This window comes from Mesoplodon densirostris, chromosome 7 (genome assembly GCF_025265405.1).
Source record: "Mesoplodon densirostris isolate mMesDen1 chromosome 7, mMesDen1 primary haplotype, whole genome shotgun sequence".
Classification (NCBI taxonomy): domain Eukaryota; kingdom Metazoa; phylum Chordata; class Mammalia; order Artiodactyla; family Ziphiidae; genus Mesoplodon; species Mesoplodon densirostris.
In genome coordinates, this window is record NC_082667.1 from 72809664 (window position 1) to 73095162 (window position 285499).

The window sequence follows — 285499 nt, forward strand, 5'->3', positions numbered from 1 at the left end:
GGGCAAGTACACACAGCACTGCTCCAAGAGTCCGGCTTGGGGGTCAAGCCTGTCAGAACCGAGGGCCTTTTGGCCTCAGGGACCTCACACACCCCCTCCATCCTGAGCTTTCCAACATCTCCTTTTCTAGCAACCCAAAGGCCCTCCGTGGCCACCCTCTGGACAAAGTGGGTGGCAGCCACTGGAGGGGAGCCAGGCCAGAGTACAGTCTGAGGCCTGCCAAGCATGGTGGGCCCAGGACCCCAGTCTCTCCACAGCCTCTTTCAGCTCGGCATGCCAGGGTCCGCCCCAGCCCACTCCAGCCTCCCAGGGCCGGGGACAGAATGGGAGCAGGCAGGTGTAGCAGCCCCAGCCCCTGGAGCCCCCATTGAAGAAGCCTTGGGGTCAGGGGTAAGGGGTCCGTCTCCCCTTCCCCGTGCCTGGGCAGGGCTCAGCAAGGTAAGCCTCCCGGTGCCATTTCCTCTCTGCCAAGCCCGCCCCAGGGAGGCTCCACATCTCCAGCCCTCCAACTAGACTGTGCTCCCTCATTGCCTGCCCTCCCCAGCAGGCCAGGCCCACCCTTTTGGCCATCACCTTTTCAGGGACCAAGTAGGGGCTGGGGCCTCACCACAGGCATCTCTCAGGTCCACAGAAGCAGAGCAGCAGGCCTCCCATCTGGGGACTGTTCTTCCCCAGCCACCCGTCCAGCTTGCAGCCAGTCGGTCGTTGGGGCCGAGGACTAGATGGAGTCCCAGCTTTAGGGCCTGACACTTCCCACAGCTCCCCTAGCCTGGGGCGGGGTTGGGGGGAAAGCCAGTCCTGAGTTGGGGCTGGGAGGAGCAGGTACAAAAATAACCCAGTACAGGCTCCTGCTGAGGCCAGAAATAGAGTAGCGACAAGTGCCTTGCAACACCCTGGGCGAGCAGCAGGCGGGGAGGCTGAGATGAGGAGGGCCCAGCCTCTTAACAGGTCCTGGCCTGGCCGAGGGGCCTGCACCATGTCCGCTCTACATACCATGCCACACTGGCCTGCACGCACATGAGGAGGGGCGCCCAAGGGAGCAGGGCTCAGGACAGGGAACCTGGAGAGATGCTGAACCTGGGCTTGGCCTTGGCCACGGCCATGCTGCGCTTGCGCAGGGGCCCGCGGGCGAGGGTCAGGACATCCAGCAGGCTGGGGTCCTCATCCAGCTGGCGGGCCGTGCAGAGCGGCGTGGGCACTTTGATGGTGTTGCCAAACTTGGAGTAGTCCACAGAGTAGCGGCCATCCTCCTCGGCCACGATGGGTACAAAGCGCTGGCCCCACAGGATCTCGTCGGCCAGGTAGGAGGTGCGGGCCTGGGTGGTGATGCCCGTGGTTTCCACCACCCCTTCCAGGATGACGATGATCTCAAGGTCCTTATGGTGGTGCAGGTCGCAGGGCGCCAGGTCATAGAGCGGGCTTTTGGCGTCAATGACGTGGTAGATGATGAGGGGAGCCACCAGGAAGATGTTATTGCCACCCACGCCATTCTCCATGGGGATGTCCACCTGGTGGAGGGGCACCACCTCGCCCTCAGGGCTGGTGGTCTTGCGCACCACCTGCATATGGATGGTGGCGCTGATGATCATGCTCTTGCGGAGGTCGCCCACGCGCAGCATGAAGCAGAGGCGGCTGTGGCGCAGGGCGATGACCGCGTGCTTGCTGAAGATGAGGGTCTCAGCCCGCCGGTGGGCCTGGGCCGTCTTCATGAAGATGCAGCCCAGCATGATGGCGTTGATCATGAGCCCCACTATGTTCTGCACAATGAGGGTCAGGATGGCCAGAGGGCACTCCTCGGTCACCATGCGCCCGCCGAAGCCGATGGTCACCTGCACCTCGATGGAGAAAAGGAAGGCAGATGAAAAGGAGTGGATGCTGGTGATGCAGGGCACGGCAGCACCCTCACCAGGGGCCAGGTCACCGTGGGCAAAGGCGATGAGCCACCAGACCATGGCAAAGAGCAGCCAGCTGCACAGGAAGGACATGGTGAAGATGAGCAGCGTGTATGGCCACTTGAGGTCCACCAGCGTGGTGAACACGTCCTGAAGGAAGCGACCCTGCTCCCGGATGTTCTTGTGGGCCACGTTGCAGTTGCCATTCTTGGACACGAAACGGGCTCTCCGCTCACGGGCACGGTACCGGGGCTCTGTCGGGTCCTCTGCTAGCCGTGTCAGCACGTACTCCTCAGGGATGATGCCTTTGCGGGACAGCATGGCTCCAGCGACCACCAGGGAGAGGTCTCCCCCATGGGGGAGGAACAACCACCTGACTGAGCCTTCAACCTACTTTGGGGTTTCCGCCCTGGGACCACCCTAAGTCTGCACCGGCCTCACTTCTGAGATGCCTCCCCAGCTAGACTCATCCTCACCTCCACCTGGCCCCTTTTTCACTTTATACCAGCCTCACACCTCAGCCCACCTGCCCACTGCCTACTGAACCCCCCACTCTGCCTGTTCTCCACCTGGCTCTGGATCCCAGCTCAGCTCTCCTCCACTCGCTGACCAGCCCTGGGCGTCTCCCTAGGACCCTTCTCCCCACTCAGCCTTCTTTCTCAACCCACCTGTCCCACCTGGGAACGTCACACCTCCGGATCAACCGACCACACCCCACACAACCCGCACCGTGTTTCCCGCCTCACCCATTTCGGCCCCGGGCTCCCCTCCAAGCTCCAGTTTCATACCGTCTCACCTCCAGGTACCTCTTTCCTACCCCACCCTCCGTAGCGCTCTCGCCGCTCTCCGATCTCCCTCTAGCTCTCGTCCTCTCTGTCTCCTTGGGATCCTCCGCCCTCCAGAGTCACCACCCCACCCAGCTCCACTCCTGCTCCCCTCGACCCCAGCGCGACCCGGCTGGCGGGGCCCACTCTAAGCCGCGGCCTCCCGACTCCGCGCCGGCAGCACGCACGCCGGCGCCGCGACCCCGCCCGCCGCGCCGTCCCTGCCCCACCCCCGCTCCTCGCCGCGGCACCTGCTCCTGTTCATCAAGCCGCAGTCCTCGCCTCCCCGCCCCCTCCTGCTGCCCGGGCGCTCGCGGAGGGCCGTCCTCCGGTCCTTCTGTGTGTCAATCGGACCGCGGAGACCGACCTGTGTGTGCTAGGTGGGGTAGAGAATTGAGGACACGGAGCGCCGGAGGCGTGGAGTGGGGGCCGGGGGCCGGGGGCCGCCAGGGGGAGCCCGACCTATTCCTGGGCTGGAGGGCTGGCGGGCGCAAGCTCAAGCCCCGCCCCTCGCCATTCACCTCCCCATCGCCTTCCTTCTGCCGGCTCACTTCGTCTGGCCTTGGGAGTTTGCCCAATCAGATGGACTAAAGAGGTTCCTCCCAGCCCACACGCTACGAAATTAGGGCGGGGCGGGGCAGGGCGGGACGGGGGCGGGGTGAAGGGAGTCGTGACCCGCCCTCCCATTCTGGGGACCGATGCCCTGTCGCCCTGGTCCCACCGCAATTTTCCCATCCTGGCTTGGGTCAGTATCCGCCTGGGCTTTGTGGGTTCCCAGCAAAAGGAGGTACCGAGGAGCTGTGTCACCAACCTGGTGACTGGGGTTGGGGCGGGGAGATTAGGTGGCCCGAGGACTCCTAACTGACCGCTTCTTTTCTTTGGCGATGATTTTAGTATTTTCAGAGTCACGAATCCTTTGAGGGTCTGATGAAAGCCACGGACTTCCTGGGTGGGGGTGGAGATGTACCTTAGTAGGTGTAGAAACATAGTTTAACACCCACTACAGGGGATGCTGGATGCTGCAGCCCAGAAGCCTGGGTGGTTGCATCTTCTCAATCATGACCCACACTTTCAATCCCACCCCTGCATTTTATTATATCTTATTTTATTATTTATTTATTTTAAAAATTTTTAAATTTATTTATTTTATTTATTTTTGGCTGTGTTGGGTCTCGTTGCTGTGCGTGGGCTTTCCCTAGTTGCAGCGAGTGGGGGCTCCTCTTCGTTGAGGTGTGCAGGCTTCTCATTGTGGTGGCCCACGGAGCACGGGCTCTAGGCACTTGGGCTTCAGTAGTTGTGGCACGCGGTTTCAGTAGTTGTGGCTCGCAGGCTCTAGAGTGCAGGCTCAGTAGTTGTGGCACACGGGCTTAGTTGCTCCGCGGCATGTGGGATCTTCCCGGACCATGGCTCCAACCCATGTCCCCTGCATTGGCGGACGGATTCTTAACCACTGTGCCACCAGGGAAGCCCCCACCCCCTGCATTTTAAAGGGAGTTTGAGCTACTGGCACTTGCTTTACACCTCCTTACACCTGCAGCCTGAGGAGCTGTGTCAGGGCTAGCTTGGGCACTGGGGGTCCTAAGCTCTTGGCCTGAAGAGGAGTGGTGTTTCTACTGCAGGCATCAACCTAGGATTGTCCTGTGGCTTGGGCCCCCTCTACTACTCATGGTGGATCTTGGGCTATACTGCCAGAGATGCAGTGCTTAGGGTGGGGAAGGGAAAATAGGGTGAGCAGAGAGGGCAGCTCAAGGAGACAGAGTTACACAGGATATCTCTGGGGCAACTACGGCTGCTCAGCCGTCAGAAAAGGAACCTTGGAGAGTCTTCCCAGGGAGTTCAGATACTATCGCAGAAACCCCTGGGGTCCAAGGAGGATAGACTAGTTATTTTGTGTGGTCCAAAGCATAAACCAGTATAGACACTGAGTGGAACAGAGGCAGGCTTTGATTTCACGTATGGAAGACTCATTTCTAATTACCAGAGATGACCCTCATCTATAGGGTATCCAAGTCGAGGCTGGCACACCATCAGGGGTGCTATAGAGGAATTTGGGCTAGGATGGCCTTAGGCATCTCTGCAAGACTTCAGTGTGAGCTATGACGTGCCCCTGTGCCCTTGCTACTTCCCTTTAATCCCTTGGCTGGTCGTAGGCATGGGGTGGGGGGTGGGAATCCTCTTTTCCCTCCTTAGGCTCTGCTCCTGGGAGGCCCAACGGTGGAGGGAGTGCTGGGCCCCCAGAGGCATCTCAGAGCTGGAAAGGCTAGGACTTGCCTCACAGTGTGACCCTGAGGCCTCGCTTGCCAGGAAGGCGAGCCCCCCACCAAAAGGGCTCAGCGTCCTGCTCCGCTCCATCCTGCACCTCCTCATACTCATCTCCCCCAAACACTGCACTTGTCAGGTCCCTTTCTCATTCAGAAACCTTCTCCACTTCCCTTTTGCGCATAGGCATGTCCCAGACTCCTTGTCCTGGCATTCAAGGCTCTCTGATCTTATTCCCCCTCCCCTCTTGGGCCCTTTTCTCTATCTCTCCTTATCTAATTCCCACCCTTCCCATGCCCAACTTAAATCCTGCCTCTCCCAGGCAGCCTGCCAGGCCTCACAGAGCTCTCCCTTCCCGAGCTCCTCTGGCTCCTGGAACAGCCAGAAGGGTCTGTGCTGGACCCCTCTCCAATGACTGGTGGATTTTCTTTATACTGTATGACTCTGACCCCCTTGCATACAACAAAGATGAAGGCCCAAGACTCCTGGGTCTGCACCCCAAGGGCCTGGTACAGCCAGTACTGAAGGCAACATGTAAATGATAATAAAAACGATATGTAAACAAGCACCTTCCTTTCTTGGTGGGACAGGTATACACTCGTGTCTCATGATGCACATGGAGTCTGAGGACAGCTGTTTTTTAGTCTCCCCAGTGTCTGGGCCCCAGTATGTCCCAGTCACTACCTGGCTGACTTGTGGCATATGTACTCTGCTTTCTCTCTGAAGGGCCACCCTTCTCCCACTTCTGAATGTCCCTATGTGTGGGATGGAGATGGGGACATGTGATTCAGGCCCCTCTCTTTTTTAGAGGGGTAGGATGTAAGCTGGAGGTGCTAGTGGCCATCTGTCATGGGGGAGGGAGAGGAAGATGGAATTCATCATCCCTGATGTCAAACACCTGGATCTAGCAGTGCTCGAAGTAGTAACCTCCTGGTCTTCTCAGTCACATAGGATAATAAATTCCACTGTTGAAGCCACTGTGAGTTGGCTTCCTGTCATTTGCAATGGAAATAATGCTAATCCAGGGTACCTGGGGACCCACAATTTTAATCCAAGAATTAAACTGAGAAGGACAAGGGACCAAGCTATATGCAGATCTGCTACCTTATCTGATGAGATAATCACAAAAATACTCTAACTCTGTTATGGACTGAATTGCATTCTCCCCAAAATTCATATATTGGAGCCCCTGCAATGTGATAGGGCCAGTGAAGAGGTAATTTAGTTTAAATGAGGATATAGGCGTGCAGCCTCATCCAATATGTCTAGTATCCTAATAAGGAGAGAGAGAGATAAAAGGGGTGTGCACACAGAGGAAAGGCTGCCTGAGGACGCAGCTAGAAGGTGGCTGTCTGGAACCGAGGAGAGAGGCCTCAGGAGAAATCAAGCCTGCGACACTTTGATCTTGGACTTCCAGCCGCCAGCACTGTCAGTAATAAATTTCTGCTGTTTAAGCCACCCAGGCTATGGTATTTCGTTACAGCAGACGAATACAACCTAGCAGACTCAGACAGCCCTCATGTCACAGATGAGGAAACATGTTTTTGCCCACACTCACAGAGCTTCCTCAGGTCTGCCTGATGCTAAAGTCAGACTGCTTCCATGGGACCCACGGTCCACCCCAGTCCCTGCCCACCAGACCCACGGCCTCTGGTAGGAAATAACCAGTCTCTTTATTTACAAGTGATTTTACAGTTAGAGAACCCAGGTGGGAGGTGGGGGCAGGGTGGGGCATGGGATGGCACTTGGGCTCTGGTAGGTCACTTGTCTGCACGGACAAAAGAGGCGAAGACGCTGTCCTTCTGGCTGAGCAGCTTCTCTGGCTTGTCGAACTCAAGGATGGCGCCGCGCTTCAGGACGATCACCAGGTCTGCACTCAGGATGGTGTGCACGCGGTGCTGGGTGGGGCAGGAGGGGCTGTCAGGGTTGGGGGGGGCCGGGCTGGGGCAGCTGAGGCATCCCTCCTGCAGCTTGGAGGAGGAGGCATGTGGCCAGAATGTCTTATCTCTGTGGTGACTGCCCTTTCCCGGGGTGGCTCCAAACCCTCCATCTGCTAATGCTACCCTCTCCCTCACCGGGTCTCAGCTCTGCCCCACCTCCAGGCTTCAACACTCAGAGATTCTCCCAACGCCCCCCTCTCCCATTTGCTCTGGAGAAGTAACCCTAGCCTAGCTCACAGGGCCTTGGGACAGGAGCAGACCTTGGAACCTGGAGAAAGAGGGGAGGTCTGAGGGAAGTGCAGGCGCAAACCCTCCTGCATCCCAAATCCTGCAGTCCAGGCTCCCTGCAAGCCCTCCAGACTCCTTGCCCTGCACTGCCACGGGGTCCTCTCCTGATTACCAGGCGCAGGTGAGCCCAGAGGCTGCCCACTGATGACAGCCTCAGGAGGCCAGCCGTCTCTCTGGGTGTCCCCCCTGCACCCCATCATGGGCCCCTTACCGCGATGGTGACCACAGTGCGGTCTGCGAAGGCCGTCATCACCACCTTCTGGAGGATGTTTTCCTGCCAGGTCGGAGCAGCAACCGTTGGCTCACCTGCCCAGTGGGTGGGGTCTGGCCTGGCTTCTGGCCCAGCTCCCATCTGACCCCAACCCTAGCCCCACCCCCTCCCTCTGGCTCTAGTCCCCATAGGACCAACCAGGTTCCCAGTGTTCAGGGGCTGGGTTCCGCCTGTTGGGAGCTCAGCTGTGTGCATGTGTGTGTGCTGTGAGTGTGTCTGGGTGTGCTGGGTTGTGGGGATGGGTGTGAAATTTGTGGGTCCGTGTGCAGCTTGTGTGTATGTGTGTTATATTCCAGCCTTAAGACTAGATGGAATCAGGGTCCCCCAGCCCTTCGCCTTTTCTGCTCCATATGACTCTTTTTTTTTTCTTTCCATATGACTCTTGATGTTAAAGGCAACTTGAGTTTCAGGACTACTTTGTGCAACCTTCTCCCTAACACCCCCGAAAACCCTCTCCAAGACCCCCACCCCTTGGGTGTGCCCAGCACCGACCGTGGCCATGTCGATGGAAGCCGTGGCTTCGTCCATGATGAAGATGCTGGTCTTCCTCACAAAGGCCCGGGCCAAGCAGAACAGCTGCCTCTGGCCCTGGCTGAAGTTTTCCCCGCCTTCCGTGATGATGGCATCTGAAAACAGCCCCAGGAAGGGGGCGCAGGGCTGAGTTAATTCTGCGTTGTGAGTTTAGTGGACGGAGTGGCTTGGGGTTTCAGGAAATGTGTGTACAGGGGTAAATATGTAGGTGTGTGTCATGAGTACAGGTGTGCACAGGGTGGCTGCACCTTACACAACACAGATGCCATCTGCTGGCGTTACAAAGAGAAGAGCGCTCCCTGGAGTTATGCACGGCTGGGGCCCTGGGCAGTTCTGGGAGGGGCATCAGCACAGAGTGTGTCTGTCCTGCATGTGTATGGGCCTCGGTGGGGTGATTTTCTGAAGCCAAGGCTTGGCCGGCTCCCACTGTCCCAGGGGTTTCAACAGATACACCAAGGTTCTGCTGACCCCCGGGGTGGGGACACAGTCTTCCCAGTAGCCTTGATGAGTGACCTGTGCCTGTGATTTCCAGTCAGTCCTCTTCTCCCTCAGCGCAGAACTGGGCAGGCAGGTGGATGCGGAGGGCAGGGCCGAATATACCACCATGGTATTGGGGACTTGCAGGCTCTGTCTCTTTACTGTACCCCTGTTCCCTGTAGGAGAGGCCAGATCCTGACTGACCAGTTGTGTGACCTGGGACAAATCACTTGACATCTCTGAGCTCCTGTATAGTGAGAAGTAGAACTTAATGGCCTCTGGGATCCTGCCAGACCCCAGACTCTAAACTCTGGGCAAAGCTAAGACACGGGTGTGAGTTGTCCCTTCCCAGCCCTTACAAGCGTCCTTTAGTATCCGGTCTGTGCTCAGCCAGGAGTAGTTACCGAGGCCTCCTGGCAGCGCCTTCACCACCAGCTTCAACTGGGCTATCTCCAGGGCCTCCCACAGTGTGCTGTCAGAGCACTTCTTCTCTGGGTCCAGGTTAAATCTGGAGGGTGACACACAAAGCCCTTAGAGAGGGGAGCAGGGTCCTGGCTCTATTCCCAGGGGACGTACAGAGGGTGAGGCTGGTGAAGGGAGCAGTGAGTGGGAACTGATTGACTTGGGGGCCTGGCTGGGAGGGGGCAGCAAGGTGCTGGCAGTGGGTGGAGGAAAGCATCCCAGGCTTGAGGGTTGGGGGACCCCTACCAGTGCCTAGGCCTAACGGAAAAGAGAAAGGCATGAGGGTGCAGCTTTAAAGAACCCGCGCCAGCCCTTCATGCCCAGAGCTAGAGCAGGGCTGCTTGCCCAGGGAGGTTCATCCACCCCTCCCTCTCTATGCCCCAGATCTGGAGGAGCGGAGCCGGGCCTGGGGCTGGGGTGGGCCTGGTGGCGGGGGTCAGGGGGCTCACCGGATGGTGCCGCTGAAGAGGACGGGGTCCTGCAGGATGATGGAGAGGCGCGAGCGCAGGGTGTGCAGCGGCAGTTTGGCGATGTCGATGCCATCGATGATGATGCGCCCTGCATGCAGACAGTGTCACAGGTGGGGCACCAAGGAGCGGGGAGACGGTGGCGCCGGGGACAGGGTCTGCCTGCAACATGGGTCCCAACGAGGATGCGGGGGAAGGCAGTGACGGCTGGGCCTCCTGTGACGTCTGGCCATACCCAGGACTGAGGTCCCATCTGGTGGCTGTGGGTACATGAGGGGTGCCCGTCATACAGCTCACCTTCGAACATGTCCACCATGCGGAAGAAGGCAAGAGAGAAGGAGGACTTCCCGCTGCCTGTGCGGCCGCAGATCCCAATCTGGAAAGAGAGGAGCAGGTACGCTGTGGGCACCTGGGGTGTCTGGGAGCCTCTAGTGCTGGGCTGTGCAGGCGTGGGAAGCCCCAGCATCTCTTCTCGTCCTGGTGTTCTGACCATCATCTCTTTAGCCAGGGCTGGGCCCGGGTTTGGGCTTGTTTCCTGCAGTGGATCCAGAGGGGGCTCCTACTCGTCTGGCTGGGTATGGTACATGACTGCAGGGGAGCTGGGGACACTGGTATCTCTCTATGTGCCTGGGTGTGGCGGGAGGGCACAGGGGTGGCTGAGCGTTGTGTGCAGGATGTACCCCACCTTAAACTGGAGTCATCTCTCACCCCATCGCATCCGATGCAGAGACAGAGGTGGTGATATAGAAGGATAAGGGAGGCAGGGACAGAGGTACATCTAAAGGTCAGAGATAGTGAGACAGACAGCCACAGACAGTGACAGAGTGAGAGAGACAGAGACAGAGACAGGAGGAGAGGGGCAGCGTCGGAGCGGAGGGGGAGAGAGCGGGGAGTCAGTCAGAGTTGGATCAGAGTGCCTCCCCAGGACAGGGCCTCACTCTCTGCCCCAGGACCCTGCTCTGAAGCTCGGGGTACAGTGTCTTGGGAGAGCCCCTGACCATTTGTGGGGGGCCCTGACAAAGCCCCTCTGAGTCAGGGGAGTCTGGGGTGTCCTGTCCATCTCCTTGGTGGGTGAGTGAGGGCAGCAGGAGAGGGCGAGAGGCCTGGGCCTGGGAGACTGGGGGTCTGAATGGGTGTGAGGCCTGGCGGGCCCTGAGGGCCAGGAGGTGATGCTGTCCAGCCCTCTGCCCTCCCCGCTCCCCTGACCTTCTGTCCTGGGGAGATGAGGGCGTTGACGTGCTTCAGCACTGGCTTCAGGGAGCTGTCGTAGCGCACACTCAGGTTCTGGATCTGGATTTTCCCTTGGTCTGGCCAGTTCTTCGGGATCAGCGATGGTGCTGGGGGCCGGGCTGGGGGTCAGCTGCCAGGTGTGGGCCACAGCTGGTATCCAGGCATGCCCTCCTACCCCCAGGATCCTCGTGTCCCCCTCAATCCAAACACACATCCACACTGGGCCCTTTCCCCAGAAGTCCTCCTGCGCCCCTCACCCAGCAGCCCCTCGTAGCGCTCCGCTTCAGTTTTCAGGAGCCCGTGGATGCGTTTCACGGCCCCCAGCTGGAGCTCCATGTCCGCCAGGTTCCTCACCATCCAGTTGAGGTAGTTGGACACCTGAGGGGAGCAAGCCGTTCGCAGTTAGTGATCACTTGGTCCTGTCCCCGGCCACCAGGATGGCTCTTCTTACGGTTGAGGATGTCTTTTGCTGCCCACCGCTGACTGTCCAGGGGGCCCTCCATGGGGGTTACAGTGAGTGTGGATCCTCACCCACCCCCACCTGGGGCCCAGGCCGGGGTGAAGGGGCAGGGACCTGCAGTAAGCCCTCCTGTACACATGGTCACTCTGGCATCAGACTCGGTATAGCTTGGGGTAAGGCCTGGGAGTGCCTCAGTCAGGGAAGGTGCCCTGGGCTTCCCCAGGGGCTGGTGTCTGACTCTTTCCCTCCCCCACCTGCTGCCACTCACCATTAAGGCGTAGGTAAGGCCCAGGCCCACCAGGCCGGCAGAGAGCTCCCTGTGCAGGGAGTTGGAGATGGAGGTCACGGCCGCGATGAGGACCACACATGCACCAATGTACTCCTGCAGAGGGAGTGGAGCTGGCCTGGACCCTCAGGGGTTGAAGGCACAGCACTCCTACCCCTCACTCCCTTCAGGGCAGAGAGCAGCTCAGCCGAGACTCAACCCCAGCCCCGCAACACATCATCAGACACACAGGAGGCTGTGAAGGCTGGAGCCCCAGTAGACAACATATGCACACAGCTCTGCTGCCCCCGCCCCCAAGCCCAGCACGCATGCCTCACCAGCTGGCCCACACCTGTCATGTGACCCACTTCAGACACACCTGTCACAGCTAAACACACAACTGTTCCCGCTCTTGGCACACACCTCAGACACACAAGCCTCCAGGCAGTGATATAAGAAAGAGAGGGCTCAGGTCAGACACGGGGAGGACCACCAGAGCTGGGAGAAGCAGGAGGGCTCGATGCCCACCCCGTATGCACACCAGGCCGGTATCTGTCCTCTCTTCCCGCCCTCCGGTCCCTGTTTGGCCCTTGCTCTGGCTGCACAGCCCTATCAGAACCCCCTGTCCCGGGGGTGTGGGGGGCTGGGGGGCACTTGCCATGCGAACTTCGAGCCACCTGTTGGCGGCCGTGAGGAAGAGGGAGGCGATGTTGTTGGAGTCCGTGTATTCAAGGAGCTTCTGCTGGAACCGGGCCTCGTACCTGGAGGGAGGATGGGGAGGATGAGGGGGAATAATCTTGGTCCATGTAGCCCCCGGGACTTTCCTCACCTGCAGAGGGGGCTGCCTGGGCCTCAGCAGCCCCCAGACGTGCCACCTCTGCCACCTTATGGATGCCATTCCTTCCTGGAACTCCTTCCCAGCTCCCTCCTGCTTATTCAAACCTGTCAAAGGTGCTACCTCCTTCAAATGCTTGTTTTCACCCCAAGACCTGTTCTCCTCTGCAGGGCTTCCCTGTTACAATAAAGCGCACCTCCACCCACCCATGTGCTCAGGCTGGAAACCTAGGAATCATCGGGATTCACATCCAATCCCTCAGTCCTCTTATTTCTTTCTCCAAAATAGCCCTGGCCCCTGGCTGCCTCTGGCCTGCTTCCTGCCCACTGCAAACTCACTTGGACTATTGTATCAGCTTCCTGATAGGTCTACCTGCTATCTCCCTACAGTCTAGCCTCCACACTGCAGCCAGCATAATCTTTCTAAGTCATAAATTGCATCCTATCTCTCCCCTGCTAAGAATATGAATGACTTTTAGGATAAAGAACCACCTCCTTGCCAGAAGCCTGTGTGAGCCAGCTCCTGCCAACCTCACCCACCTCCTTCCATGCCACAAATTCCCTTGCTCACTGTGTTGCAGACACAGAAATTACAGTAAAGTAATTTATTACTTTACTTGCCTTTTTTCAGTTTTGTGACAATGCCAAGTGCTTCCCCACCCCAAGGCCTTTGAACATGCTATTCCCTCTGCCTGGAATGCTTTCTCCCCTGCTCTTCCCAAGGCTGACTCCTCTCAACCTTCAGGCTTTACCTTAAGTGGCACCTCCTCAGAGTGGCCTTTCCTGGCCTATTTTTCTCCATCTCTGCAGCCTGTTTGTTTCATAACCTCTGCTCATATGTTAATTTCTCTAGCTGTTTATTGTCCACCTCCCTCACTAGACTGTAAACTCCATGAGGATGGAGACCATGTTTGTTGTTTTGGTCACTAATGTATCCCCAGCACCTGGCACTGTCAATAAATATTTGTCGAATGAATGAACCTTCCCTGACCCTCTAAGGTAGATGGGACCTCTCTGTACAAGGAACTCTGGAGGCTTCTTTCCTGCCCTCGTGCCCTTGTCACGTTCTCCCTTGTGTTACTCTGTATGGATCTGCCTCTTGTCTCTGACAAGCCTGGGCTCCTGGTGTCGCTCTCCTTGGCCACCCCTTCAGACTTTGCGCCAGGCCTAGAGGAGGGGGCAGGTGTACTTGTTTGATGGTGAATGAAAGAATGAATGAAAGGTATCTCAGCATGGTCTCAGGGAAACAATGGAGGGGACTCAGAAGAACTCAAGATGGATCTCGTGGGCATTTGCTTTTCACTCCCAGAAGCTGTTTGTTCTGCAGCTCCTTCAGTGGAGGGCCTGAATCATGTGTCTGAGGAGAGCAAAGCAAGTCTCTGAGTTGTGAGAGGGTGTGATTGGCCAGCCACAGGGTGGATGTGTGTGTGTGTGGGTGATGTGTCTGAGGGGAATGTGAAACCATTGGTCTGAGGGTTTGTGTGAGTAAGTGGGTGTTGAAGATGTGTATGTATGTGTGAGTGCATGTGTGAGTGACTGGGGAGTCGCAGGGGTGTGTGACTGGCCTGAGGGGTGGGTGTGCATGAGAGTGTGTGTGAGATGGGACCTTCTGTGGTAGGTGTATGACGGAGTAAGGAATGTGGAAAGAGCCCCACTTTTGGGGCCATGTGGACCCAGGTTGGAGTCTGAGCATTATTACTTACAGGCTGTGTCTCAGGACCAAGGCTCAGTTTCCTCACCAGTAAATTGGGGATAGTAATAGTTCCTGCATGGACTGAAACAACCATTCAGTGTTGGGCACCCTTGAAACTCTTCTTGGGAAAAAGCAGGGCCTCCAAAAAAACCCGGAAGGTCAGCCAGGCCTGGGTTCCAAGCCCAGCACCAGCTCTCACTGACTGTGTGACCTTGGGCTGGTTACTCAGCCTCAGCTGTACAGCGTGGCTTCTCCTACCTTTGTCATGAGGCTCTTATGAGGATTAAATGCAATAACCCACACACATATCTGGCACATGGGAAATGTACAACCAATAAATGCTAGGTTGCTCTCAGCAGGACAGGCCTCTGGGCAAAAAGCCAATGAATTTAACACATTCAGGGATGATTTTAAAAGTCCTTCACTCAAATTTAAAACTCATTGATCATGTCAATGCAGGGTGTGGGAGGCCTCCCAGGCAGCAGTTTCTCTGGCTAACCGCTGGCTTGGTCTGAGGCTGGTTGCAGGATGTGGGCATACACTCAGATCCTACTGAAGGGTCTGGCCCACTCTAGGAGAGTCGCACTCTCTCTTCCCCAGGCCCTGCCAAAGGCCTCCAGGAGATCAATTCTAAGAGGAGCATCACCGAAACTTAGAGTAGAGGTTGGCCCAGGAGTGCTGAGGGGTCTGGAAGGTGAAGGAACTGGGGAGTTCAGGCTTGAGAAGAGGAGGAGGCTGGAAGGGAACCCTGGAGTCATGCCAGGCTCCAGGGAGCTTCTGTGGGGAAGACAGCACAGGCTTGCACAGTGGCAGGGGATGTCCAGGGAGCAGAGCCAGGGCCACGGCAGAGCTCTGCTTTGCTTTGCTTCACTCAGACAAGACCCCAAAGAGGACCTCCCATCGGCCCCAGATGCCCCAGAGAGTGAACTGGGGCTGCGGGGCTGCGCCAGGAGCCGGGGCACCTCTCCCAGGGCAGCAGCTAGACTTGGGGGGTTGGAGGGAGGAGATGCAGGCAGGCCTCCTCAGACCCTGTCGGCTGGCCCTTGAGCCCTAGGGTTACTGGACACAAGGCTGGTGTCACATGGTTACTGTCATGACCCGCACAGCTGTGCCATCCTAAAAATAACCTAGAATCATTCTCTGAGTGAAGCTTAGAGACCAGAGCCCCAGTATCTGGGTCAGGGGTCTCTGGCCTGTCTATCTGGAGGAGAGATGCCCTAATAATTCAGACAGAGACTGAGGTGGGGAGCAACAGCCCCCTCCACTCCCAAGGCAGCCTCAGACGCTTCTGTCAAGCCCAACATCACAACTCAGAGTGGCAAGAGGATGGTGGGAGTTTTGGAGGAACTGAAACTGAAGTTTTGGGAGAGTTCCTCCAGCCTGGTGAAGTCTTATCTCCTCTTTGAGTCCTAGCACTAATGACACCTCCTCAATGAAGCCTTCCATGACTGCCTCCCTTCTATGCTCCCAGAGCCTGTGTCCTCCTTTCTTTCAGAGTACTTGTCACATGGGTTTGTCCTGGCCTGCTCAAAGCCTGGACTGTAAATGCCTCCAGGGCAGGGGCTCATCTGACTCATTTTTGTCTTTTTAGTGCCTGGTGTGGGGCTTGGTGAACACTCAGTAAATGTTTGTTGAATGAACAAGCAGTTTCAAATCTGTACTTTGTGGGACCTTACAGAGAGCCTCAATTTCCTTATCTGAGAAGTGGGAATGATCAAGCTTTCCATTTCAGATTGCAGTGCAGAATGAATGAGACTGGCACGTAAAGTACTCAGCAGAGTGTTTGGCTCACAGGAGCGTCTCAATGAAAGATGGCCTCAGGGCTGGCCCACACCATGTAAGGGCCTTTCCAGCATTGATTTGTGAGGAATTGTCCCAGCCTTTTCTCTTTTCATGTTTTGCCTTAGTTCACAGAGGCCATGGGCTTGGCTCTAGGCCTGAGATTCTCCTCTCTGGATCATGCTGCTAGAGCCCACTAGACCTGACACCTTGGGTGTACTGGCCTTGGGGCCTGATGAGGGGTTGGGAGACATGTGTCCTGGGCTTTCCTAAGTAGAGCCCTGAGAATTGAATCTCATGACCTGTGACCCTGGCTCCATCTCCACCCCCCTACCCACCCAGGGTGAATCTGGTACCTGAAGGCCCGGATGGTGGTGAGACCTTCCACGGTTTCGGCAAAGTGTGAGAGCAGTGGGAGCTGGGTGGTGTCGTCCAGCTGCTGCAGGTCCCTGTGCAGGGGAGCAGAACAGAATGGTTAAGAGGGCAGCTCAGGGCTCCGCCTGGGTCTGAATCCTAGCTCCACCTCTTACTACAGTGCGGGCAAATAGCTTCACCTCTCTAGGCCTCAGTTTCTCGCCTGTAAAGAGGCGAGACAAGGGTACCCCCGCATCAAGCAGTCGTGAGGACTGGATGAGCTCGTTTCTGTAGATACTTAAGCAGAGCATGCTGTACGGTTACTGTTATCCTGGGCATCAGACACCTCACGTCTGCGTCTATCTATTTGCTTTGCCGCACCGCCTCACTCTGCAGCAGTGTTAGTTCCCTTTCACAGGCGAACAACTTGAACAGCTAGTCAAAGGAACAGAAAGACCAAACTCCACGCTTTCAGTCCCCTCCCGGATAACCACCACAGGCTTTGGATTTAAAGAGCTCCTGGAGAGGGGAAGGCCAGTGGTTTCCATGGCAACAGAACTGTTCCTGCTCCCCACAGCTGCACCTTGACAAGTGTATTAGTGCCAAGGAGGTCAGCTTGGGAATGCAGGAAGCAGCTTTCCTGGACAAACTGTCCCCAGGGCCAGAGTGGGTGCCAGGGGAACAGGGTGGTTTCTCTGGCAGAAGGAATGAACCTTGTAGATCAGCTTGTACGGTGTTTAAAAAGCCACTGTGATTTTGTGAATATCAGTGCACTATGTTCTATGTGGGTACCAGGGGATTCTGGATCATCCAGGCAAAAAGCCGTTTATACAAATCATGATCCTTATGGGCAAGGTAATTGTGGCCAAAATGTATCTAAATTTAATTATTATTATCATAGCCAATCAGTATTTTGACTCATTTCTAACAAACTCTGTGTACTTGAGAGAGGTACTTAACCTTTCTGGCCACAACTCCTAGTAAGAAACACATTTTATATCACGAATCAGTACACACCCACACCCATACAGGACCAAAACAAAGGTTTCATCAAGCAAAGCTTACTGTTACTATGTGACTACAGTCTGATATTTTCTATTCTATTTCATTAAAAAAATTACGGGTTGTGATCTATGATACTGATTTCATGACCCACTGATAGGTTGTGATTGGCAGTTTGAGACACACTGGCCTAAAGATTCTTAAAAATTGTCCCTACAAATCTTTGAATCTATGAGCTTAACAGAATCACTCCCAGAAAGAACTTCCAAGAGAACATTCTTAGAAAATTTTGAGTAGGAAAGAGTCATGCGTGGCTCCAAGGCTCATGAAGGCGAATGTGATCAACGCGAAAGGCTGTGAGAGGCTCCCTCAAGTCAAGGCTTCCAGCCACGCTCTGGATCCACGTGGGTTGGGAGGTCTGGTTGCCATAAGACCCCTCATATCACGTGCCCTCTTATTTTATGCCATCAGCCTAGACACTGGAATCATACAATCCTCCCGGGAAGCACTTTGGCAAAATGAATGAAGGGCATGATCACGTGCCTACACCCTGACCTGGCAATCCCATTCCTGAGCATATCACCCAAGGAAATAGTTCAAATAGTAACTGCAGTGTGTGCATGCTGACAGATGGTTATATTAGGATAGTGGAATATGAATATTTCAATTTTCCATTGTTTGGGGGGACACGACTCTGCTACTTCTACGATGATGATTCTAATAACAGTGCTGAAGTGCCTACTGCAAAGAACTTCCCATCCCTCACCCCCGGGCAAGTGCTGCCATCACCTGGATGCCACCCGGAAGTACTTCTGGATGAAGTAGCACACGACAGCCAGGGGCAGGAGGGCCACGAGGAACACAGGTGTGACATAGGAGATGACGGCCAGAGCTGAGACACAGAGCAGGGTGGAGCGGCTCAGGCACTCCAGCGTGGACGGGATGTGCTGCAGGAGGGGAGGGTGAGAAAGGGAGGTGAGTTCTGGTATTTGATCACCTTCAGTGTGTTACCTGGCGCCATATTTTGCTCTCTTCCTTTATTACGGTGCATGTCTTACCCCTGCAGCTACGTTGTAGGCTCCCTGAGAACAGGAATTAGAACTTTGTTTTTCACCATCTAGTATGATGGCAAATAAAGAACACAGGCTAAATCAAAATGAATATCCTCCACAAAATCAGTCACCTTGGTTTAGAGTATGCTTGGAACCTTATTGTGAGCCAGAGTGGGCTTGGATGGAAGCCAAAGGGATGTGGTTTCCTTCAGCCTTATTATGAGGGTCTCCCAGGGGAGGCCCCAGGTCCTGAGGCAGCATTATAATCAGACGGTGGCCACTGGGTTCCTACCCCAAGGCTCTGATCTGGGGAAGCCAGCACCAGACAGGAAAAGCTCCTGGGGGCCTGGCCTCTCTGAACTGCGGAAATGCGTCGCGGTCCTGTGTACCTGGTCGATGGTGTTACAATCGGATGAGAACCTGTTCAGGATGGTTCCAAGGGGTGTGGTCTCGAAAAACCTAAGAGGTAACCAGAGGAGCAGTTACTCATGTGTTTACTGATTTCCTTCCTGTTTACTGAAGGAGGACAATTATTTCTTTCGTTTCAATGTCTATGGGGTCATCCCCAGGTCTGCTTTTCCAGGGGCATTCGCCTTTGCAGGTCTGTAGACATCTGGCCTGTGTTGCTGAGAATTCGTGTGGCCACCCAAGGGAGTGTTGGCCCCTCCCCAGCCTCTCTGACCCTACAGCCCACGTGTGACCTCTGCCACCGTTCTCAGCTTATCGCTCTGCCCGACACACTCAGGACTCCCTCTGTGTCCTCCTGGGGACACAGAGTTCTCTCCAGAGGGACAACTCTCCCAGGGTGGGGAGGGGACAGGGCCCCGGGGCAGCTTGTTGGCCGGCTGACCCTGCAAGGTTACTCCGGCTGTCAGCACTCCGGCTGTAACCCAGAACCGGCACAACCCCAAAAAGAGGATTTCAGAACCACAGATCTGGACAAATAGAGGGTAAGTAAACCTGGAGGCCGTGTCTGTGGGCCACAGAGTGCTCACAGGCTGAAAAGTAAAAAGTGCAGATGGTGAGGTCTGGCATTGAGGAGGGGCCAGATAAGCTGTTTGCCTACTGTATTTGTAAACTGAGTTAGCCAGCCAATTGGGCTGTGACAGCTTTAAACCTCTTTCACACCAAGCAGCCTTTGAGGGTTTTATCCATCCCATTACGGAGGATGAGAACAGCTTCCCAGTGTGTCCCTGGGGTCAGAACCTGCAGAATGGCTGTGGGCGGAGAGAGAGGCAGGGGAGGTGAGAGCTGAACCGTGGGTGGTACCTGCCTAGGGAGGGGAAACTAACATTTAGGCAGAGCCTGCAGACACTCGCTGTGAAGGGCTCTGGTGACAATTAGATGAGCTAACCATGTAAGAGTCCTAGCACCATGTCTGGCTGAGTAAATGCCAGTTTCCCTCTGCTTTCTGCACCGAAGAGGGCACTTTTCTCACATCATCTCCTTGAGTCACCCCAGAAGCCTGTGACAGAGATCGTATATCCCCATTTTATTGATGGGAGACCTGAGGCCCAGAGAACAATGACTTGCCCATAGCCCAGCACAGCCAGGGGAGAGGCCTACCTCATGGGAGCCAGGATGATCTGGTTTAGCAGGCTGCAGTGCAACCTCTTGGCCACCTTCAGCCCTGTCCACTCCACTGTGATGGATGTGACAAGGCACAGCACGATGCCCAGGCTGCAGAGCACCGTGAACACCATGGCGTAGACGGTCTGGTCGAGGGAGCAGTCCTGGGCCTGGCAGAGAACGAGGCAGGGTCCTGCAGGGAGGCGGTCCATGCTCAGCCCTCCCCCCACCCCAGCCCCGGCACTGGGGCTGCTGGCCACACCTGGCTGAGGGAGCAGTTCCTGGCCATGGGGTTCAGGATCAGGGCACTGTCAGTCCACTTGGCCAGCCAGTAGTCAATGGCCACCAAGACCATGTGCTTGAGCAGCTGGGATAAGATGAGCAGTGAGAGAAGCAGGATGCCGGCCGAGGACAGGTACTTGGTGCAGGCCCGCCACGGGATCTTGGCGCGCTGGTGCAGCACCGACGACAGGTTGTCCTCCTCCTCACTCTCGGCCACCTCCTCTGCAGGCCACAAGAACCCACCCTGTGGCTTCACATTGCACACCCCTCTGAGGGGAACCAGGGGGTGTGTCAGCCCCACTTACAGATGGAAAGACTGAGGCACACAGACGGGATGGGATTTCATCAGAGGCACACTATCTCCCCACTCCCAGAACCCCAAACCTTAGTCTCCTCATGGTTGATCAGACCTCAGGCCATGATTTCACTCCAGTCCCACTGTCTGTACCTTCCTCCTCTTCCTCATCCTGCAGGAGGCCATCTCTTGAGGACATGGCCCGGGGCAGGCCCTGGGGTGGCTCTGTGGCTTTTCGCTCCACAATGGTCTCCTGAAAGACAGATGGGTCTGGCCTATGTCCTTGGGGTGTGCAGAGGGGAAAAGGGAGGGTAGGGGGGCAACCACCCCCGGTGATGTCCAGTGTCAGTTTCCAGGTTGCCCCTGCCTTGGGGACTGTCCAGATGGACACATGTTTGCCTGCCAGAATTTATTCCTTCCCCTTCATCAGCTACTAGCACCCCAGTATCCCTGTGGGAGACCACCTCTCCCCTATTCTTAGTCTCTGTGATTCAGGGGGCTGATCATTCTCCCTTGCTCCTGGGGTGTGCACATGACCCAGGACTGGTCAATCTTCACAGTCCACATCCCTGACCACAGTGATTTGTTTGGGGTGGGCACATGACCAAATTGGACCAATAAGAGTCAGCCCTGGGACTTTTGCTAAACTATCATGAAAGAGGCACTTTCCTTCTGGCAGAGTTGTTGACCTGGGAGAATGGAAACCTGAGATTGCCAGTGGCCCTCATTGTTATATGAGAATGAAGCCAATGTGAGGTGAGTAGAACCAAGGGATGGGGAGAAATAGATTCCTGATGATATTGCTTGACTACCTGGATCTAGCTCCACCTGAAGCTATGGCGTTGACTTTCCAGTTTCTTGAGCCAATAAATCCTTAACTACCCACCCTTTTTTTCTTTGCTTAGCCAGTTTGCATTGGTTATCTGAAGCTTTGTAACTAAATGGTACTGACTATCTCAGGAAAAGGGGAAGTCATCCTCCCGACTCTGCCTTGGGTAGCTGGCACAGGTACTGGCTCTCTAGTAGGAGCAAGTTCATGCCCAGCTCCCACATATGTCCTTTGTGTGTGTGTGGGTGGGAGGTGGGGCTTCCTGGGGCCAATGAGGGCAGGAAGACCTTTATGAGTTCAGGTTCTAGCAAAACCTTCCCCTCAGGGGGTGGCTGACTGGCCCCCAAAATACACCCACCTTCTCCAGCTCTTGGTCCTGCCGGTTCATGAGGGTCTTCCAGTGCTCAAAGAGCTGGCACTCAGACCTCTGGAAGTCCTTGAGCGTGCCCTCCCTCTGGATGGTGCCGTCCTTCATAGCGATGATCTGGAAAGGCAGAAACAAACCTGGCGGGGGGCTGGCTGGGGAGGAAGAGTGGAGGTCATGCCCCTGCCTGACCGAGAGGTCTAAGATGGATGTACACAGAGCACATATCTTTTCCCCACCACAAACGGCCTCCAGCTTGCCCACTGCCCTCAGCAACACACTCCAGGATTTAGAGTCTGGTACATCTGGCGGGGGGGGGGGGGTGGTATTCTCAATGGTTGTCCCGTGGTTGATAGGAGGGTTTACAGAGCAAATTAGTGCATCCTGGTCAAGCTGTCTGGTTATCCCCAAAGACTCCAGCAGTGAGAGCTGTTTCCATACACTGAAAGGCCTAATAGCACGTTACCCTTAGCTCCTCCTCATGGCAGATCTGATATGTTCCACCAGTGTTTGGCAAAGCACCTATTGGTCTAAGTGTGTGTGGCCTCTTTGAAATCAATAAAACTTATTTTATTTGAAACATTCAATGTTTTATACTCATGTAGACCCATCAGTAATTCAGAAACCCATCCTGCTCCTCTCACCCCCACCCACCTCATGCTGGGGTTCAGGGACGGATGCCCAGGAGTCCTGTTCACTGACACCTTGAGGAACCAGGCACCTCCGTGTCTGCCTTCTTTGGACTAAAGATTGTCCTGAATTGTCTCACCAGAATCACCACAAAAACTCAGACACAAACCTGTACCTGCTTTAATAGCTTTTTTTAAAAATCTAAGTTTTTTTCTTTTTTCTGCTTTAATATCTTTTTTGAAAAATCTGGATCTTTTTTTTTTTTCATAGTAGAGGGAAGATCTTACCACATGTAGAAGGAAGACTTATTTGGGGGGAATCAGCAGGGCTGATTAACACAGACCTGAAGCTTAGGAAGGACCTCAATTTCCCCGGACAAATTTATGTAGGATTCAGGCAAGACCCAGATTTCACAAGTCACATGATTTCCATCTTAAAAATTAAATGCTTTCCAGTTATTTGAAAAGTAACTATTGTCTTCACGTTGAGGAATATGGGAATTTAACTGATGTGGGATTTCACAAAATTGCATTTTACTGATAATATTGAAGTTTCTATTACTACTGCCGTTGTTTGTTTCCATATTTTCCATTTGATCCTAACTTGAATCTGATGCACTCGTGGGCAGGAAGATGGCTCTCCCATCCAAATGGGCACTCCCCAAGGCTAGGGGGGTGAGTCATCAAACTGGGCAGGAAACAGAGGTAAGAACTGAGTGTCTGCTTCTTTTTGAGACTTCTTTGTGCCAGCCTTGTGTGTACCCACATGGGGCCCGTGTCAGGATATGGATGTCTGCAGCTCTAGGTGATACCAAACCCTTGGGCTATGCAGGGTCTCCCTGATTGGCCCAGCCTGTGTGAAGCCATCCATTGCTGATCTCTTCTGCTTTGTGGCCCTCAGCAGTTGCTACTGAGACATCTGATTGACTCCTTTGAAGATGTCCGACTGCCTCTCCCACCTCAGCCCTCCACAGCTTGACCCCCTTGTGGCCCCTCACCCAGTCTGCATGCGGCAGGTACTGTAGCTTGTGCGTCACTAGGACCACTGTCCGCTTATCATCTCGGAGCAGCTCAAGGATCCCAGCCTGCATCAGGTGGTCACTCAGATGGACATCCAGAGCTGAGAAGGGGTCATCCTAGGCAGAAGGGAGAAGGTAGGGACACATGTAGGAAGAGGGGATAACAGTGAGTGTAAAAACCACCAGAGTTACACCAGCTCTGTTTTAGGGACTGACACTAACCCAGCCCACCGCGTGGTCCTGGACAGTGCAACCAACCTTTCTGGGCCTCAGTTGCCTCATCTTGATTTGGGGCTATCAGTTATGCCTCTCAAACAGATCTAATCACAAGCATTTCCTGACTCCTGAACCTCCACTGACTCCCTATAGTTTATTAAGTCTGAATTCCTTAGCACACTAATCCAGGCCCTTTATTTACCACCTGCTCAGTCTTCCTTTCCAGTCTCACTTCTCATCTGTCTGGTGCAAGCTCCCTACGCTCCAGGTTTCCAGGGAATTTGCCATTCCAGGCCTTTGTCCAAGCTGTTCCCTCTGCCTGGAGTGCTGATCTGCCTCTTGTCTGTCTGGTGAACTATTACTCCTAGTAATAGTGGAGGGTGGAGAATAAAGCTGGGGTCAGAGACCTGAGGTTCCTTCTTCTAACCGTCTGTCCAAATGGGCTTCCTCTTTCCTTCTGTTTAACTGACTCACTCTTCAAGACCCTCCTCTAGGAAGCCCTCCCTGATTACTCTAGCCCTCACAGTTGTCTCCCTGGACATAGTCTGTGTCACACAGTTTGGCTTTCAAGTGGGCTGTGGCTCTTGAGTGTGGGTAAGCTCTGTCTCCCTAATCAGACTCTCAACCTTTGAGGCCAAGGGCTGGGTCTTAGAATTCTTTAGTATCAACTAAGGCACCTCACACAGAACTTGGCATGAAGTAGGGCAGGTATAGATAAGTTTTATCTCATGTTTGATTACTAGTGGTTAACTGGAGTGCTGTGTTGAGAAGGATTCTGAGGCCAAGTTAAGTTTCCATGGGAAAGAAAGCTGTGATCAATTAGCAGTGTCTGCTCTGGGCATGAGATGTGAAGTGGTAACTCCCCTTCCGTGTATTTGCCATTTTATAGTCGGGCTAAATAAGTGTTAATAGGTTGGGGCTGTCCTACAGGGAGGAGGCCTATAATTACTACTCGCCTCCCCTCATGGCTACTGCAGAGCCCAGTGTGAAATCCACATGGGTCAATTGGACTAACCTTGCCTCAGTTTCTCCATCAATAAGATGGGTAGGTAATATCTCTGGCAGGAGAGGATTGCTCCTGGAGGGGGCGGTTGTTGGGTGATGGTGTGTGTGGGTCTGTCTATCTGTGTAGGCAGTAAGCCAAGGTGGCAGCCAGACATGAGGGCCCCAAGGAGGTACCAGCTGGTGCACTCACCAAGAAGACGACGTTAGTGTGCTGGTAGAGGGCTCGGGCCACGCTGATTCGCTGGCGCTGACCACCGGACAGGTTGATGCCCTGCCGCCAAAGGGGAGGAAAGGTCACGCCCTCACAGCCCTTCAGGAGAAACTGTCCTGGCCCCTACTTGTGAGCTCTTTGGGAGGGAGGCCTGGCTCTATGCACCTCTTTGCCCCCTCCTCACCTGGCAGAGAAGGGGAACTTGTACATGTTTACTGAATTCATTCAGAAGTGGGGCGAATGATTCCCAAGGTGCTAGGGACCATTTGACCCATGAAAACCAGGATGGAGGAAGGGCGGATTTAAATCACACATAAGGAGGACAGCCACAGAAGAATCCTATTTGTTTAAACTTATGGAGGAGGGACCCCGCCCAGAGAGGGAACAGGAAGAACCACCCTGAGTCTAGCACAGTGCTGTGCGGGCTCTCAGTACATACCTGGGGCATGAATGGAGATGTCAAGTCATCTCCAGCCTGGGAAAGTGCTAAGCTGACCTCTGCACCAAGCTAGACTGAAAACTTTTCGAGGACAGCCACCAACCCAGGGCTCCAGGAGATCATTTTGATCCCACTGCAGGCAACTCTTCAGCCTTCCCCCTTTCTCATTTCTCATTACCTGTTCTCCCTGAGAAGGATGTCAGGGCATGGTGATGGTGACGGGTGGGGAGCAGGGGAGGCTGAGGGCCCCAACTTTGAGAACCACCCCCTGGAAGCTGCTACTAACCCGTTCCCCAATCTGGGTCTGGTCTCCATGGGGCAGGATGTCGATGTCTGGCTGCAGGGAGCAGGCTTCGATGACCATCTTGTACCTGCAGTGGGGTGGGTGGGTACACAGCTGATCACCCTGGCCCGAGGTGGGCCTGGGCATTTGCAGAGGGTCATTACCTTCCAGGCAGACGTGCCCAGGAGGAGCAATGGCTTTAATGGGCCTCCTGATGGGTGTAAGCAAACACCCCGTGAGCTTGAAAAGAGCTGAGGGCAGCACCTGACACCATCATGAAGAAAGTTAAATATTTGAAAGATGAATTGGATGGGAGCAAATAGCCACATAAGTGACAAGAGAGGGCCTGTGGCCCCTGTGCAGTGGGAAAAGCTGCAGCCAGAGCCCATGCTTGGAGCACTGCCAGGGAAAAATCACTGCTGGTTTGCTTAGGCAGTAAATGATGATGGCTGGTCAAATATTCGCCCAGCCTGCTCCCCTCACACTTCCCTGGTCAGCTCTCAGCCTGGGCAGGTGCCAGCCAGAGTGCATGGAGGCATCAGAGTGTCTTGGTGACATGTACTTGGGTGTCAAGAAGACTTGGATTTGAAACCCATTTCTGTCACTTACTGGCTGGGTGGCCTTGGGAAAGTTACCTAACCTTCCTGATTCTTGGTTTCCTCATTTATAAAATGGGGATAATAATAGTACCTGCATACTGGGATTGATGTAAGCATTACAGGAAATCATGCATAACAAGAGCACCTGGAAAGAGCTCCATGGATGTTAGCAGTCATTAGCATGGGGGGGGGGGCTGGGGGTAGGGAATCACGAGAACAGAGACTCACGGAGGGCTGGGCGAGCCTTTTCACCAACCTCAAGAGAAGGCACCAGGGTTCCTGCACCTCCCTCCCCTCCTGCCCTCTCAACCATGGGAGCTGGACTGCCCTGATGCCCAGCACATCTGGATCATTTCCAGATGGACCATATGGAACAGGCTGGAATCCAGATAAGGGGGCTGGAGAGCAGGATGGCTGGCTGAGGAAGATCGATGGAGGAGCAGGCAGCCGGCTGGGTCAGTGGCTAATGCATGACCAATTTCTCCCCTCCCCAGCTTGCCCCCCAACCCACCTCCTCGAGGCTTTTACCGTTGTTTGTTGAAGGGACTCTCAAAGGTGATGTTCTCCTCCACGGTGGCATTTAGCAGCCATGGTTTCTGAGAAGCGTAGGCCACAGGGCCTCTCTTCCTGGAAAAAGCAGGGCAGGAGTAGGGAGGTATTCTCAGGGGGTCATTGTCAGAGGTGGTTGTCAAGCTGATGGATTAAACTGGGGCAAGGGGGTGGGGGCAGCACTAAGATGAGGAGGTGCAGTTGGCAATCTGCTTTGTGTGGCTCCTGGTGGCCTCTCGTTCCCCAAGGGCCCGAGGCAGGCTTGGGTGCTGGGTCTTAGCTGGCTGGGGGATAAGGGACCTCAACCCCTCCCTGCTCTCCACCCCTCCCTATCCCACCCCTTCAGTCTGTTCCCCTTCCTAAGTCTCTACCCAGAGCCTGGGAAGACCCCAAACTGTGACCAAACTAAGTAAATACTTGAACCCTGATTTCCTCCTTCCTTGAGTAGCCCTCAAACCACTCGACTTTGATGTTAGCAGGTAACACTCCAAATGGAACTTTTAAAAATGAAGAGTCGGGCTTCCCTGGTGGCGCAGTGGTTGAGAGTCCGCCTGCCGATGCCGGGGACACGGGTTCGTGCCCCGGTCCGGGAAGATCCCACATGCCGCGGAGCGGCTGGGCCCGTGAGCCATGGCCGCCGAGCCTGTGCGTCTGGAGCTCCGCAACGGGAGAGGCCACAACAGTGAGAGGCCCGCGTACCGCAAAAAATAAATAAATAAATAAAAAAAATGAAGTCAAGGAAACCACATTTAGTGTGATGTGGTTTCTGAAGACACACACACAAAAAAAAAAAAAAAAAAAAAAGGAAAGAAAGAAAAGGAAAAGATGACCACCAGACAAAAATTATCCGTGCATCAGGGGAGCAGCTTGATGCACGGAAGCAGCGGTGGCCTCTGAACCACCGCATGAAGCACAGCACCCTCCCTGGCCTCCTCTGCAGCTGGGCTGGACCTGGGGGGCTGCCTTCCAGAGCTCTGTTGCTCCCTTGGCCTGAGACCCCCTCTGAGGAAGTCTTCCCTGGAGGGCAGTGCTCTCGGGACACAGTACCTGATATCCGAGTCGGTTGCCGTCTCCCGCTCTGGGCTGCAGCAGGGGAGGAAAGACGTACCTTCAGGGTTCACCTGAGTAGACCGAGTTCTCCATAGACATTTTGAGCTCCTTCATACCCAGCGTGAGTGCCTTTATAATCCCTGAGACCAAGACTGCAGCCACAAAAGCCACACGCCATCCAGGGGAAGCCTCCACTGCCTGAATACATGCGGCATGTGTGAGGAAGGCCTCAGGGGACCTGGTTAAGTTACGAGGGACAGTGTGGGGAAGGCACCATTGGTGTAGGCTCATGGGGGTGGGGGTGCTTCCCACGTCAGAGGAGCATGAGGCCCAACATGTGGCTCCTGCAGACCCAGCCTCTGCATCAGGGCGCGGATGCACTGGCCGAGGTCTTGGGCTGACATGGCTGCACAAATATCTGGGGCAGGACGTACGCTTTGACCGTAGCCAGGCGAGGCCGGGCAGGCCACCATGGGTGCCTGCAGTCTGGGGATGGTAACCTACAGCCGATGGAACTCAGTGTGGCACCTAGAGAGCTGAGAAGGGCTCCAGGTGTGATTTGCAGCCCCAGGTCCCTGTCAGAAGACAACCAAGGAGCCTGGGGGATCTGCCGAGAGGGACATGGTCAGCTGTGGTGCCCACGTAGCCTGGACAGACCCCAACTGCTCCAGTGTCAAATACTCCGTCTCGTTGTGTTCATCCATGCATTCATACTTGTCACATACCATGAGGTCTGATTTTTGGCTCAAGAACTATGGTCACTATGACTAGAGATTCTGGGCTGTCATCATGCCCTGGCACTTGGCGACAAGGTGGGAGAAAGGGCAGAGAAAGTATGGGGAAGTGAAACCTCTGTGGTGTTGGAGAGTAAAGGCCAGAAGTTTAAACAGATTTCCAAGGTCAAGTCAACCTCCCACTCCTGACTTCCCACCACCTCCAGTGTGTCTCGATTGTCTTGAAAGAGGTGTGGTTAGGCAGGGTTTTGAAGGTCTTGGAGACACATCAATCTATTTCACCTGGATGTCTTAGACGACCAGAACATAAAGCACATTGAACATAAAGCAACACGACTGAATTTTCTGTCTGCCTGGGGGATACCCACCTCTGCTTTTTATAGCTTTGTTTCTCAACTTTTTTTTCTTTCTTTCTTTTTTAAATTTATTTTTTATTTTTTTATCTTTGGCTGCTCTGTGCAGCATGCGGGATCTTAGTTCCCTGACCAGGGATCTAACCCATGCCCCCTGCACCGGGAGCACGAAGTCCTAACTGCTCGACCGCCAGGGAATTCTCCAAGCCCCTTCCCTTTATTGGAACCCACTTCCAACCGAGCTCCAAGGCTGTACCTGGGGTCCTCTCCCGTCTCGCTGTCAGGAAGGCTGCTGGGGCACAAATGGGAAAAAACAATACCAGTTACTTCTCACTCCATTGCCTTCCTCTCCATTACACTGTGTTTTTGGGGAGAAGCAACCTCACAATCCCCACCCCTCCGACCCAATCCCAGTGCCCCCAAGTGGCTTCCTTGGAGCAGAAACTGTTCTTCTCCGTCTCTGTCCCTCCTGCGGCAACTGGATGGGCCCCCTCCAAACAGCAAGGGCTTCAGTAGTACTCCTGACACAACTCCAAGCAGCAGTGAGGCTGGTTTGGCATCAAGACTGGCTTATAGTTGGGAAAACGAAAGCTCAGGGAGGGAAAATGACTTTCCCAAGGTCATAATCATTTCATACAGCATTTTCCAACTGTGGATTGGGACCTGAAAATTGGGTCTGAAACAAGTAAATTGCAACTGCACTTAAAAAGAAAAGAAAAGAAGAAAATACCAATGTGCATTGCATGTGGTCTAGATGTGTATTTTTTGTGTGAATTTTTTTTCTCTTACCTATCAATGCATAAATGTAGTGGACTGTGATGTAAAATCTGTTTCCTACTGTGGATTACAGTAAAAATTTTTTTTGAAAAACTCTGAGTGAGGTGACCTGAATTTTGGTGCCAACTTCATCAGTGCTCTTTCTCCTGCCCCAGGCCACCTTTCAACCTTCCAGAAGCAACCTTCTGCCAATGAAGTATGTACTTCTGACATGCACATTTGGGGAAAATCAATCTGTTCTGTCTTCATGCAGATCTTTCTTTAATAATAGTAAAACCAGCTGACATTTATTGAACTTTTATAAGCACTGTGATAAGCACTGCAATAGTATTATCTATTTTAAAGCTCAAAAAAACCATATGAAGGAGGTCCGCACTTTATAGATAAGGAAAGTGAGACTTAGAGAGGCTAAGTAACTTGCCCAAAGTCACATAGCCAGCAAATAGCAAAGAAAATAGATTTGTATAACTCCAAAGCTTCATGCTCTTAATGACTATGCTACATTGCTTCACTGTGATTACCCAGGCCATACCTCTGATAAATTTCTTGCCAGGAAAACAGGATGGACAAAAACAGGGATGGAAAGAAGCCTGATGAAATTCTCTTTTGTCCTCTGCTGAGGAGCAGAACAGAATGGACCTTGATGGATATATAATCATCAGTTCCCTATGATCCAATTTGCCGATCTTTATGGTTTCATTTCACTCCCTCAACTCAACCTAACCTCATGTTCCCTAACCATCAGATTGCTGTAGTTTATGGACAAGCTGGTAATGTGAGACAGATTAAAAAACCCAAGCTTACAAATTCCAACTCTGCGGCCACAGCCCAGATAAGCTCATCGCTGCAGTCTTCTGCCTTGACTGCTTCCAGAGTTGCAAAGGCTGTTATTTTTCTGGAGGGAAGCACATCTGTGGCCTCCTGAGGACCCCAGCACACACCGAACTCCCTCAGCTCTAACTCAGGTTGCATCATTATCTGGGCTGTTCATTTAGCCCTTATAATGAACTACCTTCTTCTCTAATCAGCTCCTGTGTAAGTCTTTTATCCCCAGTGGGATTTTAAGGCAGGAAGAGCATCCTTTTCAGCTTCCACAGTGCTTAGCACATGACAGGTCTGTAATAAATGGAGGTTGGTAACAGACATTTTAATCGTTTGGGAGGAAGGAAGGGAGGGGGGCTAGCACTCAATGTGGGCCATCCTCGTGCCAGGCACTGTGTGAAGTTGTTTGTATTCATCACTGCATCCTCACAACAACTCTATAAAAAGATGTTAGTATCCCCATCTTACAGATGGAAACGCTGAGGCTTAGAGTTTGCCTGATGTGCCCAATGGTACAGAGCTAGGAAGAGGGGAAGCTGGGATGTGAATCCAGGTTCATCTTCTCCTCTTTCCAGTGTAGTTCCAGCCTTCCTAGAATGAGCCTCCTCATTGTGTGTGTATGTCTTAACCTGAAAAGTAAAAAATGGTATGTGTGGCGCACACTTCCTCTCATTGATTGCTGGGCTCTTAAATGAGTGTTCCTCTTCTGCCTGCACTTTTGGGACCAAGCAGTGAGTTAAGAAGATGATCTCTACTTTTCTCTGACCCACCTCCTTCCCTGCAATCAGCTCTGAGCTGGGTGCCTGTGTGCATGACAACCTGAATCACTGCAGAGAGCCTGCCCTCAAAGGGCTCATGGTCTGGCAGAGTGAATCAGACAGGTACAGAAGTCAGAAAGTTATAAGGGCCAAAAGAAAAGTAGGAGCAAGAAAGTCCTATAGAAATTTTGAGGGAAAGTACACACAAACACATATGCAAATATGCAGAGAAAAGACTGGAAACTTCTGGGTGGTGGGATATTAGGTGGTTTTTAATCTTCTTTATACTTGCGTATCTTTTCTCATTTAATGTACATTCTTTTAGAGTCAGAGAAAAATGTACTTTTTACAAGTAGCTTGGAGGAGGAAGAAGTCTGAGAAAGTGAGGAAGGGCTCATAGAAGTTACAGGTGAACGGAACCACGAAGCGGGAAGGATGGAGACAGTGGAGGTGGAGGGAGGGAATTCTAGGCTGGAGGAGGAGCCTGCACGAGTGCAGGCAGTGTGAGAAGTGGAAAGAACATGGGCTCTAAAGTCTGTATCCCATGGGCTTCTCTCCTCACTGGTTGTGAAATCTTAGGCAAGTCCCTTTCCTTAGGGGAGCCTGTTTCCTTATCTATAAAATTGGGCTAATGGTAGGAACCTCACCATGACTCTGGGAGAATGTATTACCAACCTGGCTCATAGCTGGTTGGAGGGAAGGACCTGGGTGGGGTTCGAGAATGAGGGATGGGATGGATGGGAGATCATCCTTTCAGCTCAGTGCTTGGTTTCAAAGGCACAGGCAGAGGAGGAGTCCAATGGCCCCAACATTCATTTAAGACCCCAACAATAGATAAAAAGGAAAGCGGTGGAATTGAGGTTGGAAGGGGAAGTTAGGACTTATGGGTCTCCATGGTCCATTCATCCTGCCCCAGAGGGGCTTGCTGCTGCCCTGAAATGTTACGTTTCACGCACAGTGCCCTTCCCAATTGATGTCATTGGGTCCTAATGCCATATCTCTGAGGGAGGAAAGGGTTTTTCTTATTGTTCAGATGAGGAAACTAAGACACAGAGAGGTGAAGTAACCTGCCCAAGGTCACACAGCTATCGAGTGGCAGAGTCAGGACCACAACCAGAGACTATCTAGCTCCCAAGTCGGGCTCGTCATGTCCACGTGGTGCCCCTGCTGTCTGCCCACCATCTCACCACACCTGCCTCCTGCGGGAAACCTGGGGTGCCCTTGAGCCCCTGGCCCAACTCCCCAAAGGCTCCAAGGAACTGTGTGAACAGATGGATCACAGAGTCGTCCTGAGACAAGCCTATTTTTCACCCTGGGGAATCGGGGGTCTCAGGAGGCAGCCTTCACACCCACTACCACAAGGCAACAATGTCCTGAGGCAGGCTCAGAACAAGTAGAGCCCGGGGCGCACACCTCTGTGGGTGGCAGGGGCATCAGGGAGCTCCAGAGAGGCCAGTTTGCAGTTCCTCCTGGGGAGGTGCCTCAACGCTTTCCTCGGATCCCTGCTTCCTTGCTGTCTCCTCAGGGATGTTTAAAAACAATCTACTGGGGACATTAATGGACCTACTCTTTATTTCCAGGGAAAGAATTTCACTTGAATATGTCTGCTAATTTTGAGTGTTTAGCAGAATGTTTTCCTCTTAAAGATTAAGGAGAAAGTTTGCAAATTCCCAGGTTAACAGTGCATCGAAGCAGAGAGCCAGGCAGGCGCAGGTGACTATCAGTAAAGTGAGTATTTGGGAACCGCAGGAGACCTGGGTTCTCCCAGAGACCTGGAGCCGGGCAACAACCGATGTGCAGGATCCACTCAAGGCTGCTGCAGTAACTCTCCAGCCTAGAATGTAGGGCCTCACCCCTGAAGCCCCCATGCCCATCCTAGGCCTCTGTCCACCCAGAACTGGTGAGCCCCCTGAGGGCAGGGGCCAGGTCTTCTCCTTTGTAGCTTACACAGAGTGGTTCACAAAATACACATCCTGTTGGGGGGCACCTGGGGCATGGCATGGAATAGCCCTCCAGCCCCGTCTCCAAGGAGCTCAGTGTCATGGGGGAGACATGCTCCAGCATACGGTGTGAGGCATGCACGAATAGGATTTGCACATTCCAAATGCTGGTGGAGAAGTTGGGTGGTGGAGGTCTGGGTGAGGGAAACAGCTTGGGCATACGCATGTGGAAAGGAGAGAGAGGTAAAGACGCATTTAATGACAGTCTCCTAAAGGTCATAAGTTGTTCCTGGTTCATTCATTTAGCAAATGCATTCATTTAGCAAAGGCGCTGTGGATACAGAGAGACAAACAAGATATGATCTTCATCCCCAAGGAGCTCACTACAGTCTCTCCTGGAGACAGGCTGGAGTATAATTAAAGAGCCACAAGGGAATTTTGTTCCTGGAATAGAAGTACATCGTCAAAGAATAATATTTATAATAATATTTATAGGGCATTTGCTACATGCCAGGTTAAGCCTCACGTTAACTCCACGGGTAATAAGGGAAAACTGGTACAGAAGGGTCACAGAATTTCCCAAAGCACAGAGTCCAGATTTGAACCCAGACAGCCTGCCTCCAGAACTTTTGCTCCTATCCGCTCAGCAATACTGCTCATTTTTTTCAAGGAAGGAATAAATGAATGGTTGTACACACAAAGCAATCTCCCCAGAGCATTCTCTGTTGTGACCCTCCTAATCCCCCAAATCCCTGCCTTGTACCTCCTGGAACTCTTTCTGGCTGCCTGGTCACCAGGTCTTGGCCCTGGTATGGATGAAAAACACTGGAGCGGCTTGGCATCGCCCCCCTCTCTGGCTGCAGACAGGCAGGCCCGCAGGAGGGGCTGCTGGGTCAAATGCTATTTTGCTCTTGGCTCACTTGGCAAGCGCGTCGTTGCCCTGCAGCCCTGCAGCCCAGGGTCTGAGGCATGGAGCTTCTGCAAGTAACGGGGGGGGGGGGCCCTCAACACACAGTCCCCACACTTAACTCATTGCCCAGGGTAGGTGGGCCAGGCAGAGCTGTGTACGTGTCCAGGATTTTGAGAGACAAACAGCAGATGAAGCCAACTGAGCCAGGTATGACCAGCCTCCTTCTCCCATCCACTGTAACGAACTCCTGACTGGTCTCCCTTCCTGCAGTCTCTCTCTCCCCGATCCCTCATCCTGTATCACCAACACGTTTCTCCTACAGCCTTCAGGCTAAATCTTGTTTCCCAGACTAGGTATACAGGGTGTCTGACCTCAGCCCAGCCCACTTCTTTAGTCCTGTCCTTCACCAGCATCCCTAACACCCACTGCTCCGGCACCAGAACCACACCCTCTTACATGATCACGAGCCTTTGCCCACGCCGATACCCTTGCCTGGAACACCTTCCTCTCCCACCCCGGCCTCTTCCATCTGATGAAACCACGCTCATCCTTCAAGGCTCAGATACCATGTCCATGGGAGCCTTCTTTCCTTGACCACAGAGTTCACTGTTCCTCTGTGCTCGATGGTGGCACTGATCTCCGTTCTCCTCCCTTGGAAGCAGCGGCCACGTCTTCACCATCTTTGCCTTCCTATTGCTGTGCTCGGGGTCTGGCACACAGTAGGTGCTCAGTAAATATGGGTGAGCGGATACTTCAATGTAGAGAAGCCAGAATATGAGTTGAGTCATGAACAAATTCTCACAACGTCCCGGGGTTGGCTGCAGGCTACCCTGATGCGCTCGCTATGCTTGGGAGGGAAGCTGTGCTGTGGAGGAGGGCAAAGTGGATCCTGGAGCAAAAAGATCCTTTCACCACCACCCCCTCACTGAGCCTGGAACAGAGCCAGGATGTGGGGCCCCAGCTGCCAGTCGAGGAGAGTGAGTGTCAACGCAGACAGAGCTGTGAGCTGTGCTGCGATGGTTCTGCTGAGATGGGGCGGCGGGGTATCACAGCCATGGAGGCTGCTGGCCTTCAGAGTGGTCAGGCTAGCTATTTCTTCATGTTGCTCTCAAGCCCCTTCTCTCTCAGCACACAGTGGAAAGCCCATGCACTTGAGCACTTAGGGGCCCATCCCACTTCTACCACTTAAGGGCTGGGTGGCCTTGGGCAACTTGCTTCACCTCAGTTTCCTCATCTGTTAAATGGGGATCATGATAATGCCTACTTCACAGAGTTTGGTGAAGACTGACCGAGACAATGAAGTAAATAAAGTGCCTCACACAGTATCTGGCACACAAGAGGTGCTCCAGCACCCTGGAGAGGCCCCTGTACCCCCTGGGGCTGGGGCAGAGGTTTCCTAAGAGAGAAGAGGCAGCAGGCAGACCCTAAGGGTCGGCCCACCGTGGAGAGGAGGTGGGGGCTGAGGCTGAGCTGCCTCTGCAGAGGCCAGAGAGGTGCTGACACTGGTACGACGGCACCTGAGGGTGAAGGGGGTGGGGAGGAGATGGGGGAAGCGGGGCAAAGGGAACACGCTCAGAGCGGGTCTGATTCAGGCTGAGTGGGACACACACAGGGGAACCTAGGGGCAGCCCCAGGCTCTGGGCTCTGTAATCCCATCTAGGAAAGGCCTGCCCTGAGAGAGGGCCTGGATCCAGTTTGCCCTCCACATGGGATTTGGAGAATAATCCCTGGAACTAGGACCCAAGGGACCCCAGCCCAAGGCAGCGGCCAGGCTTGAGGGAAAGAGCCCAGGCTTGGGACCCTGGTCTGTATGCTGACCAGTAAGTCACCCAGCCTCTGTGTCCTCAGTTCTTACTTCTGTGAAATGGGGCGATAACACCCAGCGGGAAGCTTCAGTGAGATCGTGCTTGCAGTGCACTTAGCAAAGGGCCTGCCCATAGCAGGTGCCCAATAAATGATCAGTTGCTTTCTTCAGCTCACAGTTCACTGGGGGCTCCTGTCTTCCCATCACAGACACACACAGGCAGTCCACGGACAAGGGCTCCTCCCTCCAAAGCCCTGAGGGGCAGTTGGGACAAGGGCCTGGCAACGCAATGCTTGGACCTTTCCAGTCAGGCTGTGTTGAGAAACACCCGAATAAGATGGAGAATAGATGCAGAGACCCTCTGTCCCAGACATACCACATCCCCAGTGGAATCAAGGTTCCAGAGACTAAGGTCATGGGAAACCCAAGGGGCTTGTTTGCCAGCCCACAGCCCCGCTGACGAGGGAAACTTGCCAGACGTGTTGGGTGCACCATTCAGGGACATTTTGGAAAAACAGGAAATGGGGGTACATGCAGGTGTTCAGACACTGGTCCCAAGGTCTTTCTCTCTGCTCAGTCTGCACTCAAGCTTATGAAAACACCTGACCTCTCGCCCTCTGCTGAACTGGCTGTGACTTGCATTCCTGAAACCTCAGCCGGATCCCTCTTTCTCTTGGATTCTTGGATACTGGGGACGGGGACGTGTTGGGGATGAGTGTCGCTAGGCTCCAAGCCACGTTGTGTGATGACTGCACTAGTCGTGCTCTGTCCAGGCTTCTGAACACCTCCTCCGCCCTCTTCATTTCTTGGCTCTGCTTTTCTGGCTCTTAAAAAAGGCTTTATTTTATATGTATCTTTAATCAACTCGTCTCACGTGCTTTTTGGAAGTAGGTGGGTATAAATAATAGATTCATGATTGACTCTACCTAGGGTTCTGGCTCTTTCATTAGGATAGTGATCTTTGCCCAGAAACCACATTTGTCTGGTTTATCTCTGGCTCCTTGAAATACCCACTGAATGGTCTGTATCAACTTTGCTGATGACCAAACCAGAAACCAATGTTTGTGTTACGGTCCCTCACACTGGGAGGCAGTGCGGCTGAGTGAACGCGGAATTTGGAGTCAAACAGAACGGCGTTCGAATTCCAGCTCTGCCACTTATCAGCTGGGTGAATGAGGGCAAAGAGTTTGGCCCTGCTCTACAGAACGAGATCTGTTAACACTACTTACCTTGCTGGTTTTCATAAGGATTAAATGACACAGTGTGTGCAGGGGACAGAGCAAAGTACCTGGCACATAGTGAGGGCTTAATAAATACTAATGATGGTAATGAGAATAACAATGCAGTGCTTTCACTGAGTCCTCGCTGAACACACTCAGTAAATGCATGATGCGTCCTCCACTGAGAAGGACGGTTGAAAAGAGGCCTTCCGCCTGCCCACTGTCTTTCCCCACTAACTGAGCCCGGAGGATGCATGTAGTACCTGTTCCAGAAGACGCCCCCCGAGACCTTCTGCATCTCCCCCAGGGTGGCTAGGAGGAGCGAGGACTTGCCGCAGCCCACCTGCCCCACGATCATGGTCAGCTGGCCTGCAGGGAGGGAGGGCGGCAGATGGGACTGGGGCCAGGAGGGAGTCTGAACAACCACCACCCGGAAAGACAGACAGACAGACAGATATACCCAACCTTGGGGCCCCCATTTGCTTTCCTCCTACCTAGAATCCCCAGGGAGTCCTTTGAGCCTTTCCTTCCGGAAACCTACATCCTACCTCTGGCTCCCCAGGTCCTTCCTCCTTTCTACTGCTTATCCCCCCGCCCCGCCCCTTCCTAAGCATCTGCTTCTCCTTCCAGCGCTCTCAAGTGTGAGCCCAGCGCCTCCCAGTCCCAACAAAGGGCACCCTTGCCTTCCCACGTCCATGCTTTGCTCCTGCTGCCTCCCCTGCAGAATGTCCACGCTGCCTGGTGGCCCCAGGCACCCTGCTCATTCTCAGAATCCCCGCCTCTTCCACTACGACTTCCCTGGCTACTGGGGATTGCTTTTCCTTTTGTGAAGCACCCATTCTGTCTGCAACAGATGGTTTGACCTCAAGGCCCCACTGTCTTGCCCTGTCCTGGCTGCTGCACTGCTGCCTAGCACGTGGACTCCTCGGGGAAGTAGCCCACCCCCTCTCTAGCCTTCATACCCTAGAGCACCCACCAAGAGTGCACATAGAGCAGGTACTCAATCAATCCTGATTTTTCTTTTTCTCCCCATGTCACTCGGGGGGGGGCGTGGGGAGGGAGCACTTCAAACATGACTCCAAGGGGGACACCCCCAGACCATGATAGAGGGGTGAGCTGGGCCATACCTCGGGGGATGCAGATGGTGATGTTGGACAGTGTGGGGATTCCATCAGGGGTCCATGTGAAGAAGCCTCCAATGATCTTCGTTGGCGGTACCCCAGCCCCGGAAGAGAACAGAAAGGCAGCTGGGGTCTCAGTGTGAATAGTCGGTCGCCTCCCCTCCCCCATGAAAGCCAGAAAACACTGATTCCAGTCCCCAGATCGCTTCCAGGGCAGGGGAGTGGGGGAATGCCCTTCTCATGCAGACCTCTCTACCTGAGGCACCCTCCCCAGAGGACTGCTACAGGTCCCCCCACTTTGTGGAGATGGAAGCATTGTCCCTGGTCTCAGGACTCCTATGGACTCTACAGGCAGCCAGGGTGACCTCCAGGGCTGAAAGCTCAGCACACAGGTCTCTGGCGCTTCAGATTTAGTGTTTCCTCCTGGAGTTGGAGCTGGGTGGTGAGCGTCGGGGTGCAGGGTCTCAGACTCACCTGGACACAGCAGTTGTCAGCATCCCCATCTGCACTCGGGGTCAGGCTCTGCAGCGGGCCCATGAGGCCCCGACAATCCTCCCAGGCTGGACGCTTGCGATTCACAACCTTGAGGGGCTGGGGATGGTTAGGAGGAGGTGAGGGCCCAGGGGCTGGGAGCTGTGCAGGGAAGGGAGCTCCCCCCGAGTGAGGAAAGGCTGAGGCAGGACCAGCAGGGCACGAGCTACAGGCATTAGAGAAAAACACTGTGTTGGGGGCAGTGTGTGGCAAGGGGATGCTGGGCACTCACCACCGCCTGGTACTTGCTGGCCTGGCCCCGGGGCTCGGACTCCCGGGGAGCACGCTGCTCCTCGCGGATCTCTGCGCTGGACAGGAACTCGCTCAGCTTCTGCACGCTGCAGAGGAAGTGCAGACACCCCTCACCCTGCCCAGGGCAGAGGGGAGGGGAGAGGGAGGAGGGCGAGGCCTGAGTGAGCAGCTCTGAGAAGATGCCAGGTTCTAGGTGTGGCCCTGAAAAAGCCCACACTGGAGGGAACAGACAGGGGGCATCCCATGGGGGGCGATAGGTGTTACCAAGGTTGGTTAGGGTCGACTAGTCAGATGGAGTAGGTTAGGGCGTGGATCAGGTGGGATTGGCTAGTTGTAGGGTTAGTGTTAAAGTTGATTAGTCTTGAGTTATTAGACTGAAGGATGTTGGGCTTTATCAGTTACTTTTAGGTTAGTTAGGATTAGGATTGGCTATCAACCACAACTATTTTTTGATCACATAATATACATGAAACACTGTTAAACGCTTCATAAGCACATAATTTAATCCCCATAATATAATTTGATCTTGCTGGGGGAGGTGTGGAAGAGGTATTATTCCCAACTCATGGAGGAAAAGGCTATTCTCCACCCCTGGGATTTCCTTATGGACTCAGAGGAGGTTCCAGAAGCTTCACTCTTTTGATTCATTCTCTCTTATCCCTGGGGGTGGGCAAGATGCCTGGGGAATCTTGAGAATTGTTCGTGTACCCCTCTCCCACCTTTTGCTTAAATGTCCAACAGTCTGGGGCCACCCCTACCCCTGTTTCTGTTCTGGGCATGACACCCCCTCCCCACAGCAGGAGCAGACAGCCAGCCTCCCCCGCTTCCACCTCTGTCCTTGTTCCAACACGACTTGGCAGGGGCTGTGGGGGAGGGGAGGAGCTGGCCTTGGGGGCAACCTTCAGGCTGTGTCCTGTTCCCACTTTCAGCCCAGAGTCTGGTCTCCCTCTTTAAAAAGGTCTTAGTGGGCTTCCCTGGTGGCACAGTGGTTGGGAGCCCGCCTGCCAATGCAGGGGGCGCGGGTTCGTGCCCTGGCCCGGGAGGATCACACATGCCGCAGAGCGGCTGGACCCGTGAGCCATGGCCACTGAGCCTGAGCGTCCGGAGCCTGTGCTCCGCAGCGGGAGAGGCCACAGCAGTGAGAGGCCCGCGTACTGCCAAAAAATAAAAAAATAAAAATAAAAAAATAAAAAGGCCTTAGCTATCCTGATGATGGTGACATGAGAACGGTTTACATAGAAATACTTCTGACTCAGGCAAGGGATTTCCCATAGGTGTAGCATCCTTGAATCTGTGGGTTCTACACAGAATCACAGGCTGGGGTGCGGGTGGGGGAGGAGGGCTGATCATTAGAACTCACAACGCCACGGCCAACAAAAGTGAGTCAGCATAGCCGACCCTGGAAATGGGAGCTAATCCCTTTCCAGCCGGCTACTCCCTAATCAGATAGTCAGTAGAAGGGGTCTACTGCGTTATGACTCCTTCCATCCTTGACCCTCCTTCCATCAGCTACTTCATTCCAACAGCTACCCCTCCCTGCCAGCTGCCTCGGACTTGCCAGCGTCCTCGAGACAGGGGTGTCACTTCCCTCAAGGCTGGAGGGGCTTGGGTACAGAGGACATTTGTTACTGTCTGGTCCCATTGGTGATGAGAAAGGACATAGCCAGCTCTCCCCAGTGGCACGACTGGCCCTTGCTTTCAAGAAGCTGTTTCAAAGGCCTAAGGAGATCTTCGCACTCCAGCTGTGGCATTCTCTAGCCAGAGCCTCAGCCTTCTACCTTCAGGCTTTCACTCCCAAGAAGGCAATGCCTCTGGGAGAGGGGCAGAGTCACCACTGGGCTCTAGAGCCCAGAGGTGGGGCCTCCCAGAGTGTGAGCCAACTGAGGACAGGGTGTACGGGCACCTGGAGGAAGCTGCTCCACTGAGCGGGGCTGTGAAGGCGCTGAGACCCGTGGAGAGAACAGGGGATGCTCAGCTTGGGGAAGACCAAGATTTTGGGGATACCTTCTGAAATCTTAGGGGGTGTCACGTGGGGGAGGGATGGCGCTCATTCTGTGGGGCCCCGGAAGGCAGAACTAGGACCAATGGTTAGAATTGATGAGGTTATACCAAATTTGGCTCAACGTTGAATTTTTCTTTTCTTTTTTTTTTTTTTTTTTGCGGTACGCGGGCCTCTCACTGTTGTGGCCTCTCCTGTTGCGGAGCACAGGCTCCGGGTGCGCAGGCTCAGCGGCCATGGCTCACGGGCCCAGCCGCTCCGCGGCATGTGGGATCCTCCCGGACCGGGGCACAAACCCGCGTCCCCTGCATCGGCAGGCGGACTCCCAACCGCTGTGCCACCAGGGAAGCCCTGACTTTTTCTTTTTATGGAGTTCTCTCGGAGGTGACACTCTCCTTGAAGGACGTAAGCACGTTGGCTAGTCCTTCTCAGGGACTAGAGGGAGGGAAGCTGGCCCATGTCCCTCTGACCAACCACAACCAGCTTCAGTGAAGCCCAGATCAACGGGCAGGCATGTCCTGGGACCAAACAGCTGTGGTTGTAGCAGTGACCAGAGTGAGCCCTGGGGCCGACACGTGAGCAGCCTGACCACTGCCCTTGCTGGACCCTCCTCTCACCTGACCAGAGCTTTGACTGTGGACCGGACCACACTGGACAGCAGGAACAGTGGCGTCACCAGGATGTGGAAGAGGGAGAGGGAGGCAAAGGCTACCGAGGGGGAGAAGTCGGCCTCTTTGAAGAAGCTGACGTGGCCCACGAAGGTCTGCGGACAGAGGCACAGATGCGACAGAGCAGAGCGTGACTCAGAGTGTGGGCTCCTCCCACACTGGCAGCCCTCAGCCCTGGGAAGGAAATGAGAGGCGGGAAGCAGGGGACCTAGGGGACCTTTGGGTTGGAGACACCACCATCCTCACGGCCCTCTCATGGAACCGTCCCTCCCTGCCCTGCCTCCTTCATTCCAGGGACGACCAGGGAGGAGCCCTCAGGGTAGGTCAGCTGTGCCCCCTCTCGGACTGTAGTCCTCCATCGGAAACGTAAACACGACCATCACAAAACCACCTCTTCGCCTGCCGCCTGCCCCCCAGCCTCCGGGTACCTGGCTAGGCTCCGTGGCCTCTGCTACCCAGAGTTCCCCAGGGAACCAGGCCAGGAACGAAGTCAATAAATCACGTTGAAAGTGAATTCCCAAGCGCGACTGACAGGCTGTAAGCTCGCCACAGTTCAGGGACGCCGGCCCCGGGGGAAAGTCACAGCAGCCAGGGATGGGAGCCCTGGGTGAGGGGCTGTGGGCGTGGGGCCTTTCTGAGGGGCGCACTGCCGGCCCCCACTGTTTAGCTCCTATTCAGCTTTGGTCAAAATTGCTTTAGAAAACCACCATTGCCGTATTTAATGGCATGGAGAATTCTTCATGTCATATTCTTAAATTTTAAAAAGCAGTTTACACACCTGCATAGGAAGCACAATCCTAATTTTGTAAAAATGCCGTATTCTGTGAATCAAAAAAAGACTGGAGAAAAACACATTAAATTTGTTGCCAGTGGGATTATGGGTGATTTAAGTTCTCTTTGCCCTTTCCCTTCTGTATTTCCCAAAATTTCTACAAAATCATGTTTCACTTTTATAATGAAGAAGTTTGATAGCAGTTTTTTTTTTTTTTTTTTAAAGAAAGTTTAATTGCTCTAGAGACTAAGTGTCAGGTCTTCCAGGCCGGGGGGCGGAGGTCCTGTCTGCCTGGAGTGGGGCAGTGGAGGAGGGACCGGCTGCATATATGGACTCTCCATCCAGCACCCTATTCTCAGTCCCGCTGCTGAGCTCATCTTCCGAAGCCCCTGTGCAGAAAGGCCAAACCCTGGGCGCCTCTCATGCCGACAGCCTTCCCCACCCCGCCCAACCAACTCCCACCGGGAGACGAAGAAAGGATCCACTTACGATGAGGACGGCTGCGATGGGGATGGCCGTGTTCATGAAAACTGCGGAGGAAGCACAGGGGGGGTTTAGTGGGAGGAAGGAGACGGCTGGAAGTGAAGCTGCCCAGGTTGGTCTGAAGGCAGGGCAGCCTCTGGGGTCCTTTCCCCAGCCTGCGGGGTGGAGCTGGGCAGAACTCCAGCTCTGTGGCACCTCCAGCTCCTAACGTGTGTCCCTCAGGACGCTGATCTCCATCTCTGAGACTTAAGCCTTTAAATAAAGGTTGAAGTGCTCTTACTCTGCTCCATGTGGACAGTGTGAAGAAAGCCCTGTGAGAAAGTGGCAGGGGAAGGGATGGGAGAGCTGGCGGCCTGTGGTCAACCATGAGGTCAGCAGCACGTGTTTCTTTCTTTTTTTTTTTTTTTTTTTTGCGGTACGCGGGCCTCTCACTGTTGTGGCCTCTCCCGTTGCGGAGCACAGGCTCCGGACGTGCAGGCTCAGCGGACATAGCTCACGGGCCCAGCTGCTCCGTGGCATGTGGGATCTTCCCAGACCAGGGCACGAACCCGCGTCCCCTGCATCAGCAGGCGGACTCTCAACCACTGTGCCACCAGGGAAGCCCCAGCAGCACGTGTTTCTGGGGGCACAAAGTTGCTACTCCTTCCTCTGCCCCTGGTCCTTGAATCCCCACAAGCCAGGCTCACTCTGAGGCTGAGAGCCTTCCCAGTCTCCCATGGCTCCTAGGAAGGATTTCAAACTCATTCACACTGAGATATTAGTGACTGAGGACAGCTGGAAGCAGGGTCTGCCTTAGCTCTAAGGCTGACAGTCCATGCCCAGGTCGGACAGTTGGTTTGCTGCAACAGAGGCCCTCTCCTTATTCTGTTTATGGTGTGGCCCTCAGGCTCTTCATAGGGACCCCAAAGAGCAAAGAGATCTGGACTTAAAGTCAGAGAAGGGCGGAGTCCCCATTATTTCTAAGCTGTGGAATCTTGGGCTGATTGTTCACCTTCCCTGAGTCTCGGTTTCTTCACCTGATTTTTGTAAACTTGTACTTGTTCACATACTCTGGCTCTCTCCAGGGTGAGAGCAGGTAATGCAGGGAACAGGCCTCTGTGATGCCTCAGTGCTACCTGAGTATTATACCTCATGGGCTGCTAGCTTAGCCCTGCTCCTCTGGTCCAAGCTGTGAGGTGCCCAAGAGTGCCCTGACCCCAGGCCAGAGCTTCCAGAGAGAGCAGCCCTCCTGGAGTAAGAGATGCCCATCCTAGCTGCCACCTTCCCACCTCCTCCTCCTTCCTTCCAGGAGCCTCTTCCAGGCCAGCCCAGAAAGGAGTCTGGTTCTGCCATTAGCCAAATTAAAGGAGGAGCCAGGAGCCAGGAGCCAGAGGCCAAGGGCAGAGCCTGTGCACATGGCCCCTGTTTAATGAATGGCGAAGTGTCTGACACTCTGAAGAATTCCAGACTGTCAACACCATTCCAAGAAGCTGATTGTCTACTTACTCCAAGAGTCCTGCACCAGCTAGTACAGACATGGTGTGTGCTGGAGACGTGGAACCCCAAGGGAGTGGAAGCACGTGGTCCCTGTTCTCAGGGGGCTCCCAGTCTGAGGAAGGAGACAGGAACTATGCTCCCAGGAGACACCTTATAGGACGGGGAAAGAGGGAACACGCCCATACGGGGTTCCCAAGCAGATAGGAAAGATATTGTGCCCATCTTTGGGGAATCCCCAATCTATGCGCCCTGCCATTGGAGGGCTCCCTGTCTCATGGAGAAGATATAGCTGGAGCCCTTGGGGCACTGCCAACCTCTCCGACCACAAGGCTTTTTATCAACACTAATATCACACGTGACCGTGATTTAATTGCCCTTCTTGATGAAGGTTCCATGGTCTCCTGGTGCCCACCTCAATGCCACAGCCCTCCCTCACAGCCCTCTCGTACTGCGGGGGGCAGGATAAGCATTATTGGTTTTCCCACAGCATAAGGAACCCAGATATGGGACAAAGGACACAGCATGGCCATCGCTGGCTGGGGAGAGGGAGGGAGAGGAGGCTGTCCATCAGGCCTGGGCCACTGACCAGCACCAACCATGAAGCTGTAAAGACAGGTAGCCTCGTCCCTCCCCTCCAAGGCAGTTCCTCCAGGGAGCGCCCTCAGGCAGGGGCCACCTTCTGTTCCTCTCCTGCCCATCCTGTCGAAACGTACCTGTGCACCCCACCTCGGCCCCTGCCCTAGGCCAAGACCCCTCCCACACACACGGGGTCGCAACTCCCAGCTAAAGAATAGGCTTGGAAGTTAGATTATAAATTTATAATCTAAAGTTAGATTATAAATTATAAAATAAACAACTCGCTCAGAAAGCAATCTGGTGCTTTGTAGCTAGAGCTGCACGGAAGTTCAGACTTCTGATCCTCTAATTCCTCTCCTGGAAATTTATCCTGAATAATCACTCAAGAGAAGCACAAAGCCCTCAGCAAGATGGCGTTAGCTGCAGCACTGTCTGTCACAGCAAAACAAAAACCACAACCACAGCAACGAGCCACTGAAACGAAGTAAACTGGAAACATCCAACAGGAACAGCTGTTTTAGTAAATGAGGGAAAGCAACTCCAGGGAGATTCTGCCATCAGGAAATGTGTGACAATTGACATTTTGTTCTTCTGCATGTTCTCCCTGGTCGTGATTTTTTGTATTTATTTTTTCTATTTTATTGTCCTTATTCTTGCAGCTGCCTGAACTCCTTTGAGGAGTGAGACAAGCTATACATAAATCTGAAAAGGAGCATTCCAAAGCTGATGCAGCAACATGGAGAATGCATATAATATAATTAACTTCTGTCCTGTTCTGGCTGTTGTATGGAGATGCTAAAGAATGAAAATGTTATTTTCCATTGTCCTCATCCTCTTCTGGAGGGATGGCCTTTGTACAGAGAGCTCTGGGTCCCCTTAGGGGTGGGGGCTGGGGGAATAGACTCACCAGCTGCTTGTGTTTTAAAGGCTTCTCTGAAAATCACCCCATTAAGGTCTGGGGTAAACATGGTTGGAACCGGGGATGTCAGTGCCAGAGAGTGGGAGGCCTGGGATGCTACAGGCTCTGGTATCTCTCTGGGCTCAGCAGACACCTCTGTGCCTGAGTTGAGAGGGATGTGGTGGGGAGGGAAGGCAGCTGGGCATCCCAGCTCTCATGGCTGGAAGACCTGAGAACTTGCCTCCATTTTCCTGAACTACATAAGGGCCGATGGGACATTAAAGGCAGGAGTGGGAAATATAACCAAGAATAGATTTCTCTCCAACTTTGGCATGGGGTGGGCTGACTCACTTAGATTTGATCTAGGAAAAAATTTAAAAAAGAAGGACATGACAGTGCTCAACTCTTGAATGTTAGGGAGTGGGGAATACTGTTAAATAACACTAAGTGAAAGCAGAAGATTACGAAACGATGTGTGAGTGTGATGCTGTTATGGAAAAGTTTAGTTGCACGTAGGCAGGTCAGAAAGGCCACCTTCAAGAGGAAAAGCCTTTTTGTAATGGAGTAGAGATAAGGGTACCTATTGTTTTAATACTGCCCCTCCATCCTTTAAGAAATATGCATTCAGAAATTCTTTTTTGAGGGTCTCCGCTGTTTCAGGCATTGTGTTGTGTTCTGGGGGTTCCGTAGTGAACAACCGTGTCAGCGTTTCATACCCCCCAAACCAAACAAAACAACAGATCAACTGAAAACAAAGCAGGGCTCAGATCATCTTCCCCCCCCTCTGGTTAACTTCACCCCCTCCCCTACCCAGGCGCCAGGGGAGGAGGTACCAGCTCACTGTAACTGCAGGCTGCATCTGTAGGAGGCGAAAGGCATTTCGAAGTGAACAGAGCTGTTCAGTCCGGTAGTCAGTCTGAAGTCAGCAGAGGGAAGGAAAGTAGGCAGTGGTGTGTCCGGCGCTGGAGGTGGTGGAAGCCAGGCAAGAGGCTCACGGCCACACTGATTGCGGCTTCCAGCTCTCCCTCAGACGCCCAACCCCCCCGCCAGGCTATGCATCAGCAACCCACTGTGGCTGTACCAGCTGGTGGAAGGCAGGGCAGATGCTGAAGTTCAGAGAAGTTGGAGAAGGAAGGCGGACCAGGTCTGGAGGTCTCCTTGTCCCCGCACACTGGCTGTTCCGAGTCAGGGCCTCCGCCGAGGACAAGAGAGGGAGCATGAGACTCGCCAAGAATAGCCAGGGCCTGGGTTGCGGGGAGGGGCGGGTGCTGGGTGCCCTGTGAATGGGGTTCACAGGCACCATCCTGCCCACCCCACACCTCCATCCAAGCTTGGGGGCTTGTTTTTTGCTTTTCAAAACATAGCATGAGGCCAGTCACATTCATTGGATGTGAACCACCTGACTGTGGTTCAGACCCAAGTGGGAAGAGGGAAGACCCCTGACCACAGAACACTGGAAGAGATGGCAGACCCACCTTTCCTTTAAAATCCTTCAACGCCTCTCCTGCCTCAGGAGAAAACCCAGCACACAAGGTCCTGCATGATCTGGTCTTGCTACCCTCTCCTCACCGTGATATACTCGAGTCTTGAACACACCCATCATCCTTTTCACCTTTAGGCCTTTGTGCCTGGAACATTCTTCCCCTCACCTGGCTGACGTGTGATCCTCTGGGCATCGGCAATGGGTTTCACCTAGCACAAGGCTTCCTTGACACCCACCACTCCTAAGACGAGGTTGGGTGCCGCTCTGATGGATTCCACTTTCTGTTCCTGTCACTCACGACACAGCTGCCCGTCTGGCTTCCCTACTAGACTGTGAACAGCCTGCCGCATCCCCCAGGCCTGGCATAGGGCGTGACACATAGTGGGTGCTCAGTAAATATTTATTAGATAAGGGAACGAAAGAAATAAAGGAGGCCAGATGTGCCCATGAAAGAGAACACAGGGGATTTAGAACTGACCCTGTGGCTCTAACCACAGGCACGGCCCCTGTTCGTGGCGTGGTCTCCCACAAGACTGCGAGGGTGAGGACCGTGCAGCCTCCTCTACCGTCCAGGGCCTCAGGAGAGTCTAGCACAGAGAGGAGGAATGGGTGCTGCGCAAAGGACAGAATGAACTGGCAGCGTGTCAACTGGTTGACAGTTAGGGCCTGGGACCCCTGTGTCACCCCTGCAAAGCTTGTCCTCTAATTTATGGCTGGACTGGACACCTAGAGCTATGCGGGTTCTGCAAGGAAATAAGGGTTGAATTGGTTTCTAAGGGGAGTGAGCACAGCGCTCGCTCGCAGCTTTTCCCCACTTTGTCTTCGGCTCATTGAAACCCTGCTTGTGGCAGGTGAAGTCACGCCTCCTCTTGCATGAAGCTCCGTGTGAACTCTGAAGCCCGTGCAGGCTTTCTTCTTCTCTGTTCTCTGCCATTTATTGGCTGAGGACCTCAGAGAGTCCTTTCACCTCCCTGAGCCTCAGTCTTCCATGCTGTAAAATAGGACAATAGTGCTACAAACCTCACAGAGTTGTTCGGAGGGTTAAATGAAGTCAGGCTTGCTGGGCAGCAGCATGGAGCAGGTCCCCGTGGTCGAGAGCTCCCTGCCACACTGTTTCACGTATGTTAGCTCTGACTTCTTAGCAGAGTATAAACTCCTTGAGAACAGGAGCACATCATTTGGTCTCTTGCGTCCCTCCCAGTGGTTAGCACAGGGCAGGGCTCACTTAACGCCCTCTGAGTAACTTACAACTGTTTTTCTTCAAGAGGAAATGCTGATTCTGGATTTTGATGGCAGAGAAACTGTATCATTTCCTTTTCACTCCCTTGCTCTGTCCTGCCATGCAGCAGCTCAGGGCTCCACAAACAGGAGCTCTCAGTGATGCCACTGTGAGACCATCAGACAGAGTGTCAGAGGTAACCTTGTCTGCCTAACAGTCCGCCTGGTGTACAATGACCAGACTGAAAGCCCAGCAGGCAGCACCAGGATGGGCCCCATCAGGACACATGACTCCAGGGCTCCTTTGTGGCCACAGGTCCCCATGGCTGGTGCCAGAAGTGAGAATGAAAGATGCCCCATTACCTCAAGCTTAATGACCTGTGTCCTAATTCTGGGTGACACAGAGAGCAGAAGGCAGGAAGTCCAGGAGGAGGTAAATGAAAACACACTCAAAGCATATAACTGCAGCCTGCAGTGCCCTCACCCTAACGCCCTGTCTCTCCCCATCCCACTGCCGACCAACACAAAGAAAACCACCCCAGGAAGGGCGAACACAGAGCAAATAGCACTTGGCTTTCAAAGCTCTCTCTCCCGGAGGGCTCTTCCCCTTCTTCCTCTCTGCCCTCTTCCAGGGACCAGCCTGGGCTGCTCTGTTTATCTCTCCAGGTCACCAAGTACTGGACAGGTGAGGGGCCCTGGGGAGACCCCTGTTTAGCTCCAGAGCCATTGTCATCTCAGCTCTTGACAACACGGAGCCTCCTTGCCCCAGGTCCTCCTGGCTCCAGACCCTTCACAAAGCCAGGGCTAGTCTTCTGGGGGCCCCATAGGACAAAAAGCACCTACTAGACAGGCTTAGTGGGCTAGCCTGGGAACCGAGGCATCTTGTGATGTTGTTTACGTAGGAAACATGTCCCAGCAGGTTGAAGTTTGGATTGCAGGAAATAAGCATACATCTCTTAGAACCAAAGTAGCTGCCACCTGCCCCCACCTGTATGACCAGAGGCTGTCCCTACTTTGCTGTCAGGAATCTTGGGGACCCAGTGCTCCCAATTTCCTTACGGCTTCCCTTCCCTCCCTCCCGTCGTAGCAACGGTGAGCCCGCCCTACTCCACCCTGCCACGTTATTGCCGGGACGGGGAAGACCTCCCCCACCTCAGCAGTTGTTCCCCCTGATGGGGTGACTGGAAGCTAGGTGTCTGTAACTCACGGGTCTGTACACAGCGTAGGGTTACTGTTACCACGACCAGGCTCAGGGGTAAGCAGAGCTGACAGAGAGACTGAAGAGGGCCTAGGGTGTGGACACTGGTTTCTCTGAGCTCCCCAGAGGTTCCTGCCTAATTTCTCCTGTCCTATCAAGTGCTCAGCCCAGGGGTGCTTGGAGGCCACAAGGTCACGGCTGAGGAACCTGGAGTGTCTTGGTGAAGAATTTAGGAAGACTGCCACGCTCATCGCTCCATTCTGAGAAAATCAGCTCTTAGCAGGATTTTCTGCAGAAGGGTGCCATGGCTGGTGCCATGATGGTGGGTGGCCTGGCCACGGGTGCCTGGACCAGGACGCCATGGTCTGACCGGACACAAGGAAGTGCTCAGTGCAAGCCCCACCTTGTGAGAACCTTCAGGTTGGACGCTGGCCACTTGAGCCCACCAGACCCCCTCGCTAGGCAACGTGACTGCCAGGAACACACAGATGACCTGAGGGACCGCCTCATTCTCCATGCACCTCTCTGGGAGACACATCTGGTGCACCCTCCACTGCTGCCCAGCACTGCCATGCCCACAGGTGTGTCTCCTCCTGCCGCACCAAGAGAACCAACTTCAGCCGGAGGGGGGCACAGTCGTAGTGTCTACCTCTCTTAATTTCCTTCCCTATTTCCCACTCCCGTCAGAGCCCATGCTGGGTTGTTTCTCCTCTATTCAGAGACAATAGCCTGAAAATGGTGCCCATTGTGCCCTCAGTTTTCTTCACCCCACTTGGGTTCCTGGCTCTAGGCGGAAAACAGCATGAGGCTGGGAGTCTAAGAGATTCCAGAGGATCTAGTCTGAGCCAAGCCATTAACCTCAGAAGTGACCTCAGGAAGATGCCCCACTCTGGGCCTCAATTTCCCATCTGTAAAATGGTTCTCCCAACTTACAAAAACATTTTCCATGTATCTCTCCTTGCCACATTCTGTGTAATTTCCACAGATCCATCTTTTTATTCACAAATTCTCTCTTCAGCTATGTTAATTCATTTAACCTGTACACTGAGTTGTTTTTTGTTTCTTTTTTATTTTTTTCTCTCTGGGGGCTTCCTCTTGGCCCTACCTACCAAAATGGCTCTTAAACTGGACAGATCAGGGAATCAGAATGAGGTTTTCTAGCTGCTAAATATCTACATCCCAGTTATGCACTTGGGTAGTAACCACAAAGGGGTGGATCCATGGAACCGCTAGACCAACTGTGAGATAAACTTGGGCCAGGACCTGACCTGACCTCTATATGCCCACTCTGACCAGGGGGCCAGCTGAATTAATTTCAACAACTAAATTTTTAATTTTTAGAAGTTCTTTTGGTTTTCTTTTTGCTGTTTTGCCTTGTGCCTTCCTTTAATTATTTTAACACACTTATTTTGTTGGTTTTATTTTGTTTTGTTTTTTGGCCATGCCGTGCAGCTTGTGGGATCTCAGTTCCCTGACCAGGGACCAAACCCGGGCGCTCAGCAGTGAAAGCACGGAGTCCTAACCCCTGGACTGCCAGGGAGTTCCCTTAAAGCACTTATTTTATTATCTCTTTCAGACTATTCTATCATCTCGAGGTGTTGAGGATCTAATTCTCCTATTTGCTGACTCTCACTCTGGTGGTACATCTTTTCTGGAGGATTTTTATTTCTTTATTATCAGCTCATTGTTTAACATGAGTATTTGCCACTGGAGTCCTATGTTCTCTGTAAAATGGTTTTAATATGCGTGTCTTCTGGGACCATAGGAGTTTTACCAGTTTTGGTCTTTTTTTCTCCATTTTCGGGGCTTGGGGTTCCCAAACCACTTGGTTAATATAAATTCAGTCCTACACCTGTGAGTACCTCAAGCTTGAGCTTTTGTTCTTTGAAGAGAAATTTTCTACCTCTCATGGCCCCAGGTAGATGAAAGTTTCCTTGTAGCTTCCTTAAGACACTGGCAGCTCAGTCTGACTTATTGAAAAGAAGTCCTCACACTTGGGAGAACTCAAAACTGCTGTTATTTATTCATTTATTGCTGCCTCTCAATAACGTATCAGCTTAATAAGACATCAAAGACCACATCTATCTTTCTCATCACTGTACCCTGAGGGCCAGCCCAGGGCCCTGCACGTAGCAGGTTCTCAATACGTTTGCTCAATAAATGGCTGAAGAACACTGATTTCTGGCAGCTCTGCTACAAGAGACAGTTTGAGGCTCTCCTGGACGGGATGATTCCCAAAGTCTCCCGCTTCTGCCACCCCTACCTCCTCCCCCAGCCCTGCCACCCTCTCCTGGCATGTAGGCAGCAGCACACAGGGCTGGCTGGTTGCGGGGGACTCACTGGAGATGGAGGTGTAGACGGCGAAGGCCCTGAGGCTGGTCATCTCCTTCTTGCGGGTCATCTCCACCCGCGTGCGGAAGATGTTCTCCCAGGCGTACAGCTTGAGCAGCTTGATGCCACGGAGCATCTCGTTGGTCTGTTTCAGCCTCTCGTTGGAATACTCCTGCCCGGAGTCACTGAGTCAGAGAAGGGTTTCTTTTGCCCCCATCCCACCCAAGAGGAAGGAGGCGAGTCAATGCCCTCACCATTTTACAGCCTATGCCCAGCCTCCGTCTCCTCGGGGATGCTCCATTAATCCCATTTCACAAAGAAACCGAGGCCTGGACAGCTGAAGTGACCTGCTTAAGGTCAATCATAGTGTGGATGTGTGTGTGGGGCGCTGTTTGGTGACATCTGGGGGAAGAGTGAGGAGACCCACTAATGTAAGGGGAGAGGGAGCAGTATGGGGGAAGGATGGGAAAAGGGGGCACACGCACACCTACAGATACTTACCAGTGTGCTCCGCTGGGCCTGGGAGAGCTTGGTGGCCACAAAATACTGGACTGGAGCCAGCAGAATGATGACAGCTGCTCCAATTAAGGCACTGATTCCAAGGATGTAGTAAAGGAGAATCACACCCACGATGATCTGAGGGAGGGTCATGGGCATGAGTTCTCTTTGATCTGGGGGCTTCCCTGCCAGGGGGTATTGGCACCCTCCTCCCCACCCAGTAACCCAGTGCCCTATAGTGGGACATGCCTTGGTGTCCAGCTTTTAAAAGTTTCTTGGGGGAAAGAGGAGGAGGTGTTACAAAGCAATTTCAGAAGGAGGGATTAACATGATGGGCTCTCACCCAAGCAGAGAATTTCTGGGCTGGTAACTAACTGCATTTATCTGCAAGGCTGGCTGAGGCATTAACTCTCTCCATGTCTACTTTGGCAGATGGAGGTCTAAGAGCTGAGTTTGCACAGTGAGTGACAGGACTTTTTGTTCTGTTTGCTGGCTTTCAAGGTTGATGGTTCACTCTCATTGGAAAAAAAGTGATACGTGAGCAGGGGGGCAAAATAGCTGCATCCATGCCAGACAAAACCAGTCCAGGGTCTAAGAGTTTACTTTTCATCGTTATGCTCCTGGTGTCTTTAATTTTTAGTGAATCTGGTACATATCCTCTAAAAAGAGAATTCATTCTGTTTCTAGCTTTATGTAAATGACAGCTGGCTTCTGAATATTTATGAGAAGTATAAATTACTCTTGCCAGCCCCCAAAGCATCAAGATGACAATTTCTCAGGTCGCCTTCAAAGGCAGACGCTTCTAAATTCAGGGCTTATTCTAGAGGAACAGATGTGCTGTCTTCCTTATCTGAAAACAAAAGTGTGTCTGGGTTGGCCCTGTACTCCCTGAGCCCTACACCAAATTGGCACTGAGCTCCTGCACCATCTCAAGGGCCAAAGAGTGGGTGGGTGGCTCTGTTATGTCTATTAGTTAGAGAATGCCTCCTGCATTAGCAGGTTCCGAGGGGGCTGGTAAATGACCCCTTTACCACCTGCCTCCCAGTGTTTAACTGGTGTTAAATGCTGGCATGGATGGGCAGAAGAGCACATTAGGAGATGCAAAACCTTCCTACTCTTGCTGGCCCCCACTCCCAGCATCCTTCTGGAAAACTATCCCTGGCATCCATTCTTTCCATTAGCTGTCCTCATTTGGAGGCAGTCGGGGTGTTGTTTAGCAGCTTGGGTAGAGCAGGATACCAGGGAAGCTCTCAGAGCACCGCCAGAGTCACCGCTAGGGCCCCGGCTGGGGGTTGGTGTCTGCACGCCCACCACTTCCAAGGCTGGCAGCTGCTGGGGCAAGAGCTGGGGATGTGACTTCTACTGCCACCAGCCTCCTCCTCACACCTCAGCCACCCTTTGTCACGCTCCCCAGACCCTTCTGCCCCCTCTGCCCTTCTGCAGGGGTCTGAATGGACCCTGTGAGAGAATATACCAGAAATCAGGGATTCTGAGTGTGCAAAGCAAGTGTGGGGAATAAAAGGGCTATTTTATCCTCCTAGTCTCAGGCTAGGAAAGCAATCTCGTGTAGTGGTGGGGAGATCACAGTCCCAGGAGTCTGCAGCCGAGTTTGAATGCATTCCCAGCATTTACTGGCAGTGCAATCTTGAATCTCAGCATCTTCATTTTTAAACTGGTAATTTTAATTGCCCCCTTAGCAGGACTGTTGTGAAGATTAAATGAACATATATATGATAAGAACCTAGAATAGTGCCTGACACTTAGCTGGAGACAAGGTGGCTGACCATTTTTTAAAGATCTTTTTTTGATGTGGACCATTTTTAAAGTCTTGACTGAATTTGTTACAATATTGCTTCTGTTGTTTATGTTTTGGTTTTTTGGCTGCCAAGCATGTGAGATCTTAGCTCCCCGACCAGGGATCGCAGGGATCGAACCAGTACCCCCTGCAGTGGAAGGCAAAGTCTTAACTACTGGGCCACCAGGGAAGTCCCTGACCCTCCTTCTTAAAAACAAACAAACAAGCCTCATGGGACCCCTGTCACTAGGGAACCACAGGAAGGCGATACCTGGCTATGGTGCTGCTACCAGCTCACTGTGTGGCCCAGGGTAAGGTCCCTGCCCTCTCTGGGCCTCCGATGCCCATGGCATGAGGAAGCACAGAGGTCCCCACTATGGCCAAGATCTTTGACATGGTTGTCAATAAGCTTCAGGGGGCCCACAAAGCCCCTTAAATTGTAGGCGAAATGTGTGAATGCACATTTGTTTTTCTGAGAAGAAAGTTTCATTAGGTTTTCAAAAGTATATGTAGATCAGTGGTTGCTTAGAGCTGGGGGCAGGGATGAGGAGTGACTGCCAGTGGATGTCGGTTTCTTTTGGGGGTGACGAAAGTGTTCTAAAATTGTGATGATGTTGCACAACTCTGTAAACGTGCTAAAGTGAATTGTACACTTTAAATGGGTGAATTATATCTCAATAAAACTGTTATTTAAAAAAGTATATGTGAATAAAAAAGATTACAAATCAGGGTGAGCCCCTGGGGACAAAGGAACAGGGGCTCCTAAGCTAATTTCAATACCATCAAAAGCCTCCTGTGCCCTGTAGCCAACCAGGCTCCACATGGAATCCCGACCTGTTGGAAGGAATTGTATCAATTCCGGTGCTAACACTGTGTCTTGAGGGCTGGTCAAGACTATAAGGGCAAAGGTACAGTCTTTGAGGAATTAAAACAGAAAATGATACTTCATGATAAATAAGGAAATGTAAGTACTTTGTGGAGGTAAAAATTCTTACCTAATCTCCCCCCTCATCCCCCCCACCCCACCCCCAACCCCAGTGCTGTGAGAGTTAATTACACAAGTGAGACAGGCTGGGCAGACACAGGGCAGGGGCTATCAGCTATTAGTTTTGTTAGCAATGGTACATGTGCAATAAACACTATTAATGATAGTAACCAGGGACTTCCCTGGTGGCACAGTGGTTAAGAATCCGCCTGCTAATTCAGGGGACATGGGTTCGAGCCCTGGTCTGGGAAGATCCCACATGCCACGGAGCAACTAAGCCCGTGCGCCGCAACTACTGAGGCTGCGTTCTAGAGCCTGTGAGCCACAGCTACTGAGCCTGTGTGCCGCCACTACTGAAGCCCGTGCGCCTAGAGCCCGTGCTCTGCAACAAGAGAAGCCACCGTAATGAGAAGCCCTGCACACCACAACGAAGAGTAGCCCCTGCTCACCGCAACTAGAGAGAAAGCCCACACGCAGCAACGAAGACACAATGCAGCCAAAAAAAAAAAAAAGATAAAAATAAATAAATAAGTAAAATTAAAAAAATAAAATAATAGTAACCATAACAATGCAGCAGGTCTGGTGGACAAAATCTTCCAAAACGGGTTGTTCAAGGAAACACAAGAGAAATGATAAAAGGCTGTGACTATATTAGATGAGCTCTCCAGGCCCTTCTAGAGATTCTGTAGTCACTGATCCATCTTGGCAGACTGGAGGGGGGCACAGGGATCTGGGTGTTGGTCAGTGGTAATAGGGAATGGTGTATATGGCTGTTCCCGTAAAAAGGACCATCAGATTTCCTGCCCTACATCCAATCTTGTCTAGCTGCCTCCCTATGCAAGCCTCTCCTTCTGTTTTTCTTTAATGTCTCTTACATGTAAACTTTACAGGTAAGGAAGACCAATAAAAATCACTTTAGATTAAGGTTTATGGAATCTACATCCCAAGAAGCAATGGATTCTGGATTGGTAAAGTTCTTACATCAAAGAGAGCAAGTTAGAGGGCTCTGATGTTTACTTAGTGACCACTCCATGCCAGGCACTGTGCTTGGTGCTTTGCTTACATTATCTAATTGAATCATCAGAACACCTCCAGAGCGTAGGAATCATCCTCTTTTCCCAGATGAAGAAACCGAGGCTCAGATAGGTTAAGTACTTGAATCAGCCTGCCTCACCCAAGTCCAGACACTTTTTGCTCTACCAGACAGCCCCTGTGAAGCCTGCAGGCCCTCTGGGAATGGACCTTGGATTTCAGCTTCTGGCCTGAGCACCAGAGTGAAGATTCATCTTCAGGCACAGGACAGGAATCACAGACTCTGTGGTGGAAGAGCTCCAGGTGGGAGATGGAGCAGACCAGGCCAGGAGTCAGGTAAACCGTGCCGAGGATTCTCATTCTACTGTTGGGGGAGAATGTGCCTCCTCCAGAGCCAGTCCCAAAAGTTGCCTCGCTTTAGGAAATGCCATGTTTTAGATTTCCAAAATTAACACAGTATTATTGGAGAATTTAGAAACGCATAAACAAAATAAAAATCACTTGTAATCCCACCACGAGGACTTCAGTTCTTTTTTTTCCTGTGTGAATCTGTGCAAATATATACATGTGTATATTCCAATTTAGCAGGAAGCACACTATGAATACTATTTTTAACTTACTCTTTTTGCTTAAAAACATCGTGAACACTTTTCAACGTAATTAAGTACTCTGCTATAACATAACTTTTAATGTCTGTGAAAGTGTTCCACACATGATTATTTATACTTTTTTTTAAAGCTTGGCTACATTTTAAAAGTCTTAGTGACACTGCCTTCTCTGATCATCAAGAGAGATGGCTAGACCACTTGCAGAGTATAAGACACTATAGACACCCAGGCATACACTCCATGGAGACCCCAAGGGGATAGAAGGTACAGGCAAACAAGGAATGGAAGATGGTGCGCTCCTGGCCACTGGGCATGTACCAGCGGATTCTGGTTTTGTGTCCCCCAATCCCCAACAAAGCACACATCCCTTACCTGTACTGGCATAGCCCAGAGGTTTGGGCACAAGAAGAAAAACCACATGAGCTGGTTGGTGTCGATGGCTACCAGGTTACAGATCTGACCGGCAGTCATTTCCCCCATGGATAGGTTGGAGGTGGACAGGTGCATAATTTTACTGTAAATTTTGGTCTGGAAATGAGAGCAGAGTGTTTCACATTTGTCATCATCAACATCCTAATCACCACCCCAGATGCCATGTGTCTCTAAAGTGCCAGGGGCTTCTCAGACATTCCCCCATGGAGCCCCAGAGCACCTCTGTAAAGGGCACTGCATGATTGTTCCAGTTTTACAAATGGAGTAACTAAGGCTCAGAGAGGTAAAGGGCTTTGACTATAGTTCAAGCAAGTCAAAGAGGCAGCATTCACGTGAGGAATCTGTGCTAGCATGGCAAGCTACTTCCCCAGCAAGCAAGGCCTTTCCCTTGGAGACAGGACTTAATTAGCTTTTAAATCTTAAAAGCAGATTTTCACGTCCAGTTATATCCTTGATTTACTGGAGGTCCGTGGAGAACACACTTTAGAGCCATAAAAATGATGAAAGGTGGCAGCCATCTGTTTTAATGCGGCTTCCTCAACCGGGAAAGGGGGTATGTTCTCGGGCCAAGTCCTTTCTTAATTGAGCCTTTAAATAAAACAAGGATTCAGCCTGGGAAGGTCTTATGTGAGACAAATGCTTGTGTCGATCAGCCCCAGCACCGTCCGGAGTCTGGCCACCCCAAGGACCTTGTTCTACTTCCCCAGGGTAGATGGGGAGCAGCCATGGTAATGGCTCTCTGTGAACTCCGAACCTAAAAGCTCTATGTGCACGGTGACTGTGCCTCCCAGAAAGATGGCAATTGTCAGGCTCTGTGCCCTTAAACAAGGAAAAATGCATTCCTTTTAGGGATGCCTGTTCTTGAATGAAATTCTACTGTGCATTCTGTTGCAAGGTGGATTCCCAGCCCTTAATTCATCTTTTGTGTAAACCCAGGCTTTTTCGTGGGTCAGGTCTGCTTAAAGCATGAACCTGTTCTGTCTTTTTCGAGTTTATATATACCATGGGTAAGGTTTAATATAATGGCAATGACATTTTTTGACAGATCTATGCTCATCCTAAGTTATGTGCAATCAGTCTTTAAAGAATAATAATAAATCTAGTTTCAGTGAAGTAGGAACATACAGTAAACTATCAAATAAAGCATTATTAAGACCAGGATACAGAGAATTACATGATCGAAACCTGGTATATGTCAAAAATTATATATAATACAGGAATCTTGCTTCATAACTTTTCATGCAAGAACTGTGGTTGTTCTCAAACTCATGAAGACATAAACCCTTATCTATAGATTTCTGTAAATCTCTGAAAGGAAGAAGTTTTTTTCTAATTTGCTCCCATAATTAATGCCAGCATTTTCTTTTGGGGACATAATGAATTCGTGCAAAAGATTCAGACAGTTTAATAAAAATGATTACATGCTAATACATTAAAAAACCATATTTGGCTTTTTTAGTATAATTGGAAAATATTGGGCTAGTGTGTGATTTATGACAGAAATAGAAAGTAGATTTAATTACAAAACTGCTTGACTATGAAATTGGCTGCTGTTTGTGGTGATACATGCCTGCCTGTCACTGGAGGGGTCTAGGACAGAGTGTGGGATTTTAGAGAGGTTTTCTGAACCAGCAATAGCTTGGTTCTCCTAGATCTGAACCCCTACGAGTCTTAGAGGGTCTTAGATTTTCCTGGGATCTTTCTACCATTCTCACTTGATGACATTCATGAGGAAATGAAAAACCACTGGAGATGGACAGCTTCACAAGCTGTGCACTATACAACTCCAGGGGGCGTCACTCACATGGACTATACCAAGATAACCAGAGTTTGGACCCAGACACAGTCTCCAGCCCAGGCTATACCCTTCTCTTCTCAGTTCCTTTTCTGCAATGCCTCTGATCCTGGCTCCCAGAGGACCAATCAATGTTCGTGATTCTGAGAAACATTTCTGCAGAATGAGCTGGCTTTGGGATTTAGTCACAACTTCCTAGTGTTCTACTGGCTTCATGGGAATTGCTGGGTATGGCAGAATCTGCCAGCTGTCCCCCACTATCCATTCTCTTCTTTTCGGAAGAAGAATTTCTAGCAGGGCATATATGGCTGTCAAGAATAAAGACCAGGGACTTCCCTGATGGTCCAGTGGTTAAGACTCCACACTTCCACTGCAAGGGGCACAGGTTCGATCCCTGGTTGGGAAACTAAGATCCCACATGCCATGTGGTGTGGCCAAAAAAAAAAAGAAAAAAGAAAAAGAAAAGAAAAAGAATAAAGACCACACTTTCTAGCCTCTCTAGGTATAGCCATGTGGCCAATTTCTCCCCAGTGGGATGGGAGAGGATCTGTGCAACTTCTACCTCATGATTTGAAAAGACATTAGGTCTTCCTATTGTCCCATCTTTCTTCTTGTTGGTTTAAACGTAGACACGATAGTGGCAATTTCAACAGTCACATTAAACCATGAGACAAAGTCATGTAAGAAGGCTGGCAAAGCAACATTACAGAAGGGGCCAAGGTCTCTGATGATTGTATAGCTGCCGCATCAGCCCTGACTAAATGTGCAAAACAAACTTTTATCCTATTTAAACCACTATCACACTGGGTCTCTCCATTCCAACAGTGGAACCAAAATTCTAATGAAAACACTGGGGCTTGGGGCTTCCCTGGTAGCACAGTGGTTGAGAGTCTGCCTGCCGATGCAGGGGACACAGGTTCGTGCCCCGGTCCGGGAAGATCTCACATGCCACGGAGCGGTTGGGCCCGTGAGCCATGGCCGCTGAGCCTGTGCGTCCGGAGCCTGTGCTCCGCAACGGGAGAGGCCACAACAGTGAGAGGCCTGTGTACCACAAAAAAACAAACAAACAAAACAAAACACTGGGGCTCATCACCACCTTGCTAATGGGGCCCTGAATCCTTCCTGACCTTGACCATCCTTTCAGCCGACTCTGAGAAGGAAGCCACAGCAGACAGGAACAAGAACCTAGACCCAGGGACTTACCAGGCCGGGTATGTCTCTCTCGTCATGACCCAAGATTTGAGAGTTCAAATAGATCTTACAGTCTATCTAGTCTTGGTAGGTCAAACATGCTTCTTTGTAACCAAAGAAGACTGTCTGGTAAGAGAGCCCTGGAACAATATTTATAGAAGGATTCTTAGGCTGCACTTGCATTCAGCAGGAAAAAGTGCTGTGATTGATTAGTGATGTCCGTCCCATTCAAGGCCGAGCAGTTGACATCTCAGATCTAGTCCAAGGCAGAACTAGGGCTAGAACTACTACATTTCCCAAGACCAGCCCAAGGCACTCTCCACTATGTCACACTGCCTTATCAATGGTTATTGTTTCAAAACACTGTTAAAGGGCAACAAGAAAATAAATTCACAGCAGAATCATTCTTGAGTGTCCGTGAGGACAAATAATGCGGTTCTTATTGTGAAGTGAAAAGAATAATCATTCAAGTACCTGTATTGCTCCTCTCAAGTTAATTCCAGTTTCAATGGCGACATAGTAGGATGCTTGCAGAAATGTCCTTTGCAGTAGGAGGGCAAGGAACAGAAGCACGGCTAAGACGTAGGCATTAGCAAGGAACTCTTGGGATGAGACAAAGTAAACCCCGAGAAATTGTGTCTGTTGGAAAGAGAAATTCAGAGGTGACAGTCGTTGCCAGCAAAATGACTGCCATTGGTACCTGTTACTGGGCCATAGAGGCCATTATTATAGGACCCTCCATGCTTGCAAGCCTTGTGCAACTGTTTATGAGTGAAAAATCAGACTAGCATTCTTCTAACTATAGGGAGGGTTGCCTCTACTCTCTCCATCAATAAACTTAGGTGAACAGAATGTGGCCCAGTTCTAACCTCATGCCCATAAATATGACTCTCAGCTTTGTGGCCACCAGGCCAGGGGAGCTCACTCTGAATAGGACAAGAATAAATAGAGCGAATCGCAGAGCAGCCAAAACCAGAACTGCTAGAACAGATCCCACGACGTGTGTTCTCTGCTACAAAAACAGAATCAGCTGAGGCCTTGTCCCACATTCACCAACTGCCTGCACTGTAGAAACTTCTGGGGAGAAAGACCAGCAGAAAACATGGCAGTAGTGCTCCCAGGCGAGAGATGGGAACTCATTGCCTATAACTGACTATTTCAGACCCAGGCGCCCCAGCCTTGTGGGCTCCTGGGACCTCCTTTTAAATGTAAGGCTTCCTGCACCTCCAGCAAGATCTCAGATGATAAGCAGTGGGGGAAAAAAAACCCAAACACTTTGACTTCATTGCTAAAGATACCAGGGAAAAACAGCATGTGTTTCTAAATTCATCATCAACAGCTCCCGGGAAAACTTTGATCTTAAGTCCATCGTTCCCCAGCAGAGCCACATCAGTGTTTCCATGAAGACATAGCTTTCCCCTTCCGGAGACTCTGCCCTGAACTTTGCAAGTGATTTGGAAGGGTGTGGGAACTGCTGCTGCGGGATAAAGAGTGGTGGGAACAAAGTGCTGAGAAGGAGCCTGATGGCATGTCCACACCAGAGCAGGCTGAAAGGGTCAGGATTCTAAGCGGAGTCCTGTTCCTAGAGTCAGAAATTCCTGCATCCTGGATACAGGCCTTTCTGATGGTAGAGAAGATCTTGCCTCTTGGTTCAACAGGCCCCTTCAACCAGCCCTCACAGCTCCACGGAGCCGGTCCTGGTTACACCTGTATGGCCCTTCCTCTGTGGCATGGGGTCTCTCCCTTTTGGGGACAGCAGGAAGCAGACATAGGGAGAAGTGAGGTCTCTTAGAAGGGGGTCCTACTGACATCTGAAGCCCCTGACTCTGTCTCATTTGTTAAAGTACAACAGGGAAAGGGAGAAGGGAGAAGGGAGAGGGTGGGGATGGCTGGAAGCAGCAAAATGGACCTTAAAACTAGGCCACGTGGCTTAAGAACCTGACCTTACAGGGAAGCAAGGGGCAGGATACAATATTTATCAGGTGCAATGCTCACAACACGCAATGAGAAGAGTACCATTATTAGCCCAGTTTTACACATGAAGAAATGGAGCTTCAGCATGGTTAAGTGGCTGGCCCGAGGTCACACGCTGATAAAGGAAAACAACACGTGAACATGAACCTGTGTGATGACAAAATCACTACCGTAGATCCACTACTTAAGCCTCATCCAGTCTTTTGACCTTGAGTCTCCTACTGTCAGCTACAAGCTTGTGACTTGTGGGGGACTGAAAGATGCCCACCTGGATGGTTCTGGGTCAAAAATGTAGTCATCCAGGCTTGGGAGAAACCTGGTCCTGTTTAACATGCCTTGGAATTCTTCTGTTCTACCAGCCTCTGTAGAGACCCAGCTCTGGAGAATAGAGTCCATTATTTTAAAGCCACAAAGCACATCATGGGGATTTATCCCAAAGGAAATAATTTAACATAAGGAAATAGCTGTATGTGCAAAGATGTACTATCTCTGGATTATGGCAGGGGGAGAGTGCAAAAATCCATGTAAATATCTAACCACAGGGAATGGGTAAGTATATTAGGATACTCATGGGAACGCTATGCAACCAAGAACACCAGTTACCATGAAAGCTCTCGAGCAGCATGGAATGGCACTCATTCACTGTGTCACAATGATCAGAAAGCACATACGCTGGGGAATGAGGGCTAGAAAAATCAACTGATCTCATTGGTTAGGCTATGGGTGCTATTTATTAAATGCACTCATCAGTATTTGTACATTTTTCACAAAGCAACAAATTCTCGTTTTTTAGGTCTGAAGGCAAAGCCTTGACCCCTTCCCCTAACAACACACACACCCTAGGGTCAGAAATAATATTTATTTGGATCAAGAATTTTGTGACCTGTTAAAATGAAAATCTGCTTGCAGGTATAAGTCATTGATTGGGTCATTATTTGATCTCTCTTCAAAGAGACAGCATAAAAGAGCTGGAGGCCAGAATAGCTACATTTTGATTAAGAAGTGGGTTCTAGACTAGCCAAAGAGGGCTAGGATGCTGCCCAAGGAAGGCAGGCCCTGGGAAGCTTCAAATGGCTGGCATTGCCCAGCACCTTGAAGACTGGAGAGAAAAGGCCAAGGACTTACAACTTGACATTTGGCGGGTGGTAAATGCTTTGGAAGATCAGATGCCCTTGTCTCACATTTTCACAAGCTCTCAGGAAGGAAATTGTGTTTGTTTCCAGGGGTTTCCCCAGTAGTGCTCAATAAATATATTTTAAATTAATCAAGGCATATGATCTTCATCCCCCATCTACTTTTTATAGAAGCTATACATTTCCCCATTTTACAGTCGAGCCAACAGAGCCTGCAGAACGTAAGTGACTGCTGAAGAGCGCAGAGGGAGTTTGTTGCAGAGGTAGGCCTAGCACCCAGGACTCTACAGGTCTGATTCCTGTTGCCCCTGCCTGGCCAGAGGTATGACTGGAAAGCCTCCTTTCCCTTGTCCTCTGGAGCTTAAAGGAGAGGGGGACACTTGGGATCTTGCTTCCAATTTTGGCAAGAGCCAAAAAGGGAATTGCTTGTAGGTCCCAGTTCTGGGAGGCCCTGGGTAAAAACACTGAGAACTGTCTTTGACCACTCACAGACCAAGGCACCCAGCCATCCATCCACAACCATTTGACATCGTGGTTTAGAGCTTAGACTTTGAGGTTAGTCATATCTGAGTTTGAGTTCTGACTCATTAGGTTAGCTATTGTGTCCTTAGTAAGTTCCTCAACCTCTCTGAGCTTCAGTTTCCTTACCTGTAAAATGAGGCCATTAAGGGTTTCTACTTCAGAGAGTTGTTATGAGAATCCAATGTAACAATGTAGGTAAAAAATTTTTTTAGTAAGTGTAAGCAGTAACAGTAACATCTGCATTATTCATTGAAGAATCATTTCTCCTGTGCTTCCTGGGTGTCAGGCACGGAGCTGGGCACACAGAGGTCAGACAATGCAGGTCCTGTCTTAGGAGACTCAGGGTCAAGTTGAGGAAGAAGAAAAGGGGTGCTTTGATGGTGCAAGCATAGGATATTATGGGAGCACAGAAGAGGAGCATCTAATTCAACCAGAGGAAGGCTTCCTGGAGGAGGTGACATTGGAGATGCATCTTGGCAGCTGAGAGGGGGTTAGTGATGCACGCCAGACCAGAGCAGCTCACGGGCATTGTCGTAAAGAGACCAACCCACACGCTGACATCACAAAATCACAGAAATGCATATAAGTTCTCAAAGTACCCACAGTGATAGCCACACATATAGGCGTCCAAATGGGGACACAGATATACACAGAAAGAGACGTACCAAGAGACACAGGGACAAACAGAAGGAACATATGCATACACTCATAAGCAGGTCTCAGGAGAACTCATTCAGAAATAACACACACTCACTAACCTACACATGACTCCCACTGAGGTTTAGAGGCCATTCGAAGCTTTGGCCCTGAGATCAAACCCAGACTATTCTTCCTTTTTTTCTCTGCTCAGCTCACAGCCTACAGCAGTGCTGGCAGGTTTCAGATGCCAGTAGTTCTTTATAAATCCTTGCCCCCCTGACAGATCAGAGGCATCCATGGCAGGTGACAGATTGTTGGAGGGGGTTGGGTGAGAGAGGGGGCTGGAAAGAGATCTATTGTGGGTTGTGCACAGCCTGGGTCCCAGCTTTCCCTGGGAAGTGGCAGGGGGACAGGAGTGTCAAAGATCTAAGAAACTATATGACACTTCCAGCAATAAAAGAAGAGATAAGAAATACTTGTCCTTGAAGATGCCAAGGGTGGTATGATTCTTGCCAACCGTGAGTATCCTGGCGAGGGAAGAGAGAACAGGGAAGCCACTGATAATAAAGTAAACAATGGGTGCCTGGCTGTGCTGACTGCAGCAGGATGGATTCAGGCTGAGCGGAAAGAAGGGTTTTCTCACTGAGAGGGTTGTTAAACATTGTGACGTGTAGCTAGAGAGCTTCCTTCTTTGTTCATAAAGACCAGAATAGCACCTGTCTCTCTGGGTTAGAGCTGCCTGCCGGGAGGCAGTGGGGTGAACCAAGTAACTTTAATCAATGACTCCTTTCCCCCACTTTCTGGGCCCAGAAGCCCAAATGAGAATTAAGCCATATCCCAAGCAACCGCACGACTGAGCACTCTTTGTTGCTGACATTGGAGACTATATTTACTTTCAACTCTCGTTTCTATGTCTGTAATTTGCTGATTGTATTTGGGCTGCAGGGAACAAATATTAAATTTGATAAGGCCTGCGGCCACTGAGGCAGGACCATCTGTCTCGGCGATTTAAGTGCCAACAAGTCACTGAGACAAGAGCGTTCCAATGAGAGGGCAGCAAATCCCAGGGTTTGTGTATAAACAAAGAGAAAAGAGAAGGCAAAGCGAATGTTCAGATGAACTGATATTCTAAGTGTTGTTCTCACCATCTCTTTGACACATCGGCCCTCAGAGTTCTTAGGAGACTGGCATAAGAGTTTTGGGAAACATAGGAAGAAGAAGACGATGTGGACAAGCTGATAAGGGCTCTGGCTGGTGTCACTTCCCCCTAATATTTACAACTGGCTCCATGCTGCTGCAGTTTTATCAATGTGGAGTATTTGGGGGTCACCTAAGGTCAGACTGAACTGGAAGGTGACACTCCTGTGGACAAGAGAAGCAGTCTCTTCCCCCCGTCTTTTGAGGCCAAATAAAGTACAGTGGCTCAAAAGCCACTGAGGTCTAAATAAGCAAAAAGAGTCTTCAAAGTTTTTTTTTTTTTAGGCTTTGTCAAGTTTTTTTAAAAGAAATATATACATTATATAAGCATTTTCTAACAGCAAAAAAAATGTGAAGTACAGTAAAGTTTTCATAAAATTTATTTCAAAGTTAATAGTCCTCACATTCTTGATTGAACAAGAAATCTACCCATCTTAGCCTAGCCAACTCCTATGCACCTGTCAAGGCCCCATTCAAATACCCTCTCCTCTACGAAGCTGTCATGATCACTGGCTGAGTTAGTCACTCCTTCTTCCCATAGTTCCTTGTATCTACTTCCGAGTAGTAGTATTTAACACATGCTATAAAAATATTTTATTTATATTTCTCTCTCCTCCATTGGGTTTCACAATCCTTGGAGCCAGCCGTGATGGCTTGATAATAATAATCAATTTAGCATCATGATTGTAAATGCCCAGACTATGGAGTGAAAGAGACTTGGTTTCAAATCCTAACTCTGTCACTAACTAGCTGAGAGACCTTAGGGAAAGTTACTTAACCTCTTTGAGCCTCAAGTTCCTCATCTGTAGAATGGGGATTAAAACACCTACCTTATAAGTTGTATGGTTATGTGAATTATATCTCAATAAAACTGTTACCAAAAAAACTTACCCTAAAGGGCTGTTTTGGGGATTAAATGAGATAACAAATGGATAACTTCTGCACACAGCCAGGCATGTATTAAGCAGTCAATAAATGGCTGTTATTATTGTTAATCGTAAACCATTGCCTCTATACTCTGACAGCCTAACCCAGGTCTGGCATATGGTAGGGTTCAATAATCATTTGCTGAGTAAATCAGACAAACAGACTCGGAGTGTCTCATATTCCCGGCCAAAAGTACTCAGCTGATTAATTATATCTCTGGAAAAAATTCATATGAACCTCCTGAGGATTAAATGGTATCTGCAATTTTGGAGCCCACGAGATGAATAACATTACACAAGGGAGAGTCGTAAATTAGTAGTCAGATCCCTAATTAGTAATTCCCTGCATCATTTTTGGACTGTCTGTTTGTGGTTAAAAGGTTATAATGATGTTCCTGCTGGGAAAATAAGACTCTGAATTTTATGAGAGGTGAAAAGTTTTCCACTTCGTGACCATCTAAACCTAAGTGGCAGCAAAGAAACAGATGGAAGAATTAAGTACTCCACCCTCACCCCCAGAGTGGATGTTATTGCCCCAAGGAAGGAAAATAAACCCCAGAAAGATTTTCTGTCGCTGTTGTCCGACAAATTTCAGTCTGTAGCATCTTTAGAGCTGGAAAGGCCATTGGATATCATCTAGTCCAATGGGTTTCAAATATTTTTAAGACATGGAACTCTTTTTAAAAAAGAAATTTTAATGGGCAAGTCTAACATATTAATAAAACTGGGGCAGCTTTTAATAAAATTTGGAGTGGAGGGAGGAAAAGCCCTACACACGGAGGTTTCCCACTCTCTTCCCCACAACAGCAGCCACCAAGATGGCCCTGCAGAACCTTGAGTGCTGTGCATATACAAAACTGAAGAAGATAGATCTCCGAAAAGTTATTTAGAGTCTGTTAAGATGACATGAACTAAAAGCTAACAAATAGAAGCTCTAGACACTGGATAAACAAATGTACTTCCTGCAACCTTCTGAATGATGACATAACTGAGAGAGGTATTATGGTGATTATGGTACGGTGAAAAGAGCAAGATGCCATAAATCTTCTAGGGGCACAAGCTTGCCTTCTAACATTTCTGTTGACCAGATGCAGAGCATCTCCTAGAGGGGGATATTGCTAAGGGCTCTGTGCATCGTAAGGAGCTGCCCCGTTGCAGTCACAGCTCACACACATCGGCCTCTTGCCCTTTCTCACCCGTGAGTGAAAACCTTGCAAAGGGTGCCCTGCTCTATCCCTCGGTGGCCTACCTTGGGCTGGAAGACGTGATTCTCCTTCCCAAGGTGGTCCACGATTCCAAAGATGCACAGTGGCCCAGCGAAGCCCAGCAGGTCAGCCAAGATGCGGAAAGTGCTGCTGAGGACCAGGCGCCTTCCGAAGGCATGGCAGAGGGCCTGCCAGATGGCCCGGGCACCCTGTGTGCTTTGCATGTCCTTCCGCTGTCCAGAGAGACCCATGGCCAGGTCAGAGTGGCTGAGGGCCCGTTCACAGCAGGGCCCATCCTCCCAGGGAGCTCCTGGCCCCTGCTGCAAAAAGGTGAACTCCAGGAAGAAATTATGGAGCCATCAAGTGTGTGGTTGTGTGGGTCCATACGGGGACCCAACACGGTCCAGATGGGGAAACTGAGGCCAGATGATGGACCAAGGTCACACAGCTAGTCAGGGACTACGTGGTGAGCACAGCACTGTAATGAGGGAGTAACATATGCCAGTCCAGTGCCACCGTGTCTGCCTCAGTGTCTCCCCTTGATGCTAGGGCAGAAGCAGCGAAGGAGCACTGGGCTGGGAGTCAGGCAACCGGCTCTACTACCTACCAGCTATGGGCCACCTCTGGGGAGGTCACAGCCTTTCTCAGGGTCTCAGTTTCCTCACCAGTGATTTGGAGAGATGCCTGCCTGGCCCAAATCATAGAGTTATTGTAAGGATCAGTCTACTAATGCCCCTGCTCTCCAAATGGGTAAAAATTCCCACCTTTACAGTCACTGGGCTCCAAAAGGAAGAGCACAGGGCATGGGAAATCAGTACCTCCCTTCAGGGCCTCAGTTTCTCCACATGGACAATGAAAGTGTTAGGCCAGATGAGCTAAACTGTGAGGGCCATTCCAGCTGTGACTGTCCTATGAGTCTTTGGTCTTGGACTTGTCTCTGGTTCACTGTGTGACTTAGGGCAAGCCTCTTCCTCTCACTGGGACTCAGTTTCCCCACTGTCCCATCAAGGGTTTGACCTGACACTTTCTGATGTCCCCATCTGTGACTCTAAACCAGAGGGCAGGGAATGGATGGTGTGGCCATGCCCCCACTGACCTCCTGGGCATCGAAGGCCTCGCAGAGCCGCTGGTAGTTGGTGAGGGCCCTCATGGCAATGGGCAGCTTCCCAATGGCTCGGAGATCAATGGGCTTCTTGTGGGCCGTCTTGATGAAGGCGTTCATCCACCAGTAGGTGCCTTTGGACAGCAGGTTCACGAAGGGCTGCAGGAAGCGCACCCCCAGGTCCTGCAGGTCCTCTGGGGGCTTCACTTCCCTCGGCATCTTGAAGAAGATGTATCTCTGTGGGGCACACGGGTCACTGGGGATGGGTAAGTGCACCTTCTCACCACCCTCCATTCTGCCTCAGCAAAGATCTGGGGTTGTGACATCCCACCCTTGACCTCTAATAGATGGGGCCATCGTTTGCCTATTCCCAGGAAAAGGATCCCCCAACTCCTCTTGGCTACCAGTGCCAGGGCCTCCTGACTCATAACCCTTCATCGAGGGCCACTCGGAATCCCCTGGGGTGGGCTGGGTCAGGGAGGAGCAGGAATCTCCCATATACCATCTTCTCCTACAATTGTGAATATGCCATTGTGTTTCATGTAGGGTTTGCAGAACGTGGAGCCATGCAGACCCGGGTTTGAATCCTGCCTCCTCTGCTTACTAGCAAGGTGCCTTTGGACACATCTCATCTCAAGTGTATCCTCATCTAAAAAGGGGATGATGTGAGGGTCAGTGGAGGTAGGGAATATAGAAGCCTCTGTAGCCTGTAAATCACCAACTAAAGCAGAGGGGTCAGAGAATGCAGATTCAAGTAGCACTTTATGCTCATCAGACTGGCGCAAATTAGAAATGGCTATAGCCCCCCTTGCTGGTTGGAGAAAGGGAAAGCGCTTTCTGATTCACTGCTGGTAGGTTACAGCATTTCTGGACGGTAATCTGCAGCATCAATTAACATTTAAAATACACAGACCCTTTGAGCCAGTAACTCCACTCCTTGGATTCTCTCCATAGAAAGAAAAGCAGCAATACATAAAGATATAGGTATGTTGAATATGCCATTATTTATGAAGGTAAAAAGTTGGCAACAGAGTGAATGCCCATCAATAGGGTAATGGCTGAATGAATTATGGCTCATCCACACGATGGAATATTATGCAGCCATTAGGAAGCTAAAGTAACCATCTCAGACTTGGAGGGAGTCACAAGGGATATCTGTTAGATGAGAAAAGCAAGCTGTGAAAAACTATGTATAATATGATCCTATTTTTATAAAACTAATATTGAAAGAAAAAAACAATACTTATATGTGTTGAGAAGAAATTCTTAACAGATACAAGTATGTGGTATTATATCAATAAAAGCAAAGAATGGAAGGCCACATACTAGGCTGTTAATCTGGGTTACCTGGGGAGAGAAAGGTTGGGGGAGGGGAGGGTATGAATCTCAGAGAGGGAAAGGGGGCAAGCAAAAATGATTAAAAAAAAGACATGTATGCAGCCACATTTACCACATTTACTCATTCATGTGTAGCTATATGAATACATTAAAATAAGCCTCCCTGACCTCAAAAAGAAAAAAAATAAATCGAACAAACTCAGAGAAGCCAGTACCTGAAGCTTTTATTTCCTCTCTATGGGATTAAACCCAGACTCCTACAGCCTCAGCTGTCGCTTCCTCTACCCCTGGGAGCCTGGGGTAGAGGGCAGCTGCGCCGGATGGAATGTCCCTCCTGAAACTTTTCCCACTGGCCTCAACTCTCCTTTTGGGAGCAGGTAAAAGAAGCTGACTCCTTCTAGGGTTTGGCTAAGAAGAGGGTGGGGACCCACACCCAGGCGCAGGACACGGGTCAGGAGCCCCGCCCTGGCCCAGGTGTGTCCTCAGGTGGGTGGCAGCCCAGGAGTGGCCTGCTTACCCTCACCCTGATGACGTTGACCTCCACGAGGAGCAGCATCCCGTAGAGGATCACCAGCAGCCCCGTGAGGCAGAAGCGCAGCTGCGAGAAGCCGATGGCGTGGTCGTAGAACTTGACAAACTTGATAGTCTTGGTGATGAAGGCCAAGGTCCAGTAGACTAGCAGGGCTGCCGAGGAGAGACAAGAGAGCACGGAGGATGTGTGTGCACATATTCACGTGTGTGTGTGCAACTGTGTGGAAGAGGACAGAAAATAAGTGTGTCAGGGAAGAGGTGTGTGTGTGGACAAGCAAGTGTCATGGGTGTGAGTATGCATATTTCTGAGTAAAGGGGTGTCCGTGTGTGTGAATATATGTGTGTAATTTTGAGATGATTGTGCATACATTAAAATGTTCATGGGCCTCCCTGGTGGCACAAGTGGTTGGGAGTCCGCCTGCCGATGCAGGGGATACGGGTTCGTGCCCCGGTCTGGGAGGATCCCATGTGCCGCGGGGCGGCTGGGCCCGTGAGCCATGGCCGCTGAGCCTGCGCGTCCGGAGCCTGCGCGTCCGGAGCCTGTGCTCCGCAACGGGGGAGGCCACAACAGTGAGAGGCCCGCATACCGCAAAAAAAAAAAAAAAAAAAAAAAAACAAAAAAAAAACGTTCATGATAGGCATGTTCAAAAATAATAATCATCTTACAAGTCAAGATGGTCAGCCAAATTTCCCTTTACAATAAATAAGAAGAAAAATAGTGGAATTATTTCTTAAATTTAACTAAGTTATAGGTACCATACCAAATAAGCACTTTAAACGTATTTATCTCCTTTATTTCTTATATTAGCCTTGTGAAGGAAGTCCTGCTGTCATGCTCAGTTTAACAGACAAAGGAATCGAGGCTCAGAAAGGTTTGGTAACTGATCTAAGGTCACACAGCCATTAAGTGGACTAGCCTAGTGCCAGAGCCTGTGCATGTAGGCTCCACCCTACAATGGCTTCCTTGAGGAATTCCCAAGCTGGGAAGATCTTAAAGGTCCTTCAATCTAGCCCTTTCATTTAACAGATGAGGAACCTGAGGCCCAGAGAGAGGAGGTGACATGCCCAAGCTCACTGCAAGTTAGTGACAGACAGAGGGTGAGGGCCTAGGTCCCTGGCCCCCAAGTCCAGAGTCCACTACGGCATGATGATGCTCCTCAGGGAGCCTGGGGAGTGGGAGATACAAAAAAATGAGTCACAGTCCTGAGAGGCAGTGTGTATAGTGGTTAGAGCTGGGCCTGCAGCCAGATATGCCTGGGCACAGATCCTCTGACTTAATAGCTATGTGACCTTGGGTGAGTCATTTAACCCATCTAGGCTTCAGTTTCTTCATCCATAAATGGGCATAATTATAGTACTACCTCAAAAGTTGTCATGAGCACTGTATGGAGAGCACTTAGCACGGTGAGCCTGGCGCACAGTGGGTGCTCTTTGGATATCAGCTGTTAGTATATTTGCTATCTCCAGATTTCAGACCTTGGACCATAAACATCAGGAGCCATCTGTGAATTCTGTCCTGTAAATTCCCACCCACCCCCATCCAAATCCACCAATAAACTACAGTCAGCTGGTGACAACAAAAGACAGCAGCAACTAAGTCCCCCTTTAGGGGGTGCTTTAGCATAGGCAGTCCTTCCCCAATTACCCCCTAGAGTCATATGCTCTGCGATATATGATATATATGATCTTATATATGATATAAGGTCAGCCTAAATGCCTAGAGCTCCTCTCTAGAGGAATCACAGAGAGGGAAGGAGACTGTCACCCTGCCTTCGTCCCTAGGTGGGCCAGGACATAAATGCCAGGGCATCTCTTGGGCACAAAAGCTGAGGTCTGTCCCAGCCAGGCTCTGGGCTGGGAACTAGGTTGAGACATTGAACTGGGGAGGGACAAATGCCACCTGAGTGAGAGCATTAGCATAGAGAGCAGGAGCATCCGCTTCTGGTCCCAGCCCTCAAGACTGGAATGATGTCCCTCAGCTGGGTCAGGTCTCCAGGTCACAAGGAATCCCCTAGCTGGGGGACATCCCCCTGCATCCACACCTATACTCTCCCAACAGACTATCCCAGGCACCAGAACCTCTTTAGACCTTCGTGAGGGTTCCTCCTGAGGCCAAAACTTTAAAATATGTCTCAGATTGGTCTTGCCTCTAACACGTAACAGATATGGTTTGATTTGATCTTTATAAGAACGCTATGCCTTAGGCAGGGACTTACTATTCCTGTTCAGATGGGGAAACTGAGGCTCAGAGAGCCTGAGTGTCTTGTCCAAGGTCACACAGGGAGTTAGTTGAGGACCCAGGACTAAGCCCAGGGGTTATTTCCACAGTCCCATCCTACAGTGCTGAGCCCTCAGCCTGTTGCCAGACACAGCAGCATTCGGTAAAAGCTTAGTGCATGTCTGAGAAAACAGGAGAAAGGAAAGAAAGTAGTAAAACACAGGGGCTGCTGGTGAGTTTTAAACTCTGAATTCCCATTACCTCTGCTTCTTCCCTCCCTTTCCTCTCCCTCATCTCCACATCCTACCTATTACCAAATTCTATTTTACCTCCTAATTATCTTGAATCCATTCACTTCTGTCCATCTGGGTGGCCACCTGGGTCAGGTCACCATCATGTCTCCCCAGGACTGCCTTAAGAGCTTTCTCATGGTTTCCCCACTTCCCCTCTTGCCCTCCTCCAACCTAGCCTCCATAGAGCAATACATTTAATCAAATATGATCTCAACACACCCATGTTCATAGCAGCATTATTTGTAACAGCCAAAAGGTGGAAGCAACTCAACTGCCCATTGATGGATGAATGGATAAACAAAATACGGTGTGTGTGTGTGTGTGTGTGTGTGTGTATACACACACACACACAATGGAATATCATTCAGCCTGAAAACGGAAGAACATTCTGACACGTGCTACAACATGGGTGAAACCTGAGAATATAATAAGTTAAATGAACCAGTCACAAATGGACAAAATAGTGCATGATTCCACTTATATGAGGTGCCTAATGTAGTCAGATTCATAGAGACAGAAAGTATTATCGAATGACGGTTTCGTGGGGTTGAGGGGAATTATTGTTTAATGGGTGCAGTTATTGTTTAATGGGAAGATGAAAGAGTTTTGGAGATGGATGGTAGTGATAGTTACCCAACAATGTGAATGTATTGAGTGCCACTGAACTGTACACTTAAAAGTGGTTAAAATGGTAAGTTTTATGTTATGCATATGTTAACACATACACACACATATCCCAATCCTCAATGGCTTCCCATCGCCCTTGGGATAAAGAATAACGCCTGGGGCTTCCCTGGTGGCGCAGTGGTTGGGAGTCTGCCTGCCGATGCAGGGGACACGAGTTCATGCCCCGGTCCGGGAAGATCCCACGTGCTGCAGAGCGGCTAGGCCCGTGAGCCACGGCTGCTGAGCCTGTGCGTCTGGAGCCTGTGCTCCGCAACGGGAGAGGCCACAACAGTGAGAGGCCCGCGTACCACCAAAAAAAAAAAAAAAAAAGAATAACGCCTGTAGTGTGGCCTTCAAGGTCTTGCCCCACCTGTCACTCCAACCTTCAAAGTTCAGCTCCCTTCTGCTCTCTGCACCTCAGCTGCTGTGTTTTGCCCAGATTTCCTAATGTGCTTTGCATCTTCTGCCTCTGGGCCTTTGCACATGCTGCTCCTTCTGCCTGAAGCATTCCCATCCCTTCTCGCAGTTAGTTCCTACCTATCCTTCAGTTCTCAGCTCAAACATGACTTTCTCACAGAACACCCTCTGATCTCACCTGGGTCCAGGAACAAGGTTACTCTGTGGGACAATGTAAGCCGCATCATGGGTCACCTTCCTGCAGGACTCCAGACCTGTGACCGGACAGTAGCTTCCTCAAAGGGCCAGCTATTCCCCTAATACCTGCTGCCCTGCAGCTCATGGGGTGCATCCTCTTCCCTTTTCCCTGTTCTAGAATTTCTGGCTTTGTGGAGAGCAAAGCTCTACCAAAGGGGGGAGTTAGTCTTTGTTCCTTGGAGAAGGACTGGTCCATCAATGGGTGGTCATTTGTGTTTTGCGGAGGGAACATTATGCACTTTCTGGAGAATGAGAAAATGAACTCACCAGATGCCCAGACAGGGTGTTTCCAGGGGCACCGGTCAGCCAGGCCTCGCGGTTAATGAGAGGTCTCTGTGCATAAGGAGCTGCTTCAGACACTGGCACGGGAGGCTCTCCGAAGCTTGTATTTAACACCTCTCCACCTGTTGCCCCCTAGTCCCCCAACCACACTCACTTGGGGGCCCCTGGGGTGGGGGCATCACCTGGATGATCCTGATGGAGCCAGCTCCCACCTTACACAGGAAGGTAGACCTGTGATTAGCTTGGGAAACTTCCTCTACCCATTCATGACACCGTGCTATCTCTGGCTTAGCACAGAGAGTTCCAGACTCCAGATGTCAATTAGATGCTATGATTCCTAAAAATCATAGTCTGACCACAGCCTAACAGTCAGATGTACAGCCCCGGCCTTAGACATGCAGACTGAGCCCCACACAGAGGCAGATCTGTGGATTTATACCTCTGGCCTAAGCACAGTCTGAGGACCCTTAGACACACAGTCTCAGCCTTTTTAAGAGCCTGCTTGGGTGCCCGACTCCTGGGATCTAAACCTGGCTCTGAGGACTTCCCTGGTGGTCCTGTGGTTAAGAATTCACCTTCCAATTCAGGGGACTTGGGTTCGATCCCTGGTCAGGGAATTAATACCCCACATGCCATGAGGCAACTAAGCTCGTGCGCCACAACTGGAGGGCCCGCGCACCACAACTACTGAGCCCGTGCGCCACAACTAGAAAAAAGCCTGCGTGCCGCAATGAAGAGCCCACACGCCGCAATGAAAGATCCCGCATGCCACAACTAAGACCCAGTGCAGACAAATAAATAAATAAATATTAAAAAACAAACAAACAAACAACTTGGCTCGGGCCCTTGACTAGCTGGGGAGACTAGCGCAAACCACTTAACTTCTGAGCCTCAGTCTCCTGATCTATAAAAGGGAAATAATAATGGTACCTACCTCATAGAGTTGTAAGGATTAAATGAGTTAATATATGTAAAATGCTTAGGATCATGCCTGACACATAGCAGGTGCTAAATGAGTGTTCACTGTTATTATTTGTAACCTCTCTGAGTTTCAGTGTTCACATCTGTAAAATGGGGATAGCAACAGTATAAGAGGGAGAGTGTGGGGGTTAAGTGAGATAATGCATGGAGGAAGCTTAGCATTGAGCCTGGCACACAACACACACTCAGTAAATGTCAACAGCCATCACCGTTGTTTCTGACTGGGACCCCAGCCACATGGTGTCAGAAGGTCTAAGCGGGCACTTCTAAATGTTGGCAAACCACAGGCTCTGGTCCTGGGGCCCTTCTCTTTCCTCCAGGTTACCTCATTTGGGCTCAAGATGCCACCTATAAAGCCGTGACTATCTTAGACCTCCTCTGGAACGCCCAACTTGTTTATCTAACTGACCGCCTGACACTTAAGCTGGCTGTTTCAAACTCAACTGTGGCCTAAACACCCCAACTCCTGCTCCTTTGCCATGTCACTTACGAATACCGCTGTTCACCCATGTACTCTGGCCCAAAGCCTAGGAGTCTTCCTTGTTCCTCTCCTGGCCCCTGACCTCATCTCTTACCATTCTTCCCTGGGCTCATTTGCCTTCGACCATACTAGCCTCTTTGCCAAGTTTGTTCCTATCAGAAGGCCTTTGCACTTGCTGTGCCATTTGCATGGAAACATCTACCCCCAAATATCTGCATGCTCACTCTTATCAGAGACCTCCTCTGAGCATCCTATACAGACAGCAACACGGCCTTCACTCTCTACCCCTTACCCAGCTCTATGTTCTTCAGAGCATCATCACTACTTATTTGTTTGTTTGTCTGTTTACTGTCTTTGCTTGTACGTCTCCTCCACCAGACTGGAAGCTCCACAATGGCAAGAATTTTTCTTCTCTACTTCCGAACCTCTAGCACTTAGAACAGTGCCTGGCACATAGTAAGTCCTCAGCGAACATTATCTGAAGGAACAAATGGAAGTACCTATCCCTCCCCGTTTCCCACTCCTCCCCTTTCCCTACCAATCAGCAGCTTGGGGAAGTTGGAGGTCTCAATGTTGTGATAGTAGATCACAGAGGTGACAGCAGCCATGAACGCCATCCCGGCCGGCATGTACAGGTGGAGATGGCGGGACTTGGTCACCCTGAGATAAGGGCAAGAGAGACGGGGAGAGAGAGAGAGAGAGAGAAAATGTAGATGAGCTGCGTCGTACCCTAACAGAGTAGCCCAGGCCTCATGCTTAGGGCACAGCACACAGTGGGGTCTCCAGAACACACATACCATATAGTTCCATACCATATGCTGGCAGCTCTGCCCAGCCCATACCACAAACACACCTGTTAACTAAGGGGCCCAGGCGTTCACACAGAGATGCTATGAGAGCTCGGTGTTCAGGCTTTGAAATTCATGGCCTTCTCTCTGGGTTCACGCTTACAGAAGCTGGCATAGGGGAGCTGGCCTTGGCAGTCACAGCTGCAAAGCTTCTGGCTTGGAACCAGCTTATTCCCCTACAGAGGCCTCAGTAGGTGGAATCTGGTCTGGTGATAAGTCCCATAGGGAGCCAGAGCTCCCTCCCAGAACTCAGCTTCCCCACGACTGGTGAGGAGGCTCAACTTGCCTGGTCCTGATCATGCCCTTCCAAGGCTCCCTTCTATAGAAAGCAAAACTCAAAGGCACAGGTGATGTGGCCTCAAGTCTTTTTTCCAGCACTGCCCAGCCTGCTCTTTCTAGTGAAGCTATGGTTAGGAACCCCTCCGTTCCCAGGAGGCCTCCTCCAGTCTTCTGCTTCCGTGCTACCCCTGCTTGTGCTGCTCATACTATCCAGTGTGCAAAGAGTCCCTGCCCTCGAGAAGCTGACAGTAGGGAAGGAAGCAACCATGCTCAGAGCTAACCGTCTGACTAGGCAGTCTAGGGAAGTGGTATTGCAGTTGGACAGAAGGCTGAGAGCACACAGGGGAGGGTGGGCAGCAAGGAATGCTTCACAGAGGAGGTGGCACAAGGCTGAACTTTGAAGGATGAGCAGGAGTTCAACGGAGAAGGTGGGGGGCATGAGGAGAGCCGTGTTGGGACCCCAAGTGGTCTGGTGGGACTAGGATATAGCATAGAGGCAGTGTGTTTCCCTTCTTCCTCGCTAGAAGAACCACAAGTCTGCTCCAGCAGCAATGCGCCCAGCCCCAGGGAATGGATGGTGATTGGTTCAAGCAGCCATACAATTGCACACTTCTTTGTCAGTGATTGGTTTAAGAGTGGCCATATGACCCAATTCTGGTCAATGAGATGTAAGGAATGTCTGTAGAAGATGACCTCCTGCATAAAGAAGAGGCTTGTGGGCAGCATGCCCCCTTTTTCCTTGCTTAGTTGATGCCTGGAGTTGGGCAGCCATCTTGTAACCATAAGAGAAGATATGGTGGACACACAGAGTATGGCATAGAAAGATGTGGAGAAGCTGGGTTCCTGATGCCATTACTAAGCCACCACACCAACTAAAAAAGGTGGCCTCCAGATTTCTTGTTAAATGAGACTGTACACATTGATATTCTTCAAGCTTGATTAGTGGATAGTCTCAGTGTAAGGTCTTCGCACTGTTACAGGAGGTACAAGGCAGTCACTAGTGGGGGCACTGGAAACAACCAACACCCTGTCCAGGAGGTCTTCGAAACTCTTGCCTCTGTACTCCTTGAAATAATTTTGAAAAACTCTGTACTCCTGTATACATTTTTAAGTGACATCCAAAATGTTATTTCGTAAGTTTAAGTACATTCATATTTTTGCAATAGAAGGTAGAAATGATAAACATTTTATAAGATGAAATAAGACAGTGAATAACCATAATTGAAATAAGTACTTTATGACATGACTTAAATAGATTTTGGTTGCTTTACTGAATAATATACACTGACTTAGGTAAGAAATTAGGTAAAAGTTTTATATATGGCTTTTTCCAGTGTATGGTGGCCTGGGAAAACATTCTATATTTAAAAAAAATACTAAATAACCTATACTGCTTTGGTTGTTCTGAATTCAGAGCATCACAGAGAAATAATACTTAAAGGAAGACAAGAAGCCCTACAGGTTAGATGCCTTAATTAATCACTAAATGAGGCTTATCTTAAACTAAACTCAAGTTCGAAGGCCACTGCTTTAACGGCCCCCCTCTCTCATCTGCCCCGTACACTTCCGGCAAGTCTGCCAACCCAGGACAGGGACTGTGGCTTCTCCTCATGTCTGTTCCCCTTCCCATGCTCCTTCATGCTCCCCTGCCCAGGGGTGTAGGCCACAGATGGAAACCAGCAAATACCAGATAAGTGCCTACTGAGGAGCTGACCTGCTCCCTGGGGAGGAGATGGCAATTTGCACTGAGCTGGGGAGGTTTGGGATACAGGTGCTGCCCCTGTACACAGGAGGGCCTGCTGGACAGCCAGCAGGACAGAGTCCGCAACCATATTCTATTCAGTCTCCCACATTCTGGGAATATACTAGTTGCCCAGGGCTCTGCCACTCTGCACTCTGCACCCTGTCTATGTTCTAATTTCATCCTCCACTGCCCTATGAAGCAGGCAAGGCAGGGATTATGACACTCATTTCACAGGTAGAGAAAGTGAGACCCAGAAGGGCTGGGCAGCTTGTCCAAAGTCCCACAGCTGGTACGTGGCATAGCAGAAATGCTAGCAAAGACCCAGGTCTACCTTCTCTGCAGGAAGGGTATTTTCCCCTCTGTCGCTTTGTTCATTACAGCCGGGTGAGTATATTCTGGCCGGAGGGCTCACAAGGCATCCCTCCCGTCTCTAGCATCTGTGCTGCTTTGGAAGGGGTGTTGGGATGGAAGGTGGGAGGCGGACTTGTCAGCTGCTAGTGATGTGGCAGTATGCATTCTGGTCCTGCTCATCTGAGGGCTTTGATAGTCAGGAGGAGGCCCAAGGTAAGCAGTTATCACAGAGATTACTGCTGAAGCCAGGATGCAGGGACATTGGGAGTGGGAGGGTGAGGCAGTGTGTGTTGGTGGGGGTGAGGATCCCATCCCCCTGCCATCCAGCTGCAGGAGCCAGGGCTGGCAGGAGTGGAATCTGGGCATAGTCTGATTCCAGCTCAGAGGGATTGGACCTCAAGTATTTAAGCCAAATGTCCACCACCCTCCACCACCCCTTCACCCAGGCAGTCACTGAGCCTTGCCGATCCTTCCATTCTTCCTTAGCGAGATGGCTGCTTCATCTCCTCCTCATCTGCACCCCCAACTGCTGACACACCGCTTTTGGCTGCAGTTATCTCTCACCTAGACTACTGCAATCAATCCTAAGTGCTGTTTCTACCTCCAGCCTCTCCGTTTCCACCCTGCCCTCAAGTTCTCACCTAACAGTGCTGCGCTGATGACATCTCTTCTCTTCCAAACTGCCTACAAAATTCAACCCAAACACTCAGCCTGGCATGTGAAGCCTTCCTGCAGATGCCCCCAGTTTCCAGATCTCAGCCTCCATCACTCCCACGTGTTTCATGCTTCAGCCCCGCTGCACTGCTGCACTGCTCCCAGCCTGCCTGCTTCCCCTCCCACCCCTCCCCACTCGCCCGTGGTACCTTTCTCATGACTCCCCACTGGCCCTCCCTCTCTGGAACTCCTCTGCCTGTCAGAACCCTAGTCATCCTTCCAGATTCTGCTCCGCAGTCCCCGCAACCATGAACTCTGCCTTCCTTTATCCTCCCATAGTACTTACTTGTAACGTTATTTCATTTATTCTCTTAAGGAGTCCCTAAGGGTCTATGGAGCTTTCTCATGTGCCTTGCTCTGTGAATACAAAGATGAATAATATGCAGATTCCAACTCTGAGGCCTTTCTGACCTAGAGGGGAGACAGTTTGCAAATAGATATAGATGTTAACATACAGTATGATCTATGCTGTGGCAGAGGTGTGAAGAGTATGCTGTGAGGTCCAGAGGCAAGGTGGGCATGGGGAGAAGGCCCTTAGGAATGAGGCTAGAGAGAGGGAGGGCCGACTGTGAGGAACCTGGATGCCAGGCTGAGGACTTAGGACCTTGTAAACAACCGGGAACCAAGGAAAGATCTTAAGCAAGAGTGATTTTTTTCCCTCCAAGAAGGTAACCCCAGCAGCTTGTGGGAGAGGCTGGGCATATCCACTCTAATAGGCTCTAGGATTATTTCACCATGTCTTGGTGTGCAGATCTGGGTCCCCTCCACCCTGCTGCACTGAGAGCAGGGCCTGGTTCTCACTGTCCAGTGCCTGGCACAGAGAGCCTGGCACACAGATGTTGGGTAAACAGTTGCTGGATTTATTAGCAAATGAAACGATATTGGCTCATGGAATGCAGCTGAGCTGGGTTCTCCCTGGGCCTTTTAGGAAGCACCCTTGAGTAGATCCACTCTCCTGGGTCCTCTGAGAGTCACTCACCCATCAGACAGGATGCCCTCCGCGATCTCACACACCAGGACGAAGAGCAGCATGAAGGTCAGGATCCAGCGCAGGTTGTGCCCAGGGAAGTGGAGCCATGTGCTGTGGTGGATGTGCACCTTGGAGCTCTGACTGCCCCATCCTGCAAGAGAGACAGGAAGAGGTGGGAAGCCTGGCTCACCAGGAGGAGGTTTCGTGAACCCCAGGAGGGTGCTTAGGCATTGGGTCCATGGTGGGGATGAGGAGTGTACCCATGACAATGCCCCAGTCTGGTGCACATGAACTAAATGTCCTTGCATGAAACCCCGGACCCACAGAGGCCCACATGTGCAGGTACCCATTTTATATGCCGACTTCTTGTGTGACAAATAACCACGTAAATAAACCGTTTGGTTGAGAGCTACAGTGTAAATGCTGGTACAATTTTTGATACACATGTGAGCCTCCTCTTTTTAATTTTGTAGCAATTTTTGCTTTCTTCTCAAAAGCTGTATATGAATCTTAAGATTTGCTTTTTTTCTTAATTAGAGCAAATTAACACGTTTTGGGGGAGGCAGAGAACACCCTATGAGTTGACAGAGCTAGCTAGCTTGAGAAACTCGAGGTCTTGGAGAGAGATAAAGGGGACCCCAGGAAAGAGGCACACAAGACTGTATGGGCGGTGACGCCCAACTCTGCAGAGGGCTTTCAGACAGGGGCGCTGGTGGCCTGCGTCCCGGTCGCTGCTAAGTCGGATCGGCTCTGCCCCGAGCCCGAGAAATTGCGCTCCGGAGACGCGCGCGCCGCGGTGAGGTTAGCTGGGGAAGCGGAGCCTCTTCTCGATCAGGGCGAGTGGAACCCCAGGATTGCCGGAGGCTACTGACCACTGTCACGCTCAGCCCCTGGGAAGCACAGGGTTCGCAGGGCCTCCACCCAGACTCTGAGGCGCAGGTTGCACTCCTCCCTGCGCCCAGCTGCGGCTGACGAGAAGGGTGCCTTGGGGGAGGGGTGGCCCGGCTCCCTACACAGCGCCTCTGAGGTTACAGCCCGACCCCCTCCCGACCTATCCAGCGCGTACAGAGACCCCTGCTTTCCCCTTTCTTCACCCTGCGGTGGCAAAACTTGGGGGTCCCCTGGGTCAGGAGCTTCCGTTGTGGTGCGTGCGGTTTGAGGGACACCCCGGGAGTGAGGGCTGTGCGGGTGTGCGAGCCCCGGCACCGCGGGGCATAACACAGAGCAGGGGACCCCAAGGGGGAGGCGAGCGGCGGTCTCCTGGCCGCAAGGGGACGCGGAGCGCTGCGGCGCGCAGCGCCTCCTCCTCCTCCCTCCCGACCTCGGTCCTCCCCACCTCCGCTGCTCGCCCCGCGCGCTCACCGATAAAGAGGATGGGGAAGGTGATGAAGAGCAGGAAGACGTGCGGCACCACGTTGAGCGCGTCCACGAAGCAACCATTGTTGAGGACGCCCTGGTCCACCCGGTAGGCGGCCGAGTGGTTCTCGCTGCCGCAGAAGGCCAGGGGCATGGCGGCGCGGGATCGGGCTCGGGCTCCAACTGCGGCTGGCTGCACGCGCCTCCCGCGCTCTGTCCCCTGTAGCTCCGCCGCCCGGCCCGGCTGTCAGGCCCCAGCCCCCACCCCGCGGGCCCCGCCCCGTCGGCGCTCCGGCTCTCCCACCCCGCCCCGCTCCTCTACCTGCGGGGCCTGGGGGGGGGGGGTGCGGCGGGGAGCCCGACCCACCGGGCCGCGCTGGGGCCGAGTTCCAGCTGTGGCGGCCCGCGCAAGGCGCTGGGGGCCGCCTTGCGAGTGCCCCGGTGCGCGCGTGCGCTGGGGAAGCAGGGAAGACAGGCTGGGTGGGTGGGTGGGCATACTCGAGTCTGGATGGGAGGGTGAGGGGTGCAGAAGAGAGGAGGAGGGTCCTCGCGGCTCCGGAGTGGGCGCGGTCGGAGTCTCGAGTGTGACCTCCCTGCCCGGGGTCTGAGGTGTGAGCTCACCTGGGCCTGGCTCTCGTGGGTATAGTTAGAGCGGAGGGTCCTGGTGGGGCAGTGTGGGACAAGCCCCACCCCATATGAATAGGAAAAGCATTCAGAAACATTACCTAGGGGGGAGCTTCGAAGGTTTTCGAAAGTGGTTCCAGGCGGGGGACGTTCATAGGTGCTTTACAGCGTATCCCTCGCTTTCACAAACGGAATCTTCCAATACTCCTGCTAAGTACAGGTTAATGGCTCCCATTTTTCTGGTGAGGAAACTAAGGCTCCGGGAGGTTACATGACTGACCCAAGGTCTCACTGCCAACAAGTAGGGAAGCATAATTTGAACTCACCTCATCGAATTTCATCCTGCATTCCCCAGCCCCCATCTACCTCAGGCATGCGTCTATTACATTATTGAAACCTCCAGCGACTGGCAGGTGAATGGATAGAATAGATCATGGCCCAAGGTTGAAAAAGAGGTGCTTGTGGAATTGTATCCAGTGAAGGCAATGGAAGGCAGCCAAGAGGGGTGGAAAGAGATAATGTCACCCTAGGCTGTATCCTTAACCTGACACAGACAGGCTTAAGGAGTTCAAGAACCTGGTGAAATCGTAAAGACAATATTATGCCTTCCTATACTTTTTGGAGAAATTCTCACAGGTTTGTGACCAAAAAAGTTTACATCCTATGAAGAAAGAAGACAAAAGGGGATTTGGGATTAGATTTTAGAAGAAATTTCTGAGTTAGGGATATGGAGCATAAATGCATCTGTTCTCAGGAGGAGCTAGGGGGTCATCAAGGAAGCTCTCTTCAGCCCTTTTCCCTATGAGCTTCTCTGAGCCTGTTCTGAGGCTGCTTTGAGGCTCGAAGCCTTTACAAGACGCTGTCAGGCAAGGACTTAGCTTTGCCTTAGGACTTGAGAGAGGCCAGGGCAGAACCAGGAACCGGAGCAGAGGGCAGGTGGGGCTGAGTGAAGAGCTTGGGGAGGGCAGGAGCTCAGGGTTCAAAGCCCTCAGACAGTCTCCGACTTTTTGGGTATCTCTCTGAGGGCAAAAGATGTTTCCTGCAGCATCAGCCAAAATAGTGAAAACTTGGTGGCTGTAAATGCCCCGTACCGGTGGCAGGAGTTAATTAATCTGGGTGAATGCAGCCACTGAAAAAGTGATTGCTGAGTCTATGTAGTCAAGTGAGAAAAGCTTATGAGACAATGTCAGGTGAAAAAGGAAGAAACAAAATTGTGTGTTTCCTTTGATTACAGCCATATTAAATATGTATGTTTGAATGCAAGCCCGCGGGGGAAACTCAGACTTGGAAATGGCTGTTATGTTAGGGTGGTGGGTAGTATACATTAGCTACCGTTGCTGTGTTTATAATTATTGTTATTACCATTCTCTTTCTGTAAGAACGAAGCAACTGAGGTTCAAAGAGATGAGATGGGGAATTCCCTGATGGTCCAGTGGTTAGGGCTCTGCACTTTCACTGCTTCTGAGGGCACAGGTTTGATTCCTGGTTGGGGAACTAAGATCCCACAGGCCTCAAAGCACGGCAAAAAAAACAAAACAAAACAGACTAAACAAACAAAGAGATGAGACAATGTGCCCTTGGCCACCTAACAAAATTGCTTTTAGGATTTTGTTTTCGGCTCCAAGTTTTTTTTTCCAAGTTTCTGTTGCCATCTTGTTTTTGTAGTTATAATTTTAGTTTTTCACACTTTCAGCAGTGCTGTTTTTCCTTTCAGTGGTATATATATATATATATATATATATATATTTAAAGTCCTCAGTCCTGGCTCCACCACTACTAGTTGTGTCATGTAGGACAAGTTACCATTCTGTGCTTCAATTTCCTCTTTTTTAAATAGGGAAGATAATAATACAGACCCCAGAGGATTAAAATGAGGTCACGGGTGTAAATGTGCTGTGTAAGCCTGGAAGATGGTCCTGGCTACCTCATCCTCTGGGTGCCCACCCATGGGACCCCATCAATCAATCATGGTTATCTAGCGGTCTTTCCCTTCCTTGGCACTCAGCACACAGTGCCTGGCACATCCCACACGCTTGCCTCTTCTGGGCCATTTGAAATAAACAAAAAGCCTGGTCCAAACCAAGCTGGACCCAGGTGTAAAGGACAATTAAGGGATCATCACCTGGGACTAAGAGGAGGCTGGAGGAGGGCACCACGTTTGCCATCTCTAGCACAAACCTACTGCGTGACTGTGGGCAAATTCCACCCTTTCCTACACCTAGCTTTCCAGTGAGGATACCCCTCACACTGCCCATCGTGTGGGTGTTATCTCGAAAAGTGTGGAGTCAGGTGCATAAAGAGGCATGAAATGACTCCTGCTGTAACATGGATTGTGATCTTGGAAACACCTAAATGTTCATCAATAGAGGGCTGGTTAAAATAAAACTAACACATGAACAAACAACATGATAATTCCATAATGTGGAGTGTTGTGAGGCAAATACAGAGAGTAAAGTAGGGTTATGTACACAGACACTGAAAGATGTCCAAGGCATAGATGTAGAGCAGTCAGTGAAGCATGAAACCATTTTATTTCTGCAACAGAAACAGACGCAGAGCTACAACGTCTCTGTGGGGAGGGCTGGGTCTCAGTCACACTTTCCCACATCCAAAGTTGCTTGCTGGCTTCTGCTGCAGGGGGATGGAAGATGGATTGCATCGGGAGCAGGCTTGGAGCAAGGGTATTCCGCTTTGAAAATTCTCAGCCTTCCTCATAGCAGAATGGAAAACCCGGGAAGGATTTCACGGACCTGGATTGTTGCGCTCCCGGGCCGACTAGGTGAGTTGGCTGCAGGCATTTGTTCAGGGAAAGGAAACCTTGACACAAGGCTTCAAAAAAGTCCCTTCTAGCTCTGATGTTGTTCAGGCGTCAGTGCCCTGTCTCAGGTGTATCAGTGACCATGACAGAGAGGGTCATCAAGATGATAATGGTGATGTAATAGAGAGGGGTGATATTTCAAGAAATTAACCCTTTCAATAGCCCCAGTCAATAGTAAGATGGTTAAAAGCAAACAAAACCAAAAATGGTATTATACATACTATGCAGCAAGTACAGAGAATATAGTAGGGCTATCTGTACTGACTTCGAAAGATGTCTTCTCCCCGCATCCCCTCCCCAACTCTCCCTTCAGGCGGATGACTGTGAAGCAAATTCCAGGTGGAGAACAGACAACTGGTGTATCAAAGACAGAGTTCTTGATATCAGGAGACTGTGCTCAGCCTCCCTACCTGCCTGATGTGCGCACCTGTGTGTGTGTGTGTGTGTGTGTGTGTGTGTGTGTGTGTATGTATGTTTTGGGAGGGCAGGGGAGGTGGACAGCCAGCAAGGGAAAGGCTAGGTGTCAATTGTGCCAGAAAATCCATACAAGGGCTATTTTGAAGAAAGATTCCCTTGCCCCGGAGCAGGGCCACCAGACTGACAGAAGAGACAGTGGATCCTCCAGCATATTTGCCTGGAGGAATGACGCAGGAACAAGATAAATCCTCCCTAGTCTCTTGGCATTACCTACCTGGGGAGGTGGGGAAGGAACTCCCAGAAAGTCCAGTGTTAACATTTTCTGCCAGCCTGGAAGGGATGGAGGTTTGAAATAGAAATTAAATAAAGTTTTTGTTCTTGCCCACTTAAGCTTTGGTCCAAGATCACCCTCACTACAGTAACACAGGCCAGAGGACGACTCCACGCATGGCCTGGTTTCTCTTTGAGGCCAAGCCCGTCCCCTCATTTTATCCCCAAAACATCCAGCTCCCCAGTGCATTGATTAAAAATGGAGGGCTTCCCTGGTGGCGCAGTGGTTGAGAGTCCACCTGCCGATGCAGGGGACACGGGTTTGTGCCCCGGTCTGGGAAGATCCCACATGCCGCGGAGCGGCTGGGCCCGTGAGCCATGGCTGCTGAGCCTGCGCGTCCGGAGCCTGTGCTCCGCAACGGGAGAGGCCACAACAGTGAGAGGCCCGCGTACGGCAAAAAAAAAAAAAAAAAAAAAAAAAAAAATGGAGGCTTTACTGAACTCTTCATGGGGCGGCGGGAAAGACGTAATTTGCACAGCTCACAACAGAAACCCAGTAAAACCCCTCATTTCTCCCCCAGCCCCAGCAGTCTTCTCTGCTGTGTGTTTTCTCGTATCTCCTGTTCCGTCTTCCACACAGCTTCTTCTTGTAAACATGCCCCTCAGTCCTCAGAGCAACTCAGCATTTGTCTTCAGCTTGTACACCCCCTCAGGGTTTCTCAAGCACGCCTTGTTTCCCTTCCCGAGCTGCTGACTGACCTCAAACCTGCTTTCTTCCTGGAGAGATTATTGGGAGAGAGAATAAGATTTTCTCTCTTTTGTTTTACCAGCATTTGTTGAGTTCTTAGTGTATGCCACGCACTTTACCTGTTTTAAACCTCAGAGGAACGGCCTAGTAGTTACTGATATCAGAGAAAACTGAGGCTCAGAGGAGTTAAGCTCTTTTCCCAAGATCACACAGCTGGGAATCAGTAGAGAAAGGACTCAAACCCAGTCAAGCCCTGCTTCAAAGCCTGCACTGTTAGTCACTCCTTAAAGGGATGCTGAGGGTACTGAGGATTTTACTGCCTCTCAGTCTTCATCTCCTGAGGAGGGAGTGCAGGCCCCAAAGAACAGACTTTTGGGGAAACATGCACATCTGTGTATTATGCCTCTTCTCTGTGTTAGAAGCCAAAGGAAATACCCAGTCATGGCGTCAATCACTGGCATTAATTGGGGAGCCAGATGGGAGGACCTGAGTGTGAGGGGGTCCTGCTGAGTGGGGCCTCACCTGTGGGTGAAGTAGGCTCACAAATGACCTGGCAGTGATTTGCTTTGGAGACAACTTCCATTAGTGATGGAGGGGAATGATTGCATGTGAGCTGCATGGGGATCCCATATGGTGTGCTGGCCTGCCCCTCTCCCCACCCGAGGCCACACTGCAGCAGGATCCCCATCTGGGCTCAGCCAAGGAGGATGCCTCTTTCTGGCACAGCCTGGCCCCTGACAGGTGCCTCTGGCAGGTACAGCACGGCCTCAGCTCTCTGGGCGTGGAGGGCCCTGCCAGAGCCGGAGCTGAGGCCAGGCGGGGGAGGCAGGTGGGGGGAGCGCTGCTGGACCACCTGTCTTCCCTTCAGCTTCTTCCCTTCCCCCACCCCAGAGGGACCTCAGCTCCTGTCGCCTGAGGAGAGGCTCCTGGACCCAACTCTATGCTCGGGAAGTTCAGGTCCCAGCTCTACCCCGACCAGCCATGTGACCTTGGGCAAGTCAGCCTCTCTGATCCTCAAAGAGGAAGAAGAAGCCCTCTCTCATGGATCAAATGTGTGAGAAAGCCTGGCAAACAATAGACCTCATATCAAGCTTTTCAATTCTCAAATCAGCTGAGGGCTTCTTATCCAAAGATACGACACTGATCAAGACACTGATCCTCCCCCTGCTAGTTTTATTAAATGTAATTGACATAGAACATTGTATAAATTTAAGATGTATGATATAGTGATTAAATATACGTATATGATTAACTTTGTGTTTAGTTAACATCCGTCTCCTTACATAGTTATAATATTTTTTCTTGTGATGAGAATTTTTAAGATCTACTCTCTTAGCCACTTTAAAATATACAATTCAGTATTGTTCACTATAGTCGCCATGCTGTACATTACATCCCCAGAACTTATGTATCTTATAACTGGAGATTTGTACCTTTTGACCACCTTCATCCATTTTCCCTATCCCACATCCCCACCCTCCATCTCTGGTAACCACAAATCTGCTGTGTTTCTATGAGTTCAGCTTTTTTAGATTCCACACATAAGTGAGGTCATACGGTATCTGTCTTTCTCTGACATATTTAACTTAGCATAATGCCCACAAGATTCATCCATTTTGTTGCAGAGGGCAGGATTTCCTTCTTTTTATGGCTAATATTCCATTATCCATTTTCTTTATCCATTCATGCATCGATGGGCACTTAGGTTGTTTTCCATGTCTTGCCTATTATAAATAATGCTGCAACACTTACTGATTTTTAATAATTGATTGAGTTCCTACCTAAAACTTAAGTGAGCAAGAACAAAGTGCCAAGCCCTTTATAGCATTATCTAACTTGATCATTGTCTCCCTTTAAAGCAGGTGGTAGAATCATCATTACACAGGTGAGCATAAGGCAGAGAGGGAAAGTCACTGGCCCGAGGACCCCCAGCAAAGTAGGTAGCAGAGCTCAGGTTGGAACATCCTGCTGAGAAACAGGGGTGGGCTGGGGTAAGGGTTCGATAAATGAGGAAGGCCAAAAGGGGTGTGGGAGCTTTCCAGTTGGAAGGAGGTGTGAAGAGGTAATGGGGACTTGTTTGGAAGTGGTGTCTGCAGAGCAAGACCACAGTCCTTGTTTAGACTTGGCCGCTTGAGTGTGGACCTGTATGTAAGTATGCAGCCTATTTCTTGGTGCACTGGTGAAAACTTGGTGTATAGATGGAGGTAAGTGTGGGCATGCCTGCCACTGTGATTCTTTTTTTTTTTAATTTAATTAATTAATTTATTTATTTGGCTGCGTAGGGTCTTCATTGCTGTGCGCAGGCTTTCTCTAGTTGGGGCGAGCAGCGGCTACTCTTCGTTGCGATGTGTGGGCTTCTTATTGCGGTGGCTTCTCTTGTTGTGGAGCATGGGCTCTAGGCACATGGGCTTAGTTGCTCCGTGGCATGTGGGATCTTCCTGGGCCAGGGCTCGAACCCATGTCCCCTGCATTGGCAGACGGATTCTTAGCCACTGTACCACCAGGGAAGTCCTGCTATTGTAATTCTGTTGGGCAGGAGGGAAGAAGACCCTTCTCTCTGGTGCTTGGGCAAAGAATGACCTCTTCACTCAAGCAAGCAGAGACCTGAAAGGGAGGGAGGGAAGGAGAGTTGGGGGTGAGAGAGACAGAGGTGTTGAGACAGGCCCACAGCCACTACCTAATGTTTACCTGCTCAAAGGAAACATTGCCGAAGCGCTCCCCCCTCATGCCCTGAACAGAGTCAAAATCTATTTTTAGCTAAAAATAGTACATTAAAAATTCAAATTGGTGAATATATTTAATTTTAAGCTTTCTGAATAGCCAATGTGCCCTTGAGAAGACAGTCATTTAATAATGGGGGTGCTCTGGGGCTTGAGCAAAGGACAGATCCTGGAGAAGTTTTTTTTCCCCCAGTGTATTTATTTACTTACTTTAAATTTTATATTGGAGTATAGTTGATTAAAAATGTTGTGTTAGTTTCAGGTGTACAGCAAAGTGATTCAGTTATACATATACATGTATCTGTTCTTTTTAAAATTCTTTTCCCATTTAGGTTGTTACATAATATTGAGCAGAGTTCCCTGTGCTATACAGTAGGTCCTTGTTGGTTATCCATTTTATTTATGTATTCATGTATGTATGTATTTATTTATTTATTTTTTGTTATCCATTTTAAATATAGCAGTGTGTACATGCTAATCCCAAACTCCCTGACTATCCCTCCCCACTCCCTGCCCCCCCCCCCCCCCCCCCCGTCACCATAAGGAGAAGTTTTGTTAGGAAGAGTGAGCCAGGTGGTTTGGAGAGAAGCATCACCTTTTCCATTGGAGCTGGAGAATCAAATCAAATTCCTTTGCTGATCCAGCCCCCTGGTGGGAGAGGGTTGCAGGGGAGGGTGTTGAGGTTTGCTTGCTCCCCTACTTGGGAGAAATAACTTGGCTCAGTCAATGGGTGATCCGATCTGTATTTGAAGCAATTAACCAATTGATTACAGACATTTATTGGGTATCCAATGGGTGTAGGTTGGGTTCCCCCGTAACCCTGCAAAACTATTATTGTGTCCTTAGGAAACTAAAGCCTGGAGAGGTTAAGGGACTTGCCATAACTCACAAGCCAGTGAGATACATAGCCTAAACTGACACCCAGGTTCAGCTGCGTCTGGAACCGGTGTGCTTCCCATACCAGTGGTTCTCAAAGTGAGATCCCTGGACCAATAGCATCACTTAGGAATTTGTTAGAAATGCAGATTCTCTGGCCCACCCTAGACTTACAGAATCTGAAACTCTGGGGGTGGAGTTGAGAAATCTATTTTAGCAAGTCCTCTGGGTGTTCTGATGCACGCAGAGTTTGGAAACCATTGCTCTCTACCACATTGTCTCCTGATTAGGAAATAACAGATTGTCCCTTCCTTCAGGGGCTTACAACCTGGTTGGGAAAACAAGATAAACATACATTTATTTTTTTAAAAAAGGTGACTGGGCTTAGAGAGTTAGCCTTCTTGAAGCTTTAGGGGAAAGGTGGCCTTGAGAGATGGCCCAGCTTGTATAGGGGAAGAAGGAGGAGACTGTCTGGGTGGGGAGGGATATCAGTGTGTGTAAAAGTGGGGAAGCTGGGACCAGACTTTCCAGATGCAGTGAGGGAACCAATGAGTCTTGCTGGGATGAGGTTCTCTGAGGGGAGTCACAGAGGGGGAGTCATGGAGGACAATGGGAGGCTTGATCACTAGTGCTCTGGAATTTCCAGCTAGACTCTGCCCCACTGTTCATTTGACAACCCACATTTAGGAAGCACCTGTTAGGTGTGCCCAGCACCAGGCAATGGAAGCTAAAACCAGGCTCCCTGACCCACTGACTGCTTGCTTCTCAAATGTCACTTCCTTGCGTTAAGCCTTCCCTGACCATCTCACGAGGTGGGCCACTAAAGGTCCCTCCCTTTGGTCTCCCAGCACTTTGTACAGTCCTTGTCACTGCCCTTGCCACCCAGGATTGTGATGATTCATTTGCGGGTCTGCCTGCCCCACTTGGGGCTGAGACTGAGTCTTATGTAGCTTTGGTTCTGGCACAGAGTAGGTGCTCTAATCTCAATATTTGTTAAACGAATGAGTAAGTGGATGAATGAACAAACAAGTCAGTGATAATGTTTCCCCATGGGCATAACAGCTGTGAACTTGCTCAACTAAGTGGAAAATTGATGTCTATAAATTGATTCAGCTTTCTCATTGACTTACATCGTATCATGGAGGTGCACTTCCTTTGTCTGTTTCGTTCACTTGTTGGCATATCTCTATTGAGCACATATTATGTGATCAGCACCGTAATGAGTGCCAGACACCCAGTGGTGAACACAGGGCCTGAACCCAGGGAGCTTACTGTTTAATCTGCTGGGAGTTCCCAGCACCTCACTATTAAGGTTTTTGTTTTTTGTTTTAATCATCACCCTTTTATAGAGTGGATTTAACCTCTTTGGGATCAGAGATACTTTTGAAAATCTGATAAAAGCTTTGGACCACTTCTCCAAAAGGAGATTAAAATTCTGGGGTTCATAAACCTTCTCTAAATCTATCCGTGGGCCCTGACTTAGGAACTGCAGGCCTGAGGTGGCTGTCAGGTGGGCATCTGTTGAACTGTGCTGAAGGTTTAGAGCCACATCAACCAGACTTTTGCCCATGGTATCTGTCAAGTGAGTAATGGGGCCTGAAGAGGAGAGCCTGAGCTGACTCACTGGTCTCAGGATTGCCCCAGACCAATGAAGAGTCTGTGGCCAGAGTGGCCAGCTGTGAAGCACATAGGCAGAGAGGGGAGAAACTCTGCTTCCTCTGAGGTGGCTGTCTTCATTGCTTGCCTGTGACGCTTGCTGAGAACCTCCGTTTTCTGCCCACCTGTGACCCGCATGTGGACTGTGGGGAAATAAAACTTCCTTAGATTTCTCAGTGCTCCTGTAAAAAAAAAAAAAAAAAAAAAAAAAAAAAGCCCTAGCATCCTGAGACTTGGAAACGTATAAGCTATAAAGAGAAAATTTTTGCTTTCACTTTCCCTAAGAGTGTTTTGCCCTTCATATATCATGAGAATTAGATCTGCGGCCATTTATCTAGATAATTGGTCTTACCCAAAAGGATAACAAAACATATCCAGCAATTTCACTTGTGGGTATATGCTCAAAATCATTGCAAGCAGAGTCTGGAAGAGATATTTGTACACCCATGTTCAGAGCAGCATTAGTCACAATAGCTAAAGGGTAGAAGCAACACAAGTGTATACCAAGAGGTGAATGGATAAGCAAACGGTGGTATTTTCATACGATGGAACATTATTCAGCCTTAAAATCACATGGTACAACGTGGATGAACCTTGAGGAAATTATACTAAGTGAAATAAACCAGTCACGAAAAGACAAATACTACATGATTCCACTTATTTGAGGTAGGTAGAGTAGTCAAATTCATAGAGACAGAAAGTAGAATGGTGGTTGCCAGGGGCTGAGGGGAGAGGAGAGTTTTGGAGATGGATGGTGGTGATGGTTGTATAATAACGTGAATGTACTGAATATCACTGAACTGTGCACTTAAAATGATTAAGACAGTAAATTTTATGTTATGTGTATTTTACCACAACTTAGAAAAAGTATATTAAAACTTCTCTTATCTCCCCAAGAGGACCAGAAGGTTATAGCCAGGGCCAGTTCTCCAGGTTAAGCGACTAAGGTGCCAGGGAGACTAGAGCACTAGTTCCCTAGGTATGTACAGTCCAGAAGTTTAGAGTGAGAATCCTTTCCATCCCTTCTCAAAGAAGCAAAGTCTTTTTTTTTTTTTTCTAAATTCCCCTTTCTAGAGGGGAGGGAAATTGTTATCTCCCTCCTATATATAAATGGAGAAAACCCATTATTTTCCATCCCTGGCCTTAGATTGTCCTATTACTCATGTAGGAGATTTTTCCATCTTGTTTTCCTCTCATCATCTCAGGGGTAAGATCTGGGGCAAAGGGAAGAGGGGGAAAGGAGGGGCTGACTCCCTCATCATATCCTGTAAGATAATTGATAGGAAATCTGTCTCTGATCTAGAATACCTCCTGCACACATTCAGGATAAAATTAATAAAGATGAATATTAAACACCCAACCTGTACACATGTGTGCGCACATACACACACACACACACATGCACACTCAGCTGGTGGCCTGCTGGGGGAGCAGGTGCAGCTTCCCTATTAAGGGAAGGTGCACGGAAGACTTTCTGCACTGAACCTGTGGAGAGGGGAAATGGCCACCCCCAGCTACCATAGTTGTGAGTGCGGGGGCACAGAGGCAGGCTGAGGAACGCCTCTACCTCAGAGCCCACCTTTAGAAAGCCCCATCCTGAAATGCGTCCCAAGCGCCTCCTTCTATCTGTCCTAGACTTTTTTTTTAAAATGTAAATTTATTTATTTATTTATTTTTGGTTGCATTGGGTCTTCATTGCTGCACACGGGTTTTCTCTAGTTGTGGTGAGTGGGGGCTGCTCTTCGTTGTGGTGCGCGGGCTTCTCATTGTGGTGGCTTCTCTTGTTGTGGAGCACGGGCTCTAGGTGTGCGGGCTTCACTAGTTGTGGCTCACAGGCTCAGTCGTTGTGGCATGTAGTCTCAGTAGTTGTGGCTCATGGGCTCTAGAGCGCAGGCTCAGTAGTTGTGGCGCACGGGCTTAGTTGCTTCGCGACATGTGGGATCTTCCCGGACCAGGGCTCGAACCCATGTTCCCTGCACTGGCAGGCGGATTCCTAACCACTGCGCCACCAGGGAAGCCCTGTCCTGGACTTTTAAAAAATTAATGTTAATTTGAGATCCAAGAACTATTTCTAAGCACTTTACCTCTATTCCTTTTTATTCTCACAATTCTGTGAAGTAGGTACTGTTTATATAACCCTTTTATAGTTGGAGAAATGGAGGTAGAGATTAAATAACGTGCCCAAGGTCAGATTTCAGTCCTCACTTCTTGGGACATTCGGGAGTGAGTGTTGGAACCCTTGTATCTCAGCCCGAGAGTTCTGTGGTCATAGCAGAACTTTCATTTCCCCATTTCTTGTCCCCAAGTGGTGACCAAGTAGCCAGCCCTGGCAGCTGGAGTTGGTGAGGGTTCCACACACTGAGGGAGTTATCCTCTGGCCTCCTGAGCCTCAGGTTCCTCCCAGAGTAGATCACAAGCAAAAGAAAAGGGAGACCAGAAGGAAAAGAGGAAGGAAGGGAGCTTTGGGGGACCGAGGTCCTTAGTGGACACGGCTTTGTGCCTGCCCAGATTTATTCCCCTTCCTCTGTGACAGCACTCCAGTTTTCCTTTTGGAACCCACCTTTTCCCTTTACTCAATCCATGGGGTGCTGATGGGGCTATATGGGTGGACACGTGACTCAGGTCTGACCAATCAGGGAAGGCCTTACCCCCAAGACAAGCTCATAAGGGTAAATCCTTGGGATTTAGCAGGAACTACTAGGATAGAGGTGTGTTTTTTCCACTGGGGTAGCACTACCTGGTAGAATATATTTTGAATACTGGAAGCCATCTTGGCATCACATGGAAGAGCCCATCTAAGAATGAAGCCAACCAGAGGAGGGTAGAGACAAGAGATGGTGTGATGGGTAATTTTATGTCAACTTGGCTTGGCCGTAGTACCCCAATATTTGGTCAACCACATCTGGATGCTGCTGTGAAGGTATTTTTTAGATGAAATTAACCTTTAAATTAGTAGACTTTGAGTAAAGAAGATTATCCTCCTTAATAATGTGGGTGGGCCTCATTCAAGGAGTTGAAGGCCATAATAAAGAAAAGACTAAGGTCCCCTGAGAAAGAGGGGGACAGATTAACTTCAGACTCAAGCTGCAACATCGACTCTTCACTAGGCCTCCAGCCTGCTGGCCTGCCCTGCAGCTTTTGGACCTACTAAGCCCCATAATCATGTGAGCCAATTCCTTAAAATCTCTCTCTCTCTCCCCCTGACAATCACAGATGGCCAGAACAGATTCCTGATGTCATTGTTTTAACACTTGGATCCAGCCAGACCTGACATCAAACACCCCTGGATTTTCCAGTTAAGTGGTCATCTTGATTTGGGTTCCTGTCTCTTACAGCCCAAAAGGTCCATCTCAGGAGGGAGCAGGAACCCACACTGACTGAGCTCTGGTTCCATGCCAGGCCCATTGCTCCCCTTTGACAGTTGACCTGGGCCTTAAAGGATGCATAGAAGTTCACATGGACATGAGGAGGATGGGGTAGAGTGAACATGTGCAAAGACACAGGGAAGGGATGGAGCACAGCAAGCTCAGGAAACCAACAAGTTCAATGTGGCGGACGTGAAAGAAGCGATGGGCAAGAGACTGGCCTGGAGAAGTTGTCAGGGCCCAGGTGGTACAGGATTTGAACGCCAGGCTGGGGAGTTTGGACTTTGTCCCGAGGCCAGCAAGGGAGGTGTTGGAGAGTGTTAAGCAGAGCCGTTATATGACCTGACTCAGGCTTTTGTTGGTTCACTCTGCAGTGTGAAGCACACAGGATGCAGAGACAGCAGAAGCAGAGAGGAATTCTTTTATGGCTGGAGTTTTTCCTGGTGCTCCTGCAATCATGTTCTATGCATCATTTCCCTCTCATCTACTCGAAACAGTAAAGCGCAGTGGTTAATGACATGGACTCCCAGAGCCACCCTGCCCGAGTCTACAACCTGTCTCTGCCACTTACTATCTACTTAACCTCAGGGGTGTCACTTAAGTCTTAGTGCCTCAGTTTCCTTAGTGAAATAGCATCATTGTCCACCTCTTACTAATGTCTTTTTTTTTTTTTTTTTTGTGGTACGCGGGCCTCTCACTGCCGTGGCCTCTCCCGTTGCGGAGCACAGGCTCCGGACGCGCAGGCTCAGCGGCCATGGCTCATGGGCCTAGCCGCTCCGCGGCATGTGGGATCCTCCCGGACCAGGGCACGAACCTGTGTCCCCTGCATCGGCAGATGGACTCTCAACCACTGCGCCACGAGGGAAGTCCCTTACTAATGTCTTATAATAATTGTCACTGCATGTTTAGGGCTCAGCACAGTGTTTGGCATGTAGTAAACACCTAGTAGTTAATAGCACTCTTACCTTATTAAGGCCAGCGGGCGGCCTCCTGGGCTGCAAACCCCAAGCCTCAGGAGGCCAGCAGCGGCAGGCCTCAGTTCTCTGCCCTTTCCCTGTACCAGCCCCACCTGCTTTCCCCAAGGGCCGCGTCTGCCCCTCCAGTTCTCACAGAGGCATGGCCAGCCCAGGCCCCAGGGAGCTGGGAAGGGTCACTGAAGGGACAGGAGGAGAAAAGGGCTTTCAGCTCTGGAAACAGATTCTTCTCCAAAACTTAGGCTTGGGAATTAGGCTGGAATCGGATGAAAACCAGCTTCCCAGCCCTGCACAAGCCCAAAGAGGGTGTCCTGGAAGCACAGAGGCTGTAAACTCAGCCTTTTCACTCCAACTTCCAGATGTAGAGGTGAGAGGCTCAAAGCAGGCTCAACCCCAGGGATTGGCTCTGGGAAACAACTTCAGTGAGATGGATATTCAGAGTCAAGGGGCATCCTTGAATTCCCAGCCTTTTTCGTTTTCGTTTTTTTTTTTTTCCCCACCACTGTGTAGTGCAGTAGAAATGGCAACTCTGCCACCAACTTAGGGGGACCCTGGACAAGTCACTCCCTGTTTGGCCTCAATTTTCCTGAATTTCCAATAACAGGGCTTGGAATCAAAGGTGGCAAATAGGGTTCTTCTTGTGGGCCAGACTTCATCAGTTTTAATGGCTGCCTGGTTGGCTGGTTAGAGAGAGTGCTGGGATTGAAGGAGTGATGTCTGCCATGTGTGTGGAAGGCAATGGATGGTGTGTGGGCCGTCCTTGGCCTGGATGGCTTTTTAGTCCTGAGTACTCAGTTTTGGCACTGAGGTGGATTCCCATGTCTGGCCCAGTCCCCCAGGTGGACTCTGGCCCAGTAGTGCCCCTCACGGCCCTCACAGAAGGCCAGGTACTGCTTTAGGCCCCACCTCTATACACATTCTCTGGACCTTTCCACTTAAATGGTTAATGCCAATGTCTGCTGGGTACTTTGGGTTCAATATGGAACAACCTTCCAATACATGAGAATTGGTTTCCTTGATGATAGTGAGAGAGAGTCAGGCCTCATAGAAAAGGAAGCTGAAGCCCATAGTCGTCCCCGCACCCTGCCAGCCCTAGGTGACCTAATGGCTCAGGACTATGTCACCCATGTCCCCAGCCTCTCTTTATTCCCTCTTCCTGCCCTGCCCAGTAGCACACTTTCCTGGCTTTTCTCTAACCAGGAGCTCAAAGCCCTCTTTATTGTCCCACTCAAGTCTTGACAAGCACTGATAAACTCATTGACTCTGAGGTGCCAATAACTAAGAATACCTGGAGATGAATTTCAAATGGTAAGATTCGAGGCATCAATGAGTTGAAGGCCTCAGCAGCAGTATTAGTAGGTCACATGAAGAGGTAACCATCACTGAACAGCAGGACGTTAGTTGTTCAATTGTGGGAAGAATTGTCCTGCCAACAGCCTAAACACGGAGACATTCCAGTGAGGGTTGCCCTGCCCCAGACAGCATAGAGTGGAGGAGGGTACGGGCTCCTGAGCCAGAGCACCTGGGTTTTGAATACCAGCTCCACTACTTCCTTACTGTGTGACCTAGTGAAAGTCACTTCACCTCTTTCTACCTCAATCTTCTCTTCATAAAATGGGGTTGGTGATAAGAGCAGTCCCTACCTTGTAGAGTTATTGAGGGAAGTAGGTGAGCTTAGCATAGAACAGTACCTGGTGTATAGCCGATGCTATCTGAGTGTTGGCTGTTATCACCGGGCTCCTTGCGGGGGCCATGTACCAATCCCAGTCACTGTAGTTTGAGATGGCAGGGTCCAGCCCAGGGCTGGCACATAGGAGGTGTCAGCAAATGTGAGCCCCCTCCTTTGACCTTCACTTTGGAATTGTCTCCAGAGCCAGGTTAGGAGCCAGATAAGAAAACACAGACTTCCTCAGCACGGCTGCTATCTCTGCGAGCCTGCTATTCGGAGGTCATTGTGGCTTTGTCTCTACTGAGATCAGAAAGTCCAGCAGTTTCTCCCTCTCTCCTTCTTTCTCTCTCTGCCCCTCCCATTGATCATGACTTGCTGCCCACAGTCCCTGTTGCCTCAGCAGCCATGTCGGGTGGGATGTGACCCCACCCCGCAGCCACAGCTGACTGGACCTGGGATTGGCCCCTTCCCCCAGGACCGCTCACTCAGGTGAGTTGGTCCAATCAGATTCTGCCTCTGGAATCTGGAATTGGGAAATAGTGGTGGAGCTACAGCTGAAAGGTCACCTAGAATTAGGTAGAAGATTGTGATGGCTATGTTTAAGGTGAGCTCTGAGGATGCTGGTGGCGGAGATAGGAAGCCTAAACAGAGAGAGCTCCTCCTCTGAGACACCTTAAATCAGAATCACCTTCCACTTCCACTTCTCAGGAGGCCTGGGAACCCCGTCTCCTCATCTTGGATCCCCATGAGATGCTTATACCGACAGACCCCACTCTCTTCCTTGGAGCCAGCCTGAGAGCATCCCTGGGCCCTGTAAAAGGAGGACTTTGACTTACTCCCTGCCAGCCCCATGGAGTTACACTCTCCTGCCTCAAGCCCTTGCCTCCTTCCACGAGGTTTTGCTGGATGTAATTTCATGGGTGGAGTGGACCTCCTGCAGCTCCCTTGCTTACATCCTGTCTTGGTGACCTCAGGAAAAACAGCTGTAACTGTGCTGTCTGTGAGAGAAACTGGGGCACCACACCCTGAGGTGACCCTCTGGGGCTCCAGCTGTCAGCTGCACTTTCTGAAACTGAGTAAAGTCCCTGCCACATGGACTTCATTTTTTGCTTCATGTCCTTCTGCTGAGAAGACACTGAATAGCCCAGCCTGTCTCCTGCTGCCCTAGCTCCCCTGCTCCAAGGCAGCCCCTGGCTGTTTGATCACGTCCTTCATGTCAGTCCCAGATCCCAGCAATGGGATCTGTTTCTCACTCTTGAATAGGGGCCAAAACTTCACGATTTTGAATTTGACAGCTTGAATCTGCTGCCCAAATCCACTCACTCCCATAAGCTGGAAAAGAAGTCTGTTTATTTTATTAATGAGTTCAGGGTAAGATTGTGGCATCAATCTTAGCAGCAATGAGAGCAGGAGAGAGAGGAGAGGGATGGAGAGGGATAGACCCAAGAGTCAGGCCCTAGCAGAGCTCAAGGGAGAAGTTTCCCAGATTCACAAAGCCAGAGGAACGACAGGAGAGTCTAGATCACAGGGGCCTCTTCAGAACAGCTAGCTGCTCCCTCCCTCCATGCTGGCCTTCAGAAGCGTGACCCGAAGTGTTCCTATGCAGCCCTACTTCAGAGCCAGAGGGAGTCTGCAGTCCCTGGGTGCTGGCTGTGGGTTTCCAGGGTGCCTGCAGGCTGCGGTGGCTCAGCTGGTTCCAGGCATGGTGTCCAGGAGGGTGGGTCCAGAGCTCACTGGCTTCTCGGGTGGGTTTGGTTTCTCCTCTGAACTTCAGAAGAAGGTCCTGTGGAGAAGAGGAACAAAGCAGGAGGGTGCAGGTCTTGTGGGTGCGCACTCAGCCGAGGGCAAGGCCGACGAAAGGGAGCACACCCTGCCCCTTGGAGGCACAAGGCCTTGCCGACCTCTGGATGCCCCTCTTGATGCAGGCCCCAAGCAGCCACACCCCAGCCATAGCCACGGCACACAGGAGGCCAGGGAGGGCGCAGAAGGGACACCTGGGATGAGGTAGGAGTGGACCAGAAGGCAAAGGCACTGAGGTCCCTCACAGAGCAGATGACAAGTGATAGAAGACAAAGGGCCACTGAGCCCATCCCAGAAGCCACGGCCACAGTTGGGAGCATGAGGCCCTAATATTTTGAGAAACTTGCAACAGAAAAGTCAACAAGTCCAGGCTTGGGTCTGCCCCAGATGCTGCCAGCTCTGGGCTTTAGGCCACACCAAATACCAGTTTCACGGCCACCTACCAGCTCTGTCCATGGGCACAGCCCTGTCACAGGGCAGGAAATACATCCCAAAGCTGGGCTCCATTGTGTCCCACAGATAGAGTCCAGAGTCAAGGGAGAGAGAAGGCACAGAGGACAGTTTGGTCTGAGCAGGGCTCAGCCACAGCAGGTCACAACAGGACATGGGCAACTCTGATAGGCCAATCCTGGTTCTTTGGACCAGCTTTAATTGCCTCTTAATTGCCCTGGCTCTGGCCAAGCATGGCGGCTTTGTGGAGGTCCCAGAGGGTGGGGCTGACAGGGAAGGGGAATCCCAGGCTGTGCTTCCTTTGGATTCTCCCAGCCCATCGTGCCTGGTTTGAGGCACTGCCGTGCCCAACTGAGAATGGCGCTCACTGCTCTATCCTGCTCATTGGGGTGCTATGTGGGACCCAGGGCAGATCCCAAGGGCTGTGGTGAGTCAGGACACCCAGGTCCCAAGCATGCCACACACTGGGCTCTGCTTGGCTTCCCTGAGCGGGAGGGCCTTTGAGTCCAACAGAATTCCAGCGTCACCAACAGCAGGCCCAGGTGGCACTTCAGGGATGGCGAATCCTCAGACACCAGCCCCAAGAACCTGCCGACAGCATGGGCAGCAGACAGCCATGACATGCAGCATGGACAGACGGGGCCCTGCAGCCCGCCTGCCTATTCACCGCGGGGGTTGCCAGGCTCCAGCTGCAGGAGGAAACCGTGTCTAAGCATGGGAGCATTGTCTCCAAGGAGCTTTCGGCTGGGGGCTTTCGGCTGCAGAGGAGGGAAGAGAAGAGCTGCATACGCAGAGTGGAGCAGGAAACACAAAACAGGGCTTGGTTATTCCAGGCAGAGCTCCACCGGACCTCTCCCTTCACTTGGCTCCTGCCTCAGGTCCCTGGGTTCCAGAATTAGTTGCTACAAGACCTTGATTTCTCTAAGATGTACACAGGACTCAGCCTCTGCTGGGAGGGGGAGTGGGTAGGCACCATCATGACAGGCAAGCACAGGGGTGGGGAGGTGATGTGATGAAGCGAGGGTGGGGGACAGTAAGAGGCACACACAGAGGCACAGAGAGAGACAGGGGCAGAGACGGAAAGACAGAGAGAGAGAAAATGGATGCAGGGTGGCAAAGATGGAGAAGCAGGGACTCAGAGCCAGGGGTGGAGAGAGGCAAGAAAAGGAGAGGTAAGAGAAGAGGGAGAGAGATGAAGGGAAGAAGGATGCAGGGGAGAGGGATGGATGGGAGAGAGACTGACAGGAAGGAAGGGGGAGCAGGAGGGAGGGGAAGGACACAGAGAGAGAGAGAGAGAGAGAGAGAGAGAGAGACCCACACAGATACAGAGACAGGAATGAAACAGACATAGGGAGAGACAGACCATACAGGGAATTGCAGAGAAAGACAGAGACTGGGCCAAGGAAAGCCTGCAGGATGGGGCCAAAGCCTATGGTCCTGGCTCCATGAGGGAAAGCAGCTACGTAGCAGGAAGACCCTCCAGAGAGCAAAAGACACAGAAGTCTTTAAACTAGCTGGTGATGGGGCAGGAGATGAAGTTCTGAGTGGGGAATCAGAAATCTGAGGCTCTGTCCCAACTTCACTGTTTACTTGGCCTGAGACCTTGAATCTCTCTGGGCTTCAGTCTTCCACATGGAAAGAAGCATCTGGACAAGACCGACTTGGAGGCGGCTCTGGCAATGCTTGAGGACAGTGACTTAGTTCTAGGCTTGCTCTAGCCTGGGAGCTTTCCAGGATCAATTACTACTAGACTTTGCGTGCTTGGGACATTCCATTAGGCTGGATGAAGACTGGGGCTGGGCTGGGAGAAAGTGGCCAAGACCCCGGAGGAGGAGGAGGGAGAGGAGGTAGGGGGCCAGGCACCTGCACACACTTACAGCTCATCGTCATACTCCTTGGGGGGACAGACGGCAACAACAAGGTCGATCCAGTCCTGTGGGGAGAAGCCATGTGACTCTGAGGCATGCTCAGCGGTCAGTGGCATGTCTGCCCCTGACACTCCATTCCCATGCCTGGGCACCATGGCCCAGGATCAGCCGGCTGGGGCCTTCTTCCCATGGCGGGGCAGGGGGGTGGGCCCAGGTGGGGCTGGAGGTCCTCCTGGTGGGGAAGGGCCTCACTGTGCAATCCCATAGTCTGGGGAAGCTTCCAGACTCTGAGGTTTCAGAACCACAGAAGCCAGGGTTGCCAGGTCCTTGAACGACACCAAGTTCCCAAATGCTGATCTGCAGACCCTGGCCAGGCATCAACCTCAGAATCACTTGGGGAATTCCTTAAAATTCTAGATTCATGGACTTGGTGCCTGGAAATCTGAGGTTAGGTCCTGGGAAACGGTATTTTTAACAAAGTCCCTAGGTCATTCTGATGCACAGCCAATTGGGGAATTTCAGGCCTAGCTTTCTGCTCCTAACATTTGAATCCCCTCAATGGCATCACTGCCATCCTTAGCTTGTCCATCATTGTCCATCCTTGGCTTGGGTGGATCCAATAAAAATTTTGTGAACTATCACTAGGCCCCTCTACCATGCAATAGCTCCTAATATTGAACTGAAATCTCTCCTCAGGACCTCCCTCCATCCAATCCAATTCTGCCCTCAAGATCACAGAAAACTTTCATTCCCTCTACCCTAATGCAGCACTTGAGATAGTTAAAGACAGTCATCATGTTACCCGTGAGTCTTCTCTTCTCCACATCCCTTCATGTGGGTCCCAGGCCCATCTGGTCAGCATCCTCGGCACTGAACTTAATACCTCAGGCTCGGCTGCCTGCATACAGTTGCACAGGTTGTGCATTGCACAACATGAGCGAGCACCATTCACACTGTAGTCTGTAGGAGGGCACCCCCTCGGATTGTGCAGTGCACAGCCTGGGAGACCTTATGTGGTGGCCCTGACCCAGGTGGGTGTCTAATGAGCCAGAGCAAACTACCACCAGCCCCTCCTCCATTCTGGGCCCTCTACTTCTGTTAATGCTTTCAAGCACTCTCTTGATTCCTGTTTGGTGTGTACTTAGAGGAGACCTTAAGAGTTTTTCTTGGGTGGGTTGCCACATCTGGTCTTCTGGAGTCTATTTGTGCCGCTTGGTTTTTGGATTCAAGGTTGGAAACTGACTTTCTGAATTCTATCTTGTCAGATTAAGACCACTGGCTGGATAGGGTATATGAGTGTCACCCAAGAGTTACCTGGACCTTGGATATCGGCCCTGGGATGGGGCACCCTGACTGTAAGGCCTGGTTGCAGAGGCCAGGGTTTGAGGCAGGCAGGCAAGGGAGGGAAAAAGGGAGGGGGATTGTTCTTACCCCTTGATTCCAGGCCTTCTGTAGGGCAGCCTCAGCCTCAGCCAGGGTGTAGTCCGTCACTATCTTGCCATTGATGGCCATGACCTCATCCCCTTTCACAATGCCACCTGCAGGAAGATAAGGCTGACTGACCAACTGGGCTGTATATGGAAAACGGGGAGTGACTGTAGGGCTGCAGAAGGGGCCTGACTTGGATTCTGAAAGCTCATATGGGCTCAGAAAGCACAAGGGGAAACAGTCGACCAGGTTGCTCAAAGGGCACTTCCTTCCCACCTCATCCACACACCCTCACCCCAGCTCAGTAGAATCGGGACACCAGTGATGAATTATTGCCACCCCAGCTTTTGTATGGGCCTCTGACTGCAGAGGGAAGCAGACCTGCATTTCCAGGGAGGCTACCAGAAACACAAGCTAGTTCTATGAGCTGTCCCTCTCTGTGCTCTAGCCATGTTGGTCAGCTTTAGGTCCCTGAGCAGACTGAGCTCTTTCCTGCCTCAGAGCTTTCACATGCTGTTCCATCTGGTGCACTTGCCCTTGCTCTCTTTCCCTCTTCTTCCAAGTCTGAGATAAAACTCTGAGAGGTCTTCTCTGATGGCCCACTCAATCTCAAGTAGAACTTTCCTATTATTCTATTAAAGTATCCTGGTCTTTTTCTGCACAGCATTTTTCACAATTTGTAACCATATATCTATTTATTGACTGGTGGTCCCTCCTACCAGACTGTCAGCTCCATAAGGGCAGGGGTTGTCTTTTTAGTTCACCACTATATCTCCAGCACTTAATAAAATACCTAGCACAAAATAGGAATTCAATAGATATTTCTTGAATAAATGAGTGACGTTGAAGGTGTTCCTGGATAAGCGGACCTGTGATCTAATAAGTAGTTTGAGAAAAGCTGACGTTATAAGTTTAAACAGAGCTACTCACTGCAGGACTTGTCAGAACCTTGAATATGCTAATATGCCTTGTGGCTCTCCGAGAAGTAGGTCTAACATACATCTTCAACTTCAGAACCCTTTCTTATTTATTTTTTTTTAAGCAATTTCTCCCAGTTCTGGTGTCCACAGAACATTCTGTGCTATGCTGAAATAGTTTACTCAGGAGCCTTGCAGGCATGAAGGTCCACAGGATTATGATGTGTGTTGCTGAAGATGGTGGCTAGGGTGGCTTAAAACACATGTGCTCCTGGAGAACTTTCACCAGCTGCTTGTATGTCCAAAGTAGTGTGGAACCGAACTGTAGACAGCAGTTTCCTCTGGACAGTGGGCCTGGGGAGAGGTAGCTTCCACATTTTCACTTTGTACAAACCCAAGATGCAGCCTCAGGGCCAATAAGGCAGTGGTTGGGCTGGGCCTTTGTAAGGTGGGGAGGGCCCAGGAAGCCACCCATCCATCCTGGTCCTCTTTCCCTGCTAGACATGGCAGACAGGTGGGGCCAGCATCAACCCTTCCCTCAGCTGGCGCAGGAAATGAGGACAGAGGTGGAGCGCATTGGCCAGGTGGGCAGCGGTGGGCCATGGCAGCTGCCTAGCTGAGCAGGCCCCCCTTCTATGGCGGAAATGAAGGCTCAAGTGCGGCTGTGAGGGGCCGAGGTCACCAAGGCCCCGGGTGGCAGAGCTGGACTCGCCCTAGCAACCCACAGAAGCCTGGCTGCCAGTGTGCCCAGGTGACTGCCATCCCTCCACCTCCTGCCTCAGGCCCACACCCACCCTTCATCCTACCACCTTGGCTTGTGGGAGAAACTCCAGCCTAGCGTTGCAGAGAAGGGATCTGACTCCGGGATTCCCTGCTCTGGCCTGCAAAGGTGAGGGGCTCCTCCTTCAAGGGCACCTATTCCTCCACAAAGGACTCAGGAGTACTGAAAAGCTGCCCAGACTTGGAAGAAGAAATCACTAACGGTGGAGTTTCAGACACTGTCAGGTGAATGGGTTGATTGTTTGAGACACAAGTCTGTGCTGGGTCCACAAAGGCTTCACTCATCAGCAGGGGTGTTTTGGTCGGTAAGGGGATCAAGGCAAAGCAAGAAGATCATGCCACAGGAGAGACACAGGGTGGGAGGGGGCCCCTGCCCCGCTGGGAGGGGGCAGGGCTGCAGAAGGTCCCAAGCAGGGGTGGCACTTGTGCTGGGCAGTAAAGCGAATGACCAAACTGCTTGGGTTCAAGCCCTGCCTCCATCCCTTACTGGCTGTGGGTCCTGAACAAGTATTATACTTAACCTTTCTGTGCCTCAGTTTCCTAAGATGTGAAATGAGAGTGATAACGGTATCTACTGTAAGAATTAAATGAGTTAATACACATGATTACTCAGACACAGGTTATGTGCAGGTGCTTAGAATAACATCTGGCACGAGGTGAGTTCTTGACAGATGTTGGCTCTTATCATTATGAAAAGGACAGGTAACGTTTTGATGGTTTCTCTCTTGCCTTTACTTGTGCTGTCCTCTCTGCCTGGAAAGCTCTTTCCCTCCTTTGCAAGGCTAGCATCAACTTATCTTTAAAGGTTCAGCTCAGTATCACCCTTGTAGGGAACGCTCCCAGCAGCCCTCTTTCCCTTGATAGGTCAGGGGCCTCAGGGTTCCCACAGTGTCCCTCCACCCTCTCAGTCCTCTGCCAGCCCACAGCAGACCACACTGTTATCGTCAGCACCTGGCAATTCTGAGGATGTTTTCACCACTAGATGGGGAGCCCCCAGAGGGCAAAGTGGTGTCTGGTTTGCTGTGTGCCTGCAGGTCCTGGCACTGTCATATGCCTGCAGGTAACATGTGGGACTGATGCATGAGTGGGCGGATCCAGGTGGGAGGGCATTCCTGAGAATGGTCAGCCCACTCCCAGAAGGCTGCTGTTTGCTTTCCTGGAGGATCCTGTATAACCATCGCACCATCCCCAAACTGGGGCATGGCTGGTCCCCACTCACCGTGCCGCTCAGCGGCTCCGCCCTCATAAACAGCCGAGACGACCACCTTCCCGATCGGGGAGTCCACACCGCCTTCCAGGGCCAGGTCTAAGGCTCCCTCCTGGTGAGAAGAAAACGGGCCTTTGGAGCCAAGCAGACAACAGGTTGTGGGCACCTGGGCACCCAGGAGCCTCTTGTCAGGGCCACAGACAGGGCGGGAGAAGCCATGCGGCAATGGCAGTGCTGTCGGGGAGGAAATGGGGCATGGATGCCAAGCGGGGCCTGGGGGTGTGGTCCTACAATAGCAAGGGGTGTTCCTAGGGGAAAGAGGAGAGTGGGGATCTGAGGGGTCCCCCAGGAGTCACCTTGAGAGTAGGAGAAACAAGGGACCAAGATGGGAGGGGGCAGGGACAAAGAAGCGTGGTCCCCGCCTGACCTCCATGTGCCCGGGTACCTTCTTAATGCGCAGGAGCCGGACATCCTTTCCTACGATCTGCTCCGGGGTGAACTAGAGGGAAAAGACAGTGGAGATGAAGGATGCCTGAAGGATGCAGGTGGGGGCAGGGGTGGGAGGTAAAGCCACGCACCTGTGGGACATTGGGTCCCACAGAACACATGGTCAAGGGGACCTTGCACAGCCTCATCCCCATGTCTTCAGCTGGAGGTCCCAGGTCCCATGGGGGCCCCATGGACACACACACACACACACACACATACACACACACACACAGATCGTTTTTCCCTGGGATTATCGTGAGGACTGGGCGAGAGCATGCCTTGTAAATACACAGCACAGTGTCTGGTATGTAGTTAGTGCTCAGCAAGTGTAACTGTTGTTGTAAACCACACACACACACACACACACACACACACACACACACACACACACACACACGAGTTCACAATGGAATGCTGTTTGAAAGGAGCCTACACAGGGAAGAGCAGCTGGGGCCTCCTTGGGGCTGTTCGCATGCCCTGCCTCAACCCCGGGGCCCTCAGAACCCACACTGCACCAGCACCAAACACACCGTAATCCCCCACCCCCCACTCCTGGGCTTACTCCCCAGGGGAGGAGAGCTCTCTCTCACCATGGAGTAGGGGTCAAAGCCTTCCTCGTATTTCCGGAAATCCTGGAAGCAAAGGGAGGGTGTTAGGGCTTCAGAGCAGAGGCCCTTGAGAGTCACTGCAGGAAAGAAGCTTAGGGCGGAGGAAGACGGTGAATGGCTAGGAGGTAGGGGAGAGAGTGGCGGGGTGAGGGGGCAGCTGTGGACTGCAGGGGGGATTCGGGGAGGAGACTGGCATCCCTGACAGCCAGAGCACCCCTGCCCGGGAGAAGCGGGAAGCTACGGGAAGCACTTGAAGGACCCTGGTCCTGGACCCTGCACTGTTCCAGAGGGGTGGGCATCTGTGGCTGGCAGGGGCACCTGCTGACATCTAGGTGGTCTGGGCAGCCTTGCTGAAGGTCTCATTGCCCACAGCTTCAGGTTTTTTAGGCCCTTTCTCAGTTCCTCCAAGTGCCCACCTGAGGCCAGGTCCAGGCTCTGGGGGTGAAGCCCAGCTTTTCTCCACCCAGTGCTCTGACCCCAAAGAAGGACAATACTGCTCAGGAGTCTCCATGGGGACACCAGTCACAACATGATGGGCATGGGGAAGGGACATCAGGCACCCAGAGGAAAAGGAGGGCTGTCTGTGCTTGCCCAGCGCCTGCACTGTTCTTAACGTAATGCTTATCTAGAAGGTAAGGCTCCCCCCAGAACCTAGCCAGGGGAGGAGGAGGGGGACGCTCAGCTCTGGGGACCTGGCTTGATGGGAGCTGTGGGAACAATATCCCCAACAATATGCCCTTCTCACCAAGCGAGGTGGTGAGAAGGGAGAAGGGGGAGCAGAGTGGGAAAAGCACTGTCTTCCCAGGAGTCACACACAGAGAGCAGGAGCCCGGGGTCCATGGACTGAGGGGCCAGGCATGCTAAGCCTGAGGGCAGCAAAGCCTCAGTTAGTCCCCATGGGAAGGTGGGAGCAAAGGAGAAGCCCTGTGACAGGTGCCCATGCAGCCTTGCTGGACTGAGTGGAGTCACCCGCCAGCATACAGTCACCTGGGCCACACCAAGTGTCCCCTGGGGCCTGTGGTTGGCATCACGGGGAGGTCACAGCCTCCTCTATGCCCAGCATGCAGCAACCAAGCTCTGGGCTCAAGACGGGGGCCAGATATCAGCAGACGGATCCCTGGGCATCTGCCAGCCCTGCCTCCTCACTCGCCTTCATCTCCCGGGCTCAACCCGGAAAAGCCTGGGAGTCTCCAGCCTGGTCCAGCTCTGAGGCCACCCCCAGGTCGGTGTGTGGGTGTCAGGGCAGCAGACAGAGGAAGGGATGCAGCAAATCCACGGGCAAGGGGAGTCATTAGGCAGGATGTGGAGTCAATTCTCTTTCACGGAGAGAACCCTGCCTACCCCTGGTTGTGTCTTCTGGAAAAGTGAGCAGGGCTGGCTATAGGCCTCCCTCTCTCCTTCCCTTTGAGAATCTGCTCTCAGTGACAGGCCAGATGGCAAGGACTTGTGTCTTATGTGAATTTAGATTAGAGACCTATAAGCCACTATCGCGGGTCGGCCCTTGAAGAGCGAGTCCAGCCCTTCGTCCAACAGATGGAGACACTGGGACCCAGAGAGGTGACATTCATGCTCAAGTCACCCCATCAGTGGGCAGTGAGGTGAAGGTCTGACTCCCAGTCTGGGCCCTTGGATTCCTCACCTTCCTGCCTCTCTCTCCTCAAGACCTATTTATGCCTTGAATAACAAAACCCTTAAATGTCTATTTAATCCTGAGAGGCAGGATGGCGTAGGATTTAGGAGCCCAACTATGGAGGCTGACCTCCTGGGTCAAATTCAAACCCAGGGTCTGACACTAGCTGTGCCATCAAGGGCATGATTCCTAATCTCTCTGCATTGGTTTCTCATCTATAAAATGGGGGTGATAAAAACACTTACCTCCTAGGTTCTGGTAAAGATTAAAAGAATTAAAGTACATAAAGTATTTAGAAACAGTGCTTGTCCAGAAGGGAGTGGCATGATATACTTAAAGTGATGAAAGGGAAGAACCTACAATCAAGATTACTCTACTCGGCAAGGATCTCATTCAGCTTCGAAGGAGAAATCAAAAGCTTTACAGACAAGCAAAAGCTAAGAGAATTCAGCACCACAAACCAGCTCTACAACAAATGCTGAAGGAACTTCTGTAAGTGGGAAACACAAGAGAAGAAAAGGACCTACAAAAACAAACCCAAAACAATTAAGAAAATGGTAATAGGAACATACATATCGATAATTACCTTAAACGTGAATGGATTAAATACTCCAACCAAAAGACACAGGCTTGCTGAGTGGATACAAAAACAAGACCCATATATATGCTGTCTACAAGAGACCCACTTCAGACCTAGGGACACACACAGACTGAAAGTAAGGGGATGGAAAAAGATATTCCATGCAAAACAAAAGAAAGCTGGAGTAGCAATACTCATATCAGATAAAATAGACTTTAAAATAAAGAATGTTATAAGAGACAAGGAAGGACACTATATAATGATCAAGGGATCAATCCAAGAAGAAGATATAGCAATTATAAATATATATGCACCCAACATAGGAGCACCTCAATACATAAGGCAACTGCTAACAGCCATAAAAGAGGAAATCAATAGTAACACAATAATAGTGGGGGACTTTAACACCTCACTTACACCAATGGACAGGTCATCCAAAATGAAAATAAATAAGGAAACAGAAGCTTTAAATGACACAATAGACCAGATAGATTTAATTGATATTTATAGGACATTCCATCCAAAAACAGCAGATTACATTTTCTTCTCAAGTGCGCACAGAACATTCTCCAGGATTGATCACATCTTGGGTCACAAATCAAGCCTCAGTAAATTTAAGAAAATTGAAATCATATCAAGCATCTTTTCTGGCCACAACACTCTGAGATTAGAAATGAATTACAGGGGAAAAAAGGTAAAAAACACAAACACATGGAGGCTAAATAGTACGTTACTAAATAACCAAGAGATCATTGAAGAAATCAAAGAGGAAATCAAAAAATATCTAGAGACAAATGACAATGAAAACACGATGATCCAACACCTATGGGATGCAGCAAAAGCAGTTCTAAGAGGGAAGTTTATAGCTATACAAGCCTACCTCAAGAAACAAGAAAAATCTCAGATAAACACCTAACCTTACACCTAAAGGAACTAGAGAAAGAAGAACAAACAAAACCCAAAGTTAGCAGAAGGAGAGAAATCATAAAGATCAGAGCAGAAATAAATGAAATAGAAACAAAGAAAACAATAGCAAAGATCAAAAAAACTAAAAGCTGGTTCTTTGAGGAGATTAAAAAAATTGATAAACCATTAGCCAGACTCATCAAGAAAAAGAGGGAGAGGACTCAAATCAATAAAATTAGAAATGAAAAAGGAGAAGTTACAATGGACACTGCAGAAATACAAAGCATCCTAAGAGACTACTACAAGCAACTCTATGCCCACAAAATGGACAACCTGGAAGAAATGGACAAATTCTTAGAAAGGTATAACCTTCCAAGACTGAACCAGGAAGAAATAGAAAATATGAACAGGGCTTCCCTCGTGGCGCAGTGGTTGAGAGTCCGCCTGCCGATGCAGGGGACACGGGTCCGTGCCCCGGTCCGGGAAGATCCCACCTGCCACGGAGCGGCTGGGCCCGTGAGCCATGGCCACTGAGCCTTCGCATCTGGAGCCTGTGCTCCGCAATGGGAGAGGCCACAACAGTGAGAGGCCCGCGTACCACAAAAAAAAAAAAAAAAAAAGAGATTGAAAATATGAACAGACCAATCACAAGTAATGAAATTGAAACTGTGATTAAAAGTCTTCCAACAAGCAAAAGTCCAGGGCCAGATGGCTTCACAGGTGAATTCTATGAAACATTTACAGAAGAGCCGACACCCATCCTTCTCAAACTCTTCCAGAAAACTGCAGAGGAAGGAACACTCCGAAACTCATTCTGTGAGGCCACCATCACCCTGATAACCAAAACCAGACAAAGATACTACAAAAAAAGAAAATTACAGACCAATATCACTGATGAATATAGATGCAAAAATCCTCAACAAAATACTAGCAAACAGAATCCAACAACACATTAAAAGGATCATACACCATGATCAAGTGGGATTTATCCCAGGGAGGCAAGGATTCTTCAATATAAGCAAATCAATCAATGTGATACACCATATTAACAAACTGAAGAATAAAAACCATGTGATCATCTCAATAGATGGAGAAAAAGTTTTGACAAAATTCAACACCCATTGATGATAAAAACTCTCCAGAAAGTGGGCATAGAGGGAACCTACCTCAACATAATAAAGGCCATATATGACAAACCCACAGCAAACATCATTCTCAATGGTGAAAATCTGAGAGCATGTCCTCTAAGATCAGTAACAAGACAAGGACATCCACTCTCACCACTATTATTCAACATAGTTTTGGAAGTCCTAGCCACAGCAATCAGAGAAGAAAAAGAAATAAAAGGAATACAAATTGGAAAAGAAGAAGTAAAACTGTCACTGTTTGCAGATGACATGATACTATACATAGAGAATCCTAAAAATGCCACCAGAAAACTACTAGAGCTAATCAATGAATTTGGTAACGTTGCAGGATCCAAAATTAATGCATAGAAATCTCTTGCATTCCTATACACTAATGATGAAAAATCTGAAAGAGAAATTAAGGAAACACTCCTATTTACCACTGCAACAAAGAGAATAAAATACCTAGGAAGAAACCTACATAGGAGACAAAAGACCTGTATGCAGAAAACTATAAGACACTGATGAAAGTAAAGATGATACCAGCAGATGGAGAGATATACCATGTTCTTGGATTGGAAGAATCAATATTGGGAAAAGGACTATACTACCCAAAGCAATCTACAGATTCAATGCAATCCCTATCAAATTACCAATGGCATTTTTTATGGAACTAGAACAAAAAATCTTAAAATTTGTATGAAGACACAAAAGACCCCGAATAGGAAAAGCAGTCTTGAGGGAAAAAAATGGAGCTGGAGGAATCAGACTCCCTGACTTCAGACTATCCTACAAAGCTACAGTAATCAAGACAATGTGGTACTGGGACAAAAACAGAAACATAGATCAATGGAACAAGATAGAAAGCCCAGAGAAAAACCCACGCACCTATGGTCAACTTATCTATGACACAGGAGGCAAGGATATACAATGGAGAAAAGACAGTCTCTTAATAAGTGGTGCTGGGAAAACTGGATAGCTACATGTAAAAGAATGAAATTAGAACATTCCCTGACACCATATACAAAAATAAACTCAAAATGGATTAAAGACCTAAATGTAAGACAGGACACTATAAAACTCTTAGAGGAAAACATTGGAAGAACACCCTTTGACATAAATCACAGCAAAATCTTTTTTGATCCACCTCCTAGTGTAATGGAAATAAAAACAAAAATAAACAAATGGGACCTAATGAAACTTAAAAGCTTTTGCAAAGCAAAAGAAACTATAAACAAGATGAAAAGACAACCCTCAGAATGGGAGAAAATATTTGCAAGGGAATCAATAGACAAAGGATTAATCTCCAAAATATATAAACACCTCATGCAGCTCAATATTAAAAAAACAAACAACCCAATCCAAAAATGGGCAGAAGACCTAAATAGACATTTCTCCAAAGAAGACATACAGATGGCCAAGAAGCACAAAAAAAGCTGCTCAACATCACTAATTACTAGAGAAATGCAAATCAAAACTACAATGAGGTATCACCTCACACCAGTTAGAATGGGCATCATCAGAAAATCTACAAACAACAAATGCTGGAGAGGATATGGAGAAAAGGGAATCCTCTTGCACTGTTGGTGGGAATGTAAATTGATACAGCCACTATGGAGAACAGTATGGAGGTTCCTTAAAAAACTAAAAATAGAATTACCATATGATCCAGCAATCCCACTACTGGGCATATACCCAGAGAAAACCATAATTCAAAAAGACACATGCACCCCAATGTTCATTGCAGCACTATTTACAATAGCCAGGTCATGGAAGCAATCTAAATGCCCATCGACAGATGAATGGATAAAGAAGATGTGGTACATATATACAATGGAATATTAGCCATAAAAAGGAATGAAATTGAGTCATTTGTTGAGACGTGGATGGATCTAGAGTCTGTCATACAGAGTGGAGTAAGTCAGAAAGAGAAAAACAAATATCGTATACTAACGCATGTATCTGGAACCTAGAGAAATGGTACAGATGAACCGGTTTGCAGGGCAGAAGTTGAGACACAGATGTAGAGAACAAACGTATGGACACCAAGGGGGGAAAGCCACGGGGGGTGGGGATGGTGGTGTGCTGAATTGGGTGATTGGGATTGACATGTATACACTGATGTGTATAAAATTGATGACTAATAAGAACCTGCTGTATAAAAAAATTAATAATATAAAATTCAAAAATAAAAAAATAAGTAAATAAAATTTAAAAATTAGTTTGAAATTTTAGATTAAAAAATAAACACTTAAAAATAAAAAAGGAAACAGTGCTTGGCACACCACAGCTAAGTGTCAGCTGTCACCTGTGACTGCTCAGTCCTGCGTTGGGCGCAGCTTCCTTTGCAGACCCCCCCATCTCACTGTACAACTGACACATCCCCTTTGTTCCCTGCCTGCAGTCAAATCAGCCTGTAGTCAGATATTCGGTTATTGGTGAGGATGTTGGCTGCAAGATCTCCATCTTGGGGTCTCTTTCATCAGCAATGAGACAGCCAATCCAATGGCTGGCTCTGAGGATGTAAGCCCCAGGAGGTGGGAGGATAAGTGGCTGCCTGCCTGAATCCACTCATGGACCTGCAAGGACTTCTGTGGGGCCCTGTGCACGGGAGCGCCCCCTGCAGATGGAGGACCTGGGCCACCACTTCCTCCCTGATGGTGGTTTGGGGCCAAGTGGGGTTTGGTGAAGCTGTGATCTGCCTTGAAGAGGCAAGACATGGGAAGGGGCAGGGAAACACCTCAGGCAGCCCCTTTTTTTCTCCTAGAGCTGCAGCAACCACCTATCTTGGCCTCTGTGACCCTCTGAGGGGTCCCCCTGCTGCTCCTCTGTGAACAAACAGCAGCAAAAGAGGTCAGCCCCCAGGGACCCTGCTGCTTTCTCAGCTTGGCCATGGGGTCTCACAAGCCCAGGATCCCCACCTGATATGAGACACACACACACACACACACACACCCCAAACCCCTGGCCACAGGTAACAGGACACAGTTTTGGCCTGAGGCTCCTGGAAGATGGCTCTTGGGGCCACCTCCAAGCTGACAGGCACTCCCAGAGAGGTCAGAGTGGGAGGGGCAGAGGGTGGTGGGGAGGACCACAGACACACACGACGGGTATCATTTTACTTGTCGGAACGCTGTCTGATAAACCACCATCCTCTTCAACATCTCCTGTGGCTGCCAGGAAAAAAAAAGAAAGTTCCATGCTGGATGTTACCAATAGGTCTCGTCTGCCCCCTGGTGCCAAACCCTGGGCCTGCCAGCCTGGGGTTGCTTGGCCAACATCCCTCCCCAGACAGACGCAGCCTGATTTATGTGAGGGGCCCCTCAACACCCCCAGATGCAGCAGCGACCTAGTCCTAGTCAAGAAGACACCACCCCTTGTCATCAGCCTGAAAACACAATGCAGAGGCATCAGTAGGCTGTCACAGGAGCGTGAACTTTGCTTTTTGGAGAGCTAAAGCTCAAAATAAGTATCTGAGCTACTCCACCCTAACATTTGGATAGGGTTTCCTTGAAAGGGGAATATAAACTGTGGCATGACTCCTCCCACTGTGGGTGGGAGGCCTGTCAGGGGCCAGCAACCTTGCAGGGGGTGCACCTGTGTCCCAGCTTGCTCAGCCGTGGGTGACTGGGGGTGGGCGGACCCTCCCCCCACCCCTCAGGGCCACACCCCACATTCCCAGTCGCAGTGAGGAGTGAGACAGGAAGTGGAGAAGGGAAGTGGATCTGCTTTGGCCAGTTCCCCATCTGAGGGTGATCTACGACAGGCCTTAGGGGTGCAGGCCAGGGCAACTGGAATCACTGTAGGTTTTGGCAAAATGGCAAGTAGGTAGGAGTTTGGGCTTTGGAGTCTGAAAGACTGGAGTAAATTGTCAGTCCTGGCTCTGCCTTGGACAACCCTTAACCTCTCTAAGCTCAGTTTCCTCAAGTGTTCAACAGGGCTAACAATAGGAACCATATCATTACTTCTAGATGGCGCTCTACGCTGTTTGATCAAGTGAGAAACAGGCATTTCTCTGGCTGTGGCAACATCCACTTATACCTACGTGGATTCACCTCTTGGCCAATGAGAAGCTGACAAGATGGCAGGTGATGTGAGTTTGTACCCCACCTCGCTGTAGAGGCAGCAGCAGCTAGGGGAGACAGTCCATGTCTGCTCCTCCGGAGATGCCCTGGAGGGGACCCAAGGGGCTTACCAGGACCTCGGATTTCACAGCTGGCCTGTAGATGAAGTTGGACTCCTGGTGGACCATGACAGGTTTGGAGATGGTGGACACGCCAGGGCCTCGTGGAGGCTGTGGGCTTGGGCAAAATGTCTATGGGGTTAGTTTAAAGAGAGACCCATGTGAGGTCATGGCCCGGGTGGCCCAGGCCAACCACGGCACTTTGACACACAGGCAAATTCACACCATGCACTGAGCCAGCCTGGTCCGTTCACCCTGCCGGATGTCCTAGGGACAGGGACAAGAAGTCCATTGTCCACAGTGTGTCCTGAGGCCACAGAAACTATTGGGTGGTTCTGAGGAATCAGGGACTTGAGCCAGAGCTTGCTATGGGGGTGCCAGCGGGCACTGTCAGTCAGAGGATACTTTCAAGGCTCTCTCTCAGTGGCCACGGGTGCCATCCAGCTTCCTCTCTCCCAAAGGAGACAGTTGCCGTTCCCAGACTGCGCATGCAGCATCTGCTGTTCCTGGTGGGTGGGCACAGAGGTGGGGGTTTGGGAGGGAGGACCAGTAAGCGTGGCATCCAGGAGAGCTGATGCAACACGTCTGCTTTGCTCTAACCCACTAGATCATCTTGGGCAAGACAAATTGGGTCACAGCCCTGCCCCAAACCCTTCATGGGTCCCCACTGACTACTAAACTCCTTGGCTCGACCCCCATGAGCTTCTCTACTTTCCTTGGCAGCCTCATCCCTCACTCCTCGCCCTTCTCACACTGCCTAACTTGAGCCTCCAAAATGCCCGTTTTTCTTGCCTTGAGGGTTTTTTTACCTGCTCAGGTGTTAGCTTGGGTATCACCACCTTTGGGGACCATTCCTTGAGCTTTTCCTCTCCACCCCCTCCCCTCAACATAGCACCTGTGCTTCCCTCATCTGCCCTGGTAGTGTGGGAGTTTCCTGCTTACTTGTCTGTCCTTCCACCAGACAGTCTCAGACAGGGACTGGGCTGCCTATTTTGTGGTGGTTCTCTGGTGCCCAGCACGGTGTCTAGCATATAATAGGTGCTCATTAAACATGATACCTGAGTAAACGAATGACTCAGTATTATGGTGGGTGCATGGGGCAGTGCCTGGGAGTACACGTGGCTCTGAAAACCTTCCCCTGGCAGGTGCCTGTGTGGCAGGCACAGGTGCTGACCTGACACAGGTGTTTGTTTCCACCACCCGAGACCTGCTGGCGGCGGGTCTGACTGTGCAGATGTGTGATGGTCCACACGTCCTACTGCAGCACTGATGACCACTCGCCAGTAGCATGCAGGGAGGAGAAGGTTGGGCAGGGTCATGGGCCAAAGTGCTGACGCGAGCAGGATGAAGCTAACCAAAACAGCTGACCCCTGGCCTCTGCATCAGGGGCAACACTTGCTTTGATGTCACTTAAGAGATTTAGGGTCCAGTTCTTCAGAGGCTCCTTGTGTGGGGAGAGTCTCTTTTAACCTTCTCTCTGCTCTGATCAGGAACTAACAGTGGGAACTTTGTGATGCCTGGAAAAATCCAAGAACCCTGTTTTTGAATATTGACCCTGACTCAAAAGGTTGCAGTTTACCTCCGATTTCAAGTTTGCAGCTTCACTCAAATTATCTTGTACTCTGATCTGTCACTGAGCATAGGTAATGTCTGTTGAGCACCTCCTATGTGCCTGTCACTCTCCCAAGTATTAACTTAGAATGAATTCACGTATTAACTCATTTGATCCTCATAATAAGTAGGTGCCGTCAGCATTCCCATTTTACAGACAAGGATACCTAGTTTCAGACAGATGAAATAACGCATGCCCAAAGTCATCAAGCCAGTGACTGAGCCAGGATTCCATCCTGGGTAGTTCCTTCCTGTCATCATTATGTCCCCTGCACCTGCAGTGCCCTTCTCCCATCCTCCATGTATCACCATCCCTCAAGGCTCAGCTCTACAGAGGCGCCTTCAACTTCCCATTAGAATGAATCCCGCCCACAGCACCTAGCCCGTGCCAATCTTACAGCTGAAACCTGCCTGGTCAGCTGCTAATCCTTCAGATAGCAAAGTCCTGGAGAGCACAGCTGTGCCAACTGCCTCTGGGTCCGCTTCAGCACAGCTCCCCACTCCCACACACGGAAGCACAAGGAAGGTGCTCAATTGATGACTGAGTTGAATTTGTTGAGGGAAAGCTGCTGCCCCCTCTTGGTGGGGGCCACTCTCAAGAAGGATGTGGGCCTCTTTGCCAGGTAACTCAGCCCCTGCAAACTGCGCTGCTTGGGCTCTGGGGCAAGACATCCTTGGAACAGACAGACTTCTCTCTGTCAGAGCTCAGGGCTCAGGACCCCACCGGGAGTCCCTCTGAGAGTGCCCTGCTGGCAGCTGCCGCCTCGTCAGCATCTGGCACTTTCTTCATTCCCACATTCCTTCCCCCAAGTGCTCCTGAATGCTCTGAGATGCTTATTCTGCACTTCATGCAGGAACTCACATCCATGCAGGAAAGGTTAATAAAAACAACTGATTGGGTACTACTGACTACCCTCCCCCCAAATCCCCACTCTTAGCTGACATGAGCTGCTGTAGTTCTGACTGGAGTCTTAGCCTCACAGCTACTGGAGCAGAGAAATATTTTGTTTTTCCCTCCAAAGGATCAAAGCTCCATCTCTTCCTTGGGGATCGCCTCTTAGCCTTTGGGTTAAGAACAATAATGAGAAATATGTCTTTTTTTTTTTTTTTTGCGGTACGCAGTCCTCTCACTGTTGTGGCCTCTCCCATTGCGGAGCACAGGCTCCGGATGCGCAGGCTCAGCGGCCATGGCTCACGGGCCCAGCCGCTCCGCGGCATGTGGGATCTTCCCGGACCGGGGCACGAACCCGTGTCCCCTGCATCAGCAGGCGGACTCTCAACCACTGCGCCACCAGGGAAGCCCCAGAAATATGTCTTTTTGAGAAAGATCACTGTTCTCCCTGCTGACATCCAAGAAAAAGATCCCTAATCTTTTAGTAGTAAATTTGGAGCTTTCTAGGAACTATCCATTTTCATTTTTTCTGTAGCTGGAAGCTGGCCAGAAATTTATGGGCATTACGCTTCAAGCTAACACAGCTGGCTAGTGCCATAGAAAATGGCACAGTAATGTCCTAATTACTGGACAGTGTTATCACCTCATTTACAGAGCCTAATACTGCTCCCCTGCTTCCCATCCCCCTTTTCCCCTGTTAGAGAATTCATTTCCCATATTCAAGGCTTTCTGAGCTAATATCAAGAAACAACTGGCTGTCATATAAATAGAGCTCTGGCTCTTCATTCACACAGCCTTGCAAATACTACATTGAATGTTACCCGCCCATACTAGCCAAGTGGAGCAAAGAGAGAGCCATCAACACTGATGCAATGTTGCTCATCCCAAGTACCAAAGGCAATTCACCATACAACACGGCACTTCAAAATCAGCAGAAACCACACACATGCAGGACACCCACAACATGCAGGCTGGGGAGCTCGTTCTTGGAAAATGGGGTGGGGGGATGCTTCTTCCCGTCTCCACTCACAGGAACAGAGGAGGGCTTGGGAAACAGCAGCCCGGCCCACTCTTCCTGCTTCCCAGCATAGCATGCAGAACAGAGGTAGTACCTTTGGGGCGGGTGGGAAGCTCCGTTCAGGGACGGGAGAGCTGGCCGGCTTCCCACTGTGGTTCTTTGCCTCCCAGTCCTCTGCTGGATTGCCTGTCTCCCCAGCGCGGAAGGGGTGGTTGCCTAGTGCCTCTTCCAGTGCCGAGGGCAGCGGGCGGGTAGGAGTGAGGTCTTGGGTAGGAATGGATGGTGGGGGAGGGATGGGAATGGGGGGTGGAGTGCGTTGCACCCAGGGTGAGGATGAGGCACTCGGGCGGCCCGATGAGGGAAGGACAGGGGGCGCGGGGACCTTGGAGGGCGGGTTGGAGGGTGGAGGGTGGGGCATCACAGGCAAGGCAGAAGCAGTCTTGGGGGGATAGTGGAACATGTCCAAGGGGATGTCATCCAGGTCAGTGGTGTGGAGGTGCAGCCCACCTGCGAAGCGTCTCAGGGGTGGGGCCAGGGGAGACACAGAAGGCAGGGGAGGCGGGAGCCCTGTGGTCATCTGGGGGGTTGCAAGGAAGTTCTGTAACTGCTTAGTGCCCCACTTCACAATACATCGAGTATAACGCTCATCTATTTATTTCTCTGGCTGCTGAAGACCCACCACCCTCCATGGGGGTGTCACTTCTCTGCCACCTGGGTGCCCAGCTGATCCCATACGAGGTGGCCAGTAGGGAGTGCCCAAATGCAGGGGAGCCCCAAGTTATGTGGGTGGTAATATAATCCATTAGATGACCAACAGTCATCTAAACTGGAACACACTTGACAGTGAAAAGGACATCTGAGTAATTATGCCAGGACAACAGGCCTAACCGGGATCATCTCAGATGAGCTGGGACTTAGTGGTCACTCTGGAGGTAATCCCAGAAATACAGATATGCCCCCCTCCTCAAGAGAGGAAGGGGGAGTGGGCTGGTTGGCGGCCCTGGACAGCGAAGCTTGCCAGTGGCCATCTTGCCTCCCGCTGTCCCCAGGGTGGGTGGTCCTGAAGGCAGCAGGAGGGTCTATGTGGGAAGAAGGGCTCTGTTACCTCTGAAATCTCAGTATCAGCAGAGGAAATCTGCTCAAGGCGCGTCTGACAGAGCCTTTCCACCCAATACTGAATCTTTTCCGATTCCTCAAGGTCTTCCCGCTCTGTCTCCGATACCTGGGACCCAAGGCCGGCGCAAAATGGAGAGGACAGAGGGCACACTTGAGTCACATGTGGGCGGCACACTCAAATCAGTAGAACAGAAGCACTTCTTAAAAAAAACCCAGAGTACTGTTGGGTGTGTCAATTACCTAGAAAAAGCCCCGGGCTTGTTCCACCTGGCCCTAGAGGAGGTGGAAATAAGGGGGAGGGGGTGTTAGGGTGCTGGGCTAGCTAACGGCAGGTGTAGGCAAAATCCGAGAAGGAGCTCGTGCGTTGCGTGGGATTAGCTGGCCCCCAGCATCCCCACCAACCCTGAGGCTCTTATGGTTCTCCAAGTATGGTCCTTTTATAGGCTCTCAGCACCTTCCAAGAGTTCAGTTGTACTCTTTTTCACCCCCCCTCCAGGCCGCCTTGTCCTCAGGAGCACAAGCTCAATTTTATCTTTAATCTTTTAGCTAATTGGCTCTTAATGAGAGATCTGACGCACTTCACATTTTTCAGGACTTCTCTGGATTTGTAATCTAATCAGTTTGGCATTCTGATTCATGGAAGCATTAAAGAGAAGCGAAACCAGTTAATATCTCCAACAGCTAGGGAGTTACCTAGGAAATAGGAATTACTTATGCTGGAAGACTACTTTTGACATGACTTGAAGGGGACAGCCTTAGATATATTCCTGGGTTGAAGAGGTCTAGCCTCAGACACATCTCATGTTGATGGGAGCAGCCTCAAACTCACAGCCTGATTAATTGGGGGATAACCTCAGACACCCCACCTGCCTAAAGGGGTTAGCTTCAGACCCATACCCTCAGACACAAGGCAGATTGGGGAAAACGGGTCTTGGATTCATAACCTGGGTTGGGGAGGGGGGTGTCAAACTGACCCAGATCTAACGACAGGTGGGTAGAAGGCTAACTTCAGATCTACAGCTGAACAGAGGGTTAGCCTCCGACTCAAACCCAGAGCAGGGAGGGCAGCCTCACAGCCACACGGAGGGTGGAGCGGCCTAGCCTTGGGCTCATACTCTGGTTGGGGGTGGTGGGAGTAGAGGACAGATTTAAATCTCTAGCCACACGTGTAGAGGCGAACCCGAGACCTACAATCTGGGCAGAGAGGCCAGCCCCTGAGCAAGGGGGCCCGTCTTGATCCCAAACATACACTAAGCCAGAGGCTAGTCTCAGACGACTCTGGGTAGGTAGGAAGATGTCACTCTCCAGCCTGGGGAGGGGGCCAGGCTCACTCCACCCTTGGACTGCATTTGGGAAGAGCAACTCCATCTGGTTCCCTGAGAGCGTGGTGGGGACCAACCAAACAGTCCTAGGAATGCTCACCAGGCCTGGGAGCAGGACACATACCTCCTGGGCCAGCCGGTTGATCTTCAGTTGCTTTTCCTTCTCTAGCATTTCCTCTTTCTCTTTGTAAAGCTTTTGCTCAAATTCCAGTTCCTTCTTATTCTTTCTCAACTCCTGAAGGCTATCATACTTGGCTTTCTTCTTATCCTTTCCTTTCTGAGCAGATGTGGCATTGTTTATAAGACAAGGGTTACAAGGTAGTGTTGATACTGGCACAGCACAGCAAACAGGGCATTCAGTCTTCAGACAACAGCAGGCAACCACCCCACGGTGAGCCCCTCCCCTAGCTCTGCCCCACCACACTGGGCATTGGACTTAAAGGTTAAGGACAGGCAGGACGCTGCTACCCATCACAGAGTGAGACACATTTCCCTGTGCCAGCCAGAAGAAGTGGCTTACTAGTTCACTAACAAGCTGTGTGACCTTGGTTAAGTTCCTTAACCTCTCTGGGCCTGGTTTATCTCATCTCCAAAATGGGGGAAATACCTACCCCACAGGTTTGCCATTCAGAGCCAATGAAATAACATCTATGAAAGAGCTTCGTGAGCTTCAAAGTGCTGTATTTTAAAAAGCATTGTATTTATTTCTTAGTATCTGGGCCTATGCCTTCTCCAACAACTGGATGTTCAGACACCACAGGTGCATCCTGGTAGATTCTAGAGAAAATCTGGGACAGATCCCCTGTCCTGAGCTAGAGGAGAAGGGTGTCAGCCTCCGACCTGGGAGCTCAGAGCCAGGGACATCAGATTTTGTCCTGATGCTTAAACTCCAGACCATTTCATCCTGGAGAGTCCAAATCCACTGTTCCCTCTGAACTAGGCTCCTGAACTAAGGAATAGACAGAAACTACAGGACTGGGAGATGGTGGGCAGGAGAAGGTAGGGAGGATGGCCTAACTGCTCTTCACTGGCCATCAGGGTTGAAGAGGACGGGGGGGAAGGAGACGCAGGGCAAACAGACTTCTTTTTCCTGTTTGAATTAGACCACAACGTCTGCCTTCCTGGTTGCTTCTCCCATGGGCTTGCAGGGAAGGCAAGGAGTAAGGAATGAAGAGAATTAAGATTTATGGACTGCCTATGTGCCAAGGGATTAAAAGTTGATTATCTCATAAGTAGGTATTATCCCCCTTCTGATGGAACAGCCGAGGTTCAGAAAGGTCAAGTCCCTCGCTGGACGTCAAACACCTAGTAAGTGGTGGCGCCAGAGTTTGGACCTGAGTTTCCCCACGGTGCTCTGATGAGCTGGGGGCAATGGAGCATGGCAGGAGGGAGCGTCAGGCCCCATCACACAGCATGGAGGACAAGGGCCAGCAGAGGGAGTCAACACTCTGGGGAAGGAGGAAGCCTGCACGTTCATTGAGCTCACCCCCAAACCCACAAGCCTTCCTGGGGCCTGCTCTCAGAATTCCTGAATCATCCCAGCATCCAAGGCTAGGAAGGAGGAATTGAGTTTCCCAGCAATGGACACACAACTTTGTCCATGATGGGTCATTATGGACATGTGACCGAGTCATTCTGCTTCCCCTCCTAAAGACTACCCCCACCTCTGTGCACAGGTGCTTTGGAGATGGTTCCCCATCTAGGATATGGGGACTCACCCCCAGAGCAGTCTGTGAGCCACTTGAGAAAATGGTTTTCACTACTTCAGAGTTCTGCTTGATTCCTTCCTACCCTGTTCACTAGACTCTCAGCTCAGTTGATAGATGAATCCTTACTATCATATTATCAATTCAGACAATTCCCCAAGAGGAGCCAGAAACATTCTACCCAATGGCAGCTTGCTAGACTAAGGGCATGGCCTCTCACAGGGACCATCATAATAGGCATGGCCATTCTATTAGTTTAAAAAAAACCACCAGTGTTAAGATTTTAGAGCTAGGGCTCCTGGGTGGGGCAGGCAGATATGACAGTTTCTGTCCCATCTCCAAGAAAAGAGCACCTGCTTATTGATGCAGAAAGGCAAGCTGCCCCATAGCATTGCCTACTGATCATACACTAGCCTTCTCCATACATGTTACTTAGCTGTGTGTGAATCTGCCTGCCCTGCCAGATGGCGGGCTCCTACAAGTAGGGTTGGTCTGCGTGAGTTACTCAAGCAGTCCTGGGGAAAGGATTCAGTCAGAAACATGAATCCTTCAGGCGCTGGAATAGACTTTGTGAGGTCACAGGCCTGGGTGCCTTGAGACCCAGAGGGCTCAAGAAGACACTGAATAGTTATCTTCTCAAATAAGGGGAGTTTTGTGAATTGCTGATCACGGCCATAGAGGGCCACTTGTATTACCTGGGGACTTTGTTCCAGCTGCTGGGAGACAAAGCATCTCACGTGACTCTAGAAAAAATGTCAATGGATTTTCAGAGCCAGCATGAGGGACATGATTCTGTTTTCCTTTAGCTGTGAGTTAAATTCATGGCAGATATTCCTTCTGGTCCAGACTGAGAGGACAGGCAGATGGGGTGGATGTGCTCTTGCTTCTACCTAGATGCAATTTTTCTCTCTTTTGGAAATGAAATGAAAACCAAAATACCAGCTATTTCTGGAATGACTGGACTAATGAATAGAGGAAAATAAGCTTTCCTCTTCACCAACAGCAATTTTCGAGTGACATGATTTCTGATGGGAGATGTGTGTGGAGGGGACGCTAGTTCTTTTACATTTATCTAGTTATTAGTGCCTGGAAAAGAATTTACCTGTATATCTCCTTTTATTATTTTTTCAAATAAAATCCTCTGTGTGTGCACACGTGCATGTCTCATAACCTGCACCCAACTTGATTTTTCACTCTGTCTGACCCTGGCTTCTGGTCTTGGCCTCTGGTTCTACTTGACAGAGAAACAAAGCAGAAGTTTCCTGCCAGGGCTCTGCCCTGTCCCATGCCCAGTGGGGCTGGTGCTGACCCAGCAGTGCCTGATGGTACCTGGGAAGGTCTCAGCCCGTGAATACCTCCCCGACGATGCCGCTGTGACAGCGCCCTGCCATCTGACATCAGTCTGACAGAGAGGCACAGACATGGTTAGCCCCCCCCCAGTGAACGGGCGGTCACACTGTTGAGAGGTGACAGGAGAAGAAACAATGTTTGGAAAAGGTCAAAACCAACGGCAAACTCAGCAGCAAACAGCACTCAGTCCTGGCCTACCTTCCGGATGGTTGGGAATTTGCCATCGTAGCGATAAAACCATCCAAAGGCTATAAGAACACAGAGAACAAAGCGATGAGATGCAGTCCAGCTCAGCCAGAGCATCCATGGGCAGCAGCCAGGAGGAGCTGGGTTCCCAAGGAACTCGCGGCTTTGTGAGATGAAGAGCAGCCTTGGCAAATTCAACAGCAGAACCGCACCCTCTGTCTGACTCTCCACTTACCTGGCCTCACCTGGGTTGTAAAGCAGGCCCAAGACCACCTGAGAAAGGGCCCGATTCCCAGGCCCCAGGCCACTGTCAGCTGCCTCCCCCAGGACACTGGCTTCAGAAGTCAGTGCCAGAAAGTCAAAGAGAAAGCCCCTTGTAGAAGGATGAGTTTTTCCCCATCACAGCCACAGTCTGCAAACACAAAGCCCCATTGAACAAGGCCTCTCCTGACTGGCGTCAGGTTCCTCCATCCAAGAAACAACTTGAAACAAAAGGGAGCCTGGGTCTTTGCCTAGAACGACTGTCAGACAGAACAAAACTGTCTTGTCTCACAGAGCAGGCCACGTCCTCTGCTTTCAACGGCGAAAGAGAAGACTCTGGCAGGGTCAGCTCAGGGAAAGACGCTCAAGCAGCAGTGGGCAGGAGATCTGCCCCCAGAAAAGCATATCCCCACCCAGGCCAGATCACCAGCCCCCTGCCTTCCCCAGGCAACAGCATGACAGATGGGCTAATACCTCAAGGCTGAAGCTCCCTGGCCAGAAGTGATGGCTTAATTACCCACCCTTGACCATCCTGAGCTCTGGAACAGGATCTAGAAAGCCCCCTGCTAGACCCAGCACTATCCTCTTAGTTGCTGGATGTTGGGGAGGTCCAGGGAGTCTTGGGGGAGAGGCCAGAGAAGCAGAGGAAGAACTTAGGCTTGGGTAGTATTAAATATTTGAACCAGCAGTTCCAGCTGACATTTCAGCCTGGCCGCGAGTCTTGTCCTTAAGGTATTGTACGCAGTGCTCGGACCAAGCCAGGGCTTGGAGGAGCTTCCCGGACTCCAGGAGTCCCTACCACATATTGGCCCCTCAGAGCTGGGTGTCTGTAGGGCTGGCAGGAGGAGGCAGGCAGGGCAAACAGAGCAGCAAGGCCAGGGAGCGAAGCGGGGGCCGCAAACCTGCTCTCCCTGCTTTTCCGTGCCTCCGTCCAGGTCATCTGCCGGGTCAAACTCGGGGTCCACTCCCAGATCATCTACCCGGGAAAAGAGGAGGAAGCTGGTGAACCAAGAAGAACTTGGGAGATCAAGAGGCTAGAGGTGCTTGGGGGTGCCTGGGGGCCTGTGACCAGCTTACTCCATGGGAGAGCTGGGAGGTCAGGGGCAAGAACAGGGCTCAGGAATCCAGAGCAAAGGTTTCTTGCTCTGGGATGGTGCGTGCAGTGCTTTCAACCTTGGTAGTTCTCATTTCTCCATCTGTAAAATGGGCTCACAACAGGGGCCTCTGATCTGACAGCAGCATGAGAACCGTTTTGCAGGGTGTTTGGTTGAAACAGGAGGTGCAGTACGGATGACAGGAATATCTGAGTATTTTATACACGTTTGATGTCAAGGGCTTCCTCCCAGCTTCTCCTCATCACTCTTGGAGCTCTGGGTCCCCAGGGGATGTCAGAACTGTGTGTGGGGACAGCAGATGGAAGTTTGGGATCCTGAGGAGGTGAGGAGGTCCCAAGGGGTAAAAGGGGCATGTGTGCTTAGAAAGACATGAATTCTGACCTAATGTGGAGAATAGCAAACTGTCCTTTCCAGTGATTTCTAACCTGGACTCTGGCCTCCCTGGGGCCCTGGAAAGTAGTGTTTGAGTCTGCTATGAGCTTCTTATTAATATTTCCAAATATTAATTAGAAGAGCTGGCCTATTAACCTATGAAAAGGCTATACGTAAGTTCCTTTGCTTTTGGCTCGGTTTATATTTACTCAATAATGGAACACTGATGCTTTCTTGCTAACAAGAGGGACTACTTAATAAAACAGTGAACACAAATGATTACTTAATAGTGTGGTAGGGAAATACTCAACTTCCAAACCATGGAGTCTAATGGGATCGGGGGCTAATAGAAGGGGTCCTTGATGAGAAGGCTGGAAAGCTCTTATTTAAACTTCTTATCTTTCAAGCCTCCTTCCAGGTCTGGGAACCTTAATTACCCCTCTGTCCCCTTTTGCTTTTGCTAAGGAAAGCTATTCTGGGGCCTCTGTGACTGTACGTCCTGGCTTTGAGGGCTCAGTGCAATGTTGAGGTTCTGTTAGGTTGGTCATGGTAGGCAGGCGGAGCCCCTGGGAAGCAGGTGGGGAGGGGAGCAGTCAGTCCCACCCTGATCATTAGGATGAGTGGCTTCATTTTCCAGGCAAGAGGTGCTTCATACTCTTCCCTGTCTGTTCAAAAATGCTGGCTCCACACAGGCACAGACACCTGAGTCGGGTAGAACCTGTCAGCTGACTGGACCCCCAAATTGAAGAGTGGTCAGGGAGGGGCTGGCTGCAGCCTGGCCTGTCGGTCCTAAACGGCAGAGACCATTCCAGCCTCCCAGGAATGGGGAGAAGGTGGGAACTGAGCTGGCTCAGAGGCCTTCCTGCACTTCCTGCCTAATCTCCAAAGTAAAATTAAACTGCCGATGCAGATGCAGATGGATGGAGGTAGCCTCGCTGCCTCAGCTCAGGCCGGCAGAGCCTGGTCTTCAATCACTTGCTTCCTGCTGTTCCCTTAGAAAACATTTACATCTCGAGCAAAGGGAACGTTTTTTGCTCCTTTTATTCAAGAAGCTTGATTTGGTCTAAAAGCACTGAATAAATAGCTAGAGAAAGGATTTTTATTTTTTACAGTTCCTGAGAGGGTGTGTTTGCTTTGAGGCCAAGACCCAATTTCTAGGAAGGTACTAAATTGACTAGGATTACTTTCATGAGAAGCAATTAAAATCGATTTCTCTCCTTCAGAAGCTCCTATTTCACTCCAAAGAGCAAATTAGCTACCTGTCTAAAGCACAGATTATTCGCTGGGAATTTAGCTCTGGCCACATCCTCAACTCATACCGAATGTCACGGGGGCAGCTGATGAGAAAGTGCTTTGTCCTTCGGAGAGGACCCGAGATGACACTGCCCCGGTGCCAGCAAGAAATGTGCTGGGAGATGCTTGCCCTGCACCAGGGAGGGGTGACATGGAATGATCCAGATGCCCTGAGCCTCTTGTTGACCCAAGTGGCCTGGGTTGGCAAGTTGATGTCCCTCTAGGGATCGAGTATGATTCAAAGTTGGGGCCAAAGCTTTCCGGACCCCACCACAGGATCCCAAATGGCTGCTGCACAGGGGGGGGGTGGGGGAAACCTTGGTTCTTGGGTGCAGATTTGCCTCATATCTGGAGGGTTCAAGGTCGGCTGAGCACAGTCAGCTGGAGTAGAATCTGCCTTGTGTCAAGTACAAGTCGAAACAGCTGTAAAGTCAGAGTAAAGGCCCAACCAGGCAACCTGGACCTGTGATCGCCACGGCCCCCAAGCTGCCTGGCTCCTGGCTCGCCACCACTACCCCCACTGAAGAAGCACTGAGACTGAGCCCCCAAATCTGCCCTGGTGGTGTGAGCTGCCCCTTGAAGAGACATGACATCCTGGGAGTTGGGGTGGAGAGCAGGTGGACGTGGGAGCAGGTGGTGGGGGCCTGGGCTGCAAGTGGACGTGGGAACACAGGACAGAGGAAGAAAGGAGATGGGAAGGGCAGAGGTTGCTGAGGCCCAAGGATGGCCGCAGTTTGGTGCCTGGGAGGGTCACACAGTTCTCTCCCCGACTCTATCCTCGGAGTGGCATGACTGCAGTCCACACACAGGGATGCAGGTGGTAGGGGCACTTCGGTAAGCTCCTCCCACAACTGCTCATCAGCCTTGGACCACCAGAGTCCTTCTCTCACGTGAGCCCCTTCCCCTCTTTCTTGCTGCTGTTTTACCCCAGCCCCAACTCAGAACCGGGCAAGAGGAGGACACAACACCTGACATACTAGGATGATAATCCCATCAGCAGTTCGCTTTTGCCGCAGCTCTCCAGCCCCTCTTCAGAAGTCCAAGGGCACATGCCTGAGTCTGTGTCATGGGGGAGAGCCTGGCAGCAGGCCCCCAGGACAAGGAGGGCAGGCAGATCCCACCCATCCCAATGCCCTGGCAGACAGCACCTGGCACTTGGCGGCCCCTCCATGAAGAGAGAGCCATGGCCTATTCACCTGGGCAGGTGGTGGTGAGTGGAGGGAGACCTCTATCTTTGTCTAGACACTCCCAGGCCCCAGAAGGAAGCCCCCTCTCCCCTGGCACATGATACATACACTTTGGCTTGCGAAGGGATACTGGGTGCACCTCGGCGGTGATGGTTTTAGGCGACAGGAGCTGTTCCTTTGAGCCCCAGTCTTCTTCCCATTGCTTCTTAAACTTCTCTTCCTCCTCCACGATCCTGAAATATGACCCCCCACGTCTGTGACTGGAGTCAGAACCTTCGCAGGCCTGCCTTCAGCCTATTGGGGAACGCCAACCAGCCTGGGGAGAAGCCACGTGGTTCTAGCTGTGACAAGATGAGTCCCTGGCACTTGTATTCTAAATCAGGTGTGAATGCCACCCTGACAGTTACAAGACTGTGTTCCAGTTACCCTAATATGATGGGTTTTACTAGGATTATGGAATGACTACAAATAAAGGATGGTCCACCAGGGGACGAGAGGGCCAGGTAAACTGGGCCTGGAGGTGGCCTCTGGGGCCGCACTCCTGCGAGTACACTCACATCCACGCACAGACATGTGTGTGCAAACACGTGGGGCCAAGGCACTCACTGTTCCATCTCCTTCCGGTATCTCTCATTTTCCTCTGCTGCCTTCTGGGCAATTTCCTTTTTCCTTCTGAAACACAAATGCAAGTTGGCATGTTGGAGTCTATGTCAGAGAAGTTAACTCTTCCTTGCAGCTAATCTCTGATTTGAGAAAAGTTTTAAATATTTCTTCCAGACTCCTTTCCAAGGATGCCTGGACCAAATTTGGATGCTGGGAAAGAGGGTCCAAAAAAGTCTGGATCCTGTGCTCTTGTGTGTTTTCGTCTGGCACTGCTGAGCAGAGATTCTGCACCACGGGAGACTGGAGGCAGTTCAGTGCAGGCCACATGCCATGCAGCCACCTCTAAACGCCAGCATAAAGTGACTGACTGAGTGAGGTCCTCCCAGAGGAGGGCCCCAGACCCCAGGGGCAAAGCTGGGGCTGCTAATCAAGTCCAGGGTAATGGGCAGAGGTACCACCCAGGGTGGTTCTTCAGGCAAATTCTGTGATGGGAGAGGTGGAAAGATCCTGTCCACTTTCCTTTCCCAAATTCTTATTATGCTCATAGAATGTATCTGGATTGGGGTTTTGACAATAGTTTTTGACTTATGAATTCTCTCAGTCATCATCCCAGCCACTCTGGGGTTGGTCGGGAGTAGTTCTTAGCACCATAGATGGGGCAGCCAAACTGCCCAGGTATGAATTCCACAGCTTAGCCATGTCTGACTTTGTACACAAGTGGTGTAACCTCTCTGAGTCTCAGTCTCCTCACCTATAAAATGGGTTAATACCATCTATCTCCCAGGGCTATTATGGGAATTCAGTTGAGGAACATAAACAAGGCCCTAATACAATGCCAGCCACGTGGCTGGTACTTGACAAATGTTAGTTATTGCTAGTAGCATCCTCATTTTCCATATTCCTGGGTCTTGGAAATCAAGGGCTTTCCTTGACAAGGAGGGAGGAGCCTCATGGTCTGGAGGCAGGGGATGCTTCCACTGAGCATTACTGAACCCATCTGGTCTGAAGACAGGTCTTGGGGGAGAGAATAAAGCCAGCTCAGGGTGCAGTGGGCAGGAAGAAAGGTGGGTGGGATGGTACAGTGGTCTGGGAGGGCAGGGCAGGGGCCTCCTGGCTGGCCACACTCACTGCCGCTCCATCTCCTGCTGCTCCTGGAGGATCTTGTTGGATTCCATCGCCAGCCGCTTCTGCATCAGAAGCTCCTGTCGCTGCAGCTCGCGCTGCCGGACCTCTGCCAGCCGCTCCCGGTCTGTCATGAACAGCTCCCGGCCCTCATGGGGAGAAAAGAGGTGCCTTGCTCAGTCCCCTGGGAACCTAGAAGTCCACTGCCAGAGTTTGAGGGCCAAGATTTGGGTTGCCTTCTCATCTCTGTGGACCCCATGTCAGGCATTGTGGCTCCTGCTCTGTCTGACCCAAGCTTCTGGCTGGGCAGAAATCCTCCCCAGCTGCTATCAGAGCTTCAGGGAGGGAGACCCCTTGGCCTTTCCCACGAGTGTGTGGCAGAGATCAGGGGTCTGAGCATCTGGGCTGCAGGTCAGGGGTCACGGGGCCCCCACCAGCTCGTTCTGGACTTACAGCTCCAGCTACGATGGAGATGGTCAGGCTGCGGCTACTCTTCAGCACGTTCACGGCCTATGGGGACAGGCAGAGAGTCAGCTGAGACCTGACAGATCAGAGTAGTTGAGGCCTCTGGAGAGCACAGAAGGTTTCAGACATTGTGGCAAGGGGGACGTAGGTGAGAAGAGGACAGCAGAGAGGATCACAGCCAGAAGGTGAAAAACCCACATCTCACCTCCTTGTGGTCCAGGTTGGAGAAGTCGATGCCATTGACTTCGACAATCTGGTCCCCTGTCTGGTGGAGAAATGGAGAGGGATCAGCATGGTTGCATTATCTGTACACTCAGTCTGTTGGAAGAGCTCCCCCTGGAGGCCAGCATCAGACGTTGGGTCTTCAAGTAGCTGTGCCTCAACTCTTCCCAAAGAGCAGAGTTCCAATGGGCTCCTCCCAGGGCTCCTCCACCCCGTATCTCTTTCATCAGTTGTCAAATATTACACCTTTAGAAGTTCATTACTTTGGCTGAATTTATGACATTTGCTTTAAAAACTCAGTTTGTAGACATAGGAGCCTTTAAGCTTCTCATATAGTAGATTCTGTGTGGAGTCATAATAATAATTAGTATAATAGCTAACATTAATCGATCCCTCAGTATGTACCAGACACAGTTCTAAGCATATGTATTAATACATTTAATCTACACAATGACCCCAGAAGGAAGGCTAGTACCCCCATTTTACAGGATAGGAAACTGAAGCACAGAAAGAGGAAATAACTTGTCCAAAGAAGAGGTTAAGAGTTCTATCTAGCTCTGGAATCAGACCACCTAGGTTTGAATCCCCGCCCTGCCATACTAGGTACATGATCTTGGAAAGATCTTTCTCTGGCTCTCAGTTTCCTCATCTGTAAAATGAGGCTAACGATAGTACCTAATTTTCAGAGTTCTCATACATTTTAAAGGGCTTAGAACAATGTCCAATCCAGTTAACGCTCAATGAATGTCAATTCTGATTATTATTACTACATCCCAAGCTCAGGACCGAAGGCTCTCAGAGCTGGAGAAGGGCTGTAGAAAGGCTCAAATGTCACCCCCTCTGTGAAGCCTTCCCTTTGGGGGTTAGTAGGAATCATCAGCCAGTGAGTGTTGAGAGAGGGCTGTGTGGGAAAGCACGTGCTCCATCCCTGTGTGATCACAGTCTGACCCTGCATCCCACAGGGGCCCCACTGGGGCAGGCCCAGGGTCACTCACCTCCAACCCCACCTCAGCAGACAGGGAGCCAGGCTTCACGTGGCTGATGAAGATGCCAGGTTTCTGGATGGGGCCGCTGGAAATGCTGTGGGAGATGCGGGAGATCAGGTGAGCCTCTGCTCTTCAGTGCTTGCTCAGTTTCAATGACCGGCCCCCTAGGCCTGTGTGTCCAGGTCACGCGTGAGCTCAGTACCCAAGCCCTCTGTCATCTACCTGTTCAGCCTCTGTCTACCTGTCCAGCCTCATTTCCCTGTGGCAACAACCACAGAAAGCTACTTGTAATTCCCCCTACCCAACCTCTCATCCAACATATTGCCTATGCTGTTTCTTCTCTCTTTCTAGCATTTTCCTATGCATTCCTCAACACTCAAATGTTATCTCCTCTACAAGGTTTTAACCAAACTCCTTATTCTATCCCCTGACTAAGCTGGTTGCTCCCTTCCCCGTGCTCCTAAAACACCTACAGCAAGGATGGCACTCGTACTGTTTGTTAATCTCCCCTCCCAGATCTGTGGCAGATATCACTAATCAATCACAACACTCTTTTCCACCTACGCCTAGATACAGCATTAAAGTTCTTTTCAAAATAGTACTCCAGGGCAGCCACCACTAATTGATTAGAGATAGCACAGGATAGAAAACGTATTTGCCATGCCTGACCCAGAATGCAGCTCCATGACAGAGTCCCTCAATACTGTAACTATTTATGTGGTTGGCTTCTATATTAAGCTATAATTTCTTAGAAAGGATGGACTTTTTTTTTTTATCACTTATGCTTGTCAGAAAAGTGTTGAATAAATGTGATGGAATGGAAATAAGAAGAATAACTTAGGGAATTCCCTGGTGGTCCAGTGGTTAGGACTCTGCGCTTTCACTGCCGAGGACCCAGATTCAATCTCTGGTCGGGGAACTAGGATCGCACAAGCCTTGTGGTGCGGTCAAAAAAAAAAAAAAAAAGACAAATAATAATAGCTAATATTTACGAACTGCTTACTACCTGCCAGGCACTAACCTTGGTACTTCATTCTGTCATCTCACTCTTCCTCACAACAGCCTTGTGATATGGGGACTATTACTGCTGATTTATAGAGAAAGAAACTGAGGGGACTCCCCTGGTGGCACAGTGGTTAAGACTCTGTGCTCCCAATGCAGGGAGCCCGGATTTGATCCCTGGTCAGGGAACTAGATCCCACATGCATGCCACAACTAAGGAGTCCATGTGCCGCAACTAAGGAGCTGGTGAGCTGTAACTAAGGAGCCCACCTGCCGCAACTAAGACCTGATGCAACCAAAACAAACAAACAAACAAACAAATAAATAAAAGAAACTGAGGGTCGGGGTGGTTAAGTAACTAGTCCAAGGTTCAGAGCTCATAGGTGGCACAGCAGGGCCTGGAACCTAGATCTCTAACTGCAGTACCTGTGTGCTTAACAAGAATGCCCCATGAGACCCAATGCCTGTTTGCAACTCCCCGGCTGCCTCCTAAGGAAGCCACAAGGTAATAAGTGAGAAGGGCACTGTGACAGAGATGATCAGCTTGACAGGTTCCTTTTGCATGACTTGAGGGCCCACCAAAGGAACATGGCTCTGCCTTTGGGCCTCAGTTTCCTCCTCTGTAAAATGGGCCTGTTAGAGCTGTCCCTCTGGCCCTACAGGGCTGTTGTGAAGCTCAGAGGGGAAATCAAGCACCAAGAAGTGTCATCACTAGTGGACAAAAGTCTCCTCAGAAGCAGCAGTGAGAAAGGGGAGTGGTGTGAGGGACCTATTGTGGTCTGCTGGCCATGAGTGAGCCCCGGGGCGTACCTGCCACCCACCTGCAGCCAAGGCCCCGGGAGCCCACCAGGCTGATGAAGACCTTCTTCTCCTTGTTTTCCTGACTGCCGGGGGAGCCCAGGCTGGTCTGTCCACCCTGAGGGAGGAAGACGATAAGGTCACCGGGTGTCCGCATTGTGCAACGGGCCTCTTGTGCTCATAAGGCCTTCAGGGCGAGCAATGCTGTCCCCACATGAGCCCGACTGCCGTTTTGTCCCTGGGAGTGTGTGTCTATACCAGCTGGGCCACCACCCACAGGGGCATTCTGGATGTGCTGGGGGCCTATAGGAAGCCCCTGAGAACACATCCCTAGAGCAGGCCTTCCTTCAGGACCAGCTACCCCATCCAGCCCCCATCACCGGCGGTCCTGACCCTTACCCCAGATTCCGACACAAACTGATCCACATACTGCCATTTGAGAGGCTCATCAGGAGAGCTGACGGCAGGGGAAAGTAGAAGACGGGTCATTAGGGAGAGATGTTTGAGGCACCAGGCCCCAAATCCAAATCTTCCCCATCTGAAGCCTCCACCATCACTCGCCCAGGGGCAGTGCTGGCCAGACCCCAGGCTGATCCAGGACCCTGAGCCCATAGGGAGGAGTCTGCCTGCAGAGGAGGGTCCTGCTCACCTCTTCACAGGGATCAGGCCGATGTCTGTGGGAGAAAGGCACGGGGGTTAGGATGGCTCCTCTGCCCTCCCTTCCTCCCCTAGGAGCTGGGTACCACCAGGTGCCCCACCCTGCCCCACCGTCAGCACGCCCATGCTCTGGTCTCACTCACGTCTCACTTTGATGGACACAGTCTTCTTGGTGCGGATGAGGTTGATGACCTCCTCATGGGTGCAGGAGGAGATGGAATACCCATTGATCCGGACGATCTCGTCCCCTACCTTAACCACAGGCAGAGAGAAGATGCGCCAGGGTGAGGAAGCATCGGGCAGCTGGGCAGGCTCATGGCCAGATACTCCTGGCCTGCTTTCCAGGAGTCTTTCTGCCCATTTTACAGATGGGGGAACCAAGATGGGGGCGAGGGGCACAGAGAGCGGGTAGCAGAGCTGGGAGGAGAAGTCAGGATTCTGTACCCTCTCTCTGTCCCTTCCACCCACTGGGGCACCATCAGGTTCTGGAATTCATGCAAAGGGCGACCCTCCAACAAGATTCAAGCAGCTCTTCCCTGGCCTTTGTCCTCTGAGCACCTTGGCCCTGGGGATCAGTCCTGAAGCTCCCCATTTAATGACTACAGGGCTGGAAGGATCCTCAGACATCAGTTGAAACTGAGGCCCAGGAGGTGATGTTTTGTCCACAGTCACAGTCATTAGCTACAGAGCAGGGACTGGATCGTGGACGACCTGACCCTCTCCAGCCTGATGCCAGGGCAGGTCAGCTGGCGGCCTACCTCACACCACACATGCTGACCCTTTAGAGACCTGTTGGTACGTGTAGGGGACGCAGCTTGACTCTCAGTGAGGTCTGGGGGCTGGGTGGGCACATAGCCTCTAAGGGGTCCTCCGGGCCAACACCTACCCTTTACAACACCCCCCAGAGTCACCTTCTCCCTATTGTCACCCGAACACTTCCCTTCCACACCTGGACCCAGACCCCAGTCTTCTCAGCGGTCTGGCAAGGGGCTCAAAGAGGTGCCACGGGGGCGGGGGGGTGGTGGTCACTAAGGACCCCTCTAGGTTTCTGGGGACTTCTCATGGAAGGAGAATGGCTGGATGGCCTCCTTGCACCAGTTCTTCACCACAACTCTGCGTGTCTGTTAATCAGATGAGGAAACTGAGGCTCAGAGAGGTGAGGTGACTTGCTCAAGGTCATCCAGCTAGTCAACAGTGTTGCTGAGATTTGACATCAGGGCTCCCTGACAGACAAGTGTTGTCTCTTGGGTGTCTGGAAGCAGAAAAGAAGGGACTCTGGCCAAGCTTGGCTGCAGTTCCCTGTGTCCTGTCCTCTCTGGATCCTTGCCACCTGACAGAGCCCTCAAGTCCCATAGGAAGGGCAGGGATAACTCTGTCCATTTTACAGCTGGGACAACCAAGGCACACAGGATTATTCTCTAGCCCTGGACTATACAGCAAGTTGTGCAGGGCAGAGGATGTAGGTTCAGACAGGATACACTTGGACAAAAATCTAAAATAACTCCAGTAGGGGGACAAGTGCAGAGATGGAGGAGTCCCAGGGCTGGGTCCAAGCCCGCCACTCAGGGCCCAGCCTCACAGGTCAAATCAACGGGACCTTCAGTTGAGTCAGGCTGTATCTGAACGTGCCCCTCCCCCACCCTCAGACATGCGATCTCCCCAGAAACATGAACCCCACCCAGACAGGTGAATGGATGCAGATGTTTTCCCCAAGCTGCTCTGAGTGAAGCTCCCTGTGTTGTTCCAAAAGGGAACCTGCCCGGAACCCCAGTGGAATGATTCCCACACAACCCCCGGCTCAGCTTGCAGGATTGGCTTTCCTCTCCCTCTCGCTCCCCCGTGGAGCCCTGCAAAAGGCCCTTTGTGCAAGGGCCACAGTGAAATGACGATCTGAGGGACAGCGGTACAAAGGAGAGATGAGCCCGTTAACCCGAGAAAGGGTTGATAATTCATAAGCCTGAGAAACAGGCAGGAAGGTAAAAGTCTAAGTTTCATTAAAATGCCCTGATGCCCCCAATCATGGAGGAATCGTTGAGAAATGCTTGTCCTAGGAGGAGACCTCACCCTGGAAAAAAAAGAGGGCTCAGCTGACGCCAAGAGAAGAGCTCATTATGTTTTTTCTCTGGCTGTGTTTCTGGGCTGGAAAATGTGTGGCACAGGAGAGGAATAATGAAGGGGCTGAAATTTCAGACGCTACCAGTGAGCCGTGAGACAGGGATTTAGAACAAAGCAATGTCTGTCAGCTCCCAGTTTCCACCTCCCACTCCACGGTGTCTAGTACCATTAGCCTTCAGGGCCCTTGAAGCCCCTGGCTTGGCAGCCCAGATTGGGATGCTGGTAACAAACATGCTGGAAGCTCTGGGCAGGGGTGGGAGGGCCTCTTCTGTCTGGACATATAAAGACACACAACTCTGGGCTCTGCAGGAGTGAGACCTGGACGTCTGCCCATCTCTGCCCAGACACTGAGGTGTGGCGACCCCAAGGGAGGGGCCCCTGGGGTGCTGAAGAGAGATCCCTGGACTTGGCAGTCAGGAGACCCAGGTTCAAATCCTGGCTTTGCCACTTACTGGCTGTGTGACTCTAGTCAAGTCCCCGATCTTCTATCAACTCTATAAAATGGGGATGATAAAGCCAAGGCATACAATGAGAACTGGTTGTCAGCATGTTACCTGGCACATTATAGGTGTTTATTAAATCTCCCTCTCTGCTTGCTTAACAAACACACAGCATTAACTGGTATATATAGAATGGATAAACAACAAGGTCCTATGGTATAGCACAGGGAACTATATTCAATATCCAGTGATAAACCATAATGGAAAAGAATATGAAAAAGAATGTATATATGTTTATAACTGAGTCACTTTGCTGTACAGCAGTAATGAACACGTTGTAAATCAACTATACTTCAATAAAAAGAATAAATTTAGAAAAAAATAGTACATTCATGTGATTCAAAATCCAAATAATATTAAAAGATGTAGCCTTAAAAGACTCAATCTCACCTTATCCCCTATCCACTCCAGTTCCCTCTCCAACAAGTAACTGCTTTTCATTGTGTGTGTGTGTGTGTGTGTTTCCTTAAGCAAACACAAACAGAAATCATATATATTCTGGGAGCATAAAATACATGTTGTTTTCTGCAAAGTGACACACAGCATTTATGTGCCAGATACTGATACAAGTACTTTGTAATATGAATTCATTTATTCTGGCGTAACAACCTGATGAGGTAAGTAGTATTATCATCATCCCATTTTACAGATGAGGAAACTGAGGCAGGGGGTTAAGTAATTTCACCAAAGTCACACAGCTAATGAATAGCAAAGCCAGGACATTCCAGCTCCAGAGTCTATGCTCTGAAGCACTGCACTATGTCAGTATTCCCTTTTCCCTTCCAGGGAGAAGGCTATGTGTCCAGAACTTCAGGTGTCAGGACATAATTATGCTCTTCCTTCAGACATAAGGGAGGTGGGGTGCAGTGCAGCAGGGGCAGCAACAGCCGGGAGCCAGGTTCTCAGCTCCACTCAAGAAAACAGGCAACACACTGCCATATACAAAATAGATAAGGACATACTGTACAGCACAGGGAACGCCACCTAATACTCTATAATGGCCTATATGGGAAAAGAATCTAAAAAAGAGTGGATATATGTATATGTGTAACTGATTCACTTTGCTGTACACCTGAAACTAAGACAACATTGTAAATCAACTATACTCCAATAAAAATTGAAAGAAGAAAAAAGAAAACAGGCAAGTGCCTGCAGCCAGACTTCTATAGGCCCGAGGACAATGTGTCAGGATATGTCACCCTTTTCCTCTCCCAAAGGCTCAGAAGGGCGAGGTGACCATGTTACACCACACAGCCTAGTGAGTGAATGAGGGGGAGGCAGGAAGCCTGAGGGCTTGGTCCCCACATCCCCCGAGCTCTGCTCACTCACCTGGAGCCCGACGCTGTCTGCCTGGCCGCCTTTGATGAGGTGGGAGATGAAGAGCCCGCAGCCGAACTCGAGGCCACCACGCACGCTAAGGCCGAGGCCTTCGGGGTGCAGCCGGTCCAGACGCACCTCCTTCAGCTTCCTGCCAAGGGAGGAGGGGCCGGTGATGGCCCAGCTCTGGCCTGATGGCCAGCGCTTCCCCATCCACTCGTGAGCGACCCTGTCCATCCCAGGGTGACCTCTCCCACCCCCGCCTCCAGCCTGCGGCTCCCTCCGCACCTGGAGCGCCGGGGGGTGAGTTGGTCGTACTCCACCTGGTGCTTCAGTGGGATCAGAGGCCTGATGGCATCAAACAGGGGCAGGCGGCTGGGCTCGTTGATGACCAGCTTCAGGTCTCCCACAAGCACGGCCACGTCCATAGTTCTGCAGAGACACAGGGACCCTGAAGCCTCCCCCTTAGCCAGGACCTCTGAGACCCAAGGATTCCCAGAGGAAGCAGTCCTGGGCTGGGTCCCCACCCACTGGGCCCAGGCCTTGGAATTGAGGAGAACTCTCCTGAAAAGCCCAGAGCCCCTAACGATGGGTCGGGTGCCTCAGAAGAGTCTGTTCTCCCATGTAAGTATCTCAAGGAAGCCATCGAAGTAGGGGTTGTTAACCCATCCTGCGGATGAAATCAAGCCAGGATTCAAAGTCAGCTCTGCCTACTTCTGAAGCCCAGCATCCTTCCAGACAGGAAACCTCTGTGAGATGGCGGTGAGCCCTCTCATCCCCTTGTTTCCTGCTCTGAGCTGCAGCCTCATACTATCTCTCACGAGCCTCCACCTCAGACCGTTCAGACCCTCGACGTCTGGGGCCAGCACTTCCCCAGCTGCCAGGTGACTGGCTCACTCTCAGCCCATCTTCTTTTAAAATGTAAATTGCTCCCCTTCTCAAAACCCTTCGATGGCTCCCCACTGCCCAGAGGACACAGTCCATCCTTCTTGGTAGGCTCAGGGCCTCCATGACCTGTTTCTGTGGCACTGCCCAGGCTGGTGGCTGTTACGGTCTCTGTGTGTCCCAGTTCTACTCCCCCAGATCACTCATCACCTCCCAGTCACAACCTGCGCTTTCACATCTCTAAAGCGTCGCTAATGTTGATCTCTCATCCTGGAATGTCCTTCCCTGATATTTCCACCCAGCAAAATCCTTGTTACCCTTCAAAAACCTAGCTCAAGCCTTCTTGATCCTCCCCCCACAGTTAGAACTGAGAACTCCTTTCTTTACATTCCTGCTTTTACCTCTACTCAGCAGTTATTTTACTGGAACTTGTATTAGAGTTCCTGTGTTACTAGTGTCTATCCATCTCCCCCAACTAAGCCACAAGTTAGTTGAGGAAAGGAAGTAGATATTCATTTCCACATTCTGCATGGTGCCTGGCCAGTGGCAGGAGCTTATAAACGTTGCTGAATGAATCAAAAAGCGGGTGAGCGATAACAGACATCCGACGCTGGCACTGGGACCAGCTGGCATTTCCTGTCCTATCCCAGCAATCACACTCTGTTGAACCTATCTGGCTACTTGACAGCCTCCCCCATCAGACTGTAAGCAACTAGATGGCAGCAACCAGTCTGTCTTGCTTATACGTGTACCCCTATCCCCTAGCACAGAGCCATACACAGTGTATTTGTGTAAATATTTGCTGAGACAAGTGAGTGGCGTGTCTATTTGATTCCCAGGAACACCGAGCATCAGCCTCCCTGAGCCCCCCAGGATAAGAGGGGGAGGTCCTCCTGTCTCAGAACAATCCATCCCAGGTTCCCCTGAAGACAGAGTTACCCAGGGTAGCCCACAGGAGCTGGACCCAGTACACTTACTGGTGGTACATCCGCAACACATCGTAGAGATAATCCTTTTCTGCATCATTTTCAATCAGAAAATCCACCTGGAAAACCCAAAGGCAGAATTACAACTCCGGGCCCAGCACCCCGATAGCAGATCCCAGGGAAGGGGAGGCCCCTGCTGGGGGACCTCGTCCACATCTCCTCAGGGTTGTGAGAAGAGGAAGGAAGCCAGAGCCAGGGTGGCCCCCTGACTCCAACACATCAGACTGTGCAGACCACCCCGATGTGGCCCCAGGAGTACCTCTAAGCATCCGATGTGGTCAGGCTGAGCCTCGTCCCCAGGTGGAGTGATGTGTGTGCACACAGGGATGCACACGAATATCATACATGTGAACCCCCGTGTGACAGCAATGCACCCCCGTGGCAGCCATGCTGCCGATCACCTCCATGGCTCTGTCGCCTGTGTCCAGTGTGGCAACACCAATGTCAGCTCCCCGCTCTGGAAGAAGCCCACTGTCTTACCTGATGGTGGCTGTAGTGCCGGATAACTGCTTTCAGAAAGGATTTAGGCCACTCGCTCATATAGCACATCCCACCCGCCGGGAGCACCCTACCACCAAGGAATTCTTCCTTGTCCAGTCCTGGCCTAAGCTGGGTCGGCCCTGACTTCTGGTCACTCCTTCCCCTTCCCAGGCCCCTGTATGCCTCCCCCGCCACCCCAAGGGGAGAATCGGGTTACATTATTTCAACTTCACTGACGTCAATGGCTGGGAGTCCAAGGTCAGGGTCAAGAGCTGTTTCATTAGCACCTCAATCCCAGGGGAGCTGGTGGGCCAGGAGCCCCAGATTCCACTCCCTGGGACAGCTCAGTGTGAATCTCTGTGCACTATATCCTTAGCTCTCTCTTCAGCCCAGGACTGAGTAAGAGGGCAGGGTGGAGGCTCGAGGGGTCCTTGGGTCCCTCCCTCCTCCAGCCTCCAGGCCCAACAGCACGGTCCAGGGCCTCAGCCCACAGAGGGAGAAGCTGCTGCTGGAAGCTGGAAGCTCCCACCTGATTGGTCCTCAGAGGAGGGCCAGGGTATCTTTGCCTTTTTCTATGGGTATCTTAAGGACTCTGGAAGGTTGGGGGAAATCTGTCTGTCCCAACACAGAGAGGACGTACTGGGCCCAGCCCTTGGGATTTCTGGGCTGACGAGGAGGGGTACAGAATACAGATTCCTTGTGTCCACCTAGCTGTACCCTCTTCCCTCTAGAATTAGGCTGAGCATTTCATTAAAGATGAGAATAACCTAGGAGGCTTACCCTGCACTCACTGACTCACAGCTGGGCTTCAGCAGCTACAGAAGTTTATCCCACCTGCTCCAAGAAGGGTACAGCTGCTTTCTCCTACTTCACTGCCCCTCTCCTCCAGGCCAGGGGCTCCCAGCCAGCAGAAGATGGGGGACAGAAGCATCAGCTACAGTGGGTGGTACTGAATCTTAGGTGGTAGCCCGGGCTTTTACACACACCACAGAAGTGGGTACCTCCAAAAGCTCATCTCTATGAGGACCCAGCCTGGACTCTCTCTCCCTACTCTGCCTGGGCCTGCAAGAGAGGGGTGGGGAACAGCGCCAAGATAGGCCTGGGCTGCCCACATGTGGCTGTGGAAGAGGAGTCTGAGCAGAGAAAAATTCTGAATTTCCCTAGGATCAGGGGCCAGAAATATTTAAATAAATTGGATCTTATCACTTGAGTACTTAATAGCTTCTCATTGTACTCAAAACAAAATTCAAATCCAAATTCTTTACCTGAACTTATCAAAGCCCATCTTCAGCTCCTGACTGGCTGCATGGGCCTCCTTTCAGTGCTTCCCACAGGCCACACTCGCTCTAGCCTCAGGGCCGTCGCATGTGCTGTTCTCTCTGCCTGGACTGCTTCCCCTCTTCCCTGCATGGCTGGCCTCCTCCCCAGGGAGGTCTCCCTGCTCACCTACCTAAACAGAACGCGCTCCCACACCCCAGAGATGCTTCAATTCCTTCACTGTAACAGTCACAATTTGTAATTAAAGGCTTGCTTTTTTGTGAATTGGTCTGTTTCCTTCATCAGACAGAAAACCCCATGAGGGAAAGATGAGGTCTGTTTGTTCCAAATCTCTTGTGACTAACGCATAGTAAGCGGTCAATAAATAAGCATCAAATGGATTTGTCCATCCCCCTGCCTCCTGGTACATCCACAATCAGATGGGAGAAAGGGAATCATTGGAACAGAAGGGGAAGGGAAATAATATTTGTATCATGGGATGGCACCAGGAGCTTTTCTGGGCTTTATTCCATTTGTTTATCTCACCAGTCCCACAAGGCCGATGTTCTCATACCATTTTGCAGATGAGGAAACTGAAGACCAGAGAGGTTAAGCCATCTCACTCAAGGTCCCACAGCTAACAAGAGACAGAGCTAAGATTTGAACCTTGGTCTATCTGATTCCGAAGCCTATGCTCTTCCTGCTGGCACCACTGCATGGGTGAGTCAGGCCTTCCAGAGGAAAAAATTCCAGGGCCTCTTTAGGCCAAAATTTCAAATGCTTTGCTCTCAAGAGGATCTCCCTTATCTCTAATCCCCACCACTCTCCTCTGTACTATTAAGAAAACCCTTTGGGTTTGGTTCATAACAAGAAAGAAAACACAACATCTTTTGGATGACTCTTGGAACCGCAGATGTTCTGTTCTCTAAGGAAGCATAAACATCCCATCTGCTCTGATTGCAGTGAGGAGAGCCCAACCAAAGGGCTTCTAGCTCAATTCCAGCCATGGGTGGTGACATAATACAAAGTAGAGGAGAGGGAAATCTCTTATTCACTGAGGCCTTAAGACTGAAGCTCTCTCCCACCCCTCCTTGCAGAAATGCCTCCTGCTGCATCATTAAACGTAAGAAGTGAGGCACTGTCCTCAGTAGACAGCATTTAGGCACTGGGTGGAGAGTGGGAATGGAAGACAAAGGCAATTTCCAATGTTGGAGTCTAGGGTTCTGCTTTTCTGCCCTCTGGGCCAAGCATAGAAGGCCTGGAGATGCTCTCTGTGGAAAGAGCCTATTCCCGGGGGTCCCAGGTTCCTGGTCCTTGTGGGCAGCCCTCCAATGCTGACCACTGCATCCAGAGGTCCCACTGAGAAACCACACCCTACCAGTCTCCTTCTGAGGCAGCCCGCAAAGTTCAGCTCTTTAGCCTGATGTCCATCCACTCTCACCGCTTAGGTCACTCCAATCCTGGCCCTCAGTTCGGCCCTTACCTGCTCCTCCAGGGTCATCTCCTTGGGGATCTCCATCATTCCCCAAGAGGGACTCAGGCTGCAGCTGAACAGACCCTTCCCCCAACGTACTGGAACCTTCCCATCCTCACTCAGAATGTTTCATCGACCCCCAGAAATTCAACTCGTCCATTTAAAAATTTATCCACATACCATTATATCTGGGAAAACATATACGGCTTATGTAGAATGCTCTTTAAGTACAAATGTAAGTGATAAATCAAAATGGTGGTACTCTGGTGACCCTGACCATTCTCCACCTGGGAATGTCTCCAGAGAGACTCAGGGATAACAGCACTGCTTTGTTCTCTGACCACACCCGAGTGAAAACACACAGTCACACCTCAGTCTCTGGGCTTTAAAAGGAACCGAGAAAGACAACTGAGAAGCATGGAACTTTCTCTAGAAGCCCACACATGCAGTAACCTCACCACTGTAATTCAAATTTCACTTTTTAAATATTTTTAAAATGTATATGGTATCCCCTCCTCCTGGAATCTGGGTTCAAGCAAACTCCCCAGAGGTGGTCTGCCCAGCACCAGTCCAAGGATCAGCTTCAGTGAACCCTGCCCTTGGGCCCTTTGCACCATTCTCCTGAAACCTTGAGCTCAGGTTCCTGTAACCCGCCTGGCACAAAGTAGGTCTTCAACAGCACCGTGCCATGCACACAGGTGCACAGTGCTCAGCGTGTCTGCTGAATGACGAATGAACTCCTTTTGCCTTAGACTAGAGCCTTCCTTCCTTCCTCTCTGCCCAGTCGAGTCACCTTCCCATGGCTCCTTAGTACACAGCCTCCTGGATCTGTCTCCGCTCAGCTCAGTTCCCACTGCTCACAATGAGTAGGTCCCAGACCCAAGCAAGAGGGATTGCCCTCCCCCCTCCCACCTGACCCCTGCCTTCATTTAAGGGGAGTCCAAGCCCCCTCTTCTAGAGTCTTTCCTGACCGTGCCCAGCCCAGAGCCTCCTCACGGGCCTCCCAGCCCGAGGTCCTTCTTGCTCGGCTCCCTCATTCAGTACAGACTCTGCTTACAGACTGGCCACCATGTCTGAAGAACTTTACTTGCATTATCTTTAACCTCCCAACAACCCTCTAAGTGGATGGATATTATTATCCCCATTAGACAGATGAGGAAATCGAGGCTCAGAGAAGTGGGAGAGAGGAGATGCCTGCTGGCTCCAAAACCCCTGCTTGTTTTCTAACTCCCACATGATATCCACTTACCAGATAGAGCTTTCTTGTTTGTTTTGTTTTGTTTCTTGTTTGTTTTGTCCAATACACATTTACTGAGCACCTACTGTGTGCAAGACCATGTCTTCTTTCTACAGCTAGATTTAGAAAGCTTTTCCTTTTCTTGGATCCCCCTTGATGATGGGCACAGAAGTCCTAAGGAGGCCACCATCTACAAAAGAACTGTGTGTGGGTCTCTTTATCACATCAGTCCCCCATTCCCACCCACCTTGTGTCTGGTCCCTCCATCCAGCATGGGCATTCTCTGACAGATGCTCAGCTGGCTCAGTGTTATTGGCCTGCATGGTGTGGGGGGGAGGTGCATCTCCCCCCTCATAAGGTTCAGGCCCCGTGTCTGGGGCAGTGGAGGCAAATTCTGGCTTTGGCCTTGAGCCCACTCCAGCCTCATCTCCCTGCCTTCCTGCATATGGACTGGCCTTTCAGAACAGCCGCACAGCGGAAGCACACAACCTTCAGCTTATGCAAATTCAACTCATGCATGCACCCAGCCAAAGATGGAGAAAGAGAGCAAGAAGCAAGTTAAATAATGCATGTTGTTCCGCTGGGTGACATTTGCCCTCCTGGGGCTGTGGTGGGGATTAAATGAATGAATGTATATAAAGTACTTAGGACAGTGCCCAGGGCTCCAAAATTTCAAGGGCTCTAAAATGTGTGCTGGATCTCTTCCTTTTTGCCTCCAGACCCACAACCCAGCCTCCTCCACCCAGTTTTATGTCCCAGGAAGCTTTGCACGGGCCCCCTGCCCTCTGCTTCCTGCTGTGTTCAGCCAGGGGGTGGTGAGAGGGCCTGGGGAGAAAGGGAGTGGGGCTCTGATTCCCTGGCTCCCTCCAGGCTGGACCACCACGAGGCAGGTGCCCCCAGTTGAGGCTGCAGCGTCTGACTGGGCGTCTCTCTTGCAGCCATGCTCTCCCTTGTTCTGGAACCCCCTTCCGTTGCCCCTTCAGGAGCCCCTGGCCTCCAGCTGCTGCTCCTCCCAGGCTGTGTTACCACGCCTTGTCAGCTCAGCCATCCCTGCCCTTCCCCTTATGCAGTCCCTTCATAAAACTCTTCAGTTTCCCATTTGGATGAACCACCTGCTTCCTGCTGCGACCATGGCTGGTGTGAAACCTTAGCTATTAGTACTGGTGGTACCAGCAGTACTCCTCTGGAGCTTTTCCTCCACCTGCAAGTCTCCTCAAAAGCCAGCTCTCCTTGGTCAAGCCTTTCCTCAGGCTCCCCCACAAAGCCTGTCCTGTCATTCTCTGTGCACAGGATGGCACTTTGTCCCCACCTCTGCCACGGGACTCACCAAGCTGTGTCGGACTTTCTTTCTTCACCTGACCGTCTCTCACTAATCTGTATCTGGTCCCGACACAGGCCTAGGGGAAGGTGGGGAGTGAGGCCACAAGTCCCTTCCCCATCTGAGTTTGCACGTCTCTGTGCTTCAGTTTCCTCATCTGTAAAATGGGGATAAAAGTATCTCATAGGACTTCATCATTCTATGAGAGAATAAAAATTGTTTTTTTAATTATTCATTGAGTTAATAGTTGTTAAATACTTAGAACAGTGCCTGGAAAGTAGCAGGTTCTAAGTGTTTGTTAATTAAACTAAGAGAGAATAAATGAATGCAAATTCCATGTTCTCAGCAGCTCGCAGAGAGTGGACCCGCCATAAATGTTGCTGGGATGAGTGGATCTAGCTCTGCTTCTGCCCAGGCCTTCACATTGTGCATCCCAGATAGTACTGGATTTATCTGACCCATGTTTTATTGTCCTTCATCTTTTCAAGAGATTCGTATCATGCTACCTAGTTGGTAGCATTTGACCCAGTGCTGGGCACAGCCAATCACTCCCTCCTTCTGCTGGTTCTCCTGCCTTCCTTGCTGTTTCTTCTCCTCTTCCTCTCCTCTACAGATCGGGGTGCTCCGGGCTCTGTTCTGGGTCTTCTTTCCACCTGCACTGTGTCCCTAAGTGACCTCATCAGTCTCTGGGGTTTAAATACCATCTATTCCCCAAGGATTCATTGAGGCTTATCCTAGCACAGACCTCTCCCCTGATTTTCACACTCCTACAGCTACTGGCCTTCCTTTTTTAAATATATATATAACATCTTTATTGGAGTATAATTGCTTTACAATGGTGTGTTAGTTTCTGCTTTATAACAAAGTGAATCAGCTATACGTATACATATGTCCCCATATCTCCTCCCTCTTGCGTCTCCCTCCCAACCTCCCTATCCCACCCCTCTAGGTGGTCACAAAGCACCGACCTGAACTCCCTGTGCTATGCGGCTCCTTCCCACTAGCTATCTATTTTACGTTTGGTAGTCTATATATGTCCATGCCACTCTCTCACTTCCTCCCAGCTTACCCTTCCCCATCCCCATGTCCTCAAGTCCATTCTCTACATCTGCGTCTTTATGCAAGTCCTGCCCCTAGGTTCTTCAGAACCATCTTTTTTTTTTTTTTTTTTTTTTTTTAGATTCCGTATATATGTGTTAGCATACGGTATTTGTTTTTCTCTTTCTGACTTACTTCACTCTGTATGACAGACTCTAGATCCATCCACCTCACTACAAATAACTCAATTTCGTTTCTTTTTATGACTGAGTAATATTCCATTGTGCATATGTGCCACTCATCTTTATCCATTCATCTGTTGATGGACACTTAGGTTGCTTCCATGTCCTGGCTATTGTAAATAGAGCTGCAGTGAACATTGTGGTACATGACTCTTTTTGAATTATGGTTTTCTCAGGGAATATGCCCAGAAGTGGGACTGCTGGGTCATATGGTAGTTCTATTTGTAGTTTTTTAAGGAACCTCCATACTGTTCTCCATAGTGGCTGTATCAATTTACATTCCCACCAAGAGTGCAAGAGGGCATTCTTAGTCACCTCTGTACTTGGAGATCTAAAAGGCATCTCAAACCTAAAACATTCAAAATGGAGCTCTTGGTTTCCACCACCTCCCGCTCTGTCCCCACCAACCTGCTCCTCCTCCCAGCACATAGTCTCACCCTTGATACCTTTTTCTCCACACCCACAGCCAATCCCATCAGCAAAGGCTGTCAGGTCTACCTTGAACATGTATCCTCGGTCTGGCCACTCCACCTGGTCCAAGCCCCCCTCCCCTCCCTGTGCCCTGGGCTACTTCAGAAGCCTCCTATGAGGGTCCCTTTTCTACCCTTGGCCCTCTCAGTCTGTTCTCTACCAGCAGTCAGAGCAATTCTTTTAAAATGTAATTCAGTCATGTCACTCCCCAGCTGGCTTCTCTCACTTAGAACAAAATCCAAAATCCTGAGTATGGCCTATCAGGGCTCCACCACCCCTCTGATCCACCCCCTTCCACTCTTCATTCCATAATTCTTCTCGGAAACACCATCCTACTTGCTGTTCCTAAAGAAGGCAAGCAAATGCTCGCCTCAGGGCCTTTGTACTTGCTGTTCCCTCTTCCTGGAATGCTCTTCTACATATATCCCCATGGCTCCTTCCCTCATTTCTTTTATGTCTTTGCTCAAATATCACTTCTTCAGAGAGGTTTTCCTGACTGTCCTATAAAAAGTACTATCTCCTCACTCTTTATCCCCTCACCCCAGTTTATTTTTTTCATAGCATTCATTACTACTTGGCATTATATGATATTTTCATATATGATACTTTGGTTTACTTGTTAACTGTCTGTCTTCCCCACTAGAAAGTGCTCTCTAAGAGGGCAGAGACTTTGTTTTGTTATTCAATGGTTAGAGTACTGCCCACATATATGAGTAGCTCAGTCAATATTTATTGCATGCATGAATGAATGACTGAATGAATGATTAGCAAATCCCTAGAATGTAGAGGCTCTTTCTGACCTTCTTATTTATCCCCCCAACCTCTTCTGCCAGATTCCTAACTTTGGGCAGGGTACAGTATAGAGGCCCATAAATGCATGATTGCTGAACAGTCAATAAATACTTTTTGAGCAAATGAGTTACCAAGTTCCTGCAACATGCAGATGCAGTGAGCACAGGGGCAGCCCTCTTTTGAAAAGCTGGTTCTCTGGGGTGGAAGTCTTAGTCTCTGTTGCCCCCTCCCCTCCCCTTGGTATCCTGACTCCAAGGCTGTGACCAGGAAGGGCATGCAAGTACTGCTGGTCTGCTGGTGGCCTTGGGGAAACTGCACAAACCCAACAGTCCCTGCGCAATGGCCTGGAGACTGTTGGCTCATCCAACAGGATGCTCTGCAGGTATCAGCTGGGAACAGTGTGGTCATTTACCAAATGGTTACCAAATGACCAGAGCAGCCAGCGTTTGAATTCCTATTTAATCCTAACTGTCCTGTGGGGTAAGCACTATGAACCTCATCGCAAAGTTAAGGAAACTAAAGCTCAGCGAGATGAAGTCGCTTGCCCAAGGTCTCACTGGCAGTGAGTGACAGGATTGAGATTTGACCCCAGTTCTACCTAACTCCAGACAATAGACAACAGTGGACATTTGTTGAGGCTTCACTAAGTAAAAGGGTCTATTTAAGCTTCCTACACATGTGTAGATCTCATCTAGTACTCACAATAAACTTACTAGTTAAATATTATTGTTATCCTTTATTTAACAAATTGGAGAACTGAGGCACAGAGAGGTTAATAACTCGCTCCAGGTCACACAGCACTTTCCATGACAACACACTACCTTTCAAATGTTACCTCCAATAACTAAGAATTTACTTAGGTTACAAACCATTCCCAAGGGGTAAATTTGCTCTGAAACACTAAGGAAGGGACATCTTAGAAAGCAATAAACAGGCAAGGTCTCTCCTCTGCTGCTTCCTCTTCTCTCCACAGTTCCTAGATGATCTCCACCCTGGGAGGGGAAGGTTGCTGCTCCCTCCGAAGCAACAGGGCACAAAGTCCAGCCCCGGCCTTGCCCAGCATGCCCTGCCTGCTCACACAGGGACATTAATAGGTAATGACTGTTGTGATGCGGAAGAGCAGGACAGTGGAAACACACAGGCTTGAGGCCCTTTGGAGCCCATGGGGCCTGTGGAAGAGGAATGGGGGCTAACCCAGGGGCTGAGTCAGACACCAGGGACCCCAGATATAATTCTCTCAAAGAGGCAGAGAAAAGTACCCCATGAGGAGAAGACAAAAGAGGACCCGACATTATTTTCAGCCCAGGGGCAGGAAACTGAAATTCAAGCCTGATTCATCTTGGGGTGGGGGACGGGCAGTTGTGCTCTTTCAACGTGGGTTGTCTGAAATCTACACTCACCAAACGGCCTCAGCGGCTGAAATTTCTCCCCTCATGTCCCTTTGCAACAGGATGCGCTGGTGAACACTGTCTCACACTCCCCTTGCTATCTGCCAGCCCCCAAACTCCTGCTGGAACTTCCGGTTATCTCTCACCCTTGGAATCCCAAGGCCTCATTTTCAGAAGACTTCCACCAGTATGAGCTGCTCTCTCTGTCCCCCCACCAAACCTTGATTCCAACACTCAGCACCCAGTTGTGGGTAGTTATTAGTATAGGGTCTGCCTCCCACCCACATGACCAGCAATTTGAGGGCACAGGCTGGGTCTGGCACAGAGTGGGTGCTCAAAACATGTTTCTTAAATGGACAACTGACCATCGGCCCCTAGCCCCAAGCCCCTGGCTTTTAGCCCCCGTGGCCTCCACACTGGCTGGCTCTTTGGGCTCCCCTGGGCCTCTGTGTGGCGAGAGAGGGGCTAAGCATACTGACCTTGCCTACCTGACCTTTGCCCCCTCAGGCCTGGGAAGGGGGTTGGCTTGGTCTAAAGGCGCTGCCCCTCTGGGCAGGCCTCAAGGTACTGTCACCCGTCCCTCAGGCAGGGCCTGTGGGTAGCTCCAGACACCCCTGCCTTTATCCTTGGGCTCTGAGGCATCCTCAGGCCTGGTGGGGTGGTCCACTGGGTCCCTTCAAATGGTCCTCTTTGACCTCAGGGCCTCAGTGACTCCTGCACAGCTCTGGAAACAGTTCTGGAAAGCCTGGGTGAAATCCAGTAGCTTTCCGTGATGGTCTCTGAGGATCCCGGGCCAACAATGAGGCCCCTCACTGGGACACACCAGGGGAGAGCCCGAAGGCTCTGGCTGACTGCCTGAGCCTCCTCCCTTCCTCCCACTGCCGCCTGGCCAGCCCCAGGTCCTCAACTACTTCTCAGGCCGCCAGAAATGCCCTTAAGTGGGGAGGGGCTGCCTGGAGTGCTTCGAACTGGAATTTTGAGGTCAAAAGACAGAAGGAAGCAACCACTTCCCCTCTCCACCAGTCCTCACCTCTCAGACACTACCCCAAACCCTCTTCACACGTTCCAACAGCCCAGAGCTGGGAGCACCGGGAGGGAGGGGGTTTGCCCACTATGGGCTATCTCGGAGAAATATCTAGTCTCAGACCAAGACTGGAAGGAATTCTAACCCCAGGGAAATCCCAAACCTAGAGCGCAGAAAGAGAAAGGACACTTTAAGGAGATCAGTTTAGTGGTTCCTATACCTGGAGTCCCAGTGCACCTCCTTCATTTTACTGGGGATCCCTGCTGGCAACCAAATGACCCTCGGGGTCCCAGCCCACCCAAAGCCCCAGGCCCTGCTGGGAAAGCGAGGGGTGGTGCCGAGGGTGTCCACTTCCCACCCACTCCGCCCTGGACTCCGGGGTCCGGGGCGCTTGAGGGGCCCCTAGCAGCTCTGACCTTGTGCCGGAATTCTCGGGCCACCTTCCGGTCCATGGCTGAGCCAGATCGAACCGCTTGCTACACAACTAGCTCCTTCGGGTGCGGGGTGCTTGGTTGCCCCGAGCCGGCAGAGGCGGCGACCCTGACAGGCAGGGCCTGGGAGGGAGGGGGCGGGGCCTGGGACGGGCGGGGCGGGGCCGCGGGGAGGCGGGAGGCCCATGGCCTGAATCGCGTTGTCTCTCACTGACGCCCTGGAGCAAATGGGCTGGAGTGTGTGTCCGTGATGATGGCAGCGGTGGTTTGACCTGAGGCTGGCACTGCTTTTGGAATGGCTCCCACACACACGCAGTTGAGGGAAAGGATCTCAGGAAACTGTCTGTCACCCTCAGCCAGACATCTCACCTTCAGTGTGCATTCCTCCGTGGGTTTTTCCCACTTGGAAGACATCTTCTCTTTGTGAATTCCTTGGGGCTGCATTTTATTGTGGCCCACAGGAGCCTGAACCAGTGGGTGGGAGTGCCCCTTCTTAACTGACTTCCCCTCTCACGTTCCCTAGCTCCCCTCCAATCACACACACACACACACACACACACACACACACACACACACACACACACACACACACACACACACACTGAAGCATAGAAGCGCCTGGCAATGACATCCTGATTTACAGCTGACCTTTACCCAGGGCCCAGGCCCCATCTGGTTCATTTGATTCAATTCAACCAAAGTTTGCTTGACTCCTAGGTCTAGGGCTGCGGTGCAAAGATAATGATGAACCAAGCCTGGGACAGACTGAGAGGAAAGAGGGGGCCAGGAGAGGGGTAATAAAAACAAACGTGAATGGAAAGAGTGGGCATTTTTAATTATGGCGCTTGTTCTTGGATTTAACTCAGGGTGAGGGCCTGCCCTGTTTGCACCACGTCAAGGGACAGGGGACAGGAGGTGGACAGCAGCCCAAATCAGTGAACAACTGTAACTTCAGAGGCACCTAAAGACCCCCTCCTTTGCAGCCCACCACCAATAGCTGAAGTTTTGTCAGCAGACTATTTTTATTTGGGCTAAATTATTGCCTAGTTTAAGATATAAATCCTTCCTGGAGAAGAACCTTAAAATATCATCCATGTTCTCCCCTTCATATTAACTAGTTTAGTCAGAGATAAAAGAATTGTGAGATTTTTCAGAGGCCCAGGAAAGACACACAAAACATATTCCCCTCCAACTTACTTTGTTGATTTTCTGCATTTTGTAACTATGTCATACGGTTATTTATTTCGTATATAGAATCCAGGCAGAGCAGCAAATGCCCTTATGAGGGGAATGCCATCCACTGGCACCCCAATCCTTCTTTTACATGACCACTGCCCCCTGCAGACTCTCTTCTTTAAATGCTTCCCTCTTGGTTTTAGGGACAAAACTGAGTTCTGGTTCTCCTTTCCCATTGTTACTGAGTCCAAGTTCGAACTGCTCACTGCACAACAGACCAATAAATTGTGAGACGAGTTGCTGGGGCAAGGAACAGCAACTTTATTTTTATTTTTAATTTTTTTAACATCTTTATTGGAGTATAATTGCTTTACAGTGTTGTGTTAGTTTCTGCTGTATAACAAAGTGAATAAGCTATATGCATACATATACCCCCATATCCCCTCCCTCTTGCGCCTGCCTCCCATCCGCCCTATCCCACCCCTCTAGATGGACACAAAGCACCAAGCTGATCTCAATGGGCTATGCAGCTGCTTCCCACTAGCTAACTGTTTTACATTTGGTAGTCTATATATGTCCATGCCACTTTCTCACTTCGTCCCAGCTTACCCTTCCCCCTCCCCAGCAACTTTATTTTTAAAGCCAGCAGACCAAGAACATGGTGGACTAGTGTCCCAAAGAACCATTTTCCCCGAGTTAGAATTCAAGCTTCTTTTATACTGAAAGGGGAAGGGGTGAGGTTGCAAACTTCTTGGTGCTGGAATTCTTTGTTGGTATAGCCCTCCAGGTAGGTCTGGGTCACAATGTTCCTATAAAGGTCCAACAAGACAAATGTTATTCTCTGTTCTGAAACTTAATTTCTATATGAATGGGAAAGTGTTATACCTTTAAAGATCAGAGCCTTGAGAATGGGCTATCCTGTATATTTCAGGCAATTGGCAACATTCTTAACTTGTAGCAAAAGCAATAGAATACAAAGGTTAAAGTAAACTAAACACCTTCAATATGGAGTCAGATTTGTCCTTCCCTATTACATCATGAATGTTCTTTTTCAAGCTTCCTCTAAGACAGCCCTGCCTCCACCCATTCCTTAACCAGTGTTCTTTAAGGCTCCATCCTTTGCTCTTTCCTCTTCATCTTCCCATCTAACCCTATGGCTTCAAATACCCCGTGTGGGGATTGTGGAGCCCTACATCAAGGACACCCTACATCAAGGACATAGGATAAAAACTCGGAATTAATGGAGCCCCCATAGCAATTGTTGACATGGGCCCTCTTAATCTAAACCGGACAGCCCCCCTCACCCCCCACCTGACCCCATATTAGGTAAAATATTCACCAGGTAGCCACCTTGTAGCACCCTGGCCAATCACCTAATGCCATCCTGCCAGCAAGAATTTTCTTTGTCTTCAGGCTATAAAAGTTGGCTACTAGCCCACAAAGGGGGTTGCCTCTCCCTGGTCTATCAGGAAGTTGGCCTGCTGTATTGGCAGCGTCCCTCACTAACTCTGCTCTTTGTTCTCTATAAACTCACTGTTTTCTAAAATACTTCGTGTCTGGAAATTCTTCTTCCAACCTGCGCACGGACCACAACAGGGATAGCTATGTGTGCTTTATTTACCACTTTATTCCCAGAACAATGTGTGGCGAGGTTGAATGGATGGCTGGATGGTTGGATGGTTGAATGGATGAATGAATGAATGTATCCCAAATGTATACCCCTGCCCAGGGGCCTATGGAGGCCAACACTATCGTCATCATCATCATCATCATCATCATCTATAAGGCCTGGCATCTAGTTGGTGTTCTAGCACTTAGTTGGCCAAGTGAATGATACAAAGTTTCCCAAGGTTCTCAGGCCTACATTTCTACCATTTTAAAATTCCCCCTGGACAGAGAGGGTATCTTGTTCACAAAATTAAAGTTGTTTTGTCGAAGTATGGCCTTGATGGGAACAATAATATGGGAGTGTGAGGCACTTCTGTCACTCAGTCAACATTCCCCAAGCTGGGGCCTGAGCTAGTGCTGGACATACAGAGGATTAAGGCATGATCCATTCTCTAGAGGTGCTCAAAACTGGGGGTAGGGTGGGGACTTGGGGACTCAGGAGGCTGTAGTGGGGAGTGGTGGGAGCACAGGCTAGGACTCCACAGGCCTGAGCCCTGGCCTGCCACTGACCATGGAGTAGCATGTCCCGGGACCTTTGTAAAAAGAGTGCATAGGACCAGACTCATACCAGCATCTTGGGTCTCTGGTGTTAGGGGCTTCGGAAAACCCAGGTTCCAGAGCCAGGGATCTCTGAGGAGCAAGGGATGTTGGAAGTTGCACAGACTGCCTCCTTGCTCCCCCAAGGGACTTAGGGCTGAGTGATCTGAATCCAGCCTCCCCTGGGGAGGTGCAGCCTAAGGCCAAGAAGGGCAAAGGCGGGGCCCCGGTCAGGTACCTAAATTATGGTAATGAGCTGGGCAGTCCTGTCACTCTAGCTCAGGGCGGAGCCAAGAGCCTGGGAGGTGGGGCGAAGGGAAACTCAGGGCAAGAGAGCGAGAGGGACGGCGGCCTCCCACGAGTAGGTGTTACCTTGCGTTCGCGGGAGAGGCGCTCGGGACCCCGGCCGTTCGCTCAGGCTTCCTAGTCCCCGCGTGCCCCTATGGGGGCCCCGGCGCCCGCGTTCTGCCTGCTAGTCGCTTGCGTCTGGCTGCCCTGGAGTGAGCCGGCAGGGGAGTCTCTGCCGCTACAGTCTCTCGGTGAGACGGGTGTGGACTAGGGGACCCCAGGGGGCTGGGGGAACGTTTAGGGGGACGGGTCTGGGCAAGTTGGAGAGAGGCAGGAAAGAAAGAAGGTTTGAGGGAGGGCAGGGGGACAGCCAGGGAGTGGGTCAGGGGAGAGGGACCGCAGAAGGAAAGAAAGGTCAGCCACAACCAGGGGAATGGCTCTCAAGCTGGGCAGAGTGGAAGAGACCCAAGTGGGGGGAACCAGAGAGAACTGGGGCACAGAGAGTGGGAAAGAGAAGGGAGACCCTTGTTGGAGAAGAGTCGCCAGGGAGGGGGAGAAAGGATTTGAGAAGGCTGCAGGGAGAGGGAATGGGGTGTGAGAGAGGCTTCCTAGCAGGTGGGGAGTGGGTGGTGGGAGGCATCGCTTGAGTAGAGAGTAATCCTCCTCCCCAGCCGCAGCACCCACACCCTGGGGCAATGCAGAGCTGCAGCCTGAGCCAGCCCAGGATCCCAGGTGAGTAGACAAGAGGTTGTGGCTGCCCCACTCACTGGTTCCATCTTTATTCCTGGCATGGGTGACCCCAGGGGTTAGCACAGAGGGTGGGATGGGCCTGGGGATGGTGGGGAGGCATGGCCCACTCCTATCCCCTCACCCATGCCAGGCTTGTTTCTCATCTAGCCACAGCCATCAGGAGGCGATCCTTGCCATAGGGGATGCTACAACAGTGATGGGAGGCCAGGTAAGGGGAGGCCTGGGGAAGGGAGGATTCACTGGGCAGGGGCTTATTTCTCTCTGGGTTTGAGGCTGGCAGGGAGCTCTGTAGGTTGCAGGAAGGGTGTCTTTGCAGTTATTCAGAGGGAACAAACAAGATTCCTAGAATGTGTGTGAAGTATGCAAATTTATAGGATACCTCTACTCCCACTTTCCCAACCTCTTGGGGCCCTGTAGCCAGTTTATTTATTTATTTATTTAAAAATTGTTTTTTAGGGGAGGAGGGCACAAAGGTGCTATCAGGAGACAGCTGAGCTCTTTCCTTCCCTTGGTGAAAGTAGGAAGGTGAGAGTTTGGGAGAGTGGAGTCTCTTTTCCCTGCCTGGTCTAAACCCTGTCAGAGGCCCTTCTTCATCCCTGAGCAGTGCCCCAGCAGTGCTGCCTTGAGAGGAGAGACAAAAACCGGGCCACCTGGTGGGGTTTGCAAGGAAGGGTTGGTTGAGAAACAGATCCCTGACTACCATCCTCTGAGTCTTGACCGTTCACTGTTGCCTACCCTCCCCAGCTCCTCTGTGCATTAGGGAGAGGTGGTGCTTTGTTTTCTCTCTTTGCCAAACTTCTTCGGTCTCTGGATCAGGTGACTCAATTTCTCTTTCTAATCCTGGCCTGCATTTGTCTCCTTTCTACAACCACGGACATGTTACAAATTCAGCCCACCTGAAGCCAGGTCCCCCAGAGAATCTTGAGCCTCAATTCACGCACCCTGGCTCTGGGGATCAGCTGTGGGGAGCTCCTTGTGCCAGTAGGATGGGAGCATCATTTATAATAGAAAACAGTGTGTCCCAAATACCAGCCCTTTGGAAATAGATATGAAGACCCCAAGGTAGGAGGGGGCATACTTCTTTTCTTTTTTTTTTTAAATTGAAGTATAGTTGATTTACAATGTTGTGTTAATTTCTTTTCTTTTTTTTTTTTTGCGGTACGCGGGCCTCTCACTGTTGTGGCCTCTCCCGTTGTGGAGCACAGGCTCCGGATGCGCAGGCTCAGCAGCCATGGCTCACGGGCCCAGCCGCTCTGCGGCATGTGGGATCTTCCCGGACCGGGGCACAAACCCGTGTCCCCTGCATCAGCAGGTGGACTCTCAACCACTGCGCCACCAGGGAAGCCCCTGTTGTGTTAATTTCTGCTGTACAGCAAAGAGACTCAGTTATACATATATATATATATATATATATATTCTTTTTTATATTCTTTTCCATTATGGTTTATCTTAGGATATTGAATATAGTTAGTTCCCTGTTCTATACAGTAGGACCTTGTTATCTATTCTGTATCTAATAGTTTGCATCTACTAAGGGCATGCTTATTTTCTAATGTCTGGATTATATGGGTTTTTTTTTTTTCTCTTTTGCCTATTTCCTCAGGCCCCAAGTTTTATAGTCACAGTCAGGTACAGTTTGAATTGAAAGATAATGTCGTCACTCTTTTTATTTTATTTAAAATTTTTTTATCATTCTTTTTATAGATGGGGAAATTGAAGTAGGTGAATGATTTGCCAGGGCCCTCAGGGTACAGCAGAGCAAGGTCTCCGGATGGAGCCAGCCTGTTCCCCCGTGTCATGAATGCCCCTCCAGACCCCAGGAATCCCTGTATTTTAGTGGGGTAATGATCCTTCCCCAAGCATCTCATTCCCCTAGTGGGCTTCTTTCCTTGCTGGATTCCAGGGTAGGCCTCCCCTTCTTTTCCTTGGGGAAGCATCTAGACCAACCTACTGGCAACCCCAGTAGGTTTCTCACGTTACTCCTTAGAGCAAACAAGGGGTTAGAATGGCCCTCCTTTAAGGCTGCTGGAGTGGGGGGAGGGTGGGGAGGAATGAGGCTACTAGTTAGAAAGTGAACCTGGGGATCCTTTGAGGGCTTCTGCCTGGAGTGCCCTCTTCAGTGAGGGAGGGGGGTCTCAGGCCGGTAGACCACCACCCTTCATTTCAGTGCTGCGTCACTCTATAGAGCTCAGCCATTCTCCAAAGAATTGATGGTGTAGACCAGGAGTCCATGAACTTGGATGGGGGAAAAATGCGTTTGTTCCTCAATGGAACTGAAATTTAGCCTTCCCTTTAATTATTACTAGAGGCTACAGACCACAGAATAATAGCAATGTCTGTGACTGTCACCGGTAGAAATCACAGATATTTTCCTGTCACCTTGCAATCATTGTTGCTGTCTCCAGATCTCATTTATGCTCACTGCCCCCAGATTCTGGCAGTGATACGGCCTGCTGCTTGGTCTTGCGATTTAACGTACTAATAAAGAAGCACAGATATTACTGTCACCCAGTTTTATAAAATATTTGATAACTGCATTGCAATATGTTTGATTTCCTCTATAATCTTATGTTTTATATTATGTATTTAGAAACATTTATTCCAGGAAGGGGCCCGTAAGCCTCACTAGATTGTCAGAGGGGTTCATTTCATAAAAATGATTCAGAACTCCTGATCTATACTGAAGATGAATCATTTGGACAGGCTTTAAAATTCTTCTCCAGAAAATGGCCTCGACTTTTTGCAGCACAGGCTGTCTTACCCTCACAAGGCCGATCTCAGGGGCCACATCTGGGGGAGAGGGGGGCGAGGAGGGGACCAAGTTGAATTAAGCTCTTCGGGCCTGGGGGATGTTGGTGATGAGCCATTCCCCGGCTGCTCTCTTCCATCGCCAGTGGTCTTTGAGGCCCCGTGAGACCGATTACTACCAGGGTGGGAAGCCTGACTCCTTGGGCTCAGCCTGGATCTACAGGGTAAGGAGAGCTGGGAGGACCCAGGAACCAGGGAGTGAGAACACTGATACCTAGTCAAGGAGGGCCAGTGACCTCCGAGGGAGTCAGCAGGACAGTGAAGGGGGAGGGGGTGGGTGCCTGCAGGAGGTGCAAAGAGCTGGGGTTGGGCTCCAGGGATCAGGTGCTCTGCATGCTTCCTGTGTTCCAAGTCCTTTGCTAGAGGCTGGGGATTCAGCCTGGGGACTCAGAGGTGACAGTGAGGGAGAAAACATGTGAGACAAGCACCCTCAGTGTGGTTTGTGCCTCGCTGGCCCTGTGAACAAGAACACGGGCTCCTGTTCACCATCCCTGGGCCAGACCGGGCACCCAGTCCGGGAAGTTGTACAAATGAGGGGGCTGAGGTCCTGAGAGGGAGGAGGCTGCTGTGCCCAGGGTCCCAGTCCCAGGTGACGTCACGTTAGACACCTCGGGCTGGAGCCCTGAGAGGGCGGCTAGCCGTGTGTTGACTGAACACACGTGATGTTCGGGCAGTCCTGATTTCAGATGCTTTGTATCTCTGGAGACTGTGCACTGGGGCTTCTGGTCTGGGAGATAGGGTCTCACAGGGCTTTGCCTGTGTCCTCGCATGTGTGCTATCAGGGAGAGAGTCCTGACTCAGAGCTGAGTTCTGAGGACAGCCGGTGGTGATGTGTGAGGCGCTGTGTTTACTGTTAGAAGAGTCCAAAATGTTGGGTGGGGGGTCGGGGGGATGCCCCCCTGCCCTGGGGTGAGGGGCTGCCTTTGTTTCTTAGCTCTGCCCCATGTGGTTTCTGTGGTGAGGAGGTGTCGTGTTTGTTCTCCAGACGAGGGGGTTTTGTTCTGGGCTGTGGAGGATACAGAGGTTTACTAGGGAGGGAAGGAGCTGGGGAGGTGGTTGCGGGGGGGGGGGACGACACACTGGAGCATGGAGGGCAGCGGATGTGTTCAGGCTACAGGCCTCCGCAGCCGGCCACCACGACGCCACATGGGAGGGTGTAAACCAGGCCTCACTCCTCCGGACCTAGGGCAGGCCTGAAAATCCTGCCTTGCAGACCTCTCAGAGCCGGGTCTGGGGAAGTGGGGTGACTGAGGCACCAAGCGGCAAAGGGCCTGCCTCCCTCCAGCTGAGGGGCAGGAAGGGCTGTGACCGCCGGGAAGGCTGCGCTCCCTGAGGTCAGCCCTTGACTGTGTTCTCTTCCTTCTCCTGTCTTTAAAAGGAGGCTGAAGCCCTGGACTCCTTGGCCATGTCTTCCTGGGAGAGGCGACTCCATCGGGCCAAATGTGCACCATCTTGTAAGTGCCCCGTCCCTGTGGCCCGTGGGAGGCCCTGGCCTGCAGAAAGCCCTGGGAGCGCAGGCCCAGGCTCCTTTCAGGGCCTCCTGGGACCTCTTTTCCTTGCATGGGGTCTCTTTCCACCCTCCCCAGCCCCAGCCTCCAGCTCCGCTCTGCTTTCTCCTTCCTGGCTGAGGAAGTGTCCTGTCCTGATGTCCATGGCTCTGCGGCTGTCTGCCTCACACTATCTGACTCCAGAGAGACTGAGCTTCTTGTTTTAGTGGTTGTTTTTCCCTCTCTACGTCACCCTGTGTCTATAGCCTCTTTCTACTTTCTGTGGCCTCTCCCCTTGCCCTGTCCTATGCCCATGGCCTCTCCCTTCGCCTGTCCTGTGTCCGTGGCCTCTCCCCTCATCTGGCCTCTGTCTGTGGCCCCTCCTCTCACATCATGGCTCCTTCCTTCACTACACTCTGCTTTGTCCTCTCATCCTCTGTGGCCTTCCTTTCCACTACATTCCAAATGTGAGGCCCCTCCCCTTCCCTTGGTTTATGCCCTGGACTCTTTCCCTGAGCTTATGGAACAGCGAGGAAGAGCAGTACATGAAGATCTCTGGCCAGTCTCCCTGCTCACCCCATATGCTGCATATTCGCAGTTCTGCCTGCCTTGCCTGGTGGCCAAGAACTTTTAGCTTAGGAAGCTGAAGGCCTAGGTGGGGCTGGCCTGGGGACCACTTGGTACATACGGAAGGCAGGTACTCTGAGACCCCACCCCACAGCCTGCTAGGGATGGGGCGGGGCAGCCGTCTGAGGTGCCCTACTCCTGCCCCCGTTAAAGCTAGCTACCGAGGAAAGCTGGGGCTACCTGTGATGGGGATCTGAGTTCCATGTAGCTCTGGGAGGGCAGGGGCCTGGGGTCCCAGCCTCGATGGGTTCTGCCAATCTTGGCTTGATGGGAAGGTGCCTTCTGTCTCCCTTGCAGACTTGTTCTCCTGCTTCAACGGGGGTGAGTGTGTGCACCCGGCCTTCTGCGACTGCAGACGCTTCAATGCCACTGGGCCGCGCTGCCAGATGGGTGGGTCTGGGCTCCATCCCACCTCCGAGAGGGGCCGTGGGTACAGGGAAATCTACGGGCCTGAGACGTGGGGCTCTGGGCTAGAGGGGAGTGGGGGTGGCCCCGCCAGGGCTGGAACCCACCAGCCTCTGGCTCGGCGCCGACGGCTGCTACACAGACAGCTTCTTTTTTCTCTGGCTCAGTGTACAATGTCGGCCCTGAGCGGGACAGCATCTGCCGGGCGTGGGGACAGCACCACGTGGAGACATTTGATGGCCTCTACTACTACCTGTCTGGGAGGGGCAGCTACACCCTGGTGGGGCGCCACGAACCCGAGGGGCAGACCTTCTCAGTCCAGGTGAGGCGTTCCCTGCCCTGCCTGTCTAGGAAGGTTCCACTAGGCTGGGCTGTTGTGGGATCTACTTGTCATGGTTAGAGAGGCTGGCACCTTCCTTTCCCCTCCCAGCTCCTGCCCAGGGCGTCTGTGCCTCGAGGGAGCTGAGGGCTCCACGGTTCTCACTCACCCACTCATTCCTGGTTGCCCCTGGCCATTCATTCACTTAGTCTCTCACTCAACAAGTATTTATTAAGTGCGTAATTATAAGTATAAGTGCGTAATTATACTCTTTTCCTGGCACAAGGCCTGGTGCTGGCTCTGTGAACAAAGATGCAGATGTGGTCTCTGTCCTCATGGAACTTATAGTCTAATGGGGAAAACAGACATCAAGTCAAGTCAAATGAATCATTTCAAGTGCAACTGAGTGCAATAGAGAAGTTCCAAATGCTAGAAGAGCATGTGATGGAAACCTAACCTTGCTTATTGGGAAGGATGGTGATCAGGGAGGGCTTCCTGGAGGAAGTGATATTTAAGTTGGGGTTTGAAGAATGAATTAGAGCTAGCCAAGTGAAGGGGTCGGGGGGGGGCGGATGTGAGAACATTCTAGGCCAAGGGAACACTGGGTGCTACAGACCTTAGATAAGAAAGCGTGGTGCCACAGAGGAAATGGTAGAGGTCCTGGATGACTCACTTTAGGGTGATCTCCTCTAAGAAGGCTTTCTGCATGCTCTGACCTCCTGAGTGGGCTCAGGGGCTCCTTTCTGTGGAACCAAAGTTCTGTATCATTACCCTGTCATTGTGTTTCTTTTTTTTTTTTTTTTTTGCGGTACGCGGGCCTCTCACTGTTGTGGCCTCTCCCGTTGTGGAGCACAGGCTCCGGATGTGCAGGCTCAGCGGCCATGGCTCACGGGCCTAGCCGCTCCGCGGCATGTAGGATCCTCCCGGACCGGGGCACGAACCCGTGTCCCCTGCATCGGCAGGCAGACTCTCAACCACTGCGCCACCAGAGGAGCCCCAATAGGGGAGATCCCAGTGCTCAGTGTCACCCCTCTGCCAGCTGGGTGTGCCCCTTCTGTCTCAGGCATAGACCTGCCAAGAGTCTGCCTGGGGGCTATGCCCTGGATGCACAGGGAACCCTGACCAACTCTCCCCGCTTTGCCTCGGGGTATCATGGGTATCACATATCATGACTGTGTCATTTCGTGATGGATATGTCACAATTACTTAGACCAATGGGATGCCACACATTCATGGGTTATGAAATGAACTTAATGAGTCATAACCAGCCTAAAAAGAAAAAAGAAAGAAAGAAAAAAGAGACTATAAATAGAAAATATCGTAAGGTATGCATTACACATTAATAGTGGTGATATTAATTTGTAAAACTTTTGTTTTATTTGTATGTGTATATATTTCTCACTATGGGTCACGGTCACAAAAGTTTGAAAACTATTTAGACTATGGAATGGCTTTCACAGGTCCCACTTTTAGTTGAAATGGCTCCAGGCTGCTTAACCACATTTAATGATAATCTAGTGGAAGGTTTGTTTGTTTGTTTGTTTATGGCTGCGTTGGGTCTTCGTTGCGGTGCGCGGGCTTCTCATTGCAGTGGCTTCTCTTGTTGCGGAGCACAGGCTCTAGGCGCGCGGGCTTCAGTAGTTGTGGCATGCAGGCTCAGTAGTTGTGGCTCGCGAGCTCTAGAGCGCAGGTTCAGTAGCTGTGGGGCATGGACTTAGTTGCTCCGCGGCATGTGGGATCTTCCCGGACCAGGGCTCGAACCCTTGTCCCCTGCATTGACAGGCGGATTCCGAACCATTGCACCACCAGGGAAGCCCCTAGTGGAAGGTTTGCTCACTCATGGGGCGGGTTTCCACATTTGGCAGATTGACATTTTCAGAGTTTTCCCTAAACTCTGGGAACCCCATCCATCCCCTCCTTGGGTCTTATGGCCTTGGATGTATAGGTTCTGTCTGAGCAGGGGGCAGAGGAGACATGTATGTGACAGGCAGCACAGGAGTGACATGTGTGCCTGTGTGTGCAGGGGAGGGCTAGGCTGTATCTGCCAGGGTTGTGGTAGGAGTGTGTGTTTATAGTGTGTGCTTTGAGAGTGCCCTGTGATATACATATGAGATGTGTGTGTGTGTGGTTTGTACGAGTGTGAGATGGTGTGAGTGTGTAACTGGGCTTTCAATCCAATGGGATAACCTGGGATGGATAAACAGAAAAGTCCAGAAATAGGAAGACAGCACACTTGGATTAGAATCCTGGCTTTGTGTGCCCCTTCACCTCTCTGAGCACCAGTTGCCTCCTCTCTGAAATGCAGATGATGAGAGCTCTGACCTTCCTGTGGTATTGTGGGGACTGGGAGAGATCACAGAGGAAACGAGCTTGGCACGCAGCAGGCAGGCTGTTGGCATTAGTGGAAGCTCAACAGGGTGCCCCTGGGCCCACAACCGAAGCTCGGGGCCAGGTGTACGGCAGGAATCTGCACACTGGCCTCCAAACCGCCCCTTCTCCCCCACCAGGTGCACAACGACCCGCAGTGTGGCTCTTACCCCTACACCTGCTCCAGGTCTGTCAGCCTCTTCTTAGCGGGTGAGCAGGAGATCCATCTGGCCAAGGAGGTCACCCATGGAGGCATAAGGTAACTGTAACATCTTCTGCCTTGAGCTCCCCTACTCCCTGGCATGGGTGGTGGTGGATGGGTAAGCATCTTCCCTTCTCAAGCCTCAAGGAAATTGTTTTCAGGGGGCAAACAGCAGCACCCCAGGGCAGAAGCATACTGGCAGGCCAGCTGGGTTTCTAGTCAGCTGGGTTTGCAGAAAGAGTCCCTCACAATTTTCTGGAACTGTCAGGATTTCTAGACAGTGGATTTCCAGACAGTGGGTTTTCAGGCAAATAGCAGTTTCCCAGATAGCTGAGAATTTACCACTATAAGCATGCTTAATTTTTTTTTTCTTTCACAAGTTGAAGGAAATCTTCCTGAATGTATCATACATAGTTGAAGCATCCTCAGAGCAGATTCTGAGCACACTTTCACCCTTTTCTGATGGCCTGGGCTCATTTTGCATGTCACTTACCTTGTTGGGATGTCAGGGATACCTGAGCGACCACTCGAGGGGTGAAGTCCCAGCTTCCTACACCAAAAGGCCCCAGACTGTGGTCCTTCCTGAAATCTTTCTTGCATTTCTTCTTCACTGGCCTTTCCTTCCCTTGCTGTCCACTGCCACTTCATGTTGTTGTCAGGGGGACCTTCCTGCACTGACCCTTCTCCCCTTTTTTATTTCCTGCTTCAGACCTGGAAACTGGGTAACCAAGCTTTCTGGGGCTGAGTGTAGAAGTGAAGGCCCAAGGGTTTCTCCTATGAAAGAAGCATTGGTAGATGGATCTTTTGGTACCAGCTTTGGCTGGTTAGACACTTCATTTGTCTTCCTCCTAATTTTCAGCTGGGTGAAATTTGCCAAATTCCAGATTGGCTAGGTGAGCCTGTGCTGGTAAAATGGGGAAGGTGTCAAGATTGCTGTAGCCCTGCATCTTTTCTTTCATTCCCTGTTTGTCTTCTCTCTTGCCTTTTTCCTTTTCTCTTCCTACTCCTTTCTTGCTCCCCACCAAAAATATAAGCAAAATAGATGTCTGTTTATACCACCTCTCCTGTCTAGGAGAAAGGAACTGGCAAATTCAGTCACTCTAAGATTTATCCCTGCCAGGGAAATTGCAATTTTATTTTATTTTATTTTTCACTTTACTAACTGCACTTTGTTTATTGAAGCACTGTCAATAAAAGATACATCAATAATTTTGGTATAAAAAGCCACCACTATTAGTGCTCAAAATCCCATGATTGCCCTCACTGTGATTCCAGATAGCAAGGGAAATTGCAATTTTATTTTATTAAAAAAATATATGTATATATATTTCTTTATTTTGGCTGCACTGGATCTTAGTTGCGGCACGCAGGATCTTCGTTTCGGCATGTTTTAGTTGCAGCATGCAGGATCTTTAGTTGCGGCACGTGGGCTCTTAGTTGTGGCATGCGAACTCTTAGTTGCAGCATGCATGTGGGATCTAGTTCCCTGACCAGGGATCGAACCTGGGCCCCCTGCATTGGGAGCATGAAGTCTACCCACTGGACCACCAGGGAAGTCCCAGAAAATTGCAATTTTAAAAAGCAACTTTAAAACTGAAAACAAAAGAACCCCTTTCTGATTGTGGACTTCCAGGCACCCAAGAAGTCAGGGGCAGGGAAAATAGGGACCTCACACCCTGTGGTACCAGTGGCCTTGGGGTGAGGCAGATTCTGTGTACGTGGTGGGTCCTTCAGGTAGGGGATGGTGGGTCCTTTGGTGAAGGGACTGGGCTAGTGGAGGTGGTGTGGTTGCCCTGAAGCTCTGGGCTGTGCCCTGCAGGGTCCAGCTGCCACACGTGATGGGGAGCATGCGCCTGCAGCGGCTCGCTGGCTATGTCCTCGTGCGGCATCAGTCGGCCTTCACGCTGGCCTGGGATGGCACCTCGGCTGTCTACATTAAAATGAGCCCAGAGTTCCTGGGCTGGACCCATGGGCTGTGTGGGAACAACAACGCCGACCCCCAGGACGACCTGGTGACCAGCTATGGTGAGGTGCAGGGCAGGTGGCCTCCAAGGGATTTTGGTGGGGATGGGGGATAGGTCAGGCTGGAAGGGGTGAAAAGGGACTTGAGACCGAACCCTGGGGTCATGGCACTAAAGACCCAGTGGGAGGCCAGGGGCCCCTTCCAAGTGTGTGGCCTCAGGCATCTTTTAACCTCTCTGGACCTCAGTTTCCTCATCTGTAAAACAGCCATGATGAGAATGTCTGCTAGGGTTATGTGAGGCTCTAATGGGCACTTTGCTAGGTGGCGCTGACCCTGCAAGGTGAGTGGGGGATGGAGGGGGCTGGGGTGGCAGCAGGGCACAGAGGGCTAGAGGGAGCCCGGAAGAGAAGGGCTCCAGCAGGAGTGGCAAGAAGGTAAAGTGAAGGGTTCTGGCCACATCATGGTGACCCTGGCCAGAAGGGAAGTGACACCTTTGAGCAGCCACAACACACCGAACACTTTACCCACATGGTCTCATATAGTCCTTGCAATAAATTCGCAAGGGGACTCTTTGCCCTGTTTCACAGGTGGGGAAACTCGGGCTCAGAGCGGTATGGGAGCTTGTTCAGGCTCACACATTCATTCTCTTTCGATTGCATGGTGTTGCTTTCCAGAGTCTAGAGCAGCAGGGAGCTACTCCAGGGAACTCACAGGGTCTTGAGCATTCTTGACTATTCTTACCACACGGATTTTTCAGGAGAACAGCTCCGTAGGGAAATGCAGGTTGGGATGGGAGCTCGAGGCTGGGTTCTACAACTCCTTGCCTTCCTCTTGGCATCTCTTTGGCTCCATCTGCCTCCCCTCGGGCTCCCCACCTGTGGTCATGCTGGTTCTCCCCTACAGGGAAGCTGACGGAAGATGTGGCTGAATTTGTGCACAGCTGGCAGGAGCAGGCCCCCAACCAGCCTCCAGGGCCCACGACCTCCTCCCTGCCTCGCCCTCCGTGCCTGCAGCAGAGCCTGGGAACCATGCAGGTCTGGATCCTGGGGAGAGCCCCCCACTCCAGCCTCTACCTCCACCCTAGTGTCTGGCTTAGGTTGGTTTCCTTCTACTTCTTGGGAAGTCATTGGCTGCAGGGGCCCAGGGTTGTTGGTGCCCATGCCCCTTCTGTCTGCTCTCTACCCGGCCCTTTCTCTCCCTCGGGCTCAAGTTGGGGTGCTGTATGGGACTGGCAAAGTCGGAGGGCTTTACCTGGCCCTGCCAGCCCCCAGCTCTGGCTCCTGGCCCTTGCCCCAGGGTGTGTATGACCGCTGTGAGGCACTGCTGCGGCCCCCCTTTGATGCCTGCCATGCCTATGTCAGCCCTCTGCCCTTCACGGCCAGCTGTACCAGCGATCTCTGCCAGTGAGTGGGGAGCCGGGTGGGGGCGGGCGGTATTGGGTTGAAGGGAGACATCTCCCAGTCTGGGGTGGGAGTTCATCACGTGGGCCACTGAGCTTGATGATCCCAGACCCTAACAGATATGTTTCCCAAAGCTCGGAAATTCTTATCTGCATAGGACAGACCTTCCCCATTCAGCTGAGGCCCAGGAATGGGGCCTGACCTGCTCAGGGTCACATAAGTCAGGGGCAATGTTGAGACTAGAGCCCAGGTTTCCTGCCTCCAGCCTAGGGGTCTGTATACCTAGCTGCCTTCCCTGGCTCCCTTTCCCAGCTGTGTGGCGAGGAGGGGTGCCCTGAGCCCTGGCAGTCTCTATCGGGTGCTGGCGGGCTGGCTACAGGGTGGATCTCACTCCAGTGTGACCCTTGGTTTCCCTGCACAGATCAGCGGGTGATGAAGCCACCTGGTGCCGGGCGCTGGCAGAGTATGCCCGGGCATGTGCCCAGGCAGGTCAGCCCCTGCAGGGGTGGAGGAACCAGCTCCGGCCATGCAGTAGGTGCAGCCTGGTGGTGGGCAGGGAGGGATTCCAACAAGTTCTGTCCTGGGGCTGTGGGTGGCATTCCCAGGCCTCAGCTCAATGTCCTGTCCTGCTGAGAACCACAATTATCAGAGCGTTGAGCCCTAAGGTTGCATCTGCATGTGATAGATGGGAAAACTGAGGCTCAGAGAGGGAGGGACTGGCCAGGGGCCACCGAGTGAGATGAGAGTGGCTCTCAGCGTCTCCCAGGCTCTCACTAATTTCCTGGTCACCTGGTGCTCCCACTGGGACTAGGGGAATCAGGAAAATCAAAGCCCTCCCGCCCCCCACCCCAGGGCTTGGGGTGGGTCCTGGGTGGGTCCAGGCAGAGCTGGGGCCAGAAGGGAGCTGTCAGGCTATACTGCTCCCTTCCTTGCAAGCGGTGCGCTGCAAGGAGAAGGCCTTTATCTACAACGAGTGCATCGCCTGCTGCCCCGCCTCCTGCCAGCCCCGGGCATCCTGCGTGGACAGCGAGATAACCTGTGTGGATGGCTGCTACTGCCCCGACGGTATGCGAGGGGTGGTGTGGGTGCCTGGCAGCCTCTTCCTGGCCTGACACGGATGGGCATGGAGCAAGGGCTCAGAGGATGCTTGTTTGCAGAATGAAGGAAGGATCGAACAATAAGTGAATAAATGAATGAATGGATGGCTTAAGGGAGGCGAGGGTAGGGGCGGAACTGTGGCTCTTGAGAGGTTCATCAGCGTATTTAATTTCATTGGGACTGAGCTTTTTAAGGTGTGTAGATGAGGACAAGTCAGTCAGTCATTCATTTATTCATTTATCACACATGCATTTGTTTAAACATTCATCCACATACTGTTTTCATGGTGTATACATTTGTAGCACATCTATAGTGTGCAGCTCACGTGGCTAGGCTGGGGGTTAGGATAAAAAATATAAAGATACAGTCATTGACTTTAGGGATCAAAATCAGGTTGCTGTGATAAGACACTTACACACGTGACTCTAGTCTGAGGCATTATCTGGTGAGGACCAGCTCAGCGGTTCAGACAAGAAGAGATATAGGGATTCATTTCAAGAAGAGAGACTGTCAGGGAAGGCTTCCTGGAGGAGGTGGCACCTAAGCTGGTTCTAGATGCAGTGACAGGCTTTCGAGAGGTGGGGAGGAGAAGCTAGTCAGTATGCATTTTGTTTGGGGTGGGTTGTTCTCTGAGAAAGGTCTGGAAGTGGGGTTATTTGCTCAGAGGGGATTAAGCATTTATACAGGAGAAAGTTTGAAAGTGAGCTGGATGGTGAAAGAGTGTGGATGAGGTGCTGTTTTTCACAGGCCCTGGAGAGCCATGAAAGGGTTGTGAACAAGAATGGAGGTAAGTTAAGTGGGCCTTTGCTGTCACCCTAGGGCTGATCTTCGAGGATGGGGGCTGCGTGGCACCAGCTGAGTGTCCCTGTGAGTTCCACGGGACCCTGTACCCGACTGGTTCTGTGGTGAAAGAAGACTGCAACACCTGGTCCGTGTCCACTGCTGGGGAGAGGGGAAGGGGGAGGCGGTGACTTCTGGGGCTTTCCCTCAGGGCTGCCCCTCCAGGATATGGGGGCCTGACCACATGGGAGCGCTCACTCAGCATCTCTGAGTCAGGAGATCTCATTATATCCACTCTATGGGTGGCATCTCCATCACCCATTTTAGAGCTGGGAAAACTGAGGGCGGGGAGGAGCTCTGCAGACCCTGCAACCCTCCGACGTCTATCCTAGTCCTGGAGGGTTGAGCCCCTGCCCCCCGGTCTCTGTGTTTCAGCACATGCACTGCGGGCAAGTGGCTGTGCAGCACATCTGTCTGCCCAGGTATGTCTGGCCCCATCTTGGACCTTACCCCCTACCAGTCCCACAGCTTTTAGGGCAGGGAAGCTCTGGGGGCCAGGCCTGCTGCTGGCGTGGGGCGGTCACTCAGTTCCATTGGCTCAGCATGCCCCTCTTCATTTCCTCAGAGCTGCTTTGCCTGATTAAGGGGTTTTGCTCCACCCGTTAGGGAGGGTTTTTCATGGGCTCCTTCCTGAGCGTGGGGCGCCTGGACCGAGACTGGTCTCCATGCTCTGGGCCTGGTCTCATGTCAGAGGGAGATGCTCGGGGCAGGGCTGCATCTCCCTTCAGACAGGCCTGGGGTGGGGGGGTGGGCAGGGCTCCAGACACTGCCCTGATACCTGAGGACAGGGTGCCGTCTTCTCTTCATGCTCAGAGCTGCAGGGCAAGGCAATCCCTGTGGGGCGGCTCCCCTGGGTTAGCTGCCTTTCTCTGCCCCTCAGCCGAGTGTTCAGTGACCGGCGACATCCACTTCACGACCTTTGATGGCCGCCGCTACACGTTCCCTGCCACGTGTCAGTACATCCTCGCCAAGAGCCGCTCCTCGGGCACCTTCACAGTGACGCTGCAGAATGCCCCATGTGGCCTGGTAAGGGCTGGGACCCCAGGCCTGAACCAGCCAGCCACCCCTGGCTGCCGCCCCCTAGAGAGGCTGGGGATTTAGGGCAGGGCCTCAGGTCCTTCCACAGCCCACTCATCCTGCCGTCCATTCTTTCTGGGCAGAGCCAGCGGGCAGCAGACTGGGTTCTGGCTCCAGAACATCTGCTAGCTGAGAGTCACTTCCCTGTCCTGGGCCTCATTGTTTTTTATTTTTTTAATTTTATTGGAATATAGCTGATTTACAATGTTGTGTCATTTTCAGGTGTACAGCATAGTGATTCAGGTATACATATACATATATTCATTCTTTTTCAGATTCTTTTCCCATATAGGTTATTACAGAATGTTGAGTAGAGTTCCCTGTGCTGTACAGTAGGTACTTGTTGGTTATCTATTTTATATATAATAGTGTGTGTATGTTAATCCCAAGCTCCTAATTTATCCCTTCCTGCCCCCCGCCACATTTCCCCTTTGGTAACCATAAGTTTTCAAAATCTGTGAGTCTGTTGCTGTTTTGTAAATAAGTTCATTTATATCATTTTTTAAAAATTAGATTCTACATATGAGTGATATCATATGATATTTGTCTTTCTCTGTCTGACTTACTTCACCTAGTATGATAATCTCTGGGTCCATCCAGTGTTGCTGCAAATGGCATTGTTTCGTTCTTTTTTATGGCTGAGTAATATTCCATTGTATATATGTACCACATCTTCTTTATCCATTCCTCTGTTGATGGATATTTAGGTTGCTTCCATGTCTTGGCTGTTGTGAATAGTGCTGCAATGAACATTGGGGTGCATGTATCTTTTCGAATTATGGTTTTCTCCAGGTATATGCCCAGGAGTAGGATTCCTGGATCATATGGTAGTTCTATTTTTAGTTTTTTTAAGGAAACTCCATACTGTTCTCCATAGTGGTTGTACCAATTTACATTCTCACCAACAGTGTAGGAGGGTTCCCTTTTCTCCCCACACATTCCAGCATTTACTGTTTGTGGACTTTTTGATGATGGCCATTTTGACTGGTGTGAGGTGATACCTCATTGTAGTTTTGATTTGCATTTGTCTGATAATTAGTGATATCGAGGACCTTTTCATGTGTTTTTTTGTCCATCTGTATGTCTTCTTTGGAGAAATGTCTATTTAGATCTTCTGCCCATTTTTTGATTTTTTTTTTGACAGCTGCATGAGCTATTTATATATTTTGGAGATTAATCCCTTGTCAGTTGCTTCATTTGCAAATATTTTCTCCCATTCTGTGGGTTGTCTTTTCATTTTGTTTATGGTTTCCTTTGCTGTGCAAAAGCTTTTAAGTTTAATTAGGTCTCATTTGTTTATTTTTATTTTTATTTTCATTACTGCAGAAGGTGGATCAAAAAATATATTGCTGCAATTTATGTCAAAGAGTGTTCTGCCTATGTTTTCCTCTAAGAGTTTTATAGTGTCCAGCCTTACATTTAGGCCTTTGATCCATTTTAAGTTTATTTTTGTATATGGTGTTAGAGAATGTTCTAACTTCATTTTTTTACATGTAGCTATCCAGTTTTCCCAGCACCACTTATTGAAAAGACTGTCTTTTCTCCATTGTACATTCTTGCTTCCTTTGTCATAGATTAATTGACCATAGGTGCATAGGTTTATTTCTTGGCTTTCTATCCTGTTCCATTGATCTATATTTCTGTTTTTGCACGAGTACCATACCATTTTGATTACTGGAGCTTTGTAGTATAGTCTGAAGTCAGGGAACCTGATTCCTCCAGCTCTGTTTTTCTTTTTTTAGTTAATTAATTAATTAATTTTTGGCTGTATTGGGTCTTCATTGCTGCACACGGGCTTTGTCTAGTTGTGGCAAGCAGGGGCTACTCTTTGTTGCGGTGTGCAGGCTTCTCATTGCGGTGGCTTCTCTTGTTGTGAAGCATGGGCTCTGGGCGCATGGGCTTCAGTAGCTGTGGCACACAGGCTCAGCAGTTGTGGCGCATGGGCTTAGTTGCTCCGCAGCATGTGGGATCTTCCTGGAGCAGGGCTCAAAACCGTGTCCCCTGCATTGGCAGGAGGATTCTTAACCACTGCACAACCAGGGAAATCCTTAGCTCCGTTTTTCTTTCTCGGGATTGCTTTGGCTATTTGGGTTCTTTTGCATTTCCATACAAATTTAAAATTTTTTGTTCTAGTTCTGTGAAAAATGCCATTGGTAATTTGATAGGGATTGTATTGAATCTGTAGATTGCCTTGGATAGTATAGTCATTTTGACAGTATTGATTCTTCCAATCCAAGAACATGGTATATCTTTCCATCTGTTTGCATCATCTTTGATTTCTTTCATCAGCATCTTATAGCTTTTAGAATACAGGTCTTTTGTCTCCTTAGGTAGGTTTATTCCTAGGTATTTTATTCTTTTTGATGAGATGGTAAAAAAAAATCTCTAAAATTGGTCTAATTCAACTTAATCTCTGCTTCCTTGGATTGTACCTTCAACATCTCTGTATTCGTTTATTCATTCGTTCATTCAGTATATACTGAATATCTGTGTCTTCCAGAAGCTGTGTTGAGTCTTTGGGACTGGGATGAATTAGACCTGGCTCTGCCCTCCTGGACCTTACAGTTTGGTGGGTGAGGCAGACAAGTGACCCCCATCACCTACTATGTTACAGGAGCTGTGACAACATGGACAGTACAGAGTAGATCTCCATGGAGGAATTTTCCCTGTTATTGTTTCACCCAGATGTCGGGTGGGAGGAGGAGGTGGATCAGGAAAGGCTTCCTAGAGGAGGTGAGCCCTGAGCTGTGTCAACCACTTGTGAACATAACTGAGCAAAAGGCCAACCTGCAGGTCTGGGGTAGATGCGAGCTTGTTTGTCTCTCAGTAGTGACTGCACTGTCCCTGAGCTGACTGTGCTAGCCAAACTCACCAGTCCTGGTCTGGGTGGCACTGAAGCCCCTCCTGGCATAGAGGAGCAGGGGCTCACACCCCTAGCCAGGGGAGCCACCCCCCAGTCCCTCCTCCCTGATGGCTTCTGCAGCCCCAGCACTGAGGGCCCTGAGTGTGAGCAGACATCAGATGGACATGCCCCTCGCTGGCCCTGGGGACCCATGCTGGGCTGTGGACTAGGTGGAGGGCTGGGCTTTCTCCCTCTTTAGGCCTCAGTGACCCCCACCCCTTTCTCTGCCAGAGAATGGCCTGGCCCTGACCTTGGCTGCTATCTGAGTCAAGAGAATATTTGTCCTCAAAAGTTGGGTCACTCTCATCACATCCTGAGGGTGGCAAAAGGCAAGGCAGACAGACACAGCCCAGCTGGGCTCCTTCCCACTTATGGAGGTCTGGCGTCTTAGAATACCTGAGAGCTGTGGGACCTCAGGGGGTCCCTTACTCAGCCCTCTCTCTAACGTGTCCCTGACTGGCTGGCCAGGCTCAGCCTGAGGTAACCTGCTTCAGTGCTGGATGGCGCCTCTTGATAGCACGTTCTTTTTACCACGAGCCGAGTCTCCTCCTTGTGACTTCATCCATGCTGATGGAGGGCCAGCTTTGGGCCAGTCCTGTGCTGGGCATGGTGTGGGTTACACAGATGAATCTGACCTGGTCTTACCTGCCAGGAGCTCACAGCCTGATGTGGGAGGTCAGTCACGTCCTCAGGTCGGTTGCTTCAGTATGAGATACAACACCATCAGTGCTGTAAGAGGGGAGTTCTGTGAAGGAAGAAATACCCCTATGGGGTAGAAGAAAGGAAGAGGGAAAGCCTAATGGCAGAGGTGGCATTTGAGCTGAGTGACCTAAAAAGTGGGCCTGGAAAGAGAAACAGAAATAAAATATGTATATTTGAGGATGGGGAGGAAGGGCAATCCAGGAGGATTAGAGCACATGAGAAAGGCAGTGAGGTTGGAATGTTCTAGAATGCATTAACACAGAAGCAGAAGGACTTGGCAACTGGCTGACTGTGGCTGGTAAAGTTAAGGGGGATGTGGGAGAGAAGCAGGAAAAGTCAAAGAGGAAGCTGTGACTTCAGTCTGGATGAACAGAATGGGGTGGGGTGAGGACAGTAACAGAGAGGATGATGAAAAATACTTGCACAGTGCTAGGAACTTCAATCACTTTTGCACACAGCATCTAGTTTAAAGCTCAAAGTACCCCCACGTGGTAGTTATTATTATTCTTCCTATTTTAAATATGATGAGACAAGCTTACAGAGGCTTGGGGCATTTCTGACAACCCACACCAGCAGGAGGAAGAGCTGAGCCCGATCCAAGGCTGGATGTTGTCCAGAAAGCCTGTCACAACCTATTATTAACATCTTACGTTAATTACAAATAATGAGCCAGTACGGATACATCAGTAACTAAAGCCATACCTTATTCAGATTTCCTTAGTTTTTTACCTAATGTCATTTTTCTGTTCTAGGATACTACATTACATTTAGTCATCACATCTCCTTAGGCTCTTCTGTTATAGTTTCTCAGACTTCATTTTTGATGACCTTGAAAGTTTTGAGGAATACTGGTCACTTACTTTGTAGAATGCCCCTCTTTTGGAATTTGTATGATGTTTTCTTCATGGTTAGAGTGGGGTTGTGGGTTTTGGGGAGGAAGATCGGAGGTAAGGTGTCATTTTCATCACATCTTACCAAGGGTACACACTATCAACATGGTTTATTATTGTTGATATTGACCTTGATCATCTAGCTGAGGTAGTGTTTTCCACCGAGAAGTTATTCTTTTTTCCCCCTTTCCATACTGTTCTTCTCTTTGGAAGAAAAGTCATTATGTTCAGTCCACACTTGAAGAATGGGGAGTTATGCTCCCCTCCTTGAAGGCACAGAATTTACACAAGTTTTTCTGCAGATTCGTTTTTTTCTCCCTGATATATTTATTCAGTCATTTATATCAGCATGCGCTCATGGATATTTATTTTATAACTTGGTTTATAATCCAATACTTTTTTCTTTTGTTACTCAGATTGTTCAGCTTTGGCCATTGGGCAGTCTTTCATTGGCTCCTGTGTCCCTTTGACACACCTCCATCACTCTGTGTGTGTGTACGTACTTCCTTAACCTTTCGGCCCTACAACATGTACCAGGCTCATCTTGTATATTTCCTGTCCCAGTCCTAGAATCAGCCATTTCTGCAAAAATATTACCAGGCTTTCTTGGTTCCTTTTACTAGAGAATGGTGTCAGAAACCAAGACCTGGGCACGCACTAGCTATGCTCATCGCTACTGGGGTATCATTTCTTTTAGGCCATTTCAGCTGACAGAGAAAGGAAATATATGAATAACCCATGCATATCCTTGTCTAACCAACATATATACACATATCGATAAATATTTCTATAAATAACCATTTGTTATGTGCTAATCAGGAGTTTATACTCATGTTCCAACTCTAAGGTACTGCCATATGGATCATTCTAGCCTCCTCCCCTTGCTTATCTCTAAACACCCACTCCAACAGTAAGAAACCTGGCTTCCATTATTCACCTATTCATTTACCTAACTGTTCAATTCCAGTATACATGTAGAAGAGTATCAGAATTATTATCCTGTATCTCCATGGGAAATAACTTTATCAAGTAGAGTGCAGTGCTTAGGCACAATTCCTTTTGCTCTTAGTCTTACAAACTCCATTTATTTCCAAAGTAACTTAGGTCAACAGCTTTCCCCCAAACCCCTTTAGTGAGATTGTTTCATATATTTGTAATATATTAGATTCTTCTGTCACAGTGTGCATTCCATTCTGGGATCCCCTGACCTCCTACATGATTTTTTTTTTTTTTTTTTTTTTTTCTTTTTGCTGTATGCGGGCCTCTCACTGTTGTGGCCTCTCCCGTTGCGGAGCACAGGCTCCGGATGCGCAGGCCCAGCGGCCATGGCTCACGGGCCCAGCCGCTCCGCGGCATATGGGATCCTCCCAGACCGGGGCACGAACCCGTATCCCCTGCATCGGCAGGCGGACTCTTAACCATTGCGCCACCAGGGAGGCCCCATGATTTTTTTAAATTGCACACATTAGCGTTCACTCTTTATGCTGTAAAGTTCTGTGGCTTTGACAAATGCAACCCCAAAGTATTTCATGCACTTTTCTTATATGTATCCAATAGGGAGGACCAACCACATGTTGTATCTCTATTTTGCAGAGGAGAGAACAGAGGTTTGTAGAAGTTAAGTGCGTTCTTTAGGGTCTTATGGCTTTCAGTGACATCAGGATTTGAACCTAAGACTGACTAAAGGTGCAGGCTTTCTTCCTGCACCAGTGACATGTCCAGGGGGGACCAGAGGATAAGTGGGTCTGACAAAGAAGGTGATGTTTTAGGCACGATGATTTTGAGCTGTTTCAGGGATTGTCCCCTTGGGCAGAAACTTAAAAGAAAGGTCATAACTGGTTGTACAATGTCTTTCTGAAAAGTTTCAAGCTCTGATCAGTTCATTTCAGTGCTCGATTGTATTACTTTCCTGTTACACTTTCTCTGACTGTCTTTGAACTTAGGATAAAGTCCAAAAATATTACAAAGCTCTGCCTAAGCTGGCCCCTACCTACCTCTTGAACCTTAAACTACTTTGCCCCGTGGGCTCTGACCCCTCTGGTCTTCTTTTACATCCTTGAATACAGTAAAAGTCTTCCTGTCAGGTATTTTGTACAAGTTGTTCCTTCTGCCTAGATGTCTTCCCCATTGCCTTCTTCCATTACCCAGACAGCTTCTATGCATCCTTCTGATCTCAGCTCAAATGGCTCTTGAGCTTTTTTCCCATGCCTCAGTTTTCTGATCTGCAAAATGGAGTTGTTAGTAGTACTTACTGAATAGGATTGCTATGATGATTAGGTGGGTAAATATGTTAAAAAATATCAGAATGGTACTTGAACATAACTCTAAAGTTAGCTGTTATTATTATGTTATAATAATATTGTAGTATAACTGTTATATTATTGTTATGATTATTTTTACATTACTATTATCATTCCCTAGGATGACCTTTCCTATCTCTACAGGCTAAGTCTCATTCCCTCACTATATGCTTTCCTAGTACCCTACACCTCTTTTCAGCACTGATCACAATAATAATTAACTAACTTTGTAATTACTTATTTAATGTCTGTATCCCACACTAATATCTATTCTTCTTGAGGGCAGGGACTATATCATTTTCATCATGTATGACTGTGTGACCATCTTCTGTGGAAGGGAGGTATGAATGGGCCCAATGTGTACTACCCATTTCAGAGATGAGAACCTGAGGCCTAGAGATTATTAGCTCATTTCCTGCCTGCTTATGAGTGGAGCTTGATACTCTGCAAGATGTGACACATAGAAAGAGCTACATAAACACCCATAAAAGAATGAAATTAAAGTCCTGGATTGCAGTCAAGTGGGAAGGCCAGTGTTTCTGGGGCTGGACTTTGGGTCATCTGGGGTCCATCTCTGCTCTGTGTCATAGCCTGAGGGTTGACTATCATTTTTATTTGTATTATCCCAGTTCTGCCACTAACCTTCTCCAGTCTGTGCCTCTGCCTTCCCATTCCCCAGATGAAAGCATTTGGTTAGAGGACCCCTAATGTCCTTTGGGCCTCTGTCACTGTGGGGAGGCTTCCCCTAGCCTCAGACTGTGCTGAAATCCCTGCCTTTGGAGGGCTCTGTTGGGACCAGCAGGCAAGACAGACTAACTCTGCCCCTTTGGCCTTCCTTTCTCTCTAGAACCAGGATGGAGTCTGTGTCCAGTCAGTGTCAGTGATTCTGCATCAGGACCCTCGGAGGCAGGTGACCCTGACCCAAGCAGGGGATGTTCTTCTGTTTGACCAGTACAAGGTCACCCCACCCTACACAGACGGTACGGCCCTGGTGGATGAGAGCTAGCTGAGAGGTGGCGGCCTAGGCTCTTCTGGCCAAAGGCACTGCCACACGGGCAACAGCTCACATTCTAATACTGGGTGAATCAGGCCAGGGGGACACCTTGGTCCCAGGAACATGGATTCTGGACTTATAAAATTGTCTTTGTCCCCATCCCAACATGACAGTGGGCTTCATGGCAGTATGATGGCTTCTCCTAACATTAGGATATTAATGGCGCTGTCTTCCATCCCTACTCTCACTATCTATTAATTAATTATTATCCTTTTTGATTTCACAAGGTATTTGTGATAGCTCGTAGGAAGCACATCTAACAAAAATGGCAAAACTACTAATAAAATGGCACCAGAAAAAAATTAAAAAAGAAAAAAGGATAAGGGCTCAAGATTGAGAAGAGGGGAAATGCAAGAGTGTAAAGAGCCCTGCCCCCCCCCAAAAAAGGCAAGCCATAAAATGTGTAAAATTCACTACAACTGAATCTAAAAATTGCTACAACTGAATCTGAAATCATACTGTAAGCTTCCTGGTAGTCACTGTGGGAAAAAAAAGGGGTAGTTACAGAATTCTCCTTTTCTAGAGAAGGAAACTCACCACTTACTTAGGGAGGCAAAGCTTTAATTGGCACTCGATGCTGAAGAAATTTCTCAGCGGGAGCTGCCATGGTAGGTGATTCCTGGGTCCTGACTTCATCACTGAATAGGATTTTCTCAAGGCCCTCCAAACCAACCCTCAGGCAGAGCCTCACTGTGTGTGAAGACTGGGCTGGGTATGGGGGTCAGCGTGGGCCATGCAGGTGGTGGCGGTGGATGGGGTGATACTGTCTGAACCTCCTACATCCCCGCTCCGGTTCTGTGCCCAGACGCCTTTGAAATCCGGAGGCTCTCGTCCGTGTTCCTGCGCGTGAGGACCAACGTGGGTGTGCGGGTGCTCTATGACCACGAAGGACTGCGGCTGTACCTGCAAGTGGACCAGCGATGGGTAGAGGACACTGTGGGCCTCTGCGGCACCTTCAACGGCAACACGCAGGACGACTTCCTGTACGTGCCCTGACCCGGAACTGGAAGGAGAGGGGCAGGCAGGCCCCTTAAGAGTGTGTCCGGGCTGGCGCTGCCTAGGAACATTTCTCCCGGGTTGCTGTTCCCAACGCTTACACTGTTCCCAACGTGCACCATTGATTATTTAGTCCTCTACATTTTAAGTATGTTTCTTTAAAGCAGTGGTTCACAGTCTTTCTTCGCCAAAGAATCATCCCGGGAGCTTGTTAAAATGTTGATTCCTGGGTCCCACTCCTCAAGAATCTGATTTAGGGTACCGCCCGGGAATCTAATTTTTAATAAGCACCTCTGTGATTCTAGGCTGTGAGGTCTAGAGAGATACCTTGACAAATACTGTTTTACAGTGAGGTCTTAAAATGGGTGGACCTCAGACTGAGTTTGATTTGGCTCACGGTTTTGTCTGTTTTAACTGGTTGTGAACACTTTTAGATGAGTGTGAGCCCCCAGTAAACCAATGATGCCAAAACCCTTGCTTTCTATCCCACCAGGCCATTTTAACTCGCGTACCTTTCCTGCCTGGTGCTTGTGGTTTGCATCCTGTGAGCCTCCCAGTATTCCGGGGAGGGCTATTTCCCATGGACTGACAGAGAGTTGAGAGAAAGTCTATCTAGGCATGGACACGGTTTAGGAATTTGTGAGAGGACGAGAGTCAGACCTTCCAGAAGGGAGAACAAAGTGTTGATGTTGACGGCTGAAGGTTCTGGCCAGTCCTTCAAGTTACATGCTTTGGGTGATGCAGAAGGAAACGTGAGAGGCTTTCTTCCGACAGAAATGAGAATTTGTTTGGAAAAGCAAGAACAGGAAAAACCTGAGAGCTTTTCCATGCATGTACATTTTAAAATGTAGCATCCTACTCTGCCTTGCCTGGTGGAGCTGACGTTAGGGCAGCTGGTTAGAATGGTGAGGGCAGACCTTGTTTAGTGTGAGCTTCTTGCCATGCTGCTAACTGTGAACTCTGGGTGGCAATACTGCTCTGTGTGACTTGAGTGTTCTCACTGCTCTGGAGCAATAATGTGCCTGTGGTGGGCGCCAGGCAGAACCTGCCCCTCATGGTCACTATGATCTCTCTCCATTCTACCATCTACACCCAGTTCGGTGACCTTTGGAGACTGGTGTTGTCTAGGAAACATGCTTCTCCCCTTCCCCCCTTTATTGCCCCTCATGTGACTCTTTCCCACCTGGAAAGAGAGGGAGGGCAAAGGAGTTTGGGGGAACTGCCCTTGGGGAAGGGAAGAGGAAGTCAATGTGGTGAAGTTTGGTTGATGGTGTCCCTGTTTATCTCTTTCTGACATGAAGAACTGGGGTGGGTGGTGAGGGTGGGACAGTGTGTGGCCCCAAGCCCATTTGGAACCTGTTGAATGGGATGTGTGTGTGTATGCACGCACATTTGTAATTGTCTGTGTTTGAATGTGTCTGTGTAGATCCCCTTGGCTGTTTGCGTGTCTGGCATATATTTGTGTTCTGTGTGTGTGTGCGTGTGTGTACATGAGCAGATGGATGGTTACCTGGGTGTATGCTGTACGTTCACTTGGGTGCACGTGGGCCAGTGTGTGAATGTGGCTCTGCCGTGGCTGCAGGTCCCCAGTGGGTGTGCCTGAGAGCACCCCACAACTCTTTGGCAATTCCTGGAAAACACTGTCCGCCTGCTTCCCGCTGGTCTCTGGCTCCCTGCTGGACCCCTGTGATGTGCACCTGCAAGCCGGTGAGGTGATCGGGGAGGGGGAGGGAGGATGGGTGTGACTGGTTTGAGAGAGATGAGATGGGAACCTGGGCATGAGGATGTTGACCACATCGGGTAGGAGTGATCAGAAAGGAGAAGGTGCGGGGAGGGGACTGGGCTTCCCTTCTGGTGAGGGGCGGGCAGAAGGGAACCTCACGTCCTATCCCTGTCACCTACACGCACATTTGTACCAGCTCCCCCATCCCAGGGCAAAAGTCCGAGGCCTCACAGTGGCCCCACCAGGCCCTACGCTCTCCTCCCATCCCCCTTATCTCACCTCCTCCCCCACCCACCTCCCACCCTCCCCCTTCCTCCAGCTGCACTGGCCTCCTTGCTCTCTTCCTACACAGCCTGGTCCTTGTCCTCTCCAGGTCTTTGCACTTGCTGTTCCCTTCACCTGGAATGTTTTTCCCTCAAAAACACATGCCTCACTCTCTCACCTCTTTCGAGTTTTTGGTCAAACGTCTTTCCACTGAGGGCTTTGGACCACTGGGTTTAAAATCACAATTCCCCTCCCGCCCCAACTTGCAATCCCCATTCTCCTTCCTAGCTTTCTCTCTCTCCTTAGATTCTTCCCCTTTAATTTACTATGTAAGTTGTCTAGTGATGGTCTCCTCCAACCAAAATGTCTGCTGTATGAGGGCAGGGACTTTTGTCTGTTTCATTCACTCCCTTGACTCCTTCTGGCATATGGGTTCATGCCTGGCATGAGGAATGCATTGCACGAGTGCCTGTGCATGCGCGCACACATACACACGCATCCCCGTGTACAGAGTCCCCTGAGCTGTGGGGAAGGAGGGAGGGAGAGACTGGGGCCTGGGGCACCAGGCAAACCAGACCTCTGACCCTCGGCCCGTTTGTCTGTCTCCAGCCTCCTATGCCCTGCAGTCCTGCAGCGTGCTCACTGGGGAGCTGTTTGCGCCCTGCTCCGCGTACCTGAGCCCCGTGCCCTACTTTGAGCAGTGCCGCCAGGACACCTGCCGCTGTGGACAGCCCTGCCTGTGTGCCACGCTAGCCCACTATGCCCGCCTGTGCCAGCGCCATGGGCTCCCCGTCGACTTCCGTGCCCACCTGCCAGCCTGTGGTGAGCGCCCCACGCTTGTGTGCCCATGTGAGGACAGCTGGAGGAGCCGGAGCTCCAGATCTGAGTGTCCACCTGCCCCCCTGAACTCTCCCCTGGGACGTCCTACAGGCTCCTCCAGCCTAGCACCCCCTCCTCCCAAACTGCTTCTCCTCCTGTGCTCTCCATCTCTGCCGAGGGCCCCCATCCATGGATTACCCAGGCCTGACACCTGGGGCATGTGTCACCTCCAGCCCACCTCCAAGCCCTGTAAGTCTGGTCAACTGCAAATTCAGCCACCACCATTGCCACCACCCTAGTCACAGCTACCTAACAAGTGTCTCCATAGCCTTTTCTCACTGCAGCCAGAGTGAACTTTCTAAAGACCACTGGCTGTGTGGCCCTCAGGTTTGAGTGCACACGTGGCTCAGTGGGCCTGGGCTGGTCCGTACCCACCCCCACTCCCACCCCAGGCCACACACCTCTCCATGTCTTAGTCATCTCTGTGCCCCCAGCCCCAGCACAGGGCCCCACTGTCAGTAAGCTTTTAGCAAATATTTGTTGAATAAATGGAAAAGGCACAGTACAGTAGGTCCCCTACTTATGAATGAGTTCCGTTCCTAGAGCACGTTCGTAAGTTCAGTTTGTTCGTAAGTCGAACAAAGTTAGCCTAGATACCCAACGAACACAATCGGCTGTATAGTACTGTACTGTAATAGATTTATAATACGTTCGCATCTTTGAAAGTTCAGAACTCGAAGGTTTGTATGTAGGGGGCTTACTGTACTGGGAGTCAGGTAACTTTCTGTGTGTCTGTGACAAGGCCCTGCCCGTCTCTGAGTCAAAGTTTCTCCAGAGCTGGTTGGACAGGACCACATTAGAATCATCATGGGAACTTTAAAAAAATACACCTATCTGAGCCATGTCCAGTATCAATTAAAACAATGTATCTGGCAGTGAGGGGCAGGGGTCAGCATTTTTAAAAGCTCCCAGGTGGCTTTGATGGGCAGCCGGGGTGAGAACTGGGCTTGGCAGTCTAGGTGGCTCTACTGGCCCTGACAGACTGTGGGAGACCCCAGGGGAGTGGGATGGTGTCCAGATGAGGAGAGGGCAACCCTGAGTCTTGGACAAAGGGCCCCGAGAAGCTGCTGGAGGGAGCACAATTGATCTTCATAACCCATGGAAGCGAGAGAGGCAGAAGTATGTGCGTATTTACAAACCTGTGCATGTGTGTCTGTGGGTGAGTGCAGGGCTGTCAGGGGGCAGTGATTTCCACTCCTTCCCCAGTATCACTACCTAAGAGGAATGCCCTGCAGTGAAAAGGAAATACCAATGGCAGGGTCCAGGCTGAACTTGGGAGGTGGGACCCACCTCTATGGCTCTGCCATTCTGGTGTAGTGGGAGGCAGACTGGGTTCAAATCTCAGCTGTGACCTTGACCTGCTGTGTGACCTTGGACAAATGTCTTAACTTCTCTGGTTCTCAGTTCTCCTCTTTATGATGATGACTCCACCCCACACAGTTGTAAGTAAGAGAGAAACAAAGCACAGTCACATTCCTCACTACAGCACTGTCCTGTGAGGCTACCAAGGAGTACAGCCCCTGTGTGGCTCCGTGTGGACAAACCTGCCAGGACCTAGCCGGCCCTGAGGCCTGTGGAGTTGATGGTGGCAGCGACCTCAGTGGGGACGAGTGTGTGGAGGGCTGTGCCTGCCCACCAGACACCTATCTGGACACCCAGGCTGACCTCTGTGTTCCCAGGTGAGCAGGCTGGCTTGAGCTCTGTGTCAGGTGGTGATGAGGCTGGGGGTCTCCAGAGCATAGGAAACTGGGGTGCCTGACTGGGCCTCTCATGTCCCTACTTCATCTCACAATCTCAGGGCAGAGCTTGGAGGGTAAGCTGGGTCACCGGTCGGGTGGGCTTCCTCCTCTAGACACCTCTCCCCCTTCCTTGGCCTCTCTTCTCAGCTCTGGCTCTCCAGAACAACCCCGCAAAGCCAACAGGGTCTCTGCCCTCATCTCTCCTCTCCTTCCACAAATCTTTACTGACCTAGTATGTTCCAGACATTTCTAGGCTCTGGGGATTCAGCAACGAACAAAACAGAGTCCTGCCCTCACAGAGCTCACATTCTGGGTGGTGAGACAGATAATAAGCAAATAAGCAGATCCTTAATGGATCTGGTGGTAACAAGAGCTATAAAGCCAAATACAGCAGAGTGAGAACAGAGGGTCCTTGGGCAGGGAAGGGTTACTGTTATGTCATATGAAGTGAACATGGGAGGAAGGCCTTTCTGATGAGGTGACATTTGAGCAGAGATTTGAGTGAAGAGTGCACCAGGTGGAGGGGCACAAGGGGAAGGCCCTGAGACCTGCTTGTGGGCGTTCTCGGTGTGGCTAGAGGGCAGAGTTGGGGGGAAGGTGGCAGGTGGTGACCTCACCTCACAGGATCCTGGGGCTGACTGGCAAGGTCCTTGTTCCCCTCCAGGCCTATTTCTCCATCTGTAAAATGGTATCACGTTCAACTGAATAATGGTGGGGCTGGAGAGAAGCCCCTTTAGGGGGCATATTTGATTCACTCACTCAGAGGCCTTTTGTAGCTACAGTCCTCCCTTGAGATCCAGATGTGTGCCCTTCCCCGACCCCTTGAGTTTGAGTATTGCCAGGGAAGGGAGCCTCTGAGGGTTATATGGGGTGGAGGAGGGTTTAGAGAGGGAGAAGGTGGTGAGAAGCACTGGGGCTGGATGAGTTCAGAATCCCTTCCAGCCCTCCACTGCTCTGCTTCAAGGCCTGCACTTGGCCGTAACCGGCAGGTGCCGTGTGAGGTATATGAGAAGGCAACACAGTCTCTGGCCCCAGATAACCTACAAAGAGGAGCCTGCAGAGACGGTAGCATAAGGTTCTCCACCTTATGCTAGAAAGGTGACGTATTTGGAGGGCCTAACCTGGTGTTCACAGTATTTTAACAACCTGTGTGGTATAGGCACTGAGCCATCAGAACAGATGGTGGGTCTGAATGCCCCTGGCTGGCTGAGGGGTGGGGTCCCTGTCCTTGGCTGTCCCTGCCCCGGCTCCTGAGCTGGCCCACCTTTCTCTGTTCCTGGCTTTATAGGAACCAGTGCTCCTGCCACTTCCAAGGAATGGATTATCCCCCTGGAGACAGTGACATCCCGTCTCTAGGCCACTGGTGAGCTCCCTAGACAGCAGCATTATTATCTTCTCTTTATTATTATTATTATTATTATTATTTTAAATCTTAGTCTGGCTGCGCCGCAGGGCATGCGGGAACTTCCCAGACCTGGGATCGAACCCGCGCCCCCTGCAGTGGAAGCGCGGAGTCTTAACCACTGGACCACCAGGGAAGTCCTATTATCCTCTCTTTAAATGGAAGTTGCTGACTAAAGAAAATTCAGCAGTGCGAAACCTTCCATGAAGCGACACCCACCCTCCCCCTCTGCACAGGGAGCCGGTGACAGAAGTGGGCATGTCCTTCTGAATCCTGCAGTAACCTGAGTGCAGTAACTCGAGGTCTCCGGGCCCTGCAGTGACTGGGTGGGCTGATCCCAGTGCCTCTCTCTCTCTCTGCAGCCACTGCAAAGATGGGGTCATGAGCTGTGGTAGCAGAGCCCCAGGTAAGGGTGACAGGGAGGGTGGGGCCTCCTTCATGGTAGTGGGGTTGTGGAGAGGGGCGTGGAGAGCTCGAGGACAGACCAGGACAGGGACACCCCACCCCAGGTCTTGTGCCACACCGAGCCTTCTGTGTTCTTTGCCCTCTCGGGAAAGGTTCCAGCTTGGAGGGTGGCATTGTGAAATCCTGTCCCAACCTCAGCCCCACTCAAGTGGCTGTCCCTCCTGCTTCTCGAGAGATGCTGAGACTCCATCTCCCTCTGGACAGTCCCTTGACCTCCCCTGGGTCCTGGATTTCCTCTGTCTGAACCATCACGTGTCTACTGAGGCTGACTTTGTGTCCATTGTGGGATGTGGGATCACAGCAGTGGGGAGGATAGGCTGAGCCTTTGAGACGCTCACAGGCAGTAGAGATGGGGGCATCAGGGTGGCACACTGGTGCATCAGCCTGTGGGGCCTTGGAGGTGGTAGAGCAAGGAGGCTGGAGCCTTCAGGGAGGACCTCCCGGGGTGGATAATGCCACTAAGTATGGAGATTGGCACAGAGGAGATCAGAGAATAATCATATGGCAGGTGGCAAAGAGCAGGGCCTCCAAACTCAGGTAGCCCTGGGTTCAAATCCTGCCCAGCACTCACTACCTGTGCAGCCCTGGGTAACTCACTTCACCTCTCTGAACCTTCACTTCCTCTTTTGTATATAACCTAGATTCCTATGTTCTCCCCACGTTTCGTGGGTGTCCCTGAGAGTGTTTTTCTTTTTGTTGTTTCTGGCTTCAGGTTTCTGCCCTTTAGGAATTTTATTTCATCTCCTGTAGCTATCCCTTTCTCTCTGTTCCATCCCAGGGTGGGCGTAGAACTCAGACTCCCTTTATTGATTTTCCTAAAAAAGATTGCTCACATGGTATAAGTGTATACGGCCAACATGACTGAAGGCTCTGGGAGAGAGAGTGTGTTTATGTCACAGAAATACAGGTAAATGGGAAGTTGACTTCCATGTTGTTATAAGTCCCCTGGCCACCCTGCCACACTGCATGGCTATCCTCTTTCTGGCTCCTCTTCTGGTCCCTCTGGGGCACTTCCTCTCACCTTATCATGCCTTTGAAAGCAGAACTGACTTCTCTCCATTATATGGGAAAATAGGGGATAGTAATACCTCACAGAGTTGTTGCAGGATTGAATAAGAAAATGCACATGAAGGGCCTGGAACAGTACCTGGTGGAAAGGACACGTCCAGTAATTGGTACTGGTGGTGGTTGTCCTATTGTGGGACAGCACACACCCCTCCTGCCCACTGTGATGTGCACTTGGGAACCCAAGGAATGCTTCAGGGGCAGCAAGGGCATGAGAAAGCATCAGAGCCCCATCTCTGCCTGCATCCTCCAGATGCTGGTCCCCAGGTCTCCCTGGCCCCCCCCGCCGCCCAGGAACCCACCCTGGGCCCAGGTGTTCCAAGCATCCTGCTGAGTGTCCAGGCCCTTGCCAGCACCACCCTCTCCTATTCCAGCTGCTGCCTGTCCAGCAGGCCAGGTCTTCGTGAACTGCAGTGACCTGCACACTGACCCTGAGCTGAGCAGAGAGAGGACGTGTGAGCAGCAGCTGCTGAACCTGAGCCTGAGCATGCCAGCCCGTGGCCCCTGCCTCTCAGGATGCGCCTGTCCCCAAGGGTATGTATCTGTGTTGCCGTGGGTTACCACTCCCGAAGGCTGGCAGAACCAGAGACCATAACGTGGAGTGAGGGACAGGGAAAACCTCACACAGCCTTGCAGGGAAGCACCAGCCCACAGCTGACCAGTGACAGTGTAATGACTAGCGAGAATCTGAGAAAGAGCAGGAGGGTGGGGAGCCAAGCCGGAGGGGGCCCACCTGCCTCTGCTTCTCACCAGCATGTGGCCTTGGACAAGGAAGGGGCCTAGCTCCTTTGAGGCTCAGCTTTTCATCTGTAAAGTGGGGATAATAATAATTCCTACCACCTCAAGAGATTGTTGGAGGATTAAATGAGGTGCCAAGCACTGGGTGGGTGCCGGGCATACCCTAGAGGCCTCATGGGCTGAAGACTATGAGAGAGGAAACCCGTGTTTAGCTCTCAACCTTCATCCCTGCGAAATTCTGACCAGGTGGAGGGCTCAGGCCCCTGTAATACTTGAAAAAGAAAGGCCCCACCCTGTGGAAGTAGTCTCCCTCCTGGGTGCCCGAGATGCTGCCATCACAGCTGGGTGGTCTGCATGAGCTGAGTTTTGTAGGTCGCCTCACTGATGCTCTGCATGCCGAGGTGGCTGCAGGGGCCCAGCGCCCCGCTCTGCCAGTTCTCGTTCCTGATGCTGGTCTTGCTTCAGGTCTAGGCTGAGAAGACAGTCGATCACCTCGTCCCATGACTTAGCAGCACTGGGCTGTGTCCTCAGCCTGTGCAGACCACAGGGCTAAACTGGGAGTCCCAGCCCAGGCCTGGCAGCCAAAGGACGTGACAAGGGGGCCAGAGCTTCTAGGGTGGGAAAGGGAGGGAATAGTCTGTTGGAGTTTTGCTGTTTATAAAACACCTTGATATAACGATCTCCTTCAATCTCAGAGCATCCTTGGGAGAAAGGAGGGGAGGATCATTATTCCCATTTTGCAGATGAAGAAACTGAGGCCAAGGGTGGGGTGCAGGGAAGTGGTCTGCCCAGAGATCCATGACTCAAACCCAACTCTGCTTACTGCAAACCCTGCCCTTTGGCCAGAGCATGCTGGCTCTGTGAGGCCTGGAGTCTGGTCCCCTACGCAGAGGTCATGATGTGGTTTATGAGGCTGCCCTTTCCCAGGCAAGGGCATCCACAAGGGACCCCTGTGAGGTTTGGAGAACTCGCACAGGACCCTAGGCCCAAGACTCTGCATTTCTAACAAGCTCCCAGGGGTTGCTGATGCTGCTGGTCTAGGAGCCACACTTTGAGTAGCAAGGTTCTAAAGCAATGTCCAACATTAGGGATTAGTTTAACTCAGAAGATCCCAAAGCCAGAGTGGGGCTCCCTTTTCAATCCCCAGGCTCCAAAGGGTAGGATAGGATGTGAAGATGTCTAAGGGCTCGGTGACTTTTGACAAGTTACATGACCACTTGGGCCACAGTTTTCTTGTCTGTGAGGCCCGGCTGGCTGTTTGCAGGACCAGTCTGAGCAGGACAGTACCTGAATCCTCTTCCTCTGCTTCTGGCCTCCCAAAGTTCAATCCAGGTCCTAGCGCTGTGCCAAGAGCATCCACAGCCCAGAGGACTTAATGTTTGTCACTAGCTGTGTGATGTCGGACAAGTCACTTAATGTTTATGAGCCTGAGTTTGCTCACCTGTGAATTGAGGACAGTAACACCTACACTGCAGGATTCTTGTGAGATTTAAAGAAGACAGCGGCTGCAAGGAGCCGGGCACAGTAAGTGCTCCAGAGAAACTTGTTCTCTTCCCCTTGTTAGTGTTGAACCCCCATCACCTCTTGGGGTATTTGCCCTAGTGGCTCACGTGCTGTATCAAATGCCCTATGAGGAGCTTATACACACTCCATAGGGGCTTGTCAAAGGGAAATTGTTACAGTCTCGACTTTTAAAGGAAGGACAGGCATTTCCTTCCATAGTGGAACATCCTCTTGGGAGCTGGGATAGGGCTCCCAGTGATATACCTAACAAGCCCTGCCTGGGGCCCTCTGGGCCTCCAGTACCTGTGCCCCTCCCCATGGTGTTTCTTAGAATCTCTGGGTGTGTGTAATCCTCCTGGGCCACTGCAGGGATCTGGGGCTGTCTGTGCTGCTCCAGGTTCCTTTGCATGTTGGTGCTGAGCCCAGGGCTCTGGGGCCACTAAGTAGTGTAGCACAGTGGTTAGGAGAACAAACTCTGGAGTCAGGCTTGAGTTCTGATTACACCACTTACTGGGTGAGTCAGTTAACTTCCCTGAGGCTCAGTTTCCTCACCTGTAAAATGGCACAGAATAAGCACTCTATGTGGGTGATGGCATTGTCTTCCTTCACCTGGATCCCATGCATGTGCAAATGCTCCCTGAGGGGGGTCTGGAACAAGAGGGACCCTTAACAGTTAAGGAGAGGGTGCTCCGCAAATTGAGGGCACCTTGGAGACAGAGGCCAGAGCCTCTCTCTGCATGCTCCTGTCTGTGGTGGGCACACAGAAGGTGCTAGGGATGCAGGCAGGTCTGCAAAAGGCCAGGAGGGAGCAGTGGATGGTAGGCGGCAGGAAAGGTCCCTTCGCCGGGTGGATGGTGGGGGCCAGGGGAGGGCCTGGGGGTGAAGATGGAAGGCGGTGAGCCAGCCCATCACTGGTTTCTGATGCAATTATGGAGAAAGGAAGGGTAAGAAACCAATATTTATTGTGTATCTACTAAGTGCTAGGCAGTGTGCCCAGGTCTATAATTAAATTCTCGTAATGCCCTTGGGAAGAAGGCGTCATCCCCGTTTTACACATGAAAAACTGGAGGCTTAGAAAGGTTAAGTGGCTTCAGGTAGTGCACTGTGGATTAAGCACATGCTTTTAAATTATTTTCCTGCTTCCTCTGACAATCGCGATGAAATGTTAGTAATGGAGTAAAAAAATGTATAAATCACCAGGGACAAAGGGAGCAGGGATGGAATGACAGTGACATGAGATGGGTCAATAGTTTTTGAAGAAGGAACGAGGGTGGCTATGTAGAAACTGACGTTGCAAAGCAGAGGATGACAGCTGATGCTTGTAGAGAAGGAAGGCCAAGGAGAAACAGCCTACATGGTGTTGACGGCTTGAGGAACAGGAGGCTCCAGGCATCTCAGAAAGAGGGGTGGTGGGAGCAAGACAGGAGGATGAGGTGCAAGTCTGGGTAAGGAGCAGTTAAACTCCCAGATTCCCTAACCCCATCCAGCAGAGAAAGGTGGTAAGAGTTTCTAGAAATGTCAAGTCAGAGGCTTTGATCTCAGGGACACAGGCAGGGATGAGATGTAGAGTGAAAATAGGGAGATTGACTGAAAGCCTGCTGGGACCCAGCCTTCTTCCCCAGCTTGGTTCCCAGGATGGTGGCATCAAAGTTTTTGCCTCCCAGGCCAGAAATGAAAGATGATTCTCCTGAAAATTGGCTGGGCCAAGAGAAAAAAAACTCTAGAAACTGACATTTTGGGGGTTCCACAACAAAAATGATGGCCCCCCTTAAATATGGAGCTTCCAATCAATATTTCATGTCTCACTCTATTTCCTTTTAATTTTTTAAAGGTGAGGCATAATTTATATACAGTAAAACACACAGATTATAAGTATACAGTTTGCTAAGCTTTGATAAATTTATACCCTCTTGTAACCCACATCTCCTTCAAGATAGAGAACACTTCTTTCCCCTCAAAAAATTCCTTCGAGGGCTTCCCTGGTGGCGCAGTGGTTGAGAGTCTGCCTGCTGATGCAGGGGACATGGGTTCATGCCCCGGTCCGGGAAGATCCCACATCCCACGGAGCGGCTGGGCCTGTGAGCCATGACCGCTGAGCCTGCGTGTCCAGAGCCTGTGCTCTGCAACGGGAGAGGCCACAACAGTGAGAGGCCCGCGTACCAGAAAAAAAAAAAAATTCCTTCGAGCCCTGTGCTTTTTCCTAGTTAGTGCCTCCCCCATCCCTCCACCATAGTTCTTCATTTTGGCATAGATAGTCTCTGCCTGTTCTAGAACTTCATGAAAGTAGAAGCATGCAGTATCTACCCTTTGATGTCTGGCTTCTTCTCCTTAGCATATGTCTTTGAGGTTGATCCACGTTGTTGCATTTTCCAGTAGTTTGTTTCTTTTTATTGCTCAGTAGTATTCCATTGTATGAATATACAATAGTTAATTTATTCACTCAAATGTTGATGCATATTTGGGTTATTTACAGTTTGGGCTATTTTAAATAAGGCTGCTTTCTCTTGGATGAACACTTCAGCATGGAATTGAGTCCTAGGGTAGATGTATGTTTAACTACATAAGAAATTGCCAAATTACTTTCTTGTATGACTTCACCTTCTCATTGCGTGAGAGTTCTGGCTGCTCCACATCCTCACTAACATTTGATGTTTTCAGTCTTTCTCATTTTTGTTATTTTAGTGAGAACTTAGTCAAATAACATTATGGCTTTAATTTGTATTTCCCTAATGACTAATGATGAGTACTTTTTCATGTGTTGTTTGGCCATTTGTATATCTTCCTTTGTAAAGTGTCCATTCAAGTCTTCTGCCTACTTTTTACTTAGCTGATTTTTTAAAAAATTGAGTTGTAGGGACTTCCCTGGAGGTCCAGTGGTTAAGACTCCACACTTCCATTGCAGGGGGCCCAGGTTTGATCCCTGGTTGGGGAACTAGATCCCGCATGTATGCCGCAACTAAGAAGTCCACATGCTGCAACTAAAGATCCCATGTGCCACAACTAAGACCCAGTGCAGCCTAAATAAATAAGTAAATAACTTTGCTTGTAAAAAAAAATTGAGTTGCAGAAGTTATAGATTCTGGATGCAAATCCCTTGTCAGACATCTGTATTGCAAATATTTTCTCCCAGTCTGTAGTTTGCCTATCCATTTACTTATAGTGTCTTAATATGTCTAAAAACTTCTGATGAGCAGAAGTTTAAAATATTGGTGATGTTTACCTTATCACTTTTTTCTTTATGATTAGTGCTCTCTGTGTCCTAAGAAATCTTTGCCGCAGTTCCAAAGATATTCGTCTATATTTTCCTCTAGGAGCTTTATAAATTTTGCTTTTACATTTGGATCTATAATCTATCTAAAATTATTGTATTTTGTATATGCTGTAAAATGGAGTTGTTTCATTTTATTTTTTCTGATGGATATCCAGTGGTTATACCCACATTTAAAAAAAGACTTTACTTTCCCTATTGAATTGTTTTGGCACCTTAAAAAAAAATCAATTGACTGTATAAATGTCGGTCTATTTCAGGACTCTTTATTCTTTTTTTTTTAACATCTTTATTGGAGTATAATTGCTTTACAATGGTGTGTTAGTTTCTGCTTTATAACAAAGTGAATCAGTTATACATATACATATATTCCCATATCTCCTCCCTCTTGAGTCTCCCTCCCACCCTCCCTATCCCACCCCTCTAGGTGGACATGAAGCACCGAGCTGATCTCCCTGTGCTATGTGGCTGCTTCCCACTAGCCATCTATTTTACATTTGGTAGTGTATATATGGCCATGCCACTCTCTCACTTCATCCCAGCTTACCCTTCCCCCTCCCCATGTCCTCAAGTCCATTCTCTACCTCTGTGTCTTTATTCCAGGACTCTTTATTCTGTTCCATTGATCTATTTGTCTATCTTTAGGCCAATATCACACTGTCTTGATTTTTGAAGGTTTATAGTAAGTCCTGAAATCAGAAATTGATAGTGCTCCGACTTTGTTCCTTTTCAAAGTTTTTTTTGACACTTCTAGGTCTTTGAATTTCCATGTAAATTTAGGACCAGCTTGTCAATTTCTACAAAACAGCGTCTGGGATTTTGATTGGGATTGTGCTGAATCTATAGGTCACTTTGGGAGAACTGACATCTTCATATTAGTGAGTCCTCCGATCTGCAAATATGTTGTTATTGCTCCATTTACTGGGCCTTCTTTAATTTCTCTTAGCAGTGTTTCATAGTTTTCACCTAAAGTTTTATACATTTGTCATTGAATTTATTTATAGATATTTGGTGTTTTTGTCGTTCATTCCATCTAAGTTGTCAAATTTATAGGCACATCTATGATGATTTTTTGCCTATTCTATCTGTAATGGAGAAGAACGTTGAAATCTCCAACTATAATTGTGCTTTTGTCTCTTTTCTCCTTTTAGTTCTATGAGTTTTTGCTTCTGTTTTTGAAGCTCTCATACTTGGTGCGTGCCCATTTAGGATTCTTATGTTCTCTTGATAAATTGACTCTTTTGTTATTGTGAAATAGCCCTCATTATTGCTGTTAATACTACTTATCTTGAAGTCTACTTTGTCTAATGTTAATATAGCCACTCTGTCTTGTGACTAGTGTTTGCATGATATCTTTCCCCATCATTTTACTTTTAGCTTATCTGTGCCTTTATACTTCAACTGTGTCTTTTGTAAACAAAATATAGTTGGGTCTTGCTTTTTTCACCAGTGTTACAGTTTCTCCCTTGTAATTAGAGGGTTTATACATTTGCCTTTAATGTAATTGGACTGAATTTAATACTACCATCTTGTTACTTGTTATCTGTTTGTCCTATCTTTCTTTTTCTTCTTTTCTTTCTTCTTTTGGGTTAAGTATTTTTTAGTATTCTATTTTTTTCTCCTTTATTTCATTTCAAGTATATATCCTGGTATTTTTTATTTTTGTGGTTCTCTAGAGATTACAATATGTATCTTTCATTTATCACAGTCTACCATGAATTAATGTTTCACCACTTTAGGTAGAATACTTGTAACAGTCTGCTTTCATTTACTTCCTTCTTGTCCTTTGTACTGTTATTGTCATACATTTTACTTCTACATGTGTTATAAACCCCACAATTCATTGACATTAATCTTGTTCTAAGTGCTCAGTTATCTCTTAAAGAAGTTTAAAATAATTTAAAAAATATTTACCAACATATTTTCTACTTTTGGAGCTCTTCATTCCATGTGAATCTGAGTTTCCATCTTCCTGAAAAATTCCCTTTAACATTTCTTTTCAGTGCAATCTACTAGTTACTCTATGAGCCACCTGGGTAGGGAGGGTCAATGCCCATGTCCATGGTCTGTTCATTAGTGTATATCTAGTGCCTATGGGACAACTGGCATCCAGCCTGGCTGGCGAGTGGGGGGCAGCATGTGGCTGGTAGAGCTGATCCTTGATTCCTGATGTATGGCAGAGACTTCTGAGCTGGGCGACGTCTGTCTCTGGTTTTTCCAGTTACCGAGGTACCTCTGAACCCCACTGGGCAGCAGCAGGATGGTGGTGGGTACATGGTCACTCTCTTCCAGGGGGTAAATGCTGAGAGCCACTCCTGGGCATCCGTGTGGATACAGGGTCCTCCACAGGTGACAGAGATGGGAAGGGTGCTCTCCTGACCACCTACTTGCTGTGTCCTTATAGCCTGCTCAGACACGGGGATGCCTGTTTCCTGCCAGAGGAGTGCCCATGCACTTGGAAGGGGAAGGAGTACTTTCCTGGGGACCAGGTCATGTCTCCCTGCCATTCCTGGTAAGTGAGGGCCCCATCCAGTCTCTGCTTTTTGCTGGGGGTGAGGATGGATATGGGATGCATGATCATGAGTACAATCTAGCATTCCCCCTTCAACCATGTTCATATTCATGTTGTGTGTTTCTGTGCTATGTAGGGGTTTGTGTATATATACAAGTGTACACATAGAAAGAATTTTGGGGAGTGTTTTTGTGAGTATTTACACGAATGTGAGTTTGATCAAACATGTATATGAATGTGTGTAGATGTGTATTTGTAACCATGAAGATGTGTTTGCCTATGTATATGGATGTGCAAGTGTGGGCACGTGTCCAAAATGCATAGACTGCATATGTGAATGTGTATGCACATGCATATATATGAAAAGATGGGCATTCATAATCCTGAATATGTTAGTGAATACATACAGTTATGAATTTGTGTATGTATTTAGCTATATTTATATACATTTGTGTGCATCTCCATCCATTTAGTATGTGGGGACATGTATGTGCAAAGTGTGTGAATATGTGCATACACTGGGTGTGCATATTTGTATTTACATGTAAGTGAACAATATGTAAAATGTGCCTTTGTGATTTCCTATGAATATGTGTATGCTTATATGTGAGAGTAAGTTTATATGTGAATATATTTGCACACTGTATATCTGTTAATATAAGTATACATACGTGAGAGTGTGTGTACCTGGATTGAATTCTTTGAAAACAGGCTTGGGGCCAGTTCTGTAGAGCCTGCCCTGGGCCAAGCAGTAGGGAATGGAAGTGGGTAGAGACTCAACCTCCTAAATATCCTCTCAGGCTTCCACTGCTGCTGTGCCTAACTCACGTTAATTCACTTTCCAAAGGCTTGGCTCCTGGAAGTGTCTATGGTGACTCTTTTTTTAAGTAACTTGTTTTCCCACTCTCCACCTGTCCTCTGTTTCTGGGAGAGCTGAGCATCTCTCCCACCTTGAAACCACCTAAATCTTGAGGTTCCCCAATGACCCCACCCCACCCCCAGCAAAGGCCTTATAACTACCCCAACAGCTAATGAGGCCTTTCAACCCATGCCTTCCAGGCTGGGCGGCCTCTGTTGTGGCCTCCTTTGCCAGATGTCCTCTGTGTTCCTGGCACACAGAGGCATGTGGAGCCTCCCTGACATACCCCCTGTGCCCTTGTGCTCCTGCAGAGGGCCCGACCTGAGCTTTCCAGGGCTCTGAGAGTCCAAGGGCTCCTCCAGCCCTGATGTGTCTGCAGGATCAAGGTGGCCCTGCCACTGCCCCAGGGGGTCAGGGGACACATCAGGGACCCCTGAGCCCTGGCTCCTACAACTCTCTGGAAAATGGCCGAAGCACATCAGCTAGACTAGTGGGGCTAGGATGAAGAGGGGAAGGAAACAGGACGAGGACCCCTCAAAGAGGTCTGGCCAGCTCATACCAGTGGAGGTCTCCACCCATTGGAACCTATTCCTTCTTAGCCCCACATCACGTTCCAGTGACTGTCCAAGGGGTTGGGCTGGGCACAAGACCCTGTGTAAAGTAACATCAGGTCAGGCTTGGTGTATTGATTCCTGGTCTGGTGTTTCGGAGATGGGTGTGTTCTGTATGAGCCCTTCCCAGCCACTCAGCTCCCCTGAACCCTTACGTCTCTTGTAGGCTGAGGAAGGTCTCCTAGACTTCGGGATTCATCTCACATTAATGAGTGTGTGCTCCATCTCTCTGCTCCCTTTTTATTGCAGGACTTCTCAAAACAGTTGTCTATATTTTCTGCTTTCAATTCCTCTTCTCCCATTCTCCCTTCCATTCCACGAAAACTATCCCTACCAAGGTCACCGATAATCTCCATGGTGTTATATCCAGTGTTTATCGCTTGGTCCTCATCTTCCTAGACATATTAGCAGCATTTGACACGGTCAGTCATTTGTTATCATTCTCTCTACCGTCATACCTTTCTTCATGTGACTCTGGGATTTCCCACCCTCTTGATTTTCCTCCTGCCTCTCTTGCTGCTCCTTCTCCAGTTCTTTCGTTGATTCTTCCTCTTCTCCAAATTCTTAATATTGAGTGCCCCGAGGGACCTCTTCTGTATTTATACTCATTCTGTTGGTGAACTCACCCCGTCTCATGGTGATAAGGCCTATCCATAGGCAGCTGACTCCCAAATTTCTACCCATAGTCCAAACCTTACTCCTGAACTCCAGACTCGCACATCCAACTACCCACTTGACATCACCACATGTGTGTCTAGTGGACATGTCAAACACCAGCACGCCCAAAACTGAACACCTGATCTTCCCCCTCAGACCTGCTTCTCACTCAGCCTTTCCCATCTGGGTGGGGGAAGACTTCATTTTTCCAGTTGCTCAGGCCAGAACACCTGGAATCATCCTTGAGTTCTCTCTCTTACTACCTTCATCCAAGCTGTCTGAAAATCCTTTTGGTTCTACATTCAAAATAGATCCAGAATCTGGATCTCATTCCTGCACTGCTATTACCCTGCTCTGAGCCACCATCATCTCTTTCCTAAGTTGCAGAAAAACCTCTCAATTGATCTTCCTGCTTCCACACTCCAGTCTAGGCTCAGCACAGCAGCCAGAGTGGAACATAAATCATCCTGTTATCCCCATGATTAAATCCTCCAAACGCTCCTGGTCTCACTCCTACCATTCTTACAATAGCCTTCATGGACCTATGGGATCTGGACCTCTGTTACCTCCCTGAATTCCTCCTCTCCTCCTACACTCTCCATTCTAGCTGTGTTGTCTTCCTGAGGTTCTTCAGGACCTTTGCAAAGGCTGTACCCTCTGCCCAGGATGCTCTTCTTCCAGATGTCCATATACTTAATTTTCTCACCTCCATTAAATCTCTGCTCACATGTTCCTCTGTCCACCTTATTTGAAATTACAACCCACCCCCACACACATTCCCAATCCCCTTTATCTTCCTTCTTCCCCCCCATAGCACTCATCACCTTCTTACCCACTCTATTACCTACTCATGTTTACTTCTTATTTAGTGTGTAGCTTCCTCCTCTAGAATATAAGCTTCACAAGGGCAGAGATTTTTTGCTGTTTTGTTCACTGATGTATCTGAAACTCCTAGAATAATGCCTGGGATATGGTAGATGCTTATGACTTGTTGAACGAATGAGTGAATGAATGAACGATTGGAGTGGTAAAGAGAGTGTGGACGTTGGAGTCAAATAGATCTGGATTCAGTCTTGGCTCTGTTATTTGTTGTTTTAAACTCTCTGAGCCCCAGTGTGTCCTACATAAAATGGGGACCCACCCTGCCACCCTTTGGACATCTGTTGGAGGTCAATGATGTTTGTTGACCTCTGGCCCAGGGGCACACAGTGGGCACTCAATGGGCACACAGTGGGTGCTCGATGGGCAGTGGCTCCATCTTGGATATTCAGGGTGGGGGCAGGGCATGCCCTGTCAGGGGTCTGGGCATGTGTGTTTCAGCGTGTGCCAGCGCGGCTCGTTCCAGTGCGCCCTCCACCCCTGTGCCTCCACCTGCACCGCCTATGGCGACCGGCATTACCGCACGTTTGATGGGCTCCCATTTGACTTCGTGGGAGCATGCAAAGTGCACCTGGTCAAGGTTAGTGCCTGGGTGTGTACCAGTTGGCTCTACAGGGACCCAGAGCAGCTGGGTGGGAGGATCTAAACCCTGGTGTGTGGCAATTTAGAGACTCAAGGAAGTGCTAAGGAGCAAGATTGGGGCTGGACAGAGCCCACCAGTCTGCCTGTCCTCCTGCCGGTCACCATTATAACCTTGCCCCCTTGGGTGCCAGTGGTTTTTCTGTCTGTAATAGTAAAAGCAAATGATTTCTGGGCTTTTATTATATCCCTGGTGGTCTACCAAGCCATTTTAAAGCATTATTTCACTTAACTCTTACAGCAAGACAGAGTTTATTGAGCCCATGTTATAGCTGGAGTAACCTGGGCTTAGGGAAGTTGGTATCTCACCTGAGACCACACAACTAGTCAGGGACAGAATTGGGGTCAGGTTGGAACCAAGAAATCTGACTGGAGAGTTGGTGTGCAGGCAGGATCCCCTCCAGAAGGAGGAAAGGGTACCAACAGGGCGGGTGGGAGAGTGCCTCAGACACATTCAGGGACCTTGGTTTTGCTAAGGGCCTGTCCATCTCATTATATGATAGTAAAAGTAACAGTAATAATAATAATAATGACAAACCTTTTATGGAATAAGTCCTATCTATGGGGCAGGCACTGTACTAGGGTCTTTCACATAATTTCAGTAACTCCACAAGACAAAGATTATAGACCTTGTTTTATTTTTTAAATTTCAAAGGTTTTGCATGCTCTTCACTAACATTTAAAACAATATAGAAGCATATATTAAAAACAAATATTCCTCTTCACATCTCTTCTGTTCCTACTCCCTGCTGAATAAGCACTCATAACAGCTAGGTGTGAATCCTGCAAGATCATTTTCCATAAGACAGACAGACAGACAGACACACACACACACACACACATTTTGTTTAATTTCTATGAATAGAATCCCGCAATTTGCTTTTATCACTTACTAGTATATTTTGGACATTATCTCATATAGTCAGTAAATTTTTCTTCTTCTTTTTGTAGAATTCCACAGAAAAGATGTACTCCAGTTTGTTTTGTAATTCGCCATTGATGGACATTTCGGTTGTTGTCAATATTTAAATGCTCAACGAATACTTGTGTGGATGTGTCTCTAGACGCTTAGAAGTAGAATTGCTATAAAAGTTATACGTTTAGAAATGTTGTCCAGTGCCTGCAAATTGCCCTCCAAAAAGGCTTACATTACCATCATCAGTGTGTGTAAGACGGTGCCCCTTTCCCTACACCCCTGTGAACACCAGTCATCCCTATTATATATTCATTCATTCATTCATCGGATACTTTTTGGAGAATCCCTACATGCTAAACACTGCACCAGGCACCCAAAACAAAACTGAGCTTCAGAGAACTGAAGTAAGTTGCCCAGAGTCACAGCTCGTATGAAGCAGAAGTGGGTTGAAAACTATTTCAGAGCCGTGTCCCTCTACCCCATGCCTCTCAGCAGAATCTCTTCTCTCCCTGGTTTATTGCACTAACTTATTTCTCCTCAGAGCACATCAGATTTCAGCTTCTCTGTGATTGTAGAAAACGTAAACTGCTACAGCTCTGGCATCATCTGCAGGAAATTTATTTCTATCAACGTTGGGAACTCACTCATCATCTTTGATGACGACTCAGGAAATCCCGTAAGGCCTGGTGCAGGTGAAGGTTGTATGGACAATTTGCTGGTTAATAGTGGGCAGAAGAAGGCTAAGGACTGGTTTCCTTACCACAGCACTTTCTCTTGGAGCCACTGAGTCTGCAGCCCAGATTGAATTTCTTGGCCATGGCCAGGAGCCCAGAGGTCAATGTCAGGGCATGAGGGAGGCAGAGGAATTGGTGAACTCCTGGGGCCGGGCAGTGACTTGTGGCCAGGCCCAGCTGACCCAGGTGTTGGGGGACACTCTGGCCTCAGGAATAGCCACCTCTGTCCCCCTAGAGTCCGGAGAGCTTCCTGGATGAGAAGCAGGAGGTCCACACGTGGCGAGCAGGGTTTTTTACGCTGGTGCATTTCCCACGGGAACACATCACCCTCTTATGGGACCAGAGAACCACGGTGCACATTCAGGCGGGGCCACAGTGGCAGGTAGTCACGTGATCAGTGACCCTCACGGGCCCTGTGCTCCTTCCTAGAGCGAAGCCAACCCACTGGGTGTCCTTGCATGAGCTGTACCCTTGCCAAAGAGCCAGGAGCATCATGCCTGCTGTCCTATCTGCCCCACCCGACTCTGGGCCCCTTCTCCTCTGACTCTTCTCTCTCTGCACACTGTGACCCCGGTAGTTGCTTCTGGGCCCACGACAGACTCCTAGGCTTAGGGTGACCCCTCTGCCTTTGGCTCACCCTCGGAATGCCTGAAACTGACCATTCTCTCTTCTTTCAGGGCCAGCTGGCAGGACTCTGTGGGAACTTCGACTTAAAGACCATCAATGAGATGAGGACCCCAGAGAAGTTAGAGTTAACTAACCCCCAGGAGTTTGGCGGCAGTTGGGCTACAGTTGAGGTAAAACCTCTCCAAGCTGGCTCACTCCTCTCACCCAAATGGACCCTGGTCACACTGAGAGGAACTGGCCACAGGTCAGGGGAGAGGGACATTGGTGCAAGGCTGCTCCTGCAACCTCTCTCTCAGCTTCTGACCCAGCATCCTCAGCCCTGGACTCTGTCCTGTGGCCTGAGGACATGCACCATCCCATCTCACACATCAGACCCCAGACCAAGCCCTGGTAGGAGGGCTGAGGCTGGGAAGGAGACAAAGTTTCTGTCCTAGGAGAGATGACCACCTAGTAGGGAAGATGAGTCTTGTTGAAGCATTACCATCTTACCCATCTCTGTGCCCCCGGTGCCTGGCGATAGGTCTGGCACACAGGAGAGACCAAGAGAGACCCGCATGGGTTGGGGCAATTAGAGAAGGCTTCCTGAAGGTGGTGGCACTAGTGTGGTACTTAAAAGATAGACCATATTTGGATGGAAGAATGTATCAGAGTGAGGGAGGACAATATTAGCAGAGGCAGAAATGATGGGGGATGTCTCTGGGGTTTGGGAGATGTCTGAGGCTGCCAAGCTGTGAGTGATGGGGGGAAACATCACTGTGCTGACAGCAGGAGATCTGGGTTCTTGTCTTATTCTTTTACTTAAAAAATTATTTTATTTTGTTTTTCTTTTGTTTGTTTTATTATTTGGGGTTCTTGTGTTAGATCATCCAGTGACTTGCTGGGTGACCTTGAATAAGTCCCATCTTCTCTGTGAAGTGAAGGGGCTGGGAGAGGGATAGTGAATAGATTTCATTTCATGTGACAAATCTGATCAGTCAGATGAGGCTGCCTGGGCAGCTATGTTGAGAAATACCAGCACTTGTGTCAGGCTCAGCTGGAAGAACTGTGAGTGATTAGTTATGTCTGCCATGGGTGCTGCATTAGAGAGTGGTGATATGAGTGTTAGATATTTGCCTTTCCTGGACTGAGTGATCTTAGGTTCCTAGTTCTCTGTTGGGGAGTAGGTGGAGATAAGTCTATGTAGACTGGTGTCAGGGGAGCAGATAGTCATGGCCTGGAGCTAAATGTAATCCTCAGGTGGGGCAAGGCTGTTCTCACAGCCTCAGAAAAGTATGCTCTAACCCATTCCATTTTAGAGAAGCTGAGGGGGTGACTAACCTTTATTGCTTCCCTCCTCTCACCCTTCACTGTCTTTTCTCTCTCAATAATCCCCTTGGGCATACCCTGGGGGGCTCTAGTGACAATGTAGGCCAAGGGAGGAGGTTCAGCAGACCTCAGGGAAATCTGTATTAGTTTTCTATGGCTGTGTAACACCATAACTGCAGACTTAGTAGTATCCAACCACACACGTGTATTATCTCACAGTGTCTGTGGGTCAGGAGTCAGGGCACAGCTTGATTCAGTTCTCTGCATACAGTATCACAGGCTGCAGCCAAGGTGTCAGCCAGGGCTGGGCTCTCATCTGAAGGTTCGACTGGAGAGGGATCTGCTTCTCTGACCACTCATGTGGTATGGCAGACATTCCTTGTAGTCATAGAACTGAGAGCTTTAGTTTTTTTGTGAGCTGTTGGCCCAGGACGACCCTCAGCTCCTAGAGACCACCCACCATTCCTGCCACGTGCCATTCCCAGCCAGCAAGGGAGAGACTCCAGCCAGATGGGCTCTGCACTCTTATGTAACATGATAATGCAGTCACTGGCACATAACCACATCCATGTGTCACCTTTGCTGTCTTTTGTCGACTTGTCAGTTTGGTCCCTCCCACATTCAAGGGCAGGGGATTATACAAGGATATGAGCACAGGAGGCCGGGATCAAGGGAGCCACTCTAAGAGTCTCCAGCACATCAGGCAACAGGGATTCGAGGGGTAGGGAGATCAACAGCTCTGCCTTTGCCCCCTCAGTGCCCAGACACCCTCGACCCCCGAGACACATGTGTCCTGAATCCTCTCCGAGAACCCTTTGCCAAAAAGGAGTGCAGCATCCTGCTCAGTGAGGTGTTTGAGACCTGCCACCCTGTGGTGAGTGGAATCCAGGCTTGGCTACTACTGGGCCCCCTTCCCACCTCCCTGGAATCCCTTCTGCTCTCAGACCCTCCATGCCTTGGAGAGACACCTCAGGTCTAGAGGAAAGATTCACCTCTGCCATTCCCTTGCTTCTGGTCTGCTTGGACGAGTCTGCCCTGTTTCCCTGGGACAGACGCAGTCAAACAGCTTCTGTGCCCTTTTCAAGCCTATCTCAATCTGGCTCTTCCTTCCAATCAGGAAGTTCTTCTGAATGGTGAACACAGACCCCTCATGCTGTGGCATCAGCCCTCAGTGGAAACAGAGGAGAGCTGGTGCTCAGCTCTGCATGGCCCCCACCAGGGCCTCGAAGGCTGCCGTCAGATGGGCTTTGGCTGTCTCTGGCCCTGGCTGGGGGTTCACACCCCACGTCTGTTTCTCAGCCACACCCTAAGGCCCTGGATCCAATAGCCTAGGCCCGAGGAAGGAGAAAGCTTAGTTCTCAAAAGCAGGGTCTACCTGGGTCATGGAGTTAACGTTTCCCTCTCAGCTGCCTGCCTTTCTGCCCTCACCCCACATGGGCAGCTCACCCCATCCTGTGGTCCCTTTACGTTTATGCTGCTCCCTGAGGCTGAGTGGCATCAGCCCAGAAGCTGAAAGGCTAACATTCAGGGTCTGTCCTCTGACATCTGACTTCTGACCTCCTCTAGGTCGATGTCACTTGGTTTTACTCAAACTGCCTGACAGACACGTGTGGGTGCAGCCGGGGCGGTGACTGTGAGTGCTTCTGTGCCAGCGTGTCTGCCTATGCCCACCAGTGCTGCCAGCATGGGGTGGCCGTCGATTGGAGGACCCCGCGCCTTTGCCGTGAGTGTCCAGACCGGTCATCCGAGGGGGAGAGTGGGGCCCCTTCTGTGGGCAGGCCTGTGGGGTCCCATCACTCTGGCTGTGCTTATCATTCATTGAATTCTTATAACTACCCTGTGAAGTAGGACTGTTTATTCCTGTTTTACAGTTGGAGAAATGGGCTAGAAAAAGATTAAGTAACATGCCCAAGGTCACACAGGTTGATGGAGAAGCCAGGGCTTATCTCCATTGCAGATGGTCTGGCTGCAAACCCATGCTCTTAACCACTTTACCAGAGGAGTCAGGAGCTCTGGGTCTGGAACCCAGAGCTGCCATTTGCAAGCTGTGTGACCTCAAACAAGTCTCCCAACCTCTCTGGGGCTCCATTTTCTCATCTGAAAAATAGGAATAGACCTGTCCCACCAGGTTTATTGTGAGGGTTAAATGAGATAGTGAATGTGAAAGCCCTTTGTCAGGTGAGACTCATGGGGCCCATCAGAGGCACCACAAGATAGCAGTTTTTCTGGAGCACTGGTGGTCTGCAAATGCTTTTGGTTGCACACTCCTATCAAGTAAAAACATTTTGAGCACACATAACATGCATATATATATATATATATATATATATATATATATATATATACACACACACACACACACATACACATAGATGCATGTACGTATATATGTACTATTAGTAGTGTAAATGTATGTCACAAAACAGATACAAAAGTAAATATTTAAAAGATGAAATGAAATTCATAGAAATTTAAATGATTAATTAATTGATTATTATTTGTTTCTGCATACCAAAGATCTTCCTGGTGCAAGACGCCTCACTTTGTGGTGCAGTGGTTATTATACAGGGACCACACTTCCTGGGGCCACACTGTCTGGGTTCAGACTCCAGTTCCACCAGGCAGGGTGACCTGAGGCATGTTCCTTGTACTCTGACTAGTAATTGAGGGTTAAGAGAACTGTACCTTCCTTGCAGGGAGCTGTGAGATTTACATGAGAAAATGCAGGTAAAGCACTTGGCACAGTGCTTGTGCTAGAGCCGAGGTTGCTGTCATTTTTCGTGGGGACATGGGTGCTGGCACGAGAGCCCCAGGTAGGATGACCTCAGGAAGAAGATGGAGCAGAATCTGCCTTTGGCTTCCTTTTTCTTTGCCCATTTTACCGTGAGCCTCTTCTGTCACAGAAGCCTTGGGTCCTCATGCAGTCTGCTTCTCCTTCTACTTCTCTGATAAAAATCCTTCAGGAAGGAGAAGGGAACACACGTTTACTGAGAATCTACTGTGTGCCAGGCCCTGTGCCTTCTGTGCATTAGCTCACTTACTATTCAGGCCTAGGGAGAAGCAAGTGAGGCCAGTTCCTGGAGCACAAGATTTAAGGGGGTACCAAAAAAGGCAATATTTTAAGGCAATATTAAAAAAAAATCAAAACGAATGCAAAAACATCTCTGATGAACAAAATATCACAATTTTAAGTAATGACAGCCTCAGTATTATTGATTTTTCCTTTTGCCTCAGGCTCCAGTATGGCTCAGCAAGGTGCTGTCCCTGATCTTGTCTATTTTAAAATTTTGATATTTTGTTCATCATGGATATTTTGCATTAATTTTGCAATTAAAAAATTGTATTAAAAAATTACATATCCTGATTACTGAGATTTTTGAGGTCCCCTTAAATTTTGCACCTGAGGTGAGCACTTGCCTTACCCCAGTCCAGGCCTCACAAGTCTATGGGGCAGATGCTAGTGGTAGTCCCCGTCCTACAGAGGAGGGCACTAAATTTCAGAGAGGTTGAGAAACTTGTCTCAGTATGCACAGCTGATGAGTGAGAGAGATGGGATTTCAGTCCAGGTTTGCAGGTCTCTAGAGAGCTGGCTCTTGACGACTTCTCTGGGCGACCTCCCATTAACCTGATACACACTTGAAACCAGATACGTGGAGATCTTTTAATTTTCGAGTTCAATCTTCTGAGTCCACAAGTGAGGAAAAGCACATACTTACCCATAGCCACATGGTGGGTCAGTCTACTGATTCCTGGTGCTGTTTCCAGAGGGCAATGCCAAATGCAAAGGAATAGTGTTCGTCGTGGGGCTTGGGGTGTGGGGTGGAGTTGGTGGCTGTCTTCAGACCATGCCTGTGAGTGAGGGAGACCCCTCCTCAGCCTTTGTCCCAGATCTACTCGGTCAACTGGCTTCTCATGGTCTTGCTCCTGACTTCAGGTGCCCCCTGCAAAGTCCCCAGCTTATCCCAGCGGACTAAGGAATCCATGGCCTACGTGCCAGGGGAACAAGCTGTGGTGCTGTGCTGCGCCACTAGGGGGCGTATGGAGCACATACTTGGAGGAGCTTATCAAAACCTGATGGAGATTGCACCTAGGGGCCTGAAAAAGGCTTGGATTCTGGAGGCCCTGGGTCCCTTCCTACTCAAGGCTGTTGAAAGACCGACTTCTATCTTGTGCTTGCATTCCTCCAGGACCTTCCACAACATTTCCGATTGGAGCTTCCATTCCTTGGTTCAATTCTTGCCCTTTGAGGTCACACAAAACATACCCTTCTGTCCCAGCATTCATTCATTCATTCATTTGGTACACGCCGAATGCCTACTCTGGGCCAGGCTTTGAGCTTTGTGTTAGGGGCACAGAGAGGGAGCCATTGTATTTCCTACCCCTTAAGATATCTGGATCTAATGACCATGTCTGAATCTTGGCATTTGGGAGACAGGTCCAGCCCTGGGGGAAGGAGAGAGAGCTGGGATGGGGCTTTGGCCCTGCGCATCTATTCCAGGCTTCTCAAGAAGTCTCTGTTCTCTCTCTTTCAGCATATGACTGTGACTTCTTTAACAAAGGTAAGCTCATCCTCCCCAGGTGGAGCCTTGAAAGCTGGGGCACTGCCATCCCTGCCCTGGGGCCACAATAGCAGCAGCCATCCTGAGGCCCTGCTGGCCCTGGAGGAGCAGGAAGACTCTGTCATGCAGACAGAGCCCTGACAGTGCAGGGCCCAGGGATGCCCCGGAACTCTGTCTCCAGCAGCTCCTGCAGCCTCTGTCCAGAGCCCAGGCCAGGCTAGCTTCCCGGGGATGTGCTCATGCGGGGCAGCTTCACCAGGAAGTGAAAACCCCAGTTGCACCAACGTGCTGCCCCATAGCTTTCATAATCTAGCTCATCAGGCCCACAGGACATTGTCTTGGGTTTCCTGAAGTTTTGAGTTGGCAAAGGCAAATGCAAACTGCTCCTCCTTTGCTGGGGCGAAACTTACAGTCTGGCACAGCCTGTCAGATTCATCTTTAAGTTTAGCCAGTGTTGCAGGGCACCAGGATATGCTCCAACTTCTGCATGAGCCAGGTCATGACTAAAGACCCCAGGGAGGTTAATGACCAGTGTTAGAATCCATGAGTCAATTTAATCACTGGGGTTGGGTGGGATTGGAGGGCTGCCCAGGAGTAGTTTTCAGCGCTGATCTTTGTGCGGTGGGGCCAGGTTGGCAGAATTAGATACTCCTCAAGTCCTTGGTGCCATTCACCTTTGACTTCTCAGGTCCCCTCCGCCCCCGCTTCCAGGCACCATCTTGCCGGGAGCAGGCCTGTACAGGTAAAGGCCCAAGGCTCCGTCCTCAAATGACTGCATTATCAGATTTGGTTTGAGAAACGTCCTCTGGTGAGAGTATAGTGGGTGAAATAGTGGGGGGACCGACTAGAGAGACAAGGGTGCCAGTTAGGGGGTCTGTGAGATGAGGGCTGCACCAGGGTACAACATGATCATTCACAGTGCCTGCAGTCCCACCAAAATGCTAGCCTCAAGGGGCTCCTGATGGCCCAAACCTTTAACCCCTGAAGGCAGGAATCTGCAATGGGAGGATTGCAGTCCCTGCACAGGCGGGGTCTGTCTGACACCAGGCAAGACATTTCAGCAAGACAGCTCTGAGCAGAGTTTTCTCCCTTCTGTGGCATTTTGGGTGGCAGTAACTGGCAAAGGACAAGCTGTTTCTAGCATCTTGCACCCGCCCACCCACCCACCCACCCATTCTTACTCTGCTCTTCTACCAACATTTTCTTTGGTCCAGGCCTTTGCCGGGTGCTGGGGATTCACCAGTTAATGAGACCTGTCCCAGTGGCTCTCTGGAGCCGGCCCACCCTGGCTTTCTAGAACCCACTGTGTGTTCTTCACTCCACATTCAATCGGTAGTTTGAAGTTACCACTGGTGGGAGTATTTATTCATGGAAATCAGCAAACATTACCAAATGGGGTTTTGTTTGCTTGTTCATTTTGTGAGAGCTGATGCTTAAGCCAGCACAACACTGCCTGTGTCCTGTCTGGTAGGGAAGACAGATGTGGACCCCCGATCGAGACCCTCCTCATAAGAGCTGTGACCAGCATGAGCCATGCTCTGAGACCGCTGGAGCACAGGGGAGGGAGGACGCTTGCGTGTGGTGGGAGAGGGTGCCGGGAGAGCTTCACCAAGAAGGTGACATTTGAGCTGGGCCCCAGAGATTGAGGAGGCGTTGGCCCCGGGCACAGAACGGCAGGGGGGGGGACTGTGCTGAGTGGGTGGGACAGTGCGAGTGAGACAGGAGGTAGGACACCACACAGCTCTTACAAGGAAGAGCGAGAGAAATTCAGTGTGGCAGGGGCCGGGGTTGGGGCGTGAAGGGCCCCTGAATCAAGCTGGGCTCTTGGAGTCTATCCTGAGGACAAAGGGGAGCCACTGAGGAGTCGCCGAAGGGAGTGTGGCTAGGAGGGTGACTGGAGGGCGGGCCACACCAGAGGCTGGGAGGTCAGTTATGAGGCTGTTGCAGTGGTCTAGGAAACCCATGCCCCTGTCCAGCTTACTGACAACCGACCACCGCAGGAACCCAAGAGACGCAGAGGTGACACGTGTTTGAAATAAATAGATAAACACTAATGCTGAGCCCAAGCCTTCCTGGCCTTTACCCTTCAGACCTCAGATGGGTAGAGACCAGGTCTGGCATCTTCTCCCAGAGGCGACTCTGAATAGCACAGCAGCTGGTATGGTAGAGTCTTAGGCAGGGGGAAAGGCCCATGGAGAGACGTTTGGGGGACCCAGATGCCCCCCAGGGGTGGCCCAGATGCCCCCAGGGGTGGCTTGTTTCCAGGCTTCCTGTGAAGTGATTTAGGTGCTGTGCAGAGGGTCAGTTCCCACCAGGGGCTGGCAGCCTGGGGCTCCCATCCCTTCCTTTTCATGGAAATCAAGGTCCCCGGGGCCTGGGGTGAAGGACATGACCAAGGGGAGCTCTTTAGCATCCTCTCTCCTCCCGCTTCTGGCAGGGCTGGGCAGGTAGTGATGGGAGGTGGGCAAAGTCCCAGGGCAGCAGAGCTATGACTGGGCCCCCTCTCTCCAGCACTAGGTAAGGGCCCCTACCAGCTGGCCAGCTTGGCAGCCAGTGGTGCCCTGGTGGCCATGAAGGTGGCAGGCGGTGCCATAGTCCTAGTGAGAGCAGAGGATGTGGCGCCGGGGGACATTGTGAACTTCCTGCTGACGGCTGCCCTGTACAAGGCCAAGGCCCACGGTAAGGCCCACCCTCTGGCACCACTCCAGCACTTGGTGGAGGGAAGCAGGTGCTGGAGGAGGGGAGGATGCTATGACCCTAAGCCAGCTATAGTAGCTGGAGAAATGTGGGGCTCCAACAGTCACCCCTTTCCCAGTTGAGACAGGGTTCTGGGTCAGCCTCTTAGCCTCTTTCAAGAAACACCTTCTATGTTCTTCTTGAAAAAACCAGAGAGGCCAAGGTCCAGATGTACCTTTGGACCTTGCTTCACACAGCAGCTGTATTCCAGAAAAGCTGGGCGGCAATAACTACTACTTCCCATCCCTCCCCCTAAATTTCCTTCTTACTCTCCCTCTTCCTACCCCCCTCCCCACTTCCGCTCTCTATTTTTAAGACTAGATAGACTGTAAATACCAGAGGGGAACTGGCTGATATATTAACTCCATTGGGACCTTCTCCTGTGAATGGAGGAGTGGGCTCTTGATTTGCTCAGGTTATGGTCCTGAGTTCTGGGCTGGTGGGTTACACAGACTGAGGCACACCTGGAACCAGCCAGCCTCCTGGGTCTCAGACTGCCAGCAGACCTACAGGGCTTAGCTGTAGTGGGCACCATCTTCTCTTCAGAGTTCAGTAGTGCCTGAGGGGTGGCAGGACCTTGCCCGGTGGGGAGTGACCGCCAGTGGTGTTTGTGTTGGGTGCTGGGCCAGCCAAGGCCTCAGTTCACCAGTGCTAGGAAGCCTTCTCTTCTGTGGCCATTTGTGTGTGTCCCAGTGTGTGGTCACTGTGATCACGGATCAGGGTTTCTTCCTGCAAATCCTGTTGGTCCCACTAGTCAGTATCTCCCTAATCACAGGGATGGTCCATGAAGCCAGTCCCAGCATCGACCGTAATCTTGAACCAGCACACATCTCAGAGAGTTCATTCCAACCTAAGAATTTAAGTTCTCAGATTCTCAGGTCTGTGGTTTATCTAGTTATGAGGATCATCCTCTCTTTCTCTCTCTCTCTTCCTCCCCTCCTCCTCCCCTTCCTCTCTCTTTGCCTCCCTCTCTTTCACTGAGCCCTGTTCCCATGCCAGGCACCAAGCTGGGCACTGGGGAATCAGTGGCATCAGAGACACGACCCCTGCCCACCAGAAGTCCACAGTCCCATCCAGGGGAAAGACATGTCAAAGACGTGTGGGAAGGAGGAGCCCCTAGCTCAGTCCTGGGGAGTCAGGAGAGGCTTCTTAGAATAAGTGTTGTCCCTTGAAGGGTTGAAAGGAGCCAGGAAGGGACTTGTAAGCCAAGCTCAGGAGGTGGATCTTTATCCTGAGGGCAGTGGGGAGCCATGGAAGGGCTTTAAGGAGGGGAGGGACACCCCAGGCACAGCTAAGGGGATGTCCATGGTGGGGTGAGCCGGGGGTACAGTAGGAGGTGCCAGGAGGAATCACGTCACTGCACGAGGAAACCTGGGAGTGAGGAGCCAGGGACTGGGCCACAGGAGGGCCAGGAGCATCCCCACTGCCCCAAAGGGGAACACTTCCTCCCTAGACGTTCCTGACCCCCAGATCTGTGTGGTCCTGCTTGAAGAAGGAAGGGTGTCTTATAACCTTCTAGATGTAATGGACCGTCTGCTTAGTGGGAATTTTCTGTTCTCCATTCAGTATTTTAGCCCAGTAAGTAAGGTCTAGTCTAGAGGGGGAGTTGATTTTCCAGTGGTTTTATGGCATGTTAAGCAAACCCTAGAGTAGCCTGGCCCTGGAGAATGTCACTGTGGATGGGATGCCCAGAGGCTGTGAAGGCCAGCCTCCATCTCAGACCTGGGTCTCCTGGGCAGCTGGGGGCAGGGCCCAGTGAGGACACAGGCTCCCACTCCCACCCCATCCTGTGTTCCTTCCCTGTGGTGTGCCCAGAGTACTGGACAGCAGAAGAGAACATACCTTCCAGGTAAGATTTGGGGTGGCTACGTGGGGGAGGTGTCCCTTGAATTTGGCCTTGAAGGATGTGTAAGATTGTGATGGGAAGAAATGGAGAGCAGAAGATGTCACAGAGAAGAGGATTCAGCAGTCATTTAGGCCTGAGCCTCTCACTCTCATGGTCTTGATGTCCTATAGGATGTACTAAAGGGACACAAGCCGCAACCTGGTACATCTCCCTGGAGTATCAATTTTACTTAAACATTTTTGGAGGAGGTTACTGATTTATTATTAATAATATCTCACTCTTCTGTAGCACCTGCTGTGTGCTGCGCACTGTTCTAAGTGCTTCATATATAATAACTCATTTAACCCTCACAACAATCTTAGGAGGTAGGTGCTATTATTTTCCCAATTTACAGATGTGAGAACTGAGGCCCCGAGAGGTTAGGTAACTTACCCAAGGGGACATCACTTGCAAGTGACAGCAACCAGGCTGTCACTTTTGGCAGGCTCCTCCCAAACAGAGATATTAAAAGAGAAATAAAATTTAGAAAATGGAAGGTGAAAAATCATTTGATTATTTAAGGTAAAACACAAGACTTTGTACAGTCAGTCCTCTGTATCCACGGTTCCACATCTACGAATTCAACCAGTCGCGGGTGGAATTTCACATGGAAACCTACGAATACGGATGGATGACTGTACTGGGCCATTTCACGTAAAGGACTTGAGCATCCTTGGATTTTGGTACTGGGGGATGTACCGAGGAACAACTGTACCTCTAGGTCTGGCTTTCAGCCTCTCCCCAGTTAGGAGGACTTCAGGACAAATGGTTGAGAACCTTGATTTAGGCCAACTCCAGTCTTCACAAACGAGAAAGCCGAGACCCAGAGAGGGGAAGTGAGTTGCCTGAGGTCACCCAGCGAGGGACTCAGCACTCTACCCACCTGGGCTGCCCCATGCCCACTCCTGGATCCCATCCCTGGGGCTGACTGCACAGTGGTTAAGAGCCTGGGCTCCAATCCTGCCTCCTTTTTCCACCGTGTGACTCTAGGCCTCACCTCCCTCATCTGTAAAATGGGGATGACAATGTCATCACCTTCTAACCTGTTATAGAATTTGCTTGTTCATTATGTTTACTCCCCACCCACCACCCGCTACTTGAATGTCAGCTCCATGAGGACAGGGGTTTTGTCGTTTTGTCCCCTATTGTGTCCCCAGTGCCTGGAACAATGCCTGGCACCTGGTGGGGGCCTCAGTAATATTAGCAGCTGAATGAATGAATTTGCCACCTCACAGGGCTCTCTTGGAATTTAATAAAAGCAGCTGGTAGAGAGCTTGCTTAGCATTGTGCCTGGCACAGAGTTAAGTCCTGATCAATAGCAGTTGTTGTTGACATTAATAATTAATTCTTCCCCCAGTTAATAATTAATTCTTCCCCCAGTTACCTCATTTCTTCTCACAGCTGCTCAGGGAGGTCTAACAGGAACTCTGTGCAATATCTCCTGGGGCCACGGGGGGAGGGGGAGACACACCAAGCCCTGTGCTGGGCCTTTCACACACCGTTTGTCCCTCACATCCTGGAGGCGTGAATTCCCTTGCCCACAGCACAGCCAGCCATGGCGGGCCAGGACTCCAGACACCTGCTTGTGCATTTGGGCCCTGACCCTGCAGGGCCCTGTGGTGGGGGGCAGGGGAGATCCACCCAGCAGCGTGGAGATAGGAGAGAGGACAGCGGGGCCCAGCTCTTAGGCCTCTGGAAAGGCCCCTTCCCACCTCTGGAGCAGTTTCCCTGCCGTGGGTTGGGCTCAGCCTCAGGTCCCCCAGCTCTGACCCTCTGGGATTCTGTGAGGAGCGGGGCCAAGAAAACTGACAAATCAGCAAACCCCAGCTTGTCTAGTACGTCCCATAGAACAGAACACCAGGACAGCCGTTTCTGTCTGTCCTACTCACTGCTGTATCCCTGGCCTCTAGACTAGCACATGGTACACGGAGGGGCCTCAGAGATGTTTGCAGGAGGGAGGGAAGGTGGAGAGAGGGAAAGAAGGAGGAAGAAAGGAAGGAGGGAACGGAAGGAAGGAGAGAGGGGGGGAGGGAGGAGGGGATAGTTCAGTCACCTCCCCAAGGCTCTGCAGTTGGGGCTTTAACCCCCCACCTTCCCTCCCTCGGGTAGAGGTGGTGTGTGCCGAGGGGCAGCCAGCAGGCAGAGGTGGGTGGGCTGAGGGGAGGCGGGCAGGCTTGGAGGAGCAGGGCCCAGGCCTGAGTCGCTGAGACTGCAGACGGTGCCTGGGTGTCTGCCCCCTCCCTGCATCCGGACCTCTCTCTGCTGACCTCACCCTCGTGGCTCTTTGCAGACCCAGATGTGATATCCTTGGAGGCAGCGGACAGACCCAACTTCTTCCTCCACGTCATGGCCAACGGGTCTCTGGAGCTGGCCAAGTGGCAGGCCAGCGATGCCTTCCACCACCATGCCTCCTTCTCGCTGCACCGGGAGACGTGGCGTGCAGGCCTGGTAGCCCTGGAGTCCCTGGCGGAGCCCGGGGCCTTCCTTTACGTGTTGGGCCCAGTGCTGGCCCTCCGGCTGTACGAGCACACGGAGGCCTTCCGCCGGGGCACACTGTTCCGGCTTCTGAGTAGGTGTCCACCCTGCATCGCCCTCAGCTCCTCCGCCCCTGACTCAGCTTCCCTCCCACCTCATCCTTCCAGTTGCCCCCAAGAGACGAGATCCTCACTCTCCTGGCACAGGGAAGCCACATGGGTGCCACCCCTGAGATGGGAGGGGGCCCGGCCTCCTTGTTCGTGGCCTAGGGAGCCTTGGACATTGTGACTTGGGGCCCATCCAGCTTCCTGGGTCCTGCCTACTCCCACAGGCCATTTACAAGGTCTAAAAATAGGGCGGCCTTTGTGGAAGCAAGAAAAGTGATCATTGTGGCCGCAGCTTGCACAGCCCGCAGGCTCAGATTTCTTGCTGATGGGGGCACATGCCTGCCCTGTGAGCTCAAAGACGGCCCACTGGGGCACAGCCTGAGGAGGCCACAGCCCCCCTGGCCACCATGAGAGGCCCAAGAACCTGGGCGGTGATGGGGCAGCTTCGTGCCCTTTCCAGCTGAGACCAGTGGGTTCCAGGGCTTTGCTATCTCCCTGCCAGGTGGGTCAGCCCCAAAAGTAATTGTCCTCTGCCTAAACCCTGGAGACAGTGATCACAATTTCCTTACTGCTCCAGGCTGCCCTCTCTGCCCTGCACGTGCACACGTATGTTTGTGCCTATGAGGGCACCCGTGCTGTAGGAATGGATCCATTTACATGTACACATGTATAAATATGGCCCCAGTCAGCCTTTCATTTATCATCCCCCACCCCTCCCAGCCCAGGGCTGGGCCAGCTCACTCTCACATTCAGTGGTCACCTATCAAGTCCACCAGTGAACCCCACCCAGGACAGATTCATCACTGGCTATGATGGCAGGACCTGTGTCCCTTGCTGGAAGACACCCAGGCTCTGAAGGCAGACAGCCTCGGGTTCGAATCCTGACCCTGGTCCTTGGCACTTGGAGGAGCCCCAGCCCCCCTCTCCCTGACCCTGTTTCTTCATCTGTGCAATGGGGATATTTGCCTCAGAAGGTTGTGGTGAGGACTGACTGTATCTCCTGGGCTTTGCCCTGGGCCTGGTTTATAGTAGGTGTTCCCCAGATGTAAGTTCCTAGTTCTGGTCTCAAGGATCTTCTAAAAGCAGGCTTCTTCACAGTCAGCAGCAGTTTGGGGACTGGGGATGGGGCTTCGTAAGGATGGGGCTGCCCGGGTGGGATTGCTCCCTGCAGCCTGCTGGTGAGCTTGCCCACACCTCCCAGCTCAGGCCATGGTTTCAGAGACTGATCACTCGTGCCAACATGGTCTGGGGTCTTGTCTGCCTCGAAGCACCCCACGGGCTCCAGACTTTCCCTGAGGATCCTTCATTTGTCAAGGCACTGGCCACAAGTCCTTTTCTGAGGACATCTCCTTTGGGAAAGTTTAATATTCCCAGCATCTTCTGTGCTCAGTTTCCTCATCTGTAAAATGGGGATAATAAGAGTGCTACTTCATAGAATTATTGTGAGGATTAATGAGTCAATACTTGTGAAATGTTGAGTGTAGTGCTTGGTGTTAAGAGTTGGCTGTTGTTGGTATTATTATTGTTAGCTACCAAGGTCTAAGGGGGCAAGCCTGGCCACCAAGGTCCTAGAAGGTCAGGGTGACAAGGCAGCCTTATAGAAAGATCAGGGGTCCAGCCTCTTCTTTGGCCACCTCTCAAAGCCCAACTCCAACTGCCCATTCCATAGTCCCACCCCACCCCCAGTCCTCAGCCCCTCCACCAAGTTCCCAGAGTCCCGACCCAAAGATCCCCCAGCCACCGACCTCAACTCTCAGGAATATGGTTTCCCCTCAGGTTGGATTTGATTTGATTTTGTTTTGTTTTGTTTCATCTCATTTCAGTCTTCACTTTTCTTGCACGAGTCCATTTATCTCTTCCACGGAGCAGGGTGGGCATGGGCTGAGTTGGGATGACCTCTGTGCTCTGGCGCCTGACCAGGAGCTGGTGCCCAGTCTCACTGTCTCGGGTTGGGGCACCTTTCCAGATGCCAAGCCCTCGGGGGCTCCCTACCCCACCTGTGAGTGGCGCTACGATGCCTGTGCCAGCCCCTGCTTCCAAACCTGCCAGGACCCACGGGCAGCCAGCTGCCAGGATGTGCCCAGGTGAGGTGGCATGGAGTCAAGGTGTGTACCTCAGTGTATTTGAGCATACACTTGAGTGAGTGGGTTTATATGTAGTCTATGGGTTTAGGCATAAGCATATACTGTGGTGTGTGTGTATTCACATGTACCTGTGTAGGTATGTTTTGTGTACTGGGTATGGGGATGTGAGTGAACCAGAGTGAACCTGCCTGATATGGCATATGTGAATGTCGATTTGGGCACGTGTGTATAGTTGAGCCCTGTGGGTGTACAAAGGGTAGCTGGGGGTGCACAGCTGTACACAGCTGTGTATATGTACATGCGTATGAGCTGCATGTATCTGGGTGTTGGTGCAGCTGGGTGTGTGTGCATAAGGTACACTGATGTTTTGGCGGACTGTGTGGACGTATATGTATCCACGTGAATGGCTTTGAGTCCTGCAGGCGTGGAGGAGGAACGTGAGAATGCGCCTAAATGGAGACACATGTGCATGTGTGTGTGGGCACAAGTGTGCACATAACCAGACTTTGTTCATGTTTTCCTCTCAGTCTGAGGGCAGGAGTGTGCAGCATGCACGTTTGGGTATGTGTGCTCCTGCACATGCTGTCTCCACGGAGGTTCATGTGAGTGTGTACATGAGATGCACACACACACACACACGTGTGTCATGAGAAAGGATGAGGTCTGTGCTCCATCCAGGTGAAAGGCGGTGGCCCTCCTGGTGCTCCAGACCGCTGACTGGCACCCTGCTCTGTCCTCAGGGTGGAAGGCTGTGTGCCTGTGTGCCCCACCCCCAGGGTCCTGGATGAAGTCACACAGAGATGCGTCTACTTGGAGGACTGTGAGTGGCCTGGACTTCTCATCCCTCCTTGGACCTGTACATCCCCCGGGTCTCATTGACCAGTCATGCTCACCAGAGCCCCCAGGTCCCTGGTGAAACAGGGTCAGCATAGGGGCCTCTGGAAGGAGAGCACTCTAGAGCAGGCAGGGGCCTCCTCTGGTCCATTCCCCCCAGTTCACAGAGAGAAAAATGAGGCCCATGTGGGGAAGGGACTGGCTTGGGTCACGTGTTGAGAATGCGGCCAGACTTAGACCTGAGGTCTCTGGGCTCTGGGCTCAGGGTTTGAGGTGTGGGACAGGGTCCAGACCTGCTAACACCACGTGACAGAGTCCCTGGGTTGGTCAGGCAGCCTGACTGGCCGTCAGAAGCTGCCTACCCGCCTCACCAAGGGTGCCAGCCCAGGAGCCCCACATCACAGCCCTGCCCCGTGATGACCCCTGGAGCAGCAGTGGCCCCACTGGCTGAGCCTCTTCTCTGGTCTCAGGTGTGGAGCCTATGGTTTTGGTTCCCACGGAGGCCTTTGGCAACGAGACCCTGCCTCCCGGTCAAGAGCTGCCCACCCCCAGTGACGAGGAGCTGCAGTCTCCACAGGAAGCTCCCGGGGCCCCATCCCACAGGCCATCACCCACGCCAGCTGTCCCGCTCACCACGGCCCTGAACCCACCCACGACAGCCACTGAGGGGCCAGCTCTGTCTCCAGGCCCCACCCAGGCCACTCAGAAGCAGCCACCGGGGGTCACTGCATCTAACGTCCCCGAGCACCCCACAGAGGCCCCAGCCAGCACAGGAGTGACCGCCAGCCACCTGGCCACCCCCCGTGTCCCAGAGCCCTCATCCCTTCCCCTTTCACAGCAGATGCCCACATCAGGCATGGGGTCGGGTGCCATGGAGACGACCAGGGTGACTGTGATCTTTGCAGGGAGCGTCAACATCACAGTCTCCTCCCTGTCACCCCCTGCACCTCGCTTCCCTCTTGTGACCAAAGCCGTGACGGTCCTAGGCCTTGGCTCCTTGCCTGTTAAGACGACACCCCTCCAGCCCTCCCCGAGCCTGGAGTTGCCCGCAAGTCCCTCCTCCAGGCCTGTGGCTTCCCCTGCAGTGACCTCCAGGCCTCCCACTTCCTCAGGATCCCACGAGGCTTTGCCGACACCTGCAATAACGGAGGTCGTGACGGGGACAGGGATCCCCCAGCCCGTACAGTCCCAGGGCATTTCCAGTGCCAGCAGCCCCCCAGCTGAGGCTAGAACAGCCGCAGAACAGATTCCTGCCAGTCCCCTGGTGACTGAGATGGTGGAGACAGCGCCATCCACAGAGAAGGTCCACCCTGGGCCCAGCCAGGCCACGGGCACACCAGCATCCCCACTGCCGAGCCCACTCCCCACGGCCCCGCCCCGCCCCGCTTCGCATGCCACCGCAGCCACCAGGCCTCCCGCGCTGCCCTCGGGGCCTGCAGCTGCCGCCAGCCTGTCCACGGTCGCTCGTGGGCTGCGGGCCACACCCTTCACATCTCTGGAGTCAACTCGGCAGCCCCAGCTCCTCTCTGGTCTGCCTCCCGACACCAGCCTGCCCCTGGCCAAGGTGGGCACGTCCGCCCCCGTGGCCACGCCCGGCCCCAGCGTCTCTGCCATCCCCCCTCCACTGCAGCAACAGGCCGCATCTCCCACCGTGGCCACGACTCTGCCTGCTCGGACACTCAGCCCCGCACTGCCTCTCACCCCGGCTGTCCTGGCCCAGGTGCACCCGCCCAGTCATTGGGTCCCTCAGGCAACAGGCACAGCTCCAGACCTGCTTCTGGGGGCCACGCTGCCAGCCTCTGGGGTCGTGGCTGTGGCTCTGGCTGGGGGGGCGGCCTCCACAGTATCTGCTGGCCCACGAAAGAGCACCACGGAGAAGGTGGCCATCCTGTCCAAGCAAGTGTCTCAGCCCACCTGGATATACGGCTCTGCCCAGGGGGGCCCCACAGAGCTCACGCCTGCTGTGGCCCACACTGCTGCTACCTTGGTGACGGAAGCTGAGGGCCCCTGGGCTGGCACAGTACCACTGGTGCCCACGTCCCACCCGCTGAGCAGAGTCTCAGCCAGGACGGCCTCCCGAGAGAGCTCGCTGGTTCTGCTCCCCCAGCTGGCTGAGTCCCATGGCACCTCGGCAGGACCTCAGCCCCAAGCAGAGCCGGAGGGAGAGGCTACCACCGAGCAGTCTGGGCGCTCGGCTCCAGCCCAGAGCATCTCGGCAGTTTCGGCCGAGGCCTTGGCCAGCACCACTGAAGCCAGTACACCTGCCGCCTGTGTCGTGAGTGACTTGTCAGGGTCCTACCCCTGTACGTGAACCCTCCATGCCTTCCCTCCTCCTGTACCCCGGGGCTTGGACACCATCGTGCTCTCATGTCCTCAAGGTCGGCGGCAGTTTCTCCTTAGCCAGCTTCCAGGCTGCCAGATGGCCGTTTAGTCACCATCCTGACCCCTGCCCCAAGCTCCTGGAGCCTGCAAATTCTCCAGGCTCCTCTGGGCCTCTGATGCCATAGCACATCCCTCCATGCCCCACCTGGGACGCAGGGGCCCATTGGATGGCTTGGTGTGACAGCATGGTGTGCTGTTGTGTGCATTGCATGTATGTGTGTACCCATAGGGGACTGTGTGTGAACTCGTTTGTGTTTACGTGTATGGGGCTCCATGTGAACGCTCATCTGTCTGTGTGTGTGTTCTTGTGCATATGATGTGTGGTGTTCCAAGATGGTATATGTCTATACGTTTGTAAGAAAAGAGATCAACTGTGTGTGTGTGTGCGTGTGCTTGGGTTTCTACGAGTCTGAGCTAGCGGGCCTGCATACCTATGTACCTAGAACTCTCTGCAGGGCCAGGTGGATGTGCAGACTCTCTGGGACTCAATCCCCCGACTCCAGTCTCACTCTTAGCCCAGCCCTAGGCCCCTGATGGTGTGTTGGGTGGGTGGAGGGAGGGTGAAGGCACCGTTCCCTTGTCGTTGTACCTCAGGGTCCCCTACCTGCCAGAACCTACGGGATAAGGATCTGTGCCCTTACGGCTTGGGGGTAGGTGGAGCAGGGGAATGAGTGACCATGGTCCCAAGGGGATCGCTCAGGCTGTTCCTCCACCCTGTTCCCCAGCCAATCGCCGAGCAGGACTGCGTCCGCCACATCTGCCTGGAGGGCCAACTGATCCGAGTGAACCAGTCCCAGCACTGTCCCCAGGGCACTGCACCCCCTAGCTGTGGAGTCCTGGGCCTCGCAGTGAGGGTGGGCGGTGACCGCTGCTGCCCCTTCTGGGAGTGTGCCTGTGAGTCGTGGGGTCCGCGGGCACCTCCCATGTCTTTCTCGTACCCCGAACCCAGCACAATCTCTGCCCCTCACCTGTGTGCTTTCCAGCCTCAGGGTAACCCTGACATGAACCCCCTGTGGGACCTCTGACCCCTGACTTGGCAGATTTCCTACCCTTGTGACCTCTGATCTCTGTGTGACCGTCCAGCCCCCCAAGGCCTCTGGATCACGCAGGAGAAGGCCTCATGTTCCTGGGTGGCCTTGGCCCTAGGGGCATCTGTTTATTCTTCCCATCCCTGCCCTCCCCAGGCCGGTGCTCAATCTTCCCTGATCTGAGCTTTGTCACCTTCGACGGGAGCTACGTAGCCCTGTTCAAGGAGGCCATCTACATCCTCAGCCAGAGCCCCGATGAAATGGTCACTGTCCACGTCCTCGACTGCAAAAGTGCCAACCTGGTGACTGTCCCCGGCTTCCCTTCCTGCTGGGGCCTTGGGACCTGACTAGGTTTGGAGGGGAGACTGAGCCGTGCGTTGGGTTTTGAGGGTTATCAGAGGTGAGGACAGATGAAGAGGCCCCTGCAGCAGCTCCATCTGTCAGTCATGGGGCTCTTCTGGAACCAGCGCCTGGGGAAAGAGTGAGTGGAGCGCCACCTCCTGGCCCTTCCTGGGGCCTGCACCGTTCCCAGCTGCCTAGGCCCCTGTGAGCGGCACTGAAATGCAGAGGAGCTGGGATGCCACGCCTAGGGTATGGCCTGTGGTCAAGGGTGCTGGCTGCGGGGAACCGCCTACTAGGATGCTCCCATGAGCCAGGTGAAAGGAGGCAGCTTTCTGGGGGGCTTGCAGGAGGTCAGGTGGAAGCAGAATGTTCTGTGGGACTCTGTGCACCATCTGCACAGCCCCAGTGGGTGCCCCTAGCATACTGAGGCAAGGTTGGGTTGCGGGGGCGGGGGGGGGGGAAGAGTTGCTCCCCAGGAGGAGGCGGCAGCAGGGCTCCAGGTGGATGAGGGCTGGGTTCTCTCTGCAGGGGCACCTGAACTGGCCGCCATTCTGCCTGGTGATGCTGAATGTGACTCACCTGACCCATCAGGTCACCATTGACCGCTTCAGCCGGAAGGTGAGTGCATCAAAGAGCAAGCCCCCAGGGAAAGGCAGCAGTCAGGCGAGGGGCGGAGCATCTGGGGAGGAGGGGCTTTGAGGCTTATTCACAACTGGGAGTCAGGGTAGGGAGGGATCCTCTAAAAGAAAAATAATGCAAAATTAGGTATATTTGGAGGTGATTTTAATTAGAATATTTGTGGCCACTCTTAACGTCAGGGGAGGAAGTGTACCAGGAGGAATATTGCGACCGAAAAGAAGTTAAATGGCAAGAGACAGTAGCCTTAAATGATTGTGGTTAAAATATCTCACTTCTGCAATGTTTACCAAAATATAAGGCCATGTGAACACACGAAGCTGCATCGGCTTCACATCAAGCCCACCTCTGTCAAGGAGGCTGGTGCCCAACGACAACCCACCCTCTGTGGGGTACCCACCCCGAGGGTTCTGCCTTAGCTCTTCCCAGTGGGGGGGTGAGTAGGGCTGACTCACCTCCTCCTCAGGTCCCAAAGTGTCGGCTCTCCCCGCCTGTTCCTGAGCTCAGACCTGCAGCCTTGTTACTAGAATCTGCTCTTGAACATTGAACACAAGGGCCACACCGTGTGAGACTCCCAGGAACAAGGCTTAGGGCAGTGGGTTTTCCATGAGATGGAGGCTTAAGCATAAAAATCCCTGGGTTTCATCCCAGGTGCTCCAGCATTGTGGAGCCCATGGCCCTGTCTGTACAGCTCGGAAGGCTAGGTTGAGAGAGCCAGGGACTTGCCCAAGGTCAAAGTTTTCCGACTACTGGGCTAGGGCTCCCTCTATTCAACACAGTAGTTTATGCACTGGATAATTTGCAAAGTGATTAATAAAACAGTGATTCTTGGGTGGGAGGGTATAAAGTCATTATAAATATTTTAAAATCCTAATATTTTCATCTCCCATTTCCACATAGGAAAACTAATAATCCATAATACATACAAATTTAACCTTGTCTGTAAGTAGCAGGGGTTGTAGCTTTGAGTTTAAAGTATTGCATATTTAACAAACATTGCTTGAGCCCCCAGTTCATGTCAGGCCCAAAGGCAGGTGCTGGGGATTCAAAGGTGAGTGAGACACAGTTTTTGCCCTTAAGAAACTCACAGCCCATGGAGGGCCTTGATGAGGGAACAAATCTGTCTTAAAGGCCAGCACAGAGCTGGGGAGACCCCAGAGAAGGGGTACCCAACCCAGCGGCTGGGGATTTAGGGTCAGTCTCCCAGAAGAAATGATCTGAGCAGAATCAGAAAAAAAGAGAGTGATTAGAAGGGCTCAGGATTCTTTGGACACGTAGATGTCGCCTGCCTCCAGCTGTTGCATTTCTTGTTTCATTGTTTTGTGCTCGTAACATGTTTTTAGAACTTTTCCATGCCACCTTGCACTGTGTCTTGGTTGCGTGTGCCTGAAACAGAGCCTGCCATGTAGCAGATGCTCAATAACTGCTAGTTGGATGAATGGATGGATGGAGAGAGGGATGGACGGACAGACAGGCAGACAAGCTGTGCTCACACTGAACACCCTCCCCCACAAGGTGTTTGTGGACTTGCAGCCTGTGTGGCCCCCTGTGAGCAGGTACGGGTTCAGAATTGAGGACACAGGCCACATGTATGTGATCCGGACGCCATCACACATCCAGATCCAGTGGCTCCACAGCTCAGGACTCATGATCCTGGAGGCCAGCAAAGCCAGCAAGGCCCAGGGCCGTGGCCTCTGCGGTGAGGTGGGACCCAGCTGGGGGGGAGGGGGATGCTTCCTGGGTCCACCTCTGCCCCCAGACACAGGTTCCCCTGGAACAGGGAAAGCTGGGACAGAGTGCCAGGCCAGAGGTGGGACCAGCAGAGCTGCCAGGGCAGAGACCTAATGTTTTGTGTTCTAGGGCTGAAGCTGCCAGCAGGGAGATGGCGCAGGGCTCTGGCCTTGGCCAGTTGTCACTTCAGCCGAGATTGTCAGCTTCGCTGATCGCTTCCTAACACCAGATAATCTTCCCTGTCTGCCTATGCCTGGGCACTTCACAAAACACTTCTACACTCTGATCTCACTTATTCCAGGTCATCCACACAATAGCCCTGAGGGATGGCCATTGAACTAAAGAAGAAAGGGGGCTCAGAGAGGTTAAGTGGCTTGCCTAAGATCACACAGCAGAGCTGCCACAACACAGAACTAGTACTCTTCAGGCTGCAGCATGGCTGCAGAGAGCATGCCCTAAGGGCCTGGATGTATTTTGATAAGAACAAGGGGTACAGGAGGAGTCTAAGTGTGGACTGCCGCTCCTTGCAGGTGCAGAAGGTTGTGGGCCCCCATAAGGTGCTCCATGACAAACTGTTGTGATGATGATGGTGGGTGACATAGGAATACTTACACACACATACTTGCATGCCCTCCATCTGTAAATCTGCACCCATTTTATTCATTCACACTCATGCCTCTGTGTTCAAAATGCCTTTTACACATGAGCTAACAAGTGTGAGCCTGCTCCCTGCTCATTCTTTCATTCGTGCAACACATAAACACATATTTACCATGTACCAGTCACTAGAGACAGAACAGTAGGCAAAAACAAAATGTGTCTTATGAAGCTTCCATTCTTACTGGCACAAACTTCTCTCCTTACACACACACACACACACACACACACATCACCATCACCACCTCCTCCGCTATCCCTTTCGCACCATTTTTTCCTTCTACTATTTGTGCCTGATGCAGAGCGCTGTGGTCAGCCTCTGGCAGGCCAGCTTCTCCCTAGGATGCCTTTGTGACACCCTTCAGTGACTCAATGCCAAGACCAAAAATCTGACCATTGGGACTGTTGACAAAAATCTGAGGATTTTGTAGTACATCCTGCTTTATATTCACAAAATTGGTGACTGGAGGTGTCAGAGAGGAAGTCAGCAAATTTATTTCTATTTTATCCAGACTAACATTGGTATCTTGGGCACCTGCTAGGCAACTTGGGGGAATATTGAGAGAGTGAGACTATAAGGGAAAATGAATCTTTGCACTCAGAGAGCAAAACAGACCTGCAAACTGAACCTGTTACACAGAATCGGGACAGTCATGGACGGTGCATCTGAGGGGCCCGTGAAGGAAGGACTTCTGAGAAAGTGTTTCAGACAGAAGGAGCAGCATAAGCAAAGTTAAGGGCAGGGAAGTGTGTGTTTGGAGCCTAGAGTGTGAGAGATGAAGCTGGAGGTTAAGGTCAGGTTAGAAGCTGTGACAGATAAACTTCAGCCCTGCCCCCGTCTCAGTGCCTTAACACAATAGAAGTTTATTCCTTGCACACATAAATTCCCAAATGGAGATTCCTTCCATCCTGTGGCTCTGCCATTTTCAACACAAGCTTCCAACTGCATAGAAGGGAAAAGAGCCGGGCAGGTTTTACGGATCCAACCTGGAAGTGGTGCCCATAACCTTCACTCATGTTCCATTGGCGGGGACTTACCACATGGTCTCACCAACCACAGGAGAGCCTGGGAGAAATAGGCTAGTGGACTGCCCAGGAAGGGGAGGAAACAGGTGTTATAATTAGCTAGCAATCTCTGCTAAAGCAGATTTTTTGGAGTAACTTTTAATTTTGATATAACGTTAAACTTAGAAGTTGCAAAAATAGTATAAGGAACTCCTATGTACTTTTGACCCAGATTTACCAAGTGTTCACATTTTGCCTATTTGCTTCTCTTTCTCTCTCTCTCCATATATATATATATATATATGCGTGTATATATTATATATATACATACATATGCGTGTATATCATTTATATATGTATATATGCCTTTTTATATATTCACTTTTCTATGCATATGCCTTTTACATAAGTGCATTTTTTCTGAACCATTTGAAAATATGTTTGAGACATTGTGTTCCTTTATCCTTAGATACTTCGGTGTGTATTTCCTAAACAAAGACAGTTTCTTACACAGTGCATTTCTTAGCTTCTCTGTACCTTATTTCTCTCATCTATAAAGTGGGGATAACAGTGATACCAGCCTCAAAGAATTATTGTGAGGAATATTCAGTGTGACAGCTGGGGACCTGGGAGGGGTGATTATTATGGCCACTGGGGTGATTCTGCCCCTTTCAGGTATCTGTGATGGGGACGCAGCCAATGACCTCACCCTGGAGGATGGCTCTGTGGTGGGTGAGGCCGAGGACCCTGCTCCCTTTCTGGACAGCTGGCAGGTGCCCAGCTCCCTGACCTCGGTGGGCCAGACCCGCTTCCGCCCGGACAGCTGTGCCACGGCCGACTGCTCTCCCTGCCTTCGCATGGTGTCCAACCACACATTCAGCGTCTGCAACCGCTTTGTAGGTGTCACCTGGGTCCAGCGTGGGGGGACCTCCTGGGCTGAGAATGGCAGCATCTACCTGCAGGGGGCGAGCTCCCTAGAGGTGTTGATCTTGGGACAGATTGGGAGCCTGCCAAAGCTCCGTGTTGCCCCTGGGCCGGGCTGGGAGGAGCTGAGCCCTGAGATATGGGGGAGGTGGGTAGGCAGCACCGTCTGATGCACGACCCAGGTCACCCCGGAGTCATTCTGTGAGCTGTGGATCCGGGACACCAAGTACGTGCAGCAGCCCTGCGTGGCACTGACCGTGTACGTGGCCATGTGCCACAAGTTCCACGTGTGCATCAAGTGGCGACGCTCCGACTACTGCCGTGAGTTGCAGGGGTGGGGAGGGGGAGGGGGAGGAGAGGGGAAGGGCCGGGGGGGTCTCCTCCATGGCTGCTGCTGCTCTCACCCCTCACCCCTGTTAGAGTGGGAGAAGGGCTCACAGACCTGAGTCCAGGTCTAGGCTTTCCCAGATTTAATTAGTCATTCACTCACTAATGGATATTAATTAATAAATTTATAAATATTTTCTAAATAAATCTATATACATACTAACAAATTAAAATTTTTAACTTTTATTATACTTTATATAAATACATCAAATACATGTTTTATGTTTATTATTTAGTTTCTTTGAGTCTCCTTGCCTCATCTGTAAAATGGGGGTGGTCATAGCACTTTCTTTTTTTTTTTTTTTGCGGTACGCGGGCCTCTCACTGCCGTGGCCTCTCCCGTTGCGGAGCACAGGCTCCAGACGCGCAGGCTCAGCGGCCATGGCTCACGGGCCCAGCCGCTCCGCGGCATGTGGGATCTTCCCGGACCAGGGCATGAACCCGTGTCCCCTGCATCGGCAGGCGGACTCTCAACCACTGCGCCACCAGGGAAGCCCCATAACACTTTCTTGAGGGTCGTTTTGAAGATGACATGAGATAATGTGTACAGAGTGCCTCACACAGGCCCATCACACGTTACTATCCAGTAAATATTAGTTCCTTTCTCTTAACTTTTAGTCATGTTTCTCTTTTCGTCTCTCCTCTCCTTCATTGAGGATGGACGTGAGAGCCATTCCTCCCCACCCCCATTAGGTTTGCACTAGTGGGGTAGGCAGGGGTGGACCAGCCTAGAGTATTGTGATTTATAAATGTGAACACATCCAGAAAGGCTGGAAACAGCTCAAAGGAAGGCCAAACCTATAATAAGACAGATAGAAGATGAAAAGACAAAATCATCTAGAGTAGTGTTTTTCAAACTGTGGATCCCAACTCGGTATGAAATCAGCATACCCACTGATTTGGGCGTCAGCATCAGCATTTTTAAAATGCAATAGAATAAAAAATACTAGTGTGTACTGCACCTAGAATGATTAAGTATTGTCTTGTGAAAAGGTTTTTTGTTTCAATATATCAGTGATTCTCAATCCCAGCTACCCTTTGAAATCACCCAGGGAACTTCAAAAAGTACTCATGCTTGGACCCCACAATCAGAAATGCTAATTCAATTGGTCTGAGGTGGGATCCCAGCCATGGTGTTGCAAAAACTCTCAGTGATTCTTTTACAGTGGCTTGAGGAGCACTGTTTACATGCACGTGTATATTGGACCACAACGTGAGATCTAGTTTTTACAATCAAGAAAGTTTGGAGGGCTTCCCTGGTGGCACAGTGGTCAAGAGTCCGCCTGCCGATGCAGGAGACACGGGTTCGTGCCCCGGTCCGGGAAGATCCCACATGCCGCGGAGCGGCTGGGCCCGTGAGCCATGGCCGCTGAGCCTGCGCGTCTGGAGCCTGTGCTCCGCAACGGGAGAGGCCACAACAGTGAGAGGCCCGCGTACCGCAAAAAAAAAAAAAAAAAAGAAAAAAAAGAAAGTTTGGAAACACTGATCTATAGCAAGGGGTTGGCAAATGTTTTCTGTAAAGGACCAGATAGTAAATATTTGAGGCTTTTGGGACCATATGGTCTCTGTCACAATTACTCAGCTCTGCTCTTGTAGTACAAAAGCAGCCAGCTACAATGGGTAAATGAATGGGCGTGGCTGTGTTTCAATAAAACTTTATTTGCAGCAACAGGCAGCAGGCTGGATCTGGGCTGTGGGCTGTGCTTTGCTGGCTCCTGATCTAGAGGAAGGAGGCAATGACACTAAACCCCTTTGCACTCTCTGCTGAGGCACAGATGATGCTCTGAGCCCCCTCCTCACTCTGCCTGGGGTCTGAGCTCAGGCTGGTGCCCGCTGCTGTGCCCCTGCAGCCTTCCTGTGCCCCAGCGACTCCACATACCAGGCATGTGTGGCAGCCTGTGAGCCCCCCGAGACGTGCCAGGATGGGTTGCTGGGCCCGCTGGACCCAGAGCAGTGCCAGGTGCTGGGCGAGGGCTGTGTCTGCTCTGAGGGCACTATCTTGCACCGGCGCCGCTCGGGGCTCTGCATCCCCGAGGAGAAGTGCGGTAGGTTCCTGCCCTCGCTGGGCAGGGCCCTCTCCTCAACCTAGGGTCTCCTTCACCCTCCTGCTACCCATGGCTGAGGCCTCCTGCATCCCTCCAGGTCTACTCTGGGGGTGGTCAGTTTCCCAGGGAGGGTCTGGCCTGGGACAGTCTGGGTGTCTCCACCTTCCTCAGTCCCCTGCACCCTGCCATGCCCACTGCAGCCTGCACGGACAGCACGGGGGTGCCGTGGGCCCTGGGGGAGACCTGGAACTGCTCCCTCAGTGGCTGTTGCCAGCACCAGTGCCAAGCTCCGGACACCATCGTCCCAGTGGGACCGGGCTGCCCAGACCCCCGCCCTGAAAGCTGCCCGCGCTTCGGGGAGGTGGCTCTGCTCCTGCCCACCGAGGATCCCTGCTGCCTGGGGACTGTTTGTGGTGAGTCCCACCCTGCACTTCCCTAGACCTCAACTGTAAGATGGTTAAAAGGCTCCAGCCCTGCCTCTTAACCTTGGTGGATAGGATAAGGCCTGGAGAAATGAAAGTGTCTTATGGGGGTGTGCTGGGGGGAGTGGGGGACCTGCGGTGGGGTGGGGGAGCTGTGCCCTATGAGTCAGTGTGGGGCACGGCTTAAAGGCACGGGCTTTGGAGCCAGGCAGCCTGGTGGGTGCTCCCTCCACCACCTTGCAGCCTTGTGACCTCAGGAGATCATTTAACATCCTCCATGCCTCAGTCAATTCTGTAACATGAGGCTGATAATAGTACCCACCTTCTGGGTCGTTATGCGAATGACAGAAGTTGATACTGATCTAGTAGAACAGCAGTGGGCATATGGCCCAGCTCAAGGAATGTTAACTCTGATTGCTCTTCTGTCTCAGTCCTGGACCCTGTGTGACCCTCAGAGGTCCCCTCCAAGAACATGGGTCCTGGAGGCTAGGGGAAGTACTGGGGGCCAGGTGTCCAGGGGCTGGGCGGTGCTGGAGGCTGAGGGAGTCCCAGCCTCCAGGTGACAGTCCCTGTGGCCCCTGGGCCAGTGTGTAACCAGACTCTGTGTGAGGGCCTCGCCCCCACCTGCAGCCCAGGCCACCGACTCCTCACCCACTTCCAGGAGGACTCCTGCTGCCCCAGCTACAGTTGTGGTGAGAAGTCCCAGCGTGGGGGATAGGGGAGGATACCTACCACCCAGGGGCAGGGAAGCCCTGCAGCCGGGCGAGGGGAGCAAGGACAGCTCTGGGGACTGGGTTCTGGCTGGAGATGAAAGCAGAGCTAGGGTGGGGGTCCAGGTGTGGCCATGCAGGGTCTGCTCCCAGTGCCAAAATTCTGTCTTTTCCCCAGAGTGCGACCCAGACCTGTGTGAGGCAGAGCTGGTCCCCAGCTGTCGCCAGGACCAGACCCTGATTGCGGGCCGCCTGGGGGATTCGTGCTGCACCTCCTACTTCTGTGGTGGGTCGCCATGCCATCAGATGTTAACATGCATGCCTGGAGCACAGCCACCTCCTTCCTCACCCCGGCTTCCCTGGGTGGCTGGGAGGAAAGGGTGGGGATCTTCTGGTGGAGTGGGCACGGGGAGAAAGGTGAGATCTCTGTCCAAAAGTGTAGGACGAAGAGGAAACCACCACCGCTTCACCCCATACATTACTGAGCACAAGAAAATTGGTGCTTGTTCAGTGTAAGAGTTTAGGTGGATGTGAGAGAGAACTTCCAGGTTCTGCCTCCAGGACAGGTCACACAGGACTGTGGAACACTGCTAGTGTTACCGAACCAAACTTGCGTCCTCTCACCTGCAGGCAGCACAGCCAAGCTATTGACACTGGGATGGGATGAAGGAAAAATGCAGCGTTTATTGAAGGTGCCAAGCAAGGAGAACAGGTGGCTAATGCTCAAAAGACCCAAATTCCTTGCTTGGCGCCTGCAATAAAGGCTGCACTTTCCTTCATGCCATGCCAGTGTCAGTAGATTGGTGGTACTGCACGCAGGTGAGCAGACCCAAGTTTGGTTTGGTAATGCTATGAGTCTGGCTCCTGCCACACCTGGGGTTTAGGTGCCTCCCCCAGCAACCTGCTCTGTACCATGCTCCCCAGGAGAGGTACTGCCTGTGACAGCGGTGGCCCTTCTCTCCCCTCAGCCTGTGGCGACTGTCCAGATCCCATCCCCGAGTGTCAGGAAGGGGAGGCGCTCACCGTGGACAGGAACACCACGGAGCTCTGCTGCCCTCTGTACCAGTGTGGTGAGTCCTGCTGGATGTGGGGGCCAGGGCCGGAAGGGGCTCCGGGGACCTCCACAGAGTCCTCACCCTAGGACCCATGGGAGTTCAACAGGGGCAACAGGGAGCCCCCAGGTGGCGAGCTCTGGGGAAGCCATGGAAGGAGACCCCACCCGGGGAAGCTGGGCCAGGCCCTGGGAGCTGGATGACAGGGGTACAGGCTGTCACATAGGGGGCTCTGAGGCTTCCTAAGGAAAGTCCCTGTTCCCTCCACGGAGGCTTCCAGGGGCCAGGGGGAGGCCTGGGTTGAGGGACAAATGCTTAGGCTACTCCCATTCTCCCGGCCTGGATCCGCAGTCCTCATTCACTGACTGACCCAAGGCCCCTGCCTCGGGGTCCCTTTCGCCACTGTTACCATAGTACCTGCACAAGGCTGCATTTTAAAGCCTCTGAAGCTCTTTTAGTTTGCAATGATAAATAAAAGTGAGCCCTTTCTGATGTTTTTACAGGACATAACACCTGTATGTAGGATGTACCTTAACATAGTACTGTATACTGTGTACAGTGTACTGTACCTTAATTGTACCTAATAAGCATAGTACAGCCAGCATCATGGACTTTAAGCAAACCTAATGGATGAAAATTAACAAAATGTTTACATTTCAATATGACTTAATTTATAAAAATTCCTTTCCCTACCGACTGTAGGAAAGATGTGAGGTAGACTGAACTGGCACAGAGCAGTGTAGGGCGGGGCCTCCTCCCGGATACCCCAAGGGCAACCCCCACTGGTTCAATGTCAAGAACCAACTTTGAAACAATGTAGGCTCCCACTGAGAGTTCCCCAAAAGGCTTGGCCATACCCGACCAAGTAGCTCCACCTGGGGGCTCAGAGGCCGCTTGTCACAAAGTGTTTACAAAGCTCATCTGAGGAGAGGATCAGCGTCCTTCCTCTCCAGCCTCTCTCCTCATCTCTCCTCCTCAGCCTCCCTCTCCCTGTTTCTCAGAAAGTACTCCAGTAACATGGAGTGAGTACAGGCATATGGAGTCAGTCAGGGTTTTGAGCCCCAGCCATTTACTAGCTGTGTGGCCTGGGGCAGTGTACAACCTCTCTGAGCCAAGGTTCCTCATTTGTGTAATGGTGATAATAGTATGTACCTCGAGGGGCTGTTGTGAAGGTTAGAGATAATATATGTAAAGTGTGTGCTGTGTACATAGTACCTTAATATAACAGTGCTTGGCATCCAGTAGGTGCTCAATAAACAGAGGCCATCAATATTATTACCTCGTCCCAGTCTTCATTATACTTTTCTTACAAAAGCACTACCAAAGCCTTGTAGAAAGTACAGAATCCAAGTAAATACAAGAAAATGAAAACACTATTTTCCTACCTCCCAGGCATTTCATTGTCAGTATCCTCCAACTCAGTACAGATCCTTCTAGATATTCTCCCCCTTTAGGTAAGTATGTTTTACCAAAATGAGGTCATACGGTACATGCTCTTTTTTAGCCAGGTATTTTCAGTTAATGATGTTTACCTTTCATGTTGATACATTTTCAAGTCCTAGAGTACCAGTCCATGGCTTTTCTGGTCTGTTCAATCCAGGATCCCATCCAGATCCACACATTAACATTATGTCTCTTAAATGTCTTTTAATCTAGCACATGTTCCTTCTTCTGTATGATGCTAAATTGTAGAGTTTGGGCTATGGTCCTGCAGAAGGTCTCATGTTCTGGATTGCTTCCTCTTGGAACCATTTACTTTGCTCTTCTGTCCACTGTGCTTCCTGTAAACTGGAAGTTAGATCCAAGACTTGGTGGCTTCAAATTAAAAATCTTTGGTTACACTGTCCTCGAGCTTCATAGGACATCACACCAGGAGACACGTACTCTGTGGCTGAGCCACTATAACCGAGGTTCACATTGGCCCTGGATTAGGGTGGCAGCTGTCTGATCTGTCCATCTTACCTTTACAAATTTCCTCCTTTAGCCAGAAAGTAACCGGTTATTTGGACACTATACAAATGTCCTTCTCCCTCTACCTCTTATGTTTTTGAAACACCGATTAATACTCCTTACTTGTGCCAATAATTTTTTTTTGTAAATCAGATAAGTTTTACAATCTTTCACCTTCAGCGTTGACCCTGGCACCTCCCCTCTCCACCAAAAAGTTGTGTCCAGGGATTCCTTGCTCCTTGCCTTGGTCTCTCAATAAATGAGAATGGCCGAGGAATCCTAAACTAAGAGGGGACTGGCTGGAGAGCAGGAAGAAGGGAAGTGTGAGCCCTAGAGTGTAGCATCTGCTGAAACAGAGCAGGCTCCAGGTGGGCTACAAGAGGATGACGTCTCCACAGCGTAGGAGAAGCTGTGTTCTTCTTAGAGAGAAACTGTCCCATCAGCGGAGCTTCACCTGGTCACCCGCTCCCCTCTGACCACTACTCTCAGGGTAACACAGCCTCCAAGGGAGGGAGGCCCAGATGAGTGAATTTAAGGTTCTGACACTGTCAGGTCGCTAGTGCCTCCCAGGGCAGAAGGAGGGCCTCCTGATGTAGTTCTACGGGGAGACTTCAGTAGCCCAGTCTTCTTCCCTGGACCCCAGAGGGTGTCTGAGGATATTGGGGGGACCTCGGAGGAGCTAGGAGGTACCCCTCCTTAGCCAGTGTGTTTCTGAGGATTCCCACTCCAAGGTGTCTGTGGCTGATGTGTCCCCTGCCTCCCCGCCCATGCAGTGTGTGAGAGCTTCCGCTGTCCCCACGTGCAGTGTGGCATGGGTGCTGCCCTGGTGGAGGTGTGGAGCCCAGACCGCTGCTGCCCCTACAGGTCCTGTGGTAAGTCCCCACACAGGGACACCCCTCCCCAAAGGCGGAGATCCTGGCCTCTGGGGGAAGGGGGAGCCGGGCCACCACTGTCCACTTGGCTCAGATTCGACCCCTCCAGAGTCACCAGAGGGAAGCCACCAAAATAGCCCTCTCGCTGCACCCGGTTCCTGAGTGCTGAACATTCTTTGCCTCCCCAGGATAAAAGAAGGAAAAAAACAACTTCCCTGTTCCAAAAAGGAACTTCTCCACCTTAAAAAGTCTTTATTGCAACCATCTGATAGTAAATATGATTTTGTTCAAATTCGCCTCAAATCCTTTTGAGAAGCAGGCAGGGAGTGGCAATGATCGGTAATGAACACCTGCGAGCTTTATATAAAAACGTTTTTCAGGGGCTTCCCTGGTGGTCCAGTGGTTAGGAGGACTTCGCCTTCCAATGAAGGTGGTGCAGGTTCAGTCCCTGGTCGGGGAGCTAAGATCCCACATGCCTCGGGGCCAAAAAAAAAAAAAAAAAAACATAAAACAGAAGCAATATTGTAACAAATTCAATAAAGACTTTAAAAATAGTCCACATCAAAAAAATCTTTTTAAAAAGATGTTTTTCGAAAAAAAAGTTGAGAAACTCTGTTTTGCATCTGGATATTTTGCTTGCTTTTTCCGGGCCTCACTAGAATGTAAACTTCACGAGGGCAGGAATTTTAGTCTGTTTTATCCACGGCTTTGTCCCCAGAACAGAGAAAAATCTCGGCACATAGGCACCTAAAACTATTTGCTGCATGAATAGGTGACTCCCAAGTGTGTTTCACAGCCACTGTGACCTTGACTTCTCCTCCTCCTGAAGCTAGAACTGGTGGAGCCCTTAAGTTAGTCAGCGTTGCCTCGGCAATCAGCTCCCTCGCGGCTTAGAACTGTACCTGCTCACGGGCGAAGGCTTGCAGTAGAGCTCAGCTTGCTGAGCATATATATTTAGGAAATGCAGATGGTCAGAAATTCCACCCTTGCCTTGTTCCTTCCTGGAGAGGCTCCATCCTGCTCTAGAATGTGCTCCGGAGCACGGGGAAGGATGAAGCCCAGGTGATGGAAGGGAACCTGGTATTGATCCATTTACCTGTTTATCCTCCCACCCATTCTATGTGGAGCTCGGCATTTGGACCCATCACGCCCCACCTGCCCAACCAGGGGAGCTTCAGCCCCCATGCAGGATGGAGGGCAGCTAGAGGAGGAGCTGCACCTGCAGTGAGGGGTCTGGGAGGCTCAGGGGGACTCCCACCTGGACACCTCTGGTGAGGTGGGCCCTGTCCCCTCCTGTTTTTCAGAGTGTGACTGCGACACAATCCCAGTGCCCCGGTGCCATCTGGTATGAAGACCCTCCTCGTCCCCACTCCCCCTGGTCTGCCTCCCCCTTTTTCTTTCCTTCTCTTTCCCTTCTCTTGGAGACCCTGTTCCTTTAATCTAGTGCAATGAGCCTTGAATTGCAAGTCAGCATTCTCATCCCAAGCTCTGCTGTCTGGGCACAGTGCCCTCGCTTGTAAAGTGGGCCTGATCATGCTTCAGAGTTGTGAGGATTAAGTACTATGATGATGCTGAGGCTGATGCTGGTGATGATGCTGGTGGTGATGGTGCGGGTGGTGGGGATGGTGGGAATGATGATGATGGTGATGGTGGGGATGGTGGTGGTGGTGGTGGTGGTGGTGAAGAAGATGCTGCTGCTGCTGCTGGCGGGGATGGCAGGGATGATGATGATGGTGATTCTCATGATGGTAGCTAATGTTTACCTAGAGCTAACTATATGCCAGGAACTTTCCTAGGCCTTTTATGTCTATTATCATATTAATTCTCACGACAGCCCAATGAGATTGTGTCTATGATTATCTCAGTTATACAAACAAGAAAACTAAGGTTAAGGTCATGTAGCTAGTAAATCACAGAGCCAGGATTGCAACCAGGATATCTGACTCCAGAGAACATGCCCTTAACCACCAGGCTGCATGGCCACTGAGAGAAGTGAAAATACTTTAAGAAATGGAAAGTTATGCTTAAAGTTATGTTTTCTACATGTTTTTTTGGATTATAAGTATTCCCTCTTTCCCACCTAGCCCACATTTTCTCTCATTTTGTCCCCCATCCCATCCTCTTCTCCTTTTAACTGGTGAGAAGGAAGGGAAGCGTATGAGGCAAGCAGGGCCCTGGGCTGGCAGCCATGCAGGGGGCCCTCGCTGATGTAGCCAGTGGGTGCTCAGAATGACAAGAAAGTCCTGAGGGCCGGGAGAGGACACTGGGGAGCGCTCCCCAGCGGGGAGGCTCGGGAGCCACATGGGCATCCTCGAGGGAGGGTGACTGAGCTCACAGGGTGCCAAGGGCCCCCCTGGCTAACAGGCCTGCCAGCCCCTCCCCGCTGCCCACTCCCACCCACTGCAAGGAGACGACTGACAAGAGGGGGCCCCAGGTGGCAGGCTGCTCCAGACGGTGGGGCTGGGTCTCCTCACCCGGGGTGCTGACGGCCTCTGCCCACCCAGTGGGAGAAGTCCCAGCTGGACGAGGTGTTCATGTACAGTGCGGAGAACGTGTGTGGCTGCACCAAATACGAGTGCGGTGAGTGGGGAAGGGGAGCCGGGGAGGCCGGGCCAGCTGGGTGAGCCAGGGGTGGGCCAGCCGGCCTGGGGCCAGTGTGGGCGCTGGGCTCTCGGTGACTCTCGCCGCCCTGCTTGCCCATCCAGTGAAGGCCCCCGTGTGTCTGAGCCGCGAGCTGGGGATGATGCAGCCGGGCCAGACGGTGGTGGAGGTCTCAGCAGAAGGCGTGTGCCACACATCCCGCTGCACCACCGTGCTCGACCCTCTTACCAGTTTCTACCAGATCAACACCACCTCCGTGCTGTGTGACATCCACTGCGAGGCGGTAGGGGGCAGCGGTGCAGGACGGGCTGTGGGGGCCCAGGGGGAGCTGGCCTGCAGACCCTTGGTGCTCTGGGAATCAGAGGAGCCCTCCAAGCTCCACCAAGCTCTTTGGATGAGTCTAGAGAGTGGGCATTGGGGAGACCTCTGAGACCTCTGTGGAAAGTGCTGAGGCCAGGAGGGGAACAGCAAGAGTGAAGGCCTGGCAAGGGTGAGCATTTGACAGAGAAAACTCACATTTATTAAGCACCTACTTATGCCTGGCACGGTCCCTATCCTCTTGGTTTGTACTGCTACCGTTTGTTGAGTGCTTCTATTGATACGTGCCCAGTACTTAGGACTGGCTTCTATTAAGGGTGAAATAAGTATGAGTTGAATAAAAGGGATTGGAATTATTCCCATTTTTCAGATGAGAAAACTGAGGTTTAGGGAAGTCCAGCCATTTGTCAAAATTGCCACAGGAACTGGGACTCAAACTAAAGTCTATCTGGAATCAAAACTGCCATCCTTAATTACCAGCAAGGCCATCTCTTTGTCCACTGGGGCTGGGTTTAGGACCTGCTGTCTACCCTTATATCTACCCTGAGGCTCAGGGTAGATATAAGGATGACCTTCCTGCCTGAGATACAAGGAGGCTGGGAATTTCCTTTCTGAGCATCTACAGGGGGCCTTTCTCTGGGTTCTGGGCTCAGGGACAAGCAGACAGTGGGAGAGGCAGGAGGGTGGAGGTGGGTGCGTGGCTGAGGCCCATCACGTCTCTCCCTGTCCTGCAGAACCAGGAGTATGAGCACCCGAGGGACCTGGCGGCCTGCTGCGGTTCCTGCAGGAACGTGTCCTGCCTCTTCACTTTCCCCAATGGCACCACCTCCCTGTTCTTGGTATGCAGCCCCTTAACTGCGCATCCCAGGAGGGGACACCTAGGACCAGGGCCCGGGGCTGGGAACAGATGGGGTCCTGGGCAGTGCCAGGTCCTGGGCTGCACCTGTCTTCGGAGCTGTGCCCTATCAGTTCACTAGGGCCATCGGCCACAGGTCCCCACTGGCTACCTCTGTGCCCTCTAGCCCGGGGCATCCTGGATCGCAGACTGCAACCGCCACCACTGCAGCACCACACCCCTGGGCGCCGTGCTCATCCGCACGCCCATCATCTGCCCACCACTCAACGAGACCGAGTGTGCCAAGGTCAGTGCTGGCCGCCTCCCGCGCAGCATGGCCTAAAGCCGGGCGCAGCAGCTGTCTTAGTGGTCGCGGTGGGTAGGGGCAGGGGTGTCTTGTGGTGTGGGGGGCTGTGGAAGGAGGGCTTCCCTGGAGCCTGGACCTGCCCTGCCACCCCAACTCCACATCTCTCCGTGTATCTTTGCTCTGACCACATCGCACCACATCCTCACGCATCACACCACGTCCTCACACATCACAGGGCCATGCCCAGATGCACGCAAACATACACTGTCGCATGTTCTAGGCACACTCACATACACACCAACACGGGCAGTCAGCTGCTCACAGGCACCACACACTCCACAGGGACGTTAACACCTTGGCAAGCCAGTACACATACCACGTACTGTCAGACGCCAAGGCATGCTTACATGCACACACCACGCAGACGCACAGTTCAGTCCTGCGATGGGCTAACAGGGGTCCAGCAGTAGCATGGACAGCTGTCACTATGGGCACACCTCAAGGAAAATGATTTTCTGGAGGGTTTGGGATTATTGTTGAATTATTAGAGTTCTTGACGTTAATATTGGGCATTTAAAAATTTCTGGTCTCACTTAGAAAACAATTACACACATCCAAGCATTCTCTCCACACAGACACACACATGCGAAATCACACATGTACACACATGTATGTGCTCACAAAACCACACACATATACTTAGACCCACGCTCACACACGCACACACACAGACACACACACACACTTATTTACAAAGAACTGTCACATCCATCATTTTATCAATTTCACAGTAGAGGAGGAGGGCTATCAGGAATCATTGCCCCATTTTAGAGATGGGAAAACTAAGTTCAGAGCAAAGGGGTAGCTTATCCAGGGCTGAGATAGAGCCCAGGCCACTGACCCAAGTGGGTCAGTCCCTAATCCCTCCCCTCCCTGACCCTCTGTGCAGGAAACACTAAGGCGGACGACAGTACTGGGTGTGAGGGGGTATATAAGGAGAGCTGCCACTGGAAAAACAGGAGGCCCTGGTGCCCTGCACCATCTTTACCCAGCCTCCAGCCTCAGTGCCAGTGTCCCAACCAATTGGGTTAGCCCCTGTGGCTCTCAATGGCCAGCTCAGGGGCCCCTTCCCCCTCTGGCCAGGGCCTGATAGACAATGGGGCCTGGAACTCCTGCCCTGGAGCATCATGGGAGGAAAGGAGTCTAGACTCTAGCAGTCTTTTTGCCTCTTGCTGGGATTCTTGGCTCCTGGCCTAGGATGTGGTCTCCTATCCACCTCTCCTCCTCTCCTTCTAGGCTGGGGGCTCGGTGGTACCTTCCTTGGAAGGATGCTGCAGGACATGTGAGTGAGCATGGCAGAGGCCAGGGCTGAGGGGCTCTGGTGGTGGGGACAAGGTGTCATGTTGGGGCTCAGAGGGCCAGGTTCCTGGCCTGGCGCCTCCAGTGGTGGCTCTTCAGGGGTGAGTAGTCGAAGGGATAACACCCCCCACCATGGGGCTCATGGCACAAGCACAGATCTGCAGGTGGGCAGGGGCCATGCTCACATCCCTGTCCCAACAAAAGGCCTCTGCTCCTGTTGGAGACGGGACATTGGGATGTTGGGTCCAGGAGGTCAGTAACTGACCAGCTGCTCTGCCACCTCCTGCCATGGCCTGCCATGACCTCCAGCTGAGATGCCCCCCACATGAATTCTCCCTGTGGTCAGGAGCCTTGTCATGGAGGTGCCTTCAGACCCATGGGCTCCCAGACTGAGTCTGAGTGAGAGCTCGGTGCGTCTGTCCTCACCCCTGGCCCCTGGAACCTGCAGCCCCAACTGCATGTGCGTGCATGTTCCAATCAGCCTTAGGACCTTTGCCCACATGCCTCCCATCCCCCACGGCCCTCAACCTTTCCTTGGAGGGATGTAGAATTTTGGACCCTTTTATGTCCACTTCACATATTCCAAGGAAACTGGGCTCAGTGACTCACTGGCTGATCTCTGACCCACAACTCAATGTTCCCTGAATGTCCCGTGTGCTCCCTGTGACCCGTGTCCCTCTCCCCAGGTTCCCCGGGGACCCTGTTTCCCTTGGTCCCCGTTAGCCCTGCCTCTCCTCCACGGGTTAGTGTCCACTGCCACCCAGGTACTCCTCTCGGAAGCCCGCGGGACTGGAGGCGTGTAGCCGCGTTGCTATTTCTGCCAATGTCCCTTCTGCTAGGTGGCCCTGAGCTCTGGGGGTGGGGGAGGGGAGTGTGGTGCCCCTGCTCCCTGCCTCTGGCAAAGGCCTTAGGGCCAGCAGTGCATGCTGGGTAGCACGCTGCACCCCTGGGCTTGCATGGGAATGCTTCAGCAGTGCCCGCTCTCTTGGTGCCCAGTGCCCACCAATGCCCAATGCCACCACTGCTTTGCTACCGCTGGTTACTCAGCTGGTCTCAGTCCAGGACCCTGAGGCCATGGCCAGGACAGCTCTCAGTTCTCCTGTCTCCTGGGAGCAGAGAGGGAGGAAAAAGTGAACTTAGCTCTGGCCAGGAGACCTCCAGCCAGTGTGGTCAGAAACCTACTTGGTGAAACCCAGAGTCCAGAAGAGGGGATTCCACCCCATTTCCCACAGGCACCCTGGTGTCACAGAGGGAGTCTATGCATCTGGCAAATATTTATTTAGCACCAATACGCCAGGCCCTGTTCTAGGCACTGTAGACACAGCATAAAAGACGCAGCCCCATAGAGCTGACGTTCTAATAGGAGAGACAGAATAGCAAGTGAAATTACAATAAGATGGATGCATCTGGTTTTATGGGGGCTGACATTTATGCAATTGGTTGGGGGGGGGCTTCATTAAGAAAAAGAACACAAACTTACAAATCCATACTGAGGTATGAAAGTGAAGATTTATTTAGAACGCAAGAACTCACAACAAATTGTGGAAGGAGGCTGTGCAAAGGAAGACCCTAAAGCTTACATGTCAAGAGCATCATTACAAGGGTGTCTCTCAGGAAGGTGACAGTGCCCTGGATAGAAATAAGGAAGGGAGGGGTCAGGGAGGGAGGTTGGGTGGAGGGAGGATTTTGTAGTTTCAAGAAGAAGATCAGGAAAGGCCTTGGTGAGGATATACTTGAGCAGGTGAGGGTGTAAATGAGCCATGTGATTGGTTGTCTTTGGGAAGCATGGTCCAGGCAGAAGAAACTGCATGCTTATCAATTTCCATCTCTGTAACAGCTGTGTGAGGTGGGTGACTCCTGGCCCTGTCCTGTTTGATAGCTACGGAAACCGAGTGACCCTGCTATGTGCAAGCATCGTGCTAGGGACTGGGGTTTCCATTCACTCAGGCAATTGCGGGATCTTAATGCTTGAACTGAAGCTCAGAGAGGGGAGAGGATACATCCAGGGTCGCCAATGGATTAGAGACAGGCTTTGGGGCTGGGGTGGGCAGGCAGCTTGCCTTGTCCCCAAATCCTCGTCTTCCCTAGCCCAGAGTCCCCAGGCTGTCCCTGGCATCCTTCCCTGTCTCACCCATCTCCCCTGCCTTGTCACCTCCACCTCCTTCCAGGGCACTGAGTTAAAAGGGAGGGGCTCTAATGCATGGGCACTAACGCTGGTAGAGGGACCCTCCAGCATGACACTAACTGCCCAGTCTGGCCCAGCCTGCTGCCCCGGGAGCACTACTCAGCCGCAGCCGCCTCACCCACCCTGTCCCCCCAGGTAAAGAGGATGGACGCTCTTGCAAGAAGGTGACTATCCGCATGACCATCCGCAAGAATGAATGCAGGAGCAACACCCCTGTGCGTGGCCCCAGCAAGGCGGTGGGGCGGGGGGCGGGGTGCAGCCGAAGATGGGGATGGGGGGGCTTTGGGGGATGGAAGCCACACAGGCTGCCTCACTGGCCTGCCCGTCTCCAGGTGAACCTAGTGTCCTGCGATGGGAGGTGTCCATCCGCCAGCATCTACAACTACAACATCAACACCTACGCCCGCTTCTGCAAGTGCTGCCGTGAGGTGGGCCTGCAGCGGCGTTATGTGCAGCTCTTCTGTGCCACCAACGCCACCTGGGTGCCCTACATCGTGCAGGAGCCCACCGACTGTGCCTGCCAGTGGTCCTGAGGCCTGGGGGCTGGGGCGGGCTGGACCACTTTTTGCTTCCAGCTGGCCCAGTGTAGGGTGGGCGAGGGGCACTGAAGGTGTGGAGAGCTGGTACATGCTGAGCATGGAATGGCGGGCAGAGACACAGAGAGTGACTGGCGGGCCACACCGGCCCATCCTGGCTCCCTCTCTGGGCTTCCCCTCCTCCACATATGGGAGAGTGCCACAGCTTGGGGCTCAGGGAACTCAGCTCTGTCCCTGGCTTGAGGGCTGGGAAGGGCCCTCGGTCAGGGGCATCAGCCCCTGCACATCTGTGACTCTGGCTGCAGTGCTTTGGTAGAGGGGGTAAGAGTTTTCCTGAGAAGCCAGGACCAGGGCTGGACCCAAGACCCAGTGGAGGGGCCAGATGTGGTGGCCCATTCTCTTTCTCGGCCCTTTTGACCATGGAAGAACCACAGGCTCAGTAAAAGGAAAGGGGGCTTAAATGGAAACATCCAGGTCTGTGTATCGCTGCCCAGAAGGACTTCCCAGAAGCAAAGAGGGTGGGTTCCCAGGCGACGTGCTCTCACCAATGTCTGTGAGGTCAGGTCCAGAGACTGGGGAGTAGACTCAGTGAGCTTCAGGCCCCCTGTAGCCCCAAGAGGGACGCCCTGGTATTCTGTTATTGACCTTGTAATTCAGGAAAGGATTTAGAAGAGCAGGGCCATGGCTGCTCCATACCCACACCTACTCCCATCCCTCAAAACCGGCCTCCCTGGCAGGTGGGCTGGCTCTGCTGAGGTGTGGTGGATGAGTTGTGCTGGACCCTCCTCAGTGAGGGTCCGATTCATCCCCATGTGCCTCTTCTCCAAGAACATAGCAGAGTTGGTCTCTGGAGGGGCCCGAGTGTAAGTTTTGTGGCTCAGCCAGTTCCCAGCTTTCTACTTCATGGGACCATCCAGCAGGAGAGCAATAGTCAGTGGAAAATGCAGGCCCTGTGCGTGTGCAGCCGCCTCTGAGCATTTCTCAGAGCCTTGTCTCTGAACCAGTGTGTCCTTCTTAAAGCCAGCCTAGGGCCCCCTCCACACCCCACCCTGTAGCCCTCCGACCCTACATACCACTTTGTGCTGCTGGGTCCAAAGGGCATGAACGTGAGGTTGTTCAGACGCCAGCACTGCCCTGTATGTCTGGAGATGTGTGGCTGCCCTGGTACCCCTAGGATTGGGGTTGGGGCCCTGTGCCAGGATGGCCCCCAGCTGTTCTTGCAGCCTCTTTGTTCCTGTATCTGTGTTCTGTTTATATATCCAATAAACCACAGGAAGACATCAGACCTCTGAGCATCTCTGAAGGTGTCAGGTTTGCTTTGAATCTGAAGGAATTTCAGCTGTGAAGACAAAATCCTATGTTATGTCCATGGAGGTCACCCTGACTTCTCTTGCCCCACCCGTGCCCAGCACTGTGCGCCACTCAGAACAGGTCTTCCACGGGCATCTGCTGGTTGGAATTGAACAGATAGGACGCTGGCTCCTAGAGGAGGGGTGGGGAGAAGGAAGAAGACTTTGGGAGCTGGAAAGCTGGCATCCAGGTGAGGGGCCTGAGGAGTGGTCTGAGCTCTGTGGGGCCAGGGACAGATGCCTCTCACACAAGATGTGGACAGGTCAGGCCCTGAGAGTATGCTTCATGTTGGCTTCTCAACATTTCTGTATTTATTTCCCTGTTCTCTCGTAGAGCTTGGTAAGCTTTGTAGCTACTGTTGACTGTACTAAGGTTAGGGAGAATCCAGGGATTGGGTTGTTAGTGACGCTTCAACTTTAAAGTACTGTTGGCACATCTAAGGGGCAAATGGGAGAATGCTTTCCTGGGTTGTCCCATTTGGGAAGGAATAGGAGAGGGGCGGCCTGAGGAAGCACCCGCCAATGAGAGAGGGATACTCCTAGGGCCTGGTTCAATGCTTGGATGCAAGGGCTCCACTCAGCCTGGAGGGGTCGAGCATTTCCTGTGAAGCTAACACTTGGAAAGCTTAGTTTTTATTTCACAAATATGTGTCTCCCCTCATGGTATATCTGTCTGCTAACATGAGCCCTGGGACTTTTCCTAATGAAAAGAAAGCTTTACAGCCTCTTAAGAAACACACTTCTAGATAAGCACTGGATCAAAGAATAAATCAGAGTAGAAGTTAGACAATATTATGATCCTCATGATTATGAAATTACAACACATTAAACTTGTGAGATGCAGCTAAAGAAGTACTTAGAGGGACATTTATAGCCTTAAATGCATACTTTGTACTTATTAATTTCCTATCATTATAGCCAGAGGTGGGGTGGGGCAAAGCTTCTCCATCACTGATGATAATTAAAGGCTTGTAATCAGTCATTTTCTCAGCACAACACACTCCCTAAGTCACATATCAACAGCTTTCAGAGAGAGTTTTGAACCCTGAGTTCAACAGAACATGACTTTAAACCAGCCTTTAAAACCAGCCTGATTTAAAATACTAATTCTATCATACAGCAAGATGTTTAGATTAAGACAAAGGTGGCTTTTTAGTCATTGCTGGAACCCCAGTATTCCTGGCTGTTCAGCCCTCACCTCACGACTACTCCCATCTGTTTACATTCACATATAAGCAGGCAGACTTTGAACAGGACCACTCCTTGTTAGCTGTTGTGTAAACAGGCAGAGGGCACCAGCTCAAGCCAGCCAGTCTCAGCCTAAATGTCTTCCTGCAGCCTTTGTTGGAAGGGTGGCCTCAGACTTTCAGAGGCCTGTTCTTCATAGCCTATCTATAACTGGTGACCCAGCTTTGCTGACTTGGCCCTCTTGGCTCCAGTTGGCAGCAGTTTCCAGGCTTCCTGCTCCACCCTCACTATATACTCACAGGTGGCCACAGATTCTGATGATCACACCAACTGCTGGAATCACAGTGTGTGTAGGTTTCAAACCCCCACCCAGGAACCCCCTCCTGCCTGCTTCTCCTGGAAGTCAACCTCATACACCAACCCTTTGGCTAAAACTCCCAGTCCTGTTCCCCTAGCTTCCTCCTGGGGAACCAACTCTTTTGGGCTAAGACACTAGTGAAAGAGTAACAAGAAGCAAATCACCAACCAGCGTGCTACCCTGCTCTGCACTGAGGGAAAATAGGAGAAGATGAGGATTTTAAACCTAAATCAGTGTTGCCCAATTGCCCTCAAATAGCCAGTACCCAGGGCTTCCCTGGTGGTGCAGTGGTTGAGAGTCCGCCTGCCGATGCAGGGGACACGGGTTCATGCCCCGGTCCGGGAAGATCCCACATGCCGTGGAGCGGCTGGGCCCGTGAGCCATGGCTGCTGAGCCTGCACGTCTGGAGCCTGTGCTCTGCAACGGAAGAGGCCACAACAGTGAGAGGCCAGCATACCGCCAAAAAAAAAAAAAAAAAAAAAAAAAACCAGTACCCATAGTGTTGATATGAGTGTTCATTGATACAGTGTTGATTTACATTAAAAATACATACACCCTTTGACTAAGCCATCCTATTTCTAGGCAGCTGTGGTAGGCTGAACTACAGACCTCCAAAAATGTCCACATATTAGTACCAGGAGCCTCTGAATATGTCCCTTACACGATAAAAGGGACTTTGCAGATGTGATTAAATTCAGGATCTTGTGGTGGGGAGATGATCCTGGATTATCCAGGTGGGCCCAATGTAATCACAGGAGAATTTGTAAGAGTGAGGCAGGAGGATCAGCATCAGAGAGAGGAAATGTGATGACAGAAGCTGAGGCTGAAGTTTGTGGTAATTTGTTACAGCAACAGGAAACTAATAGAGCATCTAAAGAAATAATTCGTACAAAGAGGCATGTGCCAGGATGTTTATTGCAGCATTGTCTTAAGTTAAAAAATATTGGTTTGACTTTCCTGGTGGCGCAGTGGTTAAGACTCTATGCTCCCAATGCAGGGGACCTGGCTTCGATCCCTGGTCAGGGAACTAGGTCCCACATGCATGCCACAACTAAGAGTTTACATGCCACAACTAAGGAGCCTGCCTGCCGCAACTAAGACCCGGCACAACCAAATAAAAAAAAATAATATATATATATATATATATATATATATATATATATATATATATATATATATATATATATATATATATATATGTAACAACTTTAAATGCCTATCAGTAGGGAATGATTAAATAACCTGGTACAGCCACATCGTAGAATATTATATAGCCCTTTTGTAAACTGATACAGTGGGCTCTCTAGGATATGTTAAATGAAGAAAGGAAATTGTGGGTCAGTTCCCATAGAATGACCTGCTTCCTTTATGCTTCTCTGTGGGGACACACATACACACACACACACACACATTATATCCCTCTCATTCCGTTGAAGGGTTTTCAGGACTGAGGAGGCCCTTCCTGGCTGTTTGGGCCTGCTGGTTCAATGGCAGCATTGGTCTTGGAACAGCCTGTTTGGTTCTGAGGGTCCCAAAAGCTGTCGCTGTGTACAGAAGGATGAAGTGACCACCCCAGAATAGACTCAAGGCATATCTATGGCATCTTCCCCATCCTTTGTTTCCTATCCACTCTCTGCACATGACTTAAAGCTTGAGGGAACCCTGGAGGCCACACACCACACAGGTAAGGAAACAGAAGCCTAGGACCCAGCCGCTCAGAAAGCTGGTAGCCGAGCTGGGCGGCTGCCCAGTCTGCAGCCCCCTGTGACGTATTTGCCAACACGAGGGGTTCTGAGCCCCAGAACTATCCCATTTTCCGTGCTTCAGGCTCAAGTTCCCGCCCTGATTTTCTGGGCTTAATCCTCTTCCTGTGGAAATCAATAAGGACATTGTGATGGAATGATTCACGTTCAAGGTCAGGCCGGAGCAAATTGGAGGCGACATGCTGATTTTACTGCCCTCACTTAGAGGAGAGCCAATCCTGCTCACAGACCCCTTAACCCTTTCTTCGCCACTCCCGTCGCTGTGTCAGCACCTGCCCCGCCCCGGCTTCAGCCTTCTCCTCCAGGCCTAGGTCTCCGGGGTCTGTTTGTCCATGTGTGGCCCTGCCTTTTACATCTTTCCAAGGCTCTGACCCCACAGGCCTTGGAGCGTCACGCACTTGTCGTGGTGGTTTGGGGAAGGCGGATGGCAATCACAGTACTGAATCAAACAGGAACAACTTCAAGGTGAAGGTTAAACCCTGCCTGTGTAAGTTCACTGGTCATGTCCTGCCCCAGGAAATCTCCTCAAAGCAGAGTGTCTCCTCCTTCCAATCTTCTTTTCAGAGTTCCAGTCCCCCTCTTCCCTGATTTCTTGGGTTGTCCAACATGGGGTGATGGAGGAGCGGGAGGACCAAATTCCTTCTTTCTTTCTTTCTATTTTTTTTTTTTTATGCACAGCAACTCAGATCTTTTCTGTGGCTGAAACATGATAAGTTATTTCTCCCTCCTACTATTTAAAAAGAAAAGTAGGTGTTCTTGGGTAGCTGGAACCTTGCATCCAAAATGATTCAGACACCCTGGCTCCTCTGTCTGGAGGGTCCACCATCTTCAGCACGAGCCTTCCAAAAGTGCCATGCTCCTCTGCAGCAAGTCAGCCCCGGGGAAGCGCAGGAAACATGCACTGCAGGTTTGGGGGAGCAGGACTGAAAGTGGCCGGCTCTCTTCCATGTACATCCCACTGGCCAGAACTCATGTACATGGCCACACCTAACTGCAAGGGAGGCTGGGAAATTTAGTCCAGCTGTGTGCCTGGGAAGAAGAGGAGACGGTTCTAGTGGACAACGTCTTCTCGGTGAGGAAGCAGAGATAGTGTGGACAACGCTAAGGAGTTTGGCTGAGAAAACAGAAGAGAGATAGGGCACGAGGTCAAGGGAAGGTTTGTTTGTTTGCTGGTTTGAGGAAGGCAGTGACTTGACCATATGTCCTGGAAGGAGCCGGTGGAGAGAGAAGTAGGGTTTTGCTAGGAGAGGGATCAAGGGTCTCAGAGATCCCATGGCTGGCATGAGGAGGGACAGTGATGGACAAAGGTGCCTCTGGCTGGATAGACCCTGCCCTAGATCTCTATTTATCTCTGTCTCCCCAGTGTCTAATACAGGGCTGAGAACTGAGAATGAACATGCCTTTATTTTTTTAATTAAAAAAAAATTTTTAGAACATGCCTTTAAACATGAAAGCGAGGGGGCCCGGGCAGCAAGCAGTTAAAGGGTATGGGGTGGGCAGAGTGGGGGGCCAGGTGCCCCCCACATATCATGGCAGTGCCAGTTAATCCCCTGCAGCAGGCAGGAAGCCTGCACAGCTGTCTTTCCCAAGCTGGAACTGTACCCCAACCCGGCCCTTTGCCCAGAGGTCCTGGCAACCCAGGGACTGGGGTGGGGTTGGTGGGGAAGATGGGTGGGCAACATGGAGGGTAACTGGTCCAGCCTGTGCACCCCTGGAGAACTTGTTCTCCAGAGCCGAGCATTCTCTAGGCTTGCTGCTCAGCCCTCACTCACCATGAAGCCCCACCTTCTTCTGGGCCAGTGTCATCCCCAGGCAGCTCAAATGCAAACTCAGTCCCTGTTCCTCCTGCACCGTGTCTGTTCCTGCCTCTGCATGGCCTGTGGCCTGTGCCTCACCTGGAATGTCCTTTTCCTCCCTCTCCTTAGGCAGTTCTTGCCTACCCTTTAGACCAGCCCTGGCTCCCACCCTCACCGCAAAACCCCAGCCCACAGGATCCTTCTCTTTGGCCGCTAGCACCGCCCTCCACCTCCAGCCCTACATTCTGCCTCTCTGGGGTGTCCCATGCCAGCCTGTGTCTATGCTGTGCTCAGGGAAGCGGGATGCAGGCCAGGCTCCAGCATTCACTCATTATTCACCCACATCTCACTGACAGCCCAGGAGGAAACTAAGGCTCAGAGAAGTTAAGCAACTGCACAGCTAGAGCGTGAGGGAGTCAGGACTTGAGCCCAAGCTTGCTTAACTCCAGAGCCCACACTCATACTTTCCTCTTCCACCCAGGAGAAGCAGTAGCATGAAGAGGATTGCTGGGTGCCTAGTAGCTAGTATTCTGGCCCCTTCTCCTCCATTAGGCCAGAGGGGACAGTGGAAAGAGGGCTCTAGTCTCTCTTCAGCTAGTTACCAGTTACAGGAACATTGGCAAATTTCAAGCTTCAGTCCCTCATTGTGAAGAGGGGTGACAGGTTCTGCATCTTAGGGTTGGCATGAGGGTCAAATGAGATCATGGATGGGAACGAGCTGGACAACTGCAGAGGCTGTGGCTGTGTGTGAGGCTGCCTGGCTGAGCCAGCTGTGCCCAGGACAGGAGAAAAGAAGGGGCTAAGAGTCCAACCCAGCCCCAGCCTACCCTTCATGCAGGGGCTCTGGGGCTCACTGCTAAGCCTTTGCCTCCGCTGGGCCCCAGACCACTGTGCATCCAGCCTCCATTCTACCTGAACCCGACCACCATTTCCAGATTGCTGGAGCTGAAGACGGAGGAGGATGCAGTGAAGAGCCTGGATTATGGGCTCAGGCTCTGTCTCTGAACAGCGGTGTGATTTATTCTCTCCAAATCTCAGCTTCCTCGTCACTAAAATGGGAGAATCTGGCAAAGTGATGGTGAGAATGTTTATCGATAAAGCCCCTGGCCTATGGTAGGCGTTTAACGAGTGGAGCTACTATTACCACTATGGACAGAACCTTAAAGATCATCTTCAAATTCCACATTTTCAGGAGCAGGAAATAGATCCTAAAGAGACAGTGACCTACCCAAGCACTAACTGCAAAGTGAGCATCAGTGGAGGAAGCATCAGACTCCAAACCCAGTGCTCCTTTCATTGCATTCTCCAGGGAGTCTTCCCTGAGCTCCAATCCAGGCCGGGCCTCACTGCTCTGACCTCATGGTCTCCACCGTCTGAATCACCTGCTGGGCCTTCCACAAGATTTGTCTCCTTCTGAGACAGGACCCGAGCCTCTTACTCCAGCTCTAGCCTCCCCAGCAGTAACTGTCACAAGGCTGGGTCCTCTGCAAGGTGTTCAGGTCCAACCAGGGACATTCCTGGGACTTGGCTGAGCTGGGTGACATCAATTCCCAGGATGGAGGGGAGAGAGAAGTAAGAGAGGGAAGGGTTAAAGGTTTGGCAGCTGGGGAGGGCAGCCTGCAGACGGCCCAACCCAGCACTGGGAGGCCTGCACCATTCCATTCCTTTGCAGATCAGTTACACCCAGCTGTCTCCCTCCCCACCACCAGTGCCCCTTGGATTAGGCGGGAAAGGATCCCCGGCCTGCAGCCTGCACACGGCCCATGGGGAACAGCGCCTGCAGCCCACGCCTCTGCGACAGCTGCTGAATGTCAGGCAAGAACATAGATCAGCAGGATCCTGGCCGAGGTGCACCCAGCCCGGGCCCTGCCCCCAACATGTGCAGGAGGGGCCGCCTGAGGAGGAAGGGGGTCTGTAAGGGATTTGGGAGGTACAGGGAAGGGACTGCTCCCAAAAATATCTCCTCTGCCCATATGTCACTGTGCCTCAAATTCCACCATTAGACATCTTAGAAACTTTGGGTCTTCCAAAGACACCAGTTAAAAACTACATTCCATGGAATAGCTGGCATTCTTATGCACTGCTTGATGGAAATATCTTGATAAGTTTTATGAAAATTTTATTAGACAAAGTATCAAGTCCTTCAAATATGTCTATTCCTTTGTCTCAGTGTTTCCACTGAGGACTTTAACTTAAAGAAGAATTTAACTTAAATAGTTTATAATGTGGAAAAAATATTGTGGACTATAGTTTCGAGATTAAAAAAGCCATATGAAACATCAAAGAAAAGTTTTAAACTAGAAAATTCTGTACCTGTATTGAAAAACAGGAAACAATTCCATTGATAGTCCAGATATATGAAATTTCTGGAAGCTATGAAGCAAACGGGGGAGAGCACAGTGTATAGGTTGGACAGACTGCCTGGGTTCCAATCATGGTTGCTTCACTTACTAGTTCTGTGACATTGGCAAGTTACTGAACCTCTCTGAACTTCAGTTTACTCAACTGTAAAATTGGAATAATAATTATAATAGTTGTGAGAATTATGCAAAGGTTAAAAGAGTTCATATGTGGGAGACATCTTTGTGATCCTTTCATAAGAAGAACCAGCGTCACCCAATGAATGAATGGTTATGGTATGTCTCTCCCCACCTCCCACCTAGATGGTTGCTGAGGAACCCCACAGCGTACCAAATCTAATTAATCTTGACTTTTATTATAAATATTATCAGTCAATTAAAACTCACTGGCTATTTGAAAATGATGGACGACCCAAAAATAGTGTCCAAGTTGAGATGGCAGGGGAAATTTCCCTCAATGAAATACCATTAATTCGAGAAACAGGAAGAAAATGAATATTATTCTCATTAACATTCCCAGGATGATTCATATCAGGATATTTAAGTGTCCATAAAATAGGAGGCTTATATGTAAAAGCATAGTCAAAAAACGAAAGAGAGTTTTTAGAAATTGAAAACATACATGACCTCATAACAGAATACTGTGCAAATTGAAGACTTACCCTGCAATTATAAGCAACTACAAAATTGGACAAAATACATGAAATATGTATCTTCAGACATCGGACAACAGGCAGTGCAGGGCTGGGATCCCCAAGGCAAGGGAAACAAATGAAGTGAGTCTCACTAAAAATCTCCAACTATCTGCCTGAAGGCATTTTCTGGAACAAAGTGCAGATAGGGGGAAGCTCAGAAGAGCATGGTGGTCTCACTGAGTTGAGGAGATAGAGATCAAATTCAGAAAGTCTGAAGCAACTGGAATTTGTGTGGTAGGCTACCAAAGCAGAGGGAACTATGTAGAGAAAGAGCTCCAGAAACCTGCGTAGATTACATCTGTTGCCGAATACTAAGTGCACAGGAGTAAGATGGACATTCATAAGGCTGGGCAAAGAACTACTGAGTAATTGTCAACTGAGCAGTTCCTGGAGTTTACACAAGGCTGGGAGACATTCAAGTGCTTACCAGTCAGAGTGGAGAGACTTCACTGAACATCAGCACACTTAATTGAGTCTCCAGAAAAGGTCATACCTTAGAAATAGGACTGGATAAATAGGAATAAGAATAGGTAAACACTAACCCTAGGGTAAATCCTATCCTAAACCTACCCTAATTAAGCTTTGAAACAAACCTAAAATTGACCATGCTGTTATACAACTAACTTAATTATAAGATCCAACAAAGTCTAAATATGCTTTAGAAAAAAACCCAGATACTCAACAACATAATAATGTCTAGAATTCAATAAAAAAATTACTAGGCATGCAAAGAGGCTGGGAAAATTTGACTCATGACAATGAGGACAATCAGTCCAATGGAAACAGACATAGAAATAACAAAGATGATGATAATAGCAGACAAGGACTTAAAAATAGCTATTATAAATATGCTCAAGAAGCAGAGAAAAATATGAACATAGTGAGGAAAGAAATGGAAGATATAAATAAAGAAAATGGAAATTCTAGAGGTGAAAACACAAAATTTTTAATGAAAATGGGATTAAGAATAGATTAGAGACTTCAGAAGAAAAGATCACTGAACTTGAGGACATAATAAGAGAAACTAACCTAAATGAATTACAGGCTGAAAAAAATGAATAGCACCTCAGTGACCTATAAAATAATATGAAGAGATTTTTAAAATCCATGTAATTTAAGGCCCAGAAGGAGAGAAGAAGGGAAAGAAAAAAGTTAAGAAGTAACTTAAGAAATAATGGCTTAATCCAGAGTATATAGAGAACTCCTACAACTCAACAACTAAAAAACAAATGACACAATTTTTAAAAGGGCAAAGGACTTGAACAGACATTTCTCCAAAGACTATATCCAAATGGCTAATTAGCACAAGAAAAGATTCTCACCATCAATAATCATTAGGAAAATGAGACTCAAAAGCACAATGAGACACAACTTCACACTCATCAGTGTAGCTACTATTCAAAAAATGTAACAAGTGTTGGTGAGGATGCAGAGAAACTTGAACACTTGTGCACTACTGGTGGGCATGTAAAATTGTACAGCCACTATGGAAAACAAAGTTTTCCCTTAAAATTAAAAATGGAATTAACATATGATCCAGAAATTCCACTTCTGGGTATATATTTTAAAGATTTGATAGTAGGGACACAAACAGATGTTTGTACACTCATGTTTACAGCAGTTTTATTCACAATAACCAAAACGCAGAATCAACCCAATTGTCCATTGATGGATGAATGGATAACCACTCAATGTTTATACATACAATGGAATATTATTCAGCCTCAAAAAGGAGGAAAAGTCTAACACTTGCTAAGGATAAGCCTTGAAGGCATTATGATAAATGAAATAAGCCATTCACAAAAGGACAAATACTGTATGATTCCACTTACATGGTATTTAGAGTAGCTTAGCTTTGTGGTTAGCCAATGAATTGGACAGAAGTTATGCTTAAACACCTCAAAATCGGGACTTCCCTGGTGGCACAGTGGTTAAGAATGTGCCTGCCAATGCAGGGGACACGGGTTCAAGCCCTCCCCAGGAAGATCCCACATGCCATGGAGCAACTAAACCTGTGCCCCACAACTACTGAAGACTGCTCACCTAGATCCCATGCTCCACAACAAAAGAAGCCACTGCAATGAGAAGCCCGTGCACTGCAACAAAGAGTAGCCCCCACTCGCCACAACTAGAGAAAGCCCACGTGCAGCAACGAAGATGCCACGCAGCCAAAAATAAATAAATAAACTTATATTAAAAAAACAAAAAACAGGGCCTCCCTGGTGGCGCAGTGGTTGAGAGTCCGCCTGCCGATGCAGGGGATACGGGTTCGTGCCCCGGTCTGGGAGGATCCCACATGCCGCAGAGCGGCTGGGCCCGTGAGCCGTGGCCGCTGGGCCTGCGCGTCCGGAGCCTGTGCTCCGCAACGGGAGAGGCCACAACAGTGAGAGGCCCGCATACCGCAAAAAGAAAAAAAACAAAAAACAAAAAACAAAAAACAAAAAACAAACAAGCGAAAATACCTCAAAATCCACAAGGCCCTGTACTCTGCTTATCAACCTATGTGTGGGTTGACAAGTGCACTCAAATTTTCAGTCATGGTACTGACATAAGGATAATACATAGATCAATGGAATAGAATTGAGAGCCCAGAAATAAACCCATACATTTATGGTCATTTAATTTTTGACAAGGGTGTCAAGACAATTCAATGAAGAAAGAATAATCTTTTCAACAAATGGTGCTGGAACAACTCATGCAAAAAGTGAAGTTGGACCCATTCCTTACACTATACACAAAGATTAACTCCAAATGGATTATAGAACTAAATGTAAGAGGTAAAACAATAAAACTCTTAGAAGAAAATATAGGAGTAAATTTCCATGACCTTGGGTTAAGTAAAGCATTCTTAGATGTGACATAAAAAGCTCAAGAGACAAAAGAAAAACAGATACTTTGAATTTCATCAAAATGAAAATTTTATGCTTCAAAAGACAACATCAAAAAAGTAAACAAACAAACAAACAAACAAAACTTCACAGATGGGAGAAAATATTTGCAAACTTTATGTCTGATAAGGGACTTGTATCCATAATAAATAAAGAACTCTTACAAATCAACAGTAAACAATAAAAACAGCAACAACAAAATCCAGAAAATGCAGTTTTTAAAATGGGCAGAAAATCTGAATAGACGTTTCTCCAAAGAGTATGTATAAATGTTCAATAAGCACATGAAAACATGGTCATTAGCCATCAGGGAAATGCAAATAAAATGCATAATGAGATACCACTTTGCATCCACTAGAACAGCTATGATCAAAAAGTCGTATTGCTCTTATAACAGGTGTTGGAGAGGATGTGAACAAACTGAAATCCTCATACATTGCTAGCAGGAATGTAAAATGATGCAGCCATCTTGAAAAACAGTCTAGTAGTTTCTCAAAATTTTAATCATATGGTTTCCATATGACCCAGCAATTCCTCACCTAGGTATAAACCCAAGTGAACTGAAAATATACGTCACGCAGAAAATGTTCAGCAGTGTTCATGGCAGCATTATACTTAATAGTGAAAAAGTGGAAACAACCCAAATGTCTATCATCTAATGAATGAATAAGTATAATTTCACACAACGGAATATTATTCAGTCATAAAAATAAATGCCATACCGATAAATGCTACAACATGGATGAACTTTGAAAATAGTATGCTAAGTGAAAGAAGTCAGTCACAAAAGACCATGTAGTGTAATTCTATTTATATGACTTGTCCATATACACAAATCTATAGGAATAGAAGGTAGATTTGAGCTTTCTTAGGGCTGGAGGGTGTTGAGGGACATGAGGAGTGACTGCTAATGTATACAGGGCTTTTTTGGGGGTGATGAAAATGTTCTACAATTGATTATAGTGATGGTTGCACAACTCTGTGAAGGAAATAAAAGAACATTATTGATACATTTTAAAGGGGTGAATTGTATGGTATGTGAATTATATCTAGATAAAGCTGATATATATACATTCAGATACATAAGCAATGATTGTCAGACCAGATAAGAAAAGCAAGAACTAACTATATGCTGACTCCAAGAGTCAACTTTTAGATTCAAAAATGCAAATAATTTGAAAGAAAAGAATGGAAATTTGTATATTCTGCAAATGGTAGCCATGATAGAGTTGGAAAGGCTATATTAACATCAGACAAAATAGACTTTAAGAAAATAAATATTCTTAGAGACAAAGAAGAATGTTTCATAAAGATAAAATGCTGAATACATCAGGAAGGTACAACAATTATACATGTAGAAGCATTTTACAACAGATGCCCAAAATACATGAACAAAACCTGACATAACTGAAAGGAGAAATAGACAATTCAACAAATATAGTTTAAAATGTTAATATCCTTCCCTCAGAAATTGATAGAAAAATTAGACAGAAAATCAGCAATAAGAGCACTTGAACAACACCGTCAACCAACTTGACCTAAATGATGTATATATATCATTCCATGAACAATGGTGAAATAAACAATTTTCAAGCTCAAATGGGCGATTCCCCAGGAAAGACTATATGTTATATTATTAAATGAACCTCAATAAATTCAAAAGGAATGTAGTCATACAGATGATTTCCCCAGTCACCATAGAATCATGTCAGAAATCAACCAAAGAAAAAATCTGGGAAATCTCAAAATACATGGAAATTAAACAACATACTTCTAAATAAACAAATGAAAAATCTTAAGTGAAACTGAAAATATCTTGAACAGAATGAAAACAAAATATATTTTTAAATTATGGGATGCAGTTAAAGTAGTCCTTAGAGGAAAATGTATAGTTTTAAATATATATTAGAAAGAAAGAAAGCTTCAAAGTCAATAATCTGAGTTTTTACCTCCAGAGGCCATAAAATGAAGCCTGAATCAAACTCCAAGTAAGCAGAAGGACATTAATAATAAAACCCAGAGCAGAAACCAATGAAATAGAAAAAAGAAAAACAGTGGCAAAAGTAAATAAAGCCAGAAATTAATTCTTTGACAAGATCAACAAAACTGATGAACTTTAGCCAAATTGACCAAGAACAGAAGAGAGGAGACACAAATTACCAAAATCAGGAATAAATGAAAGCAGGAACATCACAATAGATGCTACAGAATTAGAAGGGAGTATTATGAATAACTTTATGCCAACAAATTAGAAAAGTTAAATAAAGTTTAAAAAATTCAGGACTTCCCTGGTGGCACAGTGGTTGGGAGTCTGCCTGCCAATGCAGGGGACACAGGTTCAAGCCCTGGTACAGGAAGATCCCACATGCCGCAGAGCAACTAAGCCCCTGCGCCACAACCACAGAGCTTGCGCTCTAGAGCCTGTGAGCCACAACTACTGAGCCAGCGTACCACAACTACTGAAGCCTGTGCACCTAGAGCCCGTGCTCCGCAACAAAGAAAAGCCACCTCAATAAGAAGCCCAGGCACCGCAACGAAGAGTAGCCCCCGCTCGCCACAACTAGAGAAAGCCTGCGCACGACAACAAAGACCCAATGCAGCCCAAAATAAATAAATAAATAAATTTATTGGGGGAAGAAAAAAGGTTAAGCACAGACGATCCTTGATCAGTTTGCTTGATCAAGAACATTTATTCTTTCCCTTCCATCCAAACTCCCCAACCCACAGTTTATGCACCTTTCAATGACTCAGCGATCTTCCAGCACCCTTGACATACAGTCTACATCACTATCCAGCACATGTGTGTGCACCTACCCACATACACATGCAAAAAGAGCTGCCTCACACAACGCTACGCTTCTTGTGGGCAGTACCTTCTGGTATGTTAAAATCCATTGGATTTTGAAAAATTCTCATTGCATCCACTCGACTGACTTCTAATTCGTAGTAACCTTTAGTTTGAAAAACACCACCAGAGCCAGAATGACAAGCACATCAATTTATCTGCGCCAACTTTTTAAAGTTCAAGTTACCCTGCAGGGACTGACCTGGGTTTTCAGGTTGCTTTACATACTCAGGAGAAGGAAAAGGTTTTAGACAAACATACACAAGTTGAAAAAAGGAAGCCCTAATCCCTCAGAGTGGATTGACAGATTCCCACCACTGTCCAGAGGCCTGAGGTTCAGGGCCGGAACGTTGAGCCATCCATGGAAGTTTTTAGCAGCTCCTGAGTTTTGATTTCAAAACCAACCATGTGTTTGATTCCAAAATAATTCACTCCGGGGAGTTCAAATTCACTGAAAGTTGCCTTCCTGCAGGACTTGGTTTTAGACGCCATTTAGGGACGAGGAGGAGAAAAGGAAGTGTGTGGATCCAACTGCAGGAGTAAACAGCAAAAAACAACAATTCTGTGAGTGGAAGGAGAAGGGATGGCTGAGTATAAGCTTCCATGTGAGAGGGTTTCAGATGAAGCCAGGGGTGTGGGGAACACGGCCTGAGCACAAAGGTTAAGTAACCTAGACTAGGGGTGCAAAGAGCAGACCTGGATCTGAGGATGCACAGAGCCAGGGCACGTTATGACTTTTAAGGGGGGGATACCATTCTACATATTAACTATTCTCCCTTCCATCCATTGTACTATCTTCCATCCTAAGGCTCCTCAGGGAATTTGATTAAATTAAATGCACAGACAATATGATAACAGATGGTGACCACTAAGGAAAAAAAAAAGTTAAGCATATACTTCCATAGGACCCAGAAATTCCATCTCTAGGTAGATACAGAAAAAAATTGGAAATTTGTGTACCCTAAAGACTTGTAGGTACAAGTTCATGGCAGCATTATGTATAATGACCCCACACTGGAAACAACACAAATGTCTATTAACAGGTGAATTGATAAACTAATGGCATGCACATACAATGGACTACTACTCAAGAATAAAAAAAGAAATGAACTATTAATACATACAACAACACGGATGAACCTCAAAAACACAGTGCTAAGTGTGAAATGCCAACTACAAAGAACTACATATTGTGATTCCATTTATATGAAAAGACGAAAATATAGAGACAGAAATCAGATCAGTGTTACCTGATTCTTGGGATGAGAGTGGAATTGATTGTAAATGGACAGGAGGAAACTTTTATTAAAGTAATGGAATTATTCTGAAACTGATTGTAGTGATGGTTACAGAACTGTATAAACTGCATCATACTTAATAATGAAAGACTAGATGCTTTCTTCCTAAATTTGAGAACAAAGGAAAGATACCTGTTCTCACCACTTCTATTCAGACTTGCACTGGAAGTTCTATCCACTGAAGTAATGCAAGAAAAAGAAATAAAAGGTAGAAACAAACTCACAGACAGAGAGAACAAATTAGTGGTTACCAGTGAGGAGAGAGACGGGAGGGAGAGGAAATATAGAGGTGAGTATAAAAGAAAAAAGGGTTATTATGGGATTATATGAAATCATGTGTGTGAAACTTTTGAAAATTGTAAAGCACTATAGAATTTAAAGAATCTTTCATTCAATAAAAACTTTTTAAAAATAAAAACATAATTTAAGAAAATTTTAAAAGAAATAAAATTTATACAGATTGGAAAGGAAAAAATAAAACTGTCTCTATTTACAGATGACATAATTGTCTCCGCAGAGAATCCCAAAGAATCAACCAAGAAGTGATAGAACTAATAAGTGAGTTTAGCAAAGTTGTAGGATGCAAGGTCAACATATAAGGAATTTGAAATTACAATTTAAAACAAGTACTGCATCAGCTGGGACCAGCATAGACTGAGTGGTTTAAATAACAGAAGTTTATTTTCTCATGGTTCTGGAAGTTGGGAAGCCCAAGATCAAGGGGCAGAATGATTTGGTTCTCCATTCTCCTGCATTGTTACTAATCTTTGTCCTGGGCAACCACTGAAGGTTGATGGAGAAGAGCCTGCCAGTGAGTATGAACCACCCTTTTGTTTGCAGCTCCCACAATTTCTATACTTCCACATTAACCCACATTTGGCCTTTAACAGTTTTAAAATTTTATCTCCTGAAATAAGTCAGACAGAGAAGGCCAAATACTATATAATCTTACTTAGGTACATAGATGTAGAGAACAGATGGGCGGTTGCCAGGGGTGGGGGGATGGGGATGGGGAAAATGAGTGAAGGGAGTGAAAAGGTACAAATTTTCCAGTTATAAAATAAATGTCGGGCCTCCCTGGTGGCGCAGTGGTTGAGAGTCCGCCTGCCGATGCAGGGGATACGGGTTCGTGCCCCGGTCTGGGAGGATCCCATATGCCGCGGAGCGGCTGGGCCCGTGAGCCATGGCCGCTGAGCCTGCGCGTCCGGAGCCTGTGCGTCCGGAGCCTGTGCTCCGCGACGGGGGAGGCCACAACAGTGAGAGGCCCGCATACCGCAAAAAAAAAAAAAAAATAAATAAATGTCATGGGGACTATAGTTAATAATACTGTATTGCATATTTGAAAGTGGCTAAGAGTAAATCTTAAAAGTTCTCATCACAAGAAAAAAAATCTTTTGCAACTATATATGGTGACAGATATTAACAAGCCCTACTATGGTGATCATTTCACAATATATACAAATTTTTAATCGTTAGGTTGTACACCTGAAACTGATATAATGTTATATGTCAATTATACCTCAATAAAAAATAAAATCATTTCAGGGCTTCCCTGGTGGCGCAGTGGTTAAGAATCCACCTGCCAATGCAGGGGACATGGGTTTGAGCCCTGGTCTGCGAAGATCCCACGCACCGCGGAGCAACTAAGCCCGTGTGCCACAACTACTGAAGCCCGCGCACCTAGAGCCCGTGCTCCACAACAAGAGAAGCCACCGCAATGAGCAGCCCCGAGCACTGCAACGAAGAGTGGTCCCTGCTCACCGCAACCAGAGAAAAGCCCACGAGCAGCAACAAAGACCCAACGCAGCCACAAATAAAAAATAAATAAAATAAAATAAATTTATTTAGAAATTAAAAATAGGGCTTCCCTGGTGGCGCAGTGGTTGAGAGTCCGCCTGCTGATGCAGGGGACACGGGTTCATGGCCCGGTCCGGGAAGATACCACATGCCGCGGAGCGGCTAGGCCCGTGAGCCATGGCCGCTGAGCCTGCGCGTCCGGAGCCTGTGCTCCGCAACGGGAGAGGCCACGACTGTGAGAGGCCCGCGTATCACAAAAAATAATAATAATAAAAAAAATGAATAAATAAGTAAATAAAATAAAAAAAATAAAATCATTTGATGTATCAAAAAAATAAAAATTTATCTCTATTCTTTTTACCTCTTTCTCTGGCACCTAGATCTCTTCTTCTCATACTCTACCATAGGTAAGCAAATGCTCACTACCTGCCTCTGCTTGGAGACCCCTGTCTTTCCTTAGATTTCAGACTGCTTCATTACCCTGAAACTTCCACTCTGGATGGGTTATTAGCTACCTACTGCTACATAACAAATTATCCCCTAAACGAAGCAGCTTAAAGCAATGCACAATTATTATCTCATGTTTCCATGTCGCAGGAATATGAGAGTGGCCTAATGGGGTTGTTCTGGTTCAGGGTCTCTTATGAGGTTGCCGTCAAGCTGTCAGCCAGGGCTATAGACAGCTCAAGACTTGAATAGAGCTGAAGAACTTTTCCCAGCTCATGCCTACGGTTGTCAGCAGGCCTCAGTTCATTGCTGGCTGTTGGTCACAGACTTCAATCCCCTGCTACGTGGATCTTTCCATAGGGCTGCTCACAGCATGGCAGCTCGCTTCCTGCAGAGCAAGTGATGAGAGAGAAAGAGAGGGAATGAGAGGGAGAGAAAGAGAGAACCCAAGACAGAAAACTGTATTCTTTTATAACCTAGTGTTGGAAGTGGCATATCATCACTTCTGCAGCATTTTAAGGCTTACACAGACTGACCCTGGTACAATATGGAAGCCAATTACAGAAAGGTGTAAATACCAGGAAGTAGGGGGTCACTGGGGGCCATCTTGGAAGGTGGCCACTACAGACAGGTTCAAGAAATATGGTTTTGTAGTTTATGCAGCTTTTTCTTTTTGTTGGTGCAGGAACAGTGAGTGACTCTCTTTCCAGCTTTCTACAACCCAGGCAAAAGCAGAAGCCTTGAGTCTCTCTATATTTAAACTCATATCTTATACTTTTCACCTCTTTGTCTTATTGCTCTGTATTTTGGGAGATTTCCTTGGCACTATTTTTCAGTTCACTGATTCTGTCTTGGGTATGTCCATCAGGCTTTCCATTATTTTTCTCCCACCAATCAGGTTGCTATTTCCAAGAAATAAAAAACCTGAGGTTTTTTTAAAAAAAATCTATTTGAATGTACTACATAGGCTCACTTATGCAGGTTCTTGGTAACTTCTGGTGGTCCAGGGATGAGCATGTGACCCGAAGTTGCTCAATTAGACTTACGAAAAGGACTTACCTTCTACAGTTGAGGAGAGATTATTTTCCTCTTTCCCATTAAATTAAATAAAGGGGTAAAAATTCCTCTTTTCTGCTGGCAGCTACCTCACAACTAGGAGACAACCGTCTCATGACATGGAGTAAAGCCAAGCTGAGAGTCAGAAAGACCCTGAGTCCTTGATGACATGGTTGAGCTGCTGAACCAACCAGTTGTGAGGCCTACTTTATCTCTGAACTTCTTGTTAGTGAGTTACTAGATGCTCTTATTGTTTGATCCAGTCTGAGCTGGGTTTTCCTGTAAGCAGATCCATCCTGTACCCATATAATCAGTCTTCCATTACTGAGTGAATCCCTACTTCATGCAAACATAAAAAGACAGACTCACACAGGCAAGGACCTGATAAGAATGGGCTCCCATTAATGTAAATTGGTGCTGCCACTGTGGAAAATGGTATGGAGGTTCCTTAAAAAACTAAAGATAGAGTTGTCATATCATCCAGCAATCCCACTCCTGGGCATATATCCAGAGAAAACTCTAATTTGAAAAGATACATGCACCCCAATGTTCATAGCAGGATTATTTACAATAGCCAAGACATGGAAACAACCTAAATGTCCATCAACAGATGAATGGGTAAAGAAGATGTGGTATATATATACAATGGAATACTACTCGGCCATAAAAAAGAACAAAATAATGCCATTTGCAGCAACATGGACAGATCTAGAGATTACCATACTAAGTCAGAAATAAAAGACAAATATCATATGCTATCACTTATACGTGGAATTTAAAATATGATACAAATGAACTTATTTACAAAACAGAAACAGACTCGCGGACGTAGAAAACGAACTTATGGTTACCAAAGAGGAAAGTGGGGGGATAAATTAGGAGCTTGGGATTAGCAGATTCACACTACTATATATAAAATAGATAAACAAGGTCCTACTGTATAGCACAGAGAACTATATTCAATATCCTGTAAAAAAACATAATGGAAAAGAATATGAAAAAGAATATATATATATATATCTATATCTGAATTACTTTGCTGTACACCAGAAATTAATACACCAGTGTACATCAACTATATTTAAATTTAAAAAATAAAAAAAATAGACTCCCATTAACCTTGCCTTTTATCCTTAGTCAGTTATCCTCCCCTCACTTCCCCCACTCTTACAAACTGGTCCTTGACTTTGTCTCCCACCCACCCCTCATCTCCAGTCTGTGGAATTCAGAGCTGTCATGAAACACCTTCAGGACAACACTGGCCCCCACTGACTATGAAGCCAATTCAGCCCCTGACTTATGAAAGTAAAGCATCTTTGATGTCTGTTGTAGGACTCCACTCTAGGCAGACTCATAAGTGAGAGCCTCACTGCCCGTTCTCATCCTGGCCCTGTGTGATCTCTCTCCTCTCTCTGGACCCTCGCATTCTTCTACGTACAGTAATTGGGCTGGACCACATGTCTCAAGGTCTCTCCCAGCTCTGACATTCTAGGATTTCTGCGTTCTGAGATATGTTAAACTCTATGTATCCTGGTTAGTCCAGTACCCCATTTTGCATTTGGCACACAGCCATTCAGCGCTGGTCTCCTGCACTATATGACAAATATGGAGGGAGGAAGATAGAAGACCAGGTTCCCAAAGCCCCTGGCTCATGGTCCTGGAAGCTCCTGACTTCAGGCAGCTGATAACAGGGTAGGCTTTGCCAGGACTCACTCCCTGACATCAAGAGGGTTGTCCCTAGTCTATAGAGACACCCAGGAGAGAAATAGATGTGCCAGGAAATGATTTCCAGGGATGTGGGATGAGAAAAGGAAAGACTATGGTGATGGATGGACACTTGGGAGATGGGAAGGAGAGGATTAGAGATCCCAAGGGGGCAGAGCTGATCACTCAAGAGATCTCTGTTCTCTCTCCATCACCTGGGAGCTCTGTTGGCCCATTTCCTCCCCTAGCCCCTCCCCAGCAGCTACATCAGCATCCCCTCCGTCCCCATACTGAGCCTTGCTCCAATTTCAAAGCTTTCTCCAGCCCCAGCTGGGTTGGGAGACGGAGGAAGGGAGAAGGTATAATTTTTAGTCCTGTTTTGGGGAGGGGATATAAAGAAGGGGCTGGGTGGAAGAGGGAAAAGAAGTGGAGCCTTTTGAAATGAAAGCCGGGCCAAGCTCATCAGAGATTAATGTAGAAAAAGCCCCGCTCATCTGATAGGGCCCAGATGGTGGGCAGACTTGCTGAGCTCACTGACAGATCCTGATGGTCCACAGCCTGCCTCCTACTTCTCACCCTCATCTTGGAGAAAGAGATGCAGGCTCACCCCCTCAGGAACCTTGGAGCTACCCCAGGGCTGGCTCCAGACCAGCTGGGGAGCCAGAGCTCTACCTAGTGGCTCTTCATTCCAGCTGCGCATACACAAGGGCACACGCATGACCACAGACACCTGCGCACACAGAAGGGGGAAGAGAACAGACATCTGACCCAGGCTCTGTCCTCCAAGGGAAGCCTGGCCCAGAGGAGAAAGGTCCCAAAGAAGACTCTGCCCTTGTTCTCTAGCTGGAAGTTGGTGGAAAGAAGGTTGTGACCACCATCCCAGCTTCAAACCCTCCCTCCATCTGCTCCCAGGCCCAGTCGCTGCCCCGCCTCTTTCCTTCTCTTTCTAGCCAAGCTCCTCAGAAGAGCTGTCTCCATTCCTGGTCCAGCACTTCCTCACTCCCCACTCGCTCAGCTCCTTGCTGTCTGGATTCCACTCTCCCCATCCCACGGAAACTATTCTGTTCCGACCACTTCACTGCTAAATTAAAGGGACACGTCACGTCTCAGTCCTCAACGGTCTGGACCTCTCAACATTGTAAGACAAATTGGCAGCTCCCTCCTCAAGGCTCCCTCTCCTTCTAGAGGAGCTCTCCTAGTTTCCTGACTGTCCCGTGTCTGTCTCCTCCATTGGCTTTTCTCCTTTTGCCTTTCCAGTGCCTTCCTTTCCCTTCCATTAGAGGTGGGGGCTCCTCTTGGCACTGTCCTCAGTTCCCTTCTCTCAAGACACTCTCCCTGACACGTCTTCTCCTCCAAAGCCATTAAACACCTTTCTTGGCCTTCTCCAGACCTTCTTTCAAAAATGACACTGGATCATCACTCTATTGCTATTGTATTGGACCCCCGCCCCCACCCCCATTCATGGGATGCAGCTGACACTGCTTACCCTGGCATTCAAGGCCCTACATATTTGCCTCTAGTTTACTGTCCTGATTGATATCTTACCTCTTGCATACCCGTTATGCAATTCCCATGCACCCTACAATCCAGCCAGAGGGATGTACTGTTCCTTCTATTTGTTGGCTCACACTGCTTGAAATTATTTTCCAGTTTTTCATCTGGAAAACCCAGATGCCACCTCCTCCAGGAAGACTTCCCTATTTTCCCAAGAAAAATGACTCTCTGCTATGAGCTCTCACGGCATCTTTCACATGCCCCTAATGCAGTATTTACTTTGGTTTCTATTTCACCTCTTAGATGTCTCCTTCCTTGGCTAAACTGTGAGCTCCTTGAGAGCAGAAATAATGTTTGTGTCATCTTCATATAGCCATTCTGTAGCCCAGGGCTTAATGGGTGATGAAAAACTACTTGATATTTGACTAAATGATTCTATATCAGGTATTGTGGCTGCCTTCTTGAAACCAAGTCAACATTAGATTTCACTGTGCTGAATGTAGGATCCTGAGGACCAGTATGGCTGCCCCCGGATAAAGCATAGGCAGAGCAATTATTTCCAAACTGGATGTTTTCACTGGCATAAGCAATACTATGGTGAACATCTTGGTACATAAAGCTATTTCTGTATTTTGGATTCTTTCCTTGGGACAACTAAGAACAGCAATCAGACTACCCAAGTTTCTCTGGGAAAGGATAGGCCCCAAGAGTGGGGTAAGCCTTCTTTGCAGGTCCTCTGGAAACATACCCTGGAATGTACCAGCAACCAGGAATCACTGGTATCATGCCTCATTAAAAAGTTACATTCCTGTCCTGCCCCTAGTTTCTTCAGAACCATTTTTTTTTCTCTTTCTGACTTACTTCACTCTGTATGACAGTCTCTAGGTCCATCCACCTCATTACAAATAACTCAATTTTGTTTCTTTTTGTGGCTGAGTAATATTCCATTGTATATATGTGCCACATCTTTATCCGTTCATCTGTTGATGGACACTTAGGTTGCTTCCATGTCGTGGCTATTGTAAATAGAGCTGCAATAAACATTGGGATACATGAATTTTTTTGAATTATGGTTTTCTCAGGGTATATGCCCAATAGTGGGATTGCTGGGTCATATGGTAGTTCTATTTTTAGTTTTTTAAGGAACTTCCATGCTGTTCTCCATAGTGGCTGTACCAACTTACATTCCCACCAACAGTGCAAGAGGGTTCCCTTTTCTCCACACCCTCTCCAGCATTTGTTGTTTGTAGATTTTTGATGCAGACGTAGAGAATGGACTTGAGGACACGGGGGTGGGGGAAGGGTAAGCTGGGGCAAAGTGAGAGAGTGGCATGGACATATATACACTACCAAATGTAAACTAGATAGCTAGTGGGAAGCAGCCGCATAGCACAGGGAGATCAGCTCCGTGCTTTGTGTCCACCTAGAGGGGTGGGATAGGGAGGGTGGGAGGGAGAGGCAAGAGAGAGGAGATATGGGGATATATGTATATGTATAGCTGATTCACTTTGTCATACAGAAGAGACTAACACACAATTGTGAAGCAATTATACTCCAATAAAGATTTTTTTTAAAGAAGTTACAGAATATGAGTGCCAAGGAGACTTGGGGACATGATAGAATGATTCCATGGCACCGTGGGTGAGAATGTATGGCTCAGGGAAGAAGAGCAGCTCCTCCAAGATTGTTCAAGTACTTGATAGACTGGGCCATGCCTGAGACCAAGGGTTTCCTGACTGCCACACCTTGCTGTTGCATCTCATGCATTCTTTGGAATAGCAGGCAATTAGCAAGTGCCCAGGGGGGGGTTAGAGATGGTCTCAAGAAAGAGTAGAGGCTCTGAGGAAAGCAGAAGCCTTGAGGATAGGAAGCAATTGGCTCCCCCTAGGAGGCAGACCTCCAAAACCTTTTCCATTCCCCTGACCTCACAAGGATGTTAACTAGGGGCTTCCCCAGGGAGACAGGAATAACAGAGGGAAAAGTGGTGGGAACTAAGGCACTTAAAGGATGCAGTGGAATCACCCTGTCCTTCTCTTCATCATTCTTCAGATAATAGATAGTAATAATAACAATAATAAACATGTATAAACAGCAATAATAAACATTGTCTAAGCCTCTTAATTCTGAGCCACGATGTTATTCTTATCTCCATTTCACACATTTGAAAACAAGCTCAAAGAAGTCAGCCAACTTGTTCTAAGCCACATGACAAGGACTCAAATGCAGATCTGCCAGACTACAAAGTCTACAGGATTAAGTCCAATGACAGAAGTTTCCCAACTTCCAGCCAGTCTCAGGCGAGGTATCTGCTGAGCAGCTCTGGAAGGCGGGAGTCCTGAGTGCAGACCCCCTGCCTCACAAAGAGTTGTTGCAAAGAATAAAATAGATATATATGAGCAGACACACATATATAAGGAGAGCTGATTTATGACAAAGATGCCACAGCAGTGCAACAGGAAAATAATGATATTTTCAATAAATGGTGCTGGGTCATTTGGATATCCACAGAGAAAAAAGAAAATAAAGTTGAATCCCTGCCCCCCACCTCATACTATACACCCAAATCAACTCCATTTGGATTACAAATCTAAATGTGAAATGTAAAACACCAAAGCTTTTAGAATAAAATATAGAACATTTTTGTGACTTTGGGATAGGTAAACGTTTCTTAAATAGAACATAAAAAGCACTGACCAAAAAGGGAAAATTTTTTGATAAATTAGACCATATCAAGATTAAGAATGTCTGTTTATCAAAAGATGCTATTAAGAGAGTGAAAAAGCAGCACATCAAGAGAATGAGAAGACAAGTCACAGACTGGGAGAAAATATTTGCAAAGGACATATCTGATAAAGGACTGTTACCAAAATATACATAGAACGCTTGAAATTCAACAATAAGAAAATGAACAATTCAATTTAAAAATAGGCAAAAATTCTGAACAGACACCTCACCAAAAAGATATAGAGATGGCAAATAAGCATATGGAAAGATGCTCAACATCATATGTCCTTAAGGAATTGCAAATTAAAACAACAGTGATATACCACTATATAACATTAGAATGCCCATAGTCCGAAACACTGACAATACCAAATAATGGTGAGGATGTGGAACAACAGGAACCCTCATTCATTGCTGGTGGGAATGCAAAATGGTACAAACACTTTGGAAGACAGTTTGGCAGTTTCTTATAAAACTAAATGTATTCTTACTATACAATCTAGCAATCACACTTCTTGGTATTCCTCCAAATGTGTTGAAAACTTAGGTCCACACCAAAAAACTGCACATGGATGTTTATAGCAACTTTATTCATTTGCCAAAACATGGAAGTAACCAAGACATCTTTCAATAGGTGAGTGGATAAGTAAGCTATGGGATATCCAGATAATGGAATATTATTCAGCATTAAAAAAGAAATGAGCTACCAAGCCATGAAAAGACATGGAAGAAACAAATGCACATTACTAAGAGAAAGAAGCCAACCTCAAAAGGTCACATACAACATGGCATTCTGGAAAAGGCAAAACTATGGAGACAGTAAAAAGATCAGTGGTTGCCAGGGGTTGGGGGGGAGGGAGAAAGGCAGAGCACAGAGGATTTTTAGGGCTGTGAAACTATTCTGTATGATACTATGAATATATGTCATTATACATTTTTCCAAACCCATAGAATTTACAACACCAAGAGGGAGCCCTAATGTAAACTATGGGTTTTAGATGATAATGATGTATCAATGTAGGTTCATTGATTAAAACAGATGTGCCACTATGGTGCAGGATGTAGTGGGGAGGCTGCTCATGGGTGGGAGCAGAGGGTTTTAGGAACTTCCTGTACTTTCCACTCAATTTTGCTGAGAACCTAACACTGCTCTAAAAAAAAAAAGTCTTAAAAAAAAAGGCAACACAGAGACTGAGAGAAGATATTGCAACACATATATCCAAGAAAGCACTCATGTGTACAAAATCTTACAAATCAATAAGAGGAAAAAAAAGACAAAGTAATTTTCTTTTAAAAAGTACAAAAGACTTGAATAGGCACTTCTCAAACAAATTACTTCCAAGTGGCCCATAAATGTATGAAATGGTGCTCAACTCCGCTGGTCATCAGGAAAATGCAAATTAAACCCATCACACAATACCACACTCATTCCATTGCATGGCTAAATGGAAAAAGACAGAAAATAACAAGATTTGGTAAGGATGTGAAAGCCAGGACTCTGTGAACTGCTAATGGGAATGTAAATTGGTAGAATCGGTTTGGAAAATTGATTTGCATTATGTATCAAAGACAAACATATGCATACCCTAAGACCCAACAATCCCACTCTTTAGTATACACTTAGCAGAAATGCTTATGTAGATTCACCCAAAGATAAACCAGAATGTTCATAACGGCACCATTCATAACAGACAAAAATTGAAACCACCAAAAATGTCTACCAACAATAGAATAGGTAAATAAATTGTGAGATATGCACACCACAGAATACAACAATGAGAATAAACAAATTAACCTACACACAGCAACAAACATAAATCTTGCAAACATAATATTCAATGAAAGAAGCCAGAAATAAAAGTATACTGTATAGTACCATTCAGATCAAGTTCAAATCCAGGCAAAACTCTTTGTGGTGATGGAACATTTCTGTATCCTGACTGTGGCAGTGGTTACATATATGTGATAAAATCTTATAAGAGTATACACCAAAAAAATGTGTACATAAAAACTAGTGAAAACTGAATAAGATCTGTAGCTAAGTTACTATTATTGTACTGATGTCAATTTCCTGGTTTTGTTAATGTGCTAGGGTTCTGTAATATATTATTGGGGGAAGCTAGGTGAAGGGTATGCAGGAACTCTCTGTACTACTTTTGCAACTTCTTAGGAGTCTAAGATTATTTAAATTAATCAACTGTGCTAGAAGTCAGGATAGTAGTTCCCCTTGGGACAGTCACAGTGACGGGGAGGGGACACTAGGAGGTTTCTGCAGTGCTGTCATTTCTCAATTTGTTTCTGTTTCTTAATTTGAGGACTAACTACACAAGTGTGTTCATTTTGTGAAAATTCATCAAGCTGTACACTTATGTGTATTTTTGTCTATGTATATTATATTTCAATAAAAAGGGTTTTTTTTTTAAAGAAAAAGAAGTAACGATATGCTTATAAGAGCTTGGCCCAGTGCCCAGTGTACTATAAAGGCTCAGGAAGACCATTTCTCTATGTCTGTGACTGTCTCCTGCCTTACTCTTCAGTCAGGTTCTATCCTGTGTTGTTCCCACGGCCCAGGTGAGCACATTTCATAAAGGAGGGGCCTTAACCCATAGACTCCAAGGGTGGGAATTCCAGGCAGATATTGGGGAATAACAAGACCTTCTGGCAGGAAAAATAGACCCCAGGGCAAAGTCTCATGTGCCTTCACCCAGGACTGAGCACAATAAAAAAGGTTTATTGTAACTACTAGGCACGTAACTTTACTAGCGACCAATAATTGGCTAAAACAACAATACACCTCATGAAAAAAGAACCCTGAAAATGTAAACCAAATCTTGACAATATAACAATATTCTGTTGCTGTGAAGAACTGTATACAAATTACAAAGGGTACGCTCTGATTTTGCAGTGCCTCTGGGTGGGAGAGGGTTCTGCTATTTGAGCCTTTTTGATAAGCTGTGCTATACTCACAAATGATGCTGCTTCCCATAGTTCTTTAAAGGGTCTCAAATTATTTTTAATTTGGAGAAGGAACAGTCTGCCAAAGTGAAAAGGGATAGAAATCGTTCAAATTGCAGAATACATTTAGAAAAGCAGGCACTTGGGCTGTAGCATTTCATAGTTAACCATCCCAGCAAATTCAGTCTTAATTTTTTGCCTGTTTAGCATTTAATGAAGCATCATTGATAATACCTCCGAAGGATCACTTGAGAAGTCCTTTTACATTGTTAGTGTGTCTGCCACACTGGATTTTTCACCCATTTTTAGTGGGTTTGGAGTAAGACATGCAAACAAAGCTGTACTTTGCCTCTGAAATATTGGGTCTCAATAGGCAGTTAGTGTATCAATTACAGGATGAAAAATGACGAACTATAATCCTTTCCTCTAAAGAATCTGCACATCAGAGAACCATCATATGCTCTGGAGCAGATGACACAAAAATGTTTAAAATATTATCCTTTCAACCAAGAGAGTTTTACAATGTGGGAAACGTGATTTAAAACAGTTGGGTTTTGCATAGGCTTTAAGACAATGCCACTGGCCACTGTACACTTTGGTAACTGGATTACAATTTATGCATTACAGTTCAGATATGCAAGAAAATATACTTTTCTTTATTGTTCTCTAAATATTTTTTTTTATCTTGCTTCAAAGTCTCCAAACAAAATGCTGGCGGGGGAAAAACTGTATTTCAACTCTTCAACAGTTACTCAACAGTACTCAACTGTTAAAATAGCCTGTACCTAAGTTCTCTCTGCAGTAGTTACTCAGTCCTTCAAGGCGCTCCCTACTCACACCTCCCTCTCTGCTCCCTGAGTGCTACAGGGACACCCAGAGGAAGAGAGATCTCTGGTCTGGCTTCTGCTCTTCTGGGGAAAGGGGAGCTCAATCCACCTGGTTTCTGGACATGAGCCTCATCCATAGGCGTCTAAGGCTGGAGATCTCGCAGTCTATGCTCTCAGCACAGGCAAATCACTCAGTGATTGTTTTCTGGGAGATGGTCCTCTCACCCTGCTCTTGGGTTCCTGCTCCAGCTGCTGCCTGGACCTCCAGCTTTGGGCTGCTACCTGCAGCCTCTTGTCGTGGGGGTCCTTGTACCTTCACGCAGTGGGTGTGTCCTTGTGTCTCCACGCCATGGCCGCCGATTCTCAATTCTCAGCCACCCTCTCTGTTTGCCATAGTCGTGCAGAGGCTTTTGGATCTCTTCCATAGCACATAAAGACCCCTTCAGGCTACCAGTGCAGCAAGAGGGTGAGACTATGAAAATATGCATTTCTTCCTTTGCTAATGCTTTTCTGTTATTTTAAAAATGCTTTAGCGTATTTAATAGCCACAATTAATATGCTTGCCACACCTGATTCACATGGTTCTCTCAGAGCACTGGTCTTAATGCAACATTCTTCTACCTCCTCCTCTCCCTCCTGGACCTCTAGCTCACACATGAAGCCTCTGCCTGCTCCTCAGGAGGGACAGGCCCAGGTAAGACCAGTCACTGGGGTTGTCCTCACCCAGGAAGATAAGACCTGCATCCCTGAGATCACTGACCATCACCCAGTTCTGCACACTGGCTGATCTTTGGACCAAATCCTTAGCCACTCGAGGACAGGACTGGGTCTTTATTATTTTGCAAGTTCCCTTCCCTCTAAATACACAATAGGAGTAGCTAAAATTTATTGAGAACTTATGTGCCAAATACTTTACATTCATTATTTCATTTAACCCTCACAGCATGTGGATAGTATGTACTACTACTACTCCTATTTTATATGAGGAAAGTGAGGCTCAGAAAAGTTAAGTAACTCATTTGAAATCACACAGCCAGCAAACAATAAAGCTGTATTTGAACCCATCTAACTGTAGTGCTCTTAGCTATTAAAATTGGGGCATACAAAAGTTAAATAGCTGGTTTACAGTCATAAAGCTAATAAGTGTCTGGGCTGGGATTCAAATCCAGATCTCATCCATCTCCAACTTTTGTTCTTCACCCTACAGGACAGGGAGCAAGCATATTTAAGGTAGGCTTATTAGAGTAGCATAAATGCAGAAGGTCATAGCAGGAATTAGCCTTTAAGTAGAAATTGTTCGGAAGGTGTGTGAGAGCAGAGTCATTTCTACTGACTGGCTGGTGGGACTTAGCAACCAGAGAAAGTGATCTTTGGTGAGCACATGGGGGACTCGACCAACGAAAGCTGCATATTGTGAGGAGTGGGCAGTGGATCTGGCCAATCAGTAACTTCGGAAAGGGCACTGGCTAGACCTACATCCCTGAGCTGGGAACTTGCTCCTTGGAGAGGTAATTTGACTAACAAATGGCGAAAGGCCACTCTGGGCTCTGACTGGCGCCAGGGTTCCAGGAAACAGGTCTGAAGCCATTCCCATGCCAGCAGTAACTGCCAGCGCGCCTTTGCTCATAGATTAGCCATGAGGTCAACCGTTTCAGTGACTCACCTCGTGAAACTGAGGCGGCAGTGTCAAGCCTTACTGTTTCTCTGTAAGCATTTAAATGGATTTTTACACTTGGTTAAATTCTCCCCTTTGTTTCTATACAGAGACTTAGGATGTGGCTAGATATCAGCTCCAAAGATATTACCAGGTAAAAGAGTCCCCCAACTCCATGCAAGATCCAGCCTCTGTGACCAGTGAAACTGGCTCACTGAAACTGTGGCCAGGTAGTGACCCAGCTGAGACAGCCCCACTGGTGACAGTCTGGGGAAGCCACCACCAAGGACTGAGGTACAGCCCTAACTAGAGACAGGGACAGCCCCATCCTGAAACACCCCACTGAGTGATGACCCCGCCCATGGCCACAAATTCAAGAGATCACATGTCTCTGCCAGCTCCCATAAACCAGGTAGGTGATGCCTCCTATTTAGACAGAAATTTCAGGAGCGCCCGTTAGTTTACATATGGAGAATCTCCAGGGAAGTAAAGGAGATCCTGGCTGCTGTGTCCCTCAAAGTTTACTTTCTGTTCAAAGTTCTCTGTCACCATGTGTTTTCCACACACACCCCATCCCCCCGCCGAGGTACTGCTCCCAATTCACAGCAGCCTTCCAGGCACCACCCCGGGTTGGTTTGGGTCACCCTGAAAGCAGAGCAAACAAGGCAAGGATTTGATGGAGGTGGTCTACTCAGAAGGCGAGCCCAGGAAGCAGACGTGTGGAGTAGGGAGAGTGAACCAGGGAAGTAGGAAAAGCCAAGATGAGGGTGTGTTTCCTTGAGGTCTGTAGGCATAGAGGGCTCGAGTCCACTGGAACATCCCAGAAATGTGCAGATGCCTCCTGGAAGTGTCCACCAGACGGATAATAGCTGGAGTCTTTATCTTCCCCCCTCACTGGCTGGAAATTGTTCCTGGGGAAGTTAGCTCCCTTATCCTTCCGGGCAGCATTTGCAGGCTGTGAGCAAGCTTGTGTGGTGTAGGAGAAACTCTGAATCAGAATCGGAAAGACTCTGGTTCTGCTTGAGGGAGGACATTGAGAATGAGTCTGAGCTCGCATAGGTCTGTCCTCTTCAGCTGTGGCTGAAGTCAGAGGTGGGCCAGGCGCTTGTGGTGTGACTGCAGCCTTCCTGAGCGATTTTATGAACTGTGCGGGAGAGTGACAGGGAAATAAACTCAAAAGGAACACGAAATGTGAACCAATTTACTTCATCCAAACTGAAGTATGTAGTATTTCACACTTCTACCCAAAAGGCATTGGAGAAAAACACACTGACTTCTGGATCCTACAAATTTGGGTTCAAATCCTGGTTCTGCCACTTAGAAAATTAGTGACCTTAGGCGTGCCACCTGACTGCTCCGAGCCTCAGTTTCCGCAAATGTATAATAGGGATAAAAATACTTACCTTATAAAACAGTAGTGTGCAAAGCCCTTGGGACACAGTAAGCCCTTTCTTAACATATGGCAACTCTCACCAAAGGGCTGGCATGTTTTCCACACCCTCAGCCATCTCCGAGCCCCACGCTGTCTCTGAGAGAAGGTGGCTGTTTCACCTCCTCTAGGCAAGAGATGCCTGACATCCTGGCGCTTTGAGGGCCAAGACCAGATAGCTATGTGGCCTCTGCTGTCCCCACCCTCAGAACCTTAACAGAATCATTTCTTATCCTAGAGATTTGGTTCAAATCATTTAGGAGGTACAAGGGAAGCAGGTCTGAGTGAGATGTGTAAAATCTGGGTATTAAAAAAATGGAAATATATGGGAAAGATCAGTCTGTAGAAAACTATATTGACTTTTCTCTCAAAGAAAAAGTACAAGCTTTTCTCTATAAAATTTTCTGTTTCATAGTCTAGGTTTCCATACCTTTGGATGAACATGATAAGAAGCAAACTCAGATTCCAGAGGTGAGTGTTCCTATGTGTCCAATCCAGCCACCTGTGTTCCTCAATTGTGCTAAAAAGTGCTATGTCTATAAAATACATTTTAAAAACATATTTATTGCCCTTATTTCGATTATTCCCATATTTTTATTCCTGCTACTCCTCAAATTTCCAACTTCTAATGACCTGAAATTGGACTTCTTTAATCTGGGTTAAAAGGATCATGTGCTTTGGTTCAAATGCTTCCCTCCCCTGATCTCCTCTATTTGTTGTCTGGGGTTGGACAGGAGCCCCCATATCAGACCCCATCACCCAGACAATAGGTCTGCAGAAGAACTTCTCCAGGAGGATCCGGGGAAAGAGCCTGGGCTATAGGAGCAAAGAGATCAGAGTTCTAGTGCAAGCTCTGCTGTGAACAGGCTGTGTGACCTTGGGCAGGTGCCTCACATCTCTAGGTCCCCATTTTCCTGTTCTTTAAGGCAAGGTACTTAGGAGGTGCTCTGAGAATCAGTGGATGTGATCCCTGTGGGCCTAGGCAGAGGTCCTCCCTGGATAGATGGGATTTTCTGAGCCCTGCCATGGCGTCCCTGGCTTGGCTAGGGGCTCCCGCAGGGCAGGATCACATTGCCCCAGATTCCAGGACTGGCTGCAGCACAGACCCAGGATCGGGTGACAGATCCATCCAGCCTGGACTGGTTCAATCTCTCAGCTACAGCTACAACCATGGGGGCTGGAAAACCAGAGCTAATGCAAGCCAGCTGGAGGCCAGGACAAGATTGATGAAGGACAGGGAGAGGATTTGGCCAGGGGGTTGGGGGACTAGAGCATAATTAGTCCTGCCTGCTTCCCAGAGGCCCACAGGCCAAGTAAACCTCATTAATTGGGAACCCCCAGTGGGGAACTCCTGCTCATGATCCAGAGAAGGAAGGGCTTGTTAGGAGTTAATTAGTAGTAGAGTGCCAATCGGGAAAGGGTTTAAACTATTAAATGGCTAAGCACCTGTTTACTTACAAACAACTGATATGTCAATTATTCAACCATCAAAGCAGGTCCCCTAAGATAGTGATTACCAACCTCAGGTGATCCTCAAGGTCACCCAGGAACCTTGTTAAACAGCCACCTCCAAAACAGTGATTCTGATTGGTCAGCCAAGGGTGAGAACCACTGCCCCAAGCTATCCAGTAGCCCAGGATCTCTTGGCCCAATCTCAGTGGCTACTTGTATCAGCAAGCAATAAGTAATACCCAGAAACAACAACTACTACTGCTACTGCTCTTTCTGTAATTTATTTAACATTTACTAGACACCAAGAATAATACTTGGCTTTTAGAATAGATGATCTCTTTCAATCCTCATAATAGCCGTTTGTGGTAGGTGTTGTTTTCTCTTGACTACAGAAGAGAAGTAAATTGAATTCAAAGAGGGGGAAACTTGGGACTTCCCTGGTGGTCCAGTGGCTAAGGCTCTGCACTCCCAATGCAGGGGGCCCGGGTTCGATCCCTGGTCAGGGAACTAGACCCCACATGCGGCAACGAAGAGCCCACGTGCCACAACTAAAGAGTTTGCATGCTACAACTACAGATCCTGCATGCTGCAATGAATACCCCGTGTGTTGCAACTAAGACCTGGTGCAGCCAAATAAACAAATATTTTTTAAAAAAGAGGGGGAAACTCACTAGAAATAATGCTAAGTGGCAGAAATTATATTTGATCCCAGATATTTTAACTCCAGACCCCAAATCTTTACTTCTTTAATGATCCCCCAAGCTTCTCCTGTCCTTTGGCTGACTAAAACAATACTTGGTTAGGCTTTTAAAAATAGTCATAGGGCTATTCAAGATATTGTCCATTATACAGATGGGAAAACCAAGTCCCCCAAAGGAGACACTAACTGATTCAAAGAGTCCAGGATTATGGCTTTCATGCCTGGGCCATTTTCCATTAGACAAGGCTATCACCTGGAATTACAGACTAGAAAGAAGGAAAGAGGCTAGTCTTCAGTGCTAAATGTCAACATGTGTGCCCAGGTATTCAAGATGTAGACTGATTTAGTTAAGAGCACTGGACTCTAATCACAGCCACACCACTGACCCCAAGTGTGACCTGGATCAAGGCACTGAACTTCTGTGGGTCTCAGTTTCCCCAGCTGTCACATGGGAATGCTGCTAACTGCTGTGCCTTCTGCCTTGTAAGGAACAAGTGAGTGGACGGTGAGTGAGGGTAAAGAGATTTCTCTCTTTGTAAGGGATTGCTCCAACTGATGTGGGGAGCCCTTAACTTTAGGGAGCTTTGCACACAACTATGTGGCAACTTAGGGCTCGATAAGATGGCCTTTTAGGCCCCAGAGCCAATCTTTCCCTCCCTGGGTTGCAGGAAGCTAAAGAAAACACTTCCTAATTTTCTCCAGAAAGCTGGCAAGATGGTTGACAAGATGGCCCCCTTCGACTTCCTGTGTAACTCCTAGATTTGACTTTACTGGTCAGGCCGACCTTGCAGCCCTACCCCTCAGACCAAGGGCAGCTTCTTCCAGAGCCAACCTCACCTAGGGGCCCCATCCAGATGCCCGCCTAGCTCCCTTCCGGCCCTGGCGGAGACATGAGCCTCCCCCGCCTCCTGCTCACTCCTCGCTCCTCGGCCGCCAGCCCAGCAGCTGTTGCCTCAGATCAGTGTGGACCATCTAATCCCCTCTCCAGAGCCCTGGCCCCCTCCTCAGGCAGTAAATTAAGGAGGATGTAAGAACAGAGGGCACCAGCGTCAGCAGAGCGGCATCCGAAACATCCTCCACCACCCTGTGCCTGAGTCACAGGGCCCTGAACTGGCCCCCTCTCTGCCTGGGGTGAGGGAGGAGGTGGCAGGGAGAACCAGGCTTAAGGGAAGAGGGAAGCAGGAACCCAGAGCCAGGAAAGGGTGCGGGGCTTATAGAGAAGAACCAGGCTGGGCTCCTAGAGGTGTTCTAGGTCAACCACCTTCCCCGTCACCCTGTGTGAGACCCCAAATCCATACACCAGAGTGATAGGGCATGGAGCCCACACATCAGCTTCTCTGTCATGCCCTGACTCCCTAATCCCATCTCCTTCACATGCCACACCCCTGACTGTCAGTGTCCCCATCCCTAAAATGGACAGAGAATAGTCAGCTGACAAGAACAGGGAACACCTCACTCCAGGACACACCCCGAATCCCTGTGTGGAGGGGCTGTGGAGGAAGTGGCATTTTGAGGGGCTATACTCGCCTCCTGGCCCTGAGAGCATGATCTAGAGGACCAACCTTAAAATTCTATTACTCTCGGACTTAAAAACACCATCTAAGACTCTCTACGCATATGATGTATTGAAGTTCACACCAAGAGTTTCCTGGTCTGACCCTGATCTACCAAAAACTGAAAATGGAGGAAGAGGGAGAAAGATGGCCAGATAAAAACTGGTGTGGCATCTATTGGTACGACCAAGAAAGAAGAGCTACCCAGCTTTTCGGAGATGCATCGTGGGAGGAGGGGCTGGCGAATATCGCAATGGCTTTCAATGTAGAGATCAGAGTTGGGCGATGAATCCCATGAGCTTGAGTGTTTAAGTCAGCAAAGTCAATACCATCTTTTAGACTTCACAGAGGCATAGTGGGATGAGGACTCACCCCTCAGAAACCAGATGGAGATATTTCATGTGCACTAAGAAAATGGGTCTGTTCAGAGAGAAGGACAAACAATCCTATGTGTCAAAAACATGAATATTTGTGTTTCAGTCTCACTTTAAATACCATGCATATGCTGATGGCTATCAAATTTCTACCTTCAGACCAGATTTCTCAACTAAACTCTAAACTTCTATCTATCAGCCTGCTTGATATCATCACTTGGATACCCAAAAGAGCTCTCAAACTTAACCTATTCAAAACTGAACTCCTGATCTTCTCCCACAAACTTGCTCTACATAAAACCTTTCCCATCTCAGCTTGTGGCAACTCCACCATTCACGTTGCTCAGGCAAAACCCTGACACTATCTCTGAATCTTCCCTGTCTCTCCTCTCCATTCCCACATCCAATCTGTCATGCGATCTTATTGGCTCTACTTTCAAATACTATATCAGAAAGCTGACTACTTCTTACTCTCTCCACTGCTACCACTGCACACCAAGCTACGATCATGTCTCACCACAGAAGTCTCATGCAAGACCTCTTGTTTCTAACCTCCGCCCCCTCCCACTGCCCCCCCACCCCACCTGTTATGAGCGCAACGGCTAGAGGAGTCCTTTGTAACATGCAAGTTAGTTCTTTATAATTCTTCATAATTCTTCTGCTCAAAATTCTTCAAGGCTCCCCAATTCACTCAAACTAATATCCAAGACATGCTTTTGCCCGCATGCTGTAACTAAGACCCGACACAGCCAAATGTCTATAATCTAGCCAGAGAGCTTTAGGGGACATTCCTCTCCCCTTTACCATTGATTTCATTGATTCATTCACGAACGGGCCAAGTTGTGTTCTCGGCACTTGGGATACAGCAGTGAACAAAATACAGCTCTTGTGGGGCTTACCTTTTAGCTGGGAGAGATGGTCAACAAGCATAAAAGTAATAAATAGTGGATTATATACTCTAAGTGTGTTATTGTTATACATATATTTTAAAAAAAAAGGAAAAGTTGATTGTGGTAAGGGAAATCAGGCAGCTGGAAGAGAGAAACTTCAATTGCAATTGAAAGATAATCAGGGCAGACCTTGTTGAAAAGGTGAGATTTGAGCAAAGACTTGAAGGCAGTGAGGAGTGAGGAAGGTAGATACCTGGCTAGTGAATATACCAAGCAGTGAGAAAAATTACAAAGATGGTTCTAGGGCAAAAGCATGTCTGTCAGGTTTGAGAAACAGCAAGGAGGTCAGTGTAGCTGGAGCAGAGAAGGAGGAAGAGGAGCAGGAGATGAGGGCCAAGTGCTGATGGATCGAGTTTATGCAGAGTCATGTGGGCATTGCCAGGACTTTGGATATTAGTTTGAGTGAATTGGGGAGTCTTGAAGAATTTTGAGCAGAAGAATTATGAATTATGAAGAATTATAAAGAACTAACTTGCATGTTACAAAGGCATATTCAAACGTGTCCCAGGGCTGACCCAGAGGTCCATTTAAGCAGTGATGAGGTCTTCATTCATCTGGATGTCCTCCTACAAGGGACTTATGGCTAAAAGGCAGGCCTTGAGGAGCCTTCAACACAGCTATCATTATGGCTGATCCAACAGAAATGGGCAAAATCTGGAAACAACTTACTCCCAAAATTCCTCAGGTTTACTCCATGTCTGCTGCCCTGCTGTAATGGGATAACTGTCTTAGTTCTTGATTTAGTCCCACCCCTTAACTTTAGATGTCTATCCTCCCACCCAAGGCAGTCCAGGCCCACCTTATGAGAATGCCATTTATTGACTCCTTTGCCACTCAACTCAAATGGCTTATTTTGTTTTCAACTTTTTCCCCATTTCCATTTTTGCCATCTGGGTTTGAGAAAGCACCTTTATTATTAGATTTCTACTGCTGTATAACAAATTACCCCAAACTCAGTGGCTTTAAACAATACCTACTCAAAATTAGTTGTCATTAGGGGAGTGCAAATTAAAACCAGAGTGAGACGACACTTCATCCCCACTAGGATGGTTTTAATAAAAATTAGATGTAATTGTCGTTTGTGGGGATGTGGAGAAATTGGTACCCTCATACACAGCTGGTGGGAGTGTAAACATGTGCAGTTACTTTGGGAAACAGTCTGGAAGTTCCTCAGAAAGTTAAACATAGACTTATTATATGACTCAGCAATTCTGCTCCTAGGTATATACCCCAAGAGAAATGTAAATATAAGTCCACATAAAAACCTGTTCACGAATGTTCGGAGCAGATTTCTTCATAATAGCGAAAAAGTAGAAACAACCCAAATGTCATCAACAGTTGAATGGAAAAATATAATGTGCTATATCTATACAATGGACTATTACTCATCCATAAAAAGGAGTGAAGTACTGATATACACTACAGTTTGGATTGGAAATATTATGCTAAGCAAAAAGAGCCAGACACAAAAGGCTACATATTACATGATCCCATTTATATGAAATGTTCAGAATAGGCAAATTCATATATACAGAAAATGGATTAGTATTTTCCAGGGGATGGAGGAAGTGAGGAACAGGGAATGACTACTTAACAGGTTTTGTTTGGGGGAGGTGATTAAAATCTTCTGGAATTAGGGGCTTCCCTGGTGGCGCAGTGGTTGAGGGTCCGCCTGCCGATGCAGGGGACACAGGTTCGTGCCCCGGTCTGGGAAGATCCCACATGCCGCGGAGCGGCTGGGCCCGTGAGCCATGGCCGCTGAGCCTACGCGTCCGGAACCTGTGCTCCGCAACGGGAGAGGCCACAACAGTGAGAGGCCCACGTACCGCAAAATAAATAAATAAATATATAAATCTTCTGGAATTAGATAGTGATGATGGTTGCACACTTTGTGAATACACTATAAACCACTGAACTGTATGCTTAAAAAATACCCATTAGTTAGTTCACAGTTCTGTAGGTCAGATGTCTGGAGGGGCTTAGCTGGGCTCTAAATCTCAAGGGCTTACAAGACTGAAATGAAGGTGTCAGTAGGAGGGTGGCATGAGACATATTCTAAGAACCTGAAACACATTCGATTGTTGGCAGAGTCTAGTCCTCGTGATTATAGGGCTGGACTCCCTGTTCCCTGCTGTCTCTCAACACGTGTAGGCCACCTGCACCCCTTCCCATGTGGCCTCATCTATCTCCAAACTAGCAAATCATATCAAATCAGTGCACCGAGTCCTACCTATGCTTCAAATCTCTCTGATTTCCCAGGGTGTGAGAGTTCTTTGCTGTTAATGACTCATGTGAGTAGATTAGACCCCCTCAGATAATCACCCCCTTTTAAGGTCAACTGTACCACATAGCATAATACAATCAGGGGAGTGGTATTACATTCACAGATTCCAGGGATTAAGATGTGGCATCTCGGGAGCCATTCCTAGAAATTCTGCCACGACAGCACCTGATAACTATTTGGGGTGGACTTGCTGACAGTTTGATCTCCCAGAGGAGCAAGCATTCCTGAGCACCTGTTCCATTCCAGTGCTGGGAGTTCCATGAATGACCCTCCTGTCTCTCTGGTCCCTAGCCCAGTCCTAGCACAGGATGTGTGCTCCACGGATACTCATCAAGTGTTTGCTGAACTGTTCCTACCCTATGGTAGGTCTCTGTGCAGTTGAGAAGACAGAATCATACACACACGAGAAAGTTTCAGGAGCTGATTGATCACTGTGAGAGGAGGGTACGAGTGCTAGGAGCACACAGGAGCTCGTTTCTTTGAAACTTGTTTTGACCTTTTAGATGAATAAAAGAGATAGGAACCCTGAGAGAAGGTGACCAAGTCACCTTAGAACTTATGATAACCATAGATATTAGCTGCATGAGATAAATGCCAAGCATATACCCCTTTTTGGAAGACAAATTATAGAAAGTGGGAGAGAAGACAGACTCCCAAGAGCAGATGTGTTATTCAAAGGTAACATTTTTTTTAAGTTTAATTGCAAATGACTCCCATGAAGAAGAAAAGTGTGGGAGGAGGGAGAGGGGGTAGGGTAATACCCAAAGAAAACAATATAGAATAATAGTACCTCTGCAGAGTGTCTTCTGGTGACTGCACTCATTCTTTCAGCAAATATCTACTGAAGGCACAGTGATAGGTGGGATAATACAGGGAAAAACCATGCTGGGAAATGTGGTAGGCAGCCCTTAAGATGGCGCCCAATGATCCCTGCCTCCTGGTTTAATATAATCCCTTCCCTTTGAGTATGAATACCAGCAGAAGTAATGGTGGCTACTTCCAAGATCAGGTTATAAAAAGATGCGTCTTTTTTGGGGGGGGGGTACATTCTCTGTCTCTTTCTCTCTCTCTTGGCTCACTTGCTCTGAGAGAAGCCAGCTGCCAGTTGCAAGTTGCCCCATGGAGAGGCCCTCGTGGCAAGGAACTGACATCTCCAGCCAACAGCTAGCCAAGGACCTGAGGCCTGCCAATAGCCACAGGAGTGAGCTGAACACAGATCCTCCCCTAGTCTTGCTGCAAGATAACGGCAGCCCCAGCCAACACTTTAGTTACAGCCTGTGAGAAACCCTGAGCTAAGCTGCTGCTAGATTCCTGACCCACAGAAACGGCAGGATAATAAAAGTTTATAGTTTTAAGCTGCTAAGTTTGGGGGTACTTTGTTATGCAGCCATAAATAACTAATACAGGAAGGTTTATACTGTAGGTGACAGTACTTTATAATAGTTATGATAAAGAATATAAATAAAGAATATAGTCTGAATCAGAGGCAGGACACACACCTGAGGATAAACCAAAGAGAGGGCTCCAGAAGAGGGAGTCAGGAAGGGAGAGGGCCCATGCAGAGTGAGACTTAGGAAAATGCTAAAGGTAGAAAACAGGATTTCTAAGAGTTTTGTTTAGAAGCAGAACAAAGAAGGCTTCCTGTTGGGGCCGAGGGTGGTGGAAAAGCAGGAAACCCCCTCCAAATTCATCCTGCATCTGTTGCCTCCACTGGGGACATGAGCCTTATTCATTCATTGCTCAAATGTTGCCAAGGGCAGACTTAGGTCTGGCTGGAGCAGACTGAAGAAGGAGATGCTGAAGAGGTTTGTTCTAGAACTCAGAGCTCTGCCAAGGGCAGTCTTCTCTTTAGGCCCCAAGAAATCCCACTCTGAGGGCCCAAGAGGGTGTGAAGTGAGATTGTTGAGGTGCTATTGGCGGCCCTTCGGGAGATCTGGGGGATGGAAGCGGTCGTACTGTTGGACGGGGCAGACATTGTCCTCATTTCCAGAAAGAAGGAGGAGGATCCATAGACACACAGACTGGGGATCCTGACCCAGAAAGAGGGTCTAGAATAGATTCTGATGATCTCATGATGTATGAGCCCCAGTCCCCAGCCCAGCATTTCCTAAACAACTTAGGTCTAGCCTCGTGTGCTTTCTTAGTTTTTAAACAGCAAAGCATGAGCAATCATACCTGACCGGGATCGAGGGAAGGCTATGAAGATGACGGATCCTGATTTCATCTGCCAGTTGACAGCTCCTCATAATGTGGAAAGTGGAATAAAAATACTTTTACAGAGATTTTGAACAGTTATGGCCAGAAATTACTGATGAAAGGAAAATTATCAACTAGAGTGTCCCAGGAGCCTTTCAGCCGCCACTGTATATTAATATTAACAGTTAACATGTATTGTGGACTTACATTTTACTAGGAACCTTTCTAACTACTTTCCATGGATTGTTTCATCTGATTCTCAAAACAATCCTGTAAGATGGATATTTATTATAATCAGTTCCATTGAACAGATGAAGAACCTGTGGTCCAGGGAAGTTAAGTCACTTGACAAAGTCACCCAGTTAGTATATTACAGGGCTGGCAGCCCAGACTTAATGCCTTCACCTTTATCACATGGCCCTATTGCCGCAGAGAAGGCAATACATATTGTCCCACCTGGGGAGAAGCACCTTGGCTCAGCTTGCATGAGTATGAAGCAGGCTCAGACGTGCACATGCATGCCTGCACCCCTCTGTGTGTCTGTGTGTGCAGTGTGAATCTGCATATGCCTGATATTTGTGGGCCTGCGTGCTCTGGGCCAGTAGGTTGTTGGGAAAACCTGAAGGGAAGGGGGCAGGGCAATGCAGCCTTGATCGCACAGTGCCCAGGGTGCTGGGAAGCAGCAGGAAGTTGGTCAGTGGGTCAGGCAGCCGGTCACCCAAGCGGGAGGGTGACAGGTGGGCAGGGCTGTCGGGTGACCAGTCGGCTCCCACCTGCCCGGGCTGTCCATCAGCACCAGTGCTGGCAGTGCCTGAAGCCAGGACCCCCAGCAGGCCAGTCCCAGATGCGCACCCTTCCAGGGGGCATCCCAAGGTGACAGAGACCCCCCACAGACGGTCCCAAGCCCTGGCGAAGACCTAGGCGCC

The 285499-nt window shown here is 50.1% G+C and overlaps 4 protein-coding genes across 5 annotated transcripts; 1 reads left to right on the forward strand and 3 right to left on the reverse strand.

Moving 5' to 3' along the window:
* Positions 1-1046: 1046 nt before the first annotated feature.
* On the reverse strand, positions 1047-2213 carry KCNJ11 (potassium inwardly rectifying channel subfamily J member 11). The gene has a single exon (XM_060104636.1). It carries the CDS (start codon positions 2211-2213, stop codon positions 1047-1049), a length of 1167 nt encoding a protein of 388 aa, XP_059960619.1.
* A 4522-nt stretch (positions 2214-6735) lies between these two features.
* On the reverse strand, positions 6736-82637 carry ABCC8 (ATP binding cassette subfamily C member 8). Of its 2 annotated transcripts, none has more exons than XM_060103079.1 (39): positions 82490-82637; positions 81137-81278; positions 76760-76881; positions 70633-70799; positions 68772-69014; positions 67720-67908; positions 60554-60718; positions 57034-57189; positions 52245-52379; positions 51753-51915; positions 42570-42610; positions 41258-41403; positions 38622-38727; positions 38333-38449; positions 37865-37940; positions 37001-37106; positions 28763-28795; positions 27417-27452; positions 26349-26447; positions 25225-25309; positions 24479-24559; positions 23047-23184; positions 21414-21539; positions 20380-20479; positions 19912-20153; positions 19647-19813; positions 18470-18539; positions 17818-17975; positions 16029-16121; positions 12025-12127; positions 11370-11483; positions 10899-11019; positions 10618-10748; positions 9709-9787; positions 9394-9502; positions 8887-8990; positions 7967-8100; positions 7415-7477; positions 6736-6873 (listed from the first exon to the last, which is right to left on the reverse strand). In XM_060103079.1, exons 1-39 carry the CDS (start codon positions 82635-82637, stop codon positions 6736-6738), a joined length of 4746 nt encoding a protein of 1581 aa, XP_059959062.1. The 2 variants fall into 2 exon arrangements, with proteins under 2 accessions (XP_059959062.1, XP_059959061.1); XM_060103078.1 differs by having other exon boundaries at positions 28763-28798.
* An 18941-nt stretch (positions 82638-101578) lies between these two features.
* USH1C (USH1 protein network component harmonin) lies at positions 101579-152894 on the reverse strand. Its single transcript, XM_060103956.1, has 27 exons — positions 152818-152894; positions 141672-141739; positions 140098-140241; positions 139822-139960; positions 136021-136129; positions 135870-135894; positions 135620-135677; positions 135244-135338; positions 133430-133514; positions 132418-132477; positions 132201-132257; positions 131754-131896; positions 130629-130694; positions 130131-130255; positions 125807-125856; positions 122677-122829; positions 121220-121336; positions 120209-120691; positions 116606-116725; positions 115533-115583; positions 108150-108191; positions 107516-107569; positions 107083-107182; positions 104170-104276; positions 103713-103715; positions 102748-102803; positions 101579-101651 (listed from the first exon to the last, which is right to left on the reverse strand). The coding sequence occupies exons 1-27, from the start codon at positions 152851-152853 to the stop codon at positions 101579-101581; spliced, it is 2619 nt and encodes an 872-aa protein (XP_059959939.1). The 5' UTR covers positions 152854-152894.
* A 3761-nt stretch (positions 152895-156655) lies between these two features.
* OTOG (otogelin) lies at positions 156656-242434 on the forward strand. The gene is made up of 56 exons (XM_060104535.1): positions 156656-156752; positions 157173-157233; positions 157399-157459; positions 161438-161513; positions 162471-162563; positions 162746-162900; positions 165405-165523; positions 167286-167491; positions 168333-168463; positions 168726-168832; positions 169251-169360; positions 169766-169894; positions 170747-170855; positions 171143-171189; positions 171648-171793; positions 179486-179618; positions 180498-180675; positions 182271-182395; positions 183285-183497; positions 185041-185233; positions 186582-186656; positions 187058-187101; positions 188600-188759; positions 196139-196246; positions 199694-199832; positions 201349-201483; positions 201777-201923; positions 202219-202338; positions 204231-204347; positions 205040-205196; positions 208006-208032; positions 210544-210711; positions 214944-215222; positions 217202-217319; positions 218060-218139; positions 218624-220428; positions 221261-221429; positions 221720-221865; positions 222434-222523; positions 224057-224240; positions 226610-226830; positions 227041-227179; positions 229096-229290; positions 229491-229703; positions 230300-230404; positions 230601-230708; positions 231391-231492; positions 234198-234296; positions 235601-235641; positions 236801-236876; positions 237002-237180; positions 237950-238054; positions 238238-238357; positions 239654-239699; positions 242037-242116; positions 242234-242434. Exons 1-56 carry the CDS (start codon positions 156656-156658, stop codon positions 242432-242434), a joined length of 8787 nt encoding a protein of 2928 aa, XP_059960518.1.
* Positions 242435-285499: the final 43065 nt, after the last annotated feature.

What these genes read in the sequence shown, in the direction of transcription:
- KCNJ11 (XM_060104636.1), bottom strand. Translation starts at nt 2,213, where the DNA reads ATGCTGTCCCGCAAAGGCATCATCCCTGAGGAGTACGTGCTGACACGG.
- ABCC8 (XM_060103078.1), bottom strand. Translation starts at nt 82,637, where the DNA reads ATGCCCCTGGCCTTCTGCGGCAGCGAGAACCACTCGGCCGCCTACCGG. An exon ending in AGGACCAAGAGCTGGAGAAG is followed by an intron (nt 20,480 to 21,413) that starts GTGGGTGTATTT and finishes TCTGTCTTTCAG; the next exon opens with GAGACCATTGTGGAGCGAAA. An exon ending in CTCTTCAGCGGCACCATCCG is followed by an intron (nt 8,991 to 9,393) that starts GTGAGCCCCCTG and finishes GTCACCCTCCAG; the next exon opens with ATTTAACCTGGACCCAGAGA.
- USH1C (XM_060103956.1), bottom strand. Translation starts at nt 152,853, where the DNA reads ATGGACCGGAAGGTGGCCCGAGAATTCCGGCACAAG. An exon ending in ATCCCTTCGCAAGCCAAAGT is followed by an intron (nt 125,857 to 130,130) that starts GTATGTATCATG and finishes GTGTTCTTATAG; the next exon opens with CCTTTGGATGGTTTTATCGC. An exon ending in TCAACCGGCTGGCCCAGGAG is followed by an intron (nt 121,337 to 122,676) that starts GTATGTGTCCTG and finishes CTTGGGTCCCAG; the next exon opens with GTATCGGAGACAGAGCGGGA.
- OTOG (XM_060104535.1), top strand. Translation starts at nt 156,656, where the DNA reads ATGGGGGCCCCGGCGCCCGCGTTCTGCCTGCTAGTCGCTTGCGTCTGG. An exon ending in TGTACCAGCGATCTCTGCCA is followed by an intron (nt 168,833 to 169,250) that starts GTGAGTGGGGAG and finishes TTCCCTGCACAG; the next exon opens with ATCAGCGGGTGATGAAGCCA. An exon ending in GCGACGCTCCGACTACTGCC is followed by an intron (nt 227,180 to 229,095) that starts GTGAGTTGCAGG and finishes GTGCCCCTGCAG; the next exon opens with CCTTCCTGTGCCCCAGCGAC.